The sequence below is a fragment of the Podarcis liolepis genome, assembly GCF_965112155.1.
Source record: "Podarcis liolepis genome assembly, chromosome: 6".
NCBI classification, from domain to species: Eukaryota; Metazoa; Chordata; class Lepidosauria; order Squamata; family Lacertidae; genus Podarcis; species Podarcis liolepis.
Window position 1 is genome coordinate 44,831,799 of NC_139559.1, and position 223,849 is coordinate 45,055,647.

General features: G+C 41.7%; 4 protein-coding genes and 2 long non-coding RNA genes across 26 annotated transcripts; 3 read left to right on the forward strand and 3 right to left on the reverse strand.

Moving 5' to 3' along the window:
* Positions 1-483: 483 nt before the first annotated feature.
* Positions 484-29,319, reverse strand: LOC310709542. The gene is made up of 3 exons (XR_014527570.1): positions 29,180-29,319; positions 28,979-29,055; positions 484-585 (listed from the first exon to the last, which is right to left on the reverse strand). It is a non-coding gene; the product is annotated as an uncharacterized lncRNA (long non-coding RNA).
* A 27-nt stretch (positions 29,320-29,346) lies between these two features.
* TCP11 (t-complex 11) lies at positions 29,347-43,274 on the forward strand. The gene is given in 11 exon segments (XM_083509230.1): positions 29,347-29,452; positions 29,455-29,668; positions 31,465-31,607; positions 33,341-33,473; positions 34,172-34,292; positions 36,273-36,493; positions 37,533-37,669; positions 38,572-38,792; positions 39,106-39,290; positions 39,813-39,976; positions 42,623-43,274. Coding segments are annotated over 11 exon segments (1,860 nt in total). The 5' UTR covers positions 29,347-29,361; the 3' UTR covers positions 42,853-43,274.
* An 8-nt stretch (positions 43,275-43,282) lies between these two features.
* On the reverse strand, positions 43,283-155,425 carry ANKS1A (ankyrin repeat and sterile alpha motif domain containing 1A). 19 transcript variants are annotated; one of them, XM_083509164.1, is made up of 29 exons: positions 155,126-155,417; positions 133,645-133,725; positions 131,523-131,679; positions 129,686-129,748; positions 120,159-120,455; positions 119,488-119,563; positions 118,281-118,382; positions 117,507-117,599; positions 116,089-116,282; positions 113,705-113,785; positions 111,858-111,978; positions 109,416-109,456; positions 108,834-108,948; positions 106,518-107,059; positions 89,909-89,956; positions 88,222-88,288; positions 78,510-78,616; positions 58,239-58,337; positions 55,512-55,661; positions 55,255-55,362; positions 54,503-54,667; positions 52,966-53,091; positions 52,187-52,258; positions 51,699-51,785; positions 51,242-51,379; positions 49,540-49,710; positions 48,392-48,490; positions 47,588-47,685; positions 43,283-47,471 (listed from the first exon to the last, which is right to left on the reverse strand). In XM_083509164.1, exons 1-29 carry the CDS (start codon positions 155,308-155,310, stop codon positions 47,432-47,434), a joined length of 3,723 nt encoding a protein of 1,240 aa, XP_083365290.1. In that variant the 5' UTR covers positions 155,311-155,417; the 3' UTR covers positions 43,283-47,431. The 19 variants fall into 19 exon arrangements, with proteins under 19 accessions (XP_083365290.1, XP_083365291.1, XP_083365279.1 ...); XM_083509165.1 differs by having other exon boundaries at positions 43,283-45,772; positions 89,909-89,959; XM_083509153.1 differs by having other exon boundaries at positions 89,909-89,959.
* On the forward strand, positions 79,852-88,901 carry LOC310709547. The gene is made up of 2 exons (XR_014527574.1): positions 79,852-81,203; positions 88,538-88,901. It is a non-coding gene; the product is annotated as an uncharacterized lncRNA (long non-coding RNA).
* Positions 155,426-155,455: 30 nt separating the features above from the next.
* On the forward strand, positions 155,456-168,641 carry TAF11 (TATA-box binding protein associated factor 11). Of its 2 annotated transcripts, none has more exons than XM_083509305.1 (6): positions 155,456-155,582; positions 160,635-160,861; positions 164,467-164,597; positions 165,588-165,675; positions 166,575-166,671; positions 167,979-168,641. In XM_083509305.1, the coding sequence occupies exons 2-6, from the start codon at positions 160,703-160,705 to the stop codon at positions 168,107-168,109; spliced, it is 606 nt and encodes a 201-aa protein (XP_083365431.1). In that variant the 5' UTR covers positions 155,456-155,582; positions 160,635-160,702; the 3' UTR covers positions 168,110-168,641. The 2 variants fall into 2 exon arrangements, with proteins under 2 accessions (XP_083365431.1, XP_083365430.1); XM_083509304.1 differs by having other exon boundaries at positions 155,461-155,582; positions 160,581-160,861.
* Positions 168,642-168,871: 230 nt separating this feature from the next.
* BLTP3A (bridge-like lipid transfer protein family member 3A) lies at positions 168,872-221,842 on the reverse strand. Of its 2 annotated transcripts, XM_083509151.1 has the most exons (21): positions 221,519-221,842; positions 201,738-201,900; positions 199,931-199,969; positions 198,219-198,310; positions 196,193-196,382; positions 195,410-195,550; positions 194,082-194,252; positions 192,676-192,847; positions 190,507-190,593; positions 189,614-189,784; positions 188,004-188,158; positions 187,026-187,167; positions 184,168-184,361; positions 182,119-183,650; positions 180,878-181,074; positions 179,766-179,917; positions 179,506-179,656; positions 177,954-178,219; positions 176,556-176,664; positions 176,132-176,235; positions 168,872-173,594 (listed from the first exon to the last, which is right to left on the reverse strand). In XM_083509151.1, the coding sequence occupies exons 1-21, from the start codon at positions 221,560-221,562 to the stop codon at positions 173,469-173,471; spliced, it is 4,398 nt and encodes a 1,465-aa protein (XP_083365277.1). In that variant the 5' UTR covers positions 221,563-221,842; the 3' UTR covers positions 168,872-173,468. The 2 variants fall into 2 exon arrangements, with proteins under 2 accessions (XP_083365277.1, XP_083365278.1); XM_083509152.1 differs by lacking the exons at positions 198,219-198,310; positions 199,931-199,969; positions 201,738-201,900; positions 221,519-221,842 and adding an exon at positions 197,677-197,801 and having other exon boundaries at positions 196,193-197,578.
* Positions 221,843-223,849: the final 2,007 nt, after the last annotated feature.

Sequence of the window (223,849 nt, forward strand, 5' to 3'; positions counted from 1 at the left end):
ACGCGGCTCTTTAAAGGGAGCGTTGAGCAGAGCCTCCCGTCTGCATTCGCTCCATAAGATGCATACACATTTCCCCTTACTTTTTAGGAGGGGGAAAGTGCGTCTTATAGAGCAAAAAAGTATTTCTTGAATCTTCCAACACACAGCTTCACTGGCGTACTGACTTTATGAGAGAGGGAGAAAAAGTTTTCACCATCTGCTTTCTCTATGCCATGCATCATTTTATAAACTCCGATCACGTCTCCTCTCACTCACCTTTTCTCTAAACTAAAAACTCCCCAATGCTGCAACCTTTTACTCACAGGGAAGTTGCCCTCCATTCCTTTGATCATTTTGGTTGCCTTTTCCTGAATCTTTTCCAACTCTGCAGTATCTTTTTTGAGGTGAGTCAACATTTCAGTTGGTCACGATTAAAGAGATTTGGAAAGTTTCAAAATAAAAGTGGCAGTTTTAACTATAAGACATGTACGTTAATGTAACTTACCTCCTCCTCTATCTGGCTTATTGGGTGGATTTCTCTCTGCAAAAGCCTATCTGGCATGCAGAGTCCTGGCAAGCAGTGCCCAAGGGATGACATCATGGTCCCTGTCATGAAATATGTAGTAGTTATTGCTAAAGTGGCCTTTGAACTTCTGTCCTACTATTAATTTGTAAGTTTCAAGCTTGCTCACGCAAGGCAGAAAGTGGGAACGAGTTCTTTAAAAAATATTTGCCAATGTGAAGTTTTGCACTTGAAAAACAAATGGAAAAAAAGATGATGCATCTAAATCGGAGGTGTCAAATGTAAAGCCCAAGAACCACATCATGTCAATGGAGGTCCCCAATGCAGCCCTCAGCACCCTATCACAATTCATGCAAATGATCCTAACCCCTACTTTGAACTATTTCTGTGACATCTACCAGCAATTACGGCAATACTCATGTTAAGAAGAGAGAATTAGTAAAGGGTGAGGCCAGAAATGTCACACACAAGACCACATAGAACACAGTTTTCTAAACTGTGTGTCGTGACACATTAGTGTCGGCTGCAGTGTGTAGGTGTGTCACACAAACACTCCCGGTGTTCCTCCCGGGGCTGGAAAGGGGCTAGTTTAACCTCCAGTTTGCTAGTAAAATTGAATTACTGTGTCGTGAAATAATGCAAAGCTGAATTACTGTGTCACAAAATGCTGCATGTCTAAAAAGTGTGTCACCAACATGAAAAGTTTGGAAAGCTCTGACATAGAAGACTTAACAACAGAATGATTCTGGATGTTGTGAGAAGCTCTTTCATCAGCTGCCTTCAGAGCTGAATATGAAAAGATGGGCTAAAATTTGTTAAAACAAACAGAGATTGCGTTACCTGGGGACTGAGTTTGCAGGCTTTGCAATGTGATTTCCCACATTTCAAGATATCATGTCCATTACCGCTTCTGTCCCTTATTTTAGAGGGCAGGGGTTACATGGGACAACAATAAGAATTATAATGGCCCGTTTTTGGAGTTCCTGCTTCACAGCTGTCAGAATAGATCTCATCCTGCTGGATCAAATAGGATCAGCTGTGTAATCAGATAGTGCAAAGATGAGCTGAAGGAACACATGTAACAAAGTGGCTGGAGGAAAATCAATAATATAGATTTTGTTGCCATTCAGTCAACAACACATAAGAACCTAGACCTCAGCAAGTTGAAGATCATGTGCTGATTGCCTTAACACTAGAAAAGTGTTTAGCTCTAGGCCAACTTCAGCTCTTTACAATCAATAGCAAAGCAATAAGAATCAATAGCAGTAGGACCGAGCAGTATCCCAGGGGACTATACCTATCAAGTTGATGATAGGTATAGAAAGACAAAGGTAGGATGGAGAGAGAGAGAGAGAGAGAGAGAGAGAGAGAGAGAGAGAGAGAGCTTGCAAGAAGAACAGAGTGGGCAAAGCAGTATTTGCAAGTAAAAGGGGATTTCTCTGGGTACATAAAATATATTGTATTTTTTATTGTTTTATCACATTTGAAACCATGAAATACAAATGCTCATCCATCCCAGCAATAAATGTGCAGCATGTTCTTACACAAGACTTCCTCCAAATAATCCTGGAAACTGTGGCTTACCCCTTACAGAGCTACAATTCACAGCACCCTTAACAAACTACCTTTCCCAGTATTCTTTGAGAGACGTCATGTGCTTTAAGTGCATGGTGTGCACATAGCTACTGGTAAATCTCTGGTCCAGGTAGATGGCTCCCTATAATCCAATGGAGCTTTGTCTGTTACCAGCAGTTCTACTTTAAGGGTGGAATTCAATGTTGCACTATGATGAATGTCCCATCAGTGCAAGGATTTCAACTTGCAGGATGGACAATCCCTCTTCTCCTCCCTCCTGTACACTGTTTTGGAGGTTCTCCTAACCCACTCAAGCCAATTTTGGAGGAGCATAGAGGGAGGAGGGAGGAAACCCTACTGCACAAGTGGGCACAGGGCTTCTGCTGGTGGGGCTAATTAGGTGAATCCTGCCCTAATTGTGGAACTCAGCCCAAGAGGTCCATCTGTGATTTCCTAGCGGTGAGATCATTCCTCTTTGCTTATAAACATATTAATGAATCTAAACCACTCTGCCATGAAGACATCTTCATATTGATCGTTTCTTCACTGGCTGGTAAGTTTTTCTGCCGATGCCAGGATATTTACCTTTTGAGATCTTCTGTGCAAAGAAGAGTCAAGTGGTGTTATCTTCTGCCTTTAAACTTTTTGGATCACATCAACCACAGATGCTGCCTAGTGCTAGCATCAGTGCATGCAGAGACTTGCATCAGGACAAGGGGTTCATGTGCAAAAGCTCCTGAAGGAAAGTCAAGCTAACCTATGAAATTGAAATCTTTATACTCTGTCGACAACATGGGACCTTTCTAGATGATAAGTGGGGAAAGCAGAATTTTTAATGGAATACTCACAATATCTTCATTCATAGTACAATAGTATGTCCTCACACAATTGGTGGAGTTAGTCATGTTGTGGGAAAAGTATAACCATGTTGGGTCAGGCATTACCTGTTTACCACATTTTTTTTGGAAGGGGAGCCTAAAATCACAGGAGGCATTTATTCCACTGCTGCAGAGGGGGACTGCTTAGAACCAAAAGAAAACAACAACGAAAAGGATAGAAAAGTTATAGGGGATAATACCAGGAGATGGAATAGACTTATGAGAATTCTTTCCTCCTTTAAAGAAAAAAAAATGATATTCATGGAGCCACATTCCATACAGCACTGACTCCAAACAGACACAAGGAGGGAAGACAAGATGCAGAAGTCTCTGGGATAGTAGGGAGCGGGTTTCTCCCATCCCTACTTGGAGATGGCCGCAATTGAACCAGGAAACCTCTGCATACAAAGCAGATGCTCTACCACAAAATGCCAACTCTGAGTACCTCTGAATACCAGGTGTTGGGAGGGACATAGTGGGAAAGGCAGGGTTTGGTCTTCATGGCTTATGGGTTTCCTGGAGGCATCTGGATGACCGCTGTGAGAAACAGGTTGCTAGATTGGTCTTTGGACTGATCCAGGGTATAATCTTAACACAAAGCTACATCCTTGCTGAAGCTAAGCTGGTCTGGTCAGTTTCTGGATGGGGAGAACTATATGTAGCTTTGGGCTCTATGAGATAGAAGCATCCTTCGGCCCTATGACAGAGGAAAGGCAGGATATAATTGTAAGAAAACTAATACTGAAAAAAGAAGCCTTGTTAGAAGGGCTCCATGTTGACACCAAAGTATGAAGGTATCTGAGCCATACATTTGCTTGACTCAAGTTTCGGTGCTGTCGTGCATGGGCCGTTAGTCCTGCTGGCTCCAAGTCTCTGCATGCATTCATGCCAGCATTAGGAAGCATCTGCTGTCAACGTGATCCCACAAGGTCAAAGGTAGGACGTACAACACCGCTGACTTCCGCAACCTGATAGTGCAAAAGATTTTTGTTTCCTGGAAAACCCTTCTTCGCTTGCCACTGCTACTTTGCCCCTCCCCTGCACCAATTCTTCCTGCAAAAATTTCCCGGCAACAACGGACTGCGGTTAAGTGCTGGGGGGGGAAATAAAGTGACATTTATCACAACAGATGGGCTGCTGAGAGAATGATGTTTGGATTCCCGCAACAACTAAGTAACAACTGCATCAGCCCATGATCTCTGACATTTCAGCACACTTTCCGACTCTGACCTTTTCCCCAGCAGCTACAAAATGGTTGTTGTCTCCACTCCCGTTGGTTCTTCTCTGTGGCTATTGACAGATATAGAATGGAAATCTCACAGTACGAGCTATTCAAGATGCTTCAGAGATTAGAGCTGTTGATGGAAGTTCATGTAAACATCCTAAAAACAATAAAGGAAATAGTTTTGATTTTCCACATTATTCATAAATAATCTATGAATGGGGGGGGGGATAGGGTGCATCTGTGTTACGCATATGTTAAGGATATGTCCATGCTAAGTGGTGTGTGTGTGACTGCATGTCTTTGTGTGGCACCACACTCTGGGAATTTGATTTCATGGTAATGTGGCCTTCAGCCCCCAAAAGATTATTATCTCATTGCCAAAACCCCACCAGTTATTCTGACTAAATTGATTATTGTGTGTGTGTGTGTGTGTGTGTGTGTGTAAAAGAGAGCGGATGGCAATGTGGTCTAAACCACTGAGCCTCTTGGGCTTGCCGATCAGAAGGTCGGCAGTTTGAATCCACATGACAGCATGAGCTCCCATTGCACTGTCCCAGCTCCTACCAACCTAGCAGTTTGAAAGCACACCAGTGCAAGTAGATAACTAGGTACCACTGCGACAGGAAGGTAAACGGCATTTCCATGCGCTCTGGTTTCCGTCACGGTGTTCCGTTGTGCCAGAAGCAGTTTAGTCATGCTGGCCACATGACCCAGAAAGCTGTCTTTGGACAAACACTGGCTCCTTCGGCTTGAAAGCAAGATGTGCATCACACCCATATTTGACTGGACTTAACTGTCCAATGGTCCTTTACCTTTACCTTACCTATAGAAGCAATATAGCTCTACTGGGGGACAAACAACAGGAGAGGGTTGTTCCCTTCATAGCCAACTTGTGGGTCTTCCAGAGGCATCCAGATGACCACTACTGAAAACAGAGTACTAGTCCCAAGCTGCAACCCTGTACCCATTTACTTGGAAGTAAGCCCTCTTGATCTCACTGGGGTTTACTATTGAGTAGACATGTCTAGAATTGCATTATACATGGAGCTTTGATCCAGTACAGCAGGATTATTCTTACATCCTTTCACTTGTTATTTTATTTGTTTAATAAATTTATGCCCATCAGTAAATAGCTCCAGAGTACACACACACACACTTGATAGATAGATAGAAAGATAGATCTTGCTGCTCCCTCTCCCTACCCACCACTCAGCTCATTTTAGATGGAGACACTCAGAAGAGGGTCTCCAAAGATAATGGAATAAATGGTTCTTCAGGTATCTAGATCCCAAGCCATGCAGGGCTTTAAAAGTAAGCATCAGCACTCTGAAATTGACTCAGAGTCTGAGTGAGAGACAGTGCAGCTCTTTAAGCACAGGTGAGATATGTTGCCAATGACCAGTCCCAGTTGGTACCGTAGCAGCTGCATTTTAGAGTAACTGCAGTTCCCAGCCTTCATGAGCAGCCCTTTGTACAATGCATCACAGTAATCTAACCAGAGGTTTACTAGAGCAGGGATAACTGTGGCTAGGTTTTCTCTGTTCAGAAGGGGCTGCAATTTGTACACCTATGTCAGTGAGTGGCAATCTCCAGTGGAATGGCTGGATCTACGAGCTTCTCTATTAATCATCACCTGGCCTGTTACTGTTTCCAAGCTCCTCTAAACTAGCATTTTCTCTGCCTCATTTGAATCAGATTTAAGAGAGATGTCATCTGCATGCTGATGACACCCAACTCTAAAACTTCTGAGTTGTCTGATGTTAAAAATATCTTCTTAAATGATTCAGTCTCCTTTGGCAATAAAGACTAAAAGCAAGAGGTGTAAAAAGTCACAGACCTCTTTGCATATTTTCTGCCTCATCTTTTATCATTTGCAGCACTTTTTCATATGAAAGTAGATGTTAACAAGCATATCCTTCGTCATTGCAATTATGATGCATCATTCATCATTGTAACAACCCATTTTACAAACGGGAAGCAGATGCCTAGAGAAGATGAAATTACAAGACCAGCAAGGGTGCCAATGACTGAGTAGAAAGTTTAAATTCATGTCTCTCCAAGCCCTTATTCAAGGATGCAAGGAATCTTCATGGTGGTGGCGGCGGTGGTATTACAAGTCTCAGTGACAACACTGTCTTACAACAACTTTGCCCATGTGGGTTTATACCCCTGTTCCTGCTCTTTGAGCTGCCTCCTTTTAAAGAGAATCATTGTGGTTACTGGAGTGCCTCTTGCTGGGTGCTATTAAACACATCCCGGGAATACATACAGTATTTGGTTAGCTCGCTCCTTGCTAGAGTGTTTGCCCCTGATACGAAACAGACTTCATTCCCCTTTGCATATGTAACCAGCAGTGTGGGAGCCACTTCTGTGTGGTGTAAACTTGTTGTGAAACAGGCCATGTGCATATAACATGATCACAGGGGTGGGCTCTGAGTCCCCCCCCCATGCAATCAATGCTCTTCCAAGAGGGAGAGGGCCCATTGGATGGGACAAACTCATGCAGTCATCCCTCCCTACGTAGTTAACATTATTCACCAGCGATGTTGGATGGTGCTGTGTGCAAGTGGTTCCCACACTTGAAGGTGCACTTTTGAAGGCGTTTTTTGTGGTAAGAGGTTCAAATGATAGATGTAAAAATGCCTCCTTTATAGACTTTTTAGAGGAGCAAAGTAACTCTGGGTGAAGTGCTGATACAAAACTCAGCTGGTTTATTCTCTCAAATATTAAACGTCACCCCACAGCTGGGTCTCAGTATAAGAATCATGTTGGCTCAACAAGAGAAGCCCCTGGGGCCATGACAACACCACTGAAAGATCCAAATAGGAAGCCATTCATTGTGTAAATATTAAATTTTCTGACAAGTTGTTGCCCCAACATTTTTGGATAAAACATACTCATTTTTCTTTTACATGGATGTAACTTTGCTTTAACCAATGATGGTTGGCTGGCTGATTTTGCTGCTGCCTGCTTTAGTTCAGAGCAGTATATGGCTCCCTCCATACACCGCAACTAGAGGAAAACTAAACAGTTTTTTTTTTTAAAAAAAGCACATTTCTTCTAAATCTGGAAACAGACTTCAAGGCACAAGGGACAAGACCTTTAACTATGTTGATTTATATGCTGAAGTTATAAATTACACATTTACACACTAGTGTAAACACTCATAAAGCAGGCTTATATCCACAGTATTACATGCAATCAAATGCCAAAACACTAAACAGCTACATACATAACACTGGCTAGGAAAACACAGGGTATTAGCATTGCACTCCACAATCAAATTCAGAATCAATAGATGCACTGAGAGAGCCAGCTGCCACTCCATAGGGAAGTCAATAGGATTAAAATATTGATTCTAAATAGGCTGGGCAGTCTGAGCCTCATCTGATGTTAATTGTCTTTAATGTGTGATGAAAGCAATGAAACTTTGCTGAATCACACCAGCAGCTGATCTTGGCTCTTTGCATTTGGGACACACAGCTCCAAAGTAATAATCAGGCGGATGAGTTACATACACCTGCACTCTCCCCCCCCCCCCGGGAGAAAAGTCTTGCCATTTATTGCGACTATTTAGAAGGAGGAGTCAAAGCTCAGCACATCCTTTGCAAGCAGAAGATCCTAGGTCCAATGCCTGGTGAAAATGATTTTAGGTATTGTAATCACATTTAATTGACCTGTGCGTTTAAAGTCTTGAATGAGATACAGAAAGGCATGAAAGGAGCCTTATTCTCAGGATGTAGATTAATTTCTTATTTAGGTGTAGTGATAAGAACAGCTTACAGTGATAGGAACAACTTCAAGTGGCAATCTCAAACTCAGGTTAGGAAATACTTTTGCCTGACCCCAATCATAGTTGACAGTACTGAGGACTTTAGTACTGGTCTGTGAGCATTAGTTTCAGAATTCACTGTAAACAACATCTCAGCATCCATTGATGGTCACATCCTTTCCCTTTAATGCTGTCTCGAGTATTTCCTTGCCAAAATTCATACAGGAAAAATGATTGGGAAGGTCAGTAAAAATGATCTGGTAAGTGGGATACCTGCCATACAAGGAGAAATGGAAGAATAATGGGATTCCTAGCTTTGGAAGAAAATGCTACACCATCTGACAAAAATCTGTGAGATCAGTAATTATGTGAATGCAGCCCATGAACAAGAGACCCTTATTGAAAAGGTGAGTGTGTTTATACAGTGCAGTTTATATATGTAGAACAAATGGCCATGGGGATTTGATAAGGTCAAGACTGTGTATAACAGGATTGTTAAAGGGGTAAGACAAATTTATGGACAGGTCTATCAAAAGCTATTAGTGAAGAAAGATGATTTTTTTCTCTTGCATGTACAACTCTTTAAAAGCACATGCTTTTAAAAAGTTGTACATTCAACTGGAAACACTGAGCAATCATGAGCTCCCTAGTTCATGTCCCACTTCTTTTGGAGGGGCTTCATTTTAGAGGAAAAATTCACAGGAGGAATATAGTCAAGATGAAAAGCTCAATCCTACCATGTTTAAGTCCCACTGGAATTAATGGGGCTTACACCCAGATAAGGCGGTATAAGATAGCAGTCTTTGCCCTTAGAATCATTTATTACAGGGAATAATATGCACGTCAAAGAAAGAAAAAGTGAAGAAAGGAGAAAATTGTCCCAGTTTTACAGCTGGATTAAGGAATGGGGAAACCTGTCCAAGGCTGCAGTCCTAGGTACAATTACTTGGAAATAAGACCAAGAGAAATCAATTAAATCTATTTCAGACTACATATGCTTAGGGGCTCAGAGACTATGAGCAAAAACCAAATCTGACTTCCTCTACCACAGAACTTTATCCCACAGCTGTGCAAATTCAAAGCATTTTCAGCGACAAGATGAGACCCAAATTATTCAGTCCTCCTTAGCCTCTTAGGAGCAGTCACAGGGAAAAATCCAATCTCTGTGGCAGAATGGGGAAATATTGTTTTGAGGATGTTGTTGTTGTTATTCTTTTAATTGGCAGTTGTTCTCCCCACAAGAATAGTGTTGTGAGTTTGGGGGTGGGCTAGCCTGCATGAAGGCTGAATCCCTTGTCCTGGATCCAGCAAGGGTTACAGTCTAATGGAGAATTCAGTTGTGGAAATAGCAAGGCCCGCTTCTTGGTGAGTTAATGGGCCTAAGCATGATGTTCATGTAACAAAGGACAAATGAGTGAGTCCCCTCGCTCACCTGGCTGGTAGTGAGAAAGACAAAGACAAACACAGAGTTGTGTTTGTGAGCTGGGCTAGAAGCAGGTTGTTGGGAGTCACAGCTCTACTTGACTTTTGCTGGAATCCAAGGCTGGGGCTATGTGAAAAGCAAGAGCTTCTGGGGTAGTAAAGCTGTGAGCGCCTTCATCTTAGGCAGAGGTTGTATGTATACAGTCTCCACTCTCCCTCATTCCAAGGAAACCGACCCCACCTGGAACCCCTAGCATCCTGCACTGCTCAGAGCAGTCATAGGCAAACTCTGGTCCTCCAGATGTTCTGGACTACAATTCCCATCATCCCTAGTGGTCAGGGATGATGAGAATTGTAGTCCCAAACACCTGGAGGGCTGGAGTTTGCCTATGCCTGGGGTGGCATGCAACACTAGTTTCCGTGTGGTGAGGTGCTGAGAAGAACCCCAGATGCAGAATGGAAATTGCCAAGGTTTTCTAGCAGGAGAGAATGACTAGGCACAGGGGTCAGCAACCTTTTTCAGCAGGGACCGGTCCACTGTTCCTCAGACCTTGTGGGGGGCTGGACTATATATTTTTTTGGGGGGTATGAACGAATTCCTATGCCCCACAAATAACCCAGAGATGCATTTTAAATAAAAGCATACATTCTACTCATGTAAAAACACCAGGCAGGCCCCACAAATAACCCAGAGATGCATTTTAAATAAAAGAACACATTCTACTCATGTAAAAACACGCTGATTCCCAGACCGATGGTGGGCCATTTTGAGAAGGCAATTGGGCCGCATCCGGCCCCCGGGCCTTAGGTTGCCTACCCCTGGACTAGAGCATCCTTAGAAGGGAAATGCTCCTTGTCTTTAATGAATGAACAAACAGCAATGCCATCGGGGCAAAGTACATTTCATTTCCCATTAACAACTTGCAAATGCTTTTGATTCTCCTTTTTTAAAACCTGAAATTTTCCATTCTGGCTTGGGCTGGAAATTTGTTGGAAGAACATGGAGGTCAGGGCTGGCCCAACCATGAGGCAAGGTGAGATCCTCAGGTAGCAACGTCTATAGGTGCAGCAGATCCGGCCTCCAAGGAATGCATTGCCTGCTGCTTCTGCAATGCCAGTGATGGCTGCGGTGCACTCCTTGGAGACTGGATCTGCTGCATCCTCGGCAGCCCCTCCCCTCCAAATACCACATCTACAGCAGCCTCATGGTGAATAGGAGGCATGGCTGGTCTTCTCCCAGTCCTAGGGAGGAAATGGCACAGGCTGTCCTCTGGGGTCTTCTGGGCTTAGCACTCACCCAGGGTGATTCAGACCAGACCCCCCCCTCCCCGACAGCCTTTGATTCCCACTTTAACCATCGGGTAAGGTTAACTTCATCCCCACCCCACCCTGTTCCTGATGTAGCTCTTCACTCCTCCTTGGTCCCTAGTGGATAGGGGCACACACACCACTTTGTGGCTTGCTTCATGTGCCCAAATGTATTGGGCTGGGCCTGATGGAGATGATGCAATTAAAACAATGTAATTCTGCTGAATTGGAAGGGTCCAGCAGTTCAGAAAGCAACAACTCATGCTAGATGAGTGTAAGACTGAAATGAAGGCATTCACCTAAGCACATGAACAGAGAAATGAGACCACATTCACTCCTTGGAGAGAGCTGCTTTTAACCACACTTTTGGAGAGGAAGGAAAGCTGGTCCAGCAGTATGCAAGTGGAGGATGGCTTTCATAGGCCAAACACATGCAAATTAAATGGATTCATATGAGCTACCAGCCGCCAGCACACCAGGTACTAAACCCAGGACTTCCTCCAAGAACTTATTGTAGACAACTGTCAGGTTGCAACAGCAGTCTCTCTCTCTCTTTTTTAATATATATTTTATTAAGGATTTTCTTGTTTTACAGAAGTGTAGTGCCTCGTATTTTTTTTTTCATGTAACATTTTTACAAATCCGTTTCATTTGTTGAGGCATTAGGGGGAGAAGAAAAGAAAAAAGAAAGGGGGGGGTGGAGAGAGGGAAGATGGATAGGGGTGGGGTTGGGTGGCGGTGTTTCTATTATGTTTAATGTATGTAGAATTTGGTGTCAGTGTTGCTTCTGTTGTTCACTTGTGTTCCTTTGGTGGTGAGAGAGGTTGGGGTTGGCCTAGGGTGTGATTGTTTGCTTGTGATTGGCTGTGGTGATCTTTGTTTTCGTGTGTGAGTGAGGTGGGTGGGTGTTTTGGATCAGGTTAGCCATATTGATTTGTATGCTGTTGGTGGATTATTGTCATTGTCCTGTTGGGCTGTGTATGTGATAAAGGGGAGCCATACTGGGGTGAAGGCGTCGAAGAGATTTCCCTCATTCCCTCTTCTTCAGCTTCTGCGCTTGCAAATGTACTATTCATGGGAAAGGAAATAACGGCATGTAAAGCGAAAGGCTGCATCTACTGAAACACTTGAATCCTGTGCTCTAGCTCTGATTCAGAAATGTTTGAAGCATGCTTGAGCACATGCATGCAAGACTTCTGGTAAACCCAAGCAGGTCCCTTACACCGAATCAGATTACTGATTGCTAACGCAGAGGGCTTTCCCTAATGTGCTTCCTAAAATTCTTTTAACTCAGGTTTGGAGAACATGTGGGTGTCAAAATTACAGCCCCCATCACCCCTGAACACTGGCTAGAGAGCCACAGGTTCTCCATCCCTGTTTTATTGGGAGATGTCAGGAATAGAATTTGGGATCTTCTGGTTGCTCAGTCGCAGCTGTGATCTTTCCTTCAATTTAGCCTTAACCAGCAAGCTGTGTCTCCTGAGGCTGTTCCTACATTTGGCCCTGAATATGTTGCTAAACTACCATTCCCATCACCCCTGGCCAATGGCCATTCTTGCAGGGGCTGATGGGAGTTGTAGTTCAGCAACAACTGGCAGGACAAAGTTTCCGTGCGCTGCTCTGGTTCGCCAGAAGCGGCTTAGTCATGCTGGCCACATGACCTGGAAGCTGTACACCAGCTCCCTCAGCCAGTAAAGCGAGATGAGTGCCGCAACCCCAGAGTCTTTCATGACTGGATTTAACTGTCAGGGGTCCCCTTAACCCTTTACTTTACCTCAAGTGTGGCTCCTGAGATGTTGTTGGGCTGCAACACCCATGAGCCCCAGCCAGAATGACCAATGGTTACAGATAGTGGGAACTTAGGTCCAGCAATATCCAGCAGGCCACGGGTTCTCTGCTATAACAAGGCTCACTGCAGCATAAGTTCATGTTTTTCCCTGCCTCACATAAAGTGAAACTGAAGGCTGACCACATATCTGGGAGCCTGCAAACTTCATCCAAGTTTGCTTTTTGGTCTGTCTGGAAGATAATCCCTTTCAAAGGCGGTTCATGAATCAATAGCTCTTAACAACTTGCAGTCAGAAATTATAAACAGTGACCAAAAGCAGCTAACAGAATGCTTGTTTACTGACATAGGAACTAGAACAGTTATTAGGTGTTGAGTGCAGGACTGCTGACTCCAAGTGTCCTAGAAACATGAGTGGGGCCCATGGGATTGGTTTATCAATATGAGATTTTTAAAAGAAAGGCTATTTGCTTTATACTTTCTGAAACTTTAGGGTCTCTTTTCAGTCATAACATCTTGTTTTTCTTCTCAAGCAGGAAGGTTAGAAATGTGAGATTTGCTCAAGGGTGTGTTTAAGGCTGGGGCCATTAAAAAAGAAAAAAAAAGAAAGCTGAGATCTTGTGAGACTGTCTCTAAGAAATAGCTAAAAGTCCTCAAGATAAAATCATAGGATTTAGTAACCCTATAATTTCACGTACCAAAAATTACATTTAATCAGCTAAAACAGACAATATGCAAAAAAGCAAATGGCATAACTTGACTACCTCTAATTTTCATTTCCCTCTTTTGCTCTAATAATATATATTTTCTAGTTATGCTCAGCAATGTTTTCAAATATGTTTATGACCTTAATCTGACCTGAGAAAGATCTGATTAAGTTTTTGCATCATAAACTTGAATGCAACATTTAGGCTGACTTGTAAAAATTTTATTCTATGCTTTATCTTATATAGAAGTGTATTTGTGGGGAAATACCTGCTTATTTTTTAAAAGATGAGCTCAGTCCATTAGCCTTTTTAGCATAGGTTTAGCTAGAAATCCTTATACTTTGCCTCTTGTCATGTTATAGAATTTGTCACCCTTAACCTCAAAAGAAGAACATCACATTGAACATTTCCTTGGGGAAAACCTATTGAAATCAGTGATGCTAAACAGGGATAGGATTGCCCTGTAACTAAGGGTGTTAATTTCACATTTTGTCATGGTTAGGCTCCAACCAGGATAAAAAGTGAATGGGTGAACTTTAAAAGTTGAGATTAGAGATTGCATCCTGGGTGAATCTCTGTAGTATGTACTGTGGCAGCTGTCATACAATCTAGCATTAAGGGCAGTGTGGTGCATATGTGCAATGACATGCAAGCACGAAGCTCAGAATGCAGTATTGGGTTCAGAATTCAGCTATCTAAGTATATCAGTTTTAATGAGGTGAGGAAAGCAAGTTTCTAGTCCATATGGTTGCAAAGATTTGATTTTGATAGCATTTTCCCAACAACCAAGTTGAGCTCAAAGCAACTCACAACAATAGCAAACATTAACAAATAAAAACATTTCCTTTTTGTATTGTTGTTGACATCTGTCTCAAGAGACAATGGAGTGCACCTCCAGGGGTGGTCAAACTGCTGTGTTACCAGCACCAAAGTGACCTCCCTGGGGTGCTAGAGAGGTTAGGCTGCCCAGATGACAAGACCCCACTCTTGGCCTCACTGATGTGGGCCAAAGGAAAGCAGAGCAATAACTTTGACACCAACTTCGCTGGATGAATTAAAACAATGTAAAATAGCAAAATCACCAAAAAACAAAACAAATCAATCACAGGCTTGGAAGTATTTGGGTAAGAACTGAATAGGGCGGCATCTCCAAAAGAAGAAGAAAAGCAACTCCCCACCCCCCCAAAAAAATGACAAAAAGGATGTCAATTTGCATATGCTAATTTATATGTATGGATGCAAACAGCTGTATAGATACAAGTAAAGAAACCATTATTATAATTTAAACAGAAATGGTGGAGAAGACAGTGTAGGAAAAGGTAACACAGGAAGTGGCCCTCAGACATTCTGGAAGACGTGATCAGCATGATTCCATTCAGGATTGACTCCAAATCCCAAAGAGGAGTATTAATTCCTGAGTTTTCTCACCCTGTAGAAAACCTGTGATTTTATTTGCACACGTTGTGTAATATGTCAAGACATTTTCCCCTTGCGTTTTCCTTCCCCACCTCTATTCTGCTTAACAAGACATCTGTTTATTTCCAGAAGCTCTGGCCAGGACTAAAGCCAACTGCGCAAATATTTTGTCACTTTCACAAATGCCACTGCTAGATTCAACATTCAGAATGGAGCTATTAGAGGTTGGGTGTTTTGTTTTTTTAAAATTTCCAAACATGGTTTCTTCAAGATGATGTATGTACAGCCCTTAGAAAAAAAAATAGCTACAATAAAACCCTTTCAACTGCACTTACCTAGGCACTGAGACAGCACTTTAAAGGGGAAAATGTTACCTAGGGGCATTGACCTGACCCAATGTATTTATTACTAAGCTCTTCTAAGAGAATTCCCGGGAAACATTGCTGAAGTGTGGACAAGCAAAGGTCTATATTGGTCTACCCTGACCACTCTAAACAAGTCTGCCTCAGAAGCAGTGAAGGAAGCTGCTGCATCACCAGTGTAATACAGCCTGGTCAGCTTTTGTACATGGTAAAAGGCAGGAGGCGCCATTTTGTCCTTCACCTCAGGTAACAAAATGTGTTGGGCTAACCCTGGAGCTGTATGTCCCACATGCCCTGCATCCCATAAGCTAGCCTGGACACTGTTCCGTTGTCATTGCTGAAACAAGATTCAGCTGCCAGTCCACAGAGTACGAGAGGTGCCCTCTTGCCCTTCATCTTGAGTTGGACCTGAAAGCTTACTCCCAGGTAAATATGCCTAAAAATAATGGGAGCATTAACATATTTTGAGACTCTAAACATCTACATTCATTCCCAGCTCTTTCTTCTCCTGCCAATGCTCAGTGCAAGTACACAGAAACAGTCATCCAAACTTGCAGATACATGCACACATTTTCTCCTTGTCCTGCTAATCCCAGCTCTGATTTATGCCACATAATAGGGGGAAAAACACAGTATTCTCTTGTTCTTATAACTACCATTTATCTTATTCATAATCAAGGCCGATGCCTGCCATTCCTCTGTCATGTGATAGCAGAACAATCACAATTTGCTGAACTCAAGGTTTGTGTGCGTGTGGGCGTAAAAGGAGCAAATGTAGTAAGAATAATGAATTCCCCAGAATTTAGAGCTGTCAAATAATTTCACTATGGCAAGAGGAACAACCTGGCTGAAGCCTATGTATAAGATCCAGACAGCAGACATATAGCACACTACTTGGATAGAAGACTGGTACAGCAGCTTTGATTTAGGTCTCTTGCCCTATGTGACCAGTCACAAAGTAGGACAGGGCTCCTGTTCCTTGAATAGTTGTTAGGATACTCATGTGACCTACTTTACAGAGGACCGCCTCATTTTTAAAGGTGTTCACTGTTGGAATAAGTTTCTGGTGCTATTTTGGATTCAAGGTAAAGAACCATAGGAAGGGAGAGCAGGAACCTTGAAGTTTTCCATCAACAACAGACTGAGCAGTAGACCGTGTAGGTGAACAGGTCACAAGCAGTCCTCCCCACTATGGTGAGATGTACTGCATTCCTATTTAAGCGATAGCAATCCTTTCTAAATTTGCGTATGTAAATCAGCATATCCATATATTTTAAGCAAATGTCAGTCCTGTTTTGTCCTCTTCTGATGATGATACATTTCTTTGCTTTTTGGTGATACATAACTGACCACCCTAACAGCTGCACAGAATTTACAGCTTGTTGTGTCATAGTGCAGCAGGACTGAAAAATTTCCTCTTCTACACAGTGATATAGGAATCCTGCTCTCTAATCCCCTGGTCTTCAAGGTCAGAACACACTATTGGGTCACAGGGTAAAGCAGCACAACCCACCAAACAAATGTAGGGTGAAAAAATTAAGGTATCCACATGCAAGGTCTGAAAAGCATACAGGCTACTGCTTTAGTCTACTGCATTTGTTCACCCTGGCATCTCTTGGTTTCTTGAAGTATAAGATACACATAGAAAATAATTCCCTATACAGGTATATGAAGCTTCCATGTAGTTCCATGTGGACGTGGGTGGCGCTGTGGGTAAAAGCCTCAGCGCTTAGGGCTTGCCGATCGAAAGGTCAGCGGTTCGAATCCCCGCGGTGGGGTGCGCTCCTGTTGCTCGGTCCCAGCGCCTGCCAACCTAGCAGTTCGAAAGCACCCCCGGGTGCAAGTAGATAAATAGGGACCGCTTACTGGCGGGAAGGTAAACGGTGTTTCCGTGTGCTGCACTGGCTCGCCAGATGCAGCTTTGTCACGCTGGCCATGTGACCCGGAAGTGTCTCCGGACAGCGCTGGCCCCCGGCCTCTTAAGTGAGATGGGCGCACAACCCTAGAGTCTGTCAAGACTGGCCCGTACGGGCAGGGGTACCTTTACCTTACCTTTATGTGGTTCCATAGTGGGAAAGAGAGCCACCTTCAGCTCAAAAGAAGCATTTGATGTTGACCCCCAATATTCTGGCCAAATAACATTCCTAGTCTGGAGATTTGGTGATGGGAAAGCTGTTTGGGTTGCAATCTGCCTGCTATACATCTACTAAAGAAGTATTCCCTAGAACTCTTTTTAAAAAAATGTGGCTGGCAACTCTAATCTAGAAAGCAATGCCATGATTATTATCTTTGTGATCATTAGTTTATGGAGACTTGGAACTTGTAGGGAAGCAGAATGTCAAGAAGGCCATGCTGGGGTTTTCCAAATGGCTGTGTCTAGATGTTTCTAACTGGAGGGTTCCTAGGGCAAAAGTAATGGTTTTGCTTTGTATTACTACATCCACCTAAAATGAATGTTACCATGCACATTGCACACTGTGCTCATTGTTATCAGGGAGGCAAGTGGAAAAGTCAAGAGACCACAGCATATGAAATCCATTTATCATCTGATATTTGTATTGAAATTTATGGGGAAATGGTGTGCCCAGGTTGCAGACACAACTTAACAGCATCTGATTTTGTGGTAGGGTACAATTTCTACATACTCACTCCAGAAGAATTGTGTTATATTTGCTACAATTGGGTGCAGGGGATTTGTTATAGCATGCAATAAAACCCATCATTCCATGTTCTTAAAGGATTTGCCCTAATGCCTGCTAATCAATATTACATTAGGCTGGAAGCAATTTGGAAATAAGATTGAAAGGAACATACTACAGTGGTACCTCGGGTTACAGATGCTTCAGGTTACAGATGCTTCAGGTTACAGACTCTGCTAACCCAGAAATGGTACCTCGGGTTAAGAACTTTGCTTCAGGATGAGAACAGAAATCGTGCTCCAGCGGCATGGCAGCAGCAGGAGGCCCCATTAGCTAAAGTGGTGTCTCAGGTTAAGAACAGTTTCAGGTTAAGAACGGATCTCCGGAACGAATTAAGTTCTTAACCCGAGGTACCACTGTATCATCATACAGAATTATACATGTGTCAGTAATGTAAACCACCCTGAAACCTGTGGGTATAGGGCAGTTTAAAAATGCAACAACAACAACAATTTCAAAATCAGGGTGCAAGGATCAGAAGAGATGTATAAAACTTCCACATTCAAACTTTTAAAGACCAGTCTCATAATATTGGGTGTCTAAATCACAGAATCCAAATGTATGTTTGATTATGATGATGTTATATGCCCCTTTATCTGGGGCTTAGCCAAAAAAAGTCTGGCATATGTACAAAGGACATCCAAATATACCGTATTTTTCGCCCCATAAGACGCACCGGCCCATAAGACGCACCTAGATTTTTGGGGGGGAAATAAAGGGAAAAAAATTTATTTCCCCCCCAGGTGCGCTGCGCTACACCAGGAGCTTGGGGCGTGCTGAGGTCAGCGCGCCCCAAGCTTCTGCATGCCGGCAAGCAGTCCGCTAGCCCTGGGAGAGCCGGGCGCCTCTCCCAGGGCTAGCGGACTCCTGCGCTAATCCAGAAGCTTGGGGCAAGCTGAGGTCAGCGCGCCCCAAGCTTCTGCGTGCCGGCAAGCAGTCCGCTAGCCCTGGGAGAGCCGCGGGGCTCTCCCAGGGCTAGCGGATCGCTGCGCTATACCAGGAGCTTGGGGCGTGCTGAGCTCAGTGCGCCCCAAGCTTCTAGGTGCGCGCAAGCAGTCCGCTGCCGCCCCAAGCCTGGCGCACCCGCAGGAGGTCCCACCGGGTGCGCGAGGCTTGGGGCGGCAGCGGACTGCTTGCGCGCACCTAGAAGCTAGCAGTCCGCTGCCGCCCCAAGCCTGGCGTACCCGGTGGGACCTCCTGCCGGGTGCGCCAGGCTTGGGGCGGCAGCGGACTGCTTGCGCGCACCTAGAAGCTAGCAGTCCGCTGCCGCCCCAAGCCTGGCGCACCCGGTGGGACCTCCTGCGGGTGCGCCAGGCTTGGGGCGGCAGCGGACTGCTAGCTTCTAGGTGCGCGCAAGCAGTCCGCTGCCGCCCCAAGCCTGGCGCACCCCCTGCCGGGTGCGCCAGGCTTGGGGCGGCAGCGGACTGCTTGCGCGCACCTAGAAGCTAGCAGTCCGCTGCCGCCCCAAGCCTGGCGCACCCGGTGGGACCTCCTGCCGGGTGCGCCAGGCTTGGGGCGGCAGCGGACTGCTTGCGCGCACCTAGAAGCTAGCAGTCCGCTGCCGCCCCAAGCCTGGCGCACCCGGTGGGACCTCCTGCGGGTGCGCCAGGCTTGGGGCGGCAGCGGACTGCTAGCTTCTAGGTGCGCGCAAGCAGTCCGCTGCCGCCCCAAGCCTCGCGCACCCCCTGCCGGGTGCGCCAGGCTTGGGGCGGCAGCGGACTGCTTGCGCGCACCTAGAAGCTAGCAGTCCGCTGCCGCCCCAAGCCTGGCGCACCCGGTGGGACCTCCTGCCGGGTGCGCCAGGCTTGGGGCGGCAGCGGACTGCTTGCGCGCACCTAGAAGCTAGCAGTCCGCTGCCGCCCCAAGCCTGGCGCACCCGGTGGGACCTCCTGCGGGTGCGCCAGGCTTGGGGCGGCAGCGGACTGCTAGCTTCTAGGTGCGCGCAAGCAGTCCGCTGCCGCCCCAAGCCTCGCGCACCCCCTGCCGGGTGCGCCAGGCTTGGGGCGGCAGCGGACTGCTTGCGCGCACCTAGAAGCTAGCAGTCCGCTGCCGCCCCAAGCCTGGCGCACCCGGTGGGACCTCCTGCCGGGTGCGCCAGGCTTGGGGCGGCAGCGGACTGCTTGCGCGCACCTAGAAGCTAGCAGTCCGCTGCCGCCCCAAGCCTGGCGCACCCGGTGGGACCTCCTGCGGGTGCGCCAGGCTTGGGGCGGCAGCGGACTGCTAGCTTCTAGGTGCGCGCAAGCAGTCCGCTGCCGCCCCAAGCCTCGCGCACCCCCTGCCGGGTGCGCCAGGCTTGGGGCGGCAGCGGACTGCTTGCGCGCACCTAGAAGCTAGCAGTCCGCTGCCGCCCCAAGCCTGGCGCACCCGGTGGGACCTCCTGCCGGGTGCGCCAGGCTTGGGGCGGCAGCGGACTGGTAGCTTCTAGGTGCGCGCAAGCAGTCCGCTGCCGCCCCAAGCCTCGCGCACCCGGTGGGACCTCCTGCCGGGTGCGCCAGGCTTGGGGCGGCAGCGGACTGCTTGCGCGCACCTAGAAGCTAGAAGTCCGCTGCCGCCCCAAGCCTCGCGCACCCGGTGGGACCTCCTGCCGGGTGCGCGAGGCTTGCAGACACTCGCCCGAAGCAGGAGGAGCCCTCCCGAGGGCTCCCCGTGCTTCGGGCGACAGGCTGCCGCCCCAAGCCTCGCGCACCCGGTGGGACCTCCTGCCGAGGGCGCGAGGCTTGCAGGCATTCGCCCCATAAGACGCACCCCCGATTTCCTCTTCATTTTTGGAGAGGAAAAAGTGCGTCTTATGGGGCGAAAAATACGGTACTCAGATTAATTATATAAATGGAATATGCTCTTGAGAATTGAGGATTGACTTCCATGTCAATGGCCTTGACAAAACATTGCCACCACTGAATTAGACAACTAACAGGGTGTGGTGGATATTCTTCTTCTTCTTTGGCGATCACTTGTAGCCGAGTAAGATTGTCTTCCATGAACACGGTTTTAACAATGAGTCTGCAAGTGACTGTGGAGGCCAATTCTGGATCCACATATCCTTCCACAGTGGGGACATTGGTTTCCAGGTGGGAGTTGATCACGGTGTGGATTTGCCAAGTGAGCCTTCCTCTTAGCATGTTTCTGCCTTGCATCTTGAGTTTGAGTGTCTTCAAAGCCCATGACACCTTTGGTAAAGGCTGTTCTCCAACTGGAGCGCTTGCAGGCCAGTGTTTCCCTGTTGTTGGTCTTTATACTACATTTTTAAAGATTTGCCTTGAGACAGTCTTTAAACCTCTTTTGTTGACCACCAGCATTACACTTTCCATTTTTAAGTTCAGAAGAGAGTAGTTGCTTTGGAAGACGATCATCAGGCATCCGCACAACATGACCAGTCCAACGAAGTTGATGTTGAAGAATCATTGCTTCAACACTGGTGATCTTTGCTTCATCCAGTCCACTGTCTTCCCAAAGTGATGTGTAAGATTTTTCGGAGACACTGTTGATGGAATCTTTCGAGAAGTTGGAGATGGCGTCTGTAACTGGTCCATGTTTCACAAGCATACAGTAAGGTTGGTAGTACATGTGGTGGATATAGGTGATATCTCACTAAGTCATACTGAGAATATATGCACTGAAATAAGTGGATTTAAGTAAATTGATTTCAGTGGGTCTACTATGAATATGACCAACACTGAATATCACTCCTGGTTTTATTTAATTTATTGCATTTATATCCCACCTTTTCCTTCAAGGAGCCCAAGGTGGTATACATGATCCCCACCCCACCCCCTGCATTTAATCTGCACAACAAACCTGTAGGTTAGGCCGAGAGGCTGGCCCAAGGCCCAAATTTAGCTTCATGGCCTAGTGGAGATTTGAACCCTGGTCTCCCAGGTCCTAGTCTGACTCTCTAACCACTACATGCATGGCTTAGTCATGAAGCTTATTAGTTAACCCTGAGACAATTACTATTTCTCAGTCTAACCTACCTCATGGGATTGTTTGAGGACAAAAGGGGGAGGGAAATTCTACTGAGGAAGGGCAGAATACAAACATAATAAAAAAGAATTAAGTGGTAGACAAGCTCTCTGCAGACTCAGTGCAAAGGGAGAGAGTTTTGTTTTCCCATTGGTGTTTAATTCATCACCAGACAAGTAGGGGCATAGGTGGGAAAGCCCGGCTACAAAGCAGTAAACAAACTAATGTAAAGTATAGCCTCATTCTGAAAGCTGCAGAGCACTTAAGATGAAATATCTGTGTCAACTGTATGAACCAGATGAAGGGGGGGGGGGAAATGAAATTAACTTCATCAGAAAGACCGACTGAGCTCATTAAAGCAGTATATAAACTTGCTTGCTCACAGCTCTCCTGGGACGTCAACCTTTATTACACCTTCAAGTCATTGGAGACTACAGAGGAACTCGATTTCCTTTTGAGCACCTGCAGGAAACACACATGCACACAGACACACACACAGCTTGGCCAGTTGCAACTTCTAATATTGCCAGCCACTGCAGGAGGGAGGGGATGTGGCGCAAACACACACAAACACACACACACACACACCTATCATTTGGGATTTGGGCTTGGAAGATTTATAGGCTGAGAGGTCTGTGCTCTGGAACAGGAGGGACCTGAGCTCAGATGTGTAACTGAAACAGAAGCTGCCAGAACAAAATTTATTCAAAGCTTTGTCTACAGTTTATTTTAACCTTAACCTGGCATCACACATTCAGGACTGACCTAACAAACGCAAACAGACAAACACACACACACACTTTAATGCTGAAGATTTGAAAGAGTTCTGGAACGGAGTAATACATGCCTGGGTTAATTCAGGTGGGCACTTGTCAAAAACAGTCCAGGTAGATTGTTTATCTCCTCACTTGAAAGAGTCATTTTGGAATGTGCTACAGGGCAAACATTATCGACAGTGCAAGGTTGTGGATTGCCTGAGGATACAGCGGTAAAAAACGATGGTTTGCCAGAATCCTTTCCCTTATAATTACTTATGACTGATGAACAACAACAAAATAAGGGCCCTGGAAAACAGCCACCAGTAGCACATTAGCTGAGGAGAAGCCATAAATTAGGCTGTAGAACACCAACTTTGCATGTTATTGAGGTGGGTTCAGTTCCTGACATCTCCAAAGAGATATCCGTTAGTTTCAGTGCATGGTCTGACGGTATATAATAAAGTAAAATTTCAGAAATTAAGCAGTTTGGGGTCTGGTTCAGTGTGTCTATGAACAATCACTTTGGAACCCTAGGTATGTTGCTTTGAACTCTATGATGGAAGAACGGTGGGATATAAAGGTAAGTTACAAAACATAAATAAACAGTAGGCGTTGGAATGGCATTGCCTTACACCCTGGACAGTCTATGCCAATCTAGCCACTGCTCTACATTTGCTGGCCATTGATGCAGTACGGAAAATCCTTTAAACCAAAACCATGCCATCAGAACCCATGTGGTACATGACATAACTGTATCTGCACATTATTGAATTAAATGTGTATATGTCTTAATTAAGGTAACAAGGATAGCTTATGTGTGTGCATGAAACTGGTTAATGTAGCAAAAGCTCTCAGAATCTTGCCCTTCTATAAAATCCTTGGTAGATGTTTTTCTCTATTAAGATGTGTATATTTGCATTCCCTTTAGGAGAAATCCTTATCTGACCCATGTGAAAATAGCCAACACATTCCTCATAAATAGTATTATTTTTGATAGTGAGTCAGATTGGACCAGTTTCTTCCACTAGTCATAGCTCTTCAGGTCCAGCCTGAGAATGGAGGTTTGCGGTCAGGATGCTGGAAGTGCCTTTTAGAAGCTACCTCTGCAACTACCTGCTGCCTTTTATATTTTCTGCCTTCAGAATCTTACAGAAATCCAAATTTTACAAGTTGCCAGCTGATCTAACACCTGGAGTCTCCTATCATGAAACCTGATATCTGGTGAAAGACATTAATATCTCACATTCTGCTTCTTTCTATGCTCCCAAAATACAGTATCCTGCACAGCAAGAATGCCACACAAACAAAGGATGTTTTAAACAGATTGACACTATGTACCTCTGGATGAGCAGACTTGCAATGAAATAACGAATGCAAACCGAGACAGTAACATAACATACATTAAGGTATTTCTCAGTCTGCAAAGCACTGTGTGCATTCTCATGCCTTGCCAGCTATGAAGAATGTGCCTGGTTAAGGACACTTGCATTTTCCATTATAGGCAAGCATGTTCCTTGCACATTTTGAAGCTAGGGCTGTTTTCCCTTAGGTCTCCTCACATCCTTTTGGTGTCAGGTTTTTAGTCTGGAAATACCAAGAAATGTTCCACTTATGTCCCTAAAGTACTGCACACAATATTTTTGGAAAGTTTAGCAGAATAATAATGAGATTATGTGTTGCTACTGGAGATCCTCACCTGCGGAATGAATTCATTTTATGTCAATTTTGCTGCACTTTGGAAAGTGGAGTTCTACAAACCAAGTTTATCTTTAGAAAAGTAGGAAAACATTACTTGCCCTTTTAAGTAAGGCCATATGTTTACTTAAATATTAAGAGTATGGAGGTCATTGTTAATACCTGCTCCTAGACCAGGCCTCTTTTGGTTTGGGTGGAGATTAGCACCTTGTAATGCTGAGATTATAGGGCAGCTCTGAGGCTTTATTGCAAATCCAAGGAAATGACCTTTCCACATATACCCAGTATGACCTTCCATTCCAAATAGTCAAAGTTACTGGTTCTTAATTCATTGATATTTCCTGGAATGGCAGACTACACCAATACCGCCAAAAGGTAAGAAAAGAAAAAGACCCATTGAGTCCTTGAAACAGGACTGTGTGTAGAGTTACAAAAATCTGCCCAAGTATTTTTAGCTAGTTCACTAGTTCACTAGAAATAGTAATAGTATCACCTTCTCACACAAAGATATTTCATCTGTTGTTCTGTGATTCCTTCCTCCCTTCCCCAGCCTTGATTGAATATTTATTTAATAAACTTTCTATACTGCATGGTTGTAAAAAATAATAATGCAAAACCGTTTACAAAACAGTCTAATAGCAGTTTACATATAGCATAAAGCTGTGTATCCTGCCTCTGAATCAAGATGGTAGAGGGAAGAGAAAGTTTTTAATCTGCTACTACATAAGCAACCCTGCCTTCTAGCTCTATTGCTCATCTTGACAATTACAATTATTGCAGAACCATAGATCAACTGTATTATTATTATTATTAAAATTTAAACACTGCCCTTCATCCGAAAGTCTCAGGGTAGTTCACAAGCTAAAAATACAGGACAAAAGCACAAAATAAATAGCTAAAACTAAAACAAAACACAAACACATTTAAAAGGCCATAAAATATTCATCAGCCAAAGGCTTGGTTGAAAAGGAACAACACCTGACACCTAAAGATGTATAATGAAGGAACCAGATGAACCTCCCTGAGGAGAGCATTCCACAAACGGGAATTTAATGAAAGGTGAGTTGGAGCTAGAGTTTTCCCTCCATGACCAGACTGGCAACTTCCATTTGCAGATTCTGATCTAGGGGAGGTTCGTGCTCTACTAAATGGATGCTCCTGCGTGCAGAAGGAGGAGGAGACCATTTTTTACCATTTCCCTACCCTGCAGTCCCATGCCACCTCTCAACCTGTTATTGAGGATCCACCAACCTCCTGGTGCAAATTTCAGTGGGGGACACTGTGACACAAGAGGCTGCGGGAGGAAGGAGGTAACGCTGAAAATCTCCTCCTCTCTCTTCTGCCTTTTAGCAGTTAGCAAAAGTCCTCCAGTGGTTAGTCTGAGTCCAACCCATTTTTTGAAACCATCTTATTCAGATTGGTATATTAAATAAGTGGTCTATATCAGGAAATAAATTGAAGCAAAACTGATGAAGGTAGAGAGAGACCCTCAAGAACCTACCAGAACATGTTCCTGGTATCAGGTGAGCAAGATTAATGCTCAGCCAGCCGGCATTTCTTTTCAACTCAAAGGAAAACTGTTCGTAAAATAAAGGGCAGGGCCACTGCCTCCTCCATTGTCTCCCTAGTATTCAGGATTTCTATTAACTCTGAGAGATCTAGGGTTAATACCCCCGCAGTTGACAGGCGCTAAGCTGGGGCCTTGCACAGGCTTTAGATGTAAAAACAATCAGCCATCCACCGATGCCATTACTCCCCCAGACTATAGAGTGTGGAGAAATTCCTGCCATTCCACAGAGGGTGAGGGGACTGGGATGGGGTGACCTCCTTTTGTTCAGCTCCAGCTCTGCTCAACCAAGGAATAGCTTCCAAATGATTTGTGAGTTCCATCTATGAGTTGCATTGTAGAGGGCTGAGGAGAGAGACTTGGGAGTGTCAGCAGATTGCTGAGTTATGTCTTTTTCAAAGGAAAATTATATAGCACATACAGGGGGGGGGGTGGGGGAGAAGGAGAAACAAGGAGAAATTGAAGGAGTGGAACCAGATTTTCAACGGTGTGATTAGCATTTCTTTTGATGCCATTATGTTCCCGCACAATTGTAATGGGGCCTGTGCGAAACCCAATTAGATGATTAGAAGGAAAGCTAGACGTATGGATAAACCTTCAGGCTTGCTTTCAACATACTGGTATATAAAGGAAGGTTCCCGATTACAGAATCAAAGAAAGGGCAGCACTGATAAAGGATTAAGGAACATAGACCATCCCACTGCACGGAGGCATTCCTGGTAGATTAACCATATAATAGAAGAATGAAGTCTATGATCAAGTCAAATTATAGTATGCAATATGCAGATAGCAGGAAGGACTAAGTGCAGAGGTCTTTAGGTAGGAAGTCAATTTAGTAAGAGAAACTCAAATTACTTAAGCAAAGAAGCCACATCACATGGTGTCAAGTAAACCACATATTCTTCAGGGGAACAATTTCTTAGCCATAGTTTGAATCTTCTCTAGCCCTCTCTAGATGACTTGTTTAATGAACACACATCCTCATTTGCTTACACAAAGCAGACAGAAAGGTTAAATTATGTCTGGATTTCATTGAGCATTTGTTTTGATTTTTTTTGCAGGATGGTTTTACAACAATGAACACCCATCCTGCATTAATCCTGATTTGTTCATGAGGTATTCAGATATCATTCCGTTGGTTAATTGTTCATCCCACACATTTCAATGCATTTTCAATGTACTTTTCAATGATTCTATGATCCATTTCCCCATCATTTCCAAACTTCAAAAAGTTTGGGGAGGTGGTATGGGGGGGTGGTATGACTGTATGCTTAGATTTAATTGTATGCTTAAATTTCGCTATACATTTATGAAAACCAATCAAAACCATTTACAAAAAATAAAAATTAAAGCTGATTCTTTTAAAATTTTGGTTTGTTGTGCTAGGGTGACAGAACCCATTAATCCACTTTAACTGTGCAAATCTAACCTTCCAGTGTGCACTTGAATCCCTCTTGTGGCAATCTGGAGTCAGCCAAGTGGCTAAACCTCTGTTTTAAATAGGCTGTATTATATCATATACTGAAACAGTTGCTGCCATCTGCTGGAATGTGTAGAAATTATGAAGATTCCCCAAATTTATGCTGCATCGACCAAAATACAAGTCACGTTACAACTGCATTTCTTTAAGACAAGAGTAAAATAGAACCATGTGTGAAATGATGGCAATCTCTGCTCTAACAGCAACACTTCCAACATTTCTCTTAATATTTGATGCTTCCATGTTTAGTACTTGCAACTTAATAAAGCTTTACAAGATCCCATGCATACTACATAATATAATAGGTAAAGGTAAAGGACCCTGGACAGTTACCAAGTTCAGTTGAATTTTTCTATGGGGTACTCATGGCAGCTTTCAGGGCGAGGAGGCCGGCATTTGTCCACAGACAGCTTTCCAAGTCATGTGGACAATATAATATATCAGTTGATATCAAGCTACCAGCTTGTGTCAGGACCAGCCCTGACCTGGATATTGTTATTTGCCCCACTTCCAGATCATTATGGAAGGCACTCTATGGAGTGGTTGCTCTTTGCCCCACCACTGAGGCTGAGACAGTCAGAACTGGAACTAGCAAAGCAGGAAGCAATGCACGAAGCTCCCTTCTCTAAGATACCATCAGAAACCAGCATTCCCCCCCACTTTGCTTTACAGTGGTACCTCAGGTTACATACCCTTCAGGTTACAGACTCCGCTAACCCAGAAATATTACCTTATTTGACATCCAACATGATTAAGTGTTCTTGTGAACTCAAAAGTTTGCTTGCTATTTTGTGACATGTTGTTATCTCATAACAAGGGGATTTTTCAAAATAGAAGTGGCAGTTTAATCATTAGCCATGCATGCTAATGTAACCCTTCTCTTCCTCTGCTGCGTTTATTTGGAAGGTTTCTTTCTCATAAATGTTTGCGTATTTAGCATGCGGAGGATTGCCAAAAGGCACCCCAGGAGATGACATCATCATCCCTGCTGTAAAGCAAGTGGAGTTGCTTGTTCCTGCTCCACTACACCACTGAGTGCAATACAGTGGCACCTCGGGTTAAGTACTTAATTCGTTCCGGAGGTCCATACTTAACCTGAAATTGTTCTTAACCTGAAGCACCACTTTAGCTAATGGGGCCTCCTGCTGCCGCTGTGCCGCCGGAACACGATTTCTGTTCTCATCCTGAAGCAAAGTTCTTAACCTGAAGCACTATTTCTGGGTTAGCGGAGTCTGTAACCCGAAGCGTATGTAACCCGAGGTACCACTGTAAAATGAATGAAACAACATGGAAGCAGATTGAGCAGTCAAGCCAAAGTCAAGGGTATTTAGGCCTAAATCATTGTACTGGGAGCACCTTCTTAATTCTATCCCACAGAAATCAGTTCAGTATTGTATGTGCTGAACTTTAGCTTGATTGTGTCTGTTGGGTTTTTCAGCTAGCAGGAGATGAAGTCACACTTTTCACTTGGTTGAATAAGTGTAAAACAGCACTTTTGTTGCAATAAGGGTATGTTCTCAAGGGCCTCCACAGTGGAATTATCACTTGGACAGGTGTGCTACATTCGTGACGTTCTAATTTTGGTATTTCAAAAATAATTAGAAAGGGTTTGCAATTAAAACATTGAGAGCCAGTCATAAGTCTCCCATGCTCCCACCATGCCTGTTACAGCATTTCCACAATTTATCAGAGAGAAGATTAGGATTGTTGTTGTTGTTGCTTACATTGTTGAATTGAATAACATGGGTAATTTCGACCTGGGCAGGTTCTACATGCAGTTTTTAAATACCTTTAACACACAGCCGATAAACCTCCAATGCTTGTAGCCCATCGCAACTCTTTCGCACTACAGTATTTATGCCTCACCTAAAACTAGGTGGCGCTGTTATCCTCTCCTCTGATATGCCAATTGTGCAGCCTCTTTCAGGAGTATCCCATTAATGCTGAGAGAGGGGAGATAGATTATAATAAGTGGACATCTATTCCAACAGCAGTGTGGGGAAAAATTAGATTAGATAACTTATAATAATAAATTCTGATAGTTATCTAATTTCGGGGGAATATTACCGTTAACGGATGTTAATTTGGGGTAGTGTATGTCTTCTCATTTCTGTGACAATTGGTTCGGTCCTCAGGGATGCGCGTCAACGGCCAGGCATGGAACAACCCATTTAAGGGAGGGAAATAAGGGAGAGTAGTCAAGGTCTACTCAAACCTTGGGAGAGAAAAGTTTCAGTTTCATCCTGCACATGACAAAATACACTTTTGCTTTACAGGAAGACATCGGGTTTTTCCTCATTTGCGCCCTCTCTTGGTTTTGTGGGGCGCGACACCTTGCCCCACCCACCCCGCTGCCGGCAGGTGTTTGGTTCCATCCAGTTTGAATCTGCCGGAGGAGGAGGAAGGGGCGGTAACACCAACGGGCTCCCTAGAAGCGGCGGCGGCGGCTGTTTGGAGGCGGCCAGAGAACACCGGCCGTGCTGCCCTCTCTCCCTTTACCACCGCCGCCCGGTCACCTGCCCTGCCTCGTCTTTCCCCAGCACCTCCCCGGGGAAGGTGAGGGAGCGCCCAGTCCTTGGCCGCTCGCCCTTCGCCCATGACGCTCTTGCGCGCTTGCTTGTCCCCCTCACTCGGCACGCAGACGCCGGGCGGAGACGGAGGGAGACGCTCGCCGCCCGCCCTGCGGCTTCCCACCCATATCCCGTTTATGAAAATTTATGTGGGCCAGCGAATTATTATTATTATTATTAATAATTTTAGTGTTTATGCGCCGCCTTTCTCCCCTGACAGGAGCTCAAGGCGGCTTACAGATGAAATAGGGACAGCTAAAAATAACCCCTCCTTGTAACTACTGCGAATATAAAATAGTTTTGGGGCACAAGAAGGGCTAGTTAGGGTTAAGGGTTCCCTTTCGTTTATTGAATAGCTGATCTCAACTAATCTCTGCAAACAAAGCAAGAATAACATTTCACAGGTCATTTGGAAGTTTCCTGTATGATTGAATCCCACTCTAAAACAGTGGCAGTTTGGAAGTGCTCATAGATGCCTTAAAAAAAATATAAATGAGACAAACTGCAAGGGTCGGTCTATTATGGCTACTTCTAGACAATTGCTATTTTGCAAGTGGGATACAATTGCATACCACAACAAACCTCCCCGCACTGGAATTTTTTGAGCTAAGGAAACTACGTATCAGGAAAATGTGTGTGAAAGTGGGATATTTCTTAACAATGTAACATCTCTACATACAAATCCGAATGAATGCTTGGTAAACAAACAAAAGTCATATATGGTATTCCATGAACTTTGTGCAATCAAATCAGAAGGAATTAATCAGGTTGTAGGGAAGCAAAGTATGACACTCCTTGCATTTCGTGGCCTTTGGTCCCACTGTTTACATCCCCCTCCCATACATGTGTATGTACAGCTTTATAAAATAAAATAAAAACTAAAGGGAGTGGCAAGTAGGCAAGTAATGGTGGACTCAACTATACAGCTGCAAATAAAACATTTTAAGTGTGTTGTAAAGTGCACGCGGGTGGCGCTGTGGGTAAAACCTCGGTGCCTAGGACTTGCAGATTGCATGGTCGGCGGTTCGAATCCCCGCGGCGGGGTGAGCTCCCGTCGTTAGGTCCCAGCTCCTGCCCACCTAGCAGTTCGAAAGCACCCTTAAATGCAAGTAGATAAATAGGTACCGCTTTATAGCGGGAAGGTAAACGGTGTTTCCGTGTGCTGCTCTGGTGCCGGTTCGCCAGAGCAGCTTCGTCACGCTGGCCACGTGACCCGGAAGTGTCTGCGGACAGCGCTGGCTCCCAGCCTCTAGAGTGAGATGAGCACACAACCCTAGAGTCTGTCAAGACTGGCCCGTACGGGCAGGGGTACCTTTACGTTAAAGTGCATTATACAAATGTGACATTAGATGGTGAAGGTGAGATATGGCAAATGCAATACATTTTTGAAAACATCTTTTAAAAAGCATTTTCACAACATTTTTTGCATGTGTCTAGATTCTACTGGTGAACAAAACTCATTTTCCCAGGCAGACATGCTAAATGCTTTATGAAGCTTATCAGTTGCTTTACAAAAGCATCTCAAAGCAACTTAAATGGTACACATGAGGGAGTGGAGCACAGGGACAGGCTAAAAAGTAGACTGTTACATATTTGTGGTACAAATAATAAAATTAACTGCCAAGATATATTGAGTTAACGGTGACCACTTGTTATAGGAAGGAGTACATTTTCAATAGCCATTTGCCAAACCTGGGTGCATTAAAACTGATATCTCACAGCATTTAGAAGTTGATCTGATAGTTCATCTCAACATTTTGTTACTGCTATGTTTTCTACTAGGAACAAGATGCCTAATCCTAAAACCACCTCAAGTGACAGCAGTGACTCTCAGAACATAGACTGTAATCCTAGAAAAGTAAGGGACCATGAAGACAGCCATGGCGGAGACATGCCTAGCCTCTGCCCTCCTGACACCCCACCTTGTATGTCCAATTATGATTGCTAGAAAAAAATATGTGTCATTTATATTTAGAGCAAAATTGCCAACTCAAGATAAATTACAGGCAACTCCCCACTTACATGGTGGTTACATTCTGGGACCCCAAGCACATGAGTGAAATCACATAAAGTGGGGAACACTCTCTAAACACCCTTTAAATGCTCTCTGCTACTCTTCATCCATACCAAAAATACCGTATCAAAAAATACCCACAACTAGAACTGAAGCTCTGGGACCAGCAGGAGGCTGGAGGACGTTTAGGAAAGTGGCTACTGCTGCTCTAGCCTGCACATCCCTGCTGCGCTTCCAGGCTCTTCAGGGCTTCCTCTGCCCTCAATAACATCCTTTTTGGGCTCTGGGGAGGGTCTCCTTGCGAGCCACAAGGACTTTCCAGCTCTCTCCTGCCATTTCCAGGTATGAATTGAATCATTTAATTATTTCCCAGTGCTGTGCGTATACATGTCACAATCAAGTAGAACATGCATAAGTGGAGGGATGCCTGTATACAAAAGGGGATTAACAAAGAGTTTGGGGCAAATGTGAAGCAGTGTCTTGTTTACTTTTCACACATTCAAAAAATAATATGCTGAAAAATAATTTGAATTTAAATTGCAAAACAACAAAGCTTAATATGTATTAGAAGAGCCAAAGTTATTGTCATTATTTTCCACATTATTATCAAGCGAGATAATATAATTGGGGAATTGCACTTGTCCTATCAGCCAGCCTTTGGGACTGCTGCTGCTGCATGCCAGGTTGGCTCTGAATAAGATCTCTCTCATCCATGATCTGATTGTGGATGAGGAGGCTTATCTGGTCTGTATTACTGAGACTTGCGTGGGTGAGCAGGGTAGAGTTGGTCTCACCCAGCTGTGGCCACCTGGGTACCCAGGGCAGCATCAGAACAGACTTGAGAGTTGAAGAGAGGGAGTTGCTTTATTTAAATTTCCTATCCAGACTGAGTGGGGGTATTGTTTTTGTTACCATGTTATGTACTTTTTGTGTTTTTATATAGTAAAGCACCCTGTGATCCTCAAATTAAGGTTGGAATACAAATTTAATATATTGGGGATTTGACATTTGAACAAGCTGCATTATAATGAGCTGACTCATTGTTTCATCTAGCTCAGTACTTGCTGCTCTGACTGGCTTCAGAGTTCTCTGACTGGGGTGTTTCACAGTCATTGCTACATGAACTTCTTTTTCAATGAAGGCACTAGGAATTGAACATGGAATCTTCTTTATGCTAAGCTTTGCTCCACTACTAAGCCTTGGTGCTGCCCCATACTATTGGTACATCCAGACAAGTATTCGTAAGTGGCAGCAACTGTCAAGCAATGTATTTATGACATCCAGTTGGGAGTGGCACATTCCTTTTTGCAAGTTTCATGATTTTGCAAGTGATGCTGGGGAACCCCCCCCCTTTCTGTTTTTAAGAACATTCATAGTAAATTGGGTGATTTAATTCAGGCCTTCACAACTTATGAGCTACCAAGTAGTATATAGACAACCCTGTTTTTATAATTTGCCTAGGACTGCAAAAACAGTATGTATCAAAAATACATGGTTGATATTGCCTTGGTGGGTTACAAATAGTGCATGTCTTTTTACACTGGTCTACTCTAAAATAAATAGTTGCATTTTCCTTTCCTATATAAATATTCTTTCCCCCTTTGATGGGTAAACGAAGTGCCGTTCTGTTTTATTTTTATGCAGCCAGTCCTCCCCAAATTCTTTCTGTGTCAGAACTCATGGAAACAGCCAATGAAGTCTCGAAAATGACCATAGCACATGAAATTGTAGTAAACCATGACTTCAAATTGCAAGAGGTGAATTTCTTACCAAGCAGGTAGGTTTTATTTTCCTGGTTATTTCCTGGTTTTATTTTAGTTTCCTGTTAAATCTAGAAGGATATTGTTGGTAAAGGATTTGGATTTGAAAAATTAAGAAAGATTAATTGTGTAATCTTTTTTAATTAAAAAAACTTATTTATTGATTTTTCACAAGCTTTTTTAAAAATGGTGTATTGTGTTTGTACATACACATTTTCTTACATGTCTTGCCCAAAGTGATCTCCGTCCAAGATGTCCTGTTTAACTGCTCAATTGAGAGTGAGTGAGCGGGTGGCGCTGTGGGTTAAACCACAGAGCCTAGGACTTGCCGATCAGAAGGTCGGCGGTTCAAATCCTCGTGGCGGGGTGAGCTCCCGTTGCTCAGTCCCTGCTCCTGCCAACTTAGCAGTTTGAAAGCACGAAGTGCAACTAGATAAATAGGTACCCCTCCGGTGGGAAAGTAAACGGCATTTCTGTGCACTGCTCTGGTTCGCCAGAAGCAGCTTAGTCATGCTGGCACATGACCCGGAAGCTGTATGCCGGCACCCTCGGCCAGTAAAGTGAGATGAGCGCCGCAACCCCAGAGTCGTCCGCAACTGAACTTTAACTGTCAGGGGTCCCTGATTCAAAAAACAAATATCCAAGGCTTCACTATGGAACATTCATATCAAATGTAAGTGGAAATATGTTAATAGCAACTGTTTTTGACTCACAGTTTGGAAAGCAGAGTGAAAGAGACATTGCATAAAGCTTTTTGGGACATTCTGAGAGAACAGCTCTCCAAAACGCCACCAGACTATTCCCATGCTATCAGGCTACTACAAGAAATCAAAGAGGTGAGATGTTTGTGTATGTTTGAGACTTCATTATTTATAGCATACACAGCTTGACCTTTGTGATAAATAAATTGTTACGTTAACAATATATGTGGTCATATGTAAAGAAGAAAAAGTGAGATTTCCAAAACCAGTAACTAATGTTGCTTAGGGTTGCCATATTTCAAAAAGTAAAAACCAAGACGTATTGAAAGGTATTGAGCTTTTTAAAGGAAGACCGCCCCACCCCCGGATGTCAATTCCACCTTTGAAATCCTGATAATATCTGTGACATATAGCAGCCCTAATATTGCTTGAGAATTTAAGACTTTAAGATTTATAGACTGTCATTTGCCTATAGTAGGCAAATATTTTTCTAGACATCCCACTTGCTAATATTTGTCACACAGTTATGTGCAATCAGGCTGACAAACATGGGTTGGGTTCCCCCCCGCCCTCCATATTTTTCTGCCGTGTTATTCACACTTGCGCCCATAGCAAAAGTACAGCCAGCCATTCATAATTATTGTCTCTGGTTAGCCATGTGCAAAAGCAAGGTAGTCTGGAAAATTGTGAAACCACTCACTATTCCTTCCCATGCACACTTCAAGCTGTGATTAGTGATTAAGCTATGTAGCTGCTATAGCTGTGTAACTGTTCCCAATTGTGTATGTTCTCAAACTTCAGGTTTGCAATCAGTTTGAACGTTTGCTTGTAGAAAAACATTTTTCTTGTTGCAAGGGACAGGACAGTGGGCTTGGTTTCCAAACTATATTCTATTTTATTGGACAATTGCAAGGTTTAAAATTCTTTTGATTTTTTACTATGTATGCTTCCACCTTAACTTTCTGTTTGAGAAGCTATAAGATTTATTTATGCATTCAGTATAAGTTTGTCTGAGCTGAATGTGTTGTTGTATCCAGAACGGCTTTTGTTTTATATAGGGACTTGTTCTAGCTCATAACCCACCTACTCTCATCAGCGAGAAACATCATAGCCAGACACTGGAGAGACCTGTCAGGAGTAAGCATGGACCAATGGTATCAAATAGTATGGGAAACAACCTTATTAGAAAAACTAACCAATAAACTGAAACTGACACGGGGACAAATAGAAGAAGACACTTTCACCCTGGTTTGGTTCCCATTTATCACTCACACAGCCCAAGAAGACAACAACACGAATCCCCCGACAGCATACAAATCAATCTGGCTAACCTGATTCAAAAATACACACACATCACTCACACACAAAAACAATTCTCACTACAGCCAACCAAAAACAACCAACCACACCCTAAGCCACACCCAACCTCTCTCACCACCAAGGAAATACAGCATGTGAATAGTAAAAGAACCCATTCAAGTAACGCTGACACAACCCCTCGCACATGCTAAGTAGGATAATAGAAGCATAGCCACCCAACCCCTCCCCACTTCCCCGCTTCCTCCCTTCTTCTTCCTCCTAATTGTTTAAACCAGTTCATAAACCAAGAACTCATACATTGACCACTAATAATGAAACATATGTTGTAGATACTTTTGCACATTTATTATGCTATTTTTGTGATATACATATGACATGAGAAAACTTGGTATACCTATTTGTATAACATTAGTTTTGTTTATAAAATCCATATATATGGACTTGTTCTGTTTTTTACTTTACAGTGGTACCTCTGGTTGTGAACGGGATCCGTTCCGGAGCCCCATTTGCAACATGAGCAGAACACAACCCGCGTGTACGCGGGTCGCAATTTGCCACTTCTGCGCATGCGCGTGATGTCATTTTGCGCGTCTGCGCATGCTCAAGCGGCGAAACCTGGAAGCAACCCTTTCCGGTACTTCTGGGTCGCCGCAGGACGCAACCTGAAAGCACGCAACCTGAAGCAAACGTAACAAGAGGTATGGCTGTATTCGGTTATAGTCTTATAGGGTTTTGAACATAGCAAATGAAAATCAATAAGGTTATTAAAAATGGCAACACTTTATTCTTATGTAGACCCTACTGTCCTTGCTCCTGCCCCGACAACATCGTCTGCAAAGTCAGATTGAAGAAACTCTGGACATGGAGCTGATAAAACAGGAGGCCGAGCATGGTGCTTTAGATATCCCCAACCTCACCGCTTACATCTTAGGTACAATGGCAATGCTCTGTGCACCTGTTAGAGATGAGGAGATACAGAGACTACGAGTCATGGCAGACCCAGTTCATTTGCTCAGGTGGGCACCATTGGCTTGGACAAAGGTAATTTTCTAAAAGTAATATATCCTTTACTGAATCTATCCAAAAGGAAGATGCATCATTTTGCTACCCTGGGAGTACAACATCTGTTATTTGATCTCCTTGGGATTTGATTTTATAAATCAGTTTTATAAATCACCTATCATTTCATAGCTCTGTGTGTGTGTGTGTGTGTGTGTGTGATGGAAATAAATAATTTTAAATTCATCATTTGGCTTTCCTTAACAATTGCAGGGGTAAATAAATATTCAGACCATTGTCTTCATCACTGAAACATGTCATACAGTAGGTTAGGATGTAACCCATAAAGCACAGTTTATTGTGGTATACACAAGCAGCAGCAAGCCAGAGACTCACATATTCCTTACTTCCATCTCTTCCTTTGGCACAACTGTAACCGTGTTTCTTTTCTTGTCCATGAAAGAAATTTGGTTAGTTTGTTAAAAAGCCAGAGTCATAAACCAACCTGAATCTGACTTGTTTGAACAAACTATAGTTTGCCCCAACCAAAACCCCCACACCTTTCCCCCAGTGTGGATATAAAGAAACTCTAGTTAATTTAACAGAGAAAGTGAAAGCCTACAGTCTCCTCATTGTCATGCTTGCTGCTGCTACTGCACATAGCACTGAATTAGCATTATAACCAAAAAGACAGAGAATCACAGATTACAAAGACCAAATGGTCATGCCTTTCAAACCTGTACTGCAAGGTAGAACTAAATCTAAATTCTGAGACAAGCTTTTAATATGTAATTGCTCTGTGGCACAGCACTATGTCTCCTTAGCTATTGAGTAATTTTTTAAAAAAGTCTAATCAAATTTTGCTTTGGTATACCTGGGAATAGCATCTTCCTCTTTCTGAGTTGTGCTTCTGTTTATGCTACACTATTTCTGTGATCACCATAGTAGTCTAAAGAAGCTCATCCATCAGTGGTAACAGGTTTGGTTTTTGCTCTTTAGTATGATTTCCTAGACTGGGTAGTTAAATGTTTACTTTGTTCCTGTTGCCTATGGTAGAGAGATCTTCAGAGTTCTGAATCTAATGAAAATGGATATGGTAAATTTTACCATACAAAGCCTTCGACCCCATCTCCAAGAGCACTCTGTTGAGTATGAAAGGAAAAAATTCCAGGAGCTCCTGAAGAAGCTACCAGGTATGTATCAAATATGATTGTAAAATAGTCTCTGGTGCAGACTAGAGCAGAGGGTTAACACATGCCACAACCACATCCAAGGCACTTCTTAAGCACAAGAGGAAACGTTTAAGTTTTAAAATCCCAGTTTATACCTTTTCTGGAAGATAGAACTTTTCCTCTATTTCTGTTACCACATAGATTCTCTGCTTGCCAAATTATGATATGGAGTTTGAGGGGATACTGTACGTTTTATGGTTTCCCCTCTTCTGAGATGGGCACCCCTCATCCATTTTAATGGTAATTATGACTGGTGTTGCATTGGTATTTTCATTATGTTTTTAATTTTGATTTCATGAACACAGTTTTGAGAATATTCTCTTTTTTTATTTAGCAGCATAAAAATTATAAAATAAATAATAAAAAACCAGAATTGTGGCAAACTGTTTTAGTGCTAGTTTTGGTTAGTAAAAATGTAGGTAATGTAATGGTAACAGTACCTCTCCCATCACTCGCTTCAGTTTTGGAGAGAAGAGAATATTTATGTGAGAGAAGGTGGAGGGAGAAGCAAGTGAGCCCCTGGGGTGCTCCTAATGAAAACAAATGTTATGTACTCATGAAATCTAGCGCAAAGTCATACCTGAGGACTACTATAAGTAAAAGGGACAATATTTGATTAACCACCTCCCTTTTTGCAGTTTTAATTTCCTGTTAGCTTCCATAAATGTGCCCTCATTAAGAACTGTTTTACTCTTAACTTTTCACTAGTGTTTTTTTTTTTTTTACCATGTTATTTATTTAAGAAAAGGGCAAAATGCAATGATTATTTGTTGCCAGTAAGGTGCAAATAAACACGAGAAAGGACCAGCCTACACTTCTTGTTTTTTCCTCCAAACCTCCATTTCTCTAATGTTACACTTTAGGTGGCCTCACTTGCACAACTGAGTGGTTGCGCAAGGCAGCAGCTGAAATATCAACCTCTGATCTGCTACCCTCCTCATCCACCTCTGAGACCAAAGGATCATCTGTTCCACCCTCCTCTCCAGCTGCTAGAGAAGTGTTTTCTGTCCATAGTCCCACAGCTGTGCTAAACCAAGCATACATGGACTTGCTGCATTGGGAGCCTGGAAGAGAATATCCTGAGGTAAAAGGCACCTTATGAGTCAGAAATAATAGCCATGCTAATTCATTTTCAGAAACAGGGGTCTTAAGATAACACTATAAGTCCACATTGCGGCACACTAGTTGGCTACGAGTGAGGCAGCAAAACACAGAAATGCAATGACCCATTTTCTGTCTGTTCGTTCCCCACACAACAATCCACAGCCTTCAGTAGCAGGGGATGTACCAGTTTAGCTTGGGCATATTTCCTTTTACTCCAGTAGCATAAGATTCATTTCAAGTGCTAAAGAAATCTGCTTAGTAACCCAATGGTTTATACTGTTATTTCTTTGCAGACTATGTTGATGGACAAAGCCCGCTTGGATGCCCTTCAGATGAAAGTGAATCAGCTAGCCATTATTGCTGCAGTCCTACTAGTGAGCAGCAGTACATGTGGAAGTGGAGTGTTCAGCTCACCAGGATGTGTAGATAGGCTAAAACGGGTAATAAAAGCCCTTCTGGAAGGACTTCCTGACACAAGGTAATGTTTTTATATTATTGGTGTTGAAGGCAGGAGAGATACTCACCCAAGCCCAGCCTCATGTAGGCTGCTTGTGGGCACCTAGAAAATCCAGAGTTAATCTAATGCCTCTTCATGCTATTTATGAACAGGCAGTGAGAACCTGTGTCAGTCCTTTTGATGAAGGTTGTCTCCTATTCTTATTCATGGAGAAAGCATGCCCACTTCACTTGAGGCATAAATAAATTGTATGTTGTAACTATAATATAGCAGAGAGAAAAAGGCAGAGGACTGAACAGGAGTTCAGTATAAGCCAAACTAGGGGCACAACTGCTCATATAGCTTCTCTGTCAAGGGGACTGAGAGGAGGTTACTTCATAAATATTGCAGGCTAGTTGTTGCCTACTTCAGGCAAGGTTTGTTTTTTAAGACTTAATTCTATAGGATTACAGCAGGTTGACCACTTCTCTGCTATCATGCATATCTAAAGTTCAATTTCAAAGAGCTGTCAGATTAACATGGCCCCATCTCTGTGTGGCTTAGGTTAGAAGATGTTTTAATGGATATCAGCAATCAAATGCATGAGGAAGTTAATAGCAGTCTCCTGCAGTTGGGGTATCCTGTTCTCAGCACTGACAAGGCTGCTTCACTTAAAGGCCAACTCACGAGTCTTGCAGAGAAGGACAATGCAGTACGGATTCTAATTGGTGAGTCATGAGTTTTTGCATATTTTTAATGCAATATCACACTTGAGTATGAAAAGGCAGAGTGTGTATTGCATTACCATATTTTAACTGCAATTTTTTGTTATAGTGCATTTCATATATTGTTGTGTTTTACCCTGGAATCACCTGTGACAATATATATGTTAGTATCATATAATATACTACATGGCTCCACTGCATTCTCATTGTGTTGTCCAGCAGTTATTCTAGGTAGTACAGGGCTTTTTACAGTCTGCCCCAAAGGAGGTGAAAGAACCATTGGTAGCTCACTGTGACTTGTTTGCAAATTATTTTGAGGATAAAATCGCTTGCATCCACTGGGACCTTAACTGTGGCAAATGAAAGTTTTCCAGAGCACTGTCTAGTCTTGTTATGTTGGATGCTTCACTTAAGACTCGAGGATGTGCACAAGGTGCTTGGATCGGTCAGGGTGGCCAGTTGCACGCTGAACCCTTGCCCCTCTTGGCTGATAAAAACTAGCAGGGGGGACAGTTGGCTTGGTCTGGGAGGTGATAAATGCCTCCTTGTGAAATGGGGTGGCCCTGCCTGCTTGAAGGAAGTAGTGCTACTCCTCAAGAAACTTTCCCCGGATTTGGAAAATCTAATTACTGGCCAATAGCCCCTTCTTTAGCAGAGTTTTTGAGTAGGTGGTTGCAGACCATATCCAGGCACTTTCAGAGGAAACTGATTTTCTAGATCCATTTCAATTGAGGTTTAGGTCCAGTTTTGGCACAGAAACAGCTTTGGTCGCCCGGTATGATGATCTCTGTTAAGTGAAAGACAGGGAAATGTTGATTATCCTTGAGATACTATTGACCTTGGTATTATTCTGAAACGGCAGTCTGAGATAGGGGTGGGTGGCACTGCTTTTCAGTGTTTCTGGTCCTGCTTGGATAGTTGTTTCCAGAGGGTAATGCTTGTGGAGTGGTCTTCAGCCCCATGGAGCCTTCACTGCTGGGTTCCTTAGGGTTTGATTATATCCCCCATGCTGTTTAACATTTGCATGAAATTGCTGTGTGGGAGTCATCCGTAGTTTTGGAGTATGTTGTCAGTGATGTGCTGATGACACACAGCTCTACTTCTCTACATCTGCAGGTGTCACTGTGGATTCGCTGGCCTGTTGTCTCAGTAATGGACTGGATGAGAGCCAATATACTGATGCTCAATCCAGATAAGATTAAGGCACTATTATTAGCTGGTTCCCTAGATTGGTGGCCTGCTTGATGGGATTACACCCTCTCTGAAGGAGTGGGTACACAGCTTGGAGGTACTTCTGGATCCATTGCTGTTGCTTGAGGCTCAGGTGGCCTTGGTGGTGCAAAGTGCCTTCCATCAGCTTTGGCTGGTAGCCCAGCTGCTCCCCTATCTGAACACAGATAGCCTCTTTTGTAGTCTGTTGCTCTGGTAACCTCTAGGTTAGATTACTGCAAAGCATTATACATTGGGCTGCCTCTGAAGATGGTTTGGAAACTTCAGCTGTTGCAGAATTTGGTGATCAGGTTGTTCACCAGGCAGGGCAGTCTGAGCAGTTCAACTCCAATCCTGACCGGACAGCACTGTCTGCAGGGCTGTCATAAGCATATGCGGTACCAGGGTGCAAAGATTTGCCCGGCGCCCCCCCCCAAGTTGTCCAGTCCCAGGTGCGCAGGAGGGCAGAGCTGGCCGGCCGCCTCAGCATCTCGCTGGCTCAGTTGCCCCTGAACTCGTGGCACAGAGCTGCCCGCAGCAGAAGAGCCCGTCACGGCACTCCGACGGATGGACTCTTCCCCAGACTCAACTCTCAGGCCCCGGATTCTCGACCTGGCGCCCCTGAGAGCCCGGGTGCCCCGCACCCCTAGCGCCTATGGGCAAGACAGCCCTGTCTGCCACTTGGTTTCCAGGTCCAATTCGAAGTGCTGTTTTTGACCTATAAAATCTTAAACGGCTCAGGATCACAATATCTCAAGGACCCCTCTCCGCAACCTGACCCTTGCAATGATAATCTGAGCCCCTTTTTTGAGTGCCCCCTCCATGAGAGGCCTGGAGGGTGGCAACACAAGAATGGGCCTTTTCTGTGGTGACTCTGTTTGTGGAACACCCTTCCTTGGGAGGCTTGCCTGGCATCTTCATTACTTATCTTTAGGCACCAGCTGAAAATGCTTTTCTATAACCAGGCCTTTCGTTGATTGAACATTCTATGGCCTTTTAAATGTGTTTGTGGGAGGGGTTTAATGGTGTGTTTTTATTCTTGTTATGTATTTTGTGTTCTCATTTTGTATTTTTATGTTGAACGGGCTTGTGAAGTTTGATTAAGGGTGGTGTCCAAATTTAATAAATAATAATCACATCACAATCACATACTGGCATTAATGATACACCTCATGTAAAATTGCATACAAGAGGCCATTTACATGCCACTGTGATTAAATGAATACTGCAGTCACAATGGATATCTTAATTGCATATCAACAACATCTGTATATTGATTTTGTACAACACCACCCATTTGTTTCTATGAAAAGTTCTATTCCTGTCCTTTCACCCTTTATTATCCTATCTGCCTTGTGATTTTTCAGTTAACTAGGGAGCCCTAACATGAATAAGTTACAGGAATCAGGTCTTTTTCTAAATCTGTTTTAATTCCTACAGAGCAACGGATCCAAACTTATCTTAGGCTTTGTTTGTATCCTGGTGGCCAGAACGCTAAGAATCTACCCCAAGGCCTTGCTCCTATTCAAGAAGAATTACTGGAAGTGGGCCAGAGGTTTGGCAGTTTGATTCATCACAACAGACAGGTGTTTGGTCCCTACTACTCAGGGATACTGAAGAAATTGCTGCTTCCAGAGCGAAAATCTGAAGCAGGGACAGATTCCCATTAACAATCTAAAACAAGCAGCACACACAACGGCAGGGAGAGGGGGAGAAAAAAACTGGCAATTGTTCAGACTGTGCTTTGGCTCAAAGTCCACTGCAATCAAGTGAGCAGCTGTCCTGCTCTGTGCTGTGATACCTAAAGCACTCATACAGCTGGGCTATTGAAGCTGTGGGATACAGTTACATAAATACCAACTGACAATGCCAAGTTTGCCGCAGTAAACCTTTAAACAGCTCAGAATGTTGTCTTGTGTTTTTAGACTAGCTGGTGCATTTTCCATCAAATGGGAAGGGCAAAACTAGGGACTGGATCTTGTAGCCGTTAATGTAGAAGGTAATTCATTTCGGTGAAACTAGATATACAAGCATATTCAGGATTAAGCCTTGTTAATAAACAATACAGACCAGTATACCACATCAACCCATACAGAGAGATGTTGTGTCTAATTTTATTAATTTAGTCTGCTCTAAGTCATACAGTTATGAAAAACAAACAACAAAACGACTGCTGGAAGCCCAGGAATATTTACAGTCTCGCCTTGTTGTAGTGAGGTCAGTCTATATTGTTGCACAGATTGGTTATGTTTGGTACCACAAAAAACTGGACAGGTTTAACAATTTTTATATACAGAAAATAAAAAGGAAATAGTTCAAGTATCAAAATACAAAGACAGCTTAAATAACATTTTTATTACAAATCAGTCCCACTGCCATACATCACAATTAGCAAAGGAGTGTCTACATTGTAAACCAAACTGCCTGTTACCAAGAATCGACCTGCCCTCTTCAGGTGCAAGCATAGCGGAAATTCCTGCTGCTTGACATTCATACTGATCATGCAAAAGGAGACAATGTAGGAGTGAGGTATCACTCAACTCATTTTAGTTTCACGAGTGTATAAGTTATTTTAAAAAGTGAGGTACCCTCAGATATCTGGTCTGCAAGAGCAGCACAACTCTTAAACTGCTCTAGAATTTCTTTTATTGGGGGGGGGGGCAGAAATCAAATAAGATTTTCATCTCAAGCTAAGAAAGTCAAAAAGGCCATATCCTATGAGCCAACAATGGCATGTACAAAATAAAAAGATTGCAAGAGTTTGATTTTAATAACGTGATTTCCCATTCAAGAGCTAAGGAGCAGTTCCTTCAGCCACCTTAACATTTATAGTGTTTTCTCCTGGACACAAAAGATAAAAAGAAGTCTACAGAAGACATACATCTTTTTGAAAAGGGAAACATTTGGAGCACTGGGGGGGGGGGGAGCATTGATGATGCCGCTTCAGCATAGGTTGGTGCTTGAACAGCAACAGCATTTTCATTGAAGATCTCAAAACGCATTCAGTGCCAGGAATATAGGGCACTTTTCTCAGTGTGCTGCAAAATCCCACAGAGAGGCAAGAATCTCAAATATTGTACTAGTATTCAGACTGCTCGGAGCCCAGGAATAACTAAAATTCATAGGAAAAGTCCAGACCAGAATGGCTTTGATTACCTTCTTATAAAGAATGCCTAAGCAGGAGATACTGTCATAGATATTGCTATGTCCATGTAAACTCTGAGAAAGGAAGCACCTGATCACTGGAAGAAGCAAGTTGGAAGCTTTCACTCATTTTGTCACCATGTTCTAAGGCTATCCTCTCTATAGCAAAACAGTTCAGTGTGCATTCTCTCACAACAATTATAAGTACCTCAGTATTTATAACCATCACCAGCATACCGTTCACATATGAATATAAAGGAATGTTAATATTTCCAAAATTCATCCACCAATTATTTCCAAAGCCAGGCCTTTGGGATGATGATTTGGTTTTTTCTCGATACCTTTTCATCTGGAATAAGACTAAATTACATTTTAAAGATACAGAAGTCGAAACAAGCCATTAACAAAATAGCAGGGTACCACAAGCTAACACAGACTTATTTGCACTTCCTCAGATAGGCTATAGAAAGATGTATATGTCACAGCCATAGCCAAAACCAGTGTTCGAGACTGTGATACTCTATGTGAAGCATACAGTCATTCTTGGGTGGAGTAGAACAAGAAACAACTGTTTCAGCATAATGCCCAAAATTCTCCACATCTTTTTCATATTGTGAAACTGATATACTAAGTATACTTAAATTATGAACTAGTATAAAAAGTGCTAATCAGTGAATTAACTACTTAAAAATCCCAAACCATCAGGGCACAACCACATTTTCAAAAATATGGTACAGGAATGAGATGCATGGAGCTACAGTCCAGTTATTCAATGTATACATAAATGTGTGACAAAATTGTACTTAACCAGAAAAGAAATACTGCAATAATAAGAGTTATTTGCAGTAAAAGCACACTTGTACCAGGCATCAGTTCAGCAATGGTCATGAAGGGTTAAATATTGATAATTTTTATTAAAAACGCCCTGTTTCCCACCTGTTTCACTGCAGCTGTGAAGGGTGTACAGTACCTTCACAGTTGCCAGTACCTTCAAAGTTTAATATTGCAGTGACTTCAGAATCTTTGTCTACTACTTAGCAACCTCAAGTGTATAATGCTTAATATTCTAGCATCCACTCAGCCTATGCTGTAAGACAGGCACATTCACATTTTCTTTTAACAGTTAAGATTCTCCACTTTCATCAACACAACATGTTATGCTGAAATTGTGGATTTCACAATATTGCTGCATGTACACCACTGTTTTAAATCAGAGCATCAGTCTCTTAACCTCAGATGTTTCATTCTCTTGCTATAAACACATACTGCTTTTTGTCAGCTTGTAGCTGGAATCTCTTTTCACTCAACTCTGGAAGTCCTTAATGAGCAGCCAAGGACATATCCCAGAGCCGGGTGCTGATCTTCATACATCACGGTTTCTCTGCTTCTTAGTGCTCTGCCCCTTTACTACATTTCCATGGAAGAACGCGGATGTCTGCTGTTCAGCTTGGCAGAAGGCAAACAGAATGGGGACAATATTAATGGAAAGAAATATAGGGAACGAGCTATTCATTCATGTAAAACTACTGAGGGAAGCCTTCAGTTACAGTGATGGAGAAGTTAATGGCCACAGCTTTGTGTGTTTTATAGCCATATGGTGGATGCCCTCTGTTCATAACCAACTGCTCTGATGCTTCTTGGATAGTTTACCATTAAAAGGCACATGTACTATGTTATCTGGTTTTCAGGAGAGAGAAAAATCACCAATAACTCCTGCAACTTACTGACAGAGATTAAAACTATTCATATTAGGGAAATAACTGTTTGCTTTTTGAGAATAAAAGCAAAGCACAGATATATTTATTAACACTCAAATGTGCAGTAGTCTAAAGAGACTGAATTCTTCAACTGCTATAATTGTACCTAGTTACAATTTGGTATAATTTCCTGGACATAATTCCAGGGACAGTGGGCAGATATCTGGCCCTACCTCACCTATCATCAACAACTGTCTCACTGCTGACCCTATTCTCTGAACAGAGAGAGATAAAAAATTGCTTGAGACCTTTGTCTAATATAGTGACTTCTCTACTCTAACAATATCAGAAATAATCTCTGTAGGCCTTAACCTTATTATCAAAAGCTGCTCCTAATACAATATTTCTTTGCAATCATTGTTTAATGAGCTACGTAAAGTTTGCCATTTGAAGAATGTAATAAGGCAAATACAACAGACTGCTCACCTGCTTGAAGAAAAATAAATGGCAAATATTTTGATAGTGTCAGTGTGCCTGGAATGCTACATTTAGCAATTTTTAAAGAGATGCTATTTGCATGAAATTTTGACTCCTTTTCTTCTAAAGGGGAACTGTGTTCTGTTACAGCAAAAGCACACCCTTGATTGTCAGTCTTTGTGTACAATTTAGTAACGTGCCTTTGAAAGTTTCAATTTTAAAAAGCGTTTGGGGGGGAATCAATTCAAAATTATTATTTATAAGCAGATTGGTTAACCTGAACAGAGAGTGATAATTCCAGGTAACGATTTTTTAAAAAGGCATCATGTTTAATGAACAGCTGAAAACATCCCTTTTTGGCATTTTCTTAAATATACCAAGCCTAACTCCTAGGAAAAAGGAAAAGCGCTTAATTAGAGCAGACGCACTGCCAAGTAGAACTTTATATTATACCATGCATTCAGATATCCAAGGACAGCAAAGATTGTGAGCAGCATCCATGCTAGGAAATCTGGTGAGCAAGAGGTTTGCAAGCAGTATCACAGTGGTTAGTGTCTTCTGAGACGATAAGTAGAAGAGTGCTACTTGTTGGAAACAGTTTTGTGGCCATGACTCAGTATGGAGGTATAAATCTAAATTGAGACAGCATGTACATATGAGACCAAAGTTGTAGAACAGTCCAAGGTTTAGAATGATAAATAGAAAAGGCCTATGGAGTGTTACTTCACCCCACAAATTCACAGTGTCAAAATGAAGAGAAAGTCAAGAAACACTGGGTGTTTTCTGAAATCCACATATTTGACTCCTACAGGCTTCATTTCTCCCACCTCACAGACATTTAAAACAGGTAGCTCTCTCAGTGAGTTACACTTGTTTCCATTAGGAGTATTCACAGCGTTCAGAAGAGATCAGATACAAAATGCTGTTTAGTCTATGGTATCCTAGTGCTGTTGCCTCTGATGGTGCCACACCTAGTGTCAGCAATGGAAGGAAGGAGGGATTTAGAACAGCAGACAGATCAGACTGCAAAGGCACGGTTAGACTGGATGGATGCAGGATTTGTTTTCAGAAGATAGTAGTCTCATACTTAGTGCTGAGGGTCCTCTTGGAATCCTGCTTGGGCTCTACAACCCAGGACACACTAGCATGGGACTGGGAGTCTTGGTCCACTTCAGATGGCTCGAGCTAGAAAACATTAGAAGGAGAGAGCATATCAGCCAAGCTGCTCATTTTGAAAATGTGAAGGCAAACCTGGATACATTTTTAAAAGCTCTGTACAAAGACAGCTTTGGGAGGCAACTGCCTAGGTCAGATTTTTTAAAAAGTATTTAAAGCAGAGGATGTGCACATGTACAGGTATTTACCACTTAAAATGTTACCATAAAGACTTGGACCACTTTTTCAGATTAAAGAAATAGATACAGCTCATTTTGGAAAAAGAACAAATTAAATTTTGTTTAAGCCCAAATCAATTCTCAATTCAAGGTAGCAGTTTGTTGAAATTCACTAGAAACAGAATGCTTAATTGGAGTTTAAAGTGTTATATTCAACTATCTAAGGTTAGGTTTTTATGATCTGATATATTCTCTTAGACAACAGAACTCTTCTCCTTGAATGTTAAATTGATTTTAATACGGCAAAACTCGGCAAATGTTGCACTGAAGAAACATTTTATGCTGGTGAGAAGTGTTACAAGCTTGTCCTTGAAACGCCTCTTGTGTAATGTATAGGAAAGCTTGAATGAATTAACCTAGCAAGGTCAAGACAGAAGGGAACATAGACAGAGCAGCAAAACTAAGGGGAAAGAATGAGGGAATCACTGAATGTGAGTTGGTTTGATAACAGAAAACGTTTGTAACGAGAGACATGTGACTGCAAGAATGGTAAAGACCTTAGCTCCTTGACTAACAGATTGCAGCGGCAGATAGGAGGGACGGTGTGTAGTACAGGTGTGACAGTAACAACAGCGACTATCGGGAGGGAGCGGCACCTGAGGAACGGGAGCAAGCAAAACACAGACAAAAGGTAACATTAAAGGAGAGCAACAAGGATAGAGAGCACATGGGCCAGTACTCTGGTATGTTTATTTCCTTGCTAGATTGACAAGGACACTTTATGGGAACTGCTGGAAAAAAGAAACTAACTACTCAGTAAATGTGTCATTGATTACATGTTTCTGTCAGTCCTACAGAGGAAACTTCGGAAAGAAAGAGAGAAAGCCTGTGTGCACAAGGCACCAGCAACTAGTAGTTCTAAAAGCAGTAAATTCATTTTAGGGTGTCAATATAGCCTGTAGGCTGCCCAAGCAACAATTTTGGAGGGAAAACAACTTTACAGCACAAACAGTCTTGATAGCAAAAATACTGTCCTGCGTCTTCATGGGTTCTCATTTTATTCCATTTTATCATGCACAGTTTTCAGCCAAGCAGTGGTTGCATGTAACATGTTTAACTTAACAGATTTTGGTCTAATATCTATGTTGTCTAGAACTGTTGAGAAATGCCTCACGGCAGGCAGACCTTTGTCATTCAGTGGTATGTAAGCTAGGACTTTACTACTTCAATCAGACACATGAATCCACCTCATGAGATGGTAGTGTGAAAGAGAATCCTTTTCTGCGAAAGTATTTCCCATCCACTACCCATCTTTTTTTTTCACTTTCAAACTATCAGCATTGTCAAGACAAAACACAGGATTACCACGCAGGAGGAATGCAAGTTAACTCAGGAAAAAATATGAGCAAACACTCTGATTTACTTCAGTGAGCAGTTCTGGTATTTGGCCCTTGTCAAAATAGTGAATGTATAATAAAAAGGTAAATCTTTGTATTAGTATACTTTTAAGCCTTTCCAGTAACTTGCAGTTCTTTCTATTGTCTCATTGTTACTTGCTCAGCTAATTAGCTCTTAACTATCTTACTTACCTGAAAAGGCTCAATGCAGTATTTTTACAGTATTTTTTAAATCAGCTGTGGTGAGGCATCGTGTTAAAAACTAGCATAACTACAGGAAAGAACCAAAGTTCTTTTAACATACGTACTGCTGATTTCCTCATGCTGGCTCGAGGTTTAGGCACCGGTTTTGAAGATTTTGTTTCTATCATTTCAGCTGTCAAAGCACCTGGAGGTTTTGATTTTTGGGCTTGGAGGGCCAGCTGGTAGGCTACTTCAAATGCTTGTCCCAATGTCAGAATGATTTCATATGTTAGATTCTTGAGAAAAGAAACACAAAGTATAACTTACTTCATAAAGTAATGCCAAGAGTTATGATGCTAGTCTGTTTCTACAAACAAAATGAGTGCTGAGTGCTGTCTGGTATGTTGAAGACCATTTTATATCACAATCCTGTGTGTAAAAATTAGGGAATAAGCCCCATTTTGTATAATGAGGTAGTGATGGCCATTGGGACTGGTAGGGCAGAAGACTGGGAGGCAAACAGTAGGTGGAGCTAGAGCAAATGACAGTCCAGGGTCGGCGAATTCTAGCTTTGCCCTCATCCTCCTCTCCACCACATGGACTAAAGAGGGGGAAGCTGTGAGCTGAAGCTCCCAACTTCATTTATTTCATATACTTATATACAGCTTAATATGAAAAATATATCGAAATGGTTTACAAAAATATTATACAAGATATAACCAAACAACACCACCACCACCACCACCAGGTAAAACAATAAAATCCCCCTAAAGCAAAATGTAACAGCACACTTTGAAAATATCTCAAGAGTCAGCAGACATGACTCAATAGCCTGGCCACTAAGTACCTGTAAGGTGGATGGAGGATCAGAGATCTACAGTCATCTAGAGCCCACCCAACCCTTCTTTGGAAAGCAAAGCCACTGTGGAAATACCAAGTTTGTCTGAGCAAACAGCTTCTGAGGGGTACCTTTTAAAGTTATCCCTTTATTCTGTGTGACTTTGGGCTGGCTGACACCAGTCACAGGAAAGAAAGGATTCTGCCCAGTCAAGACAGGCTACTTCCCTAAGCCTTGTGAGGCTAGTACTGGTATTGCACAACTGCCTTGCTCTCAGGATTTAGGAGCCCCTCTGGATTATTAACTGTGGATTGACCTGGCAATTGAACAGTTTCTGGGAGGCTTAAAACCCAGCACTTTTTGCACAACTCTCTGAGCAGTGATTAGTGGCAGTTCCAGAACAAAAATACTGATGAGGGCACAGAAAGGGCAAAGTGCGTTTGGGGGTAGTGAATTTGAAAAGTATTTCTACTGTGTAACCAAAAGTAATCAAGGAATGGATGGGAGGTGAGCAATTTGTATGGGAAGACACTCTATTCCCCCAACCCCACTATGTTGCCTATGGCTGCAGTTAATGTCCAGGATTGTAACAAAAAGCAGAAACATACATCAGAATTCTGTGCAACATACATAGCTCTGCCATGAAAATCTTTTTTATCATGCAAGTTCTAAAATCCAAATATAAAACATTTGATACACATCCAGTATTTACTTCTCATTTCCTACACATTATACCCTATATTTTGTAGAGAAAGCACTGTGGATTTTTAAATGTGTTAGAGTACCAGGACTGCTAGCCATTTCACATTCAGGGCAAAGAAACTCTGGGGGAAAGTCCAGCATATGTTGCTTAAATCCTTGCACCCCATGTTTGCGTATATGAATTACCAGCATTCCAAAAGCTTTTTGCTGCAAACCAACTACCTACAGATTATTTTTAGCAAGGCAAAATACAAAGAATCAAGCCATTTATATTCTACATTACTTACTACATCAACGGTACTGAAGACATGGCAGTAGTGGTGGCTAGTTTGCAAGTCCTTTGTGATATAGGCAAATGTACAGAGATCCTCCGGGTCCTGTGCAGCACAAGAGATGTTCCGGATTTCATGCTCAGCAATAACATTCTGCCAAACAGAAACAAAAAGCTTTGTCTATGACTAACTTCAGTCCATTGGTTTCAGTATGTCTACTCCAAGACATATTCTTTCAGCAACAAAAGCAGCGTCCAAATACAGACAAGCACTATCTGAAAAACTGATACAAGGGAAAAATCAATCTCTACCTAACTTCTCTAGTGGCAATTCTTACAGGATTTACCATGACATTTTGATGTATTTACTGATAAGGAATGGGTAGTTGCATAACAGATTAATTTCCATGATGTCACTGCCATTTGACATTCAAGATTTTAAGTATTAACTACGAGCTTAAGATCGTCCTCACCTTGTTAGATGCATCAATGAATTTCACTCCTTTGTAAGTGATAGATAATATTATAGTTGGGGTCTTCTTCATATGCTCTGTTGATTTCTTTGTAAAAGAAGCATGATTAAAACATTTCTCAGGATGGAGTATACAGGCAAGATTTTTTTTAATCAGGTTTTGAAAGAACTATGCTAGGTTTTTAAAGATGCATTTTCAAGGCAATGAAAATTCAGTGGAGTATATATATAATATATTTACAACAAGGTACAATCAGACTTCATACATCCTAGCAGTAAATACTGCATACCAGCTGAAAACATATCTGCCAAACAAGTTGACTAAAACAAAGTAACAGATAATTGTAGGGCAATTATGAAATTTAGAAGTTTTGTAGTTTGGCTGTTATATCTTGTGCTTGCGGCAATCTCCAAATCTTGAGCTACACAACACAGTTTATTTTTCAAGACTGGTATCAGAAGTTTTGATTTTACACAGTGCACACCTACCCTCATCTTTGCACAGGCATCCTGTGTAGATTCTGTCCCTCGAAGATCTTTGATTAACATGGAACCTAGATACTGTTTGAAACGGGGGAACAGTAGCAGCAACTATTAACACAAATATTTGTACCCCAAAAGATATTCTTGCTTCCAAAAGGAACCAGGCAGTCTTATAAACTTCTGCCTGGATAAGGCCAAACTGTACTAAGTAAAAGCTGTTGTGTAAGTGGCAGGCCCATGCTTTCCAGCAAAGATGGGAAATCTGTTGCCTTCAAATCTTGTTGAATTGCAATTCCCAGTAGCCACAGTCAGCATAGCCAACGGTCAGGGATGATGGAGACTGAAGTCCAACATCTGGAAGATCACAGGTTCCTCATCCATGTTTTACAGGAAGAACCAAGATTACGCACCAGATGAATTAGAATCATAGAACTATAGAGTTGGAAGGAACCTCAAGGGTTATCTAGACCAGCAATGCAGAAATTACATCTTAAAAATCCCCCAACAGATGGCCATCCAACCTTTGTTTAAACCTCCAATGAAGGAGAGTCCATCACCTCCCGAAGTAGTCTGTCCTACTGTTGAACAGCTATTACCATAGAAAACTTCTTCCTAGTGTTTAGTGGGAATCTTCTTTCTTGTAATCTGAATCCATTGGCTTGAGTCCTCCCATCTGGAGCACCAGAAAACAAGTTTGCTCTGTCTTCCATGTGACAGCTCTTTAGATATTTGAAGATGGCTATCAACCTTAATTTAATTTGTCTAAGAATCTAGAATATACTTACATTGGCTTCATACCCACAGGATTCAAATATAAGCTTCTCTGGTTGATGCTGCCAGTGTTGGACAGGGGCATAAGCAGCAGCCAGACTAGGGGGTCTGAGCGTAAGTTTAGATTCACGGCGTTCCTCCTGAAAACACAAGTTGCAGTTATAGTCGGAATTTGGTCTGGGATGCCTGCTCCACTGAGCATATTTACCAAGGACTCTGCCCCTGCTCAAGTTGCTTGCCAAGCTCATCTACAACCCTGCCTACCGTTCACCAATTCCCCCCACCCACCCACCCAGACGCCCCTAACCCAACAAACCAAGGTGGAAAATCTTTTTGGCTCCCACTACCTTTGATGGTAGTAGAAAAGAGGGGGAATCTCATGGACAATGCACTTGTCAATCATAAATCTCTTACAAATAGGATGGAAGCAGAGAAGGGAAACAAAGGCAGCTGGGAGGCCCAAGTGTGATGACAGCCTTAGGGAAATGCATAATAGGATAAATGTTTTTATAACCACTTTTCCACATAGTTCAAAGCCATATATACTTACAAAACTATAATTAAAACAAACAACTATCACCGGAAAAGCACATATAAGACATAGCATCCATGGAACATTTATGTTCTCATTTAAAAGTGTGAAAAAGGAAGGTTTTACTGGCTTTTTAATAAGCTAGCAATGCTGGTGTCTTCCAGAGTTTGGGGACTAGTGCCGAAACAGTCTCTCTGCTATCTTAATCAGTTTTATGAAAGCAGCAGACAGCAAGGCCAACTGAACTTCATCTGGCGAGTGGGCTCACATGGGCTATTACAAATGTCAAAACAGCATCACACAATACCATCCTTGTGACTAGGGCAGTGTCTGGCTACCTCTAAAAATGTCTTGAACTAGGCAGGCATGTTTCCACTGTACCATACAAGATATAAAGGCAGACAAAGCTTGATAAACGACAAACTGGCTGCTGTATCTCAGCAATTATAATAATGTCAAGACTGGGAACACCCATAACTAGACACCTCTCCCCATGGCAATTGCACAGTGAGAGCCTTAAAAACCAGTACTTTTTGCACAGCTGTCTGAGCAGTGATCAGTGGCAGTTCCAGGATAAAACACTGGTGATCAGCAGCAATGCACTAAATCTGCTTCCATATTGGGGGTGGCAGAGGCAGCAGCCATACTTCACTACTATGGGTCTCCAGTCAGTGAAACTGTGCTACAGCTCCCATGAGATTCCCCCCCCCCTTTTCTACTACCATCATAAAGTAACTTTGATTCTTCTTGCTACATTTCACAGTGCCATTTCCCAACTTGTGGAAACCAAACCAGCTGCAAGGCTTTCATGCCTCCACCCACCAATGTCAGTCATGCCCCTCAGATATCCTCACCAGAGCAGGTAGCCATCTTAGAGCATAACAATCTATTTCTAATTTACCAGAGCCAACCAGTTTACCAGAGCCCCTCCATGCCCCGCTCAACAACAGCTGTAAGGTTAGAGACTCCTGTTTTACAAGGTAATAGAATAATTTCTAGAAGAAAAAATAATGGAATACCTGTGCCTTGAGTCTCTCTGTTCTGGGGTATGATGCAATGTCATGGCTGCTCTCATGCCTCTTCTTTCCAGCATCCCCCAAAGGCAGCAGGAGATCTGCAGATCTCCCTGTACAAGAGTCACTCTGGCTTAGGGGTGAAGACGTCTGGGATATCAAATCCTGGCACTGAAATCAGAGTGGTACACATTACAAGAATTAGATTTTCACAGGGTATATTCAGAGCACCTTGCCCCCAATAAATAAAAATGCCACTATAAGGCAAGGCTCAGTCTCCCCCCCCCTTTTGTTTTAGTATGATCATTAAGGTCAACATAACCAGTAAAAAGGAAGTCTAGTTCATTTATATCCTGCTTTTCCACGATGCACATTACTCAAAAGGGCTCACATTAACTTATTATAAAAATACATAATATTCTAAATGTTACAAAACATATCAATAAATTCAAATGAGACTTAGTTAACATCCATTATGAAGAAAATCGATTTAATTTGGGGCTGTTTACATTGTAGAGACAGAAGTATAAATGTTGCATTTCTATTCTATGACTTGAGGTCCACCTGGAACTGTTCTGAAGCATCTACACTACACTACACTGAGTTCTAAACTTTCAAATGGTTTCCAAAATCCAGAGGCATGTGCTCAATCTCAAACAAAGTTTAATTAAAATGGTGTGAAGAAAGAAAAGCAAGACCCACTGGGGACAGAAATGCTGTAGCCCGCCCCCCATTCTTCCTTAAAAACGATGACTCACTCTTAGCTGAGAGAACCGTGGTGGTTTCTGTGGGGGCTCCTCATATGGTCTGTCTGCCAGAGAGGCTATTATACGCTTACGGTGACCAATAAGATTTACCTTAAGTACCTGCAGGGAAAGAGAATGTCAGAAAAGCATGCTACAAAAAAACTTTCTACATTGTGGCTTCTCAGTATTAACACAGCGCTGCAATCTTTCACCTTGTGAATCACCAGAATTTTCATCTTAACTGGAACTGAATAGGGTTAGCAACTTACATTTACTAGTTCTAGTTCCCAGAGGTTTTTCACAGAGTCTATAGAGCTATAGCCACTCGACAAAAATGATTGAATATAATCCTGCAGCCCCAGGGAGTCAAGCCATACAGGAACAGAAGGCTGAGTCCCATCACAGCCCAGAGATTTCACCTGCAGAAGGAGCAAGACAAAAAAGTGTTATAGATGCGTAAGAATCAGGTGTGAACATAGCGCTACGTTGGATACAAACCACAGTAAAAGTCACTTAGCAGTATACAATGGTACCTCAGTTTTTGAACAGCTTAGTTCATGAACAACTTGGAACCCGAATGCTGCAAAACCGGAAGTAGGTGTTTCGGTTTTCAAACTTTTTTTCAGAAGCCAAACGTGCTCTGTTTTGAGCCCCCCCCCCGTGTTTCCTGTTGCGCTGCTAATTTGTATCCCCCTGTTCCCTGTTGCGCTGCTAATTTGCCCCCCCCCAACTGTAATTCAAGCCTTCTGTGTCCAATTGCAGTGTTCTAAGGTGATATTTGGTGCTTTTGTTTTTGCTATTTATTTTGCATTTTTTGTTTTGAGGCTTTTTCAGTTAATTTGTTTTTGTGACTATGTGGATCCCAGTTCAGCTACTGATTGATTGACTGATTGTGTGACTGTGAAAATGGATAAAAGCCTCCCATCCAAACAATGACTATCATCAGTGCAGGTAAGAAAATTTTTTAATTTTTATTCTTATCATCTACAATACTGTTTTATTTATTTTATAGTACAGTACATTGATTACTGCTTTCATTTTATGGATCAATGGTCTCATTAGATAGTAAAATTCATGTTAAATTGCTGTTTTAGAGGTTGTTTTTAAAAGTCTGGAGCGGATTAATCCACTTTGCATTACTTTCTATGGGAAAGCGCACCTTGGTTTTAAAAAAAGACTTCTGGAACGGATTAAGTCTGAGAACCAAGGTACCACTGTACTTGTTCAGCTGGAAAAATTTTGTGCCAGTGGAACATTGTTGCAAGTGGGTTGCTGGTAACTTTGTTGCACAACAAATTTACACTAGTGCAGCTGTTAAATTGGATTCTTCGGTTGCATGACATTAAAACTTGATCATCCGCTAGCACAAGAGCCCTTGCATTATTAGACAGAGAATATTGGATACGTCCCATTTTCATTTGACTGTGTAACTCAGTCTGTATTTGGCTGTAGCAACTATACAGTGATTAATAACTATGCAGTTCACTGTGAGGTAGAAGTATTATCAACCTGAAGTGGAGGTGAGCCACTAGGGCTAACTACAGAATGCATGAAATCCCAGGGCGGTGCCTCCCCCCCCCCCCAAGCTGTTTTGCGAATATGAGTGGGGAAATTAAGCATGGGAGTAATGGGAGGAGCTTCTTCATTCCCCCCCCCCTCACCTGCTGCTTCTCTGTTCTAATGTGCTCCCTAAAACTGCTTTTAATCCAAAGCACTCACTCTACAGCTGTACTCTGTAGGGAAAAATACATGTATTTGCGTGTAATGTCTAATTATGCCCACAGTTACTTAAGTGCCTGAGTTGAAGTGAGTTGGCTTGGAAGTGAATTAACTAAAGGTACAGTTGTCAGCAATAGATCAAAATTTTGAATGTCAGTGGCACAGTAACCATTGCAGAGAGAAGTAGAACAAATCCAAGAGGAACTGGTCTAATCTAGCAAGTGACTGTTGGTGGAACCAGAACAGTTGGTGGAACCAGAAGACTGTTGGTGGAACCAGAACAGTCTTGCATAAGGAGGGACAATGATCAGGAACCTGAAGAGATAAAATTTGTCAAAACTCACTCTTCGAAATGCACTCTTCCACAATGACCAGAGGCTTTCATTGACCCATTGTGGAAAAGAGAGCAAGCTCAATGCACAACACCAGGCAATTAACTGAATTCAACCAGGGGGAAACATGCAGTGTAACAACATGGATCTATGGTTAAAACCTATTGTTATCAGAAATTCAGCTTCTTCTGGAACTTTTAATTGATAGTGCGACCAAAAGCTTTCTGCATGGCAAAGCATAATATAGAACCTCATAGTAAGCTTCCTGCTATGGAATTTGCTTCTTAAAAAGCAGACACTATTGAACAAACAAACCACTTTACTTGGCTCTGTAAGAAGCAGGCTGTTTTGGAATGTAAAATTAAAATGTCTATTCTAGGAGGAGCCACTTCACTCACTTTAAAACCTTCCTGTTCCATTGTTTTAAAAAAGACTATGTGAAATTGTAATATATAGAAACACCCTATATTTCCAATAATAGAACCAGACAAGGACATTTAAATATAGAAATATTTCAATTGGCATTCTGGGATAATGGAGGCCCTCCATTGTCTACACAAACAGAGGAAAAACCTGTTGTGAAATCAGTAAGTCTTTAACCTCTCACAAGTCAAATCACTACTTTAATCTTAGTTTCATCACGATTAAACTGAGATTTGTTCACAATGTTTGCATCTGCTTTGGTGATATCTTCTCATTAACTCAGTTTACTTAGAAGCTGCCAAAAACATGTATCTTTCGACACAATTCTGACTCCACTATTTGGACTCATGCTTAATAGGAAAGCAATACTAAGCCCTCTCCTTACAATGTCTATTAATATGACAGAATGCAATTATTTGCTTCTCCTCCTGTAAAATTATTTGTTCACTCATAATTATGGAATTCAAGGTATTCCAGTACTAAAAATGATGTTTTCATGTGAAAACACAAATTCATTCTAACCTTAGGAAGAGACCGTGCTGCCTGAAGAAGTTTTCTGCGATGCTGTGGGTCACTAATACCAATCTCTCGAAGGTCCTGATCTTCCATGACATTACTGCCCTGTAGGAAGACAAGAGGCAGACGTGAAATAAGGCTCAGCAACAGCACAAAAATGAAGCTCAGCAGCTTTGCATTTCAATAAAAACTGTGTTTCATATTTTTTGTTTTTACCAGGTCTTTGATTGTATAATAAAAATTGTCTTTGTTGTTTCACAACTCTGCATCATGCAAAAACTCCATGTAAATACAGAATTTGGGCACAGACTTCAACACTCTGGGAATCATAGAATCATAGAGTTGGAATAGACCACAAGGGCCATCGAGTCCAACCCCCTGCCAAGCAGGAAACACCATCAGAGCTTTGATTTTAAAAACAATGTTTCTAGTTCTTAAAGCAGTGAGGATAGCTTTGCAGATGTAGCGGAGAAACCCCAATGGAACCTCAATGGAACCTCAGCAGCCAAGGTGGAAGGAGCCTACTTTCTAGCATGAGGAACAGGATTTAAGGTATGCATGCTTTCCTTATGTAACAGCAGAATTAAGGAAGTGAATAAATTCGCACAACAGATCATAATCCAGCTTTTCTTGGCATTACCTGTGTACAGAATCAATATTTGATCACAGCTTCAGTCTTGGCCCAGGTATGAAAATTGAGAGCATCACAAGAGCCCTTAGAATAAAAAATCATGGGTCCTCACTAGCTGCTGCTTGGTTATCATAACACAGTGTAACAAAAGATAGCATCACCAGGGCAAACATTACAGAGTTAGAAATCTAAACAACCATGAAAATAACAGGAGTAATCTGGTTATCATCACAGCAGGACCTGAGTGCAATCAGTACTCTCATCTGTGATTTCCTAAAACTAGTATTCTAAGGGAGACTGCCTACAGCAGTTGAGGCGGAACACAGCTGTCTTGACTATTCTCCATGAAATTCTCTAATCCTTCAAAACCATCCAAGTTGGTGACCTTCACTACATCTTGTGGGAGCGACTATCGAGTTTATCCATGTGGTGTGTAAAGTAGTATTTTCTTCCAACATTCAGCTTCACTAAATGGACCATAAGTTCTAGTAATATGAGAGAGGAAGGAAAAACTTTTTCCTATCCACTTTTCTCCACATCATGCATAATTTTATATAACTCCATAATTTCCCCTGCTTGCCTTTTCTCCAAGTTAAAAAGCAACCTTGCCTCAGGAGAGCTGCTCCAAACCCTTGATCATTTTGACTGCCCTTTTCTGAAACTTTTCAAGCTTTATAGGAGAAGGGGGAAATCTGAAGTCATGGACACTTATAAGCATCAAGTTCTTATTTGTTCCCACTCTCAATGACCCTGGCCCCCAAGGTCTAAGGCAAAGACCAATGGATCCTCCAGCAATGGCTCCCTTGCTACCTTCTGCTGCTCTGCAATCTCACTGCATCCCTGCTTCTTTTCTCTCTGTAGGCTTCCCCCCTTTCACCTCCTTGCCTCTGCATCAAAGGAGCCTTTTTGTTAAGTGCACTGCATACTTCCCAGCTGCTTGGTTCAGGCTATCCAAAGCCTGCTTTCACTGCTGGCCCCACTGCATCTCATTCCGTCCAATAAATTTCAGTAGATTGATTTACATGACCTTCCCATTGCATACATGCTCGCTTTCATCAGTCATCCCTTTGATCATAGTTTAACAATCCAGTATACCTGGACGCAGCTTCAGCTGCCTGCCCTTTCCTCGTAGTCAGCTTTGCTAGTGCACTGCACTGGCATGCATGGAAAGCTCGTCTTTGCCTGAATTCCCTTGAGGGCCAGAGAGAGAAAATTGAATTTATTTTAGAGCATGCCAACAATCCAGGGAAGGTCAGTTTCACTGTAATCTATCATGCGTCTCCATGGAGATGGAAGCAACCCAGCCCTCTCTAGAGGAGTGACTTTCATCATTACACTCTTTACAAAGCTCATTATCTCCACATGTGAAGTGTGGAAGAATGAATGAATGAGTACATAGTGCTTAGCAAAGGCAATATTCAACAGCCATTTTACTATACATCTTGTTTTTCTTACTGCTCAGATCCAGCCCAGAACACCCCTTTCATTACTGAAGCGATTATAAAACCAAAGCTACCTTGTAGCTCATTTTTTGCAAATAAGATTAGCTAACCCAGACTACTGTCCAATTGTGCTAGATAGTGCTTATATATACATTCAAAACTAGACACAGTTTCCCACACTATTATATGTGATTCTTTTCTCTATTGTGCTTGTCGTAACTAAAACGTGAGAATGAACAGAGAGCTGAAAAGGTGAGCTAAAGTACATATAAATAGCTAAAAGCATAGAGAAAGGAACAAGTTTCTTTTTATCTTCACAAAAAGGTGAGCATCCAGTATAATTCTTCCACATACATTTTTTTTAAAAGGTAACATTCAACATGAACTCCCTTTTTGTAAAAGACAATTCCTAGGGTACTACAGTAATTTTTACACATACAGTGAAAGAAGATCTAGATAAAAGCACTAGGATGCCTTATTGCTATATTAAGCACAGGCATACAACGATTCCTTTTACACGAAGACCCCCACTATCATATGATGGCATAGCAATTTGAAATTCCCATCTTGTGTCAGCTATCAACACATGTAAACAACAACCACTGAGGGGCAAAAATAGTTATTAACTGGTGATCATTAATTACTAATTATATCCCTCTTCAGTTCTATCAATAAAGGGGAGACTATTAGAAAAACCAACCCTTGTAAAGGCTGCTTACTATAAACAGAAAAAGAGAGAGAGAGAGATCCATTTGAGAGTGAATTTGCCATCTGCTGAATCTGCAAGGCCAGACCATTTTCTTCACACATGAAATGACAGCAGTAATTGCACATTGATGTAGGCCATCATGCACTTTGTATGACAGCATAGAGTAAACACAGCACAAGATTCTTCTTTTGCTTGCCTTGTTTGCTGTGGCTATTGTTTAATGGAGAATTTTTACATGGCTGTATCCAGAATATTTCTGCAATGCCTTTTCTGTATTTTCATTGAGCTGCATTAGCCATTGAATCTGCAATGATGTCACATATTCTGGTAAAAGGGCAACTGGTATTTTGTCTAAATTGTACTGTACTAATTTCCATGGTTAGCTCTTTTGCCGTAAAACAATCCTATGAAATAAAGGGCATTTTGTAATCTTAATACAATAACTTAATTTGCAATGAAAAGCTCAATGTTTGCTCCATTTTGAGTTGGTAAACATTAACATGATGAACAGCAGCTACAGCCATTTTCTAAAACACAAAAGCTGCCTGCATGTTTTGATCTGAAGTACCACCAATTATACCCATACAACACTCACTTAGTACATCTCACAGGCAAATAAATCCTTCTGAACTTAATGAAATGTCCATTTCAATGGGCGCACATAGTGCCCTTTTCAGTGACTTGTTCATGTTTACACAGGCTGTATACATACTTCAGCCATCCAAGTGCTGCAGTTTGTGGTTTTCTAAAAGCACTTTTGTAGACATTGCTTTGCAGTTGTTCATGGAGGAAGTCTGGTAGCATAGGCTGCACAGGTTCATCATATTGCTTAGTGTATCACACAGACAACACCATGACTAATTTCTCTCTCTCATTTTTTGCAAGGTGTTGTATATTTATGCTCCCTCCCCTTTCAATGGCCACCACACTCCTTAACAAAAACCTTGCCAGTTATTAATGTTTGATGCTTTATTTATTATTATTAATGCTAAACATTATTGTTTGACATTTTATTATGTTTTTATGTGTGTTGGAAGCTGCCCAGAGTGGCTGGGGCAACCCAGCCAGATGGGCGGGCATAAAGACTAAAATTTGTTGTATCAGAAGTCTGGTAGCACAGGTTGCGCAAGCAGAGTAAGTTTTATTGCACTCAGTGCATGCCCATGGGCTTCCTTCCCTTGTACAATGCAGGTGACTTCTTGACTACTTCTCTCGGGGAGAGGATGTGAGGCAGTCTGGGTTGTATCCAGCTCTGAGTGTGACTAGCATTGGATACAACCCTCTGTTTATGTCCAGGGATGTTTACCCCCTTGTACCATGCAGGCAACCTCTACATATCTCTTTTTCTTTTGGCAAAGCACTCTTGACCATGCTCAGAGGCTGCCTGTTCTGGTGCCATGCACACAGCTTATAATTACTAATTATAATTAGTATAATTAGTTTTATTGCAAGGCACTCAAGACATGGTCTGCTCAGTTTAATGAAAGAAAGAAAGAAAGAAAGAAAGAAAGAAAGAAAGAACCCAGGCCTCCAATATATATGCTCCCCGTTACAACAATTAATTTCATTTGAGTCATTGTGGTTTTTTAAAGGGCAAAGTATAGTGATATTTTGTTAAAGGGCAACACAAAAAATGGACACATCTTGAATTTGTTGAACTGCCAACATAAGCAGTCAGAAAATATATATCTTGGTGAAAAAAGTTTATAGGGATTGCAACATTATGTTGATCCAACCTTTGAGATTTTGATAAACTGGAAGGATTACTTTAAAAATAATAAATGCTATGGTGGAAGCCAGTACCTTTCCAACTGTGCTTGAGTACAGAAGAGTTTGCAGCTGTTTGCACCCATCCTTTTAAAGAGTAAAGCAGCAGTGAAACTTCTGTGACTCTCTAAAGACTGAAATATCAACATACTGATACACATGAGAAAAAATATTTTCAAAGCCCAATTTGATTGTCTTTGAGGTGGTATGAAACACCAGATGACTCAGATACCTCTCAGGTCAATCTCCACATAGGTGTCATAAGACCCCAAATGGAGGACCACAAAGAAAGTGCTTCCAGTTTCCACACAAGACAAGGGGTGCATCAGAATGTGTTCTACTGAAAGGTGCTTTCAAAATACCGAAAAAACCTATACCAACTATATAGGGATGACAATGTTGTACGCTAAGCAAAAACTGCTTATGTGGAAGACAGTGCAGTGCAGTCAATCCATATAATCTCATGCTTATTCCACACGTATGTGCCACTACCAGGCTTGGTGAATGCACATATATAGGTAGGTTACAGTGCAGAAGGCTAAGACATTTAGGTCAGGGGTAGTCAACCTTTTTATACCTACTGCCCACTAATCCATCTTTCTTGATGGTAAAATTTTCTTACTGCCCACCAGTGCTCAATGGAAGGAGGATTCAGCTTGTGCCATAGAACCCCCTACCGCCCACCTAGAATCCTGAAACGCCCACTAGTGAGCGATAGGGACCAGGTTGACAACCCCTGATTTAGGTTATCATTTTTCATAATACTGCTTTAAATGAGACTTTGTAATGCAGGTCTTGTTGCATTAAAACTACTGTTTTGGCTTACGGTTTCCCTTATACTGTACAATGTTAGCTTTTGCTCCTGTAATCAGTACTGCATACATTGCTGCTTCTCATCATGAATCTCTGTGCAAGACTTCTCCACATTAAAGCAAAATGAAGCACATCTCTGCACCACCAGCTTGCAGCAGCAATGGGAATTACCCTTTGGCACCAGGGGAAAACAGGTGGATATTTTGAAAGAAGTGCATTGCTGCCTGCATGGATAAGGCAGATACTTCAGAGGCTTTACTCTACAGCAGGGGTGGGGAACATGTGACCCTCCTGGTGTACTATGACTCCAGTACCCATCATCTCTTACCATTAGCCAAGCCGGTTGGGACTAAGGACAACAACATCTGGAGGGCACCAGGTTCCCCAATCCTGGTGTACAGCAAACCTCTCAAACCTTAACATAAAATGTGTGACACCCATTGAGATTATCACTGCCAAGAATCAAGGTCTAAGCATTATGATCTGCCCAGACTAGTTTTACTTAGACCTCAGAAAGTGACCTCTCTTTTAGCAGTAGCAGCTTTGAGAGCTCCACTTGAATAGGCACTTGCTCTGGGATCAGCATTGTCTCAGTTAGCACTTCACTAGTACAGTGGTACCTTGGGTTACAGACGCTTCAGGTTACAGACTCCGCTAACCCAGAAATAGTACCTCGGGTTAAGAACTTTGCTTCAGGATGAGAACAGAAATTGCGCAGCGGTGGCACAGCTGCAGCGGGAGGCCCCATTAGCTAAAGTGGTGCTTCAGGTTAAGAACAGACCTCCAGAACGAATTAAGTTCTTAACCCGAGGTACCACTATTTTAGGAGCAGAGGCTGGAGGGCAGAAAGGACTCTGGTTCAGGGCACAGTAGGAGAGAATAATAATTTTCACAATCAAAAATTTGATGGGAGGATTTTTCAGGGCTACTTCTCTCATCATAGATCGAAGAACCATCGAGCAGTATTTAAATATGCACATCATATGGAGATTCCTCGTTCCCTGAACCATCCCCATATTCATGTATCCTGTGAATCCCCATTCTAAAAGTACTTAACATGCACAGCATAATATTCAGGAAATCATTACAGGCTTATACCTTTGGCCCTGCTGAATTGTGTCCCGTCCCCCCCTCCCCCTGAGAAATGTCCATCTTCCTTTGCTGAAAAAGGCCCCCCGCTTCCAACCTAAGCACAGAGCTGGCACTTCCCTAAGGCTGCCTATGAGAATTCCACTCTGCTTTTTAGAGCCCAACATGGCTCTGCGGGACTAAATGGCAAAGACTATTTTAGCTTCTCTGATAAGCAGGCAGAACTGAACACACAGGTAGAAAATCCATAGGGGAGGCAAGAGGCATTTTTACTTAATTGGTTCTGAGAGGAGATGCACATTTAAAAGCAGAGGGAAGTGTTCACTAGGTGGTCCTTCCTTACAAGCTTTTGATAACAAGATGGATTGGAGACAGACAAAACCTAGCAGGAAATCTCTTAATGCAATCATGTGAACCAAAGTAGTACAAAGTGTTATGGGCTGTTCTATCTGGGTGTCTGTTGTTTTAAAAAAAACCTTTGAAGAGACATTACTATTACTCAATCTAAGGGAGTTTTGACACTTCTACTTGACAATGTTATAATGCAATCATGACCTATCATTCACCTATTATTCATTCATGAATAATTTAAGAGATCTATTCCTTGCTATCAGTACCCCAAAGCTCAGCTCCCCAAAAGCAGCTAGACTTGGTGAAAACATCTCAAGTCTGTCTCTGTGATGGTTTGGTTTTCATCTAGATGAACTGCTCTTTGATTTGGTATGCTTTGGTTCCTTTTCTTTGGTACATCTACTCATTCCTGCTGCTACTTCTGTTATTTTGCATACCAGGCGTCATTCTGTACAATTTTGGTTATTGTTTTTATTATCATTTCCCTATGATATGTTTGCTCTTTTTCTTTTGACTACCTTCTGCTTTTATTTGTATTGCTATGTACAGATAAAAATGTTTGCCTGTCTTTGGAATGCTGAGAAGGGATAATGGTCACTAACTAGAACCTCAGTCACAAATTACACTGTCCATTTTGATCTCCAAACTGTTTTCCCCTCCAAGTCTCATTCTCCACAATCTTCAGAAGGATTCACCTACAGTCAGTGGCAGAGCTTCATGCTCTGGCACCGGGGGCATGGCTGGTGCACATCCCGGGGGTGTGGTGCACTGCCCGTGGGGCATGGCGTGCTGCCTGCTGGGGTGTGGCGCCCAGCGCGCGGGGGGGGGGGGAGCCACGATGGCACCCCACCGGGATCGTGGTCTGGGCCATTATTATGCCTACATACTATGCAAGGTCATTTGCTTACAACAGTTATCACACAGTGCATAAAATTAGAGATTTAGCCAAAATGTTAGTGCTCTTAAGGAACTTTTTAAAAAAACCTTTATACTAAATATGCAGTTTTCTTGCTTCAAAGCAGCCTTATATTTATGCATTCATCTGGTAGCAATAGGTGAGAAGGAATGAATGCAGGTGAGTGAGTGGGGATGCTGTATGACAGGCAGAGTGCTTCATTCCTCTTCTGCATCCAGTAGAAACCAAAATTCACTCTTCCACAGGCTAAAGCAGGGGTGCAACTCTCTGTGTCCTATAGCAAACTAGTAAAGTTTATGATAGGATAATGTTTGTGAACTTATTTGCAAGGCTGCTTTAAAGTTCTGCCCTAGTTTCATTTCAGCAATACAAGAATATTTCAAACCACATTCATGGACATAGAATTTACAGACTTTGTCCTCTTTTGGATGCAATGCCAAACTGTGATTTAGCATTATGTGAACAACTCTGGGTGGGCCATGAGTTAACACACTCCCCTTTCCCAGCATTCCCCCTCCCCCACACTCCCCCTTCCCCTTCTCAAACTGAAGATCAGAAACTTTCACTTCCATTTTCACTAATCCAAACTCTAAACTGTGGTTAATATTACCTATGTGTTGTTAAAACAAGCCATCTTAAAAAAACACAGGTTTGAAGTTGGATTGTTGCAGAACACAATCGTTGATGGAACATAACCACCAGTTATGCACTTAGTTAGATTTGGAAGCAAAAGCTTCTAATCAGCTCCTAGCACCTAGATGGTAGCAGGAAATAGATGGGCATGATCCTGAGGCTGGCTCAAGATTGTTCATGTTTATCATTATTAGGGTTGCCATATGTCTGGAATTTTCCCTACATATTCGGAATACTGCGGTTGGAAGCAGTGACTGGGTGGAAATTGCAAAAATGTCCAGGAAAATCCCGACATATGGCAACCCATGTCAGCAGTGTCGTTTTGGGCCATTTTCCTTAAAAATGGCTCCAAAACTTTTGGTTTTTGTGAATTTGTCAGAAAACCTCAACAACTTTTCTGTCTGGATTTTCACTGTTTGAAATATGGCAACCCTAGTATTATCTCTGAATGAGGTCATTGTGTCAAATTGATCTTGAACATGCTATCCCTGAAGCTAAATTTGTATCAGAATAAAGCAAAATGGAACAGAGAACAATCGAGAAGCTTATGCTTGGGGGGAAGTTACCAAATTCAATGAAATAGAACCAAATGACATCAATATGCTGCTAATGTGTTGTATAAGCAATAAAGTGGTACTCCAACACAATGAGCAATACTGTGCAGTAACTTAATCGCATCACAACAGCAGCAAGGACTACTAACACATTGGGGAATCCGGAAGTAGCCTGTGTACCTGTCACCAAGTACACAAAAACAGTAACAAGTGAGGTAGACATATATGCGTACAATTGTGTCCATGATATACTTGGTTTCCATAATGCTTTCACCTCTTTCCTTTTTTAGGTGAAGTTGGGACTGGTATTCTCAGTACACGTGTATAGCCATATCACACACTACTGCGTGCATGGTGATCAGTGAGTGGGTCTAAAACCCACATTAACATGAACTGTCCCAAACATCTCTCGCCATACGCTTTACTAATGGAACCTTCATTATGGAATTAGAAAAAAGAATGATCACAAACTTCTGAAGATGAGAAAAATGCTTTGTGCCACATTCAACAAACCTGTGGCCCCCTCTGCTCTTCCCATGTCCCCCTATGTCCTCACCAAATTTACTTTGAATTCGAACGTAGGGTGAGGAGAGGAATCATTCAATCAAACACGTGAAAATACTTGTGCTGATGGAATGATCTCCTTAGCACTATGATGAATATCACCCTTTATCAATGTGGTGTTTTTAAACTTTTGTTTTCCCATTCATTAGTGAATTAAATAGATGTGAACAGGAATACAGAGTGTTCTATAAAATGAAACCAAGCCCATGCTTGCCTCTTGGGAGTACGTAGTCCAAACCACTGACTAACTGTGCTTACAAGGTCACTGAATATTTCCACAATGCTGTATCAGGTATGGGGTGAGAACTACTGGAGTCACCCGACTTTAAAAATAAAACCTTCGAAAGGAAGATGTTTCATTGTTATTCAGTAGTTCTCCTGCCTAACATACCCTCAAGCCAAGGGCACTGCTGAACCAATAACTCCATGCTGCTAAGCAATACTAAACTGAAACAGCAAGATTACAACTGTGGAAATCTGTCAAAACATCTGCTGCTCAAGAAATCTAGCTATGTACCTTAAAACAAAATCAAACATCTTATGCTGTAATGGCAATGTAGCTTCAACCAGAACATTTTTGTTTCTTAGCTGGCTCAATTAAATTTAAATTCAGACTTTTGCATATTAGCAAATTGCAGCCTACCTTAAGAGATGATGGCTATAAAATAGCACCACATAGAGACCAGCATAAATTACTAAAAACTTGTGTGTGCATTTGAAAGGAAGTTACATACTAATTAAAAATAACAGCCACTCATCTTTCTTATTGTGATGCAGTACATGGAATGTTTGGGGATTTGCGTAAATTTGATGCTGAAAATATTTCTGCAGTGTGCGTTACAGTGTGAATTATGGGATTAGTGTTCAATCAACCAACATAGATGTCAGCTGCTCAGTATACATTTGACTCCTCAAATTATGATACTTAACTTATTTTGCCTCAGTGCTTTATAATCTGTGGTTTTCTAGCATCCCACTCTTGAGGAATCTCTCCTATATTGGTTATTCTGTATTCCTGTAAGTCTACCATGGAACCTCGGTATCTTAGAGCATTAGTGGCCACATCTACTGAAAATGATTAATGGTCCTCAAAACATTCCCTAGAATATACTCAACAGTCCCCTGCATTGCACAATACAAATAGGGAGATCAGTAGAGGTGGCCATAATTGCCTTTTGTGAAAAGTACTGCTTTATGACTGCCTTAATACCCCTTGAACTGATCCAGTGCCTAATGTTGCTGGATGTACAGCTCAGACCATAACATCTCTATTTTTCTACAACCAAATCAAAGCAGAAACTTGGAAATGTGACCTGCCCTGAGATCTTGTGGTAAAGGGCGGTATATAAATTTTAATAACAACAATGCCAAGCTTTTCCCATGCAATCCAGGCTGTACACCTGTGTCCCACAGAGAGACTCCTCCTCCAATAAAATAGTATTTATCTTTCAAGAAGCATGACTTCTTAGTATTAAATAATTCAGTTCTTGTAAATTTCAAAAGTGTCTTAAGAAACGATAGCAATAGGAGACTACTGGAACTACAATTTGCAGTGTATATCCCTATCTGTATGTTCAAAGTATTAGGCACGTCATCTGTCACTCCTTTTCTCCTAAGTGGCTATTGAAACCTTTCTAATTCCATTCATACAAAACTGATTTTATCATCTCCCTATGCCACTACAATGGTGGAAATCTCCCATCATTCCTTCTGGTTTGTACTGAGACTTCCATTTCCTCTCCTCCCCCATGTGCCCAAAAAATCTGCTCTGGAGGGTTCCTCAAACCTACAGAGCTGATTTTGAGGGTGCATAGGGGGTTGGAGAGGACAGAAGAGGAAGTGGATAGGGTAGGGTCAAGTATATTCCCTATAGTCACAAGGCATCAGCGGACAGCATCGTAGTGAGTCAAGTAAAACAAAACTAAGAACAGAATTGGAGTACAAGTCATTTCCCATAACCATGAGAAGTAAAACTTTCATACCCAGTATGTCCTTCTTGCATCCCCTCCTAACTGCAGTTTAACTAATATGAACCCTAGTTGCTAGCATCCTGAGATATTGTATGCTTGAAAAGTGTGAAGTGAACCAAAGCTGACAGTTGAAAGTTTATATTTGATTCATCAGAAGCTTTGGGGCAAACAAATGCTTGTAAAGTGACAGCTAATTTTTTTACCCTTCATTTACACCAGTGACATATGACAATCCTTAGTTGATCACCATTGTAGCACTGCCAATGTTACAAAATATATTGAGCAAAAATGAAACAACCATACTGATTCAGATTTATTGTGGGTTTGTGAATTTTAGTCATGCCTCCAAGTGCTGTTGTTTTTTTAAAGTAACGAGTGGTCAATTGATAACCCTTCAACACAAATTATTCCTTCCAAGTGTGAGTCTCCAGAACTTTCAAGCTACATTTTAGTAGGAAGGACATGAGAAAGAAAGCATTTGTTATTGGCCTTGGGGTATCTTGGAACAGGGAACTATGAACATACATATGCTTCTCACATGGGAAATAATCTACTATGAGGGCAAAACTATTTCCCCAGAGACTACATATGGTTGTGCCTTAAATATAGCGTGTTATGTTTCAGAAGAGGAGTATTTCTTATTTCTATAGCAGATGGAAAGGAAGTGTAAGGAATGTATAAAACCAGCATGCAGAGACATGTCCACAATAGCATTCCACTTTTTCAGAATGCAGCTAAAACATAACATTCTCTTGCATGCAAGTTACCTCTGCAATTATTATTGTTATTGTTATTATTCATTTCATTTCTATACTGCTTTGCATTTTAAAGAAAAAACCCTCAAAGCAGTTTACAACCTACATTAAAATGTCAAATAAAACAACACAGAGCAACAGGAAACAAAAATATTATCTTAAACATTTCAAAAGAAAACATTTCAAAGGAGGTAAACTACAGAATGCACATCTAATGCAGCAAACAAAAAATATTATCTTAAACATTTCAAAAGAAAACATTACTAAAGGAAGTCAAACAAAATGCACATTTAAAGCAGCATAAGTAGCAAGAGAGTAAGATATCACAAGCCTAGAACAAGCTGCTTTTGCTGCCAATCCTGCCAATGGCAGTGCATGACAGGCGGTGGCTGTGCAAGCTCAGGCTCAATGACTTGGGTCTGCACTAAGAGACAGCCAATTATTGATTAATTCAAAGAATTCAAGTATTTAAAAAATGCATTGGCCATGATCTGTATGCATGCCTTAGGACTTGGGCATGACCAATAGTTAGTTAGTTAGAATTATTGTACCCTCGTTTCAAACTGTTTTTTGAAACATACTTGAGTTTAAAAAGCAGCTAATTGTGTAGTATGGGATTGGACCAGTGGCAGCTGTTCAGTGAGAAAAATCCCACAAATAGTCTATTCCAACACATCGTTTCTCAGCAGATTTTGATTCGCATATTTATATTATGAGAAGGCAGACACAGCCATGAGGCCTAAGAAATGCAGGAAGGTTAAGAGTCAGTAGTGTAAATTTAATTCAAAACAGGATCAGTGCGGGTTGAAAAGCAGATTACTTCTGTGAAACGTATCATTGCTAATATAGGAAAAATCTAGGGCTTCAGGCTAACTTGGTAACATACATTATATGATTTTGCTTCTATCTGACAGGTTTTTTGTTAATATGCTGGGGTCTTACAAAAGAAGACAGGGAAATTTCTAATCTTGAGGTCAAAACATATGGGACAATGAAAATGCACAAGCCACTTAGTAAACTTTTTATTAAATTTCTGTAAGCAGCAGTATTTCTCCACCACCAAAGCTGCTGGTTTCCCCTTTGTGAAACACACCCATGCTTATCTTATCAGGGCAAATGGCTTAAGGGAGAAAACAATTTTATTCAGTGAAAATTGTGTAGTTTTTCCCTGATTTTGGATATAAAGGAATGGATTGTACACAAATTAATCGAGATCTCCCTATAGAAACCATGCGCTCTATCTCTGGTAGAAGGCAAATAGTCTTAGGTTATTACTCTCTACACAGACTCTGCACATTTAATTTAGACAAGATGGGGCAGGCATTTATGCTATTGTATCCAGTGTTTCTATGGCTCTAAATTCGACTGCTGAATGTAAGAAAGGGGGGAAGACCATGAACAAGTGAGCCTGGTAACGATCACTGCAGGCTAATCAGACTTGACAGTAAATTGCATTTAGTCAAATTAATGTCAGAACTTCAAATTATTTGCAAACATCCCGTACTTTAATGCCCTCAATTTTTACCTCATTCCTCCAATTAAAAAATGAAGCCAGAGGAGCCTAGGGCACTACATGAGGAGAACAGATTTGCTTCTGACAAAGTCTCATTGAATCATTGTTGCACGCCACACTTTTATGGGAAGTTCAGTAGCAGAAAGGGGAAGAGGCAAAAAGTAAAGAAACAAAAATGTAATGGCTTAATGTACCTAAAGAAAGATGTAAAGGGATGGACCTGTGTTGGGATGTGGTACATATTACCCCTCCCATCACGAACTCAGAACTGTTTCTAGTATGCCGATTTTGGTAAACTCAAATAGCAGCTGTTACCTGTTCCTAATAACCAAAAACAGTGGCAGACATTCATTCTCTACCCATTTTTTCACTTGGCTTTAAGGAGTGCATTGCTGTACAAAAAGCCTCCACCATGCACACTGAACTAGATCCTAATTTAAGTTTATAATTTCAGCTATTACCACTATTAACTACCTTTACACCCTGTCTTTCCCCCAAGAAGCTAAAGGTAGCACACATTGTTACCCTCTAATTTTCTTCTCAAAACACCCAGTTTAAAGTCCAATTCTCTAATCACCATACTACAGCTAGATTGCATAATAAGGACAATGCTATAGTTTTTTGGGGGGTGGGGCAGGAGGGATAACCTCTGGGTGAAAAGCAAGGAAAATACAATCTTCATGTTTACTACAGTTTTGACCAATGGGCGCCTAGCCACCGAGGCACAAATAAGTCACAGTATGGCTTATTATGTCGTGTGAACCCAGACCATAAATTGTTTGTTTCAAACAAGCCATGAGCAGTAAGCCAGAAACAAACCAAGAACAAACCTACTATATATAGAACATATGCAGATGACTGAATATAAACAAAGCAAGGGGATTTATATTTTAACTACACCGTGGCTGTTTCATCCAGAGCTTTTATACATGGGCCACCCATAAACTTGCCTTGTCAAGTTCCAATAGCAGTACCAATCCCAGCAGGTGTTACTGTGGGATTAGAATTTTGACTGCATAAAGGCTGGTGTGACATTGTCCAATGTGGTGCACTGTGTGTGTGTGTGTGTGTGTGTGTGTGTGTGTGTGTGTGTTTAAAAACCTGAGTTGTCTTCTTTGCACATTTCATAATATTTTATTTTTATTTTTAAAAAACTATTATCAGTATAATCACTAAACTGTATACCAGTATACAATTTGTAAAGAGGCTGCCTCAGGTTGTCCATTAAATCAGTGATCAGAGATAGTGACATGTTACTGAATAAATGCAGCCCCATCTTGTAACCTCCTGTTATCCAACAACTGCATGTAGCATTGCTTAGCAGCTAACAGCACTAAGCTAGAGAATGAAAGAATCTGAATTCCATTACTGTCTCTACCCAAACAAAATATGCCATTTCAGGAGTAGTGACTTTTCACAGAAAAATGTAGGCAGACTCCAGTTCTAATGCTCTGCAGCTATTCTCTTCCAAGCTGCATGCCACTTGTTCAAAAATGAATTATCTAGGGTGAAATGCATAGAAAAGTATACAAAATGTATATATTATGAAGGTAAAGCTTACATAGGGAAAATGCATACAGAAATTCATTGAATTTAAATGCAAAATTCTGATGAAGTCTTTTTTTTATTTAAAAAAAAACCAGCAGAAAAGGGATGAAACAAACTTAAGATTGAAAACTGACACATAACAGAAATAGGCACACCTTGAATCAAGCCTGGAAGGGAACATACAACCAGGGCAGATCAAGCAGTATTGGAGTAATATGCTCTGACCCACCTGTTCCAATAAATAACCTGGAGGTGGTGTTTTGTACCAGCTGAAGGTTCTGGACACATTTCAAGGGCAGCCCCATGAGCATGTTACAGTAGTCAAGGCTGAAGGTGACCAGAACACACCTGATTGTGGTGAATTTTAAGTGAATTGCTCTTTTGAAGTGGATCACAGAGAGAGAAATGCAAGCTGTTAATTATTTTGGGGTGTCATAGCAATTCCCATATATAGTGATTATTTTGTTGCATGCAGTCATGATACTTATTTGGTAATCTTTCTATTTACCACCAACTTCTATTTACCACCAACTTGGTCCTTGTCTGGACATGAAAAGTGGCAGATTGGAAGGGCAGCAGACAGTACTTATCCATATCTTTATCTAAAACAGAAGTGTTCAAAGTAAGTTTCTACAGAAACCAGAAGGTTGCACTGTCATGTTTCATTCAGTCTAGTGTAGATCCCAGGTGTCAGCAGCCAGGGCTAGTGCCTACATGCTATTTGGTTTCTAAGGAAGGATATTGTGATGGCTGAGACAGAAATGGCAACTTCCAGGTCCTCTTTTTGAAAAAGAGTTTGCAAAGGTACAAAAGTAACAGGAGGACAGAGGAAGCCTACTGTTTCACCTTTCCATCTCATCCCCAGAGTCTACACACACCAGGCATGATTGTGAGTCCCCACTTGTCTATCATACGCCCAACATCCTAACTAAAAATGAAATATTATTTACATGTGGTAGCTATAGCTTTCACAACATGACATCTTTTCTCAACCACCATATCAGCACTTATTTTGGAAACTGTTTCCCCCACAGCAGATGCATAACTCTTAATTTGAGTATATTCACGAGGAAGCCAATAAAGTAGGAACTTTAAACAGAACAAAAACAGCATTTGTCCAGCTCTGGCAAAATGCATTTCACACTAATATTACTTTCAATGCCTGAGATATTTGATCCTGTCTGAGGAAAGATATTTCTGATGCTGCTTTTTTTTTTAAAGAAAAACACAACTGGACAGCATCAGGAAGGTGTGCGCGCGTGTGCTTCACCTAATTTACCTCCTTCCATAAAGCAGGACATATATTTCAAGCACTTGTCCAGCTTTTCTTTGAAAACAGAAGATTATACATCCTCTTCAGACATCTTGCCCCATTGTTGAGCTATTGATATAGTTCTAAGCAGCAAGAAAAATTGTGCAGTATCTTGGATAGTTCAACCCAGAATCTCACATAATTTAGCCTACGTTCTATTTTTAAAAATCCCAACTTAATTTTTATTATTGCTAAAGCAATTAGCCTAATAGTCTATCTGGCAAAGTGCAACCCATTACCTAACATGCGTTGCTAGCCTCTGTGACAGTGAGATTTAATGCAACCCTTTTGATCTGTGCCAATCCTTAAGAACCATATAAGCTCGCAAACGCATTATTCAGTTTAACAAAAATCTGAAAAATCTGTGTTGGCAAAATATGAAATGAAGCAACAGATTTTTCTAGAGAATTCTGTCCCAACTGGCTTATGCTGTCTGAACCCTTTGTGAAATCTAATAAGTAGTTTTGGACTATGAACTATGTAGTTAACATGCATATGCTTAGATTCTGGACTAGGAAGAAGAAACTGACTTTCAAAAGTGAACTCCTTTTGTTGCAGCTTTATTCAGTTATGAAAACCAAAAGCCAGATGTGAAAACTACTAACACTGATGAGGAAAATAAGGGGAGTAGCATTTATGATCCTTTACTTTCTTATTTGGCTAAAACTTAAATCTGTTAAGCATGTATATATTGTAACAGATAATGGAAGAATTATGAACTAAGCTGTTACTGAAAAAGGTACCCTTAAAGGCATCACTATGAAAGAAAAAATGGATTCCACCAACCACTTTAAAATAGGTGCAGAAGCAATGTTAGGCTTTCTTGTGAACATCAAACTGCTCTGGGGTGTAGAGAACAGAGTTGCAGTGATTCAATCCCTAAAATGTGTTCTTTAAAGTAAAAAAATATTATAAATGAAAATCAGAATTGGAATGATGCCCTTTATATACATATATAGGTTGAACTAGCCATCCATGGAACTCAACTAAAACTCTATAGAGAAACATCTTCTATTGCTTCCAAGAAACGTAGAAACTTGCACAGGGATCATACCATAAAATTTTAATCTTACAGTCCTTGAGGAAGAGATCACTTTAAATGAAGTGCAGCATGCAAACATGCTACTCTTGCTACACAAAGAAGCAGTTGTAATCCTTACACTTCTTCTACCAAAACCAAAAGGAGAATATTTGTAACTCAAAATATCCCAACGAAAGAATGTAACCAACATCCATTTTTCTGTCACACAGCCCTTTATTTGGGGGTTATATACCATGTACTATATGGGAGCTGTCCAGGGTATTGAAAGTAATTATGGGTATGGAAAGGGCTTAGGGAAGATTCTCATGTCACTGTTCTATTTTCTGAAATTGATTATTCTGTAATAAAGAGCACTGCAGCAAGACAAATGGTCACACAAGTACATGGTTCCTAATGTGCGCAAAAGTTACACCTGACACCCCATTCTTATTCAGCTATGTAACCTCATGAACAACTATGCAAGAATCTGCCTTTAAGTCAGATAAGCTGCATCAAGTATTTGGGTTCAAAACTTCCCACTTCAGAAAGATCCTTAAAAAGGAAATGCAGAATAGCCCAAAGCTTGGAGCACTTCTTACAGAACTAATATGGTAATACAATATGTTACTTTCTTCTGTAGCCAGGAGTTTAAAAGTAGCATGTTAACTGCCAAAAATTAATAAACCATACACTTAGCAGTGCTTTGTTTATTAAAATATTTAACATGTATTTATGTCTGCCAACATTCATTAAGACACGAATATATCGCTACATTATTATTTCAGAAGAGGTATCTAAAATATGCTGGTGAAAGTTATCTAATCATTTGCACTGGATGGGACTAAGATAGTAAATTGGTTCTCTTTCTTTTGAAACTACTGGATATGGGCATTGTGACAGTCACTGTTTATAAGAAAAATGCCTGGCAAATGTATCCATGTTCCTTTTATTTAATTTTCCTGCTTTGTAAAATATAAAGTATACTTTCCTAAAAATTCAAGGTGGCAGCAATAATGGAGTCCCAATAAAGACAGGTGTGGTCTTAAGTCTGAAATAGAGGAACTTTAAATTTTAAATGCATGTAGGGGCTTAGAAGGAGCAATTATAAATAAGTTGTCCCCTACATACTTTCCCCCTGACAGTATGAATGATACTAACAGTTTGTATAGGTGTTATTAAATCCAGTCATCCACCACTTACAGAATAGTCATTAACTGTAAACAGTTAATATTTTGTTAATCTTCCTAAATCTAACTCTTAGTGAAGGCTACACCTTTAAGTGAACAAATAAACACTACTCTGATTATTTAAGAAAAGCACTACCTGAAGTGGTTAACCCTAACAAGATTTTGTGAAAGCCTAGTCCACTTTGATAGCTAAAAGATTTGAGTTGTCTCCATTTCAAAAGAAAATTTACTTGTTTTGCATGGCTAGTGTTTTAACATGTTCAGGAAGGGATATCTGACCAGTTTTCAAACTCTGGACCTGCAGGTAATTCTGAAATTAGATACTGACCTTTCCTGAAAAATCAGCAAAGTGAACAGAGAGACATTCCTATGCTCAAGCTTTTTTAAGCAATTCAAAATCCTTTGCATCTGCCTTTAGGAAGGTGGAGACTGACAAAAATGTCTACTGTGATTAAGGATTTGCAAATGTGTGGTTTACATTTTCTGTGAAAATGGACCAAAGGGTGATAACCCATCATTTTAGGATACTAAACCTTTGCTTCTTTCATAAAACGACTTCTTAAAGGAAGTTGGCATGTTAATAATTCAAACTCAGCAAGGATCCCCTCGGTAAGGATCTATTCCTTCCTAGTGCTGATGAATGATTGAGCCTAATTTAGCTAAGTGCTGACAGGGCCAACTAATGTTCAGCAACAATGATTGCATAAACAATGTTGTGCTTTAAGCAGCTAAGTGATATGAATACCAAGGCAAGGATACTACACCTATTATGTAATTTAACCAGAATAGCCAAAGCTTATTCTGTTTTGAACTGTCCTGTCCATAGATATCAGGAAGTATTGGGAACGGATTCTTAAACAAAATCAAAATAGTTGAGATCCATCCTGCATATGTGAAATGGGTTAGAGAGGAAAGCACAGGAGTTTGCTTCTGCAATACTTAGTAGAGAATGCATCTTTACCAGCTGAAGCAGCAGCATTTAAACAAGCCCCCAAATATACATGCATATGCAATCATTCCAGCAACATAATCTCTAGCCTGCAGGTTGCTGAAAATGTTCAAGGAGTTAACAACTGCAGAAAGAATTCAAACATTTTTCTGTCGTTCATTTCTATCTGAAGCTGGTAGCTAAACTCTCAAAGTAAGACTAATCTACTACCCAGGTATCAACACAGCTTGAGTTTAACCGTTCATCTAGAAAAGCTTTCTTGATGTTCTTTCTATGAGTTTGGGATTTTTATGAATACATAGGAGAACCCCCCCCCAAAAAATGAATTTTTTGTGTGTTATGTCCGTACTCATCCAGACAATCAAAAGAATTCAGCCTTGCCTTTGATGTGTTTAATTTGATCTGACAGTGCTGCATAAACTGTTTTATCTGAGAACCAAATAATGCAAATATATATCTGTATTGTACAAAACAAGTTTCAATTTGCTTTCCGAAAGGTAAGCTCTGCAAGTCCCAATAAAACCTTGTAACTTTTTCCAACAAAGCTACTTACCAGGAAGCGAACATCATCAAAGCCATTGAGAAGCAGTTTGCTCTCATACTGCTGTAAGCCGATGGACTCCAGCCACTCCCCAACACTCTGCTCCAGCATCCGTGAACCTGACGAGAGAGGAATCGGCAGACGCTTGAAAAAGGAAAACCCATTAAGGCGGTAGCAGCGGCACTCTGAGGAAGACAGGTGGCATTGCCACATCATAGTCATTACCATAAAGAAGCCAAACCAAGGCCAGAGTACAACAATTAGCTGACAGACAGTTCCTCTTCTGTACACAAACCATGAACAATAAGCTTCTGTCCTGTTCAAACTAGAGTGTTAATCGGTCTCCTGGTTATACTCAAACAAACTCTGAATCCAAGCTGTTTAGAACCATTCCTGGGGCCAAGGCATCACATGCACTGATTTTCTGGCTCAAGTGTGCTCCTTGCCAGGCAAAAGCATCCCAAACCTCACAAGCCTCCTGGGTCAGCTCCTTGTTTCATCTGAGGGGGCTGAAAACTTTCCAAGGCATCATTCCAAGCCAAGGCTACAGGCACGAGAGACAAGAGAGGGCCAGCTCACAAATAAACACAGCCCAGCAGATGCTTGCATCCATGCAACTTCAGATGCATTACCTTGTACAACAGGCCAGTAAGGAAGACTGTTAGCACTGGAGGTGCAAAGCAGTTAGAGAGAAAATACATCTTCATGCAGCTGAGAGAGACAAACAGACACGATGGGTGTTCAGAAAAGCAGCAGCAGCCAGATTAGTGAACAGCTGTCCAAAGGAAGACATGCAAGACAAATAAAAACAAAAACAAAAAACACAAACTGCAGTAGAAGAATAAAGATTTATACTTTTTTTCCCCCAACAGTCCCGGAACAGGCAAACCATGGTACGGGCTTTTCTTTGTTATTTTATTATAAGGAGTGGAAGCATGAGGGACAACAAGCCTGAGCTTGGAAGTCCTGCCACTGTCATTTTATCACCTATCCAGATGCATGACATCCTGACAGCCGGTATTGACTGATCTGGGCTGGGAACCAGCGTCAACATCTAGACTGGAACAAATAAGTATACCGGAGCATCCAGTCTGAGCAAAAAGATAAATGGTCAGCTCATTTTCCACCCAACATGCCTGCTCCTGCCAGTTCTTTGTTGACTTGTATTTGCCCCTCCTTCATTTTCTTCCACTAAAGGCAAGTACTACCTTCAAATTCCTTACTGAGATAACGAACAGCTTTCAGAACAAAGCATCTTAGCTCGTTGGTTTAAGGGGGTGAGGAAAGCCAAGCAAAATGAACACGCCCCCTCCCCTTTTCTCCGCAGCAGATAGGGTTAGATATGTCCTGGCACCTCCTTTCAGCCGGTTAGTCAGAAATAAATTCTTCCAAGAGCCCTGTAGAAGCTATATGGAACGCCTCTTCTTCCCTCCACACATCAGAGGAGAGTCTAGGAACTTGTTACTTTCCCTGTGCAGAACTGGTGATATTTGATGAAGCAAGGAAAGTTCAGAGCCCACGTCTTTGCAGTCCTCAGAGGAATTGCTATGCAAGTCACGCAGAATTTTCTCAGTCTTCCTAGCATGTCCGTCACTGAAGGGCATTTGCAAAATATTGATGAAGACACCGGGGTTGCAGTCTTTGAACCCTGTGGTTATCAGAAGTTCTGAACATCCTAAACTAGCCTCCACCCCTTTCTTTCCAGACTGCCTACACAATGCAGTGCTGGCTATTATCTGAACAATCGAGGGGTTAGAGATCCTGTTACGCTGGCCTTCAGAAAAGATCCTCTGTTAAGCAAGTCAGTGTTAATGAGTGCTCGGGAGCTGGCCAGCCTTCTTAATGCATACTGCAGCACAAGGGATGCAGCACTCACAAAAGATTTCCTCCTCCCTTCTCTGACAAAGCCTGGGCAAAGGGACAGCATCTATATCCCCAAATTCCAAGCAGCAGGCTCTTGCTGGCCAGAGATTCTTTCCTTATCCAGGGCTGATTCCTTTCTACTCCATAAGCAGGCAAAAGGACTCTGGTATTTTCCCAGGCAAGCATGTGTCCCTTTCAGAGAGCTGCAGCAGACTGCTTTGTCTAAAGGCAGCAAGCTCCACACTTGCAACGTCTCTCGCTCTCTCACTGGCTGTTCCCTCCCCTCCTCTCATGCTCACACCCCTCCCAGCAGAAGCAGTGATCAGGTTTCAGAACAGAAGCTGGCAAGGGAGGGAGAAATAAGACGGCAGCTTTGCAATATTCAAATTGCAATTTCAAAAATTTGTTTGATTACCCTGAGCCATGTGGTGTGGTTTTTCAGCATAAAACGGATAGAGTATGTGGGGATTAATTTATCAGACGTGAGCTGAGATTTTCAGATACTGAAAGGTAAGCATGACTGAAGGGAGTCAGACCAATTGGAAACAAACATATTACACCAGCTTTCTATATGCCTGCATGTAGCACTTGCTTCGTCTTGGATTATTAAAGATGCTTTGCCTCCACAGATCTGATCTGATACTGTAGTTATTACACCAAAGGCAACTTTTGTGAAGCTACTGGGGAACAGAATTGCCATTGTGGGGGGATGAAGAAGTCAAGTTACTAAACTCTCATAATTATTTGGCAGCAGCAGTGTACAAGGGCCCTGAAAGTTTTTAGCTTGGATGTTCGAAAACCAGAGCCAGAATATATGCAAAGGCCCTAAACAGCGTTTTCGTAGTAAGTATAATTTCCAACACCTAACTATTGGAATATAAAATCAAAATCAAAACACAACTCCATTTCAAGTTTGAGAGTCTGAAGAAATTGTTTATGTTGTGATACTGATGAAGACAGCCAACGTAGTTTCATAGTTTTCCACTTAAGTCTAAAGTGTTTTGTATTTGCATAGCATGGCAAAAGAGAATTAAGCTAGAATTTGCCAGTTGGAACTAGTTTGCCAAATGAAATTATCCTCTCTCCTCATGCACTGTTCTGGGAGTTCTCCCACCCACCCCAAGCCAATTTTGGAGATGCTGTGTGGAAAGCCCTGTTGCCCAAGAAAAAGCCCTTGCATAGGGCTTCTGCTAAAAGAATCCTACCCTCTGTGTTTAACTAGGGACAGCTCACTCAGGCAGCACCAAAACATTTTGGCCACCAGGAAGGCTACTACATTAGTTTAACCCTGAGCACCTTGGATTTGGTAGCAGTTTATTATAATGGGATTGCAACCCTCTGGCTGCAAAGCAAAATGACCTTGATAATCAAGACTCTGTACCTTCATGTTTGTACACCACTATAAGACTATGGAGAAACCACTCATTCATTTTGGGCATGTGCCTAGACATAAACAGACAGTATCTTGATACATGGTCTGCATTAGAGAATGCATTTAATGCAAACTTGAGTGCTAAATTGAAAACATATCAACTACAGCCACCAAGAAAAAGCTACACCAGGAGCTCTCAAACTTTCCACCCCCAGGGCCTGCTTCAGATAGCTGAAAATTACTGAGGTCCACCAGTTACAAAATGGTGGGGCAGGGGCAGAGCCCATCTCAAAATGGTGGCAGATAGAGGCAGTTTGGCATAATCAGGTGGCAATTACTGACATCATTTTCTACAAATATATAATCCATCTTTGGAAATTGCTAAATTATTTGTCACAGCATTTTCATTGCGCTGAGGAGTTTCATAGCTCAGGTTTCCTCAAGCTAAGCATAGACATTTGCTCTGGAAGTATTGTGACAGTCTCCTCGTTTTAGGTAGAATTTGCTGATCCAGAGGCTCTACATGAAGAAGACTTACTCTTTTATATTTTTCCCCATCTCACCTCCACATGCCTCTATTTTTAGTCATGTCCTGTAATTTCTTCTCCCATTCTGCTTTCACACTCAACTGGACCTTAACCCCACCCCTAACCTCAGCATGCCAGCTTCTTCCTGGTCCTCTTTCATTCATCCCTCCTATAACAGCTCTCCTCTCTTATCCCTTTCCTTTCTATTCCCATTTTATTTATTATTAATATTCATTAACAGCAGCATTTTATCTTAGTTTCTCATTTCCTTCAACACCTCCCTCTGGCTCTTTCTCCTCAGAGGGGGGAGACATTCATTCCCTCCTCCCTCACTGTATTTCTGCTTCTCAATCACATGTACTCAGCATGGGTGCTGGCACTGGTCCAACCAAAATGCATTGGCATGGCTAGGGGGTAGGGCAGGCATGTGAGGAGGCATTGGACAGGCTGTGGCACTGAGGCCACTAGTGGATCCTAGTCAGTGGTTTGGGAAACCATTAGTCTGTACCAATCTGTACCAAAAGGAGAACATTGGTGCAAATTGCCAATCCTTAAAAAGAACAATAGGTATTAACTCACTGCACTGAATAATACTGTCAGCTTTACTACAGTGTTTAAAATAATGAACTGGATGCAAATTGCAATGAGCTTTTGTGCAGCAGAATACAGCACATTTTAGCTATACTGTTTAACTAGCTACCAAATTCTCTCTAATGCAACAAGACTTATGTAAGCAAACTGACGTTGCAGTGGCCACTCATTCTTCTCTGGCTTTGGGTAATAAAATGACGGATGAAATCACTGTAAAACCAGCACACTATATACAACCTCTCCATGCCAAGGGAATCCTCTCCTGCAAGAAAACTGCAGCAAAGAGAGGGTTATTTTATGGCATGAAGCCATTTTGCTCCAACACAGTAATTTTTTTCAAGTAAGAATATTAAGTGGATTAACACCAGATGGAAAGTATACAAACCTTACATTGCAAATAGAGGCCTGAGGCCAAGTTGCTGCAGAAAAAGAAATGCTTTTGTTTTCATGTGGCAGACCCCTTTTAAAGATATGTTTCTGAGGATGTGTTGCCCTTTTAATAGATTTCTTAATCAGTGGTGCTAGTGAAAATGTTCATGGACAAGGATCAGTGAGCACATTTCTATTGGGACAGAATGCTCACTCTCTGTAAAGCTTTAGAATCCCATCTTGGCAGTAGCAGTTTATATTGAACAGGGCATCCGCACATCCCAAAGGAAAGAAAGGTCTAGAGCCTCTGCCAAAGTCTCTGCAAGAAGACCCCAAGCCTTTTAAATTTAAAGGTTGGTTACTTCAGTCACTGGTACATGAACAGAGACAAGGGACATCCATAAGAGACCCTTTCGCACATAACCCCAATGTATGGAAGGAAAAGGAAGACTGTGCCTGCTGCCCCCATTATTTGAGTGGATCCTGGCACCAACTCACATGCTGCTCAGAACATAGGCAAGGGGGCTGTGTGCATGCAGACTTTCTATATCAGCAGGAACTCACTGCACATGTATAGGCATCCCTTCCCATAATTTCATTTAGCATGACCCCCCCGCCCTCCATGCTTTGAGTATACCTGTGGACTTGTGAATAGCCCTTTGCTCACTTCTAATTTTAGAATTAAAGGAAAAGCAAACCCTAGGAATTCACGTCTTTGAAGTGAGATCGGAAATGATGAAACAAAAACTTGACGAGCGACACCGGGAAGCTCTAACTGCCAGCAGTCTAAGTGACACTGAACAATAGAATATACAGTGGTACCTCACAAGACGAATGCCTCGCAAGACAAAAAACTCGCTAGACGAAAGGGTTTTTTGTTTTTTGAGCTGCTTCGCAAGACGATTTTCCCTATGGGCTTGCTTCGCAAGACGGAAACGTCTTGCAAGTTTGTTTCCTTTTTCTTAACACCGTTAATACAGTTGCGACTTGACTTCGAGGAGCAACTCATAGAACGCGGTGTGGTAGCCTTTTTTGAGGTTTTTAAAGACTTTGGTGATTTTTGAAGCTTTTCCAAAACTTTCCCGACACCGTGCTTCGCAAGACGAAAAAAATCGCAAGACGACAAAACTCGCGGAACGAATTAATTTCGTCTTGCGAGGCACCACTGTAGAGTGTTATGGTCCACACAAGCAGGAGAGGGGACAACCCATTTCTAATGGTAGTACTCAGTAGAAGAAGCATGTCTCGTTTGATGGGCCACACATAAACATGTAGCCTAAAGGCTATGCTTCTGGGAGTGGCACAGTTCCAAAGGCCTCGGATCAGTTCCTTCCACTAGGCAATTGTTATTTCTACTATGTAAAAAGAACCACGTTCAGCAAGGCTGAATGCTATGCAGTATTTCCTGGAATGTTCATTGCTCCTGTATCAGAGGATTATGACTATGAACACAATGGACCCTTCCTCCACTTACAATGTCCATTAATAAAAATATGTATCACAAAATGCCTTTAAAAGCAGATGACAAATTTAAGCGCACAGCTACACATTTGCAATATTTATCCAATTTAAGCGAGTAAATTTAGGTAAGTTGAAAAGATCGCTGCAGGCAGGCAAGCAAGCAGGGAGGGAGGGTTTCTTTGTGCAAATAGGACCAATTACTGAGCCTCTTCAGAAAGGGGCATAATATGCTGAGGTGGGAAATCCAATCCAAAGAACAGCCTGATACGTTTCTTTTGAAACTTAAACTAATTTGAAGATGATTCCTTATGTTGAACTTGTTACAGAATAAGGAGAGAAAGGATCTGCTTGGACTGCAGCTCCAGCAAATTTCCTTCATATAACTTTTGTTCTACAGTCACATAGTCAGATTTTATAGGAAAATTGAATGACTTCCAGTAATGTGCTCCAATAATGGCATACACTTTCTGTGGACACACACGAGACTCCTATTTCACTCCTCCTTTAGCCAGTGCAAGCAACAAACCTTAATCCGTGACTTAGCATTACATCCAAACCAGGAATCATTGTTCGTTTCACTCCAAATGAACCAAGATGTTACGCCAATATTTGTTCTTGGCTTACCAATCATGGTTCATTGGAACCAAAACAAATCTTGATCCCCAGGTAGGACATAATGCGAAGACAATGATTGTAGTTAGTTGCTTCCACTTGCTGGAAGGGAGAATTGAAGCAGGAGCAATGTCCGCATTCACAGTGAACCATTGGCTGTAGTTTGCTGTAACATATGAACTGGGCCAGCAAGAACGAAAGGTTGCTGATAAATTTATATTTTTAAATAAACAAATAATCAGAACAGCATTATGGAGTGCCGGGGGGGGGGGGGGGGACCGACGACGACTGACAGAAGCAAATTATATATGGCAGTCAAATGCACCTCTGATCTGTTTTAGTTTAACTGATTTGCCAGAAAGTACATTTTTCTGCATCAACCAAATTACAGAAAAGGCAATTCTGCCAAACAAGGAAGATCAATGAACATAAACACACTGGTCTTCTTTAATACCCACATTGAAATAAGTGACTCCCACCTTGCAGTCTTTTCTGCATAGATTACTAGGTTCTTGGCCTGTATTATATTACTTGTGTAGAAGATCCTATAAAAATTTTTTATATAAGCTGTTCCATTAACATATAGGTCGATGCAACACTTTTGAAAAGTCTGTGGTATCAGATGAGGCTTCTAGGTTCATGTATAGCACTACATATTTGTTTCTATGTTGTCTGCTACAAATATGAAAGATATACCCAGCAAAATACTTATATTGTTTGGCCTGGCATGGATTTTGTTTTTTTAAGTTCTCAACCAAGGGGGAGAAAGTTTTAAAAGTGAATGGTGTATTTATTGCTTCATCTGAGAAAAATAACCTATTTCCAAAATGCATTCTTTAAGAGTTGTTTCTTTATATTGTTATCTTTACTTGTTGTAAAAATAATTTGCTTTATAACGTAAAAAAAAAGTGGAAACTGCAACAATATGTTGCGGTGTACCCTCCCTCCAAATACAAGTTCTCTGTTCAGAGGTCCAGCCAGCCATTTCATCCAAACAGGGCATGCCACTTTCTCTCTCCTCCTGCTTTTTTTCTTTGAAAAATTCCTTGGCTACTGAATATGATCAGTCCTCACTGGACTGTTTCTGTGGTTTCTTCACCACTTTAGGCTCATTTAAGATTTTTAAAAATGCTTCTGCAAAACTGGGTGGGGCAAGGGGGTATAACAGTCTTCTCTCTGAGGACCTGTGGGGTTATCAGAACTAAGCAGTAGCTTACAGCTTGTAGCTGTATTTCAATCCACATTCTTACTTCATGCTTCCATTCCAGGTGTGGAAGTAAATGCGTGGTTTTTTTGGTTTTATTTTAGCACCCTTTAATGAGCTGTAAAAACTTGGGAACATTTCTGGTAGTTTTCTGAAAAGCAAGTCAGTCTGCTGCAGCACCTCTGAATGTTTTCATGTTTTTGCCATGGGCTGTCACTGCTGCTTTGTTCTGCATCACATTTTTGAACACCGTACTAAAATATTCCACAAGCTGCCACAAGGTTTAACCAAAGATGAACTCCTGATAATTTAAAAATCACTTATTCTCTACTCCTTATATGAGGAAGTATTGCTGAAAAAACCTTGCTATTCCCCTTCCTCTTGCCCCAGACTACAAGACTCCTTAAAGCAATCTGATGAAAATTGTGCTTTAATTATTACAGCAAGGCTTTTTCAATGACTTGAAGATGCCACCTTCAGGACTTCGTGTTGCTACAAATTAGTGTTGAAGGCTGGAGAAGATGGGGGTGGGAGCAGAACTAGGATGCAGTCTTCCACCTTTGTCAGAAAGTCTCAGTCAAGGTTGCCACGAAAGACGGCAAGGGATTGAGGAAAGAGGTATAAAAGGCATCTTTTCCCAGGGCAAGTGGGGCTCTAGCTCATGTACATGCAAGAATCAAGATCCAGAAAGTGATTTTTCATGAATGAAATCAAGCCAGGAAATTATCAGACATATGGGCCCTTTATACTGATGGTTTAAGGTTGCTTGAAAAGTGCTTTGTGTCCCACCCTCTCCTCTCCCCTTTCTCCTCTTTTTTTTACAGACGGTATTTTTTTTCTGAGTATTTAAAATGTCTAAAAATGCTATATAAAAACTATACAAAAGGAAAGGGAAAAAAGAGCCAAATAGACCTAAGTAGAAAAAAGGCAGCAGATCAAACTACAAGGAATCCATTGTACTGTGTCTTTTTAAAGCCCTGCTCTTGCTGCATCTCGCCCTGTAGTCTCTTTTTGCCTAACCCCACCAAAGATTGTAAACTCTCTGAACACAGAGCCCATTTCTGTTGTGTGCAGCACATAACAAAATATAGAGGCGCTTCCTTCCTCAACAAGCCTTTTAAGTGGAGATCTTTATCCTAGTCTGAATCTGTACTGGATTTAAAGCTATTTTCATATATGATTTTTTTTTTTTTTAGTGTGTGAAATCATTTTGAGATACTTTATGGTTAGTAATTCATGAATAGACTCAAACAAACAAATATATAAATAAGTGAAGTAAGGCAAAACTGGGGTCAGATAAAATGTATGGTATCAGCACCAGTGAAAGTGGAGTTGTAGTAAAAGGGTAGGGGTAGCCAGTCCATTAAATTAAGCATGAGGGGTGATAATCCAATATCGTGAAAGCTGGCTTTCTCTTCTTCCTTGTACAGCTCTAAACCTTGCACCCTCAAATTTACTCGAGGGGGATCCCCAACCTTGGCCATTCCACTGGCAGATAAACACTGATGGATATCCCCATCTAATTAGGGACTGCAGAATAGCAAATTGCTGCCTCTTATCTGGATTTCTGGTCTTAAAGGGAAGCCTTAAGATAGCTGAATATCTCAACTATGGGTTGAGAAATACAAGGTTCCTCAATGGTAAGTCCCAAATGGGCCCAACTTTTTGTACTGCTCTCTCACTTGTTTGAATTGACTCACACCCTTTAGCAGTTCAGTATGGTACCTGAAATCCTCTGCTGTTCCTGAGAAAAGTCAATGCCTTCACCAATGGAGCTCATTATTTTTTCAATCTGAAAAACATAAGAAATTATTAGTGATAATTGAGCAACACCTGACTAGAGAGCTTCTTAATCCTATAATTGTATAAAGGTACACGTCCAAGAGATATGTATTGCTGTCTGGAAATAATAAATTCATGGTAAATATAAGAGAGAGAAATCTATACAAACATCTTACCAAGCTGATGACTAGCAAGAAAGTGATAACATTTGTTCATACTATAGAATAATCTATTCCTCTGATCTCACCTTAAAATACAGAAACTCCCCACTACCAATAAAGAATATGCCACTTCAGCTAAGAAGGGAACCTTCAAGGCAAATAACCCAATACCAAGTTGCTTCTACTGAAAGGCTGCAAAGACATTAGGATGAGCTGGAAAACATGAACAGAAAGCAGCAGTATTCTAAAGTACGTTTCAACCAGGAAGAGAGAAGCCAGTCAATCTAACTGAACTACAGGTTCATGTAGATGCTCCCAAGCATTTACATCTCAAAAAAAGGAATCCATTGTTGCAGTCAATGCCACATTCTGGATTTGATTTTTTTTTTTAAAAAACCCACCTCTACATCTTTTAAAAAGTACTTTGACAAGTGGTCTTAAGTACCAACATCTAAGCAGATCTTCAGCCTACAGAGCTTGATGCCCAGGCGCTTCTTGTGCAATCCTGGAGAAAGGAGGAGGAGGAGGAGCTTCTTTGGGTTTGTTTGTATGCTCAAAGACCTAGGAGTACTGTCTAGGAATAGACATGCATGGCAAATGGTGTTGATGGGTTTATGCCCAATTCCTGCAAGACAATGATATCTAATACTCCATTTAGTTCTGCACTGTTCAACCCACAAACCTTGACATATCAAGTTACTGCACATCTCATTTAAGTTATCAAGTTTAAGATGCACTTTAACAGCAGTGGAAATAGACTTCTGTGGTATTTCTTCATAAGATCTGCTATCTTATGCTACCATAATAAAATCAACTTATTATGAAAGAGAAGACTGAATCTCAAGATGACATCCCTGACAAATTACCAAATTAATGTAGAACTGCTTCTTATGAGCAAATGCCTAAGGACATTTAACAGACACAATCATTTATTTTCCCTGTTCATCTCACTTCTCCTGCATCAACTTTTAGATTGTAAACTTTGGGGGGAGGAAAGTACCATGCACATTAATTGCACTACAAGTAAACAACATCAAAAGTAGCAATAGGTTAGATTTACTCCTGTTGAGACACCACTGCTTTGTTTTAGCAATTTTTTCAAAAGCAATGAAAGGCCACTCCTCTCATTTTTTTAGGGTCCTCTATGGGCTACCTCTAAAAAATTGACATTAAATTCACATCCCCTCAGTATGATTTTATAGAAGTAAGCTTGTAGCATAATGTCTAAATGTCAAAGACCTCCAGCAGGAAAAAGCATTTTTATCCAATAATCATGAGTTACAACATGTTTGATATAGCACGTTGACTTTTATAGGACTCTACAAATAGCACCAGAACAGACTCAAATGTTTTCAAAACCCAGCAAAGGAAAAACACAAACACCAAGAAAGCAGAAAATAACTGCACACTAAGCAACCCCAGCAGTCAGCCTGCTTCCCAGATTAGGCAAAGTTTTGCAGGTTTCTTACATTGGAGAAAGATTGAACTTCGACGACATCAGGCACCTGCTGCTGAAACTGCTGGGAAAGAGCAAAACATGCGTTTCAATCCATTAAGTTAAAAACAATTTTGTCTAGGAGAATGGATTATACAAGGTCTCTTCTTAAGACTGTTTGATTCAGAACAGCACAAGTTCAGGCCAGAATTTAATAAAGGGCCATGTTTCCTTTTTTTTTTTTTAACCATGAGTTGCCTCCTGGTCTTAAGCACTGCAGGTAAAGTTTTAAACTATTCTACAACTTCTATGGTTGGCTGTGCAATTTAGCATTAAAATGAGGTAGATACTCAAAGGCAGATGTGGAAATAGGGTTCCCAATGTTTCTAGTGAACTAAACTATTTTCAGATTTTCTGTTTCTCATACTTCTAAGAAGCAGGTACTTTACAGATAGTTACTTTATGTTACTTTATGTATTTCTTTGGGGGCAACATCCTGAAAGGAGCTTTCTTAGATTGCAGTCATGGGGACCATGGGGATGCAAGAATAAAAAAACCACAAAGACAAGCATTTTGAAGTCCAATATACACAAAACAGTCCAATCCAATAAATTTTTTTCCTGAGTAAATAAGATGACCCAATAGAAACATGGATTTTGATCAGTTATTTCAGCTGAATTACGTCTTTTTATTCCTGACAAATGCCAATATGTGTAAGAGTGCAGATAACTTTTTTGAAGTCTAAAAGTATGCTTCTCCCAAAAGCATATACTGCAGCTTAGATAGCAAGACACATGAGCAGTGCCCTACTCATGAAATGGGACTATCTTGCTCTCTCTTCCTGATTGCATCTCAGTGCTTTGTGAAAAGATTACCTTGTGGGATATTGTGTAGAGCAGGCATAGCCAAACTTGGCCCTCTAGATGTTTTGGGACTACAACTCCCATCATCCCTAGCTAACAGGACCAGTGGTCAGGGATGATGGGAATTGTAGTCCCAAAACATCTGGAGGGCCAAGTTTGGCCATGCCTGGTGTAGAGGCTCAGAGGACAATCTTTCTGCCCCCTTACATGAGTTGAAGTGACATTTCAGTCATGCTAGAGACCCTTGGATCCAAATCACATGTTCAACTGCATTCAGATGATACACCATTCTTTTTCTCCTTCCCCACATACACACACTTGCTTACATCACAAAAAAAACCCCTCACATGTGAACTTTGGGGTTGCTCTTTTTAAAATGGAAAACACCCTCAGATTTCTTATGCACCAAAGTTATATGAGAGTAGCATGGGATGGCTTAATATCTGAAGGGCCTTGTGAAACCCACAAGCTTATAATCAAGTTAAATAGTAACCACTAGGCAAATTCAAGTACCTATTCTCTGTGGCCTACCTGGCAACAATTCCCTATACTTATTACTGTATTTATTACATTCATAATTTTCAAAGGGCACCTCAAGTTTACCCTTGAAGAACAGTTGCGATCTAGAAGGTCAGAGATTTACAGATGCTTTGAAGCCTTCACTAGCTCAATGCTTTGTTATCCAGAAATGTTGGCGGTAGATTTTTTGGGTGGGGTGGGGAGAAATAGAGGAGTCCAAGTAAACAGTCCATTTTGGTAACAGTAACTAGCTCTGCTCTTTTATCGCTCCACCGACAAATCCTATTATGCACACCCAACATGCAAGTGCCTCAGCATTTAAGCCTAACAAAGTCCCTCCATTTAGCACAGCTGTGCCCCTCCCTTAGTGGAAATGTGGACATTTGCCAAAAGGCTTCATTTAGCATGCACTAACAAAAGCAGCTTGACATACTCTGTGCTGGAAAACAAACAGAACTTCCATGTCTGTTAATATCTTTTGCCTCTTCAATCCCAGCTGATGCATAAAACACTTAAACATAAAATTCTTCTGTAAAAAGGTAAGTGCCCTGAGGGATGCTTCAAGGCTGCCCACCTTGCTTTTCCCAGTCTCTGCTAATTTGTTTCAAGAGTGTTTTTAAGGATAAAAAATAGCTCAATGAACTTCAATGAAGGGAACGCATAGAACTCCCTTCTGTGCCAAGTTACTTAAGTTTTGATGAAATAATTAAAAATGCATCACAAACGGCACTAGTTCTGCCTTAGTGCTGCAGGGCCGTCAGTATCAAACTGACAAACAGGGAACGAAAGGCGTGTGCACCCCTCCCATTTAGATACTTCTCACGAAATCCCATTGAAACAGTTTCCCCATGTAGAACCCCCCATAACCCCTGAATTTAAAAAGTCAAAGGGCATTTTGGCATGAGAGCTGCTTTAGGCAAAGCTGCTTCCTGGTATGCCCATGCTATTTTTGTCTGCATTTTGCTTTAAGCAGTTCTCAAGTCAACTTCAAAAATTGCTGTTTAATTTTTGGGTGATGTCTCTGAAGCCCTGGCTTCTGATCACTAACAATCCTATGAATTGCTTCTGAGGTTAATCTAGCTATCCCTTTGAACCTACTGCCATCCCCATAAGGCCAAGAACATTGATATTTCTTTTTTTCTTTTTTTTAAGTGCTTGGGTTACAGATTTCTGTGCCAAGCATAAAATTCCATGCTTGTGCACAGCCATTCATATAAAAACAGTACAGCAGGGAGACACAGCTCAGTGCATGTTGTGGTTTACATATGGTACGTGTAGTAACTATCTCTAGATAGGCTGAAAATAAATTCAAAATAAAAGGTCTCTCTGTGATCAATGTTTTTAAGTGCTACAGAAAAGGAGCAACATACAGTTTGCTGCCTCGACAATTTCTTGCAAAAAGGACAAATCATTCCCATTGCAACATAACAAGCATCTAACTGTGCCAACATTATAAATCCAAGATAGTATAAAAAGGAAATGGTGATGCTGTTGCAAGTCAACCTGGTTTAACAGCTTCCAAAACCATGGGAGGTGAACTGCTACCAGGGAATTTAATGTGTGGGCAATCCATGGTGCAAAAATTTGAACAGAATCTAGTAAGCACTCTATCTTTGAAAAAAGCAAGATTTCTCATTCTAATGATTGCAGGAATATATTTGGAAGCATTTGTCAAGTTGCCAGTCTTTATGCAATAGAGTCAACTCGGCACAGATCAAAGCTTTCACATGCTTCTCCCATCTTTTCCAGGGGAGTGCTATTTCTCAGAGTGCAAGCACAAAAATGTTGTTGAAGGTTAATTCTAACCAACTTCTATTACTGCTTTTGTCAGTGCACTCGATCATGCATCAAGGTGAATGCCACCACCAAACCAACCCCTCAGCATGTTTATCCTGGCAAGTGCCACTTAGTTCTATGACACTTTTGTACAAAACATGCATGCATGCACAGGATTGCTGCCATAGTGGAGCATTCATATGCTTTGCTCACTTTTCGAGCAATTTGGTATTAGGATTTCATACAATCGTAGGGTGTAGAGTTAGAAGGGACTGTGAGGGTCATCTAGTTCAACGCCCTGCAATATAGGAATCTCAACTAGAACCTCGGCTTAAAAATCTCCAAGGAAGGATAGTCCACCACTTCTTATGGAAGTTGGTTTCATTGTAAACAAGTGATAGTCTGGAGTGGAGAATTTCTCCAAAGGCCTAGTCAGATTATTATCAGCCATGATTGGACATATTTTTTAAAGACACTCTGAAATAATTTTTGGTCAGCAGCACCAAAGAGCAGCTCAGGTTTGTGGGTTTCATCCTATCACCAGGCAAGTTTGAAGGGGAGTTAAAGCTTCTTGTTTAAAGCTAGAAGCTAATATGCATCCAAAAAAGGCCTATTACTATGTTAACCACTAATACTTTGGGAAACACAAGCTACAGGCTTTTTTCTTCTCAACTTTATCCAGTATTTAACTTTTCTTCAGCCAACCAGTGAAGGATCAGTTGCTGGACAAAGTGGGGCATACCCTCCTAACATTCTGAGTCTCTCCCCCACCCCCCACCCCCCGTCCCAAATCTGCAAAGCCATAGTTCAGCCTTTCTACTGTCACCCGCAGTCATCATTAATGCATTTACCACTGAATGAGATGCTTACTAGATTTTTCTGCTTATCTCTGCTTAGCCAATCAAAATAATCACTACCAGAATGTCTCGAGTATCTTTCTCCCACAGAAATTGCTTTGGTGCGGCAATGGATTCTTTTGCTCATTTTCCTCCCCATTTTCCTCAGGAGTGATGGGGGGAGCTAAGATTTAGAATGAGTAGTGGGGGGGGTGTCCACTGGTAGCGCTCTCTGTTAATCAGCCCATCCTAAGCCAATTAGCACCATGCATTCTTCCTGTAGGTGTTCACAAGCCAATCAGAACCATGCTTTTTTCCTGTGCTGCCATCTGCAGCATGTGCCAGAAAGATAGATACTCAGAGTGGGACCCTTGTTTACTTATCTTTTGTGTAAGCATGGAAGGGGAGAAATATTAACCTGAAGTATATTTTTAATAATATTTAAATTGCATAATGTGTTCTGATTTTCATTTAGGGTTTTAACTAAATTAAAGGGAGGTGATATAACTACAGTTAATAAATTAACACCAGTTACCCAGGAATAAGCACTATTGAATTCATTAGGACTTATTTCAGAGTAGACAGGTAGCTAACAGAATTAGATTGTTCACGTTACTGCTCTTCTATAACCAGCTTATCTTATTGAATCAATTAAAGCAAGTGAGCCTGTTTTCTTTTCATGCCATTCATGATTCTTCTCTTCCACATTTTATCCTCACAACCCAATGAATAGCCCAAGGTCACCAGGGCATTTCATAATTGAGCAGTGGTTTTAACCCTGGTTTCCTACACCCTAGTCCAGTTAATATTCCTCTGCATTCTGGAAAGAAGGCAAAGTAGTAGGTAAGTTGGAGAGGGGAGGACAATCTTTTTCCATAAGCCTGGAAGGTTAGGGGGACATTTGGCACCTTTAAGAGTAACAAATTCACGTTCCAATCCTAGCTGGGAGCCATCTCAACTGAATTTAGTAAGACTTGCTCCCGAGTAATGTATGGTTGTTGTGACATTAACTTACACTATGAATTTTGACAGCAGGACCCTTCTTAAATATGGTTAGACACTTTTCAGTTTACTTAGGCACCAAGTACTCCTATAACTGCAATGCATTTGTTTCAACACCTCTGCAAGTGAGGAGGGTGAATAGAAAATCAGAACTTTGTCCTGTCAATGCCACCTCCTTGGTCCCACCCATGTGACTTTATTGGCCCCACCTACATGACCCCCTTGGCCACAGGTAATCCTATCAGGTCCAGGAACTACCAAGTGTCACTGCAGCAAATCGAGTGCTTTAAAAAATATTGTATACAACTTCAGACCTCCTTCATCCCTTTCAGAACATTACAGAAAGAGGCTGACAAGCTTTCCTGGACTTGCTGCTGCCACATAAAGCTTGGTGTATGTACCTTTGCATGAGGTTCCAGGGAGTAGCAACAACATATCTATAGGGTGCATCCCCAAGTGTTTCTCTTTTCTATGGTTTTTTCCCCCAGTCAAACTGGGGCCATTACATAAAATGTCAAGCAGCTCTGAAAGTAACAAGTTGCTTCTCTTGCCTGCATTGTGTGTTCCCACTACAGTTCAGTGCATCTGTCAACTATCATGGAACTCTAAGGAACAATGTTTTATTACTGGAACTTCAATTATTCTTTCCTATAAAATCAATGCATATGAGGTAATATTACCCAGTAGTGACCGGTTTAATGATTATGGGAAAGAGGTTGTGTTTATTTGTAGCAGGGATTTGTGATAACAAAATAGTAAAAAAGTAATCAGCAAAACAGTGGGTGGAAGACACTGCGGAAGAACTATATGCAGTGCTTTTGGGGGGTAAAAAAAGTGAGGTGTCAGTACTTATATATTGATATAAGTGTCATAGGTGCCAGCACAAATTGGGTGCCACAGGCAGCAAAAAGTGAGTGGTGTCATGAAAAAAGCCCTGACTACATGTATATTTTGGGCTACAACTGAAAAGTTGTATAAAATATAATCTCTTTTTGTTCTGTGTTATGTTCTATACTTCTAAAAGCCACAAACTTGAAGTGCACAGTATTTTGATTTGACAGTCCAAACTATATCTTACAAAATAACAGCAAAACAGAACTCTGGATAAGGTTATGTTGGTGTTAATTTTCAATTCTTTGTTTCTAAATGTACACAACAGCACAATGGAGAAGAAATCTGATTAAATTTGTAGTGAAACTGACTAGCTAGCAAGCATCAAAAAGAACACTATGGGTTTAGGGTATGAATGGATTTCCCTCACACCGCACAAAACATGAGAATTTAGATAATAGTTAATTGTACAGTAAAACCTAAAACACAGGCCATATGGATGTGGAATGCTATACAGTCATACCTCGGGTTACGAATGCTGCGGGTTGTACGTTTTCGGGTTGTGGACCGCACTGAACCCAGAAGTACCAGAACGGGTCACTTCCAGGTTTCGGCGCTCACGCATGCACAGAAACGCAAAATAATGTCACATGCATGCACAGAAGCGCCAGATCTCATCACGTGTGTGCGCAGACGCAGCGCTGTGGGTTGCGAACGTGCCTCCCACACAGATCATGTTTGCAACCCGAGGTATGACTGTACTATGCTGTATGTCTGGTAGCTGTATGTCTGGAATTTCCCAGACATAACCGGGATTCGGTCGTCAGATACAGTGTCTGGGTGGGAGTTGGATAAATGTCCAGGAAAATCTGGATGTGTGGCAACCCATGTCGGAAGTGTAGATTTTGGTGAATTTCACTAAAAATAGCTCAAAAACTAAGAGCTCAACAACTTTTGTGTCTGGATTTTCACTTTTTGAAATATGGTGACCCTACATTACTGTTGGGACAAAACAACAGCCAAGCTTCTTAGGATTTGTTTACTTAGCTACTAATGACCAAAATCAACTGTAGCTTACAGGTGTACTTGTGCTGTTGTACGAAGTGCACACAAAAAGACTCATAGAAATTAGTAAATGTAAACTGCATTTTCATTCTTGCTTTAGCTTAATTATGAGCCATACAAAAAATCTCTGTTTGAGAAGAGCCTTGCTTTTTTCCCTGAGGTTGAGTGCTAAGTAAATTAGTTTTTTAAAAAAGGCAAGAACACAGCCAACATTTTTTTCTTAATCTAATTAAGAAAATTTAAATAGAGGCGGTGACCATTTTGTGCATGTCCAATTGACATGCAACTGCTGACACGTGCATTGGTCTCAGGCCCGGGACAGGGGTGGAACGGGCTTACGCAGAAATGCTGACATGCACAATGACCCTGAACTCAACCCCTGCACAAACGGGGAGTTGCCTGTATTTTAATGTAATTAGTCTCTTCTATTTTCTGAGGAAGCTGAAACTTCATATGCTCAATTTAAAAAACCTCTTGACACAAATATAGTTTAGAAAAGGCAAAGCTAATAAATAGGCTTTATGGAGCCTAAGCTCTTGGCATATGGGCACATTGTAAAATATAATTTACAATGCAGTGCAGGCTAAGAAGCTGCTGAGCAGTAACAGCCTCAACTAAACCTGAAGTGCTGTTTTCATTGTGAAAATAGAGCCCATTTCAAGACAGCCTAAAACAGGAGTGGGCAGAAGGTAGATCAGAACCTACTGAAAGATCTCTATGTGATTTGAAGCAGATCAGCAAGAATTTCTGACTCCCAGTTTAACAATGACAACAAAATTACTCTGCCATCCTGCTGAATCTGCAGAAGCCCCCCCCCAAAAAAGTTTGTGTGTTTCTGTTTGTGAAAGGGTTGTAATTTCAGTTCAGTTTTGGCATAAAATAAAACTTCTAGTCTCAGAATTCTTTAATTCTAAGCATCTGCTTCTTGCATCTGTCTCGGTGAGTGACAAGTTCTAGCAAAAAACAACAACAAAGTTCCTGCAAGCATGAAGCCTGCCTACCCCAGTCTATAGAGAAGTAGCACTTCCTGAAGATAAAAAAATGGTAATCAGCTTATTTCCTAGCAATCCGTAGGTCTGGCAGACCTCTGCAAATATGGCTTCCAATACATTGTTATTTCTTCTCATTGCTTCCTGACATGCAATGAAACTAGAAACACCACAAAGGTTGCTTTTTGTGTGATCATAGATACAATCCATGTTGGTCCATAGAAAAGTAAGCAAAACAACATAAGACTAAAGCCAAAACAATTCTCATACCTTCAGGTTTATAGAGCTGTAGATACATACATAGAAACTTTATTTGCATTAGCCACTAGCCATAGCAATAACGGTGTAGATACCATCAAGAGCATGTATAGAATCTATGGTCTTCTGCACAAATAAAATTTTTTCATTTATACGCATACAGACATTATACACATTTCAGGTAAATCAGCTGCAAATAAGTTAATGCTGATATTGCCTTAGAAAGGCAAAGCCAAGTAATATGTCCCAGAACAAGTGAAAAGCTACCAATGAAGGACAGCTTTAGCATTTGAGAAGGGTAAAAGGAAAATATGAAGTCATATTCTTCTCAGTAGCCAAGAGCAGTAAAACCGTAAGATTCAGTTTATGAATTACATGACCACATTGGACCACAAGTCTTAAGGGAATCTAAAACCAATGCATAATTAAGGTAATATATTACTTGTCACTATCCTTCCTATAAACCAAAACCAGGGCTCCACAAGATAGCAATTACTACACAGAGAGCAAAGCCAGGGCAGTTTATGATGCTTGGCTAATTTGGTCAGCAGCTTCATGCCACAGAATTATAGGTTTGTAAGTTCACTGTTATTTTATTCCACATATACATAATATAGTAGGCTTGCCTGTTAAGAGCTTGGCAGCACCAATATCGAAGACTTGAAAATTTAATTCTATTCTTATTAATCTGAATTCAAAGTAATAAAATAAAGTCGCATGCCTTACAAATTACCTAACCAAATGCATGGCCTTTCCTTAACAAGGAATATTATCTGGACATGGACTAAAGACATAGCAATCTTAGCAGAAATATGTACCCTGGCTGCCTTTCCTTTCAAAAAAATCAGACAGCTCACTTTCATCTTGAATGGATTACGATGGAAAGGTTAGCAACACAGACTGAAAACTAGATCCTAAGCAGTCAGGTAAAGATCAGCTGGGAATCTGGAACAAGCTTGGGATCTGAAGCTCTGAAACAAAACATGGATGACTAAAGAATCATCCATGTATTTTCAAGAAAGCAAAACATGTTTTGAAGACGAGAAACTGAAAACCAAAGCAGGTGCTCTAACAGGATGTCTGCATTTTAAAGTATTTACAGTGGTGATATCCTATAGATTTGTGTACAGTACTTGCAATACAAACCATATATAGTATATTACAAGGTTCAGTTGCAAAAAGCATTGCTTCACATGACTTGTTGCAAGGCAAATGAGCACGTATTCTAAAGACAGACTAGGAACAAATTAGGAATTATAGAAAGGTTTATGCAGAAGACAAAAGGGAAAGTTGCAAAGTACAGTTGTATCTTGGATCCTGGAACACCCTGGAACTCAGACGTTTTGGCTCCCGAACGCCGCAAACCTGTAAATGATTGTTCCGGTTTGCAAATGTTCTTATGGAACCTAAACGTCCAACGTGGCTTCTGAATCAGAACCCAAGATTTGGTTTTCAAACGTTTTGGAAGTCAAACAGACTTCCAGAACGGATTCCTTTTGACTTCCAAGGTATGACTGTACATGGGGGGGAAGTAGCGTGGGATAATTTGGTAAAGGTGTCTCAACATTAGACTACAGCACTGTAGTTGTGCTTCCAGGCATTGCTACATAGTAGTGATATATATCTGATCTAAAATCAGAAGTGACAAATATCTGAGAATCCTTGGCACAAGTATTCTACACGCCCAGTCAAGCTGGCAGTGTTTCCAGTCCTGGATGCAGCTGATCTACATAATAGGGAGAGTCCATGGGCTGGCTTTACATAAGCTGCACAAAGATGCACAAATGAGTTGCAGTTCTGGCTGCTCTATAGCCTGCGTTACGCATCACATTTTTCTTAGATGACCTCTGTGTGGGGAACTGCATATGCAACATGTGTCTCTCAATATGTCATGATTACACATGTTTGGAAACCATACAGGTCCCCAATGTGCAAACTGTAACAGCACAAAACATTTTCTGTTAAAATTACTAGTACATTTACAGGATGCCTCATAAAACTGATGCAAGCAGTTTAAACTTGTTTCACAAATTATGATTGGAAATTGATTACAGTACATTGTTAACAAGGTCCTATCAACTAATAGTAAATAGAAATACTAACTAGGCAGGATTATTAAGGTGGGGGTCTTGAAGAAAGGTTAAAGCTTACTGGGAAATGGTATGTAATGAACTGAAAAAAGATGTTTAAAATAACATTTGTAAAAAACCCCCACAAAAAACAGAAGCTTTCCTTTTGGGAATTATAGGGATAGAACTACCCAAACTGTATAGAAAATTATTAAAGTACTGTATTTTTCGCCCTATAGGACGCACATTTTCCCCTCCAAAAATGAAGGGAAAATGTGTGTGCATCCTATGGGGCGAATGCAAGCTTTCGCTGAAGCCTGGAGAGCGAGAGGGGTCGGTGCACACCGACCCCTCTCACTCTCCAGGCTTCAGGAGAGCCGCAGCGCCAGCCCCACAAGGTTGGGGGACAGCGACTGACCCAAGGTTAACCACTGAGCTTCATGGCTGAATGGGGATTTGAACCCAACTAAGTCATAAACAGAGCTGATCACTAAAATCAATTACTTAAGTGATTTCAGTGAGTCTACCCTGAGCGCAACTTAGATACCACCCTTTGTATTTTCTAATTTCTTAGATATTATGTTGTTTGTAAAAGATATTGTTTCAGGCCACTCTGTTTGTATATAAGCACAACTGGATTTCAGAATTAGCTGAAATCCCTTGCATATAATTTCTGTTATAATGTTTCTGAATTAAATTTAGTTGCTGTGTTAGTCACTTTCTTCACAAATGTGACCAACAACAACATACAAAAACAGTATAAACACTAAAACCGATTATAATAAACACAACCAATAAAAAGCTAAAAGCACACCTATATAGCCTGGAAGAAAGAAAAACACATCAACGTAGACAAGATAGGTCTTACAGATTCTGCCCGCTAAACAAAGCCACAAATTCAAATCGAGGGCCCTGGAAAAACAGGAGTTTTTGCCTGGCACCTAAAAATAGATAAAGATGGCATAAAGATGCCTCTTCATGGGGAGTATCCCACAAGCAAGGAGCCACCAGTGAAAAGGCCCATTCTCGGGCTGCCACTCTCCGAACTTGCTATGGAGGGGTCAGATGGAGAAGGATTCAGATTATGAATGCTGGGTCCAAGTTGGTTCATGAGGGGAGAGGTGGTAATTGAGGCATTGGGATCCTGAGCTGCAGAATACTTCATAGGTTAAAAGGAGAACTTGAATTGGAGACTTGAAACTAACTGGCAGCCAGTTTTGTTGTTCCAGAATTGGTGTTACATGTACAGACCACTCTACCCAGGTCAACAATCTGGCAGCTGAATTTGTAATAGCTGCCGTTTCTGAACCAGCTTCAAAGGCAGCCCCCTGCAGAGCTTGTATGAGGTCTGGGGTGGGAGTCTTGTTAGAATAAAGTTATAAACTCAAACAAAGAAGCAACCTGTTCTTGGTGCAGGGCACCCAACCAGCTTAGCCCTCCAAGGCCGGAGAGAAGTGTACTCAGCTGCCCCCACACTCTGCACAGGCTTGTTCAAAGGAAGGCCCCCCCCCAACGCACTGCAGTAATTTAACCTAGTGGTAACCACAGCATAAAGGTAAAGGTATAGGGACCCCTGACCATTAGGTCCAGTTGTGGCCGACTCTGGGATTGCGGTGCTCATCTCGCTTTATTGGCCGGGGGAGCTGGCATACAGCTTCCGGGTCATGTGGCCAGCATGACTATGCCGCTTCTGGCGAACTAGAGCAGCACATGGAAATGCCGTTTACTTTCCCGCCAGAGCGGTACCTATTTATCTACTTGCACTTTGATGTGCTTTCGAACTGCTAGGTTGGCAGGAGCTGGGACTGAGCAACGGGAGCTCACCCTGTCGTGGGGATTCAAACCGCCAACCTTCTCATCGGCAAGTCCTAGGCTCTGTAGTTTAACCCACAGCGCCACCCGTGTCCCAAGCAAACCACAGAATAGTTAACAATTAAAGTTGGTGGAAGACACTCGGTGCCACCAAAGCCACTTGAGCCTCCAACAACCGGAACTGATTCAGAAGTACCTCCAAGCTGCATATCTACTCTGATCCCATCCATCTGGTCAAGGGAACCACCCACTAAGTGCCTTTGTCTTGTTTGGATTGATCTTCAGATTATTGGCTCTCATCCTGCCCATTACCAGGTGAGACATGGTGAGAACACCCATTCATAAATAAGTAAAAATAAGTATTAAGTACTGTTCTGCTCATTTGCTTGAATGGGACAGACGGTCCTTTAAAATAATCAAAGCCATACAAAGTGGAGTCTAAAGTTGTTCTACACCTGAAAAAATGCATATATACAAGTTAAACATGATTCTGAAACTGGCATGCCAGCATTTCACATCCTGGCAGAGGCGTCACACATCCTACTCCAACCTTCAAGTACAAAAGCAATCTATTCACATTATGTAAAATTTAGTGTGCTTTGACTGCTGCACACTGAATTCACGTCAGCTGAATATTTATGAGCAGATTACAGAAACAAATTTACCACTTTAGCCTTCAGCTAAGTTTAAAGGCATTCAAATATTTATACTAACTACAGCCCACTTCAGACATAAGTTCAATCCTTAATTTATTCCACAGTGAAGTGAAGAAATAAGCAAGGTTCTGCTATATTATGTTTTGCTTCTTCCTTTGATATTTCTACACCCTGCTTTTAAGCCATTGTCAGGGTGCCGACTTCAGCCTTTGCCATTCAACAAGCCTACAAATTGGGGCAGGATCTGAGGTATATAGTGTGCCCCATTGGCTCGGAAAAGGCTCTTACTGACAAGCCAGTAGTATCTGTCTTACTTAAGGGCTCAAGGTAGGGCAGAACTCTGCCTTGTGCAGCTTCAGGTTGGGAACGAAAGTGAGCACCTATAAACAAGTCATTCCTTCCCATTTTAACCTAACTTATACACAGTGCTGGTTTTCTAGAAAAAGATGCCAGAACTCACCATGAACACCATCCTTGTTCTCTTATAATGATAGGATCAATATATTAACACAGGATTTTCATGAAAGTATCAAGGTATTTTAAGAGAACATAAATTTCTAATGATGCCTAGTGTAGACATAACTTCAACTTAGCTAACTATTTAAGAAATTATGAGTAAATTTCAATCTCCCCACACTTGAGTTATTTCTCTCTCCTTGTCAGTGTAAATCATGAGATAGCTTTGCATCTGTTAAGAGTTACATTAAACATGGTTGCAAACCAGTGCTAAACTCCTGGTTAAAACGCTAACTTAACAACTTTAATGTGCCCTGGGTTAGATTCAGATTAAGTTAACCATACTTATTTCCATATAAAATCAATGAAAGCAAAAAGGAAGTGCCTTGGTCCACAAGAAAAATATGCAAAAATCCACAACCTGGCAACAGCTTTATTAGGAGGAAGCAACATGTCACAAAATAATGAGCAAGCTTTCCTTTAGCTGTTTGGATGCTGTGCAGAGGCAGGGGATTAGTGAAGAGAGGAAGAGCAAAAGTTTGGCTGGTCTGGATATAACTCAGCCTACAGATGGAGACTGCAGACCATACTGGATTAGTCTCTAGTCAGCGCAGGTTTCAGGTTATACCTAATTCTGTTCTGGGGGTTCCTTGAACTATCTGGAGCAGATAGATTCAGGTAGGTAGCCATGTTGGTCTGACACAGTCGAAATAAATAAAAAATTGTCCAGTAGCACCTTAGAGACCAACTAAGTTTGTTCTGGGTATAAGCATGCATACGAAAGCTTATACCCAGAACAAACTTAGCTGGTCTCTAAGGTGCTACTGGACAATTTTTTATTTATTTGGAGCAGATAGGGGAGAGGAAATTCTGTGTTGAAGGCAAAAATCCTTGCGCTAACAGGATGACTTTGTTGGATACCAGTCTTCATCTAGACTCAGCTAGATAATGGTTAATGCTGACAAGGAAAGAGGAATTTCACATGGGAGAAGAGGAAGGAGTATGATCTCCTATGAAAGGAAAAGTCTATTTTCTAACCAGCTCAGTAAACTGCATGTCAGTTAAAGCAGTTCTTTTAACAGCAATTAGCGTTCTGCTAAATAGCTACCAAATACATGAGTCAAGAGCTGGACTTGCTTAATTTTTTCAAAATGCAGCCTAGACTACCATCAGAACACAGATGGAACAGCAAATAACCATTAGTACAGAACAGCAGGATGAGTAACTGTTCCAGCAGTTCTCTATAGTCCTAGTATCACTGACCCCAATCAGAGTCTTTAAAGATGATGTAACCAATAATTCTGAAAGAAACAGACTGAACATTAAAACATCATTGGAAAGGTATTGTGAAAGCTCTTCAATGCCCTGTTTGGGAAACAGAACATCTTGAACTATTTAAGGCCACTATATACAAGTTTAGACAGCAGTTGCACTCATTTATAATTTTCCAACACAAAATATTTAGATAGGAGTTAGTAACCAAGATCAAAACTGCAAGTGTTAATGGCAGTATTCATTTTTGCAATGCATGAGACAGTTTCCAGACCAAGAACTGTTATTATATGCAATGTAATATATTTACCCCTAACATAAATTGAATCATATGTAGCACTTCCAGCAAACAGTACAAAATTATCAGTCATGGCATTAATCCACAGCAATGCAAACAGAACACACCACTGTGCATAACCACCCACCTTGATAAAACAAATATTTGTTTCTGATGCTTAGTACAGGTATTTTTATTGTTTTAATATTAAAGGAATCCAATTCCTTATGGAAAAACAATTCTGCTGTTTTGTAAAACAGATTTTTCTGCAGTCAGCTGATTATATTAATTTTGCCTGATACTTCCTTCAGCTGCCACACATAGAGGTGATTGTTTGACAGGTGAAAATTTAGGCATGTGTATTGCAGATACCTGAAAACATTAGAGCACAAAAGGGCAGTGTACTGAATCCACAAAACCAATGAACTCAGAGCTAGCACAAAATCTGCAAGCATAATCTTCTAGACCTCGACTATAGATTAAATGTGTTCCACTCCCAATTTTTCTTCCTACAACTTCCTATACTTTTGTCATGTGATGGACTAGCCTTTTGCAGGCAAAGCAAGAAGAAAAATGCTGTGGCATATGACTCCATACGTATATGGACTTGTTTGCATAACACTGCTTGGGCTAATGAAAGTCCTAAGTAAAGACAGATACACACAGGGAGTCATGAACTCTTAATCCCACCTCTCCTCCCCTGCACCCCCACTCCTTTCTATCAGTAGCCCACCCCCTCCTCAGGTTCATTATTTGCTACCTATGTAGTTTTGGTAAAAGAAAATGGTGTACTTTTTAAAAAATAGACAGTATTGCCGGTACTTCAAAAATAAGACACAGAATGCATATAGTGTTAGATTCAGAGAACAATGCTTCCAAAATAATCCCATGTTCACAGTATTTTTGGAAACTATATCCCATTGTCACCCTGGCTAGGTGGGCACAGGACAGGTCCTCCTGTTATTTTAAATAAATTTATTTATCATCTTCCCAAATGTGCAGAATCATTTAATATAAAGGTTAATCTATTTCTTATGATTACAAAGACATGCCACTGAACTATATAAATAGTGATTCTTTTACATAAATAGTGACTCCATTATTTCACAACGGATGTAATTTGCCAGACAAGCGAATTCCCTTTACATTCGTTTTAGACTGGACATGTAGTTCCTCAAAACTGACCCTCAGCTGGAGTTTGAGCCCCTTTTAATTATTTAGAAGCAGTTTATACTTGCATCTTTCATGTGACTCTACTTTTAGAGTCCGTAGAATCAGCATTACTGAAGAATGCTTCAGTAATGCTGTGGTGAAGCTTCAAGAGGGACACTTAATCTTAGCTGAGTTATTCACTAAGGCAACTTTCTATCAGCAAGTTTAACCAGTTAGTGGTCTTGCACATGTAACAGTAAGCTGGCTTTCTATTAATCTTCTGAACTAGTTCCTTTATGCTACCTGTGCAAAAGTATTTAGGAACTCCTCATCTTTACTGATGACTTCTCATTTATACAAAGCAGACAGTGGTGACCTAGATATGTGACCCACTCTTTTCTACAAGCTATTCTAGAGAGACTAAGCTGTGGAAGCTTTTCCAATGTGACAACTGATTCTCCAGCACTTTCAGCTTCCTCCCCCCCACCCCCCACCCCAGCAGTACAGAATTCATTCTACAAAGTCGCAGACAAGCCAAGGGAATTCACACCCTGAACCTGAATTTCTAACAATATGTTTAAAAATCTTTTAAGCACCCCCCCCCCTCAATTCTGCACCAACTATGTTCAGAGCTCCAGGTTCAATTTATGAGGATAAATTGTAATTATCTACAAAAAGGGGAAGTAAAACAGAGATATGACAGAAAAGCATCATCTCCAATCTTTTTACCCTCCAAAATGCTGTATTAAAATCAACTCTTGCAACAATATTCCACCGAAAACAGATTTATAAGGTCAAGGTCAGCCTTACCTCATCCCACTCTGAAGCAAATGAAGGTGATTTCTCCAGCCTTTTCTTTCCAGCACTACAATTGGAAAGTGATTCACTTCTGCTCCCCATAGTATCGTCCTCTGTTGGGGAGGTGGTCAAGAGGTCAGAGTCCGATTTTGACAAGCTACGGCTAAGTTTGAGTTCTGCTCTGGGCTTGCCTCCTGGGTAAATTCTGCCCACAACACTGCTCTTGTCTCCTTCCTCAGCACCACCAGGGTGCTGTGGCAAGTGAGGATGTGCTAAAGTTTCAGGGTCCAACTTGTTGTCACTGGTATGGCGGACAGTTGAATAGACCACTTTATTTTGGTCTGCACTGCTAGTCTGTACCGATATGGATTCCTCAACATCTTCAAGCTGCATAGCAGTCCCCTCGGTACTTCCTTTGCCCACAGCAGAAATAAGCCTGAAAGGGTCCTCATTTATTTCACACACCGGAGAAGAACCATGCAGCAGACCTGAGAACTGATCCAGCACTTGGACATCTTGGGCATCTGCTTGGCTGTTGCTGCTCCTCCTTTGGTCTTCGGTAAGATGGAAGCAAAACAAAAAAAACAAAGGCCAAACACAGAAATTAAGAAACAGAGCTTCGGCTTTCCCTCACTGAGAGGGAGAAATTAAAAAGAACAGTTCAGTATTGTTCTGAGTGCTCAGATCGTACCCGAAGTCAGAGCATTTATGAAATTCCAAACACTGGCCTGATTTATGCAATCTGGCAGCCCGCCCCGTTTCATTTTATTCCTGTTAACACTAACAATCAGCCCTTGCTATATAAGGTTTGGAGAAGTGCTAACTATACTCTGCAGAGAGAGGGGCAGGCTGAGACTCCTGGAACACAAGATATTTCCATAAAGGCCAAAGTGTTATTTAGAGCAGCACTCCCTACCCTTGGCACAGAGCACTGGGTGGGGAAAAATAAAAGCTGCAAACAACCTGCAAGTTCAAAAACATTTCCCCCTCCTCCCTACAGCTGCTTCCTTCCCTAGTGGCTTGAGCTCACCTCCTTATGCAAGAGAAATAAGAGCTCTGTAGTGAGGTTAACTCCACCAAAAGCTTGCTTCTCATTAACAAATTCCTCTACACAGAGTGGATTGCCCTATTGCTTGCAATATGAACTGCTGCTGAAACGTGACACTTAACAACAAATTAAAACATAAGTCTAGTATCAAATAAGAGGACCTGATTTAAAGCATTGGCAGATATGAATTATTCAAAAGTTTGTAGCGAAGAGACAGTTTTATTAATACAATTTCCAATACTCACTATAGGTAAAAGTGAAATTTAAAGACCTTCCCCCACCTAGCATCCTAACTACAATACAAAGGTCCTTAATAGCTAAATACGGGATGGTGTTTAAAGGGCAGAAAGAGGCAGGACCAAAAACATGGCCTTTTATAGTACATATCACCCTTGGTTAAAGGAATCAAAATGTTATGCCTAGGTTTCAAGCCCTAAGTCCCCCTTTGTAGCCATTTTAGAGCTTCTTTTATATTTCCACAACAGCCATGTGAGGTAGGCGAGGCTGAGAGTTGGTGACTGGCCCAAGGCAGAAAGTGAACAAGAAACAATTATGACTTATAGGAGTTTATAATGTGAAACTTCATGTGCTCAGAGTATTTTTGTTTGTTTGTTTGTTTGTTTATCAAGGTTTTGTTTGGGGTTTGCCGAGAGCTGTCAAACTCCTCAGGCTCAGAGCATATTTTGTAGTCCACAAAATATGATACCATGATTAATTACTCAGGCTTTAAGATACTACAATACTTATTTTTTGGTACCTTATTTCATGTGTTCTTTTTTTAGAGGAAGGGGGCCCCAATTTTGGGAACTGCACCGGGATCCACAACCATTTTAATCCAGCCTTGGCTAAAGGTCAGAGGAAAGAAAGAGATAAAAGTGCAGAATGTCTTCCCACCTTTTGTGCAAGGACTGAGACTATTTAATGTGGTATCTATACGTAATGTTAATATTTAGCAGCACTGCATTCAGAGGGTGGAGAAGCAGCTGACAGTGTGTGTTGCACACTGGAACATTTGACTGTCCCAAAGCCAGCAATGAAGCCCAACAATAGGGTCACTGTTCAAGTGAAACAGTGGATGTGCTTTCCATCTCCTAAAAGCAAAACAGCAAACAGAAAAATATTGTCTGTCATGAGCAAAGTCTTGTGAGAAACCTTTGCAAGCGTTTTAGTAATGCTCCATATTTAACACTCCAAACTATGCTTTGCTATCAGAAAAACTGGTGTTGCTTTTTTCTAAGCAGACTTCAGTGAAATTGGAAAGACTTTGAATGAGCACTTACCTTTTGATTCAGGACTTGGATATTGCTCAGAATGACTAGAAGCAAAGTCAGAAGAAGCTTGGCAATTCAGTGGCCACTGGCAATCTTGGGAAGACTGACCTTTTCGTGGCCAGGCCTGCAAAAGGATCTTATATTATTTAAGTTCCAATGCCATTATCAAAGCAGCATGTGCCAAAGCGCAAACTCTACACGCAGAATAATACTCCTGCAACTAAGTACAAAATGTTTTCTATGTATCCCGCTTCCAAGGTTTCAAATATGACTTTGTATAAGTGGGAACTTTGACAAGTGGCAGAAAGGAATAGAAGGGTGAAAAGGACAAAACGTTGGTTTAGATCATGAATTAGATGATCTTTCCCCACTAGGCAAATACGTCACATGAAGAAGTCACAGGCATTTTCCTTCTTTCACTTACTTCATGTACAGTCCTTTGCCATTTAAGCCCATACTGACTAACTTGCATATAAGCTGCAAATTGTTTTTGCTCCTACAGTAAACATAAAATGTTAAGATTTCCCTCCCAAGCTGTTTATATCCATTATATTTAGGTTCAATGCATATTAAGGATCAATCCTGTCCTACCTGTGGCTGGACACTGCTGGCAGGACCTGAAGATGATTCACCTAAGAATTTAAAAATAAAAATATTTAACTATGAATTCCTGTCCTTGGCCAGTAACAGTTAAGAGAAAGGCAGCAGGTAACTGTGGAAGGTGGGATCACTGAAATACAGTTTCCAAACAGACAGGTGGTTTTCCAGCCCTACAAAGCAGTGTGTCAACTTTTCCTCCATCATGTGGATAACCGCTTATAGCCTAAAGGAGTAGATCATGCTCAGAAAGAAAATGGGGGTAGGGGAAAGGCAGCATAAATCCTACCTGGAAGACAGTTGTTTGGAGGCAACTGTCAAAATTGGGGAACTATGTCACAACACTAGATTACTATCAGCAGTACAACAGTAAAAGTTGGGCTGCATAAAACTACGAAGGACCATAGTTCAGTAGGATAGCATTGCCCCACATTCAATCCTCATCATCTACTTTCTGATAGAAGAGGCACACAGACATGGGCCTCAGATGTCTTTCATAGGGCAGAGCTTTCCAAACTGTGTGTTGTGACATTTAAGTGTGTCGGCTGCAGTGTGTAGGTGTGTCATGCAAACACTCCCCGTGTTCCTCCCAGGGCTATAAAGGGGTTCGTTTAACCTCCGGTTTGCTGGTTAGTGTCGTGAAATTATGCATGTCTTAAAAGTGTGTCACCGACATGAAAAGTCTGGAAAGCTCTGTCATAGGGTCTGGGTCACTTCATATGGGGAGAGGCACTCCTTGTCAGCTTATTAGTCAAGTCAGTGAGTATTGTGAAGGGAGTTGGCGTCTGTATTACGTTTTGAATTACTGTGGTAACAGAGGTTCCTTGTACTTTTATATACCTGTATCTGTATCTGCAAAACCTAGGTATATATCAACGTCTGGAACTGTGTTACTGAAGCTTTTATCTTCTGCACCAATGAACTGTTTGGGACACCTGTGTGTGGTGACTGGAACTATGTAGGTCTCTCACACCAGATTCCCAACATAGCAGTAATCTAACATAGAGGTTACTGGAGCACAGACAACAAAAGTTAGGCTATTCCTATCCAGATAGGGGTGCAGCTGGGCCACCATCCAAAGCTGATGGAAGGCACTCTGCTCCACTGAAGCCACCTGTGCCTCAAGCAAAAGCGATGGATCTAGAAGTACCCCTAAGCTGGGAGTGTAACCCCATCAAGAGCAGGCCACCTCCCATCTATCCGGTCTAGATGTATAATGGGGAACATAATCCAAAAAGCCTGTAAACACCCTCTAAACCTCTGGAAACCCTTTTAAAAACAAGCAGCACTTACTAGCCATTTTCAACACGTTCCCTGCAGTCTTTGTGCTGTTTTGGGGCTATTTTTGCACCTTTTGAAGTTTAAATTGAATTATTTATTTATTTCCCGGAGCTGCACATATACGCAGTCATGCAAGAGTTGAACACACGTACATATGGGGTTGCCTGTATGTCCCACTGAACATAAGACTTTCTTTCAAATCAATATGCATAGGAGCAGGGTACATGATTTACATGCTGTCCTTTGAACAGCAGTGCTTAGTTTTCATGCAAACCAAGGCTTTTAGCATAGTGCCACCAGTAATTTAGACTATTGTTCCTACTGAAAGCAGGTATAGACCCACAATTCTGATATGCTGTCAACTGCTGAAAATATTTTTGTTTTAGTAATATTTTTAGAGAATTTATTTGATTCAGGGTTGGTCATTTATTCTGAATTTTATGTTTTATGAGTTGACCATTTAATAATATTCTCTCTCTCTCTCTCTCTCTACATATATATATATATTTAAAGGAAAATGTAATGCATGAAGTGCTCTCAAGTTACCTCTCACTTGAAGTAGTAAGGGTGCAAGCTTTGTAACAACAAAATTCAAAGAACATTGCAGTTATCAAATCACATGCAAGACACATTAGCTGGGCTCCTGTAGGACAGAATAATTAAGTATCGAATATGAGGGAATAGTTAATTTCCATTAGGTGGGTCAATAGGAGATTTGTTTGTATGTGTTTGCCTCTCTCCTTTGTTAATTACTTTCCCAGCTGGCTTCAACAAAAAGAGCAGATTATGTCAAAGGAAGCCATATCAGTTGGTGCATTGGTAGATACTTTGATCAGAGCTGTTCCACTAATCCTTGCATACCAATGACTTGTTGCCCAGATGAGAGACTTCCACCTAGCTTTATTTTTCCAAATTAAAACTTTTGTAAAACAAAAAAGTTAAGACACTAATAGTCTTCACAGGTACCAGAAAAATGAACACTCCATCACGAATAAGATGCCAAGGAAGAAATAGTTTAACCAAAATCTTACAAAAGTATCTTATCAGACAGTCACTGCAAAATAAGCCTGCCCACCCAACTAAAACAATAATGGTTTGAACGTCTCATCTTCTGCCCAATACATGCTAATTACATATATTTGCAATAACTTTTACCTTTTGTTTTTTTATCTGTTGCAGCGTGTTTCTTAGTTTCTGCTGTTAGCAGCAGCTCATAAGGATGCTCCTCTTCTTCATCAGCTGTGCTTCCCCTACTCTTCCTCTTGCTGACAAAACCCTGACCAAACACAAAGACACACACATGGCATGTGCAGTTAGGTAAAAGCTAGCAGTGTCACTGACGAGGCTCTTTTTGCTCATGGAATATGCTTAAGAGATCGAAGTCTCAGGAGTATAACCTTCAGTGCTACAGTGTCTTCTTTACCGACAGATAACACTTTCCCTCCTCCTACGATCCCATTACCGTTCTGCCTCAACTATACCCACAAGTCCCTTAATGCTGTTTCTCTTCCACCTCAAATGTCCCATACCAAAATCCCCATTTTCTGCTATAGTACTGCAATTTGAAGCACACTTTGCAGTGCCCTCAGAGTCCTTTAGTACCAGTGCAGTACAACTGTACCTTATATGGGGGTTACATTCTGGAAATGGTGCATATACACAAACTGCCCCCTTGGAATTGCTTATACACAAGCACCCCTTACCCTTGCAGATCCAGTACATCAAGAAGACCTTACCCGGTAAGTGCATATGCTCCAGGATGCTCTCACATGATCTTGTGGGGCTGTCCACGTTTCCATGAGATCTCACACAACCGTCCCCAGGCTTTGCACTGGGTTTGCTTGGGCAACCCAGCATGAAAAGAGTGTTTAAGCTCTCTGCCTTGCTTACTGGGCAAGACCCCCTCGATGTGCTGGCTCTGGAAGTCTGGGGAGGGTCACATGAGATCTTGCAGTAACTCAGACAGCCCTATGAGATCTCGCGAAAGCATCCTAGAGCCTGCGTGCTGAGTGAGCCTTGCTTGGTAAACAAGGCAGAGAGCTCAAAAGCTCTTTTCACGCCAGGAAAACCCAGGGCAAAAAGAGCTTTTAAGCACTCTGCCTTGCGTGCATTTAATTTGTGCAATTTCAACCAGCCAGCTTCAACCACGGGAGGGTGAAATGGCACAAGTTAAATGTGCATAAGATGCTACTGTACTGTCCTTAAAGTGTAAAACAGGCAGTAGTGAAATGCAGGAAGTGGTAAGTATCTTGTAGCAGCACGCTTGCCTTAGAATGATAAGTTGCAACATTATCTGTTGTGAACTATCCTGAGATCCAAGTATGACGGGTGGTATACAAATTTAATTACTAAATAAAATAAATAAATCTAGACCTTCCCAGGACTGAAGAAAATACAACTACTATATAGGGGTTGGTGTCAAAAGTGATGCCGGAGGGAAGGGCTGAATTCATGTGGCCATATATAGGCACAGAGAATGAGAATATCAAAAATGTCTAGGTGTTTTTCCAACTCCAGCACCTTGCATTGTGGTTGCATTTACAGGAAACCATGTCTGAACTGAACCAGAGTTTTCAGTGCCTAATGTGAACTTTTCTTCAAAGGAGAAATATTCTGTCAAACTAGGGTCGAGGAATACACCAGGCAGAATTGTATTCCAAAGGTGCATGTCTAACAGATTGCCAGTTGTGAAATGAAAGATCTAGATGCTCTAAACAAGAGTGAGGATGGAGTTGGAAGTAGGTGGTGTACTGGAAAGATACTAAGGCTTGTATTCAGCTAATGTTTACTCAGAATAGACCTACTGTAATTAATAGATGTAAGTTAGACATGGCCATTAATTCCAATGGGCCTACTACAAGTAAAAGTTAGTTGATTGCAACCCTAACTTTCATAATAACCACAGAAGTGTAGAAAAAATATTTGTGTCTTCTAAGATATTAAAATGTTTGAAGAAACTTCCTCCATCATAACAGACCCTCAGAGGGAAACAATACACTTACCTTAGAAGACGAACTTTGCTTCTCTACAAGTTCCTCCTCTTCATCAGGGGGAGGCTTGGCAGGAGGCGGCGGACGCTCTCTCTACAGTACAGAAAGCCGCTGTCAGTATCCTGTGCCAAATTCATTCCCAACTTTCAGATCTTTTTGGAAGCAGCAGGTATGCCCTGGAAGAACTGACCTTGCCTCCCTTCAATACCTCTGTTGATGGCAATTTAATGTTTTAAAATAATGATCTCATTACTGTGTTACAGTTCATGACTAGACAGGCTAGAGAGAATTTGCTAATGTTTGATGATATGGCAGTGCTTTGAAATCACAGAGCTTCACTGCGGGGGCACTGTGATGTACTATCTGCCTGGCACCTATCTTTTCTGTTGTGGCACCACCCTGTGGAACCACTTCCCCTCATAAATCAGGCAAGTGGCAACCGTGATGTGTTTCTACTGCTTGCTGAAAGCCTATTTACTTACTCAGGCCTTTGGGGCACATTTATCCGACTCACTGCGTTTTAGCTGGTTATGCTTGCTACTGTATCTATCATACTTTATTGTCTTGATTTTAATGTCTTCGTATTTTAGCTGGTTTTAAATGACCATTATGCACTCACACAAACGTATAATATTAGGCAGTATATAAGTGGTTTTAAATAAAATAAGTAAAATATCTGTCTTTGCATTAGTGCCACCAGAGAGATTTTGCATGCACTTTGCACTTTGACTTAGATAGCTAGTTTCAGGCAACCGATATTGGATATACTAAATTTCACAAGTACATGGAAAGCTGGCATGGAAATAATGCTCTGGGCACATTCCTCAAATTCTGCTTCATTAACATCCTAAAACTTCATTGTGTTTCTAAAAACCACACCAGTAGACATTAATGCCAGGGTGGGTCAGAAATGAACATAGAATCTGAGTCAGCAGGGGTGGAGGAAGGGGGTGCAGTGGGGGGCAGACCACCCCGGGTGTCTTCGCTGAGGGGGGTGACATTTGGCAGTCAGACAGGCGGCACACCAAATGTCCGCCATCGGCGGCTCACTCTGCCCCTGGCTCCAGGGCGCACGCATTGCTCCATGCACCCGAGCAGCTATCCCGTGCCTGGGAGGGCACCCTCCACGCCCCGCCCCCCTTGGAAGTGTGCCCGCCCTGGGCAGCGAGGGCATATGCTCTGCTGCTGTGAGTCAGGCAAGGTTATAGATCGACATGCACACACCGAATTAAGACACTATAAGGACGGCACCCAACAAGCAAGCTGCCTAAAATGCCAGAAGATGTGGTTCTTCCTTGGTCTGTATAAAAGGCTTCCTGATCAGGATTGCTCACTAGTATGAGTAACAAGAACACGCTGCTGCAGTGTTCCCTGTTATAGGCCCATCTTCATCTAACTGCCATGCTTTGTGTCCATCTCATGTTCTTCTTGCCCCAGATATAAGATGAGCCTGTCTGACACAAAGACTGCCCATGCAAAACCAATCCATGTTCAAGTTTAGTTCACTGTGTGGTTTTGCATTGATTTGTATGCTTATGATATGGAGTAATCAATCTTTGCTTTATTAGTAGATTCCAGACTGCACTAGGCTATAGTGCTATTCTTCTCAGTTAGCTGTTAGCTTTTGTCTGTTTTTCTCTGCTCCATTATTGCTCAATGTGTATTTCTACAGTTTTCTATGAAGCTATTAAGTAATGAAGGCAAGGTAGCATGCTTCCAATACACAACTGTATCTGCTCCACAGTCCGTACAGACCTTGAGATACTAGATCCAGCAAACGCAGATCCTTTTAGGCAAGACTGCTTTCAGGGAAGCTATATAATTATACTGAAGCTATACAATTATTCTGTAAAGCCCCCAAGCTCCCCCTACTGGATTGCATCTACAAATTCTGTAAATTATTGATTTGCTCCCAAACTAAAATCACGAACTAACAATGTGACAGAGAAGCCTGGCATTCAACATTCTTTGGATGAAGGAAAGCTGGATGGAAAACAAAAATATTTAAATGAAGGTCATGCTCTGCACAAGCTTCTTTCCTTGTAACTCAGTGAACAACCTGAGGTAGCAGGAGCAACATGAAGAGATTCATTACAGTGAACACATTCAACAGCCAAATATACTGGTGTAGAATTTCACCAAAATCCAGATAGCCATCACATCATGAAGTTATAATGCTCAAGAGCTCTGGGAGAACATCACGCGTAGCACATGCAGCAGGGAGTGGCTTCCAATTGCTCAGTAAGCAAAGCCTGTTGCAATTATTTAATATTATGGTCAAACTGTACAGCTAGGCTATCAACTTACTGCAAGTGTGGAGAGTGCACAGGCCTGGAGATATATCCCAGACTACTTTCCATAAAAAGGAAACAGACAACACACATCAGGTTACATACAGGCCTCACTCCTGTCACTTTAACACTGGTCATCTCCGCTTCCCTATTCACTGAATCTCTGTCTGAAGATCTTCCACTGGCAAGGCTGTCTAAAGAATGGCAGGAAGTTGCATTGTACAAGGCTTCATATGGACACTCGTCTGGCTTTCCATCAAAATCTATGATCAGCTCTGTCACTGCTTTCTCCACATTGCCTAGAGGAAACAGAAATTGATAAATAATAATAAATAATAATTTTTTATTTATACCCTGCCCTTCCTGGTTCAGAAAACTGGGCTCAGGGCAGCTAACAACAAATTTAAAACACTTAATTGTGATACAACAAAAAACATAAAAGTATAAAAGCGTGAATAAATTCAAAGTTCAAAGATCAATTTAGGGGGAAATCCATCCAATGAACATTAGATGATCACCTGGGCTAGCTGGCTAAATTAGGGCCAGCGAGGAGGCCAGGGAAGAATTAGCTGTGGGATCCCAGAGCGGGTAATCTTCATAAAAAGGGGAGGGGGGGGAAGGAAGGAAGGGGAATAAAAGATCAAGCTAAATTCAAACTAAAAGCCAGGCGGAATAGCTCTGTCTTACAGGCCCTGTGGAAGGAGGTTAAATCCTACAGGGCCCTGGTCTCATGGGACAGAGCATTCCACCAGGTCGGAGCCATCACTAAGAAGGCCCTGGCCCTGGTGGAAGATAATCTGACTTCCTTAGGCCCGGGACCTCTAAACTATGATTATTCATGGACCTTAAGGTCCTCTGCAGGGCATACCAGGAGAGGAGGTCTGATAAATATGAGGGCCCTAAGCCACAGCTGTAGTCATCCCATGCTGACGCACAACTGGAAAAGATCCAGGGACACAGGGATTTGAAAAGGCCCAGAAAACATGCAAAATATAGGGACACCAGATTGCAGAAATTAAACAGAAAGAACATTAGATCTGATGAAGGTACAAGGGAATAAAAGAGAAGCAAGGATAATATCATTGGGCAGTAAGCAACAGTGTACTAAATGACTGTGCCAGACAAGCAAACATGGGTGCAATATCACATTCAGTGAAATAGCCACCTGCACAAATTTAACTTAACTGTCTTCTCTTATTCCCTTGCTATGCAGATTAACAAAAATTCAGCCTCTTGGGTTCTAATCTTTCTTTATATCAACTATTCAACAAATAAAGCAATACTGGTGGTGGGTGCTAAAAATCATCCTTCTTGGATTTATAGGTACCGCCCAAAAAATCTGTACAAACATTAATAGTCAGACTCTAGAAAATAGCATGCTTACAAATAATCACAGCAACCTCAATAAAATTACTTCAGTACTTGTTGCAGTATGAGACATGCCTCTCATACACCCTGCAAGAGCATGTGTTATAATAGGTACTGACTACAACTAAAGTTTTCCTTTCCACCCAATTTCTTACCCTGGGGGACACGAACTGAGGTTTCAGTAGAGGTAGCTGATGCTGGCGGTGTCTTGTCTTCTGCTTTTGCAATCTTCTTCCCTGTTGTGCAATCTGAAAAAATAAAAAGGGCAAGTCAGCTGTAGAAACGAAGAATATTTAGAAGCAGCAGTGGTAGATGTCTTACAGAGAACATACCAGCTTACTTTTAATTTATTCAGAACTGACAAATTTAATATGTGCTCATTATACTTGGATGCTACAAATTTGACAAAAAGTCAAATAGTACTAAGCCTATTATGTCTAGAAACAAATGCTTCGATTGGCCTTGCTTTCTCATTGATGGCATAAGTTAATGATGCAAATTCCATCAACAGCACGTCAAGAGCCAATTACAAGGTGTATTATAGTCATACACATCTGAAATTGGATAAGGAAATCCGAAGTGCTAAATAATCAAATTTAATACTCATCATACACCACACACACTTTTACTGGAAGTCAGTTTTCAGACCCACATTAGAGTTCACTAAACAACCCAAAACTTTATAAATTGCTTCAGTTTGTCTAAGTCACCACACTTTGTGCATGTGTACAATAATATTAGGTGGAATTCAACGTCACACTCTTTCAATCGTTTCCTCTGTGCAAGCAATGCAGCTTGCCAGATGGAATGAGAACTCCTCTCCTCTACTCGCACACTGCTCTAAGGGTTCTCCCAACTCCTGCCAGAGCCAAATTTGGGGTGGGGGGATGAGGAGGGGGAGTGGAAGCCCTGTTGCACAAGTGACTTACCTTCAATGAGAGATGCTATTTGTTGGCTTTTCTGAGATGGAAGCTCCCTCACAATCTCCAAAGCAGTCAGGCCTCTGTTATCTTTTATATTCACATCAATGCCTTAAGACATATATAGAAAGGGTTACAATTTATTTTTCATTAAAATGTGGCTTTATACACAGTCTATCATTAAAAAAACTCATGGCCAAATTGTGAACTGCAAAACAGAACACTTAAAAGATGTACAAGCATCCGGGTCAGATGTCTGACGCAGATAAAACATTTTCATGCTCAAACCCTGATATAAACATCAAGAAAAGTCCAGGGCTGGTGTAATCTCTTCCTCCCCTCTTGCATGTGCATTCTGCCTTCCTTCCAAGGCTTGCTTTAACCGTAGTTTAGTATTGCTGCGCTGATGCATACAACAGTTAAAGCAATTCAGGAATCCTAAAGTCGTGTAAAGGCTTTTCGTTTTATATTTTTTTTAAAATCTGATTCTGACAAACCTTAAATGTAATTAATCCTGTTGTAAATTTGGCACTCAATTGTGGTGAAAGCAAACTGTGGGGAGAATTTGTAGTGCACAAATTCTTGACCTCTAAATAATGATTATGGCTGCACTATATTGCTTAATATAAGGCTTCTTACATAAATAACCAAACCAAACAGAATCCAGGGACACTTTAAAGATTAACAATTTTATTATGGTATAAATTTATACCACGATAATATTATTCATCTTTGCTATTTTTGCTATAACATGAATACATACTATTCTGGAATAGAAAAAATAATATCTGTCCTATCGCAGAATTTCTGAATCTGCTGAGAACACAGTCCTAAATTATTGCAGCCTTGTCCAGACAAAGCTATGCAAAGAGTCTTTCTGATGGCCAGACCAAAATTATAAAATTCTCTTCCTTCAAGACACATAACAACCCCCAAACCAGTTTGGGAAGTATAGCAAGACCTTTTCTCTTTGGACTGATTTGTGGTGTCTATGATTGTTAAATGTGAAGTTTTAGTAAGTTTTTATTAACATTGGTGCTTGGGTATGGAACATAACTTTTAAAAGGCTGATGGAGGGAAAGACCTTCAGAGGCCTAAATACAGCTTATATTGCAGGATGTCTGCCATGAAAGAAAAAAAAATATTCCTCAAACATTCACTACAGTCTAAAGATCACAGTGCAACTGATACATCATTTTAGCAGAAAGAGTCTCACCCGCAGCTAGCAGTATCTGTACTACATCTGTTTTGCCAAATAAAGCAGCTTCGTGCAAAGCACTGCCTTTTTCCGTCTGTAAATCAAACACAGCATGAATCCAAGTTGTGAATGCAATCAGAGAACATTGAAGGCAATACTTTTACATACGCAAGGACTCATTTCACAAACAAAAGCCAGCTGCTACAGCTCATCCACAACTAGAAAAAAAATCCCCCAAGCTTCTTTACCAGTACTGAGATTCTAGTGTTTAAGGCAGCTTCTTCAAAATTACGAGTAATCACTTTGAACCACATCAATCAGAAACTACTTAACCTCTAATCCACACCAGAAGCTACTTCACCTCTAATTCAGTCTTAAGAATCTTGTGTGTTTCCCTTTGTGAAAGGAGCAGTAACACAGAAAGGTTGGGAAATTAGTTGAAAATGCAGCCGCTTCTGTAAACTTGCTATGAGAGATCACAGCAGTCTGGAACTGAACTTGCCAGAGAGATCACAGCAGTCTGGAACTGAACCTGCAGGTCAACCCCTGTAATCCTCATGGCATTTCCAAAGGAGAGCTCTGATTAGGTTTCATTTAACTTAGTACCTCTCCCAAGAGAGTTAATGCCAATATCCGATACCCAGAACATTACTTCAATATTAAATTCACAAAACTCCCAAACAAAGTACCTGGTAATTATTATCCATGCCAGCATCCAGGAGAACATGAACTACAGCTTTATGGCCATTCCTAGCAGCCAGATGCAAAGGTGTGTGTTTCTTAGTATTGCAGCTTAAAAGATTGGGATGAGCATTGAGCAACATTTTCACAACTTCTAATCTCCCGTAGAGTGCAGCCAAGTCAAGAGGAGTCTCAAACTTGTTATTTCGCATAGTAGGGTCAGTCAACTCCTCCAGAAGAACCTTCACCACTTCCGTATGGCCATACTGAGCTGCACAGTGCAGGGCTGTCTCATTGTCGTTATTCTGAGATTACACAAATACAAAAACCATTAGGACTCTGATTAAGAGAGACTGTTACCATCTCTAAAATACCAACTCATAGGCAGTCATTGATTTAAATAGAACTATAATAAAATGGTTTGATCAAATTCTTTCCTAAGGTTTATGCAGTACCACATTGATAAAAGGATGAAGCAAGACAGAAGTCAACAGTACACAGCCCAATAGTTCATTGTGAGAGAAATAGTAATGCTTCCATAATTCTCCCCTAATATTTATATTTACTTCATCAATGTTGCAATCAAAGTGTGTCAACTTTGCGTATTTATCCAGATTTCAAAAAACATAATTTTAATGCACAATGCAATGGCTGCAAGTTCCCTTGCTTATATAGTGGAACCTCGGGTTGCGAATGTGATCCGTGCAGGAGGCACGTTCGCAACCCGCAGAGTGAAGGTTGTGATTTAGTGCTTCTGCGCATGCACCGAAACCCCGAAGTAACATGTTCCGGTACTTCTGGGTTCGGTGCAGTGCGCAACCCAAAAACGCGTAACCTGAAGCGTCTGTAACCCGAGGTACCACTGTACTTTTGTTTATAAAAGTCTATAGAACTTGCCTGCAGTTAAATTAAACTTGTATTATTACTACTACTTCTTCTTTTTAGCAAAAGAAGCTTATTGTGATTCAAAGAACTATGAAACTAGTTCTGTAAGTCAGACTTCTCTTGAGCAGTAGGCCCCTATGCCACAACTGCTTCTTGAAAACAAGAGGAAGCTTCAAATACTGTACTCAGTTGTGGTATCATAGAATTGTGGAGTTGGAAGGGACCCTGGGGATCATGTAGTACAACTCCCTGCAATGCAGGAATATGCAGATGTCCCATATGGGGATCAGACCTGAAACCTTGGCATTATCAGCACCACTCTCTAACCAACTGAGCTATCCAGATATGGTATGGGGAAGCCAGCAGTCAAAAATGTCACTCCTGCTTTGCAGGAGTCTAAGCAACTCTTCAGATCTTAGTTGGTATTTAGATGAAGGCACTACTGAAAGAGGGTTGAGAAACTTAGATACATAAACTATGTATGTAACTAGCTGAGCTGAGTGGGTTAACCTGAGCTTGCTTCTATCAGAAATGCTCCAATTTAACAAAAATACACTAATACTAGAATTTTGAAAGCTGGGCAGTTTTGCACTGGACTAGGTGTAATATAGAGTACTTCATAGTTTAATCCTGCATGCTATGTTTTGCTGTAGTATGTTGGACCACATGAAAGCATGGCAAAAATGGCTAAGATAGAAAGAATCTCAGATCTACATTCAGGAGCTCATTATTTAATAGCATGCTGCAAACAAAAAGGAAATTAATACGAACAGTGACACGTATGCAAAAACCCGGAAAAACTGGGGGCGGGGGTGAGTACAAGTGCTCATGAATTGCAAAGTAACAGCCCAAGCTGAGGAATTGCTGGGGGGGGGGCGAGATTTATAGCAAAGGTGAAACTAGATGAGGTAATGCAACATTAAGAGCAAGCACAGAAATTCACAAGGAATAAAGAGAGAGGGCATATGGCTCAGGGTTTATAATTAAGATGTAGCACTTAAGAGCAGACACCAAAGAATCTTGATGTATTCTGACAGAACATTACATATGAATCATATATCATGTGCCACAGGAGTCAACAACACCAGGAAAATAAATCAAAAGTGCTGGCTTCATCCTACTCTGTATACTTTACAGCATCTAGTATTATGCAGAGGTGATTGTAGTCTTTCCCCTCCATGCCCCTGTTAATATCTAGTTAATGTTAATATTAATTGAAGAGACAAGAAGATACTAAGAAAAGAAGATGTGTATGATTAATATTTAAAGCAGCTACATTATCCTATTTTAATCTGTTTTTAATCAATAGACGATTTACATTTAAATTTGCATATAAACAATATGAGAATATAGGTTCATCTGAGATGCACATAATAATTTATAATTTAAAAAGGAGCTCCTATTAGCTTTTTAAGCCTCTGGAAAGCAGCTATATTATGTTTTCTGCTCCAGCTCAGCATCTGGTTCTGAAGGAATTTTTATAATAAATATGAAGTTACCACTCCTTAAGAGGCTAATCCTTTCCTCACACCCCAAAACCATAAGGACACTTAACTTTCAGCCTCACAGATCAGCTAGAGCTGATTAATGCAGAAAAATGAATAATTTTTCGGATGGAATTAAAGCATTATCTTCTCCTGTCAGAGAGCCTCAGGTTCAAAGAACTTCAGAAATTTCTTGTAAGGAGTTGTGAAAAAATGATGGCTCTAGTATATTCCCGGTTGCCTGAGAAGCCAAAAGCAAGTTCTTTCTGTACCTGCTCCCCATAAAAGTAAAAGGTTGGGGAATGTCTTTCATTTGAATGCATCTATTTGTTAAAAAGTATTTCAACACCAGTTAATATTTAAGAATTCCAAAGCAGTATACAAAAATACAGCATAAAAACAATAAAGCACTATCATTTTAAGGAGGCAAAATTAAAAATGTTTGGTTTTCCAAAAGCAGTTCATGTGCTTCTTCATCAAACGTACTTACGAAGCTAAATGTTTTCCAATCACAAACATATTTTTAAGGAACCCCCCGAAGAAATTTGAAAAAATTAAGTTTAACCCTCTAAAATGACATGCCCTAAGGATGACTACATCTCTACAATCTCCTGCTAGACATCTAGTTTAGTTAACTACTACTGATATCAGCTTACATCTAGAGTCACTGTCATTCATATTAATGGTATATAAGAAGAAGAAGGAGGAGTTTGGATTTGATATCCTGCTTTATCACTACCCTAAGGAGTCTCAAAGCGGCTAACATTCTCCTTTCCCTTCCTCCCCCACAACAAACACTCTGTGAGTGGGGCTGAGAGACTTCAGAGAAGTGAGACTGGCCCAAGGTCACCCAGCAGCTGCATGTGGAGGAACGGAGATGCGAACCTGGTTCCCCAGATTACAAGACTACCACTCTTAACCACTACACCACACTACAGTCAGCTGAAAATGCATATAACATGTATAGATAAATCTTGTTTATTTATTGTTATGGACATGAATGTCTCCACTGATAACAGGGCAAAGAAAGGCACTTTAGCACTGCAGATCCTGGAGTACTGGAACCCCAACAGTTCATGCACTGTTGCATCCTCTTCAATAGCCCTACTGAGGTGAACTGTTCATGCATTTTATCAACAATATAATGCTCCTCTTTCTCTACCTTCTGGCTGCTACTGCCTGTGTGTTTCTTGCAAGATCAAGTTATGAGCCTGATCTCTACCCCAGCTTGTCCCAGGCCACTGCATGAAACCTTGGAGAGTTAGTTCTTCCCTTTCCTGAGGCTTTCTCTACTTGTAGCTTCCTATCCTTGGAGAAATGATGGTGAATAATCATTTCAAGCCTTAATGCTGCTGGAAATTAGAGAATTTATGTAAAGGACTGTGTTCCTTGCAGCAGATAACAAGCTTTGACCCCTATGGGTTCTGGAAAGCCTGAATACAGAATTTAATACATTCAGATTTTCTGCCTTTAAGGAACCTGCTAAAACCTTTGACTATAGTAAATAGTCTTGCAGTATTAAGAGTAAATGTTTGCAAGTCTTTAAAAAAACCATTCTATCATATTGTATATTTTTTAAAAATCTAGAGATCAGTCTTGCTATTTTCAAATGAGACATATGCAACAAGTGAACATGCTGAGCAGCAAGAAAAGAGAGATCTGAAGTAGGTTCTCTACATATTAAAACACCAACACACTAAAGATATGTAGATGGGTAACTTATTCTTTAAAATTATCTCCCCCACTCACCTGGCAGGTCAGGACTGTGCATACATGCACCCTTTATACTGCCTCTGATTACTGGCAGCAGATAGCATGCAGACACAAGCCATTGTGCCAAGTGGGTTGTTTTCCTTGGGCCTGACAGGTATAGCAGTTGGGAGAGAGTATGTATTATTGGAGCCGAACTCTTCCCATGCTCTGGAGACATGCCAAACAGACCACTTCTGGCTTGAGCAATGGGCTGCAACAGGCAGCCACAAAGTTCATGATGCTAGATCAGAAATGGTGAGTGTAAATTGAATGCCCATCCAATGCACATTCAAGTGTGCACTCCACTGAAAGCAATGTACTGTTGACTGGCAACCTCTAGATATCAAATGCATCTGATTTAAGATCATAATTCCTAATCCTACAAGTGATAAGCATACAGAAGCAGGTTCTCCTTACTTGCACTGGGACAAGGAAGTGTGGGTTGGGGATGAAAAGGGAAGGGGGAAACTAGGGGAGGGGAATAATAATGTTTGCTCTCCTTCTTGCCCTGTTCCAGTCCCCCCCCCCAAACCCGCACCAAGGGATTCACATGTAAAAAGGCAGTTGCTTGTCATATAGCAGACTGGAGCAAAGGGGAAAAAAGACACAACCCTCTATTAGTCAGGGGCCTACATTTGTACAGTGGTACCTCGGGTTAAGTACTTAATTTGTTCCGGAGGTCCGTTCTTAACCTGAAACTGTTCTTAACCTGAAGCACCACTTTAGCTAATGGAGCCTCCCACTGCCGCCGTGCCGCCGGAGCACAATTTCTGTTCTCATCCTGAAGCAAAGTTCTTAACCTGAGGTAATATCTCTGGGTTAGCGGAGTCTGTAACCTGAAGCATATGTAACCTGAAACGTATGTAACCCGAGGTACCACTGTACTTTATAACATTCAAGATTGAACGTTACATCGTGTATGTGGAGAGGGTCAAAATAAGTCTCTGAGGTATTTTTTAAATGGAGAAAATATGTTTTGAAGTTTTTTCTCCTTGACATATGAATGGACTTATTGCAAGTCCCACCAGAAGGAAGCAAAAAGCAAGAAGAAGAAAATCAACCTGACTGAAGCAAGCTTTCACTGTATGACAACCTACTGTACAACTGAAAGCACTACTGGTGGGCATACAAAATGGTATACTTCTACTGTTTCTGTATGCATTCTGTGCAGGTTTATAGTTTTAGGTTTTTTCTGCTCCTGCAGAATGCTTAACAAAGGATATTTGTGATAGAGAAATGAAATTACTATTTAAAATTTCCTAATTTATTATACATGTTAAAGGGACCTAGATTAGGTTTGAAATGTCACTTGATTTTAAAAGCACATTAAGTCCTTATTAAAATTTGATTATGTCTAAAAGTTCACTAAGTCATAGGAATGCAAAGTTATGTAAGAACCTAGGAAGGGCCTGCTGCATCAAGCCAATATCCCATCTAGTCCAGCATCCTGTTTTCACAGTGACCAGGCAGATGCCTTTCTGAAGCCTGTAAGCAGCACATGAGCGTTAACAGTGCTCTGCTCATCTGCAATTCCCAGGATCTGGTATTCAGAGGCATACTGCCTCTGTTTCATAGGCATAAGCATATTTGACTCAGGGTAGCCTGCATATGTGAATACTCAATACATCTGCCCTTACCACAAGCACTACCCTTGCTTGAAACTATTTGCCATTTCCTCCCCTCTATCTGGAAAATTTGTCCCACTACATCTCATTTTTAAAATATAGAAATGATTGCACAAACATCAAAAGTAAATTGTTAGACTTTAGAACTGAATACTTTAGAATCCCCCCCAAGAGATTCATTTCCCCATTATAAAATAAAAACTTCATGTAAGTAAAGTTTCTGTACGTTGTGTGTTAAGGACTTTTCAGTATGGAGTAAAAATGACTGAGGTGGAACATGATATAGATGAATAGAGTTATGGCATGGAGAAACTGGATTCAAAGAAACCTGCCCATTTCTCACAGTACCAAAATTTGTGGTCATCCAATAAAATTCGCTAATAATGGGTTCAGGGCTGACAAAAGGAAATAGAATTATGCACAATATATAATTATGGAATCAACCAGCATAACATATGGGGAGAAGGAACTTTTAGATGCCTTTTTAAGTGTTCAATTCATAGAAGCTGGATCTATCCATTAACTAGTGGTGGGGAACTGGATCCAGCCAGTGGGCCAAATCTTCATCTCCTCAACCCCCCTACAAGTAAAATTTGACAGGTGGGTGGGGCTGTTCACCTGTCAATCAACTCACATCATTCTGAAGAGGTGACCAGTTTCCACCAACATGGCTTGTAGAGGTCTGTCTGTGGTGCTTTGAAGCCCCAACAATCAACTGAACACTGGAGCTTCAAAACACTGCACATGACTCTCTGCAGGCATTGACCATCAGCTGATAGTTGTGAAGAGCCACACAGCAATTTCAAAGTCCTGAGCTTAGTGCCCTATAAATGGTGCCTGCAAAACCCTTTTTGGTCCAGCTATGTCTTTTGCCTGCCGCACACCTGATATCAGGTGAGTGTGGCTTTGCAAAAATAGCATCACAAGGCAATTTATGGAACTTCTTTGCAGAGGATATTTTGTCTGCTCCCACAGTGAATATTTACTGTATATATAAAGTCAAAACATTGTTCACCCCAGGCTTTGTTTCATATTTCATATGTGGTCCCTTTAGCATTTGCACTGTTGCTTTTCTGTATCTTATGTAATGATTTTATGACTGTCACTTATCTTAGATGGATATTTAATGATTTCTAATATGAAGCTGCCCTGTACTCCAAATGGGAGGAAGGGCATGATATAAAAAGAACAAGCAAACAAATAAAATGCATCATATTTTCATGGCAAGTTGTGAAAATTTGTGACTCCATAAACAGCATGGGCATTTACTTTCCATTTAATGGAGAAAAGCAGCTATTCAGTAACCACCAGTCCTTCCATCTGAAAGCCATGGAGACTTGCGTCACATGAGACTTACCGTATTTTTCGCCCTATAAGACGCACCGGCCCATAGGACGCACCTAATTTTAGGGGGGGGGAATTATTCCCCCCCAGGTGCGGGGCTGGGGAAGCCCGAGGTTCCCCCGACCCACAGAACAGGCAGCTCTCCGCAAGCCGTGGGAGCCCAGCGCCGGGCTCCCATGGCTTGTGGAGAGCTGTGCGAAGCTAAGCCTGGGCGCGCTGCGCCTCCCCGCTGTCCCCCAAGCTTGTGGGGCTGGCGGCAGGGAGAAGCGGGCTTCTCCCCGCCGCCAGCCTCCAAACCAGGTCTGGGGACAGCGGGATGTTGCGCTGCATTCACCCCATAGGATGCACACACATTTTCCCTTCATTTTTGGAGGGGGAAAAGTGCATCCTATAGGGCGAAAAATACGGTACATTAGCCTTGTGGATTTTGACATTGCTGCTGTTGTTAAAATTCCCTCAACATATCAAAATTGCCACTTTGGGGGGGGGAGCCTAAAGCCTGCTCAGACTCAAGGGATCAGTTTCATGATTCTTTGGCTCCTAGCGCTAGACTTCAAGTAAATGATCTTGCTTTGTGTTCTTGCATGTGTCCAGAGAGCCAAAACAAAATTCGATTCCACAATTGCCTCTTTGTTCTACATAGATTTAAGTTTTGTGGTGCAAAAGGTGCATAGGCTGTATGACCAAATATTTTGGATTACACTCTTGGATAGTGTAAATGGGTTGTATCAAATAAAGTTGTTCTGGACTTCCACGTGCGCAACAGAACTGTCCCTCCTTCTCCTCTCCTCATGCATCCCTTCGAATCTGCTCTGGAGGGTTGAGGGCATATGGGGAAAGAGGAGGAGAGAAAGCTGCACAAGTAGAACTCCATGAGCTAATGAAACAACGTTGCTGGATGCAACCCAGTGCTCTATTTAGTTGCAAACCAATTTTAATTATTTGAGTAACCAAATATATGAATCACCAAAGAGAAAAGTTGGTTTAAATCCATTGATCTTCTTCCTTAATTATTTAAAATACTGGGATTGTATCCAAATGCTGCCCCTGCAGAAGTAGAAAAGCTTTTGATCCAGAAGGCAACATCTACTAATGGAGGGAAAGCAGATTTTACAAAATTCCCCTCCTTCATGCAGTCCAAGCCCCTCTCAACATTTCTTCTAGATGGTTTCCCAACCCTCTAGTCGGGACACTGGGAAACTAGCAAAAAAAATGCCTCCCTTCTTCCTCTGTTTGTAGACAATTCCCATGGGAGCAGGAGCACCAGGAAAAACCATCTGGCTGATGCAAATATTGGCCACCATGTTCTTCACGATCCCATAAGAAAGGCTGTTACATGTATCATAGATGTATACAATCTTTATGAGTGCCAAGGGAGTGGGGAGAACAGTTTCTGAAGAACCCCAATGCCCCCGAACCTCACTGGTACTTGGCAGGGGCATAGTCCAAGCAAGCAATTTAGTGATGCAATCACCAGAACTTATGCATTATTATTCCTATCACAGTAGGTCATTTACTATACTAATGATTGGGTCATACTGTATTAAAAGCTCTGGTGCATAGTTTACATCCCACATTTCCTGTAATAGGAATCTACTTGCAAAAGTGCCTTCCAATTAATTTCAAACCATCAAATTTTAGTGTATGTAAAGCCATGCAGATGAAGCACAGTAAAGTTTTAGATTGCCCTTAACAGTAGTTGAGTAGGTATAACAGAAGAGCTCAGTCACCCTGGTATTAAATAGACTGCTTTATATTATTTCTTTGGAGCTTGATTATAACAGTCAATTAAATAGTGTGGTTCAAAATATACTACTGGACTGCATATGCAGTAACCTCAGATCTCCTTCAATGATTCTCAAAAGTTTTGTTTCATAAATTATGCTTGTACTTTATAAATGAGGAACTGCTAGAAGCAAGGGTGAGATATAGGCAAGACTGAGACAAAGCAACAGTTAGATGCCACAATGCAACCAGTGAAGCAAGAAAGGATACATATACACACAGGTATTGTTGTTCTCAGTCAACCATTACCAGAAATATTCTGGAATTCTACAATGTGACCCTCAATAAAGGTTTAGAGTGGTGTGTGGAACAAGCACTCTCACTATTTATCCCTTTCTTATTAAATGTGGGAGCCAATACTGAATCACTGTGAAATCATCTGTTGAAATTCTGCATCCCGGCTGGGACCGACCAACATCCCAACTATAGAATATCAAAGAACGGGAGGAAACCCCACTAAATATCAAGTAGAATTCCCCCATCCAAACTATCAAAGGCTGCTTAACATAAATTCCACAGTAAATCGTTTGCATTTACAATCATGACCCTCCCCACCTCACAAGTAGGCATCATCAACCAACGAGATGATAATGCACCTAGAAGCACAAAAATACAACGCGGAGAAATGATGTAGTGAAATAGTGGCAGAGAAGTACACACCTTGGCATTGATATAGGGGTCAAAGGGGCCGTACTTTTTGAGTTCTTTGATCTCAAGAGCATTCTACAAAAAGGAGAGGAAAAGAAAACGTGATGATGAAATGGGCAAGATATAGCAACAAAGCAGTGAGTGACTCTGAACGGGAGGAATGACAGAACACGACAATATTTCATTCCAATGAAAAGCAATTAATCACAATGGCCATTCCAGCTGTCAATATCTGCACCATGCACATCATTTTAAAGATAGCATGCAAACGTTACATGACAATCTTTTATAGTTCACTGTTTAACATTTTTTTGTATGTTTTGTCTCATGCTAGCCACAGATTGCAAGATCATTCACTTTCATATGGCCCCTTCCAATAAACCCTAGAGAATGGTGAACAGTGTTATAAACTTAAAGGCTGTTGACTGGAACAAACTAAATGATCACAGCTGTGCTTGAGAACATGATGAGCCCAGCCAAAATTTTAAAAAAAGATTTGCCAACAATATAATCAAAGGCCATTTTAACATACACATTTAGCTATTTTCATATGAAGAATATTACTAATCAGCAATTGAACAGCACTGCCGACTTTCTTTTCAACTAGAGATTGTATTCCTATAATAGACTATTTATGGGAAACATTAGAAAGCTACATGACTTCATAGCTGTTAAACCCCCACAATCATGGAATTTTATCTTTAATTGTGAACAAAGTGTGCTGCCCATCCCATCCTAGTTCCAATGTGGTCCACACTGGCTGAAGTAGTCACTGTGTGGTTCAGCATGGGTGATGCTTTCTATTGGAAGTGAAAATATTTACAAAACTATATCCTCAATTACTTTAAGTCTCACCCACAGTGATAAAACACACACACTGCCCACAGTACAGAGCGACCTCCAGCCAGGCCGCAGTAACAGCACCTGGTAAAAAAGAACTCCACGGCATTCCCAGTACTTCAGTTTCTTTGAACACTAGTACCTTTTTAATTTGATGCTATCTTAGTTGCAAGAAATCTGAAGAAAATTTGTCAACCAGTTATAATTCAATAGTATTAGAATACAAATACCCCAAAGACCAGTGTTCCACACAAAAACTAGAACAGGAAAAAACCTCGATTCTCTGCAGTAGTCAGACTAAACTAACCAACATATATATTTAATTTTCACTGTGTGTAAAGTGGGGGTGTAAAGGACATTTGGATTTTTAATAGTAATTTTGTAATTCTGCTAGCTTCTCCAGGATAAATATAAATTGTATGGAGCATTTTTTTAAAAAGAAGATGCAAGTCAATTGGAATGCAATTTTTAAAATTGGGGCAAGTACATATTCCCCTCTCACCTGAGTAGAATCACTGCTCTTTAGTAGGTTAATAATGAATAAGTGAAAGCTTTACTATAATGAACTTCACAATATTAGCTTGCCAAGCACAAGTACTAGAACAAACTAAGCGCAGCTACAAAAACATGACTAAAGGAGACTAAGGTTACTTTAATTGGCTCCAACACAGAAAGGAACTGGTACATCAACTACACCAAGTTTCAAATTACCCAGCAAATGGAAGAAAAGCAATGGTTAACATCCTTCCATCCTGCACATGTTGCAGCTCATGTACTGCTTACTTCCACAGTTTCTAATCAGGTGGCCGGCCAGAAGTGCAGCTTTCAAGACAGGTATTTGTTTTCCTGCGTAGAGATAGTATTTAACATTTAACTCCTTGCCATGCAATAAATCCTGAATAAATCTGAGTCTCATAGATGCTGAGTATCATAGATTCTCACTCTCCTGGAGAATAATCCTAATATTATTAGGTTATTAAAAGCATGAAAATAAGAAACATATTCAGACCTGCTCATTCACTTTAGTGTGAGATGGCCCCTGGTGTATTAGTAGTTTCACTATTTCAGCATCTCCTTTCCAAGCTGCCAAATGAAGAGGATAACAGCCTTTGCAGTCGGCCACGTTGGTTAATGCATCATTCCTTAAAAGAACTTCCACAACATCCCTGTAGGGAGGAGAAATGATGTTGTGAGATATTTAGAGTAAGTCTAGATGAGAGTCAATAATGAAAAGAAAACTGATTTAAGATACATAAACAGAATGATTGAGAATACATTTTATAAGTCAGTCTGAATAGATTCAGCTTTCAAAATATTTTTGGATTCAGGTGTTCAGTTACGGACTGCTTAGAACCACAGAAATGAAAGCAGCCTTGTAGTTCCTTCCACCCAGAGAAAATAAGGCTGCAATCCAAAGCACACTTACTGGAAGAGAGTTAGTAGAGCTTATTGTAGAGGAAGTGGACTGGAATAATTTATTTTAATCACTCAAGCTACACATGAGTGTGCAGGGGGGCGGGGTTGTACTAATCTCTAAAGTTGAGCTAAGGCTCATCCAAGCAACTGAACTCCTAAATGCTCACAACCTAGCTATGCTTGCATCAAAATGGCTTGAACAAGGCTGGTGTTTCACTGCTATAGTATATTTTGAATTTTATTTGTACAATTTATGTACACTAAGAGCATAAAATCTACTGTAAGCAGATCAATACTGATCAAGTTAACAGCAAAACATACCAGTATATCAGCAAAACATACCAGTATATCAGAATTGTCTTACATAACTTATTAGTTACAAAGGTGTAAGTACCATAGCTATAGAATGGAGGGAATTGCTATAGAATCAGAGGTGTCGGCTTCTCCAGAGGATGAGGGTGGGGCCTGATGCAACATCAAACATGTGATGTCACAAGGTGCCAGGGGACAGAGCCCAAACGCCCTCCGAAAATTGAGGGGGCCCGCCCCCTCAAAGTATCTATCTATCTATCTATCTATCTATCTATCTATCTATCTATCTATGGGGGTGCCTATGTATAGGATAGAGGGTTGCAAGTGACAGCTGTGAGTCCAGTTGTCTCAGAGGGTAGTAAAATGTTTGTTAATGCTGGGGAGGGCACAGGAATTGGGCTGAAAGGTGGAGCAGCATAGTGGGGCTATAAAGCAGTTAAGTGTAACTAATATAGATACTAAAAGGTTCTAAGGGGTTAAGAACTGCAATGACAGAGTTCAGAAAATGGCTTGAGAAGCACTGGATGAAATTTTCAAGTCTGCCATAAGCTCAGCTTTGATAAACTACTCCAGCAAGCAATAGAATATATGCCTATAATGAAGATATCACACAATCTGCATAGCACAACAGTATTTAGGAATGCTGATATAGGCTTCAAGAGTTTGCAAAAGTGCATCTATGGGGTAAATTGTCATTGATATTTGAGCAACGGTTTATTTGTTTTTAACAGTTCAAACTTAAGGAAACATAAATGACATAAAGCAAATGTATTGGCTCTAAACATTACAATTCCATTTTGTGGAACAATCTCTCACCCCACTGGAATCGATATGCAAAGTTTATCAGGAAAAGTAACTGAATCCTGACACTCTCCCCCACCCCTGAAAAAGCCCTACTTTGGTATTTGATCTGGAACACGAGAAGCAACAGTATGAAGGTATGAATCAATTTCCTTAGAGCTGCCTTAAGAGTTGTGACTTGCCCTCTCTTTCATACTCTCAGAATTAAAGCCAGAGCATCTTAGGGGTTGAAATATGGGCTGGCATTTAGCGGATGAAGTCAATGTGAGATATGAATAGCCACTGATTCAATGTTGTTGAGGTTCAGCAGACCAATTCTGTGTGAATTCCTCCAGCCCTCATTTTGATATAGAGAATTAATGTAAACCCCACTCAGGCCTCAGTGGTGATAAACTCAGCAATATAGTACAGCTCACTGCTGTCTCGAAGCAGGTGTAACTTTGGTGATCTATTATGTGCTAGATATGGTGGAGTTCACATGGATCAATAGATATGGTAGAGTTCACATAGATTAATAGGGAAATGGTACATACATTGCAATAGGTTTTAACTTTTAAACTACCAAATTACCCAAATTGTTATTTCACAGATGGGTAGCTTACTTGTGACCATTCAAAGCAGCATGGTGCAATGGAGTATATCCGGTATTGTCAACACAGTTCACATTTGGTCCTCTCCATATGCTGTAAAATAAAAATACAGCATAAAGACATAAGACACATCAAGTTAAGCAAAAAGAAAGGTAAAGCCAGACTGAAGCAAGGTTTCTGCAGATTTTACCATAAAATGGCATACGCTCCAACATGTTGAGTCCCAAAAGCAGGACGCGGGTCTTCCCCGTCTGTGCTCTAGGGCAAGTCATGTGACCCGTGAAAGGTCATGGAGCCAAAAAGAAACACTTTTTCAGGGCCATGCACAACACACCCAAAAACACATGTTTTGGGGTGCTGTGCAAATGCTTTTGGGAGGCAAGATCTCGCATGGCGCCCCCCCCCCCAAATTGTACTGGTTGCATTGGCTCCCATACATTTCTAGGTCCAGTTCAAAGTGCTGATTTGCCCTTTAATGCCCCAAACAGTTTGGAATCAGGTTTCATGAACATCCTCCTAACCCCACATCAAATGCTTGCTTACAATACTCACAAAATATTTTCTGAAGAAAAGAACTGTTTTGTGCCTATCTAGGCTGATCTAGCTAGCAGACTGGACTGCAGATCATTCCATTGATTTGTAGCCATCCAATAATGAAATTTTGTATATTACTTAGTTTCTCTCAAAGAATATGAAATTACAAGTTCATTAGGTACATTTCTACCCACCTAAACATGCTGGCTGGCTGAATACTATAGGAATATAGTTTAAGAATAAAGCTGAAACAATATTATGTTTTCTTCTAACTTCTTGAATTAAGGACCATGACCATCAAGCATCTTGATTTAGATATAGGACAGGGTTTGTTAACTGAATCCTGCTTTCGGGAGATCAGCACCCTCTATACTTATCTAATCTCATTTATCTATCGCAGCAGCACCTGGAAGGAACCCTAAAGGAAACTGAACCTTAATTTCAGCGGTTTTTAATGCTTCAGAATGTGCACCCAATTTCCTGGCTATAAATGTGTTTGCCAGTGAAAGCACCAATACTTTCTTTAAAAGAAAGTAAAGAGTAGTAAGAAAAGAGTAAAGAGCAGAATCCAAAATATGCCATGGTCTAGCCTGAGCTATTTCTTAAAAACGAAGGGAGGCATAAAGGACCTCTTTAAGAAGCTCATTTTATTGCCAGAGCTAATAGGGGAAAATAGTAACATATTTTCTAGTAGTCTAAAGACAGTCAACACACTTAAGGCAACGTGACATGACAAGCACCTACAGCTCCTAATTATAAAGCTAATTCAGATATTACTCAAACTGTGTAACCATTTAATGAAGCTTCACTGCCAATTACACTGTCACACACAATTTGAACTGTTGCCTAAGCATCACTTAATATTCTAGTCTTGAACAGGAAACATTTGGTATGTGTAATGCTCTAATATTATGCTCTCATTTTTCTAGCAGAAAAGAGGCTTTTGATAACTCAAGATTTATTTAGCACTTCAAACGTAACATTGATGCCAAGGAATTTTGAAACAAAGGAGGTAATTAGTTGCCAACACAAGCCGAGTAGGAGGCAGATCTGCCAAAGCGGGGGAGCGAGCATCCTCTCCATATAAATTGGATTTTTTTTTTATTTTTAAAAAAATGCACTCTGGAAATAAGGAGCACAAAACAAACACAGTATGCAATTAATCTAAACTGGGTATTTAATCTGGGGCAGTGGGAGAGGGGAGGGGGCTCTTTCCACAAGCCTGAAGTATGCCATCAAGTGAACACACCTCTATATCATAAGATACTCCTGGTTACACTCCCTCTGTGCAAGCTCTACTACAGTGGTGCAAAGCAACAATCATCTTCAGATGACATCCCTAGCAGTTACTTCACAGTGCTTCCATGAGGCTTGCTTTCCATGCAGATAAGAAAAAAAAGCCTACTCTAGGAAAGCAGGAGAATGCCTCCCTTTTACAACAAGAAATGAGTTACAATTCCCATCCCAATGCATCCTGGTTCCCTAGATACTAAGTAGGCAGAAGGGACTCAACAAAAGCCACTGCTTAGAAATAAAAACGCCTTGTATTTGACTGGTAGTTCTACACATTTACAAGCCATTATATTAGAGTAGGGGGACTCATTTTCCTATTGGTCATAGATAATGGAAACATACAAAGATAAGCTATTTGACCCAAAGCGTAAATATAAATAGAAGGTAAAAGAAAGGACAGGTCATTTGTGCACATCATGCTACAAAGAATAGCTCTAAGGAAGAGAGAAACAAAGTAAAATAATCAAGCATGTTTTGAAGGCGTGCATGTATTTTATCCTAAAACCAATTTAATTATAGCAGCTCTCAGCAATCTCTCCCCCTTACCAGAATATAGCCAAGCAATTTGATCCTATACAGCAGTGAAGTTTACATCCCTCCGGGCAATGAAATAAGTGGTATGTCTGGATAATTTTGCTTTCCTGTAAAAATACTGTACTCTTCAAAGTCAATATCAGTAAAGCCACCTTTCTCAGAGTATGCTGCCTCCATGAATGCAAGAACGGGGGGGGGGGGAATCAGATCACTACAGAGGACAAGGATACAGTCCTAGGATGGGCTGTCAAAAGAATAAGCTCCAAATACAGTCTGCTTTTGAAACAGACTGAAAATATATATACTTTATATTTGAAAAAGCATAGCGAATAGGATGTAGTAGCAACGAAGTGGATGTGCAATTGATTAAAAGGCAAACATAAAACAGTGCCAATAACTCAACATCACATTGGAAGAGAGCAATTAGACACCTGCATTTTCAGGAAACACTTGAGTACAGGACAAATTTCAGATGCAGAAATACAGCCACTACATTGTGCTTAAAGCGCAGCATCAAGCAGTGAGCAGAGGCAGCTGACACAAGGGGAATGAGGAGAGGCACAGAGCTTAACACCAGACCCAGTACCCCCTTGTAAAATCAGTTGTCTATCAGGAGGCTGCTGTAGCTGGGCTATTTGGGAGACACTTAATATGAAGACAAGGCCCGGACGAGGTTGCAGTCCTGAGTGGCTGAACCTGGCCAGTACTCCCCAAAGCAGCACACCTTGTATTGGTGCTGGGAGCTCTGTTTTACAATAGTATGGTCCTTCCCAGAGTGTGATACAGAATGTGGTACTGGGAGATGTGTACATGATGTCATGGCCATATGTTTATGATATCCTATGGGATTCTACTAGGCTCACCATGGCTTTTAACCTCAACATGCAAGGTGCTGGAAGAGGCAGTCCAGAAATTTGGGGCTCTTCCTCACCAGTATATGGGTAACAGACAACATGATGACTACAACTTCCATTATCCCTGACCACTGCCCATGTTAGCTGAGGCTGATAGGACACCACATTGATGACCCCTACTGTAATCTTCCCAACCTTTCCAACAGTGTTTCATTGTCAAACAAAACTTTATGCAGCTTGATAGGCACTGGTTCTTAATTCAGGGAAGTCCAACCGGTAGACCGCGATTGACAGCTCGATCCCCGGATGATACTGGTTGCTTGGTCGGTCCCCCGGGTGATATTGGTCAGTCATTTCCGGCCCCGGCCCCTCGCTGTGTCATTCATACGCACAGGGTCGCTAAAACGGAAGATAGAGTTATCGCTGCCCAGCTCTGTTTTTTGGCGTTCCTGTTAACAAATAAAGACTGCAAATTCGGTGCCCCCTCTAAAAAAAAAAGTTTGACATTCCCCACTAGAAAAAAGCTCAACAACTTTGACCTGGCCCCCTAAAAAAAATGGGTAGATCACTGCCATAATTTTTTTTCTGGGAGTAGATCACAGTCTCTTGGGAGTTGGAAATCCCTGTTTTATTTTATCCCTGGCTTGGGCAAAGTTCTTTTTTAATTCTGTTTTTGTCTTGTTTATATTTTATGTTCCCTTTTAGCCACCTCAGCATAGGATACAAGACACAATGGCAGAGCATAAGATTATTATTTTTTTTAAACCCAGTAAAGTAGTTGTATGTAATTTGAAATTTTGTCACAAATTATATTGAATCCTTTATGTCAAGTATGCTATGGAGTCCGTAAGCTTACAATTCAAAAATATGTTTATGTAGTAAGTTAAAGATCTAAGAAGTATAGGGCTTTGTTTAAATATGCATGTCAACAGTTAGCATTATTTTTTGTAACCAGCTATCATCAATAGTATAATCCATATAAACAGATACTTGTAGCATTGAAACTTCCAAAGTTGTTATATTTACATAGTTATGTGGACAAGAATTATATACAGTACTTAAGAAAAAACAAGATGGACCAAAGAAGACATTTGTACAATGAGAATGCACTTCACACAAGATGAGGGGTGTTCAATTTCCATTGAGGCCCCCCAACTGTACATCCACCCACACCCCACATCCTGTTTGGTCTCTCAAGCCTCAGAAGATACTTTTTTGGGGTACTGCAGCAGATTTGAGGTGGCGGCAGGAAAGCCCAGCTGTGTAAGCACACATCAGCTCACAATCCTCTGGATCTAAGCATAAAAGATCAACAACAATATACCTGAACGAGTAACAGCATTACAATGCAGCTTACAACTGATGACAGGTTTTGCAAACTTACTTGCATGTTTTCAATACTTTACATTTGTATACAGTGCACACAATACAAAGCCCATGCAGGCAACTCATTTGCATGGGGGTTGTGTTCCGGGTCATTTAGAGTGTTGGTGGGGTACATATAAGCCCGTCCCACCCCCTTCCAGGGCCAAAAATAGTGCATACATCAGCAGTTGCACATGCCTCAAACTCGCACAAAATGGGAGTTACCTGTACTTGTAAGACTAATTCTCAGGGTAGAGATCCGTTTTCCGGCAATACGGTTCTGTAAAGCTTCAGAACTGATAGCACTATGGTGACTGTTGTACAATGCAGTTATTGTGTTTGCGAGTCATTTTTATGACTAAGGCATCATCATCATCATGCACACTACCCCAAACTCAGAGCAGCAAGATACTCCAGGAGTTCCTGTGCTTTACCCCAGGGTTAAGTTTCCCTGGAATGAAGTTGTTCTATGACTATGTTTATACAGAGTTTATAAGATTCCAAAACATTCTATCATGTATACATAAATGAGCTGTAAGAACCTGCACTATCTTGGTTTAAGTTCCCTGATTAATATTCATGCCATTTTAATGCCCTATATGCACTGGCCAAGCAGAATGTGAGTGCTTACTCACCATGAGGTTCCAGGCCGGGTTAAAAATTTAAAAATACAATGTTTAAATCATAAAAAAATATCGCTTAGGAGCTCAAGTATGGGAAGGCCCAGCCTTTCCTACAAAGGTAGTTGTATGGTATAGTAAGGCAAGATGCAGCCAGCATCAGAAATTGTGAATGTCTAATACACAGAGATTAGAGTACACTGCATTTGAAAAAAGCAGCAATCTCAAGTTTCTTAATTACAATGCTTTGAATTACAAACATATTTTTACAGAAACATAGAACATTGATGCAGTACCTATGTAATGCACAGTTCCTCTATCATAAGCAGTTCCAGTTTGAATGCCCATGATAACTATTACATGCACAACCAATAATGTTGAATTGATTACCTGAAGAAATCAAACAATAGTTGTGCCTGTGACATGAGCATTTGCTCTGCTACTGGAAACATGTGGAGAGATCAATCCTATGAAAGGTGAAGCATGAGTGCCACCCCTACAAAGGTCCAGATATGGCACAGTACCCAGTTATGGGTCTCCACCAAGTCCATGAAGAACATATAAATGACTACCTTTATACATTTAATTGTACTGATATTCAAGTTGTAGTGCAATACAGTAATCACACAAATTGAGTCAGAAACAAATACAGCAGCCATCATATCGCCAGCTGCCTTCATAAGATATGTACCACTTCTCATATAGTTAGGCAGTTGGCAAGTTCAAGACAGACATTCAAGAGTTGCAACAGGAAGTTACATAAAATGTTTAACAAACGGTGACATAATATCACTGTAATTATACGTTATTGGTGGCAAAAACACATTTGCCCCATACACTTGTACTTCCGTTGTTACAAGCTGCTTGCTCAAAAATATGCCACCATGATATACATAAGTAGTTTGATCATGTAGCTTCCACAACATAATGAGGGTTTTTTAAAAGAATCAAACACAAAGTTTAGACGGGTACTGTATGTGGTGTTCATTTTGGACACGCTGAATTAGAATATGAAACAATACCTTTTTTAATTGAACTTGCCAAGCCCTAGTCTTATTTTAAAACTAGTCTTGTTCTGTGTGTGTGTGTGGGGGGGGGGAGAGAGAGAGAGAGAGAGAGAGAGAGAGAGAGAGAGAGAGAGAGAGAACCATCAACAGAATGAAAAAGGTATTAGCACACTATAGGGGACAATCCGTAATAGGCCAAAAGATGAGTGAGATTACTCCTTAAACACAACAAGACTTGGGGAATATCATGTTTGCATTGAGGCAATTCATGCAAGGGTGAATAAAGTTACCACCTTGGGCTGTATTAATTTTAATGCATTTTCTGAAATTTAGGGTCTACAGCCAAGTTCCACCCTGTACCTAAGCACTGACACACTGCAGTCTTAAAGTTAGACAACAACTTCCAATAAACTTTGCCACAGTTAAGTTTTACTTTCCCCCCAGATTCATGAAATGTTGGTTCCTATCCTATCCCCAAGTATTTTATGTAAAAAAATAAAATAAAAAGCTAGCACATGGGGTAGGTTGTGGGAGGCCATGCCTTAAATTTCTTTAAACATTAATTTACTCACTGTGATACAGGGGGCACTGGCACTTTTGATGCAGTACTGTTGGTTAGGGAACCCCCAATAAGTATATCAGATTTTTTGCATCATTTATTCAAAACCTTTCCGCTTTTAGCCATGGTTGCTTGCTTGCTCATCCCACCCTCCATTTACCTTATCACAAGGTACTGGGGGGGGGGGGAGGTGGTGGTGATGTGTACAGCTGAATACCAGAATAAAGCACTGGGTATAGTACAAATAGTGACCATTTTGCACAGGGGTTCTGTTCCTGACGCCTGTGTTCTACTGCAAAGAACATATAAGCCCAGCCTGCCTTCGTCCTATTCCAGAGCCACTTCTGGGTCAGCAATGTGTGTGCAAGATAGCAAGCTCCCACTTCTCACTGAGTTTGTATATACTGTATAAAATTACATCTGTAACAGGCTCATTTATCATTATATTTTTGGGAATGATTAATGTCTTATGTAGCTGTATTGTTTCATACTTTCTGGCTATCCCATGATCATATTATGAAGTACTGTAGCTGTGTTCTATGATAAAAAACAAGCACTGCTAGGAGTTGTTTATTTTTGTTTTCCAGTGTATTTCTCATCAATGCAAAATATGGTGTGGTGCAAGAAAAAAAAATCTGAAAATGTGGCTGAGAGAAAAAAGTTCGAGAACCACTGGAATAATTGCTAGTTGTGTCATTTTAATTTTATACCATTGCATTTCATACTGCCACCTCATGATTATTGGTAGTAAGTGCTTAAGAAATTAAATTAATAATGATAAATAATATAGTACAGTGGACATGATGCCAGTAAATGCAATCTGTCTATCTGGTGACAGATGCAAAAAGCACTGTGTGTGTGTGGAGGGGGGCAATTAATTTGTGGCAACATGGCAAAATAGGGAATGTTGGTTGGATTGCCTTTGCAATAGGCATGATTTCTTTCCCATTCACACCTGAACAATGGGAGAACTGTTTAACACCCACCCCTTTTTTAATGGTACCCTGTTTAAAATGCCCAAAGGGGGGATTCATGAAACTGTTTGTGGAAGTATATTTGATTTCAATTTAGTACAAATAACAACTATCAACTGAAACTGTAGGTAGACTTCAGCAGAGTTTTCTGTTGCATCATTGACTGATCTAAAAACTTTTGAAAGGCATAATGCTAAAAACTTAATAGACATCTTAAGAACTGAGCAAGCAGTGACTCAGATTACCGTACATATCATAGAGGTGACTATGTCTGCTACAATCAAACAGCATTAACACAAAAGTGTGCATGAATAAGCAAATATTTAAAGTTGTCTCTACTTAAGATACACAAACAATTGCCGTCTGTCACATTCATCTAAATTTAAATTGCTGAATGTGTTATCTACAAAAAAAGGCAATTTCCTTCTAAAGCACTTACAAAGTGATATAACTAGACCAAACTAAGCTCTGAACACAGGAAGCCATTCTTATTTAACATCAACTAGAAGAATGCTAGTTTAAAAATGCAGGAGATGAAAGGTTTCCACTATGCCAGCTCCCTCAGCCAGCAAGATGAGCGCCGCAACCCCAGAGTTGTCCACTGCTGGACCTAACAGTCAGGGGTCCCTTTACCTTTACCTTTAAGTTGGGAATCCATTAAATGGCATACTCTGGGTTGAATTTGTATTTAATAGCTAACCTGGTCGAATTTTTGGTCACAGAAATTTGAGGCGAAAACCATCATAATCACTCCCACATATTCTTTTCATGAACTGCTTGCATTTCCCCCCACCAATTAGCAGCTTCAATCGCTTTCTTTAAACTGATCAGAGCCAATCAGGCATCACAAGGAGCTTGGCATCAAATCACCACAACAAATCAGAGTCAAGACAATGCTCCCTGCTATTACTCTGAATGAGCAAGAATTGAATCCATTTTTAATACACCACAAATATTTACTACACAGAGCTAATGGGGGGAGGGAATCTGTTGGGCGGGCACGGGGATTGGAGTTTAAGGCAATAGTTGAAGTGTGTGAGGTCGAGCACCCTCCTGTCAGTTGCATATTTTCCAGTGCCTTGTTATGAACCTAATATGTGGAGCTGCATTGTACTCCTTTCAGGAAGTTGTTTTACCAGCCTCTCATGCCTCGGTTGCTATAGAAACAAGCCAATCAAGGTTGTTTCACCATGGCAGGGGAGAGAAGAGGATATATTTTACATACTGGTAAAGACCTTAAGAGCAGCAACTGAGCCCTCCAGTTTGACTCTGTGTTTTCTGTTAGCACCAACCATCATTTCCTTTAGAATACAATTCCGGGATTCATAAGCATCTTCATTCTTAACATCCACAATATACTCAATGCAGATACTGTTGCCTCCAAGGACAGTACAACATTTTTAGAGTAAAGAGCAGGTTTCCCTTCACCAACCCGTTGGTGCTGTTTTGTTTATCACCAATCATCCAATATTGGATTGATCGTGGATGAGGGGGCCAACCTAGTGTGTATTACTCGGCTTGCATCATGCTCCCTACTCAAGCTGGTATAGATTGCTGGCATGGCATCTCTTCACATTTGGGGCTTGCTTAAATTATGGTTACCAGACGTCCCAGTTTCCTGGGGACAATCCTCGGATTTACAAATTTGTCGCTGGACAAAATCCGTCCCCGGAATGTCTCCGGATTTCATTTAATGTCCCCGGATTTATATTTTAAGTGTTGTAGATTAGTAAGGAATGAATGTTGCATGATTGGTTCAACGGCACAACACACATCATATGGGGACATCCGGTGAGGTAAAATGGCGAACGCCACAGCAGCGAACAGCTCCTGAAGCCAGCCAGAGCCAACTGTGCTACCGGGCTGGTTCCGGGCGGCTGAGACTGCTGCTGCCACCGCCACTGCCGAGGGGGAACCGGGGACACCCAGCGCATCAACTGGGGGAACCGCTGATGCACACACACACACCCGCGACCCAAATCGAGCTGGGAGCTACCCGGCTACCCAGCCGATTGCCCAGTGGCGCTCTGGGGCCAGGAAAACCCCGGAGCCAATGCAGGGAGAAGGAAGAGAGAGAAAGAGGAAGGATAAAAAAGGGGAGCCCCGACCTTGCCGTGCCGCTGCCGCCACTGAGGAGGAGAGGTAAGAGAGCACCAGGAGGGCAAGGACACGTGGCTGAGCCCAGGCCCAACCTGAGCCTACTCCACGACAGCTAGCACTCCAAGAGAGCAGGCCGGGGCCCAGAGGAAGGCCGTGCGACAGAGGTGACCACAGAAGACAAGATATTACTTAATTATTTTTTAAAAATAAAAATAATAATTCCCCCCCCTCTTTTCAGAAAAAAGTGTCCCCAGATTCTTTGAAAAAAATCTGGTAACCTTAAGTTAAACTGACCCTTAATTTTTAGCCCACACAAGTGAATACCCATAGATGGCAGAGGAGAAGCAAAATGTTCATCATCTCAAATTGGAGACACTGCCTCAGTAGTTTAATGAAGCCCCTGCTCACTTCCAGGTTTGTAAGTGTGTGTATAAATGATTATTCAGTCAATTAAATGTCCACAAAAAGTAAGTGACAGTCATAATTGCCAATTACATAATCATACGCAAATACAATGATTTCTTAAAGGTACTGATTCGTTCAAATAGTCTTGACAATTCCTACTGGTAACAATTTTAACTCTACTTCCTGAAAGCAGAGTTACTGTAAGCCACAGTGATTGCAGACATGTCACCAAAATCAGGGTTGCCAAAATATGATGCATCATAATATAGACGTAGTTCTGGTACATCAGTTAAGTCATGGTTTGGACATCATGACTGCCTTTTGCAGGCATAAGAACATTAGAAGAGCTCTTCAGAATCAGGCCAAAATTCCGTCTACTCCAGCCTCCTAGTGTTCAACCAGATGCCTATGGGAAGCCCACATGCAGGACTTGAGTGCAATGGCACTCTCCCCACTTGTGGTACCACCTCTGACACTGGATATTCAACATCACCATCATGACTAGTAGTCAATGATACCCTTCTAATAGAATCAAAGAATTGTAGAATTGGAAGGGACCCTGAGGGTCATCTAGTGCAAACCCTTGCAATGCAGGAATCTCAGCTAAAGCATCCATGGCAGATGGCCATCTAACCTCCAATTATAACAACATTATCCTTCAATTAGTAACCCCTTTTAAAGCTGTCCAGTTTGGTGGCTATCACTACATCCTGTAAGCAACTAATTCTACATTTTCATTGTGTGCTGTGTGAAAAATTCCATTGTGTGCTATGTGAAAAAGTACTTCCAAGTACACTCACACAATTACTGGTTTGAGATAATCATAGGCTGCCTGATAACACAATGACGAACTACCACCTGAGCAAACCATGAAAAGGGAGGAGGGAATCCACATGTGAAGGGGGAATGATTTTTATCAGAATATATTTAGATTTACTGATTAAAAGCCAGCTGAGTATGGGGAACAAATGCTGGCAAAGAGCCTGCACCACATCTGAATAGCTCTAGTCTAGGCTGATAGAAGAATTATAGTTATTTTTACACTTTTAAGAGTAGCAGTCTTTACTTACAATTACAAAAAAGAGCCTACTCATTTTTATACTGCCTAAAGTTCTTTGGAGCTTTCCAGTTTTCGCCACACTGAAACTTTCACAGTTTGAGAGCCACAGGCATGATCATCAGAGCAGGGGCAGGGAGGGAGAGCAGAGAAAACAGTGCACAAAGAAAAAATATAAGTGCACACCTAATACCTATGGCATTTCTTACAACTAAATGAGGCCTGCCCTGGTTAAGTATTGTTTGCTACACAGGGTGTGGAATGCTAGACAGATCAATTGGGTGAGAGGTTCTCTTTAACCACAGTAGCACCAAGAACAGGTTAAAGCCTATGCCTGGGTTAAAGTGAAAGCCCAACCAGATTTCTGTTATAAGATGTCTAGGGGGAATTTGTAACAAAATGTTGTAGTGTTGAGTGCTCCTGTTCAGCGCTCCAGTCATCAAACCCCAGGATATTCCAATCTACTCCCTTTTCTATTCCATTTTCAATCATACACACCACCCAAGCCAATGTTTTGTATCTACTGAGCACGCCCAACCCTGATTTGGTTGCTCTGTGGTCCCCCCCCCCCCAGCAAACCTTGAGGTTCCACAAGGTTCCTCCACATCTGCCAATACCTCCTTCTCGGGCATGTATGGTGCCATTTTGGGTTGTTAAGGATCTGCACTCACCTTGGAAATAGAGAGCCTGTTGTACTTGAAGAATACAGAATAGAATCTTACCGAAGAAACAACATAGATATCAGTACATGCAGCCTTTGAAAACATGACCTTTGGAACCAAGCTTAATAGTCTCTTTACTACCGTCAAGCTATGTATTATGTAATACCATCCTAGGAGGTCTTATCAAGATGGTGGGGCACATTTCTGCATGAGGAAAGATTAGCATGTTTTGGCTTATTTAGCAGAGAAATGGTAAGAGGCTTATTCACAGTGTGGAGAAAGGGGAAACAGAAGTTTTTCTCTCTTGGTAGTAAAACTCAGGGTCACCTAATGAAACTGACTGGCAATCAATTCAGGAAAGAAAAAAATATAGTAGTATTTCATACAAATTATAATTAGCTTAGAAAGTTCACTGCCACAAGATTTGTTGATGGCCATAAAGGTGATGAGACAAATAGAGAAGACTGTCAAAGGGTGTTATCTATGATAGTTAAATTCAGCCTCCAGATTGAGGCATCACCATCTCCTCTATTTCAGATTAATGCATTTATGTGCTTGAAAAGTTATAATCAAAACCCATCCATGCACAAGAGGGAGGCACTGGTAGACTTAGGCCAAACCTCAGGTTTCAGGGTACAAAAATATTTAGAGAGGGGGAAATCATTAAAAAGATACCCCTCAAAAATAATAATCCAATAAATACTTGATGGCTACAGAATGCTTTCAGACCAAGGGGAGGTGGGCTGCAAAGCGGGTTGGAATGGAAATAGAATAGAGCAGCAAAGTAAGGAGGACAAAGGAAGAGAAGCACAACACAGGAATATTAAAAGGATTCAGAGAGTCATATCACTCTGTGGATAGGTCATTTTCTAGTTGGCATAGAGAAGCAACGTCTAAATGTCCCCAGAGATGGAAGCGAGAGAAATCATAAAAATCAATTAAGAAATTAACCACATTAACACAGCTAGGATTGAGCACAGGTAGGTCAACTTCCAAAATGGAGAACTGCCCTCCAAAACAGCCCACTGAGGAATGAGCATACTCAGTAACCACATAATGCTGATTGACTGAAGAGATGGAATGCAGTGGGGGACATGGCTGACTACACTGAACAGTGTTGCAGGTCCCACTTGTTGCTATTAATCCTAGGTCAGGGGTCTGCAACCCGCGGCTCTGGAGCCGCATGTGGCTCTTTTACACCTTTGCCGCGGCTCCGGGGCGGATACTAGCGAGGGGAGGAGGCGCATTGTGCGCCCCGAGACTCCCCACTGTAGCAGGCGCTGTACTGGCTGTGACGTCGCATGGGGGCGGTGCGTGCGTTAGTCACGCACTGTCCCGACGTCACCTTCCCGCCCGCTGTCAGATCGCGGCTCCGGAGATACATTTGTTTTAAATGTCGCAATGGTTTTGCGGCTCCCAGGTTTTTTTCCCTTCAGAAATGGGTCCAAGTGGCTCTTTTTGTCTTAAAGGTTGCAGACCCCTGTCCTAGGTCATATATGGGCTGTAGGAAAGAGGGATGTCATGCCCTTCTCATTGGTTTTAGCAATGCTCTGGCTATTGTACTCAGCAGCTGAAGTGGGATCTGATCAATTCTGCTATGGTAGTGTGGCCAGCCCACTAGTTCCGAGACCCACCCAACAGATTCTTGTATAACTAAAGGAATGGAACCTCTGTAGAGGTCTGAAATGGGCTGCAGCTTCCTATCATAAGACCTGTGAAATGTTGGGTTGGGAAAACTTAATGAATAAAGTCCCAAAGGCTCTGAAGCTCCTCTTCTCCAAAGTATATCATTGCAAATTTATGTAGCACAGCAGCACTTACAAAATGCTTTGAAATCTTGTGATCTTACAAAACATGTCCTTCATTGCAATGGGATTAAAATCATGATGGAGCACAATTTAAACAGGGGGCTACAAAGGTAGATAGAAATTTGGTGAGCAGTTGTTTTTGAGTGCTTGCATCATCGGCATTCCAAAAACAGAGCAAACAGGTCTCAGGAACTTAGCATTCCTATATAAAAGTTTGACTCCCTGCCCCCCACAAACTATATTCATGTTCCTACTCTAACAAATTAATGCCTCTAGGCTTGGTGTAGGGAGAACATGTCACTTCTGCTTTCTCACTGAAAAGTATGTTTATGTGTTCACAGTTGCAAAATTATAATACTGTAAGTAGGAAATGATTTTGCATTATCTTAAAATAACTCCAGTTCAATTCAGCAAAATGTTACCATATTGGTCAGCATCTTCTAAAGCATATTTTTGAGGCTGAACTACATATTGGCAAAATTACACGAAAGAGATTGAGAATTGCATTATTTTTAAGTCCCAGGATTTTTATTTTTATTTAAAACTTACTCCACATACAAAATTAGCACATTAGGGGCAGGGCTGGGAAAGGCTAGGACGCTAATCTTCTGAAATGTTTCAGAAATTTTTACATAAGGTAGAACAGTACAGATGGGAAATAGCATTTTTATTCAGTGCGTTTTAGGAAAGCCTATTGCGATCTGGTTACACATGTAGTGCAGCTGATCTCCTTGTTTACTGAAGACTGATATACATCTAAGACAGAACTTGGGAGTGCCCAAGCACAGTGGCCTTGGGTAAGAAGAGGTATGGTGTGAGAGAAGGAGCAGGTCAGAGAAGCAAGACATGACACACAGTTATTGCTGTGTGCTGGTCCCTCTAGCTAGCCAGAGGGCTTGTGGTTGTTCTATCAGTGCTCAGGTCTGCAGATGCTGCCATTAAATAAAATCTCTCTCATCCATTATTTGATTGTGGACGAGAAGGATGACATGGCTAACATTGTTATAGTTAAACAATTATATGACCTCACATAGACTTCTGAAGGCAGCCCTGTTTTGGGAAGTGTTTAAGTGTTTGTTTCATCCCTTTATATTTTGTTGGAAGCTGCCCAGAGTAGCTTGGATAACCCAGTCAGATGGGTGGGGTATAAGAAATATTTATTATTATTATTATTATTATTATTATTATTATTATTATTATTATTTGCTGCTGCTGCTGCTGCTACTACCACTACCACCAAGACTTGGGTGCATGAGCAGGGTGGGATTGGTGTTACTCAGGTTTGCCCAGTTGGGTACTTGATTCAGCACTGGGCAGACCTGGAGCTCAGGAAAGGTTGCTATACAGATCTTTTTCTCCAGCTTCCTGTCTGCTTGAGTGGGGATCGAGAGTCTTTGTGCCTTATGCTGGGCAATTAGGAAAGATGGGGGAAGCTGCTAGTTTACAGTCCACCTCAGTGCCCCGCAGTCTTTCTGCCTGAGCTGACAGAAGTGATTATCAGACATGGTGTTGAAGATCCAAACGTGGTTGATTTGGGAGAACTTCAACATTAAGGCTGAGCCCATAATACTGGGGTACCTCAGGACTTCATGGCTATGATAACTTTGGAGCTGTCCCAATATGCCATCAGACCAATGAATGTGACAGGCCACAGTCTGGATCTGGTCTTCTTGACCAGGCAAGGAGGAGGAAAATAAATCCACTACTAGGGCTGGGTGATACCTGTTTTTCAACATTGTGATATATCACCAGATAAATATTGTGATATACTGATGTATCATGATGTCTGAAATGTATCTCGACTGCTTCTACCTCCCCACGTCCTTCCACCTTAAGGATGAAATAAGGTGAGGAGGAAGAAGCAGCTGAGATACATCGCCCCACCCTATCCACTACTACCGGTCCCAGAACTCACTACTCTCTCCCTACTGTGAGCAATGTGTTAGTTTCATGGGTCTTTAGATCAGAAAGCAGAGGTACAAATTAAGTTACAGTTACATGAGAAGAATTAGAAGAATTCACACTCCCCACTCACTCCTTTGTAAATAGGCAACTTTCAATATGTCATAGAGCTATAAAGTTCAAGATGTCCACCAAGCTAGTATAGGCTCTTTGTATGCAGGGGCGGAGGAAGGGGGTTGCGATGAGCATGGGCCACCCCAGGTGTCACCACTGAGGGGGGTGAAAAAATGCTGGGCGGCACTCACCGCGGGGCCTCCTGGGCGTGCGCAGGCTTGATGCTGCCCAAACCATCCACCCGCTGCCTCCCCAGCTGTAGGGCGGCTGAGTGGGAGGAGGCAGGCGGACTCCAGAGGCCCTGCGGTGTGCCCCACCTCTATGGGCGGCTCACCCGCCCTCACCACGCACCAGGACGCACCGTCCCAGGCACCCAAGCGGCTTCCTCCACCACTGTTTGTATGATCTTAAGCAGCTCTTTGGATGCTAGCAAATGTATCAAGAATCATAGAATTGTAGAGTTGGAAGAGACCTTGAGGGTCATCTAGTCTAGGCCTGATATCTGGTTTTCCACATCAGGGCTCTCTGAAGAGAGCTGAGGACTGGAGGCCATGTGTGAAATGCTGGCGATGCAGGGCGCTGGCATTCACAATATATTGCCGGGACCAAAATTCTGAAATTGTTACCATGATCTAGATTTCAAACTGGTTTTGGATGGTCTATCAATAGATTGCCCTTTCCTAATCTAGTCCAACCCCCTGGGGGGGGGGACTCAACACAGACCAATCAAAATGGTATGGAAGTAGGCATTCCTTCAGGATGCTGAATCCCAAGCCATGTAAGGCTTGTAAAGGTAAGCAGATGAACTTTGAATTGTGTTTGGAAACAAAATATAAGCTGCACAGTTTTTCAAATACTGGTGAGCGGTGTTCCCAACAATCAGTTATATATTTGAATACCACTTCCAGACAGTATTCAAAAGCAGTCCCACATACAACACATTAGTCCATTCTGGAGGCACACCTGGGCCAAAAGGCAGACCTGGGACAAAGCTGGACATGGGAATATCCCCCAAAGCTGTAAGAAATCTTGGGGCAGGCACCGGTCAGTACCATGCCATCCAGAATAGGTTAAATCATCAAGCCACAAGCATCCACCTTAATGGGCTGAATTTCAGTTAATTGGCCCTTATCCAGCCCGTTATCCTGTCTGGGCACCAGTTCAGAACTTCCACCGCTTCACCCAACTTGGATGAAAAAGAAATACAACTGCGTGTCATCAGCATACTGATGCCAAGAATGAGCTCCCATGATTCTCATATTTCAGATTCTCTCTTAAAACACTTCCTCTGAAATATTTCTAAAATATTGGATACAGGTATCTCTTCTTCAGCGCAGTGAGAGACCAAGTCCTGACCAGTGACTAATTTTTTTCTAGCATCAAATGTGCTGGCTGGTAACAGGGCTCTGACAACCTGTGAGATACCACAGGGGCAAAACTAGGCTTTATTTCACCTGAGTCAAAGACCCAGGTTGGCACACACCTTGACAGCATACTACAACATTTCCAGCAATATAGATTTCCTAGACAATTTGTGAGTAACTAAGAAAGCTGTTGTGATTACACAAATCCATACTAATAAGAAAGCTGAAATATTTTTATTGGACAGAATGCTGATATTTTGAATCCCATTTGCATTCTTTAGTCTCTATATTTCTTTAACACATACTGCACTCTGTCAAGTTTCAGTTTAACTTATGAGAGTCCCCTTTGTGCCCCCTTGTTTATACTTTAAAATATCCAGTTTAGAACTGCATACGTAGGAAGCCTGCAATAATGTTATGAAGGTATTTAAGGCATCTCACTGCTCCCAAGTAACTGAAACTCCCATCCCTCAGTTTTCAATTACCTATTATTAAACCACTCTGTCTCCTCTCCAATCAAATTCACTTCATATCTCATTTCATTGCAGTTCCTTATTTCATCAGTAACATTCTATATCAGAGTAACATGCTTCAAAAACACTTTCACTGCAGTTCATATACTTCCTAAAGAAATACGGGTAGGGTAAGGAGAACAGAATATTGAGATGTCAGTGAACTATTAAATATGAAATGAGTTAAACCAATTACTACCATAATGGGGCTCTGCAATGGGACCAACATTGATACCACATGCTACAGGGCATAACAACGAAGCAGAATTACACAGCAGTCATGCATGCATTTACCTCTAAAGCCATGAGGTCTGAAGTGCTCATTCCATATAGTGGAACAAGGTTTGTATTTCTTCTGCATAACTAGAAAATGATGACATTTTATAAACATGAAAAATTGAACAAGAAACTCACAAAATTTCTCTTTTAAAAAACCCTTTAAAGCTTTTAAAAGCACTGGTCACACTGGCAACTTGAAAACTCTTCCTTTCCTCCAGCAATAGGTGCAGTTGACTTTCAGTAATCAGTACCAGTTTTGGATACTGCTTAATATTTTCCCTATACAGTGGTACCTCTGGTTACGAACTTAATTCGTTTCGGAGGTCCGTTCTTAACCTGAAACCATTCTTAACCTGAGGTACCACTTTAGCTAATGGGACCTCCTGCCGCCACCGCATGATTTCTGTTCTCATCCTGAAGCAAAGTTCTTAACCCAAGGTACTACTTCTGGGTTAGCGGAGTCTGTAACTGGAAGTGTTTGTAACCCGAGGTGTTTGTAACCTGAGGTACAACTGTAGCAATTTTATTTTTAACAACGTGTATGTTTATGTCCTACTGTTTGTGTAGTCACACGGAGCAGAACTATTTTGTTTAGAATCATCCAAGCCTACATTAGGAAGTTCAGCAAGTTAATTCACTATCTATAGTGTCCATGCCAGACTCTCAAACACAATACAAACTTACACTGATTCCATCTGAAAAAGATACATTTTCAGCCCAACAACTTCAAACAGTTCTGACCTTTCATATATTCAAACCATGCTTCCAAACAGGATGTGCCCACATGCCAAGTCACAGGCTCTAACCAACTCCAGGAAACATGCATTTAACTTCAAATGCATACAAGTTATCCTAATGAGTCCAATTGTTTACTCACATTAAATGTTTCTAGGACTGGAGCTTGAACCATAAGATGATCTGAAACCTGCCTAGGGATATTGGAAACCTAGGAAAGTCATAGGTGGAGAAGCATCTATTAAGGTCTTCAGACAGTTGTCATTTCAGGAATCAAATCATTTTATAAATAAGTGATTAGAAATCCACTTCAATAAAGATCAATCACGCACAATAGTGTGATTTGTATATTTGTGTAAATGGCAACACACACAAATTATATTTCACTTGGCATATGAAGGAACTATCCCTGAAGTACAGCAAAAACAATCTCTGTAGGAAAGTGTTAAATTTGAATAAGGGATTAAATTAGTATTATTAATTCTGCTGTTATTATTTTTACAGATGACACTGTTTGTAATTCAGCTACCAAAGACAAAGAGAAGCTGTAATATATTATAATCTAGATCTGAAAATGAATTAAGTTGAATACACAAACTGTAATACGACTATAGTGCAACACAAACAAAAGTAGATATGCTTACATTTTAGGCAAAACACAGAAAACGCTTGAGTTTTTTTGTAAATTCTATACGATGATAGTTAGACACTACCTTTATTAAATACAAAGTAATGTATAATTTTGAGTTGGGGAGAGATTTTCAGGGTGGAGTAAGTAAGGAGAAGGAAAAAATGTTGCTAGACAGAAACCCCTATCCTCACTTTGTAACAATCTTAAGAGAACAGAGTCATTCTGCATTCTTAATTATATTAGATTGTATCTGTAAAAAGACCTCAGGTTGCAACAAGACATGCTGAGACCAAGAATGGTCTCTCCCTTTCACTACATGTGACTCAGAATTTTTATAAAGTAAGGAGCCGAAGTAAAGAAAAACACATTAGCAAAGCAGGAGATTAATTTTAGACAAATAGCCAACTGAGAGTATTTCCCAGCATCTGGTAGACTTAAGTATGTGAAATGCCCCTTCCATTCTGTTTTGAGACTGATACAAACTTCGGTTTCATCATGTTCAACATTTTTCCTTTTCTCTACACCCCCATTTTTTGTTTAACAACCAGTCTGAAGACTTATGATCAACTCAGAAGCATGCATGATTTGTCATTCCAGCAGGTCCTAATAAAGGTACAGTGGAACCTCGGTTTTTGAACGTAATCTGTTCCAGAAGAATGTCTGACTTCCAAAATGTTCGAAAACGGAAGCAATTACTTCCGGTTTTCGACGTTCAGGTTCTGAATCGTTCAGCTTCTGAGACACTCGAGAAAAGAGGTTCCACTCTATTCATGTTACTCTCTCTTTATGGAACTTTTCTAGTAAACCTGCATGCTCCAAACAGATTCAGGCAAATTCTGGCTTCTAAACTTTCAAGGAGAGAATGGTCACTAACTTAATCTACAAAAAGTCTCTATGGTAGTAGCAAACTGCAGACTGGGGCTTCCAATGACAACCAGCAACATCTTCCCCCAACCTCTATTCTGTCTCTCAAGTGTTGTTTTGCTCTCAAATAACAAGTGTTTACTTGCATTCCAGTCTTAGACAGAGTTCTAGTGGACTTGAAAGCTTAGACAGTATATTAGTTCTGTGATTTTAAAACTGGTCCTAATATAGGTACGGTTTTACTATCCCGGTATGAAATTTATATTTTAGAGATTCAGTGTTTTACCTTATTTTTTATAAAGTCACCTCACTGACCACCAGGCAGGCAAAGTAACTGTTCTTTGGAACAATTGTTAGACCTGAGAGAGTCAGGAAGATAAGCTGAGAATAGCTGAATTGTTATCTACAAAGGCCAAGAAATGGCCTTCTTAGATATATGAAGCTAACACACTCCTGTCCCAATCACAGTGAGGGAGAAATTACACAACATCTACTTGATTTTACATTGCTTACATCTGTCGGATCCTTTGCATGCAGACTCCCATTCCCTTCATTTTCTTTCTGTCCTATACTCCCTTCTCTAAAAGAAACCTTCAACTGCACACACAGAGGGAAACGGAAAAGGTGCCAGTGGTGGAACCCATCTTAGGTCCAGGCACTCACAAGCTGAAGACCATGACTCCAAGCCTTAGAATTTTAAGTCATGCCTGAGGCAGGTAAAAAAGAGCAACTTCACACTAAAAATGCAGAAAAAGAAAGCACGATTTGGCTGAAAAGTTAGAGATCAATGAACAGAGGCTGAGTTTTTTTGGATCCCACCCTCACCCAGGACCTGTCTGTGTAAAGCACAAATCACCCTCACGCCACAGTCTCCGGTGTTGACGCCAGTGCTTCTCAAAACAAAAGTTTACAATAGACGCTTCCCCAGCCAAAAAGCCTCACTGCCTCTTTCTAGAGGGAACCGCAGCTGAAAAGCCACTTTCTCCAGGGAACCCGGAAGCCCCAGAAACACGCCCCTGCCACCTTTGCACCTCGCCGCCCGGAGCCCCTCTTTCCTCCGCGCGCCCGCCAGAGGATCTCTCGGGGCTTCGGATCTCTCTGCGCCCGAGGTAACCCCGAAGGCGCCGCCGCGCTCGGAAAACACATGGGCGGCCGCCGCTGCGCCTCCGAAAGGCGGGGATTCTGCCCGCGGACAACCGCACCTCAAGGCGCTCGAGGAGACACACCCCCACCCGCCCCATGGCAAGGCAGCCTGGCACGGGCTCCCTCGGCCCCCCCCTCCGAGCAACTCCGCCGCCCCCCCCAGGTCGAAGGACCTACCTGAGGAGGCTGGAGAGCGGGTGCCCCCCGCCGCTGCCGCTGCCACCTCCGCCGCCGCCCCCCGAGGACCCGGAGCCGCCGCCGGAGCCGAAGCCCGAGCTGAGGCGCTTGCCCGAAAGCAGCTTCTCCACGGCGGGGAGGTTCCCGGTGCGGGCGGCCTCCAGCAGCTCCTGCTCTTTCCCCATGGCCCGGCCCCGGCCCGGGAAGCCAAACCCCCCGCCTCTATACTACTACCCGTCTTCGGCTGCCGCCGCCGCCGCCGCCGCTGCCTCAGCCCAGCCGGCGCGTCCTTTCGGGGCGGAGCCGAGGAGGCCACGCCCCCTCGCCGAGCGGCGCCTGCCCCCAGCACTACCCAAGACAAGGAGGGAGGGAGGGAGCCTCGATTATACATAGACACACACACACACACACGCTGGCAATTCCCTTTCATTCAGTGGCTGCTTCCTGAAAGGATGAGGTAAGGCAAGGTAAAAGTGGGAGGCTACTACCCTTCCCCCACTGCGATCACACGGAACATTCCCGTCACTTTCGGCCATCTGCAAGAAATATCGAAGGGTCCGCTCCAAGTCCACAGCAGGTTTCTTCGGATGAAAAGGACAAAGGAGCTAAGAATTTCCCGTATGAAGATCGCTCGACAGCTGCCTCACAAGTTACTGGTTGTTGTTGTTGTTGCTGTTGTTTGGTCCCCCCCCCCAGGACGTCGTTTGTGGGGAAACCTGCGTGTAGATTGTAACGTATGGAGATCGTACACGTAGCTATTTCGCTACATGTGGGCATGCAAGGCAGCTGCAGTTGGGCACAGCTCCCACCTATGGAGGCAAAACATCTATAGCTGTTAAGGGCCAAGTGGTTACCCTGCAAACGGCACCTTCTGCGTAGGAAGTTGGTAACGTTTGAATCAGCCTTGCTAGCCAGACTGCGTGTTACCCCAGGGGTAGTCAATGTTGTGCCTTCCAGATGTTGGGAGACTGCAGCTCCTGTCCGCCCCAACTACTAGGCCTAATGGTCTGGGACTATGAGAGTTGTAATCCAGCATCAGGGAGGCACAATGTTGTTTACCTCTGTTACCCTCTCAGGCTCTGTTTTGCTTTTAATCCTGGAATTTTAGAGTGAGGGGTGGAGAAATCAAAGCCTAAGGACAGTAGTAGGCTGTGTAAACTATGAAAAGCAGTAGCTGAAATAAACATGTTGGCAGATGCTTCAGTACCTTTACAATGCCTTGTTGGCCAATGCAGTTTGTTTTATTTCAAAGTAGGATTTTTCTGCTCAGTGTTTACTTTCTGACTTATCTAGTTAGAGGGTCATAGGACTGAGACTGAAAATACTTCACCTGAGCAGTCATTTTTAGTGTGGTTTCAGAGAAACTACACTCACACACTTTCCACTGCTCTGCAGCTAGAACTAAAATAGCCCTCTCAGCCTGGACAAGGGAGCAAACAAGAGAATTGGAGTAGACCAGACACAAAACCAGCAGCACAGAGGCGGCAGGGAGTTTTCAGATAGCCCTTGCCACGCCTGTTTGATTTGAGCAGGATTTAACACACACACATACCTTGCTCATGAGCTGATTGAAAGGAGATAAAATCCTGCTGCCTTGGCTGGGTGCCCTGCAAACAATTTATTCCCACTGCTCTGATCATCAAGTGATGTCACCATGATAGGCCTGTAGGCCAGAGGTTCCCAGCTCTACTTCTTAGTGCAGCTGCCACTTGAAGTGGCCAGTACTGGACCAAAGCAGAAAAGCAGCTCCCTAGGCTTTTGCCCATCTATTCCATACCTCTCATATATTCCATTAGATTTTGTTATTTCCCAAGGTGTCCATACAGTATGTCTATGTGTGATATACTGTGTGTGTGTGTACACAACCTTGAAAACTTTAGGGTTGTTTTCAAATTAGCTCTGAAACTAAGGGCAGACAATAGTTTTAAGAAAGTTTAAGTTAGAGCCATTGTTGTTCACAGAATGCACACTGTTTTCCTTTGTTCTGTGATTTCTGGTCAAACAGGTTTTGATACACAACAAAACCTTGCAAAACCTGATTGACCAGAAGCAATAGCGGGACAGGAGTGTGTGTGTGTGTGTGTGTGTGTGTGTGTGTGCATGCATACTGCAAGCAATTACAGCATTACAGCAGTCTTCCACTTTCTAAAACGTACAGTCTGCCTCCATAAGTCCTTGCTGATTGTCCCTCCCTGCTTAAAATAACTTTCCCCGCTGTGGTGAAACTGTGGTGATTTTGTTCTATGCTTGATTTTGCATTGAGAAGAAAAGTGTGCTACTGTTGCTTTGTTGTCTACATAGCTCCAAGTGGAGGGCCTGATTCACCTAGGGTAGCAAGGGTTTGATGCCTGCACACCTTGGTATGATAACAATAGCCACACTGCAAGAATTAGTGGTTCTTGTGACTTGTCACGATGCTAGTCAGCTTGTATATGAATGCCTCCATCTTTATTAGTTTGTCTCCTATCAACTCCAGCCCAACAATTATATTAAATGTGTTTATATACCATTTTTCATTCCCAAGTACTGCTTTTTCTTCATCTGGCATTGAATGTGTACTCATAAACTTGCTTTATGTAGAACACACCTTTAATGGTCTTAAAGATACCCCTGACCATTAGGTCCAGTCACGGACTACTCTGGGGTTGCAGCGTTTATCTCGATCTGTAGGCCGAGGGAGCCGGTGTTTGTACGCAGACAGCTTCCGGGTCATGTGGCCAACATGACTAAGCCGCTTCTGGCAAACCAGAGCAGTGCACGGAAACGCCGTTTACCTTCCCGCCGGAGCGGTACCTATTTATCTGCTTGCACTTTGACGTGCTTTCGAACTGCTAGGTGGGCAGGAGCTGGGACCGAACAATGGGAGCTCACCCCATCGCAGGGATTTGAACTGCCGACCTTCTGATTGGCAAGCCCTAGGCTCTGTGGTTTAGACCACAGCTTAGCTAGACTATTAGACCAAGACTGTATATAGGCAGACAATGACAAACACATCCTTCATTTTAAAGCATCTCTATATAAGCAAATGTTAAGCATCATGCAGGCAAGGATTTCAAAAGCGTTTAAAATACCAGCAGCTTATGTTCTGTATATGAGCTTTCTGATTTCTTTGTATTCTCTAGTACAGCCATGATACATTACCCCCTGAAAAAATCTTGACACAAAATGTGTTCCCTTCTTTATTTTATTGGTTTAACTTTAATGCATTTTTGTGTTTCTGTGATGTCATCCAAAGTGATTTACAATTTTAAATACTAAATGAATGTACAAATATAGAAGAAAATTCTCCTCAGTTTGATAAAGTGTCTCATCATGAGTTCTGATTAATCATCCTGCCTCTTCCAGCTCTGCCATTACTTATTGTAGAGGGCATGGTCTTACACACCTGTTTTGTTTTCTCATCTTTAACTAAAAGCTTTTACTTATTTATGCACCCCATTACCACTGTCCCACCATGTATCTAAATATCAAGTCAATTATAATACTTCAGTTTACCTACTGGTAGCTATGTACAAGCCTAAAAATGGGGCTGGACTCAACGTTGATAGTGCAACAAGGCTTTATCCCCTTTGTTCCCCAGCATGCCACTGTGCTTTGGGGGTCAGGATTTTTATTTTTTTTTAGAAAAAAAAACCCAGAACAGCATATAGGAGGAGGAGGAGAGGAGAGATCATTCTGTCAGGCACAACTGACCATAGTGCTGTGTTGAATTCCCCCATAGAAAATTATGTGTTGTTTCAATATAAACATATGCTGATGTTTGTACAGTTACTAGATCTAGATGTTTACTTGGTGATTGTTTCATTAACTCAGAATGGTTACACCATAAGAGTACCTTTTATTTAAGAACTTGGCTTTGATTTAGTTTGTCCCCCTATTTAAATCTATAGCCAGTTTCCCTAAACACATTCAGTTAACACTCACCAACTATGCCCCAAAGACTTGCAGTTCTCACTCAGGTCTACTTTCTTCTGGAGTCTCTCAGGCTTCTATCAGGACTTCAGCCACCATCTTCACCTAGGTCCAGGACTCTCCTCCTTCAGGCACTTGCATTCAGCAGCATCACTGACTCTTGGCTTCAGAGCTCTCTCAAAGGCTGTCTCTGGGATGCTCCCTTTCCCCCATATACCTCCTCAGCTCCATTTAGTGTTCTTGTTTTCTCTCAGACCTTTAAGTCTAGATGCCCTCCCCCTGGCTCCAGCTTCCAGCTCTATTGCTGCTTCTTCCACTGACTGACTTGTGACCCATCCACCTGCCAACTTTAACTGTGGCTTGAGGCTGCCCTTTTATTTCTAACTGCAGCCAATCACTTCAGACTTGGGTGGAATTCTTCCCTCTCACCAGACCCCAACTCTAGTTCAATGGGATGACCTGACCCATCAAATTACACCAGTTTTCAAACCCCCAGTGACAGCATTTAAAGACAGAACCTCATTCTCAGAGCTACCTTTTAGACAATGTACGGTAATGTGACAGTTAAAACAGTCAGTCACCCACTAACCTCCTGTTGATACCTTGCATATAAGGTCACATTTGACGTACATGGCATCCTCCAAAGAATTGGGAACTGTACTTTCTTATGGGTGCTGGGAACTATAGCACTTTGGGGGGTAAACCACAGTTCTCAGGATTCTTTTGTGGGAAGCCATGTGCTTTAAATGTATGGTTTATATGCACTTAACCCTTTACATACTTTACCTCTGAAACTGAATTTAAAACTGACTTCTCCACAGGAGTTGAAAGTATGAACTCTGACCTGGGCTTCCTTCCTTTTTGGAATGATGTAGATACATTGGTTGGCTACTAAAGAACAATGAAATGCCCTCCTCAGAGAGGCTTGCCAGGTGCCTACATTGTGGTCTTTTTAATGGCAGGCAAAGAAATATATATCCTCAAGTGTTTTATTTTATTTTATTTTTGTATATAGTTCAACAATCCCAAACTTTGAGAAGTCAGTAGTTATAAAGGTGTGGTGGTCTGTCATAGAACAACCCCACTGAAGAAGATAACAGTGGTTACCCAGACCTCATTGCTGGTTGCAAAGGGGCCCCCTATGACAGTTCAGGCTTCAAGGCCCCCAAAATGTAGGTCCACCACTGGCCATGGCAACAAATAAGTATGGTCCAAAGTCATGTGCGTCCTTGAATTGCAGCCACCTTTACGGTCTTGGGTTCTGTGTTTTGGTCATGACTAGCTGCCTCAAGGAAGACTTATAAACATGTCCAAAGATGCACAAGTTGGTGAATAGATGCACATTTTAAAGATCCACCATCCACTTTAATATTCAAGTTCAGTTTAAAAATAAGCCAGCAACCCAAAAGTCCCCTTGCCCAGTGGCTGCTACTCTCCCTGTGTGATGCTCTGTAGCATTTCCACTGTTCAAACGGGAATACAGTATTGTTTTCATTGAACCCGACTGAGACGGTCGCCTTTCTGGCATTTTTCACCGTGCAAGCTCATCTATTTCCCCCATCCTATGCTTGGGCGTGATGTGTTGCTATGGAAACAGAGACCGGAGGTGGAGGACGCATCTCCGATGACGTCACCAGAGCGCGACAGATCCTCCTCCTGGGAACAATGGCTGAAGCTGCAGAATCTCGTACGGAGAATGCTGTTCTTCCGCCGGCTGTATCTTCTCCGTCTCCCGCGGAGGGGTCCTCTACCCTCGCCGCGGAATTAGCCGAGGGGCAAGAGAAGGCTCCTGTGGTGGTGAAGGAGGAGGCGCAGGTTCGAGAGGTGTGTAGAAGAGAAGGAAGCGACGCTCACATTAACCCTTTTTTTCTTCGACTTGCTTTTCAGCTATTCTTTTCTTGTTTTGGGGGTCGATGGGCTGCTGCTAAATTCCGACTTGAAAGGTGGTTGGACTTCCCCTCCCCGGTTCCCTGTGCTCCAGCTGCCCATATTTATCAGAGACAGCATCTCTTTAATGGTAATTCTTGCCAGAATGTTGTGGCACCTTAAAGACTTAACAAATTAGTTATGGCATAAGCTTTACAGGACAAAGTATCTAGTTCATCATATACATGAGAAGTTATCCTCAGTTGCAGGTAGGCATATAAACAAAGAGGGGATTTTGACCAGTGAGATTAGAGGGAAATGGACTACAAAAAGTACACCCATTCACAATTCAGTTAGAGCCGGGAGGGGGAACCTATAGATCAGTGTTTCCCAACCTTTTTTGGGCAAAGGCACACTTGTTTCATGAAAAAAATCTCGAGGCACACCACCATTACAGCCCCGTGACGTCAGCGCGCAGCGTCATGCCGGGAGGGACATGAATTGCTAGCAAATTACATAATCACCTCCTTGAGGGCTGGCTCATCTTCTCCGAAGGCAGAACCCCATTAATTAACAGCACAGACTCACACCATAGCCAAGACGAGGGGGGAAAACCTCAGTCATGCACAGTCATGCACATGTGGGGGCTAAATGAGGACGAAGACTGGGCAGAGAGCAGGGTTCAAATCACCCCACCTGGCCAGGACAATCCCTGGGTGCTCCCTTGGGCCACTCGCCTGACCCACTTCGCAGGGCTGTTGTTGCGAGGATAACACGGGGAGAACCACGCGCGCCCCCGGGAGCTCCTTGGAGGAGAAAGCGGGCGATGAATGCAATGCACGAAATATATGAGAGGCGACCAGGTTTTGCAGGTGAGGGGCCCCCGCCAGCCTCCGCTTCCAACACCCGGCGCAACGACGCCGAAGTTTCCCCCTGGGCTCGGCTCGGGGAGCAGCGCTGCTCCCCCCCGGCTCCCCTTCGCCCTCCCGGCTCTCTCTGCCGCCCACTGGGGACCCCCCTCACCTGCCAAGTCCGGAGCGCCGGTGGAAGTTGCATGCATGCATGCAGGGCGCCGCGTTGCCATTGCATTGCACTGCACTCCATGCAACGCCTGCACGCATGCATTGCCTTGCACGCCCGCCAAGGGGTCTCCCCGCGGTCCGATGCGTCCCCTCCGGCACGGATGCAGCATTGCAAAAATAAAACCCCCCCGACGCAGCCCTACCTGGGGGGCAGCCTCCGCCTCCGCCGCTCCGCCTCCGTGGGGATCCCCAGGCTTCATCCTGCCGCCCGATCTCCGCGGGGGCGCAGGCAGGCTGCGCGGGGTCTGCGCGGAAGAGCCCCTGCCCGCCCGGCTGCCGCCGCTGCGCTCATTCCATGGCCGGGAGAAGAGCGCTTCAAACAAAACGCCCGGCCCGCCAGGCCACGCTGGGAAACGTAGTTCACGCACCCCGCGCAGGCGCGGAGCCCAAGGGCGAGGGGACTACGGATCCCGGCAGCCCCCGCGCCGGGGACGGAGGGGGAGAGGCCGGGTGCAGGGATGGAGGGACGGGTGGGCAAGCGAGTGAGTGAGTGGCAGCCGCCAAGCCTTGGCCGAGAGCCAGGGAGGGCCTCCCCGGAGGAGGAGGAGGAGGAGGAGGGAGGCGCAGAGCGGGAGGAGGGGAGGGAACCCCAGGGGTCATCTAGTGACGGCGCCCCAATCGAAAATTTGACTTTAAAAAAAAAATCTTTCGAATTTTTTAATTTTTCCCGCGGCACACCAGGCAACATCTCGCGGCACACTAGTGTGCCGCGGAACAGTGGTTGGGAAACACTGCTATAGATCACCCTATGGCTAAAGCTCCTCTCATCCCTAAACACTGCCATTCTGCCTCTGCTTATGGGAGTTGGGAGTCCAACCACATGTAGAGGACTACAGGTGCACCACGGCTGAATTAGACCTTAAATGTCTGGGAAATGGACAGACTGACCCTGTCACTCCTGCCATAAAGTGTCACTTTGCTTATTTTGCATTCAGGCTCTATTTCCATCCTCACTGGCTGTAATCTTGTGTTTCATTTACTTCTTTTTCCCCTCCTTACCATCTCACCTCCCCATGTGTTGCATTCATGCAATACAGTAAAGGATAATGTTCAATGCATCTGATGAATTTATATATTGTTTAAGGCGTTTATTCTTTAGCCAAAAATGCTCCTACAGCAGCTTACAAAGGAAAGGGGAAGGGCCATAGCTCATTGGTAGAGCATATGTTCCTATGACAGTTCCCACTCTTCAGCATAATATCTAAAAGACATAGGAAGAAAAAGGGCTAGAGAGGGAGGGAGGAAAACAAGCTCAGGCCCAAGTTCTTAATTGACTTATAGGATCTATAACTTCATCTGTTCATGCACATTCTGTCTTGTAGCCCTTCCCCTGATCAGATCCAAGAATGGAGCAAATAACAGTGCCCAGGCCAGGATGTCAGGGCTGCTCCTGCACCATACTTCTTTCTGCACTTGACATCTATGAAAACTTGTGTCATAATAAATCTGTTAATCTTTTAAGGTGCCACAAGACTCTGTTGTTTTTACTGCAACACTGAATAGTAAACATAACCTCCCTAGAAACTGGTAAATCTTGTCCATCTTGCCTTCTGGTCATGTCTTTTTTTTACTTATTTATGTGTGCATAAATACACTGCCCGAGGTATCTTCAAATTGTCTTGTTTGGACTACACTTGAAGTTCATGAATACAAGATACCATTGCATTGTTCGACTTCCATTTCCTCATCATCGCAGTTGCCTTTCCAGATTGATGGTTGTGTTGAAGTTGGTTATTCTGTAAGGATTAAATTTTAAGCTCCAGTAGTACAATGACTTTTGGCTGTGCAGTGGAACTTCACATCCATCTCTCTGCCAGTGGTTCCCCCAACCCTCCAGAACAGTGTTTTTTTTGGGGGGGGGATGGAATTGCATGGGGAGAGGAAAAGAAAGGGAAGTTCCATTTTGCACAAACAGAAATCCTTGCGCTAACAGAACCACTTTGTTGGATACCACCTTGTTACACTTTATTGCCAGTCTATTAAGAACCCATGCTTCCAAAGCTAGTGCAAGAAAGGCTGTTACATAATAAATTAAAATAGTGTAACAGCATGCACAGAATACCCTTTAGTTATGTGTAAGGGGACAGGGTGCTTCTTGCATGATGACCCTTGGAATAAGAATTGTCTTTTATACGAAAGTTAGTATTTTATCAGTGAAATGCCGAAGGGTATGTCTACTCCCCCCAACTCCCGCATGCTTCCATGCTGTGCAAGACACTGATTGAAATAAAATCTCAACATTGGAGAGAGAAGGAATAATTTTTTTAAAAAAGTTCAGTTTAAGAAGTTGAAATCTTGTTCTATCGTTTGTTTAATAAATTACGCAAGTCACGACATGTATGTGGCAATATAGAGAGTGGAGCTAATAATAAAAATAATGAAAATCTTTTGCACGTGACAACTTTAATTAGAAACTATAACTATAACCAGTCTGAACATACCAACAGTATAGCCAAGCTGAACAAGTTTTTTTTATACTAGATTAAAACCGAGTACGAAGAAACAGAGGAGTCTACTTCACAGCCTTGTGCAGCCAAGAAAATAAAAATAGAGATAAAGGAGAAAAAAGAGAAAAAACATAAAGTAGATGAAGATGAGATTCAAAAAATGCAGTAAGTAATCTTACATCTACATGACATAAATATTTTTATTAATGCTAAATGGTTTGTATAATAGGAGGCTTGTAAGATAAGCTGTAATGTCTTGTAGATAAACAGTACTGTTGATTTCCCTGCCTTTTTGGGGGTGGGTGGGAAGGAGGTGGTACTGAGGCTGCAACCCTATGCATACTTACTTGGGAGTAACTAGTGAGACTTACTTTGGAGTAAGTATGCATAGGATCAGACTGGAAATTAAATTTACAACCAAGAAATACTGAGGTAGCAATCCCATACACATACCTGGGAGTAAGTCCCATAAAAAAACTTGTACAGTGGTGCCTCGCAAGACGAAAAGAATCCGTTCTGTGATTCTCTTCGTCTAGCGGTTGTTTTGTCTTGCGAAGCAAGCCCATTGACGGATTAGCGGATTAGCGGCTTAGCGGCTCAGAAAAAGGGGGGGAGGGGAAAAAACCCGCAGGAACTCGCAAGGCATTGTCGTCTTGCGAAGCAAGCCCATAGGAAATTTGTTTTGCGAAGCACCTCCAAAACGGAAAACCCTTTCGTCTAGCGGGTTTTCCGTCTTGCGAGGCATTCGTCTTGCGGGGCACCACTGTAATTTGTATGTGATTGTTAGTGCTTGGATTTTGATTATGTTTTTATCATATTTTTGTTATAATTTATTTCCTCAGAATGGCTTTGGAAGGAGCCCTGCTCTTGAAAAGTGTCATAAAAGCTGCATAAATTAAAAAAAATGGTCTTAGTGGGACAGTTTTGAGTAGGCATGTATAGGATTGAATGATTCATACTGTAACATAGGAAGGAATAATTATCACGTGGCACTGCACAATACTCTCCCCTTCCAGATTCTTTCAAATGAAGTACTTTACCATTGTCTTTCCCCAACTTCACAAGCTATGCAGTTTTGTAGCTATAAAGATGTGTATAGGGTAAACGTGTTGTTTCTAAATCTGGGGTATACTGTAATTGGTCTTTTCTTTCTAGAATTCTTGTTTCCTCTTTCTCTGAAGAACAACTAAATCGTTACGAGATGTATCGCCGGTCAGCTTTTCCTAAGGCTGCTATTAAACGGGTACGGTTCTGTTCCAATTCAATTTAAAGTAAAGCAGCTTGCCGAGTTGTATCTTATGATGTACAAATGGAACCTGCAACAAAATGTTGCAGTATGGAGTGCTTAATTTCAGGATTACTGTCAATCAGCCATGTCCGCTTCCTGCATGCTATATAAAATTCCCCTCTTCTTTCCTTTTTGTTCCCACCCATAGGGCGCACCTAGTTTTTTTTTGGGGGGGGGAATAAAGAAAAAAAAATCCCCCCCAGGCGTGGGGCTGGGGGAAGCCCGAGCTTTCCCCGACCCCAGCCCCCAGAACAGGCTGCTATCCGCAAGCCTTGGGAGCCCGGCGGGAACTCCCGCCGGTCTCCCAAGGCTTGCTGACAGCTGCCCGAAGCCCAGGGTGCACTCCACTGCGCTCCCTGGGTTTCGGGCTGCAGGCTGCTGTCCGCAAGCCTTGGGAGCCCGGCGGGAACTCCCGCGGGCTCCCAAGGCTTGCAGATAGCTTCCTGAAGCCTGGAGAGCGAGAGGGGTCGGTGCGCACTGACCCCTCTCGCTCTCCAGGCTTCAGCGAAAGCCCCATAGGACGCACACACATTTCCCCTTCATTTTTGGAGGGGGAAAAGTGCGTCCTATAGGGCGAAAAATACGGTATTCTGCGCCCACTGAGCTAGCTCTGTACTCATTGGATTGTTTTGGCAGGCCCTCTTCCCCTCCCCATTTAGGACACATGGCGACTTAGCAGGATACAACCCAATAGATGCAATATTTCCGTTACACAGATTATGAATTTTAAACCTCAGTCTGACATAAACTATGCTGAAACCCTGTGGCAGCACAGTTGTCATTGCCAGTAATGTTTGTGATTGGAACATAAAGAACTTAACCCTTTAAAATCAAATTATCATTCCCCTCCTCAGCTGATCCAGTCAATTACTGGAACCTCTGTCTCTCAGAATGTAGTTATCGCCATGTCAGGAATTTCCAAAGTCTTTGTTGGAGAGGTAGTAGAAGAAGGTGAGTAACAGAAGAATATTTAAAACTTGTATAGAGTTAAACAGGTTTTCTGTAATCCTTTATTCTGAAATATTATTGCAGTTCTTCATTTCTATGAATTTGCAATAGCTCAGTAGTTTTAAGAGAAATATGGCTATTAACCCAGTGTAACAGTATGAATAATTTACCTAAGCACTTGCTTTCTAAACACAAAAATAGGATGTTACCCATTCTATCCTATGTATGTGCCCAATTTTCTACCCAATGGTAGGGAATACTTACTCAATTTTATCTAAATTCTCCTCAAATGGAAGAATTCTTAAGCCACTTGCGTTTATCTTTTAAGTTTTGGTAGCATAGCAATGGTATGCAGTACAGTGGTACCTCTGGATGCGAACAGGATCCATTCCGGAGCCCCGTTCGCATCCTGAAGCGAACGCAATCTGCGCGTGCGCGGGTCGCTGCTTCCGCGCATGCACACGACGTCATTTTGAGCGCATGCGCAAGCGGCGAAACCCAGAAGTAACACATTCCGTTACTTCTGGGTCACCGTGGAGCGCAACCCGAAAATGCTCGACCCAAAGCTACTTCAACCGGAGGTGTGACTGTACTTCATCCCCCGCCCCGAAGTTAAACTGCTGTTTTGACATTTTGATTCTCAGATGCAAGTTATAGTATTTACATAACTACAGAAACTGAGTATATACTAAAGTAGAGTCAACTGCTTTGGGGCGGAATTCAGGATAAGGAGATTGTTCTGTCAGCGCAAGCATTTCTGCTCGCATAATGGAACAATCTCCCCTCTCTTCTGCCCATGTGCTCTTCTGTGGGATCTCCTGAACCTCCAGAATGCATGAAGATGGAAAATACCTGTTGTGCTAGTGGGAGTCCTTGCACTGACTAGTGAATCTGGCCTTTTGTTAGTCCATTTAGTCTATCGGCTAAATAGAGTGGTACCTCTGGTTAAGTACTTAATTTGTTCTGGAGGTCCGTTCTTAACCTGAAACTGTTCTTAAACTGAAGCACCACTTTAGCTAATGGGGCCTCCCGCTGCCACCGTAGCACGATTTCTGTTCTCATCCTGAAGCAAACTTTTTAGCCCGAGGTACTAGTTCTGGGTTAGCGGAGTCTGTAACCTGAAGCGTATGTAACCCGAGGTACCACTGCACTAGTATGCCTGGTTGTTAGAATGTAAAGAAATATACACACGTATCAACTACTTTTAAAGCTAAAATGTTTGTAGAAATAAGGCAGATTTTGTAACCAAATGGGGGTATGTAAGATGTATTGAACCAACAAACTGATATAAAATACTTGTTTGTTTTCAGCACTAGATGTATGTGAAAAGTGGGGAGAATCACCCCCTCTGCAGCCCAAACACATGCGTGAAGCAGTCAGACGATTGAAGTCTCGACTGCAGATCCCAAATTCAAAATACAAAAAAATTATTTTTCACTGAAGAGGAGATTGGCGAAGAGTCTTCAGTGGGATGAAAATCATTCACCTTTGAATAATTGAAAATAACTTTTGCAGCTGGTGGCTTCAGATTGCTTAAAGCCATCTAAACGTATATGATCTTACTGGGGGAAACATTTAATAAACTACTTATGAAATTCTAGGTCATTCTGATAGAAGTTATACTGCATGCTATATTTGGACTGAGTACAGAAACATTTAAGTATGCAGTCAATAAACTGTATAAAACATTGCCATCGTAAGTTTATACTTATTGAACAAAGGCAACTAAATAAGAAAATTCCTGTTGCTAAGAATGAAATGTAATGGCAATCATCTCTAATAAAGGAACTACTTTTTAATATATTTTTCTTGAGACTAATGTTTGATTCTGCATCCAGTTCTCTGATATTAAACTTACAAGTTGTGTGAAATATAAGACCTGGTCAACCCAAAACTCCTAGAGTGTGCCATAATCAAATCGAGCAGGCAGGCGCAGCTCCAAAAACCAATAAAGAGCTACCTAAAGTAATGGATGCAGTTGTGTAATGACTTTGCCTTTGATGTTTTCTAATAAAGGTGGAACAAATATGCTTCACTGGAAAATATGTTCATAATATGTACCATTTATCAATTCATATTGTCAAGCACGGTTCGCCTTTTGTAGCTGCAGCAACAGCAATAAAAGGATAAGCTGCTGAATATCAGATCAATAGCCTGACTATGATGCTGGAAAGTTAAAACTTGAGAAATAAATCAACAGAAACAGAGTTAATCAGTTTAATTTATAACTCAGAAGTGGTTCACAGAACCAATACAATCATAGGAGGGAAAAGTATATTGCAGCAAAATCCAATACTGTTGAATGCTTTAGTTTAGATTCAAGTCAGCCTTGTACCCCAGTACTCTACCTGTGCTTGTAGCATTCCTGGTCATAGTTACAGCAGGAGCCACAAGAAACTAGGAGAGCCTTGCAACAAGAAAGAATCCCTTGGTATATAAGTTACGGTATTACAAAGTAGTAAGTCTTGCTCTTCACTTCTTTTTACATTTAAATATAGCACTAAAAAAGGGAGTGTCTTTAAGAACAGAACAGTAATGCAGTTTAGTAGTCCAGCGTCTCAGTATCAGCTTCAGTGGATTTCCTCCCTATTCCAGTAGTAAACGTAGAGGAATAAATTAATCCTCAGTTGGGGGGAAGCATCTGGACCGTGCCCACCACAGTAAGCTGATAAGCAAGGCTCTTCCTACCATCAGTAATTAAAACCAAACAAGTCACACCATAAACTTAACATACCAGTATATCTTCCCTATGCTTTGCCTTCTTTTAAGCCCCCCAAAAGATATTGGAAACTGCTAAAAAAACTATCTTCAGCAGGACAAAAATACATGAATGCATTGTGCAATTAAATTCTGTGTACCATTCTTATACATCTGTTTTTTCATGTTTTAACATGCTGCATTTTGCAACAAAAGATAGGTTTTTATTTTTTAGCATTCAAGTTAAGAAAAAGCAGTGGGTGGCCTATATAAAATCTAACCATGGCCAAGACTATTTTTGCTTCTTTCTTAGCAATAGAAGATATGCATATGCAGAATTGTTTACTGAAAGTTCAGGTTTGTTGGACTGCATGATCAGCAACTGCATGTAGGGGAAAATACTCTATGTGTAGTACACTTAACAACTAGTTGTTTACTTGTTGAATTCACAGAAAGTGCATGACTATACTTAAGATGTATGTATTTGGTGTGTTGTTTTGGTATTATACCACAAATAGTATGAACTGCACTGTCAACCCCATAAAGATAAATTTTACAGACTTCAAAAACAGTTCTGTTCATTAGGCAAGAGTGGTTTTATACATAGGAGCCAACAGTAATACATACTACTCTTTTAATAGAGTTTTTCTGCCACTGCATTAAAGAAGGGCTGCCCCACTTGGGCATTTTCCAATATGGAGAGGGTGATTCATGCTTACTCCAGTGTGTGGCTTGGGATTGAAGGGAGTGTTTTAAATAGGATGCCCTAGGAAAAAGGCATCAGCAATAGTTCACTGCACAGAAAATGAACAAGCAGAAGCTACAGCACATGCAGCCCGATATGCAGAAATCACCACTGATGAATTAATGAAAGTGACAGCACCACAGCACAGCTGGCAAAGCTTTCTGGAGTACAGCAGCCCGTTGTTAGCCTTGAGGGCTAGCAAATTATCTGAGGCAGCTGAAGACAGAGTCTCTCCCCCACACTCCCACCCCGGTTCAGAACAAAAATTGTTTTAAGCTGCTCTCTGATTCACATAGTGAAGGTCACACAGTGACTGCTCCAAGGCAATCAGATCAAGGCAGACAAGCAGATGTCAGACACAAAAAGATGCATTCTGCAGCAATAGCTAAGGAATGGCATTGCCTCCAGCTACAAACGGTTTAATAAGTACTAGATAAGATTGGTTAACCATTAAAATACTACTAATTTACAGCAAGATTGCTTATTATGTTATAGCCCATTACCCTCTTCATGCTCCATTTTGTTCTGAACTCTATATTAATATAGGCTGTAGCTTTGATGGGACATTACATAACTCAGACTATTTATGGTACTTATTCCACTGTTATGATTTGTGATTTTATTTTAAAAAAATAAAAACAAACCAGTCATGTGTGTGTATGGTTACCCTTTAAATATCTTTGACAATTTAACCCAGTCTGACTAATCCAACATGTGCAGTAGTAGAAACGTCTTCCCTAAATGTAAGATACCTGACTTAAACTAAACCCACTAATTCCTCTTATCTGACCAATCTTAATCCATATCATACTTTTAGCAGCCACATCTATGTATACCTGTATTAAGCATGATTCTTTTGTCTCCAGTTTTAATATTCTAAAATTAACCACTTTTTGAAAATTGTGTAAGAACACATTCAGGCCTATATGTTACAGCTACATTTTCTTTTTAGGGATAAAAACTATCAAAAGTCAGCACAGGCATGTATACATCAGCTTAATCATTCACAAAGACAAGAACAGCCTTTGAATTTGCATCTAAGCATATGGTTTGGGAAGAATTGGCAATCCCTTCTTGTTGCTAGAATGTAGTGCATATTGTATCATCAGTTTGTTTTGCATCCATACAACATTAAAAGTGTCTTAGCACACTACAAAGACTAACCCACAAAAGTATTAAATGTAGTCATATCCAAGGGTATGAAAAGCCAGGTGCTATGGGTGGCTTTTTGGCAGAGTGTAGCACAGGACTGTATTATCCAGTTTAATCTTGCAGGGCTTCACAAGAGAGGTTGCCACCACTCTTCCACATTTGTTTTCCTACTGTGGGGGCAGGAAGCCTGTGGTCCTCCAGTTGCTGCTGGACTCGAGCTCCAGTCAGCATGCCCAACAATCAGGGTTCTTGTGAGTTTTCGTCCAGCAATACCTGGAGGACCACTGGTTCCGCATCCTTGCTCTACTGGGTCTCATATGCTTCTTAGGGATATGGATGTACAGGATAGCTGTTTTCTTAAAAAGTCAGTTTCAGAGACTGGCCAACAACCAACATTTTGTTGAGGTGTGTGTTTATCAACGGTAACACAACATTTTAAAAAGTAGAACAAAATGGCTGGTGGAGGAGGGTGAGACGTGTGAGTTAGCATTCACACATTTGCTCATTCCCCCAGTTCCAGGAGTGTTGTACAATATACCTTCACGACTTATACCCTATGCCCTTTTAAAATGTGGGGTTTTTTTTGGAGGGGGGAGGCTACTGGGTTGTTGTTTTTATTTTTGTTAGGTATTTTGTGGTTTTGTATCTTGATTTTATTCTGTGATCTGCCCTGAGACCCACCCAAGTATAGGCCGGTATATAAATTCAATAAATAATAGAATAATAATTCAACTAGGCACAGAACTCATTATAGGCTTGTCATTCATTAGAGGCTTAACTAACATCTAATTTCTGTAATCTTCAATATGATAGTTAGTTCATGTATAGTGAGCAAGCATAGGCCTTCTGTTGTAAATTGTTAGACTGTGTTTACTTGCCTGAGACTGGCTTTAACTGCTTGGAGAGTCATATTGTACTAATTTACAGGCTGCATCTAAGGCTGCAATCCCTGGAGACATTCTTTCCTCCTTGCTTTTACCATTTCCCTCTATGTAAGCTTCATCATGCCTTGTTAAAACTGCTTCAGAGCAAAATCCCCTCTAAAATTGTTTTGGACACAACCTCTTTATGGAAACGTCCAAGAAAACTAGCACTGGCCAAGCCTGTTCCAGAGCTTAATTGCTGTTTCATTCATTCCAAATAGCAAACGAGTGACAGCAAAAAGAAGAAAGGGTTGAGCATTTAGCCACTCTACATAATCGCACACTAGAACAATTTCAACCAGCATTAATCTGGATTACAGAAAGTTGCAACATAGTTTGCGGTTCATGATTTACCAAATGAACTGCTAAGGACGGTGCATGACCTAGAGGTAATTGGTAGAACCCACTTCCTCTGTGCTGTCCAGGCTTATCTGTGTAGTGTAATGCAAAGGAAAAGTGCTTCCAACATGTCTCAGCTGTCAAGGACAGGACATGTGCAGCTTTTTACTAAATTAAACCCAGTAAGGGTTGTGATACTGCAAGAAGGCAATGGTGAAGGTCAACTGAGCTTATGAAGAAGTGGGAGGAAGGCTAGTGAAATGCTCCACTAAAAGTATCTTACTGGAAAAGACAAGTGGGGGGGGGGGCAGTTTCATGGGAAACTGCGGCCACCAAAACGCATATCAGGCCTGATTAATTTTATACTTTCTGTTCCTAGCACCCTTTCCTGTGCTCAGCCTGTACCCCACCCCTCGTTCTTCTATGCCTCAGGCTCATGGTGCTGCACCAAAGCTCCATGAAATTTATTTTCAATGGTTAAGAATGCTTCAGCAAGGAAGACTGACCCTTACTGTTTTGGTGTATAATATACATGTCCCCAATGCTACCCATCACCTCAAGCAGGAATGAAGCAGATGATGAGAAAGATTATTCATTTTTCAGCACCACTTTTAGACAACTTGAATGGGACAGAAACCTAGTTCTTCCTTGTTTGGCTTTGCAGCTTTTAGATTCAATGCTGCCATGTTTCAGCTGAAGTGTAGTTGCATGCTATCTGGACATGGGCTGCAAAACCGAACACTCCAGGTCATCATATTCCCGCGTTTCCTCACTGCCTGTCCATTTCCATGTTCCATCTCCTGTAATGGCACACTGTTTCTGCTCCTCAAGGCAGTTACTCTGGATTGAAGATGGCCTAGGTAGCTGTAATGTAACAAGCAAGCTTTTTTATGCTGCTGGTGATCTCTGGTTGCCCTGAGCATCTGTAGCTCAGTCCTCTGCTGTCAAAGCTGGAAGAGAGGATCATATTTCCTTATTTCCTGTAGTAGGCGTATTTTGTCCAGATTGGCTTCTGCAAGGGCTTTTTTTGTGACCTGTAGCTCTCTCTCCAAAGCTGGCACTTCTTTTAGCTACAAAGACAAAATAAGGAGCGGGGGTGGGGGTGAAGAGAGATAAAAGTATTTTTCAAGCTGTGAACTGCAAGACACAATTTGGATAGTGAGGCATTATGCCCATATTATTCAAAGAGATAACTTCCCCAGCAGGAGTACTTGCCAATAGTCTAGTCTAATAGCTATTAGCTTTCAGTGACTTTCTTTTTAATGCAGTAATTCTTATTTCAGAAATTATTAAGTGCTTCATCAAATTAAAAAGTGCTTCATATTACACACGCACACACACACTTTGCGTGTTGATCTCAAGAAAGGAAAAGCAGATTGCAATCAAGGACCATTATTCAAGTTCCTGAAAATCTGAGCACGATTCTCTGTAGAGTAATCCCTGATTTTTCTGCCCAGCTTTTGGTTTTAAGTTTTCCATTACTATTCAAATTGTAACGTAAGCATATAAATCAAATTATGTGCAAAATAATAATAATCAACATTAGATTCATCAAGACTGAACATTAGCCCATCAATAGCAGCATCAGTATATAAGAAGAACCATGAGCTTATCTTGTCCAATATCCTGTTTCCAACAGAGGCCAACCAGATGTCCATGTGCAGCTAAGATTTTTAGTGCACAATGCAAAGGCCACAGTATCTTTCATCTTTAAAATAAAAATTAATGCAAAACAGCATCATATTTTGTACCGATACCTATTTGTTTGGGATGTGCATGTTTGTGTATATACACACACACCCCTATACTATATTTGCACTAGTCTTGTCATTATGCAGCACCCAATGCAGGAATTGTAGCACCAAATCACAATCCTGGATTTGCTGAAGTCACAGCAAGATGGGGGATGGTGGGAAGAGAAGGCAGATTGCATAACATCAGTGGCTGTGATACAGAAGCAAGAAAGGAGAGACAATGAGAGGGGAAACGTGGCTTAAAATAATGGAAGAGGTTTGAATAGATCAGAAAGAAGAACATGGAGGAATTGCTTTTAAAAAAGTTTTAACAAGAAGAAATAGTGCAGGTGGGTACAACACAGAGGCAAACACCAAAAAGCTAACACAACAAAGCCTCTCTCAATTCCCTTCTCACTGTACTCAAATCTTGTTTTAAACCCCCACTTTTTCCCTTTCTCCTGTTCCATTCAAACCTTTGTGGTTGTTTAAAACTACTACATTTTCCCACTCAGTGTTTCTCCATCACTGCTCTACTCAAATCTGTCCCTCTTGCATTATTAAGTTGCCTCATGTGTGACAAAAAGGCAGGCATCCCCAAACTCAGCCCTCCAGCTGTTTTGGGACTACAACTCCCATCATCCCTAGCGAACAGGGCCAGTGGTCAGGATGATGGGAATTGTAGTCCCAAAACAGCTGGAGGGCCAAGTTTGGGGATGCCTGCAAAAACGAGTATATGGAGTGGCGCAAGCATGGGAAAAGAGCCTTCACACTTAAAAAGAATGCAAAGTAGGCATTGCAAAAGAAAATGCAGCAGGTTTTACAAGCCTAAAACTGTGGCAGAAAATTATCTAGGACTCTGATTTATACATGGAGATATGTACACAGGTTCCTAGTTCACTTTACTGCTTATCTATTAACTTTAACAGTACAATGAACTGCCAGATTTTGTTGATTTTTACTATAAGCAGAGAATGTTTACAACAATACAGCTCACAGCGGAAACTACAATATTAATAGTGCTTTTCCTGAATTATTGATTGTTTTTGAAATAAATCTGCAGCCTCAGAAACACTAAAAAGTAATAATAAAATGCTAAAGTAATTGTCTTTTAGAGGGAAACATTGTAAGCTGGCACTATATTGGATGTTTTCCTCTAAAAAGCAAGTATTTTATTACTATTGACACAGCACTTTTTGATGTAGTTCACAATTCAGATTTCTTTATTTTGGTCATTTCTTACAACCGTGATGCAAGCAAGTTAATTGTAATTTCCCTTATAGGAGGGAAAGGCCATTAATCAGGGTAAGAATGCATTTATTACTAATGAAGTTGCCCTGTATGCTAGCTTACTTCCTACTATTGCCAGAGCCATTTTCAAAAAAACTCCAGTCTTGGGTACCAGAGACTGAATGATTCTATTATTCATACATTAACATGAACCAACTGTGTTGATGAAGAGTGTTTGAAGTCATAATGCAAGATGGTTATAATAGAACCATCCTCTTTTTTCGTTGCTATCAGTGTTATCTGTTACACTCTTAATCCCTTTGATATATGTATTAATATTTATTCCATTATTATGGCAACTGGTGAATATAAATATTGTATCTATTCAAAATCCTGCTTCAGATAGCAGTCTTTGCAAGAAATGCTACTGTGCTGTCTCTGAGAATCAGCAAATGACATGCTTGCCTTTGCTTCTGCAAAGAAATGTGAAAAGAGGGAAGAGAACGGAAACTGAGATATCCAGAAATGAGTACACAAGAGCTGATATTTGTAAGTACATTAGCAAGGAAATAAACATACAGGTAGGGGCTTGTATTTCCCTCCCTTTTTCTTTAGTGACTGCAAGCTGTTAAGATATGGCATACCTGAAGTTCATCACTGCTTCCTGCTGAAACTGCAGAAATTCTCCGCTGTTTCTTAAGATCTTTCTGAAGCCTCTTTTGCATAGAAGATCCTTCCCCCTGTGCAACTGAAAAGTCATGCAGAAAACACAAGTATGATGAAATAACCTGTAGGATGTGGATGTTAAGATAAAGCCTCCAATATTTTTTTTTCAGAATGAGAAACTGAAGATAAGGGAGGGAAATGGCTGAGCAGCAATATCCAACAGCACATTGCAATTTTAGTCCCCCAATAAATATTTTACATATCACTTAAATGTCATATTAATCATCTCAATGTACTGGTAGCAACAAAAAGGAAGCTGGGGTGGGTTAAAGGTTCTAGCAGGCTTAGCTGTTTTAGCTGCAGCATCTTCCAGCCACTGCTGCTGCCATTCATGGTACTGACCTTTTATACAGAATACTCCATCATCATCACAACAAACAACAACATGGTCCACTGCAAGGATTAAAGGCACAGGACCAGGAGAAGTAGGGTATATTCGAGGAGTGTCATCCTGCAAAACAAAGAATATTAGCTATAAAAATTATTCTCTCCAATTTTTGCAGAAACCATATTATCTATGCAAGCATTTCCATACCCTATCCCAATAAAGCATTATTATAATACAATGGAAGATCAAACCCAGTCCGAGGTCAGAATATAATGATGCCCATGCTTCCATATATGTGGGCTGGGAGCAGGGAAGATGCAGTTAACTTTTGGCGGCAGCTCTTTGCTGCCATCTGTAGTGCAATGCCACTATAGATATGTACAGTGGTACCTCGGGTTAAGAACTTAATTCATTCCAGAGGTCCGTTCTTAACCTGAAACTGTTCTTAACCTGAAGCACCACTTTAGCTAATGGGGCCTCCTGCTGCTGCTGTGCTGCCGCGCAATTTCTGTTCTCATCCTGAAGCAAAGTTCTTAACCCGAGGTACTATTTCTGGGTTAGCGGAGTCTGTAACCCGAGGTACCACTGTAAAAGCTAAAAGGTAAAGGTAAAGGACCCAGACATACAGATATGAATTCAGCTTTTGAAGGGACTAATTGAAATAGGAAAGTTGAAAGACTCTGCGTACGTATGCTAGATTTTGCATGGTCCTGAGGATTTCGGCCTATAAAATTTCATTTATTACACATCCAAAGTGATTTAGAAGATGTACTCCAAAGTTTCCTTTGCTTCAGATACCAGTGCACTCTGATCAGGTAATAATGGTTCCTTTTGTATGATACAGAATTTTACAAAGGGTGGTGGAATACTTTAAAGCCTACATTATAACTGAGGAAAGCAAAGCACACAAGATTTGTTTGTTTTCAGTATCTTGCCTTTCCAAGGCTGAAAGAGGCCATCAATAAACCTGAACAAGACCGATGTCATGAGTTAAGAATGCCCTTGTTATCAGTTCCCAGAATGAAGACCAATTAGCAGTCTTCTGAGGTCACCTGTTAAATTTTTAACAACTCACAGTGCTAGTTACATAACGCATGACAAAACATCAAAGAGTTAGATTCTGAGGGCTCTACTACATGGTCCAAGTTTCTATCTTAATAGGGTTAGAGTGTGGGGTGGTGGGGGTGGAAGACTAAAAATACAATGTCTACCAGTAATCCCTGTTCACATGTTTACTGACATTCCTGAAGAACACTAAAAGGGCAGTGACGCTGGATGTACCTTTGCAGAAGGAATGCTCATTCTTTTTCAGCAATACTTGTTCCTCTGTATACTTGAAAATGTGAACATACGTAGTAATATCTACACTTCCTCCCAATCCATTCTAAAAGCTAATGTACACATTCTCCCACCTTCAGTGTAATCTTGGTGTCCACAATTTCAATCTTCATGGGAATAACTTCAGGGATCACCTCATCCTCAAGGAAGGGTCCAAGGCTGGAAACAAAGGATGTCAGCAGCTCTGCACGATAGCTATGAATCAGCATGTGGAAAAAACCATTCTGAACAGCCAGAGGTGAATGCACTGCAGCACTTGGTCCTATTTCATATTGTAAAGACACTTCAGGCTGGGTCAGGTTAGTTTCACTGGTTTGAGGTCTCTCCGAGTTTAGCTCTCCTAAAAGTATAAGGTGGTTATAGCAGCAGTATTCTATAGCTTACAATGTTGATAATTCTCCCATCCTCTCCCCCTACTAAAACTGTTTAACTAATGCCATTAAATCTATCAGCTAGCGCAAGGATGGGAAACCTGTGGCCCTACAAAAGCTGTTAGATTCTGATTCTTATAACGCCCAGTCAGCATGGGGAATGGTCAGGGATGAAGACAGCTGTAGTTCAGGGAGATCTGAAAGGGCCAAAGGTTAGCCACACCTTAGCTAGTGGAAGGCCCTATTACTGTTCAGAGGCTCCAAGCAGCTAGATGAAATCAATTTTGCCTTGGATCATCAGGCTCCCTAATAGAAATCACAACTACAGACATGGAAGATGGAATAATTTAATGATAACGAGCCCTGAGTTTTGTAAAACTGGCTTCTCAAACTAAGGTTCCCTCTCTAACTATTATTCTTTTGAACAACCTGTCCTCCCAAGTATATTACCAGCTTAATTCCATCCTATTATATCTTGTGCTCTCTAGTGGCCAAAAGAAATACAACAAGGGGCCCACATTAAGTTCAATTCCATTTTTAAAATGGAAACTTGTGCTACTAAAATAATCCATTTTAAGAGTCTGAAGCCATGTAATTTTGCCAGAGACATCACACTGCTGTCTTACATCTACACTGCCTTCTGAAATCTAGCATTGTCCCTTACCTCTCATTAACCACATCCTGACACACTCAATATTAGAGATGAGGACACAGCATCTCTTTAAAAAAATTAAAAATTATCCCTGGCCTTTCCCCAGCCTTTTTCTGCCTTCTTCACCACACATATTCCACCTTTTTACATTTTTAACTGTTCAGCAGAATCATGTGCCTCCTATTGGTAGAAAAGACAGGAAATAGTGAATAATACTTCAGCTTGGGGAAAGAGACATAGCTCAGTGGTAGAGCATGTGGTTTGCATACAGAATGTGTCAGGTTGAATATCTGGTATTTTCAGATAGGGCTGGGAAAAGACTCATGCCTGAAACCCTGGACACACCTGCCAGTCAGTGCTGACAAACTTGAGCAAGATGGACACTTGTGTAAACCTATCACAAAACCTAGAAGTCAGAGTTGTAGATCTATATCCCAGAGAAGTTTGTACGGAAAAAATAGTGGGTTTCCCCCCCCTTCTATGTAAGACTGGAAGGCAAACACAACACATAGGCACCAAGACTCCTGATTGTATTGTACAGGCAAAAACAGATCTCTGCACATGCATCAAAGCTACTGAACTTTACCTTGGTCAGTAACATACCTGTGAAGTCACCTTGCAGAAACTGCCACATACTTAGATTTCCTAGGTGCGCAGGAGTTAGCTCCATAACCTGAAGGGCAAGTCCCATATCATCTCCTTTTGTCTCTATCACACAGTTTACTTCTTTCATTTTCAACACTAAGACGGATACCTAAAACAGCAAGCCATAGAACAAATGAGTGCTGCAACCTAGTTGTTCTCTCTCTCTAACTCCTCAGGGAAATAATATTTAAAAGAACAAGAAAGGGATGACATCTGACCATCTGGGGGCTGGAGTCTGGTCCGCTGGGAGAAGCTGAGCTGTTGATATATGTTGATTCTCTTTCCTCATCTGCCATTGGGCTTGACCTGTGGCCTGCATCATCAAGGACTTGGGGAATGTGCCCAGGGGTAAGAGGATCCAGGCTAGACTCTGAAGAAAAATCAAGAAGTTCAGTAACAGAATCCTGAAACATCTAAAAAGACTACACACTTGGACTGGATTAATTTTAAAAACGTAAATGCCCCATAAGGAAAATTGCATTTCTAAGTAAGAGCTTATATGCCAGGCAATTTACTAAACATTTTAGTGGAAGGCAGGGGAGACAATTTTTGCTTATTTCCCTCTGAAGTGCTCAGCACCACTCCCCATGCTGTTCCACAACATTTCCAATCCTTTGGAGAATATTTCTGGGAGACGGGGGGGGGGGGATTTGCAAGGGGAAGGGGAAATAGATGAAAATTGCCTCTTCCACCAGCATCATCATCATCATCATCATTTTTTTATTTGTATGCCGCCTTTCCACAGTTAATACATAATTACAAAAGTCATAAACAATAAATAAACCACATAAAAAAATACACAACCAAATGGGAAACAATTTCCACATAAATCAAAATCTAAAACTAAGAATACAGCATTAATATCACAGTTTAAAATGACATAGGTAAAAAAAAAGCAATTTAAACAAAAAACAAAAACAAAACAAAATGGAGGCCTCTCTGCCCAGCAGCAGCAGCAGCGGCAGCGGCAGCAGTTCTTATAGGCCTGTCAGGCCCCGCCCTAGGCCAGGTGATGAGTGGCAGGACTGGGGCCCTCAGGCGCTGAGCAGGGGATATCTCCACAGGATCAAAAGACTTCAGTGGGTAGAAGAAGCCCTTCCATTCACCGAAAGCTAAGCTTGGATCCAGCCTGCAGTTTGCATTAGAACCCCCTTCTCCAACCGTCACTGCACCAATTCTACGATGAATTTCCCACAATCCATCCCACCTAGTTATTAAAAAGTGTCTTTTAATTACACAAATGCTGTTTTTGTACAAATTATACCCTCAAGTAAAAAACCCAAGTATTTTATAACTTATAAGTGGGGGTGTGCAAGTTAATTCTCATTACCAGGTTCTATAAGCATCACAAAACCATCACTGCCATCGCTATCCACCGACAACCTATCTTCAGGACCACTGCCATCTAGAGAGCTGGTATCAAAGGAATGTTGGGAGGCAGTCCTTTTCATGGAGAAGAAACGCATTCGCCCACTACTGCCTCCCACTGGAGTCAAAGGCCCCTCTTCAGTCTTCGGTGTGGGATCCCTAACAACAAGCACAGGTCAAAGCTGTTTGGTATTACTGGATTAGATGCAAAATTATAATTGAAAGATGCCCATCATTATGACAGCTGGTACATAGTAAGAGGAGCTATATATTGGAGGGAGTGTGGCCCAAGGTGCTTTGTACAAAGAAATAAATTGAACTCCCTGCCCACAGCCTTCCCTGTTATTGCAAGCTAAACCATCTTTTGTCAGAACTGGATGAACAGATTTTTCTCTCGTGGCCATCTTGACATTATTCCTATATGCAGTGCTCTATTGGGAACCACTTGCTTACATAAGAGCAAAATAAAGAAGGTGCGTTTGAGGACACTAGTGGGATAGAGCTGGTGAGGGAACCTGTGGCTCTCCAGATATTAGAATAATAGAACTGTAGTGTTGGAAGGCTGCACAAGGGTCATCCAGTCCAACCCCCTGCAATGCAGGAATGTTTTGACCAACTTGGGGCTCGAACCCACAACCCTGAGATTAAGTGTCTTGTGCTCTACAGGCTGAGCTATCCCAGGGAGTCCTACAGAATACAAGTCCCATTAGGGCCAGACAGCAATGCCCATGGTCGGGTATCATTTGAGTGCTAGTACAACAATATCGGGAGGGCTATAGGTTCCCAACCTCTGGCTAGTGGCTGATTCTACCTCCTATTCCAGTGACCCAAGTATCTGGGATGAAGGTCAGGCTTTGTCCACTCTCTGGTGAATCCCAAATTGTTACTTGTTTATCTCACAAAAGTCAATGGCAGCCATTGAGAAATGAACCATTTCCCCATCTTCGTAGGCTAGCTCTATCATCTGCATATCCCTGCCCAGGTGATGATCTACCTTAGAACTGAGTGTACTTTGAATGAAAAAAATAACAAGAGATGTGAAGACCTTTGATTTCTGTATCCAACAAAATAAGACTGGTTTATCTGGCATTTATTCTACTTTCCATAAAACTATTCCCAACACTATAAAGCAAACTCAAGTGTGAAAAGCCACTATCATAGCACTTACAGAATGGCTATTTAGGTGATTAGAAAACTACTCACTTAATTTGGGGGTGGACAAACATCTTCTGCATTGTGGAAGCCATCTTTTCCCTACTTAAGCTGAAAGCATCTTTTGTCATTGACATAGCCTCTTTGGTGAGGTCCATGGTCACATGCAAGGCTTCCTTGGTGGCACCCTTAGTTATATGCAGTGCACTAGATAACTCCAGCTCCATGCTTTTCAGAGGGATTAGCTCCTCTTGTCCATTTAGAGAGACTTGTATGCCACCTAAAGGATCTACAAAGGAAGATGGGCTAGAAGGAAGACCTTGAGGAGTTGGAGAAAAATTTTCAAGCTCACTTGGTCTTTCTGCACCAAGGACTTCTTCAGCTTCATGTGCTTCTTCTATAGGACCTCGTTCTACTGCGATTTCTCCTACTAAGGCTCCATCGCTCTGGGATTTTAGCATTCCATCTTGCAATGCCACCACACCATCTGTGCTCTCAATTCCACTATCTTCTAGTACTTTCATGGGGCTGCCATCTTCCTTCTCTGAGCTAGCATCCGATCTCAGCTCTCCGCCTTCAGCAACCAGTCTCTCCCTGCTCTCTGAAGGGGAGAGTTCAGATTCTATAAGGCTTGTAGTATCTGAGTCAACAGACCTAGGTTGCAATGCAGAATCTGGAGTAGGATGCATTAGCAAGGCCAGCTCAGCACTGTCGAACATGACGCCCATACAAGTGGTTATGGAATCTAGAGGGGACCCAATTATTTCCTGAGTGTCTTGGGTCAACTGCTCTTGAAATGTCAACAGAACTTCTTTCATCCTAAGTAGCATCAAATACTGGTAGTGGTTGAGTCGCACCTTCATGTGTGCACTTGAATACAGAAGAACATGGACATCTGCAGATACTTCCACATCATCAACATTTCCTTCACCATTAACAATGTGGTTTTCTTCTTCCAAGACTTCCTTTGTCTCTGGGGCGAGGTAGATGCTTTTCAAATCCTGCTCAGTCTTTGATCTTTGGCAGAACTGCTCTTCTCTGGAAAGGTGCTGATGTTTGGCATGATTACTAAAGCTAGCGGAAGGTTTGATTTTAGCTGGTGAGGCAGAAGAGACGTGCGGCACTGATGCTTGAGCTACCTCCCATCTCTTTGGGAGGCAGGCCCAGACACAGAGTGGAAATGGGTTGATAAAGTTAAGGGCTTTGCCTTTTGAGCTCTTTGCTCCCTCAAAGTCCAATGAGAGATCAGCGAAATTGAAAGACCAAAGGTCTTCAGAAGCGGATGACTTGCCGGGGGAAAGGGGAAAGTCTGCATGTTTCTGGGATTTAGTGTCCACTTGGTAAGCATGACGTAAAAAGAGGGTGTGCAGGAGGCTGAAGTTATCCTGAAATTTAGGGAACTGGGTGTAGCTGGAGTGGAAGAATTCTGAAGCAGCAAATTTACGGAACAAGTTCTGGAGTGCTAAACAACTGCAGTGTGGAGCATGCCTTGTGTTGGTAGCTGTTATTTCTGATGCACGAATGGATAGGCAGCGGGGACGGTCCCGGTGATCGACAACTTTCTTCTCCACTGGGATGTTTAGCTACAATAATTGGGGGGAGGGGAGGGGGAAAGACGAAAAATGATCAACATAGACATGCAAACTATCCTATATCCTCAACTTGAAAACATAACAGTTATCCCTTCTTTGGCAGATGTTATTTTAAAAAAAGCTTTTTAATAATTTCATGGCTGAGTCAGAAATTGATCTGGTTTAGCACACTGAAGGAACTATAGCAATGTTTGGTAAAATATTTTTACTGCAACTGGTGAGAAGGCTCTGAGCCAGCCTTCCCCAACCTGATGTCCTCCAAATATTCTATACTGTGCTACATATTCTGATTACTGAAGCACTAGTACTTTCCTCTTAACTAGGGACTTTCATGATTTGCCTCAGTAATAGCACCAGTGAAAGCTGCCAACCTTCCACAAGTTGCATAGAGAAGGATAAATAGCAAGACTATAATTTCAAAAAGCCAGAAGTTGTTCCCCTCAGCCACCCGCCCTCCTTGTCTCATGAGTTCCCTTTTACATCATTCAAGTCAGAGCAGAAAAAATACCTTGAGCATGAAGCCATCCAGTCTGACATCAATGTGCTCATCCTGCTTGCCAGAATTCTCTAGTTTGTATATAGCTTTGAAATGCTGTAAACTGCGATAGAGATCAAGGCAAAACAAGTTCACCCAGAGCACGCTTACTGTGTCCAAAGTGAATATCAAACCATTCAGCTGCAGGTACAAATTTGGGCATGGGACTAGAGAGAATGAAAAAAGGACAAGTTAGCTTTCCAGGAGTTTTGGCAGCACTAGATAAAGAAGGGGTGGGTGGGTTAAGAGCTGCATGTGTGTTACAACACAACATCTAATTCAGTATCTGGCCTCTTACAACAATCCATTTTGAAATACCTTACGGTTCTGTAAGGGCCTATTACGGTACTATGACCCTGCCATTCTTTTTCCAGTTTAAATCCATCAGATACATTCTGAACCTCTCTGGCAATGTCTATCATTTTGATTACTCCATGTAGTTAATTTGACAATTCCTTTTCTGAAGTCAGCTGTATTACTGGTTTTCAACAACATCCTGGGCAAAGTAAATGGGATGTAATCTTGGACCCAGCTGAGAGGAAGCAAAACCTGCTTCTCACTGAAGGCACAAGGAGTAGGAAACAGGTTTTGCCCACACCCCAGTTTATGTCCTCGGGTGCATGCCTTTACTTTCTTCCATACCATTCTGGCTGAGAAAGGTATTCTTGTGCTTCCACCACCCCAAGCAGAAGCTGGATTGAAGAATGGTGCAAAGGGAAGGAGATAATGCAGCAGCGATAATTATTCACCTCCTCCACAGGGCCTTGAAGCTGTCTTTGGTTCAGATAAGCAGGGTAGATCCAAGCTCCCCAAGTCCTCCCTGCCTTGCTCAAACAATGGTATGCCTCCAATAATACACAGGACAGGGAATAGAGATTCAAGAAGTAGAAGGGTGTTGACAGAAGCAGTAAGTGTGAGTACATAACAGGATGCAGAAGAGACTTTTCACCTCCTCTCCCTCCCATTTACAACACTCTCCATTAACAGTGTCACTTTGCATCCAATTAGCTCAAATATTTTGCAGGAATTAAATCTCCACAACACCCACTGTGAAATAAAGGCCACACAAGGAAACACATATTATATGCAATGTTATCAGAGATTAGTGGCAGATATTTAAGAAAAGAAACTCGCAAAATCTAATTAAGTGTGAGGGAAAGAAGAAATGAGGCATGGGTTGCTGAAGGGATTAACACTCAGGGCAGGCATGAGGGGAGGGGGAAGCCTCCCCCCCCCAAACAGTTTCTAATCTAATCTGCATTGGAACAAAAGTCTTCTGGCATTTCATTTCTCACTCTCTGCTGGCTGGGTGAAAATGTGTTATCATTTCTTATTTACTGAAACAGTTTCTTCCAAAGGGTTGGAATGCTTTGAAGAAACAAGAAGTGGTATCACATTGTCTTCACACATTTTTTAAAAAAGGGGAACTGAGCTAGGAAGATTTCTCTCATCTCTGATGACCAAACTAACGTTGGGATTCCTCAATCTCCTCATAGGCTTTCTTAAGGCAAATTTCCAAACCTGCAGAAAGATACAGGATCAGCTTCCTCAGAATGCAAAAGCAAATAAAGAGAAATAATATTGTAAATTAGAGAAATAGAGCCAAACTATACGATAAGTTAGCTCCATATCTGTGCCACCAAGTGTAGTTATTTGCTAGGGAACACAGGAGTCCTTTCCCAGTCCTACCTGGACACCTTTTGTATGCAAACCATTTTTTTGTTTGTTTTATAATTTATACAAAATGCCAGTGCTGGCACATACACAAACACCCCAGTGTGGATCAGGACCCTGGTGTGGGAGGTTTTAACCCTTTGTCTCCCAACAATGGTCTCAGTTCAGATTGATTTCCCCACTCCAAGCATTTGCATAGGAAAAAAGCTCCCACTGAAGTTAACAGAAGCTTTTCATATGCCACCATTGCCACCATTAAAAAAATCTATGGTTTCTTAGGGTTTTCACAGTACAGTTCCTTATTCCACACACACACACTAGTTCTCCTCCCTCCCTGCACCCCATTTTTTATAGTTATAGCATTTTAATTTCCAATGTCCAGTTGTTTGGTGTGTTATACACTGTTCAGAATCACACACTCAGAGAGGGGTTAGGATTAATGAATGTAAATGCTGTGTTGGGGTTCTCTGTAAACACCTGTTAGGTTGGAGAAGTTGTGTCCCCCACTTCTTCTGCTTGTGGGTATTACTCAGTGAATAGTTCCAAAAATGTACTCCAAATCTCTTGGAAGCTGAACTCTTTAAGCAGTTTATAGATCAGAATTTTCTGAAGGGTTGCTAGTTGCAGGAGGTCTCATATCCAGTTTTCTGTGCTTGGTGTGGCCCAGACTTTCCAGTGTTGGATGATTATTCGTTTTGCTGCTAGTGTGGAACCATCCATCTTGACCTTTTGATAAGATTCACCTGACAGGTATGCCACCACATGGTGTCTCCTTTTGACATGGTTTTGTCCAGCACCAAATTATTCTCATTCCCAGAAGTGTTTGATACTGGGCTGTTCCAAAAGAGTTGAGCTAGGCCTGCTTGTGGCAGCTTACACTTCCAGAAGTCATCTGTGGCTGTAATGTCCATGTGCTTCAGATGTTTTGGTGTCCAGTAGGCTCATAGGTGTATTTTATGCTGGGTTAACATGGGGCTTTTCCACATTGTGGACCTTCTATTTCTTTGCACCAATTTGAATTGAGACAATAGCAGTGGCAAAGGATTTTCATGCTGGCAATTTGTATTTTAAAAATGTTGCATTCAAGTGCACAGATATGGAGGTAATTTATCATCTAGTTTGGCCTACAGACTCCTGAGGAGATGTAGAATAGTTACCTGGAAAATCTGGATTGTCTGGGAAGTAGTACTCAGTGAACTCAATATGAATGGCTGAGGTATGATCAGGAAGATTCAGCAGTTTCCTTCTACATGAGAGCAGGGTTGAGGGTTTCTTACTATGTTGTCCAGCTGTGGAAACCTGAAAAACAAGGAGTTGTAGATTCTCATTCAAGAGTAAAAATAATGACTGTCTGAAGACAATAGAAGACAGTGATTTGGCCTTGTGGTGCCCAAGGTCTAAAAGACAGAAGAACTGTTTCTCTGAAGCACTATTTCAATCTAGAATCTCAAAAATTAAGAGCCCTGAAGCTGAAAAACATGTGAGCACAAACAAGCTGATAGCAAAAAATGATATACAGTGGTGCCCCGCAAGACGAATGCCTCGCAAGACGAAAAACTCGCTAGACGAAAGAGTTTTTCGTTTTTTGAGTCATTCTGCAAGACGAATTTCCCTATGGGCTTGCTTCGCAAGACGAAACGTCTTGCTAGTTCTTGCGAGTTTGTTTCCTTTTTCTTAAAACCGCTAAGCCGTTAATAGCCGCTAAGCCGCTAAGCCACTAATAGCTGTGCTTCGCAAGACGAAAAAACCGCAAGACGAAGAGACTCGCGGAACGGATTAATTTCGTCTTGCGAGGAACCACTGTACTATATGACCATATTACAGTAGTATATTTTGTCCCTTTGAAGCAGAGTAATCATCTATTTGCTTCTTTGAAAAACAAACACCAGAACATGTGGCAACAAAGGCAGCAGCTTAGATTGGAAAATATTTACTAAGAGGCCTACTTTCAGCCACGGAACAACATTTGTGCTGACATTGTTTAAGATCAAATAAAAAAATGAACATGTATTGGGCATTTGTACTTTAAAAGGCATAAAGAAGTGAGCAAGTGTCTGAACCTATGGTTTGGTTCACAAGTCAGGAAGAATGAGCAAGTAACAATGTGGCAGCAGATACTCTATCAACAACTGTACCTGATGAATATCCAAATCATCAACTCGGACAACCACACAGCTAGATCGGAGTCTATTCCATGCAGGCCGCTGGAGTCCAAATAGGATAGGTGATGGCATGCTTGCTTGAGGTATCCCTTTCTCTGGTGAGCTTGTTTGAGAACTAGAAAGACCATCTTAAAGACATTTTTTAGTCATCAGAACAGGCAAAATTATATTTCAAACACAAAATTTAACAAGGTAGTCCTCCTCCCACCAATTCTGTATTGATATGGAACATTGGACTCAAAGCAGATAACACAGCATGGAAAAAATGTAATACTTTGAGAAAACATAGTAGGCTCTTCCAATCAATAATTTGTACTTAAAAAGGAAACCAATCATGGTTCTTGGAAACCCTGCCCACTACTCTAGATTCAGGGACTTTGGTGAAAACTCAAAAGCAAGCAGCCACAGATTGTGGCTTGACTTCCCAGCTATTATTTATCATGGCCACTGACTACTCCCATTAAGGAAAGCCCTGCTGTGTAGCATTTGGGGAGGGAGAAAAACAGAGAGGCAGGAATTGATGTCTGAGCGATGCAACAAAACTTTTTTAAGCGTTGGCCCTAGCCAGGGAGGACCATTTGCATCCTACTTCAGGCAGCAAAGCATCTTGGACCAGTGCAGTCACCCCTCTCATTTTCAGTACATGCCAGAGATTTCAGAGAAAGGGTAGAAACTTTGCTCTCACTTTGCACTACAATTTGTAGAAAGAAAAACAATGGAGTACCTTGCACCACTTCCCCCTTTCCCAATGCCTGCACAGGTGCTAGGGAAGCCCTAATTTTCTCCTCAAGTGGTCTAGAGCAGGCGCTCAATGATCACACCATAAATTGCAGCAACAGATTCCCACATCCACAAAAGAATGCTCATTCACCCTAATTATATTCAGGTAGGGAGGCAGCAGCAGCAGTATACCCTCTGCCCACAATCTCCCTCAGATCCCAGACCCAAGAGGGAAAAAAGTAGGTAGAAATTGAAACCACTCTTTTCCTAGTAAACCTCAAACAAAATACATGGTGGGTCATGAAACTTGGTTTGTTCTCTTTTGCCACAAGGTGGCTAATTCTTCCTTACCCTAAGGTGGTGGATGAGAAAGACTCAGTGCAAAATCCCTTAACACTCCAATATGCTACAATGTTGGTGGAGGGAAGTAAATTTTCCTTCCCCTCTTCCTGAAAGGAAATGGCCAATGGCTTGGGGGCAAGAAGAGGTGGTGCAGCTTGGAACAACTGCTGGCTCCATGTCTTATCTTAGATGGTTACTTGGGAAAGGAGGGAGAAGGCTGTTGACACAGCTGACCTGGCAAGTTGGTTTGTGGAACTCTATTCAGAAATCTTTCCAGAATTAAGCCGGTAAGGACATTATTTTAGGCGTCACCTTTGTTTTATTCTGGTCTCAGACCTAACTTTTGCAATGTTCAACATGGCACATTAGTAACTGTAGAACTGTGGCAGGTGGAGGATTCAACAGCAGTTTACAGAACACAGGGTTACCCATATTTTGAGGGTCACATGTCTTCTAAAAAGCCTCCAGAAGTTGGTGAATTCATGATTAAGCAAGTATGAAGGATATGTATTTTGTGTTACCTGGTCTCTTTTTGAAGGGAGAATCTTTTCCAGTGGTTTTGGAGAAGGCAGAGCTTATTTTTTCACCATGTTTTGCCATCTTGCTTTGGAATTCGTTCACCAGCTTTTCTGCCCACTGTTCCCGGGTTTCCATGGCCTCACAATACTGCACCCAGTGTTTGCAGCTGTCTCCTGAATAATACAGAAGGTTAATATTGAAAGGACCACTGTCTCTCAACTGCACAATGATCCATTCTGCAAATGCTCTACTGTACTCTGCACAACCTTCCTCAAACAGCCAAAGCATTCGTTTTTCCTTGTTAGTGGCATAGTGCAGTTTTCAGATTTTGTCTGCTTTTAGTACCACTCATCACACAGGTGAACAAATTTTGCCATTTGGGTTTCAAATTCAAAAGCTTTTCAAAGCTGTATCTCTGCTCATTGTTTTATGTCAGGGAATTTCTGCACAATTTTTAGCACAATGAAAGTACAACCATTACTAACTGGTTGCACTCAGGTCTTTCAGATCTTCCCTTGACAGTGAATTCCTGTACCATAGAAATCATATTTGTTGAACATTGGATTCACTATATTCTGCTCCTTGGTATTATGACTGCTATGAAGAATGTGGTTGCAATTAGTGCAACCTCAGCAATGTTCTGCACATTGAGCCCTGCTAAAAACAACCTATAAACCTCAATCAGAAAGACCATGTATGCCTTTCCACACATCTTTTGTGCACCTTCCCTCCTCTCCCTATCCATTCCATGGTGGTGATAGGATAATGTTGGTACTGGAGAAGTTTATTGCAGCAGCACACTGACAAAACTAAATTGAGGTAGACTGACTAAAATTCCAGTTCTTCGTCATTAACTCTGTTTAAATTACAAATGAGACTCACAGAATGTTCTTACCTGCCCAGTGGAAAGGATAATAGTCAAAGGCCAGCCTCCTAAATGTTAGTTGCATTGCACCTCCCATTATTCCATGTTTGGAAGCACCTATGGTAAAATGAAAAAACCAAATTTTTTTAGTCTTTTACTAGTCTTACATCAGGAGAATCAGAAACAAACTGTGCAGGTGAGCATTCTTCTTTGCGTGATACTTCTCTGAGTCCAGCATTCTCATAGAGGCTGAAGAGGATGCCAGATCACAGTGCTGTAGTCACTGCACTGCTTTGGAGAAGACAAGTTCTTCACCAGCAGGGATTCTGTCCTATTTACACTACAAAATTGTCACTCCTTGTGCTTCTGCCTATATTCCGACTGCTTCCAGAGGAGTGGATTAACAGCCAATACAGCAATTCTGGACAACTTCCAGAGCAGTTCACTGGCCCCTAACATCCTCTGGGATTGTTAATTGGAAATCTATGTGAATCAGTGGTCTGTGTGGAACAGCTTTCACCAGCTGTAACTGAAAGGCTTGTTGAGCCCTAAGGATGTGCGGTCCAATACACATTTATATATTTTATTGTAAGCCACCTTAGGGAAGCTTTCTAGAGAACACAGTTCAAACATCTTTAAAAAAATCTGTCTTACAGATAATCTAACCTATTATCACTGGCCCCGACAACAAAATTCCTCAAATATACAGACACTATGCAGCATTAAACATATATACTGGGCCTCTAGTGCCACTGGATAGAGATACTAGTTTCTCAAACATCTACACGGCTGTAGCTAATGAAATTGCTGGAAAATATGCACTAACTGTGGGAAATAAAACAAAGAAAACAAATTGGAATAATGCTGAAGAAATAATCAGGTAAAATAACTAACTACATATTTTTGAGACCATTTATTCTAATAATAAAGAGTCGTGTCAGTGATGTGGGGGAAAGGGATATACAGAGGTACCTTGGTTTAAGAACAGCTTAGTTTATGAACAACTTGGGTTAAGAACGCTGCAAACCCGGAAATAGGTGTTTTGGTTTGTGAACTTTGCCTTGGAAGCAGAACAATTTGCAAATTGAGTCCCCTGCTGCTATGGGAAAGCACGCCTTGGTTTAAGAACACTTTGGTTTAAGAACGGACTTACAGAGTGAATTAAGTTCGTAAACCAAGGTACCACTGTATAGTAACAATAGCAACCACTGCAGATGAAGAACACCCACACGGGAATAGGATTAAAACTAGGACAAACCAAAATAGCAAGATGGTTCCTCGAGGAGGTAAAAATTGTTTCAAGTAGAGAAAGATCACCAGAAAACTCAAGAGAAAATTCACCAGATTAATTTAGTTGAATTACTCCAGATTTTCCCAGCCAGGATTCAAAAGTCATAAGAGACCAGATGAATGTGAAAGCAATCAAGTTATTTTCAATAAGATCAAGTGTCTGTTCTATTTGCTTTTCAACTTCCACCAGTGTCCTCAGAAAACCATCCAAACCAGTCTGGTTACTTCAGCTCAAAATGAAAATGAAAATCTCAGGATGGAACTACATATTACCTCAGCAAAAACAGCTCCCCAAGCTCATGTTTACTAATGTAGAAGAAGGGTAATTTGTCAGGAAGCATAATAGGGCAGGAGAGGGGGTGCTTAGATGTTATCCCCACCTTGGTTATTCTTCCTTTAGCCCAAACATACTTATGGTTTCAAAGCCTGGTTTGGGAGTGGATGAGAAATGATTAAAAATATGTGAGGAAGATCACTGGCAGAGAATGATAAATAACTGGAGTAAGAGTAAAGCACTTTGTCCCACCCACCAATTTTCTCTGGAAGTGCCTCTTGCATAATTTGCCTTAAGAGAAAAACAAAGGGCTGGGAACCTCATGTTTCTCCTCAAAATATGCAGTTTTCCTCTTAGGCACTTCTGAACTATGATTACTGCCTCACTGATGCCTGTAAGAAGTCTCTCATCATATAGTTTTTATATAGACTTGTAACCTGCCTTTTTTTTTTTTTACTAGACTCCCCATAACAGCTTACAACATTTATAAAATACAGCTTTTCAATAGCAAAACTTTACAGCTCAAAAATTAAGACCATGCAATGGATAGACACATGAGAAAAGATGGGGCGGGGAGGAAGGGAATAAGGAAAGAGAATTTTAGGTTTTCCTAATCACAGTTTATGTTTGGGTACCTGTCTCTCGCGTGTGACTGTCATCACAGATGTGAAGGTCTAGACGGGAGATGAGAAGGTGGTAGGAAGACTCTTTCATATCATGTTTCTCGAAGTACTGGCTGATCACTTTGTGGCTGTTCCCAAATGACTGAGGCCAGGACTGTTGAGCACTCGGAGCTGGAGGTGTGATCTATAACAGAGAAATTAAGCCTAGGCATATACATATAGAACCAAGGTGAAACAATGGATTTATATTTTACGAGGAAGGAGACAACACAGGTTATACTAAAAAAAAAACCTAGAGGGTGCTATACTGAAACAGAAATTTAATATGGGGTGAGTGAGGCTTTGAAAATGTCTAATTAAATGAAGATTGATCTTTTGCAGCCTTGGCTCTTCCTTTTCACCTGCAGCATGAATTCAAGTGAGGATGGGCAGAAATGTTGCCTTTTAGCCTTACTATTTAAAGATCAGGCAGTATTTCTCTCATCTCTGATCTTAGCATTATGAGATGGGTCTAGCTAGGATCCCAGGCTGGTGGGCTAAAAAAAATCTTGCTGCAGTTGTTGCATACATAAACAGTCTTTTATCTTCCCTTGGTATCTCTTCACCCACTATACCTAATAAAAAGGCTTCTGGTTTTTTAACAAAAGTATTTTTAAACATTTTCTTTAACTCATTATATATAATTTCCCAGAAAGCCTTTGCCTCTTTACAAGTCCAGCAGGGATCTTCTTTTATTCTTATGTATATTGTTATTATTACTATCACTCCTCTGAATTTCATCAGTTTTGAGTAGAAGGCTGCCCTCTTTAAAGCTCTTCCTATCTCTTCTCTTCGCTGACTTTACATCTCCTCAGTTTGAAAGTTACTATGGAAAATAAAATTGGATCATCTTAAGCACAGACTGCTTATGCTATCTCAACACCAAGTTAATAAAGATTTTAAAAGGCAGTGCAATTTAATGGGTGGTTTAAAGAGAGAACATGAAGGAAGGGGCATAAGAGGGATACCAATGCACTGAAGCTGGGGAATGATAGTAACTATTTCACATGAAACATTTGAAGAAGAGGTCTCAAGAAGGTTTTAAAAAAAATCTGTGGCAGAAAAGAAATGGTAGAAGTGTCCATTTCTATTTAATATGTTTTGTTCCTCAGCAAGCAAAATCTCTGCAGTGGCCACTATGGTGAAAGACAAAAGGGCAGCCATCTGACAGTGACAGAAAATTCTATACCAAGTAAAAGCTTCTTCACTAATGTCTTTGCTGTTTACATTTAATGTTTAACAGATTACTGTATTTTAATACTTTGTTGGAAGCCGCCCAGAGTGGCTGGGGAAACCCAACCAGATGGGCGGGGTATAAATAATAAATTCTCTTCTCTTCTACCGAACACCATCATAGCATGTAAGGAAGAGCTGCTTACATGGACAGGTTCAGGAGCCAAACTTTTCCTTTGCTGGGCTGACTTCTCCATGGCTTCACTCAAGGACTCTGCATACTTCATCATTGCTTTCAGCTGAGAATCAGTCAGCACCCACAGCAAGTCATCAAGAAGGAACATGAGCTTGGATGCCACCACATTACAATCCTTTGTCTGTCTCATAAACAGAAAAAAAAAGTTTAGCATAAACATCTGGTCCAAAAAACATTTACTCCCTTTGCTGATGGGACTTCACAGAACTAATTAACTGAGTTTCAGTGGACATGTGCAACAACAGCAAAGTGAGAAGTAGGCAACGCCTCTGGCTGATTGCAGATATCTAGTTCGGGTATCTGACAGAAGTTACATTTGCCAGCATGCTCATAGCTCAGCATTTATCACTTTTATCTGAAGAAGAAAGGAACAGGCTGCGTTGTTAAACTTGCTAGAGCATGAAAACGAACAGATTATGCTGTGTGGGTGTTTCAAGCACTCATCTCACTGTGGGAATTTGTATATAATAATCAAGTTATCATATGTGAAGAATGATGTACTTCTGTAGGGTGCTTGGTATCTGCACAGCCATGGGCTTTACCACAGTGTCTAAAGGAGGGCATGCAATCCGGAGAACATGACAGAAATTGAACAAGCTGAAGTTATTTTTTAAAATATATTTTCTTTGGGGGGGGGGGAAGGAAACTTGAGATGGCCCTAAATCGGGAGTTTTATTTCTTTTTCGAGCATAGTTTCCAGTACCTTGACCTCTGCTTTTATACACCTATTACACACCCTAATGTTAACTATGAATCCCCACTCCTCTCTATTACTGTTTGAGACAAAACATACTGCAAGAAGAAGAAGAAGAAGGGTTTGGATTTGATATCCCGCTTTATCACTACCCAAAGGAGTCTCAAAGCGGCTAACAATCTCCTTTCCCTTCCTCCCCCACAACAAACATTCTGTGAGGTGAGTGGGGCTGAGAGACTTCAGAGAAGTGTGACTAGCCCAAGGTCACCCAGCAGCTGCATGTGGAGGAGCGGAGACGCGAACCCGGTTCACCAGATTACGAGTCTACCGCTCTTAACCACTACACCACACTGCAATGCCGACAATGTCCCTCACAAAAACCTTAAGAAATAAAAAGAAAATAAAATGCAAATTTTAATAATTCATTACAGCTACAGAACACAGACTTTCTAATTGAATGCAGAATGACTGCATAAGCAAAGAATTTCAGATCTCCAATATTCAGTAGAAGACCAAAGGATGTTATCTGAACACACTTGTGGGGCCTACTAAGTATTTCATCCAACTGCGCTTTCCATACTTGCCTTTCTCTTAAGAGATATTTGGATTCTGCCCTGGTTCGTAATAAGTCTTAGCGGGGTGGTGACAGGATCTTGATCTCCGTTTTCTGTAGCATCTGCCTCTATGCGAAGCGTTTGCCAGGTGAGTTCTTTAAATGTTAGAACCTATGCAGGGGGGGGGGGGAGAGCACAAAGACAAAAAGGGAAGAATGCTGAACTTTTAAATATGGATACAATGTATTATAGCAAATTAGGAAACATACTTTACTGAAGCAGGAAGAAAATGTGTGATTGTACTCTAGGGGAAACCATAGAACTCTTCAGCATCCCACCTTGTTTCAGAATGAGATGTGGCCAACAGCAGCCCTAGAGCATCCTCTATCCTTTGGGTCTAATTAGGCCTGGCACAGGTTGCAATTTGAGCCATAGGGCTGTTTCCCACAAACCATGGCCACCTGTCCCATACATGACAATCAGAAGGTTAAGATGAGCTCCCAATTACTCCTTTGCAAACAGGGCTCCCTGCCAGCAGAAATAAGGACAGACAGGGAACCCCAACAAGAGTGGCAGCACTAGGTGGTTCCCTGCTTTCTCAGTGTGTGAATGTTTGCTTTCTCAGTGTGTGGGAAGCTGGTTTAGAGTCAAACTCCTTGAAAGTATAGCTTCAAAGGAGGTTGCTGTAACCATCTGGATCGGTAGCAGATTATTAAAGGTGGGCGTGGGGGTGTCACTGAATGTCTATATTGCAAATCCTTGTGAGTCAGCAGAGGAGATTTCAAATAAGAGACTATTTAATTAGGGTCTTACCTCTCCCCTGTTTGGATCAGTGATGCGGGTGAAGCGGAGGTCACTTTGCTGCCAGTTGGGGTTGACACTGTATCCTTGAAGCTGCCACAGTTCAAAAGAAGCATGGAAGGCCTTGGAGTGGATCTTGATGGTGATGGAATTGACAGCAATAAACATACCCTCTACTACCTTCTCAGCAAACCCATATTCACTGTAAGGAGGGAAAGGGCTTTTAAAAGGGAAGGGAATCTGATCATTGCAGCATGACAATAACATTGTTACAAGGCAAGTTTCTGCTAGGCAGGTATTAAACACAGCAGATTCACAAGCTAGATGTGACCTCCGTGCTTATACTCTCCAACCCTTCCTCAGTATCAAGGAACACTGTAGTAATGAAATGTCTCTCTGCTCATGAATGTGAAATTCTGAGGTTTCAGGATATTATAATGTACTCAGTAATTGAATTCAATTTATAAACTGAAACACTCATGAGCAATTATGATCCTACAGTAATAAACAAAGAGGAGCAAGTTATATTTAGTGCAATGGAACACCGTAATGGAAACCAAAGCGCACCGAAACACTGTTTACCTTCCCGCCACAGTGGTACTTATTTATCTACTTGCGCTGGTGTGCTTTCAAACTGCTAGATAGGCAGGAGTTGGGACAGAGCAACAGGAGCTCACCCCATTGTGCAGATTCGAACTGCCAAGCTTCTGATTGGCAAGCCCAAGAGGCTTAGTGGTTTAGACCACAGCGCCACCTGCACCCCCTACTATTTATCATTAACAACATGAAACACAGTAGCAGTTGCTGGGGCAGCATGGGTTCTTGCCACTGCACCACACTCCTTCTCAGTTACTGGCAGCAACATGTGGCATTTGGAATCCAGGTAAGCAATGCCACCCTGTCTGTACCACTCTGGTGGCTGCAACTAATTAAACAGAGTATACATGCAGGGTCCACTATCTTCCCACTCTGAAAATTCACTTATCCAAACATAAAAAATTATTCCTAAACGTTACTATATACTCTGCAGATTCAGATATCCAAACATCTGGAGTTTGCCTGCTTCCTTATTTCCTTGCATGTTTGTGCTTTGCTGGTTAGTAGCAGCCATTTTCAGACAAAAACCATGCAGGGATGGATGGAGGTAGTGAGATCAGACAAATCAAACAGCAGGAGAGATCAGAGAAATTGGGGAACAGGAAAGATCAGAGAAGTCAGTATTTTCTTTGTCTTACTTTTGCTGGTTGGCTGCAACCATTTCAAGAAGAAACCATGGAGAGAGGGGAAAGAGACACATCCCCAATTAGAAATGTTCCCATAAGAATCAATGGAAATTATGGACTCATGATGTGAATGCTTGCCTGACAAACAATTTCCATTGTTTTCAGTAAGTGGGACCTGTGCATAGCTGTCAACTTTTCCCTTTTTTTAAGGGAAATTCCCTTATTCCGAATAAGATTCCTCGCAAGGAAAGGGAAAAGTTGACAGCTATGGACCTGTGTACAATATGTATAGTGCCACATAACAATTATTTCCACATTAACAAAAATACTCATTTACAGAGTCACATCCAGCAGAGAAGCCAGAAATGGTAAGGAAAGCCAGGGGGTAAGGAAAAAGCCTGTAACTTTACTTAGCGGAATTATTAAGCAGGAAAAGGTTAAGAATCATTTCCCCAGGTTTCTGCAAATGTAGCCTCCCTGATTGCATTTTGTAAAAGAAAGAAACGGATCAAGGAAAAACCACACAAGACTCACAGGAGGGTTGCTATTACACCAAAGCCATATAAAAGCAGAATTTGTTGTGGTTTTGAGTCTAAATGTATAATACTTTATTTGTCAATACAGAAGTCAGGCTCTGTATTCTGTAGTACAGGCTCAATGTAAGTGTCCAGATTTTCAGTAAGCTCTCAAGCAGCAGGAATTGAAAAGTAGAAAACCTGGATTACAAAGTCAGACCCAACACATCATTTAAACAGGGAAAGCAGAAGTAACATAAAACACTGCAATGACAAATGTTGGTTACAAGCAATATTAACCTTTGTCCTGAAGCAAGGGCAATAGGAGACTGTCCATTGGGTGGCCGGGGCTCTTCACATGTCCGCATCTCTACTTCAACTTTATCCAACAACTGTGAACATAGCAAGGAAACAAGACATGGAAAAGTTATCTAACAAAAGAAGTGTTCATTAGCTATCCTAAAGGTTTGGGTTTAAGATATTCAGGCTCCTTCTGAAACTGCAGGATTAATTACTAGCACAAATGAGAGGCTAGGCAAACAAGTCTGGTAAGCCCAATAGGTTTCAAGTATCAAAACCTTCCTGGGGCAAATCTCCTTATACAATTATTTACACAGCAATGTCTTCTGTATGATCTACTTGGCTGTTCTCGGTTTTGGATTTTGTTCCTCATTTTTCTTCTCTCTTTCATATGCTTCCCAAGTTTATATAGTCCTTTATAAATGTGTCTTAATATTGGTAAATTATCTTGAGACCCATTGAAATAAACTCTTGAGTAAGCCTTAGTTGGCTACCGCCCTTTAATATTATTATTTTTTTGTATTATTATTATTATTATTATTATTATTATTATTATTATTATTATTATTATTACTACTACTATTATTATTTTATATCCTGCCTATTCAAGCTTTGAAACTGTAAGTAAGTTCAGCTAGGGGGGAAACAGCCTTGAGATTGGGGGAATCTCCAGTCAAGTATTGGCAAACAAGTGGGATTAAATACCTTTTCTTCCTACTCAATTATTTACCCTTGTAAATGTTGGCAACTCCCACCATTACTTTATTCCAGAAAAGGCAAATTAGGGAACACTTGTCTGCAAGAAAACATAGTTCCACCATAATTTATTGTATTTATTTTATTTCATAACATTTATGCACCGCTTGATTATTTTAAAAACCCTTAAAGAGATTTCTAAAATAGTAAAATCAAGGGCGGGGGAAAATCACAACTGTACTATAAAACACACAAAAGTTAAATACTAAAACATATTAAAACGTATGCCTAGATTCAGGGCAAATTTATGTCTACTTTACATATCGCAACATTTCTATATGACAGACATTTCTAGGTAAGGAATTGACATATTGTCCATGTGCGTCAAATGCCCCTCAAAATCCCAACAGTATTCTCATCCCCTCAAAAGGACTAATAAGTTGCTAAAATAAAAATAACAATACAAAAGACATTTTTGTGTTAGATCTGAAAAGAAAAGACCTTTACTTAGCCTACTACAACCATGCTAAAAAAAATTATTTCATTCTCACAAGTCACTACTCTAAAAAACACAAAACTGTGCATTTGTGTATAATTTTTGAGTGTACACAGGTAAGGCAATAATCTCAGAAGTGACTTAACACAATTGAATCACAACTGAATCAAAACTAGATGTTTGCCTTGGAAGCAACTAGTAAAATGCAAGAAGGAACATTATAATATAAAAATGGCTAATATACAACGAAATGCATATATGGAAAGGTCAGTTTATTTCACTAGTGGGTTAGGTATCAGTTCTTTCCTTCCCACATTTTAATTTAAATCATTGGAATTATACAGGACTATACCTCTCAATGAAAGTTGAAATATTGGAAATAGCCCTATGCTGCCACCAATTTGATCAACAGCAGAAGTATATATAGCCTTAAGTTCCAGCACTGAAAACACAGGCTCTCTCTTTTTCTGAAACAATCTAGAGTTACAAGTTCTCACTAACGGGTAAGCAAGGCCATTACCAGACAGATTGGGTGAGTCTTCAGCTTTGTCCACTGGATCTGTAACAAGAAAGCAGATGTAAAATAAACACGAACTGTCACAAGGGCTAAACAGATTCAGGGTGACAGTAATATGATCAGTTCCAGCAAACTGCTGCTCTGTAAAAGCAGCTCTATGGAAATACAAGCTGTTTGAGGACAATACTATTTCTTGTACCCTTGCATGCAGAAGACATTTGATAAAGAACAAAGAGTGCTTTGGGTCTTTAGATTTATTGTGTCATGAGCCTTCATGCCTACTTTATCAGATGCCCAATATACAGCCAAACAGGAAACAACGGCTTGGATCCAAATATCCTGCTGCACCAGCCAAAGGCATTTCCACCCATGTAGGAAAGTTAGCAGTTCCACCTCTCTGTAATCTCCCATACCCATGAAAGGAGACTCCAGGGAATTGGAAGGCCCTCCAGACTGTTCTGGTCAGCAACCTTTTTCAGCTGTGGGCTGGTCCACTGTCCCTCAGACCATGTGGTGCTTACCCCTACCCCAGAGCATCTGAGGATTCCCATCAGTTATCCCCCTTGCATAACTGTTGTTAACTTCATCTTTGTATGCAAATCAATATAATTACTGTAATGAGCTCCTCATAACCCTTATTCAAAACCTGAAATGCTGTTAAATGTTAGTGAATTGCTACAAAGCCCCTTTTCCAGCTATCTTTTAAAACACTTATCCAGTACCGAGACCCTGAAGTATGAGATGGTCTTTCTAGAGACAATGAAACGAAACCTTCACCTCGCTGGTTTCTGTAATTTCTGTTTTTTATGTAACCTTCCATTAACCTGAAAAAGATTGGGCCTGTTACTTTTTTCATAACCAGGCTTGCCAATGCGCATGCAGATCAAATCCTGAGTCATGTTACACATGAGAAATCTTGCTGTTTGCATTAGTTATACAGTCTCATATTTGGGAGCATAACAAACAGTCCACTCCCTTATTGTGTTTGCTTTGCATTTTTTGCAAGGGCTGCTTCTCATGTTAATTTATCAACAAGCATATTAATACACATTGCAGAAAAAAATTAAAATGTGTTGGCAAAAGGAGGATCAGTAATTTCAACTCTCCAGTGGTTTCTCCATACATGTACTGAGAAGGAAGAGACATTTCTGGTGTTTCAGCTGATAAAATGTTCCTAAAATGTTGCAAGTATTAACATCCCTATGAAAAAGCAGTAACATGAAAAGCAGCTCTGAGTATTAAACAAAGAAGGTAAAAGAGCCGATGGGGTCATTACTCTGGAAACAGTTCAAATCAAAGCTGCACTTTTTATTAACAATCTCCTAAACCATTTTGCATGGGGTTTGTGCCACTATGGGTAATCCTAATGGAGCTTAAACGATTACTCGCTTACATCAACTGAAAAATCAATTTCCTGCTTCAAAAAGAGCTTGGGGCAACATTTTCAAGAGGAGAGAACATTGCGCTCTGTGTGTAAATGTTCAATTGCAACTACTAAATACAATCCTTGCAATTATGCATTTAAACAGAACAAATTCAGATGAAACAGAACAATCAATTTAAAACTGAATTTAACCAGTCTGCTTGTAATTTCTGCAGCGTCTCTGGTTCAGAACTTGATCCTCTTGTGCCAGTTATTGGAGCAGATTTCATAGCACATGTATGGGAAGATTAGCGATTTGGGTACAAAGCCAGAGCAGCTTGGGGTGAGGATTGCACTTGTTTAGTACGGAAGTAGGAAGAATGGCATGTAGTCAGGACAGGAAATACTTTCAGCACTGCAAAAGCTTTTGCTGATAATTTAACTCACCCTGATGGAAGCCTTGTTACAAAAGACCCGAGTAATGGCAAGCCAGGTGGGCAATTCCAATACATTCTGCAGGACTTCTTCATCTAGTTCAAGGTTAGTCAGCTGCCCCTGTCCTTTGAGTGTGCTCAGGTTGATCTTATCAGGAGAGAGGTTCTTTGTAAACCTGTTGCCAAGGGGAAAAAGAGAAAGAGCTAAAGCTTGCATGGATCAGTGAACAGAGCAACCTTTCATCTCAGTTTCAGCTCATTCACCATAATTCTTGTTGTAAAGTAAGAATTATGTCATGAAATGGTCTACTTCTTGCAGTGTCCTCCTTTGCAAGATGATATAGTGAGAAATATGAAAATTTTAAGATCCGTTTTACATTTAAAATGCTGCAAAAAATAATACAGACAGCAACATTTATCTGGATAAAATTCTGCTGGAGCAAATTAAGTTCTCTTGTTGCTAGTAACTATAATTATTAGCTGTTAATTCCTCCTCCTAGAAAACACATATATCTTTCAGTACACTTGCCTGCCGAGTAGGTCTCAGATATTAGAGTCAATATGATGACTGAGGATAGTTCTAATGATGGATAAAAACTGTAAAGGCTTTCAGGGTAAAATGACAGGTAGAAGAATGGAGTGGAATGGAAAGTAGAATAGACTTTGGTATGAATACATTAAGCAGTGGGAAAGCAAAGATGGCAGTGAAACTATGAAGTGCATTTCTTTTAAATTTATACTTGGGGCTTCTCTTTTGATATTCAGCCCTTTTAATCCCTGGCTGCAATTCTCTGCCCATTTATGAGTTAATATACTTAGGCTCAGCTGTGAACCTGTTTTCCTCTATGCTGGAAAATCTTGTCCTGTCCTTCCAAGCAACTTACACCAGCCATCTCCTTGTTATCCACTGCAAAAGAGAATTGCTGTCCTTTTTCAAACCTAGTTGTTAATTGTGAGTTCCCTGTTCAGAAATATTACACTGCGTAATTAATGTTTGTTCAGATATTTTCCCTATATCGTCACCATAATGTGAAGTTACCACAAGCTTTCTGTAAGCAACCATTTAGCATGAGGCAGGACTTAAGCAGCAAAAAGAAAGGAGTTTATCACAATCTGAGGTTAACAGCAAGCTTGCTGTGGGATTGTGCAGGGTTGCCTGATACCCTCTCCCTTGTGGATCACTCATACCAAAACTATCTCTTAGAATTGCCCAATCCCAGAAAACTCCCAGCTCTTGTTGATACTGGGAACATTATGAGGAGGGGTGAAAACACCAAGTTCAGATACATAATGACAGAAATTTGCCAGTGTATGTTTTCACTTTCTTCCTCTGGCCCGATATAGATGTAACATTCCTAATTTGCTTAGCATGACAGGGATATCATGAATGTTCTGCAAGCTCACATTCTCCCACCCTCGACAGTGTAACATTACAGCTGCATCACAAATGAACAGTAGCAAGGATTGCTGCCGTGACCAGATCTAGAACCAGGGCTTGAAATGGTTATTCAACTCTGAGTACAAGGGCAATCCTGATTAGCCACAATCCTGGTTAGTACTGATGCACAGGAAAAATTATACCCAGGTTAAAGCAAACCTTGGGAGGGAGTACGAAGGAATGCACAAATTAACTTTATCTTGCTCTTAGTCTCTTAACCATGCCCCCCCCCCCGAAAGTTTCTTTATACGGCGTCAAACCATTTGTCATAGAATCATAGAATCATAGAATTGGAATAGACCACAAGGGCCAGCAAGTCCAACCCCCTGCCAAGCAGGAAACACCATCAGAGCACTCCTGACATATGGTTGTCAAGCCTCTGCTTAAAGACCTTCAAAGAAGGAGACTCCACCACACTCCTTGGCAGCAAATTCCACTGTCGAACAGCTGAACTAGCTGTTCTAGCTCAACAATGTCTACACTATGGATGAGCAGATCTCTGACTTGTGGGATGTACTTTTTCTTTTTAACAGCAAAAACCCTGAGATCTACCAACTGGAGCCAGGTGCAAAATGGTGGCTCAGTTGGGCAAATATATGCAGGTATTGCTTTAGCAAAGCTAGGCCAAGGGCCCCCACACCATCAGCCTAATTTAGAAAGTGAAAACATTTTAGTTGTTGCTATTTTCAGACAATTGGAAATCAGAAGCACTTGCTGATCTACTGAAAATCACCTAGAAATCTACCAGTGGACCCTGATCTACCTTCTGCCTACCTCTGGACTGGACTATTTGGCAGTAACTCTCCAATGTTTCAGACAGAAGTCTTTTCCAGTCATATCAGGAAATACCAGGAATTGAATCTGGGAACTTTTGCATGCAAAACATATGATTTACCACTGAGCAGTCCTTCTCCCCAACACAAGGAAGAGGATACTAATGGACTAATACCATGCACATGAGTTGTGTCTTTTTGCTAAAACTGGAAATTCAAGGAAGAGAAATTAGCATACACTCCTGAGATGGTCAAGCTTTTACTGATTCAGAGTGCCTGATTTAATTAGTTATATTCAACGAGGTAGCAGTGGCTGGGGTTGTTTTCTCCCTGATGTATACAATGAAGATGTGAATAGGGCCATGAGAGAACAATTTAAGCCTTTATTTCTCTCTAGACACACGAATCCCTAGGCTGTATCTAATCTGCAACTAGTAGAGTACTATATCACTCTGCAAAAAAATAGTTCTATTTAAAGCACATAACATTAACATGATTCAACATCACTCTGGGTTGGTGCAATAAGGCTGTAACCAGGTCTCTCAGTGTGGTCACAGGCCACAGGGACTGTCAAGGGAAAAACAGATCAAGTTATCCTGCCCATTCCTCTCTCCAAAGGACCTAGCTCCATAGAAAAATGTTCTCAACAAGAAACAATCTGAACTGAAACTGTGTGATAATGTATCTTCATCCTTTCTGGATCCCAGTTCATCGAGATTATCCGCCTGATAATTTGCTAATTACTGAAAACTCAAAAGCATTTCACACACATTCCTCTTTACTAATTCTAATTCTTCACAGCAGCCCAGCAGGTGGAGAAGAAAAGACCCCATTGTTGGCAAGAGTAAGATTAGATTCCAGTGTTAATCACGCCCTGTGGTTCTCTCATTTCCCTTTGCCTGAAAAAGCACTACTTCATTATGCCTTTCACAAAGACAGACTTCAGCAAAACTCTGCCAGAAACTCAGCAGGGAAAAGAAGAGTGAACAAGGGCTATTCTGGTCACAAGTAGAATCAGTTCCAGGTTTGGCTGTGACTCTGCAAGAAACAGATGCTGAACAGACAGCTGAGAACCTGGTGAACCCAATTTATGGCTAATTCATACATTTCACTGGTCTCTCTATGTGCATTTAGTAGCATAGACAATGATCTAATCATATAAGCAGTATAATTAGGCAGATACTCTTTAGTACTACAGCAGGAACTTCCATGAAAGGGGTGGCTGAATATGTATTTCCTTGTCCACAAAAGTGGCTGCCACAGTACTGCAAGAGTTGCCATCTTCACACATTACACCCCTCATAGGAATCGGCTACTTTCCTGATCTCCTTAGTGTGTAACTAATATACAAGTTGGCTTCTAGGTGGTTGGGATTATTTTTTTGTTAGGCATGCTGATTCAGAGTGCCTGATGCTTGCATGCTACACATAGACACTGTGAAGCCTCCATCTATCTCTGCTAATGCAAATCCCAGGCTAGAGACTAACAGGAGCACTGCAGGAAGCACAGTCCACAACAGTAGCTTCTCAAATTCCTTGTACTAGTTAATACCTCTTTCTTGCATACCTTTTCTTGCACTTTCAGGCAGGTGCGACCAGATGTAGGAAAAGGTATCACCTGGACAATCCTCCGCCTTCTGATTCTCTTCTGAGCTATTATTCACTGCATGAAAATATTGTTGGATATTCTCTCTGTGTGAGAGAGAATCATTTGTTCCAGAAACAGAAAAGAAGTCTCAAGAAGCAGCAGAAGGCTGAGATTGTTTTGTCTATGCAAGAACATTTTCTGTGGGAACTGTTCTTTGGACATGCACAGTGTGACAGGAAGTATTGATACCAATGGTTCTGTATAACTTGTTCGTCTCTTGCTTGTGTCTTGTGGTGAGAGAAACAGAGTGTCTTGGACTCTTGCTGGACTCTAAGCATGCCTTGACCATGGCAGTGGTGAATGGCTGTATATATTTGCTACCAATACGCTTTTATGCCTGTCAAGTAAAGATCTACACTTGACTGAATCTTTATGGCATCCATGAGTGTTTATTGACTACTGTGTGTACCTCCAACCCTGAAGATGCTGCGTTGAGATGTAACTCTGCTGAGTATGGATACTGGCACACAAGCACAGCAAAAGTGATGCTGGACCCAATCCTTCTAAATCATCCATCAGAGATTGATGGATTGAAGCAACAATAATATCAGTGAACAGTGAAACCATGTTATATTCCCAGAGCCATGACTTTCATGCCATTCTGCAGTGCAACAGTAACAATGAACTCTGCGACACACCTAAAATATCTTGTGTTCATAAAAAGAGATAGACATATTTGCATTAATGTGTGGCTGCTCCTGTGGCAAACAAGAGATCACCCTGCCTCAAACAGCCAAGGGCAGCCAGGCTAAGTAACATTTTCTAATGTTATCACAGTATATACAAAATGAGAAGTGAGAAAAGTAACTTGTTCCAGCTCACATCATCAGTTTCTGCGGGCAACAGACAGAAATGCTAATTTAACAATTGAGAGGAAGGAGGGCAACTTGGCTGTCTGTTAGTTTCTCAGGCTCACAAAGTAGACAGGAAGCAAATAGTTCCCTGTAGCCTGTCCAAAATAGATTTTCCTTTTAGATTTGAAGTGTGGAACTGCAAGAAGATTACCAATAGGAAACTAGAACAGGAGACACTAGAGAATATGGAGTATATCGCATACCCTCATTAATTAAACCCAGTTTGCATGTAACATTTAGCCATGCCATGGCTTAGCATGAACACATGGGTTCCCAGAGAGAAGACTGTAACCACTGCACTTATTTCCTAGTCTGACTGCAGCTGCACTACCTGGTGCTAAACCATGGTTTGGGTTTATCATGTCAACCAAACACAGGCTCATGATTTGTCTGGAGGCGACAAACCACAGCCTGAGTTCTTAGCCCTGGATAGTATAGCAGCAGAAGCAGCAGAAGCAGCAGCAGCAGGAGTACCAGGGGAAGAGTTTAGCCACCACAATCTCCTATCTGGGATCACATTAAGCCATAGTTTGGCTTAGCATTATGTGTACACTGAGCTTTAGAATGTAGAGGCAGAAAAGAAGTTTCTCTTTTCCATATATCAATAAAGGTAGGCAACTTTCATAATTGCATTGTGGTTACCACGTGGATATACAGCTGATGAGCACTTCACATGAGGGTTCTGTTCCCGACCCCTGCACATGTTGGCAGAGTGCATATAAGCATGCTCTGCCCTGTTATGGCCCCATTCCATTCTGCTCCACCCCCGTTCCACCCTTTTTGTGTCTATATTATGTTATTGGGTCACATCCTGGTTCGGTGATGTGCATCTTTGGGGCGTGCATTAATTGGTCGTTGCCTGTATGTACATGACCAAAGGAGCAATACACCAGTAGATTCTAACTTGGCTAACTCATTTTAGCTAATCATGGCTCAGTTGCACTAGCAATACTTTATAAGACGGGGCAGAGGTGGGATATCAATCAGACCAGACTTGGACCAGTTATTGCTTCATCCACACAATTAGGTCTGAAGGTGATTAGAATTCCCTGTAACAGTCACTCAACCCCTTAACAAAACTACAAATTCCAGAGTTAACTGAAGCATGTGTGTGGAACCTCTGGGCCTCCAGAAATCTTTGAATTCAATTTTCATTAGCCCAGAGATAGCATGGTCAAGAGATACCACTGATATCATGGCCAATGGTCAAGGAAGGAGGCAGTTGCAGTCCAACATCATTCATTTGGAGGGCCTCACCTTGTAAGGACAATGTGTCCTGAAAAGCAGGTGATAAATAAATAAATGAGCAAAATTGAGGACCAAATGTTTTATAAAAGCAGTAAATAATCTATTGGTTAGCAACTCTACCAGAATTTCCACAAAAAGGCATTGCTATCAAGCCTTTCTACAACTAAATCAAATACATTTGCGGCTGAGTCCTTCATTGAGTTTTAAAGTTCTGAGGATTGTTTTAGGTTTGTAAATCCTAAACCTTCAAAACTTCTCTAGTGATATATAAAACAATCCAAACCCTTGATTTGTCATGCTAGAAAGGGGCTGGATGAGGCAGAAGTGTTTCTTTTCCCCAGCTTAGTATGAACAGTGTAGTGTTGCCATATTTCAAAAATTATGAGAAAATCTAGACGTATGGCCCTGTGGAGCTGTAGACTCAGCAGTGGCAGTGTTGCTCCAATGGGTCTTGGTTTGAGTGGCACTCTAAGGCTTCTGCTTCTACTCGATCCACCTTGACTCAATTAACTTCAGCTGGATGGCTTAACTCTTACAAATGACTAAGCAAGACTGCTAATTCTAATGGACTAGCTTTTCTTGACCTATGAGATACAGGACTTCTTCACTGTAACATCCGATTATGGAAGATGGTTATCCTATTAATGAAACTTCAGGTAAAGAACTGCCCTTATTTACAGGCATCACAATCTGAAATTGCTACTTGTCATCAGCAACAACCTATTCAAGCCAGAAACAGAACCTGGCAAACAGCCCAGTGTGTTCTCTATACATTCATCTTTTTTGACAATTCTATTACTGGACCTCATTGTAACATCAGCCACACTATTTAGAAGTAACTTGAGTGGTGGCTTCCATATATATGTGGGATCTGCTATTGGAATTGAAGCCATTTACACAATGGACTTTTGAAATGCCAAACCTATTTCTGTGTTTTCTTAAAAATCCTTACTGATGTAAGGAGTCTACATTTTTAGGTACACTTTAAAATTGAATCTAAGTTCATGTCTGAACACCCTGAATTTCAAATTCAATATCCATTCCCCCAAAAAAATTCCTAGTTAGCCAAACATTTATGAAAACATTCTAGCATTCTATAATCTCCTTTAGGTCAGCTATTGAAAAAATTGAGGGTAAAGAAGAGTTGTTTGCTACACACAGCCTACGTAGATATTAATTGCAGTGGCTTCCCCATGCTCCTACTGTTGGTACTATTGTGATTCAGCAGTGGCAGCATAACTGTTTTTATGAAATGGCACTGGGGGAGAGGTAGAAGCCGCTTTTGAGAACATTTCTCTTTGCTCCGTCTTCCTCGATCTTTTAGTGTGGCAGCACCTACACTTTGGAACTCCCTGCCTATTTGGCGCCTGCTAAAACATTTTTGTTTAGACAGGTCTACAGAGATATTTGATGTGAGTTTTAATCTGCTTCGTTTATTGTTATTTTAACTATTCAAAGGTCTTAAATTACTGCTCTTAATTCTTAGTGATAATTTTATTTGATTTTTTTTTTGTACATCACTTGGAGGTTTGTTTGCTGTTGTTTTTACAATCAAGTGGTGTAAATTTTTTATGAAATAAAGTAAATAATAAAATATTCCTTGAGTAGCCAGTCATTTATGTAAATGACTGTTTTGCATTGCTTTTATGTTGTTGTATAGCACTCTGATGTTTTGCAAGAGGGAGGTGTCTAAACACATACATACATATATAGAAAGTTTTTAAAAATCTGGACACTTTATAATATTTCCTGGTTACCTTACTTAATAGACATACCGTAAATCATTTTGGTTTTTTGGTTGCCAGATATTGGATATTTGCTTTATTTTGTGACCTGCAGTACTTCCAAAGCAGTGTTTATTGTGGAGTCAGTGCTCCTCAGGCATACCTGTTTCCTTCAGCACCCACATGATACTTTTGGCATCAAAAAGCCAACCCATATTTTCCCCAATCTTGTATGCATTTACAGGGACAAAATCAATAATTTAAAAAAATACACAAAACTGTTGCCAAAACAACACATTTGCAAATTAAACTCCCATTTGGAAACGTCCCATATGCCATTTATCTAAGATCAACCTAACTAGATTTTCATAGTATGTAAAAAAAGATACATTTTCCACTTGTACTCAGCTAAGTCAGTCTCAAGGGGTTGCTGTAAAGATAAATGAAGGAACCTCATGACAGCTATGTTGACCTCCTTAAAAGGAGGACACTACCCAAATGAGATGAATACTGAGACGCTGAAAAGTCTTCATTTTTATGAATTAAATGCAGACCATGGTGGGAATTTTAATATGTGTGTGGCAGGTAGAGCTATAATTCTTTGAATTTACTTTTTGGAAGTGTTTATATATCCAATGAAGCAGATTTACTACCAGACACATTTAGCTATTTAATAAGAGCGTTGGAATATACACCACAAAATTATGAATGACACTTAGGCAAATCCATATTCTTAAAAGCCAAGAGTTCCTTTGCTTTAGCTCAAAATCAATCAGGGGTTGAAGAAAAGATCAATGATTTCTGAACACTGACAAACATTTAAGGAGTATTGCAGAGTAGCTTCAGATTCAGTAATAAGATGATCTTGGGAAGGCATCAGAGTAGAGAACTAAAAATAGCTCTGTTTGGAAAAGAAATAGAACCAAGCGAGTACCAAACATATATTCTACAAAAACAAAAAAAAGTAGCAGCTTGGATGACACTCTAGTACACACACACACAGAGAGAGAGAGAATAAAAAGGCACAGTTTAAGGAGGGAAACCACATGTTAAGAATTCGGGCTGCTAGTGTACTTGTGCAGCAAACGGTTCAATTAGGAAACAGCACTGAAGAACAGAGAAGTATTGCCAACTACCATCAGGATGCTCTTATTAATACAGTAAGCCTAAAACTTGATCACACCTAAAGCCAAAATCGCATGTAGTCAAAACACATTGGGTTCAATGGCAGGTGGGATTGCCAAAGTCCTTTTCCCAGAACCCTGACCCCTCTCCCTCCTTCCTTCCTTCCTTCCTTCCTTCCTTCCTTCCTTCCTTCCTTTCTCGGCCACACATGTAAAGCTGAATACACACAAGTTTAAAAACGCATAAGTTGTGGGCTTACTGTACTAGATTGTGAGAGTTCATGGTATCTCACTTCAGAACAACATACAGTTGTTAAATCTATCTTGGGCTATTTTCTTGCATGCAGAAGCTCTTGACCAACAGCAATGATTTTGGTCTGTTCCTTTCCTCCACGTTCAAACTAATGGATTGGGTCCCACTTTGAATCAATAATGTAATGTTATGACTTGCTTATACATGCAAGTTCCATTCAAATATAGGTTCAGGGGAGATACTGCATAACAAACAGATAAAACCAACTCTCAATTTTTGCTGAATAAAAAGTACTCTATATTGAGCATTTCTGTGTCCCCTCCCAAACCAAGCAAAAAGTGTGCATAAGTATGTAAAATAATGAGTACACACAGATTATTCCCTGACAGGATCACCAAGAGTTCTGACCTTACCAAGCAGAACTGATAGCCACAACCTAAACCATTTCCATCTCTACACTTGTGACTATATATTTTTTGTCTATGTTAATTAGACAAGCATTAAGTCTTGGCAATACCAAGATATTCGAGCCTTATCCCCATTTTATTTCTAAAGAAACAGGAGAGTGATCCCATGGAAGATAGAGGTTTGTTTTCTCCTGCTCTGGAGGAGCCAGTGTGGTGTAGTGGTTAATCTGTCACGTAATCTGGGAAACCGGGTTCGTGTCTCCGCTCCTCCACATGCAGCTGCTGGGTGACCTTGGGCCAGTCACACTTCTGTGAAGTCTCTCAGCCCCACTCACCTCACAGAGTGTTTGTTGTGGGGGAGGAAGGGAAAGGAGAATGTTAGCCGCTTTGAGACTCCTGAAGGGGAGTGAAAGGCGGGATATCAAATCCAAACTCTTCTTCTTCTTCTTCTTCTTCAAACCAAGGGCTTTAAGTTACAAGAGAGGAGATTCCGACTTAAACATCAAGAAGAACTTTCTAACAATAAGAGCTATTCAACAGTGAAACAGACTCCCTTGGGAGGTAGTGGACTCTCCTTCCTCAAAGGTTTTAAAGCAGAGGTTGGATGGCCATCTGTCATGGATGCTTTGGTTGAGATTCCTGCATTGCAGGGGGCTGGACTAGATGACTTCCAACTCTATGATTCTATATGCCTTACGAGTATGTTTCCTTTAGCTGGGGAGGCTAAAGCAAGGTTTCACCTTTGCCTCTATGGTTTAATCTTCAGGCTCAAGACAAAGTGCACTTGATTTTAGGCATTACATGGTTAAATTCAAGCACCCGGAGTGTACTGCTGGCTGGTTTACTTTCAAACACACAGCACCTTTAGGGGGTGCATCTTTATGCTAAAAGTTCCATTCTACTAAAAGATCATCCATTTTTAACAGTTCAGAGTTTTGTGGTTTCACACTTCCTTTCAGCTGCAACAGATATTTTAGGCAACCACAGTCTCTAGTTTAACGAAGTCTTGCAAATTATCCAGTTACATGAAGGAGGTTGTGATCTAAACCAAGGGTGGGGGAACTTTTTTTACTTTCAAGAGACACATTCCCTGGGGAGGAATATCTCAGGGAGTACATGCCAGGAATATACAAAGTTTTTTTTAAAAAATTAAATCTATTTATTAAATTTGTATACCACCCTTCATCTGAAAGCAGTATACAGTGGTACCTCGGGTTAAGTACTTAATTCGTTCCAGAGGTCCGTACTTAACCTGAAACTGTTCTTAACCTGAAGCACCACTTTAGCTAACAGGGCCTCCTGCTGCTGCCGCGCCACCGGAGCACAATTTCTGTTCTCATCCTGAAACAAAGTTCTTAACCTGTAGCACTATTTCTGGGTTAGCAGAGTCTGTCACCTGAAGCATACATAACCTGAAGCATATGTAACCCGAGGTACCACTGTACGAGGTTAAAGAACAAAGTGAATCTTTTGTTCTGGCACCTCCCGCCTGCCCCTTTCCAACTGCATGAAATTAGGCCAAGGTCCCCACTTGGTATAAAACAGTCATGAATGCAAAGCTGCTCTTCTTAGGAACAAAGGAAGCTTCCTAATACCGTTGGTTCATCTAGCACAGTACACTGACAGGCAGCAGTGCTAGGGCTTCAAAAGGCATCTTTCCCAGTCCAAATTGTAGATGTGGGGCAGAGGTTTTCAACCTTTTTGGGTCCACAGCTCCCTTGACCAACTACATTCTTTCTGCAGCACCCGTGGGCTCAGGAGCCCAGTTATATCACCCCTTGCCTGCAGAGCTGGCAGCCCCTCACCCCTTTTCAAACACCCTCCCTTGTGGAGAGTTCCCTCAGCCTCCTTTCTTCTCCCCTCTCCTTAGGAATCCTCTGAGCAGCTGCTGCCCCGGGTCTTTGAGCTGCCCCCCCCCGCCCCAAAGAGAGGTGCCTCATCACACTGCCCCACAGGGGCCTGGGAAGCACCCCTTGGCCAGCCCCAGAAGCACCATTCACCTAGGGAGCTTGTAGCCAGGACTGCTGCAACAAACAGCTGTGCAAGCCTTTGGGAGGCAGGGACCTGAGAGGGCATCAGAGGAGGGAGCGAAGGAAAGAGGGACAGAGGCCAGTGTTGCCTGCAGCATCCCTGACCATCATTCGTGGCATCCCAGGGTGCCACGGCACACTGATTGAAAACCACAGGTGTAGGAAAACCACTGATTGCAGGGACCTTATGCATGCAAACTGGATGCTCTGCCATTGCTTTGCTTCTAATCAGCGAGGCTGAGAGGAGGGAGTGTTTTGTCATCTGGGCAGCCCAGGACCTCCACACACACTGCCCAGGCTTTGTGCCATTGAGCTATTGCCCTTCCACTGAAAATGCTGCAATCTTCAATAATAGTGTGTGGGATGTATGGGCATTAGAGAGCCAGTGAGAAAGAATTAATAAGAAATACAAATTTGTCCAAAGCAAGGCAATTCGCAGACGGGGAATAAATTATTTTTCCCAATTTCTAGCTTATCTAGAAGATACCTAAAGACTATCTATGTTCTCCTCCTACTCTATTTAAATAGTATACTTTTAACTAGCTAAACACACCCATACCCTCCATTTCTTAGAGAGAATACAACTGCTGACTAATTGCTCAATAAGTTGATGCTATCCTCAATGGAAGAGATATGAGACCATGATGCATCTTCCCTCCCCCCAAGGATGATGTAATCTAGGTCTGTTTGAAAGAGAACAGTAGAAGCCAGTTTTGCAACACTAAAGAATAAAAAAAACCTGCTGTTGAGGCTGACAGAGGAGGGAGAGAGTGACCTTCCACCTCTGGAAGGCAAAAGGGACCTCAGGATCCCTCTCTGGGGGCTTCATGTGCGTCAGTGTATTTGCTGCATGTACAAGTGCTGTGCTGTCTGTTCCAACTTGTGGTGTTGTTGGCAGTCGTCTGTCTTGAGAGACAACGGAGTACGCCTGTGGGGTGAAGTCAAACTGCAGCATAAGCAGCACTGAAGTGACCTCCCCAGGGTGCAAACCTGGGCAGTATGTCCTGGGTTGCCCAGATAACAAAGTAAAGATAAAAGGTAAAGGACCCCAGGACGGTTAAGTCCAGTCAAAGGTGACTATGGGGTGCGGCGCTCATCTTGCTTTTCAGGTCGAGGGAGCTGGGCTTTGTCCAAGACAGGTTTCCGGGTCATGTGGCCAGCATGACTAAACCACTTCTGGCACAGCAGGACACCATGATGAGTGCCAAAGGAAACACCATTTATCTTCCCGCCACAGTGGTACCTTTTTATCTACTTTCACTGGTGTGCTTTTGAACTGGGAAGAGTTGGCAGAAGCTGGGACAGAGCAACAGAAGCTCATCACCATTACGCAGATTCGAAACACCGACCTTCTGATCAGCAAGCCCAAGAGGCGCAATGGTTTAGACTGCAATACGTTCGGCACCAGCTTAGCGGCAGGAGTTGCTGGAAGGAGGTGTACAAGGCGCCATCCAACTGTTTTAAGGACTCCACTCCAGATTTGTGTAGAGTTTACTCCCTAGCCTTTTCTTCTCCCCAAGATACCCTACAAGGCAGCAGAGGTTAGGGAGTTTTCCTTCTTCTGGGCTAGCTTCCCAGATTAGCAAGCCCCTTCTGCCCCTCATTTTCCTCTACAGCAGTGTTTCCCAAACGTTTTTGGGCAACGGCACACCTGTTTACTGAAAAAAAATCTCGCGGCACACCACCATTAAAGCCCCGCCCCGTGACGTCAGCGCGCAGCGTCACGCCGGGAGGGACGCACAAAAGTGAAAGTTTTTTCCCTCGGCAGCTCCTCTCAGCTGCGCTCAATCCGCCTCGGAGCGCAGGAGCGATGCCTCTCTCTGGCTCTCCCTCCGCGCAGGCTGAGGGAGGGAGGGAGGGGCGCGTGTGACCCGTCTCTGCTGGGAGACCAAACCCAGCGAGGCAGAGTCGCGCGGAGGCGCCCAGGCAGCGCTGCCGGCTGCGAGGAGGAGCGCCAGGCAGCAGCAGGAGGCGCGGCCTCTCCTCGCCGCCGCTGCCCCGCCTCTCGCCGCCCGACTCGCCCGCCTCCCTCCAGGCATCTCGCGGCACACGAGGCAACGTCTCACGGCACACTCGTGTGCCGCGGAACACCGGTTGGGAAACACTGCTCTACAGCATGTGCAGAAACTGCCTTCTTGGCCACTAGCCCCACTATTGGTCTCATCTGCTCAACCCTCGTTAGGTTAACTTGAAGATTTACAGGGGCTGGGGAATGCTGGCAGCCAGCCAGCACCATCACCTGCTCCCACTTTGGGGACTAATTGTTACCACCTACCTGAGGGGCCCCACCCAGCGATACTTGCTCGCAGAATCACTACTTCATGACAGGTATCACACCAAGGACCTAGGTATGGAAACTCCAGAAAATTTGCTTTCACTTTTTGAACTTCAGCCTGTGACCTTCACTTGTACTTCCCCTTCCCTCTTCAGTTTTGTTTCCATCAACCCACCAAAGCAGACTAACACTTCCTTTTTCTATTTCACTCACTCCAAATATTTCCTATGAGCCTTCTGGGTTTTGGAAAGATCAACTTCAGAAATCATTGAGGTCTCATGAGTAACCAGGATGTTTATTAACTACACATTATATTATAGACGACGAGAATCAAGGTACAGTTTCAGCCTATTACAAAATATTGCATAAAATCTAAACAGGACATTATCATAATCTACTATCTATTCTGGAAAGTGGTTTGTTTCCCATAGCTTCAGATGACTCTTGAGATATCATTGCCAAACTCAGCATGAGGGTTCCTGAAGTTGGAGCTTGCAGCAGTGGTGAAGCTGCATGCTCTGGCACTGGGGGCGGAGAGCAGGTGGGGGAGCGTGGCTGGCACATGTACCCCACTCCCTGATGGTGCCTGGGGCGGTGTGCTCCCCCTGCCCCCCCATTCCTCCGCCAGTGGCTCGCAGGACACCATTCTTTATCCAGATGGTGGACAATACTGTCACTTTGATTTTTTTGGTGTAATGGATCCAAACTACGCAGATTTGGAAAACTCTGAAGATATTGTTGCACCATTTGATGGGACAGTTTCAACCTACATGAATTTGGATGCCACTCGAGATATTGTTACCAAACTCAGCATGAGGATTCCCAAGCAAGAGGCAGGAGTCTTCATCTATATTTGGAAGCTGGGCACCATTTTGACACAAGGTAGCATGCCAAATTAACCCCAATTCAACACTAGCTCCCCTCCAAATTGATTTGGAACCAACTCAGATTCTCCCTAGGTCAGATTAAAGTATTGAGTTAGTGTGTGTGCACAAACAGTCTCTAAACACAGTACCTGATTTCCCCAGTAGCACTGGGTACTCCACACTAGGCCAATGAAACAGCCAACTTAAAATCCCAACAATGTCCTAAATAAGGAAGAATTTAATAGAATTCTTTCCTAGGCTCAATATGAATTCATTGCAGTGGTTCCAGTCCTACTTTGTCAAGTTCAGAAGCTGACGCTATGGGATTATTGATCGGGCTCACCGAATCAACAAGTTGGGGTTCTTCTTGTTACAATTTCATTTTCACTTTTACCAAGACAATATACCGAATGACTGATACCTTTGCAGGTATTTCTTTGAAAAACATTTCTTGCTTTGCTTACTGGAACGAGCCAAGCATTTCTGATGGGGGAAAAATCAATCACACTTCATTCATCCTGTGAAATGTAATTCTCTGGAAATGACAAATTAGCCCTGTTTAATTCATTAAGTTTTTTCTTCATCTGTGAAATGCAGTTTGTATATGGGATCAAAGGAAAGTCAGGTGAATCAGAACTACCAATTCCATCATCTTTCTTCCTGGTCCTCTTCTGCAGCAACGGAATATGAAAAGCAAGCCACAGAATCATAGAGCTGTAAAGTTGTCCAACCCCCTGCAATATAGGAATATGCAGCTGTCCCACATGGGGACTGAACCTGCAACCTTGGCATTACCAGCACCGCACTCTAACCAACTGAGCTATCCAACAATACTCACTTATTTTAAGGAAGTTTACATTCCTAAGACCCACAATAAAACTTCAGTACAAGCAGAATCCCAAAAGAAATGTGGTCACTATTCAATAGAAATGTTTGAAATTTTAAACACAGACTAAAATCAAGTCATTCCATTCAAGAGATCACAATTCAAATATTTTTCAAGCCAGGGCAGAGAAGTTCATTCTTTAAGAAAATATTTAGAGGGGAAAATGGTCTTAGCACAGTAAGCCACTCAAACACTGAGGTATTACATGAACTGAAAAAAGAGGAAACTTAACCAGACTATTTCTCATCCTTAGGCTAAATACTGTATGCCACTGATCATGAGATCATGTATCATTTGATACTCCAAAGCCTGCAAGCAAATTATTGGTGAGAGTCAGTAAGTGACAAAGCAGCAATTCCTTCACATGCACATTGTGCAACCCCCCCCCCCACCAAAAAAACCCCAACCAACCACCACCACCCTCGGGAGTTAAGTGATTCAACAGCAGAAAAGACTGACCCAGAAGGGAACAACCTGGGAGCCTGAATACTAAAAACAAAGTAAATCACTGTAATGGCCTGTGTTTCTATAGCAACTCTCCAATCCTTGTTTGCACAACACAGTAGGCCAAGCAAATGCACCCCCCCCCATAAAGCTCACAGCTGCTTTGCTCCTTCGTTGTCCATTTTGCTTCTGTGCCACACTGAACTAAATCGAGGTTTGGCTTGTGTGTGGTCCAAACCCAGGCTCACAGTTACGTTCTCTCCATACTAACCATGGCAGCCCCTGCCTTGAAGAAAGTGCTACACAGAAGCAGCTTATCAACTCATTGGATGGATGAGGTCCCTTGGAATGCAGGACAGGTGATTGAGAGCCTTCTGATCTCTATCAGCTGTCCAGGATGGAGAGTTGTAAAGGGGAGGAAGAATGGCCAGTACAACTGGGAATCTGAAAATAATAGTTTGATCAAGCCTTAATCTTTAGTAAAATATTGTTATGCTGATCAGCTTATGTTGGGTAGGAAGTAATTTTGATTCTGCCAGTGCAAAAAATAAATGCTTGGCTGGCTCTGCCTTCTCAGTGCACATCTGTCTTATCCCTAAATTGACCAGGCTCCTTCCACTTAGAAAGATCCAGTCAAAGGGCGTTTTCTGTCTTTCTGCTTGATCACAAGAGGTCCTCATCCTGCAGCGAAACACTGGCCTGTGGAAAGCATGGCAGACACAGGGAAGACTTCTTAAATCAGCTTATATCTAGTTATATGCTGCCTGCAACCAACTAAACTCTGTTTGCTGTCATCAGTGTTACTCCTTCATGATAAACCTTCTCCTGCCCCACTCTTTCACCATTAGTTTCTAAACTGCAGACATTGGCAACTTCAGCTTTAGGTTTTGTATTTTACCTAAGATAACTGCAGTCACAGAAAAAATACACAGTTTGCCTTATGGCAGAGAATATGTGTTTTGCAAGCCTACCAGCTATTTTAATATATTATGACAGTTTTGATGCATTTTCCTTCATTCACTACCAAAATAAGAGCAGATGGAGAAACGAGAATTCCTAACTTAACAAGAGTGTACTTCTGTTTTGGTACAATTCCTTTAAAAGCAGCCCTATTAGTAATTGGTGAGTCACTGAATATATTTACAGGCTTGCTACAGACCAGGAACTTTAGTTCAAGTCTTTATGTGTTATTCTGCTAGATGTCAGATCTATATTACTTTCAGTTCATTCATATAAAAAGCTTCAAAATATCAAGATTAGCAGCTGAGGGCCAGTGCTTCAAACTATGGCTCAAGTTATTCACTGAGCTTTATGCTGGATTTTCACAGACTACTATTTTTCCTACATAGTAAAAGTGTCCGAATGATTTTTTCACACATTTATGCAGTTGCCATCATTATTCATTTGTTGTAAGGGATCTACACACTTCTTTAACAAGAATATCACATTTTCACAGTGCTTGAACTGCAATATTTTTTACCTGGGAATGGAAAATTAACATTTTAGCTAGCAGAATTACAATAGATAGTATATGGATTATGGCTGTACAGTTGTCATCTTTCTGTAATTTGTTCTTCTTGGCTCTTTTACTGTTTGGAAGTTTTACTTCATTTTAGAAATAAGTTTTTTATGCAAAAAAAAAAAAGTTTTTTAAAACCATGGAGAGACCTGGTTTGAACAAAGACATTGGATTCTTATCCCATTATACATGACTAAGCCATTTCTCACCTTCTCACCCCTTGCCTTTTCCTGTAAGACCTATTACAGTCGTTAAGAGTTGTCAACAGCTCATCTCAGCTATCTGCCAATCTCCCATTCCCACCACCCTTCTGAGTAATACCCCTCCCCACCTTCTCACTATATAGAAGGATCTGGCAACTTCTGTTTCAGTGTATCTGAAGAAGTGTGCATGCACACGAAAGCTCATACCAAGAACTAACTTAGTTGGTCTTTAAGGTGCTACTGGAAGGAAGTTTTTTATGCAAGTTATCTTTTGGGCTCTTGGACAGGGAGAGGCATGGGAATTTACTTTAAAAACAAACATGCACCTACTATCAATGAGAGCCAGGAGTTCTCATTTGCACCCATGGTACAACTATACCCATCCACCTATGCTACTCTGTGAATTTTTCAGTTTAATGTTGTTACAATTCTTTATCAGACAAGGGCTACCATGTCTCATAGCACCACCACATGCCCTTTCTCCAAAAATACTTAAAAAGAAGAAGTGGATTTTGGGGGGTGGGGGGAGATGCCTAAAGCATCCTGCAAGTAGTATCAGCTCCAAGCTGCCTTGTTTCATACTGATGGCCCCCTTGCTCTTTGGAACCTGAGGCAAGAAGCCATGGCATCAGTCTTCCCTCCAGCTTCCCCCAGCATTTGTACATTCTCTTTTACCTGCCCCACAACGCACAGCCATAGTTAAGAAGGGAAGGAGCGAAGGGACAGCAACATGGTCACAACAATGCTATCCTTTCCCCCACAATGTGTAGGCTGGATAGTACATTATGAGGAGCGGAGAGACTACTGGAGTAAGGGGAAATAATGTGACCGGGGCACGTGTTAACTGATCATGTGGAAAAGCTTTAATTTAACGGGCAGGCTCTTGCAAGTTGTTTCACTTTCTTCACGTCTCAGTTTTTGGTCAGTATTATAAACAAAAGGCACCTTCTTAAAGCCCCAAATGGGTAGGATTCTCAAATGAAAACTAGCACACCATATTTTGAATTAGCACAGTTTGTTCTATGTTTTCCAACTTAGGCGTTTTCTATGTTAGTGACAGCCAGAAATATCATCAGCTTACTAACAAATAATGATGACACAAGTGAAATGTGGCATGAATATGTACTGTGTACAAACAACACAGATGGTGGATTTAGTCTTGGGCATGAGCCCAGATTTCCAGAGTTTCAACTGTATGCACCAGTAATTTGTTACTGCTCTTCCCTCAATATATTGAGGGAATATATATGGACTGCTCATCCTAGCATATGCTTCTCCACAGATATGCTATATTACTTGTGCTGTCCTTGCCCTCCCCCCACTCTAAAACACTAACTACCTTGAAACAGATGTCTCCCTCTCTCATGTTACTAATCCCAAACGCAAAGGGAAAAAACTAACTCATGCAACGGTCCTTCCATTGTTTAAGACTCCGGGAGCGGGAGAATTATTTTTATTTTTTTACTTATTTCAAACAAGCAAGCCAGAAAGATGCAAGCTTCGGAACTATAAGCAGCCCTTAAGAGAAGATGTTCAGCCTTCACTGACTCTGAAAAATTTAAACTAATCTGGAAGAGGAGGAAGCCAAAGGAACAGATTTTTTTGCACACACACAATATAAAACAGTCGTGGGGCGGGAGGGGGGGATCATCTCCAACATCATTACTGTACGGCCAGAGCTGAAGGATTAAATGGCAACATTCAAAAGCAGGATTTCTTCTGTTGCCAAGGAAGGGACAGGGCAGAAGAGACAGAAGGCAGAAAACGGGCAAGGCAGAAGAAGGGGGCAGACCCAATGGAAGAACAGACGGCAACAAATGGAATTGGGGGCTGGGGAGGGGAAAGAAGTGCACAAGAAAACAAGCATTTTGTGGGAGACAGGTAATGGGGGGGGGGTCCGTCTGGTGAACCTTTTCCCCTTCCCCTTGTGGCTTCTGCTGTCGCAATGACCCTTGCCACAGAGGAAGGTTTCTCGGGGACCCGCACCCCCATTCGCCTCTGCCTGCCCTTAACACAGCTCCCCTCAAAGGCTCATTTTCCCCCTTTTTGCCTCCGCGCAACTCGAAGAGGGAGACCTGCAGGGCGTCCCCTGCCGACGCTCACCTGGACAGGTGCTTCAGGATCTGCTTCTTGAAGAGGCCAGCCATGCCGGGGCCCTGGACAGGACGAGGCTCCTCTTAGCGCCCCAGGTGCTCCATCACAGCCTCCCTCGCCGCCCGGCGCCTCCGCCGCTCCGGCCGCCTCCTGCCATCGCCAGTCCCCTCCCTCCTTCCCTCCCGGCCTCAGACGCCAACGGAATCCCGGCCACCACCGCGGCCAAGTCCGGCAGAGCCGCCTTCAGCCCCCGCCCGCCGGAGAGAGGCGGGACGAACACGGCGGCGTGGCAGCGCCCTCTGTTGGCTCACAGGGAGAGCAGAAGCAGACGCAGCCCCAGCAACCTCCTCCTCTCCCTGCATGGTACCGAAGCTGCAGCCAAAGCACAACATCCCCGCGGTTTCTGTCGTTGTGGGCAATATGGTGTTTTGTTGTTTAATTCTTGTTATTGTTAAAGGAGGACTACCAGGAGGAATGGATGAAATTTAAAGACTGTTTAGTTAAATATGTTAAGTTAACTTAATTGGAAAAGCTTGCAAATATCAGATAGGCTTAGGCTTTAAGTATGTAATGTGATGAATATGTTTAATGCCAAATTTGAAAGAAAGACAGATGTTAAGTGATTAAGTTAATTATATAAGAATATTGGTTTTGGAAAACTGTTAAAATGATATACATTGAAATTCAACCAGGGGGGTACGAGGAAGTCACTTAACAATGTTACTAAGACTGGTTTAAATAAGGCTGAGATTTTTGTTTGTTTGTCTAAAAAACTTTTTGGAACATTAATAAAAAATTTGGGGAAAAATAATAATTCTTGTTATTGTTTTAAATTGGCCTTTGTCTGACGGGGAAGATGGATTTCTAAAATGCTCGAGGTTCCAAGGGCCACTTCGGCTGCTTGCCAGGCGGAGTATAAATAAATAGATAATAAACATCATAGTGGGGCACTCATGCAAGGCTGGCCCAAGACATCTTGCTGCCTGAATCAAAAGTCAAGGTGGCACCGCCTCCCGTGCCATTTACAAACGCCAACCAGGCTGTCAGATGCCTTCTACTTCAACTCTACTGCCTTCCACTGCAAAGGAGGGCAGTTGTTTAGTCGTGTCCGACTCTTCGTGACCCCATGGACCAGAGCATGTCAGGCACTCCTGTCTTCCACTGCCTCCCACAGTTTGGTCAAACTCATGCTGGTAGCTTCAATAACACTGTCCAACCACCTCGTCCTCTGTCCCCTTCTCCTTGTGCCTTCCATTTTCCCAACATCAGGGTCTTTTCCAGGGAGTCTTCTCTTCTCATGAAGTGGCCAAAGTATTGGAGCCTCAGCTTCAGGATCTGTCTTTCCAGTGAGCACATCCATTCCTTAAGAATGGATAGGTTTGATCTTCTTGCAGTCCATGGGACTCTCAGGAGTCTCCTCCAGCACCATAATTCAAAATCATCAATTCTTCGGCGATCAGCCTTCTTTATGGTCCAGCTCTCACTTCCATACTTCACTACTGGGAAAACCACAGCTTTAACTATACGGACCTTTGTTGGCAGGGCAGTAGGCTGGCTTAAGAGCAGGCACACATTCCTGCACTTTATCCTGTCACCATCCTGCTGCTGCTCTCAGATCTCCAGCGTTTGCAGCCCAATGCAGCTGCCTCACTCCGCCTAAGGATAGAGCCAGCACCCGCTAAAACCCTTTTGGTTCAGGCAAGCCTACCCAGCTAGCTCAGTGTAATATGTAGGTTTACTTTGAAGCTGCTGATTTTATAGCAGCTTGTTTTGAAAATCATACAGCTGTCGTCTCCTGGTTTGGAGTATGTTGGATGTAGTTTTGTAATTGAATACGCAGATCATTTTGGTGAATGGCTCATGGGGTGCAGCTGATATGGCAGTGCTCTTGGGATGCTCCACCCCCTTCACAATTTTGCTCTGGTTGGTGAATCTCAAATTTTAGTGAACAAAAAGCAAAGCAGATCCCACAAGTCCGCTCATGCCGCCCTAAGCAACTGTACTGCCTTAACCAATTAACAGAGCAATGTCAGCTTGCATACACAGTTCTGCTCACCAAGCTTTTAATGGTGCAAGCTGCCAACTCCCAATTGGATTTCAAATTCTGCAAGTATGGCAGGAATTCTCTAGGAAAAAGTGAAGGCTACACTGCTGAGAACACACTTCAACACTTACAAAAAGCAAACATGACTCATTTTAAGGCAGGTCACATGCTATTTTCATGAAGCAATTATCCACAACAAAAGGGTGTATAGTTGCCCACAATTGCTAGCTCAGCAGCCCTGGTGACTCCATATGTCCACATAAAAAAGCATAGGTTGTATCATAGCAATCTGCTTC

Bases quoted from the DNA above. Each gene is read 5' to 3' on its own strand.
- ANKS1A (XM_083509153.1), bottom strand. From the start codon at position 155,310: ATGGGGAAAGAGCAGGAGCTGCTGGAGGCCGCCCGCACCGGGAACCTC. The intron at 129,749-131,522 runs GTCTGAATATGT...TCCTTTTTGTAG, and splicing joins ACACTAAAGTGAATGAGCAG to AATGCTCTTGAGATCAAAGA. The intron at 119,564-120,158 runs GTACTTTGTTTG...TTTGATTTACAG, and splicing joins GCATGGATAATAATTACCAG to ACGGAAAAAGGCAGTGCTTT.
- TAF11 (XM_083509304.1), top strand. From the start codon at position 160,625: ATGGAAACAGAGACCGGAGGTGGAGGACGCATCTCCGATGACGTCACC. The intron at 160,862-164,466 runs GTGTGTAGAAGA...TTTTTATACTAG, and splicing joins AGGAGGCGCAGGTTCGAGAG to ATTAAAACCGAGTACGAAGA. The intron at 164,598-165,587 runs GTAAGTAATCTT...TTTTCTTTCTAG, and splicing joins GATGAGATTCAAAAAATGCA to AATTCTTGTTTCCTCTTTCT.
- BLTP3A (XM_083509151.1), bottom strand. From the start codon at position 221,562: ATGGCTGGCCTCTTCAAGAAGCAGATCCTGAAGCACCTGTCCAG. The intron at 176,236-176,555 runs GTCAGTACCATG...ATGACTTTTCAG, and splicing joins TGGAGTATTCTGTATAAAAG to TTGCACAGGGGGAAGGATCT. The intron at 173,595-176,131 runs GTATGCCATATC...TTGTCTTTGTAG, and splicing joins GAAGCAGTGATGAACTTCAG to CTAAAAGAAGTGCCAGCTTT.